This window comes from Microcebus murinus, chromosome 24 (genome assembly GCF_040939455.1).
Source record: "Microcebus murinus isolate Inina chromosome 24, M.murinus_Inina_mat1.0, whole genome shotgun sequence".
Classification (NCBI taxonomy): domain Eukaryota; kingdom Metazoa; phylum Chordata; class Mammalia; order Primates; family Cheirogaleidae; genus Microcebus; species Microcebus murinus.
In genome coordinates, this window is record NC_134127.1 from 22,798,043 (window position 1) to 23,072,810 (window position 274,768).

General features: G+C 52.6%; 6 protein-coding genes and 1 pseudogene across 9 annotated transcripts; 4 read left to right on the forward strand and 3 right to left on the reverse strand.

Annotated features, from left to right (window-relative positions):
- The first annotated feature begins 6,327 nt into the window (after window positions 1-6,327).
- On the forward strand, window positions 6,328-115,494 carry PTK2B (protein tyrosine kinase 2 beta). 2 transcript variants are annotated; one of them, XM_012775366.2, is made up of 31 exons: window positions 6,328-6,495; window positions 63,928-64,168; window positions 83,818-83,996; window positions 84,879-84,966; window positions 86,108-86,187; window positions 91,321-91,383; window positions 91,530-91,584; window positions 91,976-92,116; window positions 92,467-92,541; window positions 93,146-93,247; window positions 93,948-94,065; window positions 94,601-94,640; window positions 95,037-95,083; window positions 96,249-96,299; window positions 96,714-96,811; window positions 97,848-97,932; window positions 98,136-98,236; window positions 98,476-98,591; window positions 100,836-100,936; window positions 101,097-101,186; window positions 102,037-102,241; window positions 102,464-102,572; window positions 103,742-103,807; window positions 104,943-105,068; window positions 110,498-110,644; window positions 110,793-110,828; window positions 111,198-111,222; window positions 112,822-112,868; window positions 113,462-113,599; window positions 113,832-113,912; window positions 114,940-115,494. In XM_012775366.2, exons 2-31 carry the CDS (start codon window positions 63,965-63,967, stop codon window positions 115,153-115,155), a joined length of 3,030 nt encoding a protein of 1,009 aa, XP_012630820.2. In that variant the 5' UTR covers window positions 6,328-6,495; window positions 63,928-63,964; the 3' UTR covers window positions 115,156-115,494. The 2 variants fall into 2 exon arrangements, with proteins under 2 accessions (XP_012630820.2, XP_012630825.2); XM_012775371.3 differs by lacking the exon at window positions 104,943-105,068.
- LOC142864145 (ubiquitin-ribosomal protein eL40 fusion protein pseudogene) lies at window positions 72,636-73,045 on the reverse strand (annotated as a pseudogene).
- Window positions 115,495-116,297: 803 nt separating the features above from the next.
- CHRNA2 (cholinergic receptor nicotinic alpha 2 subunit) lies at window positions 116,298-126,524 on the reverse strand. 2 transcript variants are annotated; one of them, XM_020282673.2, is made up of 6 exons: window positions 126,452-126,524; window positions 125,316-125,491; window positions 124,857-124,901; window positions 124,220-124,329; window positions 119,375-120,392; window positions 116,298-118,228 (listed from the first exon to the last, which is right to left on the reverse strand). In XM_020282673.2, exons 1-6 carry the CDS (start codon window positions 126,522-126,524, stop codon window positions 118,103-118,105), a joined length of 1,548 nt encoding a protein of 515 aa, XP_020138262.2. In that variant the 3' UTR covers window positions 116,298-118,102. The 2 variants fall into 2 exon arrangements, with proteins under 2 accessions (XP_020138262.2, XP_020138261.2); XM_020282672.2 differs by having other exon boundaries at window positions 125,271-125,491.
- Window positions 126,525-138,574: 12,050 nt separating this feature from the next.
- EPHX2 (epoxide hydrolase 2) lies at window positions 138,575-178,484 on the forward strand. Its single transcript, XM_075997382.1, has 19 exons — window positions 138,575-138,741; window positions 143,648-143,732; window positions 145,764-145,923; window positions 147,283-147,473; window positions 148,265-148,387; window positions 151,039-151,113; window positions 153,534-153,629; window positions 154,157-154,235; window positions 156,924-156,958; window positions 158,796-158,822; window positions 160,016-160,101; window positions 161,403-161,514; window positions 169,988-170,059; window positions 173,164-173,197; window positions 174,954-175,056; window positions 176,151-176,220; window positions 177,348-177,428; window positions 177,774-177,832; window positions 177,989-178,484. The coding sequence occupies exons 1-19, from the start codon at window positions 138,641-138,643 to the stop codon at window positions 178,065-178,067; spliced, it is 1,668 nt and encodes a 555-aa protein (XP_075853497.1). The 5' UTR covers window positions 138,575-138,640; the 3' UTR covers window positions 178,068-178,484.
- Window positions 178,485-185,432: 6,948 nt separating this feature from the next.
- Window positions 185,433-203,057, forward strand: LOC105877128 (L-gulonolactone oxidase). Its single transcript, XM_012775372.2, has 12 exons — window positions 185,433-185,646; window positions 186,440-186,541; window positions 188,086-188,211; window positions 189,452-189,546; window positions 193,224-193,314; window positions 196,242-196,427; window positions 197,328-197,435; window positions 198,635-198,711; window positions 199,873-200,022; window positions 201,108-201,272; window positions 201,768-201,858; window positions 202,383-203,057. Exons 1-12 carry the CDS (start codon window positions 185,644-185,646, stop codon window positions 202,509-202,511), a joined length of 1,323 nt encoding a protein of 440 aa, XP_012630826.2. The 5' UTR covers window positions 185,433-185,643; the 3' UTR covers window positions 202,512-203,057.
- Window positions 203,058-207,031: 3,974 nt separating this feature from the next.
- CLU (clusterin) lies at window positions 207,032-221,814 on the reverse strand. Of its 2 annotated transcripts, none has more exons than XM_012775374.3 (9): window positions 221,707-221,814; window positions 217,219-217,359; window positions 215,969-216,117; window positions 213,748-213,918; window positions 212,307-212,718; window positions 211,174-211,281; window positions 208,841-209,070; window positions 207,487-207,662; window positions 207,032-207,252 (listed from the first exon to the last, which is right to left on the reverse strand). In XM_012775374.3, exons 2-9 carry the CDS (start codon window positions 217,319-217,321, stop codon window positions 207,243-207,245), a joined length of 1,359 nt encoding a protein of 452 aa, XP_012630828.2. In that variant the 5' UTR covers window positions 217,322-217,359; window positions 221,707-221,814; the 3' UTR covers window positions 207,032-207,242. The 2 variants fall into 2 exon arrangements, with proteins under 2 accessions (XP_012630828.2, XP_012630827.2); XM_012775373.3 differs by lacking the exon at window positions 221,707-221,814 and adding an exon at window positions 217,865-217,979.
- A 9,600-nt stretch (window positions 221,815-231,414) lies between these two features.
- On the forward strand, window positions 231,415-259,616 carry SCARA3 (scavenger receptor class A member 3). Its single transcript, XM_012775375.3, has 6 exons — window positions 231,415-231,702; window positions 245,851-245,949; window positions 247,136-247,255; window positions 250,306-250,404; window positions 251,799-252,842; window positions 257,839-259,616. The coding sequence occupies exons 1-6, from the start codon at window positions 231,696-231,698 to the stop codon at window positions 258,288-258,290; spliced, it is 1,821 nt and encodes a 606-aa protein (XP_012630829.1). The 5' UTR covers window positions 231,415-231,695; the 3' UTR covers window positions 258,291-259,616.
- Window positions 259,617-274,768: the final 15,152 nt, after the last annotated feature.

Below are 274,768 nucleotides of genomic sequence, written 5' to 3' on the forward strand. Positions count from 1 at the left end.
TTTAGCTGGGAAAAGTGGAATCTACACTGAATTCTTGCCTGGTATAGCAGACCTGAATTCCTCCAACTGCCCGCTCCTGCCTCAGTTTGATCACTTTACAGCCTTCAGATGTAGAATACTTTTCACATGACACTTCCATTTCTGTCGTCTTGGGAGACAGTTCTCCACATGTTTCATGTCCCTGCATGTCTTCAGAGCAGAGGTCCTGACTGCCTTTTCCCAACTGCCTTCTTAAGAATGCTTCTGTGGTGAACAGCCTTGGGAGGGAGAAATAATGTCTCCCTTCATGCAAATTTGTAGCGGACTTACTCCCCATTGTAAAAGATTCAGATTTCCTAAATTCAGGGTTCCTCTCCTATCATGCAACCTACTGTCACCGTCATCACACAGGCTTGTGGGAAGTGGAGCTCAGGAAACTGGCCTGATGACAACACTCTGACTACTGTTACTGCTGTTAGGAATGAACTGCCTTTTGTCTCTGACCATGAGTCTCATACTTTTTATTAACATGAATGAAACTGGCATGCAAACTCAATCTGTTAGTTTGCAAGTAAGGTAAAATCTGGGACCCTTTACAGCTCTTGACAATTTCCTTCTAAACTTGTCCTCAGAATAGTCCTTTCCTCACAATGCCAAGGGGACAGATACCACTAATTCTTATATTGCCTTTATATATGGTCTACGGACCTCCTGCAATTACCTGGGGAGCTTTCTAAAAGCACAGCTTCCTGGGCCCACTTCAATCTACAACCCTTTCTTGGGGAAGAGGCCCAGGAGTCTGCATTTTTACACATTCACCAGGTGATTCTCAGGCCCACTGAAGTTTGAGAGCCAATGTTCTAGATAACCGGCCAGTCAGGCCTCCAACTGTGGATATTGGTTCAAAAATTAACCTGCAGGGGCAGTATCCAAAAAAGCCACAAGATGGGGCTAATAACCCTACACGCCAGGCACTTCTGGAGAATCTTGTCTCTTGTCATATTCTTTCCTTGTGCTCTTATTTATGCATTTCCTGTTGCTCTGTGATTCCATCTGTATTGCTATCTATGTGTTTCATTCTATTCTTATCTGATTTTCCTTATTTGTTTTGTTGTTTGTTTTCTTTCTCATACTCTGAATAGGGCCACAAATCAAAATAAGAACAAAGAGTAGAAATTCAGATCAAAAAGTGTTGGTGGGACAAGGAGAAAGGCTGCTGAATGGGTCAGCTGCAGGCCTGGCAGTACATCTTCAGAAATAGGCGACCAGAGCTGCAGACACAATAGACTTCGTTCATCAGAGAATTGTCACCGAGGAAATCTTTGAGGAAGTCATTGTAGTCTGATGCTTGGTATGGAACACAGATGGCTTGGACCTTCTCTGAGACCTAAACCACAGAAACAAGGAGGGGGTTGCTCTTAGTAGGCCTGAAGAATGCTGGATAACTTCCATAAAAAATAGTACTTAATGCAAGTGGCTAGGGAAACACTAAGAGTGGTAAACTGCCTGCCCCTGTATCAGATTTGGCTGCAGACATCTTTTATTTGATCCATAAAATAAAACGCACATTTTTTTTCTTGGTGTCAGTTAAGCTATAGATATACAAAATGCAACACAAAATGATTTAAGCAAGAAGAGGGTTGATTTTCTCACATAACAGGAAGTCTGGAGGCAAAAAAGCCCCAGGGCTCATTATGTCAGTGCCTACAGCTTCCTTTTAGTTGGAAAATGACTCTGACAGCTCCAGCACCTTAATTGATATGAACCAATATCTGGAAATGAAATACAGCCATTTCGCCCTGTGTATGCCTCATTTTAAAAGCTGAGAAACCTTTCCTAAAACCTTCTAGAAGACTTCCCCTCACGCTTTATTGGCCAGAACTGGATCACATGCTCACTCTAAATTCATCACTGGCAAAGGGAATGAGACCACTGTGATTGGATTGAACCAATCAGGATTGGCCTGAGTCACATGGTGGAAGGATGGTCACCAAGACGCATCTGGGGCACTGCTATTTATTATTAATATTAAAGAGGGGGAAGTCACCATTAGGCAGGCAACTACCTGGACAATACTGAGTCTTCTAATCCATGAACACAGGACATCTTTCCATTTACTTATGCCTTGTGTCATTTTTTTTCAGCAATGTTTTGTAGTTTTCAGTATACAAGTCTTTCACTTCCTTGCTTGTTTATTCCTTAACTATTTTATTCTTTGGGATGCTATTGTAAGTGGAATTGTTGCCTTAATTTCCTTTGCAGATAATTCACTGTCTGCCTTTGCTTCTTCTTCTTCTTCTTTTTTTTTTAAAGAGAAGATCTGGCTACATTAAGCTTACTTTCCTGCATGGCAATAGACTTTTGAGCTGAACAGCAGCTGCTCCCGTAGGAGGGACATTTGTTCTTCAATTTGCCACAGTTCCTATCCAGCCAGCTTCCCTCTCGTTCCCTGCCTGGCCTACTGGCATTTGGGCTTTAACCCCTTGTCTAGATCATCCACAGTGGAAGTTACATGTCGCTGATATTCACTATAAAGGCAAAGGCGCTAGCGTGGCAAAACACTCTGGAACACACAGGCAGCTTGGCAACTGGACAAAACACAGTCAAAGCTGATTTCTCATGTTCCTGAAATTTATATTTAAGCAGCCAATTATGTTTTTGCAAACATTTTGTATGGAAATACTTCTGAAATATAGTGTGTGCCTTTTTCCTTCTAAAATAAAGGATGCAGAATATAACTTAAACTATTCCTCATGACGTACCAAAATTGACCACATTGACTTTCCTGTGCCAGGTGATAAAGTGACACCCTCAGGAGTTAACCACATGTGCAGGGTTTGTCTCTGTCCTATTAATGGCCACAGATGCCTGTGTTTTGAGGGCTCTTGTACTTGCTAGGCATTTTTGGTTTTCCTTTCCTTTCTAGAGGTTCTTCTTGCTGCTAACAATGCATTTCCCTGCAGCAATCTGCTTCTACGCCCTAGTCAATGATTCCAGGACTGGGACCAGATAGCCACGTTCCTTAGGATTGTCAAAGTCAACAGTGGCAAGACAAGGTTTGTGCAGTTAATCCGTAGCTTCAGAGCTTACTAACCCTGGGGTGTAGGGAACAAGATGAGCTCCAGGAAGACCAAAGCCACAGAAGTTATGAAGCTAACTTGGAGTGGGCAGGGCAGCAGGGAAGGCTCTATTTCACCGGGCAGCTGCTCTCTGAAGGAGCATCCTGCAGCCACTGTGGGAGGTACGGGAGCCCCCGAGGTACCCAATAGTTGTGGAAATCACATGGCTTCGGTGGCACTGAGGCTCTCTGCCTATTGCTCTTTAATGGAAAAATGAAAAACATCCTTCTGCCATTTTTCCATCCCACACTCACTCTCGGAGACCCAGATCAATTTCTCAATGGCTTAAATAAGCCTTTATTTTTCCCAAGGAGATTCACATTGGATTCTTTCCAGGAGCCTATGTTTATTCCTCTCTGTGGAAAGACCTTATTCTATTCATTAATTTTAACTTTTTCATTATGAACATTTTCAATATACTCAGTATCATAGAAAGAACAGTATAATTAGCCACCAGGTACCCATCATTCCACTTCCATCGTTATCAACTTTGCTATTTTTGTTTCTTCTCTCCACATTTTCTGGGGATGGGAGAAGTGGAATATTTGGAAGTAACCATTATTTTTTGGGGGAACCCATCTTTAAAAGTTGCTACAGGACATAAAATCCATGAATATCAGCTATGAGCCACAGCACTAGCAAGGAAATGTGCATGGATTATGTACCTCTAATCCTTCCAACAACCCTATAAGGTTAATGAATCCCATTTTATAAGTGAGGAAATTGAGGTTCTGCCTTAATTAGTACCTAACATAGGCCAAGTTATGGCATATTAGTTAGGATGTTCTGAAGAAGGCATGTACGTGCTGCCTCCCTGTCTTCACTTCCAATTCACTCGTCAGCCCGCCATTGAACCTTGGCCTCTTCATTCCTTTGCTCCCAGTAAGAGCCTGACTTGAAGGCCTCTGCTCCTTCTTATTCTTGCCCCAGACGATCTTATCCATTTCTTGGTTTCAAATGCACCCCAAAAATCACCAGCTCAGACCACTTTCACAAGCTGCAGTCCCAACTACTCCTAGAGTAGGGGTGTGGGACGGGTTAGGCGGACCCTTTCACAGGAGGCCAGACAAAAAGAACCTGAACCAGGGAGGGCTAGATGGGACTCAGAGGAAACGATGACAAGGAAAGATGCTCAGGCAGGTTCTGGGACTTAGAGATCACAAGGCTGTGGGGCAGTGAGGGAGCAGGGAGTCAAAACTGACTCCTCCACTGCTGTCCACACTGCTGGGGAGGGGAGTGGCGTGGCGGGTCTGTTGGGGGAGCAAGGTGACGCAGGATTGTGAACCTGAGTGCAGTAAGGGGGCGACATCTGAATGGAAAAGTCCAGCAGTGAGAGAGGACATTGCTCCAAGTCTTGTTTCCTACAGTTTTCTTTTCCTGCTGATCCAAGCACACACCCCACCCCCCGCAACCAGCGCCTCCCACGGGGCACTGGGCCAGCTTGAGACACAGAAAGAAGCAGACAGAGGGAAATGTTTTGCTTCTCCACTTGGGTAGGTCATGGTTGCAACCCATCAGGAGACATGGGCCATGCCTTTTAGGTATTGCTATAGAATCCTGAGGCATTTCTGACGGGTGTTTTAAAAGGCAGGTGACAAGCAGAAATAGGTGACCTTGTCACCTTAGTCCCCCGTGGCTACACTGGGAAAGAGCACAAAGAGACCTGAAGGCGGAGTTGGCCACCTTCTTAAGGTCTTTTCCATTTACAAGCCTATGATTCTGTGATTCTAGGAGCTTCAAAGAAAGTGTGGAAGAATTCAACAATCTCTGAAAACGCACCTTTCCCTGAATGGGTTATGGTGAGATGAGGTTGTAGTTCATCGATGTGGTCACACGAGGGCAGCACATACAAACCCACCTTTTCTTGAGCCGGTCTGAACGGGCTTTGCTTTTCTAGCTCCCAGCCACACCTCGGTACAGGCCCTGGACAACTCGCTCAGGTGTCTGACCTTCCTGTGCAGCCACTGGCATTACCTCCAAGACTCCCAGTGAGTGCTGGGATCACAAAAAGTTGGTGAACAGGAAGAAAAAGGGTTGGAGAGGGAGGTGTCCAGCAGTCATATGGGCTGTGAATTCCACGTCCGGGCAGGTGGGCTCAGCTTCTGATCTTCAGCAGACCTTGAGTGGCATCCAGGTAAAACATTCAGGTAGTCCACCAATGACACTTTGAGAGACACTGACTTTCCAGCCTTATTATTCATCTAAGTCTTCAGAAAATGGGGAGAATTTGATGCAATCACATAAACTAAGTGCTTCCTGAGTACAGTGTTGGCACTCGGGACATGCTCACCAGGTAGGTGCTGGCCCGCCAAATACCATGCACAACTCCAGGGGGCACCATTCTCAGAGACGACGCTGTGCATAGCATCCTCTAGAATCATGCAACAGGGCTGCCCAGGGGATCAGACCCCAACCGCCCACAGGACCCAGAATCAGGAAGCTTGGGGCAGGAGAGGGCTCTGGAGAGGGCCTTGGAGGATGTGGGTCATGCTGAGTCCACCCCAGCTGTTTGGGTGTATAGTCCAGGTCACCTCCTCCTTGTCAGGAGAACGTCTGGAATCTTTCTAGTGAGAGGGAAGAAGTGTTGCTAAGTGCCTTTGAGCACCTGCCTCGGGTCTTATGACTGCCTGCCCACTGGAGTAGGAGGGGGAGCAGCCCCCCTGTCTGGGCAGCCAGGTGCCCCCACGTGCAGACGGGGCTCCAGGAAGAGGCTGTCCCTTCTCCACTGTTCTTGGACTGCCCTCTGGTCCCGCCCCGTCACAGCTCAGGGGCCTGGTCCCTGGAGTTCAGGGACCTGGAGCAGTTCTGCCAAAGCCCCTGGCAGTATTCACCTGATTTCCCAAGCTCCTAAAGGGGCTGGGGCCACTTTTAGGATGTGGAGCGATAGGGACACAGGTGCTAAGCCTACGGGACAGGTAACTGTCTCCAACTCCAGCAAAAACCAGCCTGAGAAGTGTTGGCTAAAAAAAAGGCTGCAGGTGGAGCAGGAGGAGGAGGGGGCTGCTAGGAATTGCGGGATCTGCACTCACAAGGGACACGGGATCCCGAGGATCCCATCTGGGGCCGGGGGATGGCAGAGGTGGGTCCCCCGGGGTGGCCCGGCAGCCGGGGGAATTGGTGGCAGCGTCTATTTCAGAGTTTATGGTAAGAGGCTGGAGCAGGCACACAGACGACACACCCCACCCTCTAAGCAAGTGGGGAGGAGAGCGCCAGGGGTGTGGTTAACAACGACGAGGAGGAGGGGAACACAAACCTGTCAGCCTCTTACTCAGCCGCAGCCTCCGCAGCCGCCGGGCGCCCTACCTGCCGGGGCCCCGCTCACCTGTGCCCGCCCGGCCCGACTCACCTGGCCGAGCCGAGGAGGAGGAGCAGTCGCCGCCGGGCCGCGCCTCGCTGGGTGAGTCCCTCCCGCCAGCCGGGGCTGAGCGCCGCCGCGCGGGGCAGAAGTTGGAGGCTGGCGCGGGTGCGCGGCCGGGCGGGGGCCGAGGGCTGCGGGACCGGCCGCCCGGCCGCGCCTGGGAGTTCCCAGAGGGAGCCAGGCGCACCCAGGAAATCGGAGCCGCGGGCGCCGTGCACGCCCGGAGCTGGCTCGCCTTCCGTGGGGGGGGGGCGTTCTATTTTGGGAGTAAATGTGACACTAAAGGGTGTTGCTCCCTCTTGTCCTCTTAGCGTGGTCGGGCTGGGGGCGGGTGGGGTCGGAGAGCGCACTGGAACCCGTGCCGGGCTCGCCGCCTCCTGCCCTGCTCCCTCCCGGCCCTGCAGCCCCCCCCAGGTCCGCTGGCACCCAGCCCACCCCCACCCACCCCCCGCAGCCATTTCTTGCCCCCTGCGAGGGCATCTTGTGACTCAAGCCCTGCCTGGAGGCTCTGCCAGGGGGACAGAGCCTAACTCTGTGTTTGTGAGTGTGAGTGTGAGTGCGTGTGTGAGTGTGTGAATGTGGGGATGAAGTTACCGCTGGCCTCCCAGGTTCCTCCGGTCGCCCCCTTCCCAGGCCGCTCAAGGGTTAAGTTCCGCCGCCTCCCGCTGTCAGGCTGTGCGTGGGCAAAGCTCCTGGTGCCGAGCCGCATATGGGGGGTGTTTACCAGCCCCGCCACCTGCCCCAGCCCTCGGCCCTGTGACACCGGCGTGGAGTCTCCCCACACCTGGGGCTGGGAGTGAGATCCCCCAGTTGGCTGGCTGAAGAGGCCCGTGGGAGAACAAGAACAGAAAGTTGGACTCAGAGGAGGCAGAGCCAGGAGGAGTCGGAAGCCAGGGGCGGAAGAGCTGTCAGGACCTGTGGCCGGGGCTGGGCCCGCTCACCCACTCACCCGGTGGGCAGCGGGGGACCCCTGGGTGCTGGCTGCTCTCTGCTCCCCCCACCACCCTTGCTGGCCTGGGCCCCAGCATTTCACAACCACGCTGGGGGGGAGGAGGAAGCAGGGATGGGAAAGTGACTAGAGACAGAAGGGCGGAAGGAAGTAGGCACACTCATTTGAGAGAGACCCAGCTTTGGCAGGACAGTCTGCCTTCATTCTTCCAAGAAGCACTCACTAGCCTTCTACCTGCCACCAGGTACAGGGGCTGGGTGTGGGGAGACACGGTGCGTGTGGCATGGCCTCTGCTCGCCAGGGGTGGGGCTGGGGGTGGGCATGGAGGGGGGCTGCCATGGGAAGGCACTGGAGGGCTGTGGGGGAGCCGGTCAGTGCTGGGCAGGAAGGCTTCCTGGCAGAGGTGACACTGGGTGGAGAAGTGAGGGATCAATAGGGATTAGCCAGGTGAGGGAAGGAGAGAGAACAGCAAGTGCAGAGACCGGAGGCTAAAGGCAGCATGACGCATCCAGGAAACTGAAAGCAGCTCTGCTTGCTGGGAGCCTGGCGAGTGCAGGGGCGAGGGGGAGCTGCAGAGGTGCGTGGAGGCAGCTCCAGAAGGGCCTGGGAAGGCCTCTCAGGCTGCCATGGCAACTCCTGTTGGAGCAACACTGGAGACCTGCGCCGGGCAAGAGCCTTCCCAGCGTGAGGATGGGGCTGCCAGATTCAGCAAATAAAAACACGGGATGTTCAGATCCAAATTTCAGATAAGCGCTGAATAGTTTTTTCAGCATAAGTATGTCCCATGACATATTTGGGACATACTTACACCCAGACATTATTCACTGTCTACCTGAAATTCGAATTCACCTGGGCGTCCTGCGTTTATCTGGCCAGCTGGGATCAGTGGCACGCTGGGACGGAAAGGCTGGGAACAGCCCTGGCACCCTGAGAACAGGCTGGGGACACATTAGTCTTGTCACCACTCCTCCTGGATTCCACTTTTGAGCTCATTCACTGGTCATGTTATTATATATGTGAAAAGTCAATTCCTTGGTCGGTTGATCCACCCACACAGGTGAAGGGGCTGGCACTTTAGAAAGAACCTGGGCTTCGGAGCCCAACAGACTTGGATTCAAATAGACACAACCAGTTAGCTTCTCTGAGCCTCAGATTGTGAGATGAGGACTAGAGTGCCTGTTTGTCCAGGGCACTGGGGGATCCCGGAATGTATGTAAATTGCCTAGTGAGTGCCAAAGGGAGAGTGTGCATATTCTTACGGGCCTTGGAAGGTAACAAAACAGCATCCCCAGAGCGCCTGGAACCGTACTTCCCTTTGTATTTGCCCAGCACTCCAGGCTCTCAAGGGGAACTGGGGGGTAGGGGCCCCACTTTCAGTGAGAGGCCAGGTTAGCCCTGGGGCGGGGAGGAGGAGCCTGCGCTATTTTCCAGCTTTGGCATTTCCTTTCCCTAGGACCTGCTTTGAGGGGAGGAGATATCCCACTCTCCTCCCAGGATGGCGGGTGGGCAGAGAGGGAGTGGCTCGAATCAGAGTTAACCTAAGGGAAAAGCGAATGACTTGAAGGAGAGAATCTACACGAAACACCAAGCGCAGTGCCCGACACAGATGAGTGCGCCGTGAGAGTTGCCGTCGTGATTCCCCGTCTCATCGTGAGTTCCTTATTAGAAAACTCCAGCTTGGGAAGAGGCGAAGTAAAAGTCGCCTCGTCAACCGTAGTCTGACTTCAATGGGAACATGTGTGGGAACAAATTCGGGGCGTCCTGGAACAGAACCTGGAAGGAGTTAAGAATTTGTTAAGAGAAAGAGGAAATGGAAAGTGTGTTTTTTCCCTTGTGGAAACGGCTGGGTTAAAAATGGTCCCTCTTTCCAGTGGCTGATCCCCATCCCCCTGCCCGGTGATAAGCATTCTGTCCCCGGGGCCTTAGGTCAGCATCTGCCAGGTGGGGTTCAGAGGCACTCTAGCCATGAGAGAGTGAGAGGTGTTCCGCTGATGAAACATTCGAATGAGCCCTTACTTGGAGAGGTGTCTTGCCTATTTGCATGGTCAAGGTTATGATAAGTCCTGCAGAAAGGACACGTGTGTTTCTGGGCTCATCCTACCATTCCCTAAATGTGGCTGTAGAGCCCTTGCAGGTTCTCAGGGGAAATAGCATTTGACATCTAGTGAACGTCCATGTGGGTGCCATTTGAGGACTAAGCAGGTCTTTCAGATGGCTTTGAACCGCCCCTATCTCTAGCCAGGGTGGACCCAATTTATCCTAGTGTCCAACTTAAACATTTTCAGAGAGGCAGCTCTTATGTGCAACTTTCCCGGCATTATGCATCTTTTACAGACACAAACTCCTACCTGTGCTGGCCTGATCCTTCCCATGTAGCCAGGGCCAGGTCCCATTGTGCAGAGGACCCTGGGAAAAGTCTAAGTCCCTTGGCATTTAGCTCTCTACGGTGACGACAGTGGCTCCATGTGTCCTGAATACTGCAAGGACAAATAAAACTGAGGGTGAGAACACAGAATGGAAGGAGGCTACCCTGGGGTGACCCTGAGTTGTAGGTCACTCAGTCACTGGTGTCCCCTGCCCAGACTCATGTGTCTCGGGACCGTGTGACCCTGGCCTCCCCGGTGAAAGGAGCTCCAAAGTGGTCAAGTGGGTGTGTCTGGCATAGAGGTGCACGGCGGCGACGTGCTTGGCGCTGAACGCATGGTAATAAAGAGGAATGATGCTCGTTTGAGGATGGAGGGTCTCTGGTAGAGTGTGGGTCACTGCCAGGGTGAAGGAGGAAAGCAGGGACAGTGGTGGCCATCTCTGCGGCACCAGTATGCTTTGTCCACCAGGCGACCAGTGGTCAAGAGCCCCAGCTCAGAGTCTGTCTGGGTCCAGCCCAGCTTTGAGACTCCCTCTTTGACCTTGGGCAGGTCACTTAGCCCTGGCTTTCCACCTGTAGGGAGGAGATGACAACAGGGCTCTGGGTGAGGATGGAGTGACATAGTGTATCCGAAATATTCAAATATCAAAGAGTAATATTCCAAAGCCTGGGCACGGATCAAACAGGACCGAGCAGGATCAGAGAGGCCTCCTGCTGCTATGCGAGGGTCACAGGGCCCGTGCACCATGGGGAGACTGGGGGTGGAGGAGGCAGGCCTCCAGGGGACTGCGGCAGGGGACATCTACCAACGAGTACGGACTATTTCAATATTTTAACGTCCCGATGGTTTTATGCACCTGCTTAATAGCCTTGACAGTATGAAAAACATCTAGTCCTTTAACAGGCACACAGTAGGCATCCAATAAGTGTTCGCTGTCCTATATCCTTACACTTATGGCTATATCTGGGCTGGTTGAGAAGCACTTGGGTTTTTTTTTCCCCCCGGAGGATATGGGCCACCTTGTGCAAGATAACTTGTCCTGGGCGCTGCCCCCAGACACGCACCAGGGACACAACAGTATCTACCCCCCACCCCGTCCCCTCCCACCTCACTATGTTCTGGGAGTGGCCAGGCCCAGCGGACTCTTTAGCCAGCAACGTGACCGTCTCCGAACGCCCATCAGGCCCCGGTGGCCGGGTGGTCACTTGAAGCGTGGGGAGCTGACAGGCAGGAGGAAATGGTGGCTGCGCTTTCTGGGCCTCTTAACACTGAGTGCAGCAAGCGAGGGGGTGGCGGGGGGAGGGGACGGCCTTTTGAGTCACTCCACTGTTTGCCAAGTTATAATTATTACTCACGATGACAGTCGATTAAGCGAGCAGACTCGAGGCTGCGTATTCCGATGCGCTTCTACCCACCCCGGCGCCGTGGGCAGTTTGATGTGCGTGCGGACTTGGTTTTCAGGAGACCTTCCAGGTGGGCTAGGAGAGGGCTTCAAGGTGGACATGGCCCTGGAATTTTGGGTCCTCCCCAGCTCTTACCTTTTCCCAGGTGCTCAGGTGATTGCTGTTTTTATAAGGCAGCCGGTCGACAGCGTGGCTAGAACTAAGATCAGCAACTGCCCAGTGGCCGAGGTCACTGACATCTCCCCCTCTCCGGTTCTCTCTCTCCCCTTTATGTTCTGGAATCCACCACGTGGACTCTGCAGGATCACTCACTAAGGACACAGGGGCTCCAAAGGAATCCCCCTCTGCCTGGTTTCCAACTTCCTGCTGGGTTTAATTCTGGTTTCATGGACTGGTCTTCCTTTAAATTGGGGCGATTCTCCCAACAATTGCAGGGCGGTCCCTCCCTTTCATGCCTCTTCTTTCTCTGAGCGTCTTCCACCTGCTGAGACCCTCTGCCCCCCCACTCCCCCACCCCCACCCCCAGGCAAGTTGAACTGGTGCACGTGGGGGTGGGGGTGGGGGGGCTGCTGAGAATTCTGCCCCCAGTTGGGGCTTTGTTCATTCAAGAGTTTCATTTCTCGCCTGGAAGAGAGTGGACCCTGCAGTGGTCCTGGCCACTTGAGCAGCACTGGTTTCTGGTTTCTAAATTAATGTTCTTGGCCGGACGCGGTGGCTCACACCTGGAATCCTAGCACTCTGGGCGGCCGAGGTGAGAGGACCACTTGAGCTCAGGAGTTTAAGACCAGCCTGAGCAAGAGTGAGACCCTGTCTCTACTAAAAATAGAAAAATTAGCCGGGTGTCATGGTACGCACCTGTAGTTCCAGCTACTGGGGAGGCTGAGGCAGGAGGGTCGCTTGAGCCTGGGAGTTGGAGGTTGCGGTGAGCTAGGCTGACGCCAGGGCACTCTAGCCCGGGCAACAGAGTGAGACTCTGTCTCAAAATAAATAAATAAATAAACAAATCAATGTTCTTTGTCCCCTCCCCTCCCATGCCCTCTGGCCCCTCACGTACTTCTCTGTGTCCCTCCAAGGCATGTGGAGTCAGAGCTCCTCTCACCCAGCTCCCCCCACCCGAGTTCCTGCTCCAGGCAGGTCACAAGAGATCTGATGCCTCTGGCCTTGCACCTTCGCAAGTGCTCTTAGCAGCATCCGGTGACGTGCCCTTCGCCATTGCCACCGGTGTTCGTCGCTGACAACTGAAGCAGCCATCGGTGGCTCACCACAGGTTTCGGTTCCCATCCTGGGCTCCTGGCAGGCGGTGGCCCCAGCTCGGGCAGCTCGTCAGCCCGGGTGAGAGGAGAGCGAGCCAGGGCACGGGAGGGACCTGGGGGAGTCTCTTTCCTCTTCCAAGCCTCCTTTCTCTCATGTGGTCCTGCCTCCCTGATTAGGGCCACTGAGAGAAACGCTTGACTGTGTGAGGGTCCCCCATAAAACGTCACGGCCATTGTCCCAGCAAAGACGAGTTTGGAGTCAGAGAGATGTGGGTTTGAGCCTCTTTTTCTGTTTTCTTTTTGCTTTTTTGTTTTGAGACAGGGTTTCACTCTGTGCATCATCGTAGCTCACTGCAACCTCCAATTCCTGGGCTCAAGCGATCCTCTTGCTTCAGCCTCCCGAGTAGCTGGGACTACAGGCATGCGCCACCATGCCCAGCTAATTTTTTCTGTTTTGGGTAGAGACGGGGTCTTGCTTTTGCTCAGGCTGGTCTTGAACTCCTGACCTCAAGCGATCCTCCCACTTCAGCCTCCCAGAGTGCTAGGCCTGAGCCACCATGCCTGGATTCTGGGTTTGTGTTTTGACTCTGTCGTTTCTACCCATCTGATGCTGCCAAGTGATGGGACCCATCTGAGCCTTAGTTTGCTCGTTTGCAATTCTAGGCGTTTGTTGACTGTTTCTCCCGTTATCCACTCCCTTCACTCTCGAGGTATAGTCTTTTGTCCCCACATCTGAGGGACTGTACCTGTCCTCAATGAGTGTATAATCTGGCAGGGGAGGTACTACATGCAGATAAACAACTGTAGGGCAAGATGGAGACTTATGGAGCCGTAACAGAGGCACCAAGCGCTGTGAGATTGGAGGACAGAGAGATGCTTTCTGGAGGAGGAGTCTGGGAATGCTTCCCGGAGGAGGTGGCACTGGGCAAAGCTCCGAAAGGACAGGCAGGATATGCCGTGGGAACTTGGGAGGGTGGTTGTGGTCACGAAGAGTGTAAATAACAGCGGGGCGGTGGAGAGGCCTGTTTGAGTGACTCATTTCAGGTGCAGCCAAGGCTGGCAAGAGGCCGAGGGAGGTGGGCGTGGCCAGGAGGCTGAGCCTTGGGGACAGTATTCTGAAGGCCGCAGGGCAGGGAGCTGCTGCTGGGGCCCCGGTGGGAGCGCCATCGGGTTCAGTGTGTCCAGGGGAGGACACAGAGAGACCTTCGCCTCTTAGGGGACAGATAGGAGGGAGCTGTCATGGTCCTTACGCGTCTGAATGCATTGTGTAACTCAGGATGCCTGAGGCTCCTGGGCAGCATCTGCGCATCGACTGGACGCTTCCACTTTCCCTGAGCTGAAGCTGGTGCTCGGATGGATTTAGGAGGCGTAGGGCTGACGGAGGCGGTCGGTTGTTCAGGTTACGTAAGTCAATTTCCCGAATCTCCTTTTCCTGCGTCCTTGACTCACACTCGGGCCCTTGGCCCCCAGGGCCCCCCTGCCAGGTGTGTGTTAGATGCCAGCCCGTGTCGTGCTCTCCGTGGCAACTCCGTCCCGCAGCCTCTTGGAGAGTGGAGTCGGGAACCTTCCCCGCCCCGCCCCTGGTGGCCACCTGGCTGCGGATGACTCCCAGGCTCCCCCAGCCCTCCCTTCCCGGAGTCTAGGACGTGCCCACTGGAGGAGCTCAGGAACTAAACTCATCCTCTTCTCAGCCAAGACCAGCCCCTCCTGCGGGTCTCGCTCCTCCTCTCCTGCGGCTGTGGCCCCCCCTCACTCTCGGTTGGAAACCTTGGCGTGGCCTCCCCTCTCCCCACGCCTCCGCTTTCCTCGCTCCTATCTTGCCCATCACTCAGTTCTGTGGATTCTTTCTCCGTGCCTCTCATTCCTTCCTTCCCTTTTCTGTGGCCCCTGCCCCAGCCCAGGCCTTGTTACCCAATAGGACTTCACATCACCCAAGGGACTCTCCTCTCCCCATCTCTGGTTCCCTTGGGGGCTCCCAATGCCTCCAGGCTAGTCCAGACCCTTGAATTTACTATTCAGGGCTCCACAACCCGACCATAACCTCCCCGTATTTCCCAAACTCAGCCCTTCACCCCAGCTGGCCTGGTCTGCTCACTGGTCCCCATCAGACCTTTGCTCGTGTCCTGTGTCCTGCCTGGTCCACCTTCCCCAGTCCACTTACTCCTCCTTCCAGGCTCAGTTCACGCCCCGCCCCCTGGGACACCCCAGCTCCCCACGACAGCCTCTGGGCTTCTTTGCATCCTCTGATCTCCCAGAATTTGCCAATTCAACCTGATGCGCCATCCCTCCAGGGCAGGGAGGTGCTTTTCACTTTGTTTCTTTTCCTTGTGTCCTCAAGTTCCAAGGGCAGAAAAGTGCATTTCCCTGGGCTGGTGAGATGTGATCCCTCCTTCCCCGCCACACTCATGCCTGGCTCGCCTGAGCCAGACGGCTCTTCCTCATTCCCCCGACGGGTGTCACAGCAGCCGGTTGCAACTGGGTAGGGACCGCGGCCCAGGCCTCTTGAGTTCTCACCCCGAGGTCAGGATGCCCTTCTCGCCTCTTCGGAAGGTGGTGATTCCTATAGCCCAGAGAGAAGGAGTCAGCCATGCAGATCAGCAGCTCATTAATCCCTTTCCTAAACCACTCCTGAATCTCTCTAATCCCTGAGCCTCTGCCTCTCCCTTTTCTGTCCCCTGCCTGCTGTTGGGCCATCTAGGCCAGGCTGAATGGCAGGAGAAGGGCAGGGAGTGGGAACACGCCAGGCAGTCTTGGCAGAGGGTGCGATGCTTTGGGAATGTGGCAGAGAGATTTGCAAGGCAGAGACTGACAGTTTTTAGTCACCTGGACTTCGACCTACCAGGGTGTGCAGACACAGCGCCTGCCGTGGCCCCTGGACTCTGAGCTGTCTGGCTCCTGCTGTCCCCAGGTTTGTAAACATTCAGTCCCCATCGGCTCCTTTCTCTGCGCTGGCTGTCACCAGGGTGGCCTCTGAGCCCTCCCCCTTCCTCTATACCTGTCTGTATAGGAAAACCCTTCCTGCACCGGTGCAGTAAACACTCAGCCCCGGGCTGTGTTCACGCCTGGGGGACACAAGTGCCAGCTGGCCCTGCCTGAGCGGGGGGAGCCCTGGGCTCGTCACTGCTTCCTTGATGTCCCACCATATGCTCCTGGGTGGCTCACCTGGGTGAGCCTGTCCAAGTCCCCAGCCCTTCATTTGTATGTGCAATAAGGGTGCTCTGGGACTTTCTAACCAGCAGGAAGCTGTCTTCAAAGTGGAGCACAGGTGAAAACCCAAAATACAAGCCAGGTGAAAGTAGACCCCTCCAGGTTGCAGTGGGAAGGGGACTCGCAAGGCCCTGGAGTCCCCTCCACAGTGGCCCTGGCACCCTCTGTGGACTGATCCTGAACTCGCGTCATCTGGAATCTTCTGATCTCACGTCATCTGGAATCTTCTCCAGGTGTCCGGTTCTTGCGGCGCTCACTGTTTATGTGTCATGGGAGCTGGAGAATGTGTCCGTGTGTCAGTGGATTCAGAAAAGAATAATCCCAAAGTGGGAAATCCAGCCTGGGGGCATGGTAGGTGGATGGGGTGGAGGCGGGCGTCGTACACATGAACTTTCTGAAAGAAGATGCTTAATTTGCACCACTGAGCAAATTCATGTGTTTATGGAAAGAAAATCCATAGCTTTCGTCTGTCTCTCTAAGGAACCCGTGACTCCAAAAGATTAAGAATAACCCTTAGAAGATGTTATCATCAGTTTAGCAAACTTTTTATATAAATGACCTCAAGCTTGATCTCCTCTTTGACTGGTGCTAACTAGGCTGTAAGCCCTGGGAAGGACGGGACCATATCCGGGGGGAGTGTCACAGTTCTGTCCCAACGACGCAACCTGGTGCTATCACAAGCTGGCATCCGACATGTACCATGTGTGCCTGAAACATGAGGCGTCCTTGTTCTCCCGATGCGGAGGGCTGCTAAACAAGAAAAAGAAAAAGATAATTTGAGTATGTAATTTTTAGGACAATAATTAATATATTATTTAAAATCAAACACTATATAACATAATACATTCGCTTAAAAATACAGCTTTTCCCAAACTCTCCCAGTTTATGAAACATTGGTACCGTCCCCCCCCCATCGCTGACATCTGTGTCCTCGTGTCCTTCTCATCACCAGACACTTTTGCGTCAATTCTCTGAGCTCCGCATTTGTCATCGTCCCCACTGTCTAAAGAGAGTTGACTGTTTGGGGGTTATTTGTTGTTGTTGTTTGTGTTTTTTGTTTGCTTGTCTGTTTTTTGTTTGTTGTTTGTTTTTTTTGTTTGTTGTTTTGTTTGTTTGTCTCGCTCTGTCGCCTGGGCTAGAGTGTCAGCCTAGCTCACAGCAACCTCAAACTGCTGGGCTCAAGTGATCTTCCTGCCTCAGCCTCCCGAGTAGCTGGGACTATAGGCATGCGCCACCATGCCCGGCTAATTATTTCTATTTTTAGTAGAGACAGGGTCTCGCTCTTGCTCAGGCTGGTCTCAAACTCCTGACCTCAAGCGATCCTCCCACCTTGGCCCCCCAGGGTGCTAGGATTACAGGCGTGAGCCACCGTGCCCGGCCAGCTATTTTGTGTTAACCCAGAGATTGTTTATTTTTTTAATGACAGCTTTTTTGAGATATAATTTACATGTCATGAAATTAACCTTTTTAAAATATACAATTCAGTGGTTTCTAGTATATTCACAGAGTTGTGCAACCATCACCACTATCTAATTGCAGAACATTCTCGTCACTCCAAAAATAAAACCTCGTACCATTAGCAGTCACTCCCTATTCTTCACTCCCACCCCTCCTTCCTCCTTCTCCCCCCACCCCCTGTTCCTGGCAACACTAATCTACTTTATATTTTTAAGAATATGCCTTTTGTGGGCATTCCATATAAATAGAATCATACAGTATTATGGCCCTTTGTAACTGGCTTCTTCCACTTAGCATAATGTTTTGAAATTTCATTCATGTTGTAGTGTCTATTAGTATTTTGTTTCTTTTTTATTGATGAATGATATTTTGTTATATGGATATGCTGTATTTTGTTTATCCATTCATTAGTTGATGAACATATTTGGGTGGCTTCCACTTTTTGACCATTACAAATAATGCTGCTACAAACATTCATGCTGTTTGGGAAATGTACACATTTTTGTGTGGACATATGTTTTCGTTTCTCTTTGTTAGAGAGTTAAGAGTGGTTGTGTGATACTGTACGTTTAACATTTTGAGGAATTTAATAAACAGTTTTCCGTGGCAGCTGCATCATTTTACATTCCTACCAGCAGTGCATCATGGTTCCTGTTTCTCCACTGTTCTTGCCAACACTTATCATTGTCTGTAATTTTGATTTTAGCCGTCCTAGTGGGGATGCAGTGTTATCTTACTGTGGCCTTCCCTTGCATTTCTCTGATGACTGGTGATGTTGAGCATCTTTTCATGTGCTTGTTGGCCATTTGTACATCTTTGGAAAAATGTCTATTCGAAGCCTTTAGTAGGTATTTATTTTTTATGCCAACAATATAACCACTTGGTTCGTTGCTTTTAAAAAATGATCTTTTAAAGGTTTGTTTACAACATTCAACACTTAGAATCGTGAGGCTAAGCCCTCAAGAAAATTTGCTGAATCAATATTGTAGTACAGCCTGCTTTTTTTAAAAAAAAAAATACTAATTCTATCAAGTGACCTTTGCAAGCATCCAAAACTAGCATTGATTGAAGTGGTTTCAGGCTAATATTTTTTTCCCAAACAGCGTAATTTTGGTCAAAATGAGGTAATTGAGAAAGCAACCCATAATATGAGAGATTATGTAAGGGCTTGAGTATAAACTTCCTCTTTTCTGACAGATAATTTGGGGAGGGAGAGAGCTTCACCTCATATTCAAGCAAATGTGATATTTAAAAATAAATGGATGAATGGATGGACAGGTGGGTGGATGGATGGGTGGATGGGTGGATGGACGGGTGGATGGACAGGTGGGTGGATAGATGGGTGGATGGGTGGATGGACGGTGAGTGGATGGATGGGTGGATGGACTAATGGACTAAGTGAAAGAATAGAAGAAGGGCTGCAAGCTGGTAGACCAGTCGATCAAGCAACCACACCAATCTCTCCACTTAAGAAGTTGGCATTGGCCTTTAATTTACATTTCCCAGAATCATGTACAAAATTGTTTTAAAAACAGACCTGCAGTTACAGGTGGGGAACAAGACTGTATTTTCTATTGTCTGGAATGTTCTTTATCATATTCCCTTAAAATGGGAGAAACAGAGGCTGCCCAGTTTCCTGGAGGTCGTTGACAGACTCAGAGATCAGCGATGTGACTGCAGGATTCGTTTCAGGCTTATACATCGCCAGACAGGACCTTTAGGGCCGTGATCGGACACGAGGATTCTCGAGGGTTCTGCCTTGCTCAGGCCCCAGCTTCTGCCGCTCTTCCCACCAGCGTGAGGGCTTCGGGGTTCCGGGGGCCTCGGGGGGCCTGGCTCTGCAGCTTCTCCCTCTCCCTTGTCTGGCGGGGACAGTGTGATGCATCTCAGAGACCACACTGGCCACCACTCACCACCAGCCGCCAGAGAGAGACACCCTCCCCCATTCTGCCCCTCTGGTCCTCTCAAGAAAACGTGTGAGCTGGCAAATGGTGCCCCGGATTCAGGGCAAGAAAGAGCAAAGGAAAGAGGAAGAACACCAGGCGAGAAGATAAGAAAGGAAGCTGTGGCCAGACAGGAAGAAGTGAAAGAGACGTGGGCAAAAGCCAGGGAGATGACTTCAAGAGGCTCGGACCCTGCAGAGGGAAGAAGTTGGATGACAAGGGTCTTTGGAAAGACCATCCGGGCAGTGATGCAAAGAGAGGTTGGCGCTGGAGTGTGTGGTCGGAGCTAGGGGTTGGGGACAGGGACAGTAAGGGGCATTTTGGATGTGGCCTGGGCTCCGGCTTTTACAATGGCAGTTGGTGGGCTTGGAACTAGGGGTTCCGGTCCTCGTGCATCAGAGAAGGATCTGGCTGTCTTCCGTCGATGTTTACGCTGTTCCTAGACAGGATCCCAGTGTTCTCGAGGATAGTGACAGCTTGTCCTTCCTCCTGGGCCATGGCAGGACCATGTCTCTCTTGTCCTAGCAGATGTGTGTTTTCCTTGGTTCTAAACATCTGCAAGGAAAGCGTCTATGTACATCCTTGAAGTCATGTTTCCTTTTTTGAGAGTGTGGGCTTGGTGGCTTTGACATGGTGAATCTGAAGCCCAACTCCACATTAGTCAGCACCTGCCGTGGGCCAGGTGCCACTCCAGGCACTAGGGCACAGACAGGTGTGCAATGGGCTCTCCTCGAGATGAGGCAGTAAAGCCAGCCAAGCTGCGAGAGAGTGGCACAAACCCCACGGAGACATGAAGGTCAGAGCTACCAACTTTACCAAGGGGAGGCTAAAAACGCTTCACAGTGAGGTGCCCCTGGGAAGGGTTTTGACGAATAGATAGGAGTGTGGCCAGGCAGAAAACGAGTGGTGAGATGAGGTGTTTTCCAGGTTGAGAGCACCGCAGATGCCAAAACAAGAGAGCACCAAAGAGTTTTCTTGTTGGGGAAGCTGTGACCATGTCGAGGTGGCCAGATCTAGAAGGATCGAGATAGGAATGCGGCTGGAAGGACGCAGAGGCTTTGACCATGCTGGCCTGGCACGGAGGCTGCCGGCCCAGGGGCCACACTTTGAGAACCGCTGGAGTGGAGGGCCCTGCAGGGACACCAGCCCCTCGAGCACCTTTCCAATTCTGTTCCCTGGGGGTGTGTATTGTTAGAAGCCCCTCTCTGTCCGGGAGCTTTTTAAAGGTTCCCGTGCCTGTCTGCACTGGCACCCAGGCGCCCCTCCTTCCTCTCTGCTGGTTTTGCTTTGCCTTGTTCTTAACGCTCCAGAAGTGGTTTTGATGCCCACGCTGGTTGAAACAGGGACCGTGTCTCCTTTCTCTGCCCACAGCGCCGGGACAGCTCAGTGGCCTCCCTGGCCTTCTGCGTTTGTCCATGTGTTCTCTCAGACCCCCCTCCTGGCCTCCCTAAATTCCCACCTTTAGGCCTCTGCTGGCCCTGCCCGGACACCACCTGGCCATGTCCCTGTCCCAGCGCCCAGTTCATTCACCAGCCCTGTGATCCCGCGCCCTGTGCCTGGCCCGGTGAGGACATCCCTTCTGCCTTATCTAACATGTATGATATGGGTCCCAGTTAGACAATAAATCCTGAGGATGGAGTCCTGGTGCCCGTGTCCCCCACGTGGGGTCACGCGGAGGAGGTGTTCCAACGTCGTCCGCTGGATCGCAGTGAGAATCCGAAAAACAAACCAAGACCCTTCTGCACCGGCCCTCCCTGGCCCCTGGCTCTTGGAACCTTCCCACAAAGTCCCAGCGTTGGGGAAGAGGAGGCGTCTGTGAGCCCCTCCCCCACCCCCACTCCTAGATGATGCGGCCGGTGCCAGACTCTGACCGGCTCGTCACCCTCCAAAATAATCGGATTACTAATCCGCGCCCCTCGGGGAGCTACCACCCCCAGAGCCTTATTAAGAATATTTTCCTCAGGCAACAAACCTGCTGCCCCTTTGGCATCCCAATCAGTCTTGGGAATTTCATTTCATGATTGAGCCTTCCTTTTTTTTCAAATTTTGCTCATTCCTGCGCTCCTTCCAGCTCTGCTCCTCCCCAATCTCCATCAACATAGCCAAGCTACCCCCCCCCGCCCCTTCCAGCAACTTCCAAGTGCCGCACCTCTCCCCGAGGCAGGCTTGAGCTCTTGCCATTTGGCTTCATCCTTCTCCAACGAAGCCACTGGTGTCCCCAGGTTTGCGGTGACCCCTGACCTGTGGACCCCACGAGCCCATGAAGCCTCCGGGTGGCATGACTCCAGGAAAATGCTCTCAGGCTGGAGAAAGCACTCCTAATTCCTGGCTCATCTTTCCCCTCTCAGGAACGTGGCAAGCATCTCAGCTCGCTTGTGTGTGTCCTTCCCCTCCTCTCTCCGCCAAGACCCGCCCGCCCCAGCACAGGCTCGTCCTGACATCGTTGCCCTCTTCAACACGGAGCAGTCCGTCCCCTGGGGGAGGTGGAGGAACGTCCTGTTTGCACACAAACGGTCCTTCCCGTCTATGGGGGGCAGGCCACAGGGTTAGGAGCACGCACTGCTCAAGGTGTGGCCCCGCTGCTTCCTGGCCACATGACCCCAACTCCTCCCAGCCCCACTCATCCTCAGCTTCCCCACAAGCCAAATGGTGATGACAATAGTGTTTTCCTCAACGGGATATTGCGAAGACTAAAAAGAGATCGTACGCTTGTGTCTATAAAGCACTTAGCATTGATGCGTTGCATGCAGAAAGTATTCCATCCATTTAGCTATTACTTGTGGCACACGTTACTAGAAACGTGTGTGATGGACAGGTCACCCGGGGACCCACCCTGCATCCGTCTGATTGTGCTCGACAGGAACCCCAGTCCCCACCCAGAGTAGCCCGAGGTCCTCCCGGAATCCCACCGGCTCCAGACTCACTTCCTTGTGCTTCTGGCCACCTCTGCATGGTTGCATCTTGTTTGGCCATGTCACCCCAAGGCACAAAACTCAGCCCCTTCACCAATGACCCCAAGAAGTCGCAGACCCCACAGAACCCTTATGATTTTGTGGGCTTCCCTAGAGAGCCGAGGGAGGAAGAAGGTTCCAGAAAGGGTCAGACCATCTGGATTTCCACCACTTCTCTGGTCTCTTCCTTTCTTTCTTTCCCAGGCAGTGGGGGATGGAGTAGCTGCTCTGAGCGAGGGGCTCAGTGTCCTAGAGCACAGGCTCTGTGGGAAAGACCCCCGTCCCCTGACAAGGCAAGCCGAGCCAGGGGCGGGGCATGGCCGAATTTTACTGCTTGTGAATTCAAGGGAAGGGACGCGGTTGCGTCCCCAGCCTGCAGACCCGACCTTCGGACTCAGGAACCTATTGGTACGGAACTGCTACGCCAACTTTCTGATCAAAGGAGGAGATGAGAAGTTGGCAGATTCTATGACATGTGGGTGATTCCAGGCATGGAAAACAAACAAAGCCTGTGACAGGGTTGACACATTAATGGGAAGGTAAGTCAAGGAAAAGTGTCCCTATGGGCAGTAGACACGACAGCTGCTGTGGAGGAGGCCAGGCGCTCATGACCCTGGAGGTCACGGTGAGGGCTCCTGGCTGTCAGGAGGAACTTGGCAGGACAAGAGATGCTCACACCACTGGTGACAAGCGACTGAGCCTGTCCAAGACCCCAGACCGGCTGGGTCCAAACTCTTCGCTCCCCAAAGTGGCATTCACATCTCACCCCATTACCAGAAGAGCTGTTTCTTCTTCCCAAATGTTCTGCATTCCCTTTTGCTTGTGATTCTGAAGTTGAGAAGAACTGATTCGGCTACAAGTGTGATTGCCCAAGACCACAGCAGGAGTTATAAGAGGGCTGCCTTCTTCCAGCTATAGTCTTGCATTTGTGGATGGGGAAGAGCTTGAGAAAGAGGTTATGTGGATCCTTTTTTATTGCCTCTATTCTCTTAAAAGTATTAATATTTGCTTTCTGCTCTCCATGCTGCTGTGAGTGATGGAGAAAGTGACGGGGCGTCTCCTTTCATCCTGGAAAAATGGAGCATCACAAAGGACCAGAAATATCCCCACTGAACAAAGAAACATTTGGAGGAAAGCAGGGTAGACGGCCGCGCACCATTCAGTGCAACCCTTTCTCATGGAGAAAGCTCTTCTTTTCCTTGAGCAGCTGTTGGGAATGTTTCATCCCAACGCCCCATTCATCATTCCATTGTTGGGTGACTCTTATTGCTGGAAGGTTCTTCCTTTCACTGAGCCGAACTCTGAAACTCATACACTCCTCTGGTGCTGGAACTGCCCCCGGCAGCAGCCCAGAATAATGACTGTTGTACAATACGACAGCACCCCCAAATAGGGAGCTGCCCACCCCATTGTTGTCTGATCTACTCTAAACGCCAAGACTTGCATCCGCTCTTCCTTGGAGAGGTGGGATTTCGGATGCCCAGCCTTTCTGGCTCTCCTCTTCTGGATAAATTATTTTGTCACCATCTTAAAAGGTCAGGGCCAGTAGTGGACATGACATTCCACAAGACACAGGACCTCTTGTCTTCTGGTTTCCATCCTGTTGGTCACTGTGGGCCCCTGCCTTTCTCTCTCCAAATGGGCTTTTTTGTTGTGAAGCGTCTTACTAATTAAACTTAATGGTAAGACCCATCCATGGAGCCCTTCAGGTTTGAATTCCTCAGCCTGTCATAGCCCAGGACGCCTGTGCAGTTTGTGTCTGGTCTAAATCTCCCCGTTCCTCCTCGTTCCTGTGCTAGTTTGCTCAGCCGCTGTCACGGAGTACAGCAACCCGGGCAGCTTCCATGACAAACGTTTATCTTCTTGCAATTCTGGAGGCTGAAAGTCCAGAGTCGAGGGGGCGGCAAGTTTGGTGTCTTCTGAGGTCTCTCTCCTCGGCCTGTGGCCGGCGGTCCCCTCCCTGTCTTCATGTGGCTGACCCTCTGTGAACATCTGTGTTTTAGTCTCTTCTTAAAAGGACACCAGTCGTATTGGATTCGGGCCAACCCTAATGGCCTCAGTTTACCTTAATAGTCTCTTTAAAGGTCTTATCTCCAAATGCAGTCACGTTCTGTGGTCCTGGGGGTGACGGCTTCAACATGTGAATTTGGGGAGGACACAATTCAGCTGTGATGTTCTATCTTGCTGTCATCTAGTCAAGCAGCCTTTATCGAGCCTTCTTCTCAGAACACACCCTTTATCTGCATCGCGCGTGCCTTTGTCTCGGCTGTCCCCTGTCCCCCTCCCTTATGTGTGTCCCTCAAGGCCACTTTTCCAAGAAGCTCTAATGGCCAGCGGCTGTCCAGTCTGGCTGGGCACCCGCAGAGATGGAGAACTCGGGTTCCCATCCTGCTGGCTCCAAGAGCATCACACCCTGGCAACGTGGACCTGGAAAGGCCTCAAGTTTTGCAGACCAGAGGAGCTTTTCCTTTCTGCTCAGATGAAATGATCTCCAGATAAAATGGGAATAGAGTAGCATATGGAGAAAAAAAAAAAAAAAGAAAGAAAGAAATATCCCAAAAGTTGGAACCAGTGAAACTGGATGCCTGAAACCTGTCTACTCCGAGAGACTGTTCTCGGGAGCAGTTTTAAGCAGAACCTGGCTCTTTTCCTATTTCCTATGTTATGAATACTCAATGCTTCTTCATGTGTGCCCAGCTATTCAGGAGTGCCACGATCTCTGTCCTGTTCCCTTTGCATGACAAGATTCTCATAAATTTCCCCTCGCCAGGACCCCCGAGTCAAAGCAAGATCAACAGGACCCGCTGTTCTTCCCACCCCGCTCCCCAACTCTTCCCTGCATGCACACTCCAGCACGCACACCCCCTGCAACTCCAGCCTCGTGCATCATCTGACGCCGTCGCCTAGTAACGATATGCTTAGCAACCAGGAAGGGAAGTGTGATCGCACCTCCCGCACTGTATATGAAGCACCGCAGACAATACAAACAGTTCCCTGGGTTCTCTCTGCAGCCAGAGGAAGGTAACTGTCAGAGGTGGACAGCATTGTGCTCCAGAGAGAGTGGCTCATCTTCCGGGGGCCCAAATTGGTTGCTGCTTGGCTTTTCCTTGGCATTGGGTAATATCTTTGTGGGGGTGGCTGGGTAGGTGGTTCTCGGAGGGCCGGATCTCTCTGTTTGCACTTGTTCTCAGGATGCTTGTGATGCAGGCAGGCAGGGCAGCTTGCAGAATCCTCTCTGCTCCCACGCAGCCCTGCCCTGCACCGAGCCCGCGTCCCCCCGCCCCCCAAGCCGCCGTGCTCCCCGCTGTCTCTTCCACTTGGAGGTTGTTCCTCTGTGCCCTGGCGCTGCCCTGCCTCCACCGTGCAGCTCTCCTGTCCTCCAAGTGCCCAGAGTCTCTGCCTTTTGGGGCCCCTCTGTGCTGCTGGACAGCCCCCCAGGTCCCCCGTTCAGGGACGTCCCTCTCCCTTCCCAGTTCCTACAGTCACGTGCATCCCCCCTAAGACCCTGTGCCAGACACCAACAAAGGGTGCCAAGCCCACCTCCCGCTCCCTGCTGCTGTCCTGATCCAAAACCGGATCATTATAGCCTCCCTGGGGATTCCTGAGGGTTGTGTTCCTGCAAACAGTAGAAAAGGCCAGAGAGTGTGGAGTCTGGAAATGTATATTCCAACCCCAGATCCTTTTGGCAGGGGTGATTCTGGCTGTGTGACTTAGGTCAAGTTTCTTTAACCTCTGTAGGTCTCAGTTTTCTAAAGGGATTGCACTATTTGCCTCTCGGGCTATGACGGCAGCTCTATGAAGTTCAAATAAAAAGCACCGGGTAAACTCCATGGCGTACAGTCAGAGAACTCTTTAAATATTCCCTTCCTGTCCTTCCATCTCTACCTCTATGTTCTTCCTTTCCAACCTGCTCTTCCTCGAGCTATAAAGCAGGGTTGGGGTCGGATTCTCGGGGGGCAGCGCCGTGCAACTGCGAGAAGTCCGGGCAGGGAGCCCCAGCTCGGCTCTACTACCCGGGACGTCTGATCTTGGGCCTACGCCCAATGTCCCCCAGGTTCCTTTTGTTCACTTCTAAGATGGAGCTAACCGCACAGGACCTGTCTCACGCACAGCTACCGGAAAGCCCAACAGAGAGAGCGAGCGTCAATGTCCTTCACACATTTCAAGATGTTTTACAAATTTTATTTATTTATTTATTGGAGACAGAGTCTCACTGTGTTGCCTGGGCTAGAGTGCCATGGCGTCAGCCTAGTTCACAGCAGCCTCAAACTCCTGGGCTCAAGCGATCCTCCTGTGTCAGCCTCCTGAGTAGCTGGGACTATAAGCATGCGCCACCATGCCCGGCTAAGTTTTTTTTCTATATTTTTAATTGGCCAATTAATTTCTTTCTGTTTTTAGTAGAGATGGGGTCTTGCTCTTGCCCAAGCTGGTCTGGAACTCCTGACCTTGAGCGATCTGCCTGCCTCGGCCTCCCAGAGTGCTAGGATTACAGGTGTGAGCCACCACGCCTGGCCTGTTTTACAAATTTTAGATAGAGGAATTTTCTTGGACAAACCTGATTCCCTTTTTGCACCTGTAACATGGAATGAGATTCCAAAATGTCTAAAACCCCCAGAAGTCCTAAAATTGTAGCAAATTCAGCGTTGATAGTCACTGGCCCTCCAACGGTCTCAGTGGACAGAGCAGAATCCTTCTCTGGCAGTCTGTGTCCCATCGCTGTCAGGATGGAATGGGCAACACTTCTTCTCTCCATTCCCCAGGGCCCTGTGACCAATGCCTGGTTATTCACAACCTCAGCCCGGTAACACACACGCTGGAGGCTGCATGTCGTTCTGGTTTGGGAATGTATAGAGAGCTCTGTCCTTCAGTAAGGAAAACAAATGAGTCAGAACATGCCCAAGGCATGCACGCTGGAGGTACCAGAGAAGGGATCGCTGGTGTAGGTGTTTGATGTTTATGTCATGGATACTTCCAGGGTGGTTGTGTGTTTAGTAGCGGCCTACGAAGGAGCAGAATTTGCAAATGGAGTATGCGTTGAAGCAGAAGATTTTAGAGTACATAACATAAGTGATGTACAATGAGTCAACTAAAAGTGTGGCAAACAAATAGGATGTGGATGTTATTGAAATCTTGAGGATTGGGAGTCTGGCCAAGGATGAACAACCATTCCAGAGACATTTGCATTCTTTTCCGTGAGACCTCCCCCAGGCAACTGTGCAGTCTCCTAACAACAGAGGATCTCAACAGGTAAGACGCGAGATGCCCCGAGCGCTCAAGGCTCTGGCTTTGCCAGAAGCTCTATTTCAAAACCGTTTGGGAGAGGGTTGCAGCCTCCCTCTGGGACTTTGCTACTCCAGCCTCATGACTTCTGGGGAAAGACAAAAAGACCCTCCTGTTAGTGAGCTGGGAACTTCTGCTTCATTATAAAGTTGCGAGAGGCCAGATATAGCACGAGTGTCAGCTGTTATCCATGCTATAATGAGCTTTTCAAAACTATAGATATTTGGAGCTTCGGGCGGCATGGTGTGTCTGCAGTCCTGGCTACTAGTCTTGAGTCTGAGGCAGGAGGATTGCTTGAGTCAGAAATTCAAGGCTGCGGCGCGCTGTGGCTGCATCTATGAATAGTCACTGCACTCCGCTGGGCAGCACAGTGAGACCCCACCTCTAAAACTGAAATATGCATGTGTGTGTGTATTTGGTGAGGAGTAGTGGAATTTGATTTAATTTATGTTCTGCCTGGACCCATAATGTAGAAAGTCAGAGAATCAAAGAACGTTCATCTAAAAGAAACCATGGCAGTCACCCAGCCCAATCCCTTTATTCACAGGTAAGAAGATAGTTCCCAGGATGTTAGCAGTGTGGTGAATTTGGAATGGTAGAAACGCTTCATTTACTTTTAAAATAAAACTACAAAAATAAGAGGACAGGAAAGTGACTTGCCCATGGTCCTGCAGCAATGCGGAGGCAGCCCTTGTCCAGCCCCCTGATCTGTTGACTTCCCTCCCTCTGCCTCTCCCACTGGGATCCCATCTCAGGCTAGAACCAGATCTCCAGAAAGATCTTTTACAATAAAAGCGTAATGCAGCCAGCAACCAGTCTTTGCCATTTAAAACTTTCAAGTATAAACATTTCTACCATCTCCAGGATAATTTCATAAGCACTATCTTTTTTTTTTTTTTTTTTTTTGAGACAGTCTCACTCTGTTGCCCGGGCTAGAGTGCCGTGGTGTCAGCCTGGTTCACAGCAACCTCAATCTCCTGGGCTCAAGCCATCCTCCTGCCTCAGCCTCCCGAGTAGCTGGGACTACAGGCATACACCACCTTGCCCAGCTAATTTTTTCTATATATTTTTAGTTGTCCAGCTAATTTCTTTCTATTTTTAGTAGAGACGGGGTCTCGCTCTTGCTCAGGCTGGTCTCGAACTCCTGAGCTCAAATAATCCCCCGTCTCGGCCTCCCAGAGTGCTAGGGTTACAGCCATGAGCCACCGCACCTGGCCAAGCATGAAACCTAGGCTTATTCCATGGGGAAATATGTTACACATAAGACGTCAGTAGCAGTCAAATCTCTCAAAACACACCCTGTCCTATAGGGTTAAAACCACCCGATAAAGGGTAACGTGAAAACGGAACCTGTGTTTGGTTTCCGTAACCCACTTCCCACGGAGCCCATCCACTGGAGGGAACAGGAGGGAGAAACTGCTCGGGGGTGGGGAGAGCAGTTCGAGTGCCAGCCCCCGCGCAGGCTCCTGTCTACAGCTTTTGTTCCCTTGGTCTCTCCGATAAATATGACTCAGGCTGCTGTGCGGGCTCCACTTCCTCTGGGCAGGGAGCTGACAGCAGCGACTCTGCTGTGCCCGCAGCGGGTGACTCAGGGGCTCCACTGGGGGGGGGGGGCACCCCTCCTCGCCCACCGACCAGCTCCCTTCTGCTGTTCCAAGTGCTGCTGTCCCTGACTCTTCAGCTCCCCAACTCAGACGGGTGGCCTCTCCCCGACCACCCCGTCATTTTTCTGAAAAGTGCTACGCACACGTCTTGATCGACTGCAACGTGCTTGCCTCACCCACCTACTCATCTATAGAATTCACAGTCCCCAGTGCAGGCACAAGGCAGGGACGGCCAAGTTCAAGTTCAAAACGGGTTCCGGTGAAAAACAAAGGTGAAAGACAGGAAGAGCTTCCCAACCATCCCTCCTCTTCTAGACGCTTGTCAGAGCAAGAGCGTGATAGTCTTAATGTTTTGGGGGCGGAGGAGGTGGGGTCTACTGGGCCAGCCCACGATCGTGACCTTGCTTTTGCTGTAGAGTCAGCCAAGATACGAGTTTTTCATTTATTTGGAGGCACATTATTCTAAAGTCTTGTTTCTATCACAAGAACAATAATAACATTTTCTACAACAAGAAAAATAAAAAGCAATGAATCAGAGGTATAGGGGGAGGGGTCTGCTGCCCCCAAGCCAGCGTAGGCTGCAGTCACCTCAAGGACACAGAGACACAGAGAGCTGCATGCTCATCTAGTCTCAGGATTCAAGGAGATTAATTGCAAGAATATTTATTTAGGCCGGGCGCAGTGGCTCATGCCTATAATCCTAGCACTGGGAGGCCAAGGCAGGCTCAAGGTCAGGAGTTTGAGAATAGCCTAAGCAAGAGCAAGACCCCATCTCTACTAAAAAAATAGAAAGAAATTAGCTGGACAACTTAAAAATACATAGGAAAAACTTAGCCGGGCATGGTGGCGCATGCCTGTAGTCCCAGCTACTCAGGAGGCTGAGGCAGGAGGATTGCTTAGAGGGCTTGAGCTCAGGAGTTTGAGGTTGCTGTGAGCTAGGCTGATGCCATGGCACTCTAGCCCAGGCAACAGAGTGAGACTCTGTCTCAAAAAAAAAAAAAAAAGGAATATTTATTTAGCAAAATAAATACATTATGAAATAAACCCAAAAATATTTATTTAGCAGCCACTACAAAAGAGAGTCGGAAGGTCTATGGTAGAAGGGTGCTGTGAGCTACACATCGGTAGGACTGTTAATTTTAGAGGCTCTGTTTTCTCAGACACCCAAGACAAGGGCAGTGGGGCGGATGAGAAGCCACCGCGTCAGGGCAGGCGTCATGCTTAGCTTTGGGGACCTGTCCAACAAAGTGCTATTGTTTGCCAAGGCACCTCAGATGCAGCACCTGTTGCTTGCTAGTCGGCTGTAGAATTTTTCTCCTTGCTCTTTCTTCTTCCCAAGGGCTAGGCGAGGCCCAGCGTGGCCTGCTGTGGCCTCACGTGTCCATCTGTGAGCAGGCACCGCCCTAACTCACTGGCTCCTGCGTGCTCTCTCTTTCTCTCTCTTTTGTACTCACCCATCATACACTTTGGTCACCATAACCCATCCTTCCATCCACCCAGTAACGGCAGACCAAGACCAGACCAGGGCATCCCACTTGAGCAAGGGCGGGGCCGTTCTCAGGGAAGGCTGCTTAGGGGGCTCGACCTCCCCCTGCTCTGCTGTCCCAGGGTGAACAGCCTGGGCGCACCAACTCGCCAACTCATTGAGCCGTATCCGTCACTTAGACCTGACTAGGGGTGGCTGTGTGTCCCAGGAGCGGGAGAAAAACAGCGCCAGCAGAAAAGGGCCTACTGTTGAAGATGGAGCAAGACATGAAAAGAAAGGTGTCACACTCCTACTTACTGTCCTGGCACTCTTCAATTGCAGGTGACAGAAACCCCAAAGGGGGGATTGGCTGCGGGCTCACATACCCAAATGAAGGGGAGCCCCAGGAAGCAGCTCAACTCAGGGGTGGCTGGGCTAGGAAGCGGGGCACGGCTGCTTGTCTCTGGTCTGTCCCTTGGCCCCCTGCCTCTGTCTCTATATCACTGGCTCTCCCTGCACGTTGACTTTCCTCTTTCAGAACAACTTCCGCCCAAACCAGGGAGCTTGGCTGCTAATCCTGTCCATGCTCTCAGCCACAGCCCCGTCACTCGCCCAGAGAAAGCCTCTTTCCCTGAGCTAAAGTGTTTTTTTTTGAGACAGAGTCTCACTCTGTTGCCCAGGCTAGAGTGCCGTGGCATCAGCCTAGCTCACAGCAACCTCAAACTCCTGGGTTCAAGCGATCCTCCTGCCTCAGCCTCCCAAGTAGCTGGGACTACAGGCATGCACCACCATGCCCGGCTAATTTTTTCTATATATTTTTAGTTGTGCAATTAATTTCTTTCTATTTTAGTAGAGATGGGGTCTCACTCTTGCTCAGGCTGGTTTCGAACTCCTGACCTAAAGTGATCCACCCGCCTCGGCCTCCGAGAGTACTAGGATTACAGGCGTGAGCCACCGTGCCCAGCCCCCTGAGCTAAAGTTTTTAAAACTCTGAAGAACTCCAGTTGGTTTGGCTAAGATCATGTGTCCATTTCTGGACCGGGAGGGTGGGGTCCGTGTTTGCGCCAGCTCGATTCATGTGCCCCATCCCCATGGTCCAGACCAGGATGAAGGTGTGGAAGAGCTGCCCCGGGGGATGGGCAGCCCCAATGCAAGTGCAAAGTCGGCCTGGGAGGAGGAACCATAGGTCCTGCAAAGAAAGCACGTGAAATTAATTCTCTGAAGAAGGGGCAGGAGGTGCTGTAGACAGACAAAACAGTTGAGGTCGGCTGCCATAAATCTGCAAACTTCAGTTGGTCGTGTAGCAAGCAGTCTGTGATGTGTGGCCAGCAGGTGTGCGTGACTGTTAGTAGGATCGTCAAACGTGGAAAAATGGCGACATGGGAAGTGCCTAGACGTCGGCAGTGTGTAATTATGTTATGGCTGAGAACTAAATAAAACTTTGCGGAAAGAACAGGAGGCAGTGTGGAGTAAAGCACGCAGCCGTAAACCATTTACATACTGCCCTGCTGTTTGACAATCCTTACTCTAGACAGAGATAACTGAGTTTGCCTTCCTTGTTGACTGCTTGTGGGATTTCACTGGCCGATTCACCTGTTTGCTCATTGTTCTGTCATTCCTGGGCTTGAACCAAGGTCAACATTAGCCCCGGTCTCCCCACAGAATCATCCCTGATTCTTAAGGATGGTATTTTTATTATACTGCTTATGTCTGAAACCTTCAGTCCTTTTTGTTTTTATTTCAGCATATTACAGGGGCACAAATGTTTAGGTTACATGTATTGCCTTTGCCCCACCTGAGTCAGAGCTTGAAGCATGCAGATGGGAGTGAGGAGGAGGGGATGGGTACATACACGCCCTTCAGACTTGAGGGGATGATGTTTCTAGTGGAAATGGCTCTCTTGGGTTCTTAACTCTGCAGACGAGACTTTGCTTTTGTTCAAAGCTAAGGAGCCTTAGCTTTGACAGTCCGCAGCGGGCTGTATGATAATGGCCTCCCAAAGACGGCCACATCCTAATCCCCGAACTCTGTGCATGTGTTACCTTACATGGCAAAAGAGACATTGCATATGCGATTAGGTTAAGGATGGTGAGGTGGGGAGATTATCTTGGATTAGACCTAATGGTATCACAAGGGTCTTTGTAAGAGGGAGGCAGGAGGGCCAGAGTCAGAGAAGGCAATGTGATAACAGAAGCAAAAGTTTGTGTGTGTGTGTGTGTGTGTGTGTGTGTGTGTGTGTGTGTGTTCATGAAAGACAGAGAGAGAGATTGGAAGATGTTATTTGCTGCCAAGGAATGCGCCAGTTTCTAGAAGCTGGAAAAGACAGGAGAAGGGTTCTCTCCTAGACTCCCCTGAAAGAAGGCAGCCCTGCTAGCTCCTTGGTTTTAGGGCTTCTGACCTCCAGAATGGAAAGATAAATTTGTGTTGTCTTAAGGCACTAAATCTGCAGTAATTTAGTTTCCTACAGAGACAGTAGGAAATGAATACAGTTACCTTTCTGGAAAGCAACTTGGCAACATGTTCTAAGAAATATAAAAGAGTGTATGCCTTCTGACTCAGTAATTCTAGCTCTAGGATTCTCTCCTAATGAAATAATCAGATCTGTAGAAATACACTTATATATGAAGAAGTTCATTACCGTATTATCTGTGGTAGTGAGACCTTGGAACCACCCTAGGGCCCTACTGGTGGTGGTCTCGTCCCTATTGTAATTACAACATTGTTCAAATAAGAAGACACGACCCATTTAAGGATGACTGTCATCCCTTATGATGTTAGTTGTTGTGTTGTGATCACAGGTAGGGATGGCCTGAATTAGGAAATGACTATGCTGACAGATTTGCCATCAATCTAGGAATTCAACAGATACTCGCTGACCATGCTGGTACTGGGCCAGAGCTGTGGGTGCAGAGCAAAGGACATATATGGGATTACGAGGAACAGCAAGTGTCTGGCTGTGGCAATCAACACAAAGACTTATCAGAGAAGTTGATGTTCCACTTAAACTTGAAGGATCGGTGGCAGTGTGAGGTGACTCATGCCTATAATCCTAGCACTCTGGTAAGCCAAGGTGGGAAGATCACTTGAGTTCAGGAGTTTGAGACCAGCCTGAACAAGAGCCAGACCCTGTCCCTACTAAAAACAGAAACAATTAGCTTGGTATGGTGGTGGGCACCTATAGTCCCAGCTACTTGGGAGGCTGAGGCAAGAGGATCGCTTGAGTCCAGGAGTTTGAGGTTACAGTGAGCTATGATGACACCACTATATTCTACCTGGGGCAACAGAGTGAGACTCTGTCTCAAAAAACAAACAAACAAACAAACAAAAAACTGAATTGGTAGGAATAAACAGCAGCTTAAAAGGCAATTCAGTCCTTTCCTCATTTTGTGCACATGTAGTAACTGAAAGTGGAGATATACCCTAGCTGTGCCCCAGGAATTCTGGAGGCTCTGCAGCCTGAAGCAGGACTAGCCCTCTGCTAAAGAGCTACAGTCAAGAGCAAAAAAATGGGAATAACCCAATGTCCTTCAATGGGTGACTGGTACATCTATACAATGAAATACTACTCAGCAAGAAAAATGAACACTGAGGGCTGCACAGTTCTGTAGCATTTAGGTCAAATGAAACTATGATGAAGAAAAGGAACAATTCTTTTTGTATCTCTGTCAATTTTTGCTTTATATTTTTAATTCTCTGTATTTTGGTGCATATAAATTTATGATTGTATCTTCTTGGTGAATTTTTCATTTTTAACTTCATGATCCCTCATAATCATATTTTTAATGTTTTTCTTCAAATCTTCTTTGTTTGCCATCTTTATATGTTGACATCAACTTTCTTTCATTTCATGGTTGTCTGGTTTATATTTTTCTGTCTCCTTATTTTAAACTTTCATATGTCTTAAATGCTTTTAGGTTTGTTTCTTGTAAACGACATATAGTTGGATTTTTAAAAAATTATCTAAAAGTATCTTTGAACAGGCAATTTAAACTTTATTTATTAAGACTACTAATATATTTAGTATATTTTTACAATGTTATTTTACGTATTTGCTGTGCTTCACCTTTGCAGTTTCCTACCTTCTTGACTTTCATTGAGTTGATTGTGTTTCTGTTATTTCTTCCTCTTGCACCCTAATGGTTTAGAAGTTATATATTACAATTCTATTATTTTAATGGTTTCTCTGATGTTTTAACACATAGGTAAATTGAAAGTCTAATATCAGCCAATATCATTATCCTCCTTCCCAAATCGGAAGGATTTTGTCACACTTTGACTCTAATCTTTGCCCTCCCATCTTCTGAACTATTGTCAATTAGTATTATGGTGTTACCGTCTTTTCAACATTTCTCCTCCCCAATTTAGCCATTAGGGTTATTATCTTGGACTTTGCACACTTTTTTGCTCTATTTCAATATTACAATTATACTTTTTGTAGTCCTAAATTATCCTATTCACTCCAGTTCTTGATTTCCTAATCTATAATTTGCATTACTGCCCATTTCTCAAGGTAGGCTGGCTGCTTGTGTGGATTGTAATTGTGAATTGGGTTGTCAGGGTGCCGGGGGTGCTTTCCATGTGTGTTTGATTGTGGAAATGGCCTACAGAGTTTTGCTTTTTCCTCTGCCTGAATCGTATGTCACCATTTCTGCATTTGTTTTTATTTTAATTACTTGGCTTAGAATGCCCACTATGCTTAAGTAGAATGCCACAGGCTTTGGTGGGTAGGTAAGGGAGCAGGATTTCCTCTGGCATGATGCCCTAAAATGCTATGAACTACCTAATGACGCCATATATGCTGTGAACTTAAAAAAGAAAAAAAGGATGTGAAAGACTTCTCCACAGAACATTGCAACCGGTTTTTTGTTTTTGAGACAGAGTCTTGCTCTGTCACTCTGGCTAGAGTGCAGTGGCATCATCATAGCTCACAGTAACCTCAAACTCCTGGGCTCAAGTGATCCTCCTGCCTCAGCCTCCCAAGTAGCTGGGACTACAGGCACATGCCACTGTGCCCAGATAATTTTTTCTATTTTTAGTAGAGATGGAGTCTTGCTCTTGCTCAGGCTGGTCTCGAACTTCCAATCTCAAGCGATCCTCCTGCATTGACCCCTCCCTGCCCCCCTGAATGTTAGGATTACAGGTGTGAGCCACTGTACCTGGCCCGTATCTGATATCTTTTGACCTGCCAGATGGGGAGAAAAAGCCCAAACTGTATTTCTCTTGCCCTCTGGGTCCAAAGTTGGAGATTTTTCCTCCTTGCAGATGACAGTTATTCAACAAATAAAGGGTTCTGGTCTTTCAAATAGCCAGGGGAGTGAGGTAGGGAAGGGCAGGTGGGACTTGGCTTTTTAAAGAAGGGAGAGCCCTAGCCTGGGAAAGGCATGGCCCTAGTTCTCCCCTTGACTTGGGGCTGGGACCGTGGGTGGGCGTTCATGGGCTCCCGACGCCTTCTCTGTAAAATTAGGAGGTTGCAGTAGGGGAGCCGGAAGGACCCTCTGTCTCTGGCATCCAAGGTGGTCTCCCTGGGTGTGTTGGGTGCTGCTGAGGTCCCAGCTGCCCTGCATTCACAGTTGTTCCAATGGGGTGCAGCCCCCTGGGCCTCTGGACCTGCACAGATGGGGTGCTGGAATCTATCAGCCCTCCTGCTCACCCCCCACACCCACGCACTACTTCATGCTGATAACCCCACATTCCAAACACCCTCCCTCAGGAATTTTTCTCATTCTCATCTTTGCAGCCAACCCTGTCCCGTGTGCCAAGAAAATGCACCCTACGTGTTCTGGACGTACCAAGGTGCTCCTGTTTGATGTTTGCTAACCTGGCTGGGTCTGCCTGGTGGGGGGGGGGCAGGCCCCATCTCCCTTAGAACTTCCTTTTATGGACACAAATCACTGACCTGTCTGGGCAGGCCTGTTCTAATCCAGGTCCGGCCCGGAGCCTCCTGTCATTTTGCTGACCCAGTGCATAACCCTGGAGGCAGGCCCCGGGCAGTTGGAAAGTTGGAGCCCCTGGCGGTGCCGGGAACCTGCGCTTCCCAGGGCCTCCCCTTCGCCCTCCCCCGGGCCAACCTGTCCTCCCCACTCCACTTCCTGGGCATGACTCACAGGCAGCTCCCTGTCAGCAGGGCAGGGATGTGTCACTTTCTTGTGCTGGTGAGCCCCAGGCTGGCAGTGTCTCGCACCCCCACCTCGGACTCCTCTGGCCTGATTGACAAGGGCCGTGCAGTGCAGGGAGGTGTCAGCACCGATCCTCCGAGGGCTGAACTTCTTGCCTAGAGAGGTGCTCTGTGTCCTCCCTGTGGGATGACTGGGAGGAACAGGGACTAGGACAGCCTGTTTCATCTCATTCTCGGCCCCCTCCCGACACCTTTGGGCCTTGGGCAGACCAACACCCCACCCACCCTGGCCCCCACCCATGCTTCCTCCGGACCCTCTGGCCTTGCCCAAAGTCCCCTTGTGGCGGCCCAGCCCTCCCTGCAGAGATGGAGGGGGGCCCAGCCTCCCGAGCCTGTCACTGAGAGAGTCGATGGCAGGCAGAGAGCCACTCCCATTGGAAATCTAGAACCACTGGGTGGAAATGAGGCTCAGTGAATGTTGCACGGTGATTGCTCTGGAGCATCGTCCCAATTCTTTGTGACAGACAGGTGACACCTGGAGCCAGAGTCCCCTGGGAATGGCTGTGATATTGGCCCCCGAGGCAGGTGGCCTAGGATAGCGGCGACTCCTGGCTCCATCAGGTGCCCACGGTGGGAAGTGGGCAAAGCCCAGGTCTCCCACTGGCCCTGGGCAAATGCCTTTATTGGGGTAGGGACTGGGGCAAGGGCTCATTCTATCAGGGCAGGGGGCGTCAGTGGCCTTGGGCCCAGTTCTGAGGATCCCTCTTAAACCAGCCGGAAAGGCTGCTGGGAAGCGTCCAGGGAGGGCAAAGGTCTGGAAACGATGCCTTGCGAGAAGCGTCTGAAGGACCTGAGGTAGTCTGGGCTGCAGAAAGCCTGGAAAGGCAGAGGGACTGTTTCTAATAGTGAAAGGTCAGTAGGTGGAAGTGAGGCGGGTTTTGTTCTGTGTATCACGAGCAGACCCAGGAAGTTACAGAAAAATACATTTGGGCTGAATATAAAGGAAGGCTCTCTAATAATTAGAGCTCTGAGCAATGGAACAGTCTGCAAACACTGCAAGGTAGTGAGCTCCCCATCACTAGAAGAATTCAAGTGAAAGCTGGCCAAGCAGGGGTGCCCACACCGGCTGGGGTGTGGACCGTGGGATCTCTGGCTGCCCTCTCTCGCCCTGAGCCTCCGTGATTGTGGTTTGGGTCTAGCATGCCGTGCTTCCAACTCCACGATGCCTTGGTGCCAGATCTTCACCTTCGTCATCACAGTCTTGGTGCCCTGAATAAGGCGGAGGCCAGAGCCCGGCCGCTCCTGGTCCGGGTGGGCTGCGTGGCCGCTCTTGGCAGAGCCCCTGCCGCGTGCCGAGCTGGCACCGTCACGTGGCGGTCCTTGGACGTGTTTATATGCGAATTCTTACTGGCCACGTCCCCCACCCCCGGTTCCGTGGGCCACGGTTACTCTCCCCAGCGCCGCAGATGAGGAAGTGAGGAAAGGCGCAGGCCACCGCAGGGCTAAGATTAGACCCAGAGCCCGGCCGGTCCCAGCACCGTGCGCATGCGCGGCTGCCCTTGGCCAAGCCCAGGGCGTCCTACCTGTGTATGGCCTGGCGCGGGACCCTCTCGGCAGCTCTGCGGCAGCTGCATGACTGCTTCCGTTTTGCAGAGGAGGAAACCAAGGCTCAGCATGGTTGGAAATGCGTCTGTGCAGGACCGGCCGGTGATAGAGCCGCGGCTTGCGCCCAGCTTGCCAGGTGCCATGACTGCCGCCAGGACCCAAAAGGTGCATCCCGCGGGCACCCGGGGACGCCGCTCCAGCTCCCGTGTGGCTGCGGAGCGTGAACCTCAGGGGCTCGGGCCAGCGCCGCGCAGTCCCGCACTCCCGGCTGAGTGGTGGCTGCCCCCATAGATTCCTGGCCTTGTGCTGAATACAACCTCGGAAAAGTGTGTAACATGCTTTTTCCAGTCTACAAGGACCCTGTAACTCGAAAAGGTAAACATAACACATTTGCAATAAGCCAGATGTGCCGAAAAGGGAGCAAGAGCTCACCTTTCCAAGGGACATGAAGAAAAGCTTCCTGAGGCAATGAACTTTGAGGCGGGCTTTGCAAAATGGGGCCTTAAAGGGGCAGAGACATGGGTGTGGGGGTGGGGAGACATCACACTCAGCGCGGCAGGGACCCAACTGAGTTTTGCCACAACTTTTTGAGCTGAACTGTGGTTAAGCAAGCATTATTGACTTATCCACTTCCTCTGCCCACCTATGGACAGCCCCAGGCCCAAACAGAACTTTGCAGCCCAACTGTCTCATCCTGACTAGATGAATGGCCCTCCCGGTGTGCTCCTGTTGTCTCCAGACAGTTGTAGGCACCATCAGCTGTCAGAGCTGGTCCTTTCAAAAATTTCACTGCGCGTGCTTGGATGTTTCAAACAGGACTTCCTGTCTCCCTTGCAGATACAGGCTCAGCCACAAGAAATTTGCATATTGCAAAGACTGACCGTGCCAGGGGTTACCCCTTGAGACACCTTCATCGCCTGGCCCTTCTGTCTCCATATTCCTTATTGTCGCCCCATGCTGGGTGAGGCTCTAATTATTCCCGCCAAAATCAATGCACTGGCCACCAAACTGCTGCCACCACGGCCTTTTCCTACAAATCCATCCCTATGCATAGCTGTGGGCAGAGTCACCTCTATAAACCCTGCACGTTTCAGGGACTGCTTAGCAAGCCTCAGACTTTCCCGCAGCTCTGCCGACAGCCGTCTGGCGCTCCTCTTCTTGTTTACAAACCTACTCAAACCTACCTGCCCTTCCCATGAGGTAAGCTCCCTGTGTGTGATTCCATTCCCGCTTCTCTTGCACTTAGCACACTGTGTGATATGGCATCACTTTGCAGAGAAGTCCGTCTTCCCCGTTGGCTGTAAGTGCCTGCATCATTCTTTGCTCCCTTGGTAGTGTCTCTTGTCTGCCCAGTGGGTGGGTTGCTCAGCAGTGTTTGTTGAATTGATTGTAATCCCAGCCTCTGCAGTACGACCCAGGCTGAGAAAGACATAGGAGACCCACCACCTTAACCCTGGCATCTTTCTAGGAGAAAGGAAACAGCAGAGCAAGAACAGGGACCTGCCCGAGCCCTGGCTGCTTCGCTCCACAATGTGACCAAGTCCTCCATCTGTCCTGGAGAGACAGTGTGGTGTACTGGTTAAGGAAGTAGGAACCACATCTGCCATTTCCTAGCTCCTTGACATTGAGTCACTCTAATTACCCCTTGCCTCAGTTTCCCCATATGTAGCATGGCAGGAGAATAATACCAACCTCTTTGCTTTGTTTTGAGGATTAAATGAGTTACTATTTGTAACTGGCACATTGCAAATGCCCAGTAGATGTTTATTGTTTTAAGGTTATTATCACGAATAGCCTGTGCTCCCTCCCAGAAGGCAAAACCAGGAAGGCCTGAGATGACCCTCGTGGTAGAGACTGCTGGGCTTTGTTGTTGGCAACTTCCCTTCCTGTCGGAGGCCGAGAACTGGCCCTCCGAGGACTCAGATAGGAAATAAAGCAATGAAGAGCTTCAGACTTAGCAGTTCTGGCAGGAGGATTCCAAACACCACCACTAGTCATACCTGATGTTTTTACAGTGTTTTCTGTTGACACTCCCCAGAAATATGGGGGCTCTGGCAGCCAGCCCTGGCACACCTGCCCCATCTCTCCTTTACGCCACATTCCAATGAGCTTCTCTGTCAAATGACACAACCACCCACCTGATACTTCACTTCCTGGGACCAACCGGAAGTCTGAAACCCGAAGAAGCAAACTGTGCTGTTGAGTCTTAGGGTGCCCCAAGTCACAGCCCAGACGATCTCAGGGAACTCCATTCCATCCCTGACCTGAGAGTTAGTTCCAGAGGACAGATTGGCCCTCAATACCTCCCGCGCCCTCCTCCATCTCTCCCTACCCCAGGGGCAGGCTGTCTACTTCTCTTAATGCAGGGCTTCAAACCAATGTCCCCATTCCCAGCTCCATGGGTTTTGTGCTAACCTAGTTTGTCTCCTACGTAACCAGCACAATCACCCAGGCAACATCTCCATTCTAGATTTGGGTTCTCAGGGTTCTGGTGCTGGTGGGTCAACCTTTGCCTAAGTAACTTTAGAAAATCCCTTCGACAGCCAGGTCGCGATCTGCCGAAGATCCTGGAGTCACTTCCAGGCAGGAGCTGAGCAGGCACCTGGGCGCAGCAGAGACTTCTAGCTGTCTGCGTTTCCCCCTCACCACCTGACCTCTCACCCAGGAAGGTATTTCCTCAGCAGGTTCCTGCGGGGCCACCACTGCAGGGTTAGTCTTTGCAATATGCAAATTGCTTGTGGGAGCCTTTGTCTGCAAGGAGGCAGGAAGTCCTGTTTGAAACATCTGAGCACACGCAGCAAGGGTTGGGAAAGGACCAGCTCTGAGGCTCCCACTGCCAGTGTGCCGAGGGGTGTTTGTGCCCTTGCGTCTGGGGACAGAGAGGGTGGGTGAGGGGAGGGTGCGGGGAGGGTGTGGGGAGGGTGGGAGCTGTACCCTGAGACACGGAACTGCACTGAGAGAGGAGGGGACGGGCAGGAGGGGGACGGGCAGGAGGAGCCCGTGCTCTGGCCCACCCAGCATTTTAACCCTCACTTTGAGGAGGTAGAAGGTGCCTGAGATCAGGGTCTGAAAAGTTCTAGAGAGGTCTGACCTCTTCCATGTTTGGTGGCTCTCTGGGTTAAAAAGAAGAAGAAGAAATACCCAAATAGGGTAGCAAATATTATGATGTAGTTTAAATGTTTATTTCTACCAATTAATAGTTTTAAACACACACACACTGACGACATGAATGGACTCATTTGGAAATAATGTCAAGGGCTTTTTGTCCCGTGAGACGTGAGCCAAGTGGCCGTCCTGGATTTGGGAGTTGCCTAGCCCTGCCTGAGAGACCCTCTGGGATAGTGAGGGACCAAACAGCCAGGTGTGCCACGTCCGGGAACCCCACTGTCCGTTTTCAGCCAAGTGTCCATTTCAACAAGGAGGCGGGCTACAGGCCCCAGGACGATGGGCTCCCCATTCTCAGTCACCCCAGGTCGGCCCCTGCAAGTGGGAAGCTCCTGCCAGGGTCGCTTGGATTCCTCGTCAGGGGCCCACAGAAGAGGGTGCAGCACAAACAGGCCCAGGCTGGCCTGTGGTGGGGATGGGATTGGCCTTCCTGTGCTGCCCTTGTTCCCAGCTCCCAGGTGGCCTAGACCATCCTTCTACTCTGCTGTGGGGTGAGTGGGTGACAGTCACGTGACTCCTATGAGCTGATGCGGGGAGGTGGGGGAGGGAAGCTATTTCCCCAAACACACGGCCCTCTCTCTGCATCCCTTCCCCTGACAAGGCCTCCTTCCTTGACCACACTCTGGTCAGGCCCCCCTGAGCCCTCATCCTTGGCCTGCTAAGCCTAGCTCAGCAAAGACCACCCCCCACGTCCCCACCATGCCATTGTCACTCCCTGACCAAGCTCCTCTTAGTAATTGTCCATGTGCTGACCCCTCATTCTGCCCATTCGCCCTAAGTCCCCAGCCGCCCCCACCTGTGGCCAGAGTGGAGTTCAGTCTCTCTCCCCTACTGCGATGGGCTGGAAAGAAATCTTCCTGCCTGTTTAACTCTGTCTGGCAAGATTTTTCTTTGTGCTTCCGTGTGCAAACACATATTAACTCGTAACATAGACGCTTAACAAACCCTCCAGTTCTACCCAGCAGCCTCACTGTCTTTCCTGCTCTTAGAAAAGCTACTTGAAAGGGATATTCAGGTCCAGGGAGAAGAAAGCTGTCATCCCACCTGGCCATGGGAGCCACTAGGGCCATGTTCTGCCCTGTCAGGTGTCATCCCTTGGGGAGGGCAGGGCTGGAGAGAGCACCCACCTGGGGAGTGTCTCCCGTCCCTGGGCCTCCTCCCTCCCACCCTGGAAAAGGGTTGCTCTAACCCCGGCTCCTGCAGAAGCATTCTCTGTCATTAGAGGCGTTTCTCGGCATATCTATTTTGGAGCTGCAGCTGGTTGCTTCTCAGAATAAACAGAGCTGTGATATCGGGTTAAAAGAAGAAAGGAATATCATCTCCTCTTTATGCCCTCCCTCTTCCCAGTGTTTTCCAACCTCTACTTCCCTCTTCCTCGAGGCCTCTCCTAGGACGACTTCCTCCACACCCCTGCCTGCTGCCTGCTCTCCCCGCCACCTCCCAATCACAGGACCCCTGACAGGTGTGTAGGGCACCTGCGACGGCTGGGCCCTGCGCTAGGTTTAGTGGCTGCAGGGCTTCCTACCTGCAAAGAACTTGATGCCAAGTGACACAGGAGTTCAGGTATTAAGAACTGGAGTCAAAGATATAAGGCCTGGGCCAGCCCCTCCTGCTCCGATGAGGCAACTGAGGTCCCCACCAGGGATGCGTTGGGCTCAGGGTCTCAGAGCTCAGGTAGGAGCCGGAACCCCCTGACCGTGCAGTTTTCCTTGTACCTTGGTATGTCATGAGCAAAACGGTCGTGTCGTAGTGAAGTCATTGAAATGGGCGCTGGATGCGGCAGGGGACGGAAGGAGAACTCAGACCATTGTCTTCAACAAGCGGATGTGCGGTGCATGAAGTGGCTCCTACGAGAGAGCAGGGCAATGGGGGAAGCTTCCCAGACACCCGAGGGCGGGACGGCTGGGCACTCTAGAGGAATGAAGAGACTTGCGTATGTGGCCACTTTAAAGCTGAGTTATTCGTCCATAATTTTTGTACCTTCTCTTACTGGTGGGTCTGATGGGGCTTCAGGGGTCAGGCAAGCCCCTCACCTGGGCTCGGGTCTGCCTGGAGCCCTTCCCCTGTCCCACCCCTGTCCTGGGCTTGGTGTACCCTCCCTTTGTGAGCTGTGCCTGGCTTCCCCCCGACCACCTGCTGTGCGGCTTCACCCACGTGGCATTCAAGAGCACTGCGCAACACGAAGGTGGTCATTCTTGGAAATCCAGCATGTGGCCTCGAAACCTCCTTCCTCCCCAGGCCGGAGGCGGCCAGCCTCCTCCCACTTTGTAGTCTTGCCTGTCGGCCTGCGAGTCACACCTGCCAGACTGCCCCATTATCAGAAATCAACTCTGAGAACAGAGGGTGAACTGAGACTCCGAGGTGGGTTTCCTCTCTTGGTTTTGTCTTACTTTTAAAGATGAAACTGTGATTAGACTCCCAAATTAGTCTTTAAAAAAACCTCAGTTTACAGCTCGGAAGCAGAGCTGTCAGCCTGGGGGGTGGGCATGGGCTTCTCAAGGGCAAAGCAGCTACACTCTGGGCATTCCCATCAGCTCGGACAGCTATCGGTGTGAATGCCAAGGTCGGGCACTGGAGGTGGGCCTGGCTCTTCCATGCACACTGACCAGGGCTTGGCGTCAAGAATGTGGGTTCTGAACTCAAGTGACTTGAGTCTGGGAAGGACCTGAGCACATGCATGTGTCCTGCAAGGGGAAGAGGATGTCATGGGATTACATAAGAAAGCGTATGTGCATTGCTTAACCCCACGCCTGACACCAAAAAGTGCTCACTAAACGGTAGCTGTTATTGTCTTATACTCAACACTAGAAATATGATATAAATAGCCAGTGGTGGTGGGAAAAGTGTCCCCTCCAATTAGGAGGTAGCCAAACAACTGGAAGGAACTGGCCTTGGGCAAGTGGCTTGGAGAGGCCTGGAAGGTCTTCCCTGCTCACCACCTTGGATATGTTTATCCCAACCAACATTTAAAAATTAGAGATTTCACATAAGAATTCTCATGAAAAACCAGAGTGGTTCTAGGGAGGGGTCACTTTCCAGGCAGGGTGTGCTTTTCCCTCCTTCAGGCTCGAAGTAGGAAAGACCCTACTCCTACTAGAATCTTCTAGAGCCACAGAGGAGTGAAAAGTAGACCTCTCGGCTTCTGAAGCACAGTGAAGGAACCGGGGGTGTCAGCTGGGAGAAGAAAAGTCTCCAGGGAACCCAGAGCTGCTGCTTATAAAAAGCCGAAGGGACGTCATAGAGGTATTGAAGCAATTCTGCATGTCCCCGGAGGGCAGAAGCCCAAGCAGGGACCTGCAGCTGTGAGGAGGCAGGTTCGTGGTGAGCATAACGCACCTTCCTGGCTCCTTGGAAGGAGAAACGCCTGGTGCGTGGGCGGTGAGGCCAGGGCTGGGCTGCGGGCAGCGGGGCCGCAGAGAGGGTCGGATTGTCAATTTTGGTGTCGGGGCAGCGCCTGTGGACAATGGGAATGTTTGCACAGCACACGAGAGGTAGGCTGGAAAGGGTGTGGACCCCCAAGGGGACTGCATTGAAGCCCAGAGGTTCGGGCCACGGCAGGCCTGTTTGGAGGGTACCCGGGATCTGTTTTGTCAGGTGTGGTGAGACGCGCGGGTGCAGAGACGGCTGTCATAAAGTAAGATGTGTATACGCGTAGAGCCCCAGAAACAGGAGCCACGGCATGCTGTGCAGGGATGCACGGAGAAGCTCCAGGGTCAGTCACAAGGCAGAGGGAGCGGGGGGAACACGGGCAGGAGCCTTCACTGTGGTTTCCTGGGGAAGGTCCGTGCGGCAGAGGGAGCAAGCTTAGCATTTGCTGGTGCGAGTGATTGCAGCAGGCTCTGGGGCCTGGGGGTTGTCGCCCGTTGCCCGGTACCTGGTCTTGGGTGATCAGAACAGCTGGAGATGGCCGGGAGTGCGAGAGCCCCCATAGAGGAGGGGGTTGGGGTGGGCTGTGCATGGGCGCGTTTGCATATGAATCAAGCACCTGTCAGGAATCCCCCAGGCAGGGGCTGTCCCTCTATGGTCAGCAAGGCCCCAGATGTCACAGCACTGAATATAGAAACTTAAAGGTGTGGTTATTACAAGGCCCTGACAGCTGAGGGGATCAGTTTCTCCAGGTGTGCAGGAGGGAAACACTGGCTGGGTGATGTCTGTGTTTCCTTCGGGCCCTGAGGTGCTGTAAGTCTAATAGCACATTGAGCTGGGAAGGACCTGAGAGTCCACCCTTCCTCCTCTTCCAACAGAGGGGACCTGAGCCCAGAGAGGTGAGCCAACGAGATCGCAGTCTCGCAGTGAATTGCCGAGCGGGGCCTGGAACTCAGTGCTTTCCTGCTGCACCGTGAGGTTGGAAGGGGCTGGCCGGCACAGCCTCGTCATCTCTCCCACGAGAGTCTACTGGGCTCAGGAGTGCCTTGCTGGCAGCCTTGGGGGTTCCCGGGGCAGTGTGGCGTTGGGGACAGTCACACAGTCCCTACCAGACCAGCAAGGCCCTCCCGGCTGCCCCTGCCCTGCCCTGGACACATGCAGAGCTCAGAACCCAAGCTCTGAAAGCTGGGACACAGCCTGGATGAGGAGACCTCCATCCAGTCCCAGATGTGCCCTGGACCAAGTGTCAGACGGGCAGCTGATTTTCCCTCTCCGGCATCTGTATTTCTAATGATTTCCCCCTGGGGAAACCCCAGGTTCTAGAACACCCCGGACTGGATGATGTCCGAGACCCCTTCCAATGCTAAATCCCACGATGCTCTGATTGACTGTCTCGAGGCCACGAGCAACTAGGCAGCGAAGGGCTGGGGCCGTGTTCTTTCCCTGGCCCTCGAGCCTCTCCCACGGTGGCCCCTTCTTCCTCCCCGAGCTGTAGGTCAGAGGTGCCGGCGTCCACTCGCGTCCAGTTTAGCGTTCTGCCCGTGCGCCCTGTTTGTTCCCAGAAGGGCCGTGGGCTGCGGCAGCTAGTGGGGCCGCCTGTGTTCCCGAGCCTCCATCCCCTCTGCTGGCACACAGCCATGCAATTAGGCGCTTGACAAACGATGGCAGCGTCGGCAGCCGAGAATAGAACCCGAGAGTGGGAGGTTAGTCTGCTCAGCCCCTGCGGTGGGGACCAAGGGGGTTGGAGTTGCCACCTCGGCTCAAGGAGGAGCAGAGGCCAGAGCTCAGAGTGGCCTGGGCATGGGACAGGAGCCACGCGTGTGGGCTGCAAGGCCGTGGGAGAGGGTGCGGGGGCACGTGACCCTCAGAGCCCATTCAGGTCTAAAATCCTGAGAACCGGAGACCTGGACCCAGCGAGCAGGGAGCTACGGAGTGGGTCCAGGCATATCAGGGCAGGTTCAGCGGGCTTGGCTGTCCCCCGCCACCCAGTGCCCTGGCCTCCTGGGAGACAGACAGGTCTTTGGAGGCTTCCATTGGCCATCACTGGTGTCAGCAGGTCTCCAAGCTGATTCCTACGGGCTTCTTCTCGAGGTTGAGAGCAAAATGTGTCTGAGCAGCAGGGGTCCTGGTGTGGAATGATCTGGGAACACCCCCCAAAGCCTCATGATTCTCCACAATCCTATGTGTAGCGCCAGAGGCTGGCCGTGCAAAGCGGGAGTGGCATCGGTGTGACCACCCCTGGCCGCTACAGAGGCCGAGCTGGCCCTGCAGGTAGAAACTGTGGACAAACCCCTTCAACGCATCAAGACCTCTTCAGTACTGAAATTGGCCCAGAAATGGAACGGGTGGGTTATTTTTGACACAATGGGTCCCTGTCATTGAAATAGGCACCAGAGGAGGAACCAGAGAAATTTGGACAATTCCGTGGTCACGACCGACACTTGGCATAAGAGATTTGTCGTTTACTAAATACATTATATACGTTATTTTCATCAATCTTCAAAAACAGTTCTAGGAAACATAGTGTTAGCATGCCCAACTTTTGTGGGCAAGCACACTGAGGTTCAGGATTTGGCCCGGATGAGGTGACTGGGCCAGGACAGACCTCTAAAAATGTGCTTACACCACGCCCCGTGTGAGGGGACCTTTGACCACCTGGACTTCCTTTGGTCACCATGGGGAGGTTCTAGCCCTGCTTGCATCACCTCAGAGTGTGGTCTTAACCCTTTCTGAGTGTCTCCTGCCCGTGAGGGACGAACACCACCTCCAGAGACAGGAGGGAAAGGAAAGCTAGTGCCTTGCAAGGGTGAGGGGAGGGTATTTTTACTGAAGGTCGCCGTTAAAGTGTAGACGCCATTTCTGGGCAGGTGAGCGCATTGGCTCAGCCTGGGAGAAGCTTCTCGCACAAATGCGGTCCACAGGCTGCAGGGCAGGTGTCAGGTGGAGAAGTTTCTGGAAAACATAGACCTCCTCCTCTGCTTAGCTCTGTACCTGGCGCCGTGTGCACGGCCAGTCTGTAAGGGGTCACCGTGACGCCGGCTCCCACCGGGGCTTCACTCCGGGAAGACAGACCTGGTGGCGAATGCTCAGGTTCCTCAGCCCTGTGGTTGTGCCCCCCACCAGGGGGACCCTTCTGTGTCCCCTGAAAGCGAGATCTCAGCCCTGTGTCTTTGGGAAGTCACTTAACATCTCTGGCTTCAGTTTCTTCATCTGTAAAATAAAGGAAGTAAAAACTAACCATCTGTAATTCCCTTCAGCTCTGGTTCCCACCATGGCAAGTGTATAATCTTAGTCAATGTTTCTACCCTTGTCAGTATCTCAATATCTTATCCTTCCTAACCACCTTCCTCTCCCTCACATTGTTTCCTCAGCTCTCTCCATCTCCCTGAACAGCCCAGGTTCAGGAACAGCCCAGGAAGATTTCAGCTCCCAGAATTTGAGATCCAAGAGGGCACTCTGGACTGCACCCGCCCTACTCCAGTGGCTTTAAGGAATCCTAGGCCGCTTCGAGGTGTTTTGGGGGAGTTTTTGCAAATGTTGAAGCGTTTTCGGCCAAACAGTGAGAAATTAAACGGCTGCAGGAACTGGGCTATCACTTTAAACACTTTGACACCGTCACACTCGAGACGTTGATGGAAAAGCATTCCTCTCACTTCAGCCCCTCACTTTTTAGATGAGGGAAACCGAGGTCAGGCGGATGAAGTGACTTGATCCAGTTATCTGTGTAACTCCCTGGGATTTCAGTTGGATGTCTTCGAAAGAATGTAAAACCTTAAGACTTTGGTGATTGTGATTGTGTGTGTGTGTGTGTGTAAGGTAACTAGAAAATTCTCAGTAGATGGAAGAATAGAACTTGGTTCCTCTGGCTCTCGTGAACTAGGGTGTGGAGGTGACCCCCACAGTCCCCTCCCACCCACCCTGGCTCTCCTCCCTCCCCACCCCGTTCTCTCTCCCCCTCCCTGCTGCCCGCCTTATGTCTGCGGTGGAGTGAAGCTGTGAAGTAGGTTGCTGTTCTTTTTTCTGACTTCCTGTGTGCCTCAGAAACCTCAATGAACAAAGAGCTAAAGGAAGAAAGGGCCCGCAGACCGTTATGCCAAACATAGATGCACATCCGACATGGGGGAAGCTGGATTCACGATTTTTATAGCAATAAAACCCAGAATTCGGACTACCCTATTGCTACCCTGGCTGCCAAGGAACACCCAAGCTCGGGGCTGGAAGTAGGTTTTAGGATCCTTGTTCTCTTTTAGGTTGAGTCTATCATATCTCAAGAGGTAGCCAAAGTGATTCTTTAGAAATAGTCATCATCGAAACCAAGCTGACATTAAAAGGGAAAACTTCATTTCCTCTCCACCACAACCGTGTTAATTTCTCCATTTTCTCTATTTTCGCATGCACAACTCGGCGGTGGCCATGGGAGCACATCTGGGTGGGGAATATGCACTGAGTCTTTGGAGTTTGGCTATAACCTCCCTATTACACCTAAGGCGTCTCCCTATTAATTACTTTTTAGGACAGACAAGAATTCATTCGTGAGCCAGGCTCTGTACCCGGGTGAGAACGGGACCTTAGGGAAAACCCGTTCCTTTTTGTGGTCGATGTTCTGATGGCGAGTCGCTGAGTTTTCTATCCATAAACTCCCGTTCTCAGGGGACTCTAACGATCATTTCTCTCCCTGCCCAGCCTTGGCTACCTAGGGTGGCTCTCAGTTTAAATTTCTGACTTTGGGTCCATGAGACCTTTTTCTTCCCTGGCTCTTTTAAAAGGATAACAGTAATTTTGTTATCTTTCATGCTCAGGAAATTTTCAGTTGGGTTTCCCCTTTGTATTTCATTTTTTTTTTTTTTTTTTTTTGTAACCAGGGGAAAAAAACTCCTGCTACAGTTTGAGTAGTGCTTGGCAAGATTGCCAGGGAAGAGCTATCTGTTTAGGAGTTTCTTGCCACTGGGCTCAGGGTTTCCCTACTTTGGAACCACCGTAGCGGGGACTTCAAAAGACCAAAGTTCCCCCACATTTCCTGAGCTCTGCCTAATGGAAGCCACCCATTTCTTCTTTCTACCCATTTCCCAATAAAGGGCTTGGGTAACAACAAGAAACTAAAACAGAAACCACTGCTACATTCTGAAATAAGAGGCTCAGAGACATCCAGGAAGGGCCCACGCTTAAGAATTGTGGCTCTCTGGGATCCGCCGCTACGCTGAACGTTTCTCGAATTCTCCAACTCCACCCTGGTAGGGAGGCCTGCAGCTGGGGAATTGGGGTCTCGGCTAAGAGGCTTCGCAATTTAGTTCTCTGGGTTCTCACAGTGAGTTAAGGACCAAACCCGTGTCTCTTCACCCTCACTGGGAGGGTGTCAGAATCACCTGAGATGTTGGGGGGGGGGGAGTGGGGAGGTGTTGTTCAAAGGGGACAAAGTCTCTTTGATGTAGAATGAATAAGTCCTAGAGATCTAATGGGCTGCAGGAGGACTGTAGGTAGTCATACTGTATTATAGACTTGAAATTTGCTAAGAGAGTACATCTTTGTTTAAGTTTAGTAATTTTTTAAATTGACACATAATAACTATATGTATTTATGGGGTGGAGAGTGATATTTCAATACATGCATACACTAGGTAACGAGTGGATCAGGGTAATTAGCATATTCATCACCTCAAACATTTCTCAGTTCTTTGTGTTGGAAACATTCAAAATCTTCTCTTCTAGCTATTTGAATATATACAATAAACTATTGTTGACTATGGTCACCCTACGGTGCTGTAGAACATGAGAACTTATTCCTCCCATCCAGCTGTAGCTTTGTAACCATTAACTATCTTCTCCCCATCTCCCCTCCTCCCTTCCTTTCCCAGACCCTAATAACCACACTTTTCTCTACTTCTATGAGCTCCACTGTTTTTAGCTTCCACATATGAGAACATGCTGTATTTATCTTTCTGTGCCTGACTTACTTCACTTGACATAATGTCCTCCAAGTGCATCCACGCTGCCATGAATGACAAGATTTCATTCTGCTTTATGGCGGAATAACATTCCATCGTGTTTATAGACCACATTTTCTTTATCCATTCATCTGCTGATGAACACTTAGGTGGATTCCATGTGTTCACTGTGGTGAACAGTGGTGTGATAAACATAGGGGTGCAGATATCTCTTCAATATACTGATTTCCTTTCCTCTAGATAAATACCTAGTAGTGGGATTACTGGATCATATGGTAGTTCTATTTTTAGGTTTTTTGAGGAACCTCCATACTGTTCTCCATAATGGCTGCACTAATTTACATTCCCACCAAAAATATATAAGAGTTCTCTTTTCTTGTCATCCTCACCACTGTTTGTTGCTTTTTGTCTTTCTGATAATAGGCATTCTAACTGGGGTAAGATGATAGCTCATTATAGTTTTGATTTACCTGTCTTTGATGATTAGTGATGTTGAATATTTTGACATTTATGTATTGGCCATTTGTATGTCTTCTTTTGAAAAATGCTTTTTCAGATCCTTTGCCCATTTTTTCATCAAATAATTTGTGGTTTTTTTTCTTTTTTTTACTGTTTAGTTGTTTGAGTTCCTTGTACATTCTAGATATTGGTTTCTTGCCAGATGAATAGTTGGCAGATATTTTCTCCCATTCTACAGGTTTTTCCTCCACTCTGTTGATTGTTTCCTTTGCCGTGCTGAAGCTTTTGGATTGATAAAATCTCATTTGTCTATTTTTGCTTTTATTGCCTGTGCTTTTGAAGTCCTACCTATAAAATCTTTGCCCAGACAAAATGTCCTGAAGCATTTCCTCCATGTTTTCTTCTAGTAGTTTTATAATTTTGGGTCTTACATTTGATCCATTTTTGTTTTGTTTTTTTTTTTTTTTTTTTTTTTTGAGACAGAGTCTCACTTTGTTGCCCAGGCTAGAGTGAGTGCCGTGGCGTCAGCCTAGCTCACAGCAACCTCAAACTCCTGGGCTCGAGTGATCCTTCTGCCTCAGCCTCCCGGGTAGCTGGGACTACAGGCATGCGCCACCATGCCCGGCTAATTTTTTATATATATATCAGTTGGCCAATTAATTTCTTTGTATTTATAGTAGAGACGGGGTCTCACTCTTGCTCAGGCTGGTTTTGAACTCCTGACCTTGAGCAATCCGCCCGCCTCGGCCTCCCAAGAGCTAGGATTACAGGCGTGAGCCACAGCGCCCGGCCTTGATCCATTTTTGAGCTGATTTTTATATGTGGTGAGAGATAGAGGTCTAGTTTCATTCTTCTGAATATGGATGTCCATATTCAGATGTCCAATGGTTTGGATGTCCAGCCATTTGGATGTCCGATGGTTTTCCCAGAACCATTTATTGAAGAGACTGTAAATTCCCCAATGTATGTTCTTGACATCTTTGTTGAAAATCAGTTGTCTATAAATACACGGATTTATTTATGGATTCTCTGTTCTGTTCCATTGGCCTATGTATCTGTTTTTGTATCAATACCACGATGATTTGGTTACCACAGCTTTGTAGCATATTTTGAAGTCAGGTAGTGTGATGCTTCCAGCTTTGTTCTTTTTGGTCATGGTTGCTTTAACTATTTGGGGTCTTTTGTGGTTACATACAAATTTTAGAATTTTTAAAAAAATATTTCTGTGAAGAATGTCATTGATATTTTACACTGAATCTGTAGATTGCTTTGAGTAGTATGGTCATTTGAACACTATTAATTCTGGCAATCCATGAACATAGAATGTCTTTCCGCTTTTTGTGTATGTCGTTTTCTATTTCTTTCATCAGTGTTTGTAGTTTTCAATGTAGAATCTTTCACCTCCTTGGTTAAATTTATTCCTAGGTATTTTATTACCTTTTGTAGCTTTGTAATGGGATTGCTTTTTTAATGTTTCTTTTAGCTAGTTTGTTATTGGTATATAGAAACAGTACTGATTTTTATATGTTGAATAATAATTAGCTTATTATATATGTATATCAAAACATCATGCCATGTACCTTAAATATATACAATTTTAGTTAAAAAAATTTTTTGTATTTAAATTTAATTTTATTTATTTATTTTTATTTCAGCATATTATAGGGGTACAGATGTTTAGGTTACGTGTGTTGACTTCTCCCCACTTCCCCCCAGAGTCAGAGTTTTAAGCATGTCCATAAGAATCACTTGGGATGTTATTTAAAAATACAGAGGAGCTGGGCCCCACCCCAGGAGATCTCCATTCAGCAGGTGGGGTTAAGGCTTGAGAGATATTTACAGTATATATCCTGATGATGCCAACATGCATGTAGACAGGGCAAAGAGCCCATAGGACCAAGTGCTGGTCGAGGTTCTAATGGTACCTTTTTTTACCCTTAGAATCCAGAGCCCCAGGGACATCACCCTGGGCTGTCTATGGGATGTCTATGGGATGTAGCCTCCTTGGTGGGCAACCTGTACTCTGGGCTTCTGCCGGAGTCCAGAGTCCCCACTACCGCAGGTGTGGCAGTAAAGAGCCCACACCTAGAGCCCTTCCAACTCCACTGGAATCACAGTTCTGCCCTCTACATGCTGTGTGATTTGTGGAAAGTGACTTTGCCCTGCCTCAGTTGCCGCATCCATGAGATGGGGGTACAGTACCCACCTGTGGGATTTTGTTAGGATGGAATGAGCACTTGGTGCATGGGAAGCACTGGCCCAGGGTTGGGCTAGGGAAGCATTCGGTGTTACCTGCTGTTATTTCTCAGAAATGAGCCCTTTGGCAGGCATGGAGGAGTGGAGGAAGAGGACGTGTGCTCAAGGTCTCAGAACTGAAGAGGGAACCAAGGTCACAGAGTGGCGAAGAACCCCAAGGCCACTCTGGGCTCTCAGAGAGCTGTCAGAGTGGAGGATGGCTTTCTGCAGTCCCAGCCTTCTCTAGACAAGTTTCACTGAAATATCTCCCTACCCTATTTGCCCCAATCCTGATTTTGGAGAGGACCTAGAAATCCAGACGAATTTCAGGGCCCTCTTTGCTCCTTCATCTGGCTTTGTGGCGAGAAGATTGGCAAGTTCCCGCAGGCCACGTGAAGAGCTCAGACAACAAGCCCGTGTTAGAGAAGGAGCTTGAGCCAGACGCACAGACTTTCATCCGTGTGGAGTAGTCTTCACATATTTTTAAAACATATTTAACCAATATCACAGTAGTATAACCAATATAGCCTAAGATCTTTAGCTGCATGTAATTCTGAATGTAGAAGTGTTTTCATGTATTAAATAGTTCTAATCAGTATGTAAATTCCATTCACTGTCACTTAACATTTTTATATAAATCTTTCCTTGCACTCTCCTCCTCCTATTTTTATCATAGTTTATCATTATTGATATTCCTTAGATTTCCCCCAAGCATTTGGTTTTGACTCTCATTATTTCACTCTTATAACTAGTACAGCCATGAACATCTTTGTGCAAATGATCCACACACCTCGCCTTAAGATATATGGAATGCATTTCTCAAAGTTGGGCAACCAGATCAGCACATGTGAGTTATTTTGGGTTTAACCGGCTTGCTTCAGAAAACCAGTTCTGAGCTAACTGGCAATTGTACCAGTTGCATCTCAAGTCCATGAACATAAGATTCTATTATTTTTTCCTCTGGATAACTTGGCTTGTCTAGTAAGTTTGTAGTGTTTCCTTACTGTTGTTTTTATTAGCATTTTTAACTGCTGACAAATTTTTCCATCTATTCTTCATTTTCTCAAGTCTTTTCACACACAGGTGGCATCCCATTTGCTTGAAGGGACATCTAAACCTCTGTTTTGTCCAATTCACATTCAAATGAAAGCCGGATGCTATGGTCTACAGGTGGGAGCATGGTCATGTGTAATGGCTTTCCTATCTGTTGACATAAAACAAGTTTTTGGTATAGACTGGATTTGCAAAGAGTGGCAGACTGGGGGGTTGACAGGTGGAGAAGTTTGTTCAAGAGAGTGTTTTTGTTGTTTTTAAGGTGGTAAGAGATGTACCATTAGGCCTAGGTTTATACTTTTTGGTTAAAAAAAGGTACTTAAGTTTTCTTTTTATCACCAATATTTTTCTGTTTCTTAAATGTATCATAAAATACACTTTAACAAAATCTTACGTATCTATCATTATAACATGTTAATATTTCAAAAGCCTGCATCATTTTCAGTGCTGCACGGCCAGAAGCTGATGAGTTTATGCTTGAGCAGAATTCTCGGGCCTCACCAGAAATGCATGTTCATCTGGACTGCTCTCTTTGGCACGAATATAAGCTTGATGCGTGGAGACAGGGCTCAGAGTTGTCGGGGCCTCAGTGATGGGACTTGGGCTGTGCACTGTGTTTGTTGGGTTAAGATGGGAAATCTGAGTTCTGGTCCTGCCTCTGCCACTTAAGAAAGGGGACCTAGGCAAGCCACCCTGTCCCTTGTCCTCACTTTCAAAATGGGAGAGACATCTGCCTTGGGAGATACCAGCGAGGCAGCAAGAGTGCAAACACTATAAAGGGATAGTCAGCGTGTGGCATGCAAATGCAAAGATCTCCTCCCTCCTTCCCTCTGTCTGTTGCATTTTTTTTTTAACCTTGACTCAGGTGAAGGAGCTGGATCCATCTTTGACAGGGTAGCCCTACAACCATTTGAAAACAGAAATCCACCCTGCCTTCCCAGGACTTGCTTCTCCCTTTAGTTTGAAGCGTCTGTGTCATGTGACATGGTCCCCAAGCTCCCAGGGCTCTGAATGCCTTCGCCCTAGAACACGGCCTCTCAAACCCCGGGGCCCTCAGCTTGCACGGCTCAAGCGTGGTCACGCGTGTGCAGAGCCCAGGGGGAAATCACCGGCCTTCTTTCAGGAGTTTCCTCCTAACCCTAACACTGCAGTAACTTTTCTTGGCAGCCACATCCTAGTGACTAACAGTGAGTTTACAGTTTGCCTAAATCCTATTTTTTAATTCAGGCTGTTGCTAAACCACATCTTCGTCATCTCAGACTGGGGAAGACTGGTTGTTGGTTTTCCTTTTTTTTTTTTTTTTTTTTGTAAATGTACGTGAGGAACGTCACACATATCCCACTTCACGAGTTAGATTTTAATAAACTTGGCATGTCTTGCCAGCCCGTGAAGCTTTCCAAAATGTTTTGTATGATTGGCTCTTAAAATCACAACCTCTCTCAATCCTGTGTTCAACTTGGTGCTTCTCGTGGGATGACCAGAGTCTCCTTCAGACCCGGTTAGAAAGTGTGAACAGGGACAGTGAAACAATAGCCCTCCAGGGTAACACGGACCCAGGATCGGCAGGAGCGTGACCAGCCGCGAGTTCACCTGCCTGTCCTGTGGCCTCCTCATTAACCTCTCGAGAAAACGGGGACGAGCTCAGCCAGGCACCAACTGAAGCATGGATGCATCCTTGTGCCAAATTCTCCCTCTTGACAACCGGCTCCGTAGCCCACTCAGAGAGGGAGATGAGGTTTGCAGGAGATGGAGGTTGGGAGAAAAGGAAAAAGCCGAGATCATGATGCGAAGGGGAGAGATCAGAGTAGAGAATTTAGTTTGGGGTTTTAAAGACAATGGCGAGTGTGGTTTGGAAAACTCCCACTTTCGGGGGATTGGAGAGGAAGGCTCGCTGCTTGGAGGGAGGGGCACACTGTGAAATTCTGTGCCTCCACGTGCCTTGCTGTCTTGAAGCGCCGGCTGGTGATATCACTGCAGAGACGAGGGGGACATGCAGGGTCCGGAGGGGGACATGCAGGGTCCGAGGCAGGCTGGAGTCCAGGGACCCCGGGATCTGTCCTTGCTGGGGTCTCTCACGGTCCATGCAGTGCTGTGTTGGAACCAATGCTCGTGGACCAATGGCACCCTTCTCCCCAGTGCCTCCTTCCATGCGTCCATGCCGGTAGCTTCAAATCAGCCACAATGGAAACATTCTACCCCGAAGGAATTGGCAAACGCTACAAATCACGGCATCCTCTGCCTGGCTTGCCGGTAGCTAACCACACACACGCCAGGCTTCTGTCCTAACTGCCCCTGCTGCCTCCTGGGTCACCCTTGTGCCAGATGTATGTTTTCAAAATGAAAATCTGCTTGTCCACAGGCTGAAGTTCAAATCCTTTAGCAGGTTACCTCCTTCTAGTGGCATTTCCCGACGACCCTGTGCCCACCCCCTTCACCAGCCCTGTGTCCTGTTCCCCGGTCTCACTGGGTCACTCTGTCCTGGGGTCCCGGGGCCCAGTGGACACGTCCTCTTCTGTGACCCTCTGTTCTCATGCGTAGAGCCCCATTCGAGCCCATACCATTAGGTGGCTGGTTTTCTGTGTGTTTTGTTTATCTTTTTCCTCTTTACTGGACGATGAGTCTCTGTTGGATGGGGACGTTCTTCCCTCTTCTGTTTGTCTTCAAAGCTTCAGGGGCTGGTGTGGCTGCCAAGCATAGGAAGGAGAGAGGGAAAGAGAGGAGGGAAGGAGGCAAGGGAGGAAGGGAAAGAAGGAAGATAGGTGAGCCAAAAGTCATTCATGAACCTACAATTAAAATGCATGATGAGGATGAGTTTTTAAAGCATCGGGGAAGAGTGGAACCCAGAGGTTGAACAGGAGATAAGAAAGATCTGGCCAGCTTCAGGGATCAAAGGCCTTGGACTAGTGGTGCAAGGAGCGGAGGTCCCCTTAACAGGAAAGGACAGGGTAAGGGTCCCCGCTGCTCCCCTCCTGCCCGCTCCCTGCGAGCCAGCCCCCATCAGCCGGCCTCTGGGCCGGCAGCAGCTGGCAACGGAACAACTCCGAGTGGGAAATGGGTGCGGAGGTGGGAAGCTGAAAGCGTGGTGAAGTCGCAACAAATGCTTTTTGAATTGCATTGAATCATAGCTGGCGATAATCACCACCTTGCGGGTTTCTTCCTTCGCAAGGTAATGGGGAGGGAAGGCTGGGGAGGAGGGAAGGTGTTAAACAAATGCTGGCGTTGGGGCAGGAGGAATGAGGCCCGCGGGGGCTGAGCTGGGGAGAGGGCGGCCTGCGTGGAGCCAGCGGGGCCTGGCCCTGCCCGGAAACGCAGGAATGGCTCCCTGAGACCGCAAGGCCATTGTCAATTAGCTGAGTGGCTGCGCTCAGCAAGGCTTTGTGATAGGAGAGGCCTGCCTTCCCCATTTTGTTGATGTGGAAACAACCGGGGAAGTGACTCAGAGACGGAGTGGAAATAAAGCACGCGTCTGTGACACTCTGACTTCTGCTAGGTGCCAAGGGCTGGCGCTTTGACTGTCCCCTGCGAGGCCTCCTTCCACGGAGCACACGTCTGTGACTCCATCAGGGCAGACAGTGGCCCTGTGCCCGAGCAGGGCAGGAAGGTGGGCGTCTCTCCGGGGGGCAGGAGGCTGCAGGAAGGCGGGTCTTGGTGGAAAAGCAGCTCCCAGCTCCGCAGGTAGAAGGGGCTGCCACGGCCACTGGCCCTGCACTTACGAGGCCAGTTTAGCTTTTTACAATGGAGCTCAGTATTAGGTTTCTAATTCTTTCTTCTGCCAAATCACAGGCATTAAAAAAAAAAAAATGCATGTGCCAGGGAGTTGACTGAAGTAACCTCTGATTCTCCAGAAAGTTCTGCAGGATGAGTAACATTAGCTTCACATCCCAAGAGAGGAAACTGAGGCCTACAGAGGTCACACAACAGGCACACGGCTGAGCCTTGGAGCCACAGTGTAGCTCCCTCCAAAGCACATTGCGAGAAACGCCCCACTGGTACAGAATGGCAACCCTGGGGACATGGGTCTAAACCTGGGTTCCAGTGCGTCAAACGTGTGTGCCTTCTCCACGACATCACGCCACCTCTCTGACTCGCGGTCCTCCCTTCTGCACTCCCCCAAATCAAGGGCAGAACTTTCAATCCTCCAGACAACACGTGTCACCCTCAGGACTCTCAAAGTCCCCTCTTGTGTGTGCGTTTCTCCAAGGGGCCAGGCTTATTGAACACGGTAAATGTAACAGGACCCTACAACATCTCCCGGGGGAAGAATTGTGCTTTCCCAGGATGTGGATCCTGGTCACCCTCACGTCTTCCCCGTGCCAGGAGTGCAGCTCTATGTATAGTTCAAACCTGGGGCATCTGAAAGGGACTTGAATTCTGCCTCGGTTCCCCCTCCTTCAGGCAGGTAAATGTCTTGCCAGTCAGGAAGAACGTAGTTTATTTTCTTCCTGCAGACCTCAGGGACTCAGAGATTGTCCGGCCTCCTCTAGTAGCCTTTGCAAGTTTTGGCCAAGAAGTTCTTATAGCCAATCAAAACTTTTCCTGTTTTAATTTGAGACCGTTTCCTTGTGTTTGTTTTTCTTTGACTTTGGCAGATCTGAGGGCCGGGAGGCAGGCGGGAGCCCAGGGTGGCTCGGAGCCAGGGCTTTTGCTGGTGCCATGGGAGGTAGTCTCCTTGAGGGTCTGGGGCAGACCAGGATGCAGGGAGGAGCAGTCGCCAGGGTTCGGAGAGCCAGGAAGGCGGTCTGGAGAAAGGGCCGGGGCTTTCGGCTCACAAGTTGAGTGTCTGAGGATTTTGTGATCATCAAAGATCAGTGACAGGCTACTGCTGAGAAATTCAGATAATCAGGCAAAATCTGGAGGAATGGGCAAGTTCTGTCGTCAGGAAGGGCAGCTGAGTCAGCAGATCGTTCTCATCTCGTCCAAACTCAGCCTTCAGTGACATACGTCGGCACCTGGAAATCAGCCTGGTTCAGAATATTTACACCACAGAAATTGGCAAATGCTGCAAATCAGAACTTTATTTTTTTTTCTGGAGAGCTACTGGCAGGAGGAACAAGATATGGGGAACACGGGTAGTCAGATGGGAGATTTTGCAAAATAGGCAAGTAATAACCACGATGAGAGAGCCTTCCACATGCACCCTGCCTTATTGCTCATGGTAAACTTTCACTTAAATTGTCTCACTTCAGAATCCTTGTAACCCTTCTGTCGGGAAAACAGGGTAGGCAGCGTGAGCCCATTTTATAGGTGAGGAAAATGAGGCCGGGGAAGGTTAAGTTACATGTGCGTGTGAGGTTTAACGAGCGGGGCCCGGAACACCGGCAGAGGGAGCGTGAGGGAAGATGGCGCTCCTGCGGAGAATGTTCTCGCAAACTCTGCAGGCGGCTGGCGGAGGCCTGCCTTCCCCAGCACCCTCCAGTTACCCCTCGTCAGAGAGTCTGGAGCGCTCATTGCAGATCTGCATGTCTAGACAGGAGTTCCGGGTGCCCTGGAAGAAGTTGCCACCTGTCAGGAGAGATGTGAGCACCCTCTCTGGCCTGGGCCTTTTTTTTTTTTTTTGAGACAGAGTCTCGCTTTGTTGCCCAGGCTAGAGTGAGTGCCATGGCGTCAGCCTAGCTCACAGCAACCTCAGACTCCTGAGCTCAAGCAATCCTCCTGCCTCAGCCTCCCAAGTAGCTGGGACTACAGGCATGTGCCACCATGCCCGGCTAATTTTTTTCTCTATATATTAGTTGGCCAATTAATTTCTTTCTATTTATAGTAGAGACGGGGTCTTGCTCTTGCTCAGGCTGGTTTCGAACTCCCGATCTCGAGCAATCCGCATGCCTAGGCCTCCCAGAGTGCTAGGATTACAGGCGTGAGCCACCATGCCCGGCCTGGCCTGGGCCTTTTGGCCTCAGCGATGTTCTAGTTTCAGGTCCTTCCAGGCACAGGAAGGGTGACGCTCTCTAAGCCAGGAGGGGCTCAGGATTCCTCTCGGGCTGGGGACGTTCACTGCCGGGTCGACATGTTTGTTCCTCCATGGAGTCTGTGTCACTGTTGGAGAGATACCAGACACCACCTTATTCCAAGGCGGCTGGGGAAATTGGGAAAATTGTGGTCTTGGAGTCAAACTTGCCTTGGGATGCAAGTTTGCTAGGCAGACAGGCACGGATCCTTGACCAAAAGGTGTTCACCGCGCCCAGTTTTCCCATCTGTAAAATGGGCATCGCCATCCCTGCCCACCTCCCACTACTGCTGTGCAAAGCACTGGCGAGTCTTTTCCAGTTGTAATTATTTTGGGAACAAATATCCACATCAGAGGTGACGGCTGCAAAGGGCCAAGGCCAGAACCGAGGGACTTGCGTCGGGCCGAAGGGGGTCGATGTGACTTTGCTGTAACATTTCTACCCGAGCCGCACTGGCCACCACCGTGGACGAGTGGACTCTGACGAGGATCAGAAACCAGGTCCTGCCAGCGCCGGGGACGGCTGGCACGTCGGTCTGGGCGGGCCGCACTGGGGCACGAGTCTCTCCTTTGGCCGAGGCCAGGGTGGGGCTGCTCCGGGCGGGCTGGACTCCGCCCAGTCAGGCCTGGGAGTGGGGCAGCCATCGTGTTGTGGTTTCACACTGTCACCTTTTATTTCTTAATAGACTTTATTTTTTAGGGCAGTTTTAGGTTCATAATGGCATGGAGTGGAGAGGACAGCGGGTCCCTGTCTGCCCCTGCCCACACTGCGGCACAGCCTCCCCCGCCACCAGCACCCCTGCCGAGTGGCGGCGTATTCTCGCCCACCCATGGAGCTACCTTGACACGTCCTTATCGCCGGCGGCCACAGCAGGGATCACTCTTGGTGTCGTGCTTTCTGAGTTCTGGCAAAGGCACTGTGGCGTGCGTGCACCGTCACGGTGTCCCACCCACGAGGCAGTGTCACTCTCCTAAAAATCCTCCGTGCCCACCACTCTTCCCGCCCGCCCTCCTAGCCTCTGGCAACCACCGATCTTTTTACTGTCTCTGTTGTGTTGTCTTTTCTACAATGTCATGTAGCTGGAGTCCAGAGTGGCTCAGTAGTAACATGCATTCAAGGTTCCTCCGCGTCCTTTCGTGGCTGGTTCGTCCTCTTCTTTTTAGTGCTGAATAATGTTCCATTGCCTGGGAGGTGCCACAGTTCATTTATTTATCCCTTCACCTGCTGAAGGGCATCCTGGTCGCCGCCATGTTGTGGCAGTGATGGGTAAAGCTGCAGGTTTCGAATGGACATAAGTTTTCGACTCCTTTGAGTAAATGGCCATGGGCACGATGGCTGGTTCGTCCGGCGAGAGTGTGCTTGGCTTTGTAAGAAACCACCGGACTGTCTTCCAAAGTAGCCGCGCCATCTTGCATGCCCAGCAGCAGGGGATGAGGTCCTGTTGCTCTACATCCTTGTCATAGTTTCTCTGTCTTCTTGACTCCTCAAGTTCAAAGGCACCACGTTTTATCGCGCCGTCGACTGCAGCAGGATGGATTCAGAAGCCCCGTGAAGGTTCCCGCCCCTGCCAGGCTGTGCCCTGGCCTCTGTTCTCAGTGCAGGCCTCTCCCCACCTGCTCGGTCCCTGCTCCTACATCTGCCTTTGGGGAAAGGCTTCTCCCCTCTCTCTCCTGTTCAGCCAGCGACACACACAATGTGTGGAAAGGCACTTTCCCCCGGTCTCACCAGCAGATGTCTTGAATTTCACTGATGTGTCATTCCTGCTTACCGATTCCCTCTCGAGCCCTTCCCAGGGCATTTCAGGGATCTCTGGGTGTCTCACATGCACACCCTGGGGCCAGCACCCTTTGGGCGACAGTGCTGCCCTGGGTTGGGGGACACCTCCTGGTATCCCCAGAGCTGCAGACTGCACCCTAATCCCCTTCACTGTGGGTGCCTGGGAGCCTTGTGGCATAAACTGCAGGTGTGAGTCCAATGTCCTTCCTTCCAGGCCGGAGTCCACACTCCCACCAGCGTGACGTGACCACATGGCCAGTGCCCGGGTTCCAGGTGGCCTGGGGGAGGCGGCTCCTTTGAACTCCACAGGCAGTGCCTGAGTTCAGGGTTCTGTCCTGGCTCAGGCTGCCATAACGCAGTGCCTTGGGTGGCTCATAAACAATAAAACTCTATTTCTTATAGTTCTGGAGACTGCGAGATCTCAGAAGTCCCAGATCAGGGTGCTGGCATGGTTGGGGGCTGGCGAGGGCCCTCTTTAGGGTCTCGGGTGGCTGATTGCTCACCGTGTCCTCACGTGCCAGGAAGAGTGTGACAGCGCTCTCGTGAGTCCCTTATCAGAGGGCACTAATCCCACCCGTGAGGGCTCCACCCTTGTGACCTGCTCGCCTTCCAGTGGCCCCACCTCCTAATACCATCACCTTGGGGCTTAGGATTTCAACGTATGAATTTGGGAGGGACACAAATATTCGGTCCTTTGCAGGTAGGATCTAGCCCTTGGGGACAGACACTGTGTGCCACTCTACTTCCTTCCTCTCCAGACACCTGTTTTGTATCATGAGGGCCCTCGCCTGCAAATTAGCTCCTACAGATAGGGGGCCACAGGCATGCCTGGGGGCCACAGGCATGTTGGAAAGGGGATACTTCTCTCTAAGAAAGATGAGACTCAAGCTCATTCTAGAACAGTAGTTTCCAACCCAGGCCAAGGATTAGAAGAGTCCCAGGAAACATACATATCCGCGCCCAGGCCTCAGCACAGACCTGTCCAGTGGCACTCTCTGAGGGTGAGGCTGGGAGTGTGTTTCCTAAAGCTCCCCAGGTGATTCTGATGGGGAGCCCAGGTTGACAGCACCAGTCTAGAGCTGGAACTTCCATTGTTTCCTTGGGACACTTGTAGGTTTACCTCCCACTTGAGGTCAGTGGGAGGTAAACCCTGTGTTGGATCTAGAGGCCAAGAGCAGTTTCGCTGGGATTCAAGGTGAACTGTAGGATTCCCGTAGGCTGCCTCTGTGCCAAAGCGGGCTGTCATCAGAGCTGGGCTGGGCCGTCTAGGAGTCCAGCCCCCTCCCTCCCTCCCTGCAGAATCACCTTATATACTGGGCTCCTGGGACAGTGCTCTGCTCCTCCTGAATTCTCCGGAGCGTGATGAGCGACACTGTCTGTGATCGGACTGAGGCCTCCTGCCCTGACAGCTCTGGCTGGCAGCTGGGGGTGGGGGTGGGGGACAGACAAAGCCCTCAGCTGACAGCCTGACCCTCCACCTGGGCCCTTTTCTGCTTACTCTCTTCCGGTTCCCTGGGGCCGTCCCTTCTCCAGTTCTGTTTCTTCTCTGCTTTTTCCCCTTTGTCCCCATTTCCTGCTATTTTCTCTGTCTTGCTCTTTGCACTTCTGCTCAGCTATGCCTGGAACCGTGCTGTGGCCGCCTCCTCTCACAGCTGCTTTTGTTAAGTGGGGGCCCCTTGCCCGGGCACCGGTGTTGGGGAGCACTGTGACGGGGAGAGGGGGCTTCCCCAAGAGAGAGCTCACACGAAGTCTGGATTCGATACCTGGCTGTTCTGCAACCTGCTGCTTCCTGCTGCCACATGTCCGGTCAAGACAGCCAGATGCCGTTAAGAGGGGTTTTGGGGAACGGGAGAATCTATCGTCTGCGTCAGTCCCAGAGCTCGGTGGGTGCCGTAGGTCCCCTTCAGGGCTGACCCTTTGCTGTCTCTGCAGGACTGCGATGTGCCGGCCCTAGCTGCTGTCTGAGAGGATGTCTGGGGTGTCCGAGCCCCTGAGCCGAGTAAAGGTGGGCACGTTACGCCGGCCCGAAGGCCCCCCGGAGCCCATGGTGGTGGTACCGGTGGACGTGGAAAAGGAAGACGTGCGCATCCTCAAGATCTGCTTCTACAGCAACAGCTTCAACCCCGGGAAGAACTTCAAACTGGTCAAATGCACGGTGCACACGGAGATCCGGGTAGGTGAGGGGCGTCTGCTCCATCCGCGTCTCTGTCCCTCCCTCTCCTTCCCGAGCAGCTGAGCAGCTCTGGTCAGCCTAGCGGCTCCTCCCACATCGGCCGCTGGGTAACATCGGGGACATGCTCAGGGGACATTGGAGAGACATGCTCAGTGGCAGCATCAGGCCTCCTCTCCAGATGCCGCCCCCGCTCCGCCAGGAGCCTGGGGGGCAAGTGTTTGAGCCCCAGCTCACTTGTTTGGTCTTTGAGCCAATGCATTTCTATTTAAGTATTTATGGCATTTCAAGGTCTGTAAGGGACTTAAAAGCTCCCACCCTCAAAGAGCTTTCACTCTGATGGGATTGGAATAAGAGGCAAACCAAACAATTGCACTAAAAATAGAACAAAACCCATGTGAGACCTGCATGCTGGGCATTTACAGGAGGGAGCTGGTGGAGCATTTGGAGGTTGGGAATGAGCTAGAAATGCCCTGAGCCAGGGGAGGGTGGCAGTGGCCAGGCCACACCTGAGGCCACAGCTCAGTCGGCTCATCTCACCCAGGGTCACGGAATCGGTTTTGCAGGTCCAGGTGCCCCCCTTCATCAGGGCACCTGGACACCAGGAAGCCGGTTCAGCTTAGCGGAATGCATATAAAATTGTCATCAAAAGCAGGATTCCAACATGCTGACTGATTTTAATCACCCACATTTATTGAACGATGACCAGATGGAGCCTGGGTCATTCTCTCTATACCTGTTATCTCGTAACCCTTCCCAGCATCCTGTGTAGACACATCGAGGACATATCTTTCCTCTGCCTGGAGGATCCATGTGCAGCGATGTAAGCCACAGCCAGACTGGCTCTCAGAAGGCTGCTTACTGGGATTGTAATTTGAGCAAAGGAAGCAGGGGCTTTGGGGGAAACTGACCAGGTATGAGGATGCCGGATGAGCTATCTCCATCTCATGGCCAAACCCTTCCTGTGTCCTAAAAGCCAGCGTCCCCAAATTCAGTGGCCGTCTCCTTTGATGGGTGCCGCTGTGTCCCGGCTGCCATCTGCCTGCTATAGTACACGCTGTGCTTCCACTGGCAGCGCGGATGTCACCCATCAGGTCACCGTCTTGGCTCCATTGACCTCCCTGCTTCCTGCAGCTGATTTGATTAGGGCTGTGTTTGCTCATCTCTGGTTTCTGATATGAAGGCACCACTGTGTCCTGCGTGTGGCTGTGTCCTCTGGCCACCTCCTTCCAGGAGGGTGTTTTTGCATCTTCCTAACTACCCACTTCTCGTGTCTTCCTTTGGGTGTATCATATTTGCAAACAGCTGATGCCATCCACTGTGAGTTTTACTAGTTTTGTTTTCAGAAGTTAACCTGATTTCCAGGTTTGGGGGGCGCCACATTGCCCCTTTTGTGCTGAAAAACAGAGAGCATGTGGTTGGTTCAGGTTAGGGTCTGCTCCACACGGAAATCGCAATGCAAAGGGCCCTGAAGGAGGGGTAGTATTGAAAGCAGCAACGCTGTGGACAGGAAGAGGCTTTCCAAGAAAAGGGAACAGCATGCACAGATGCAGGGAAGCTGCTTAACAATGAGTCGTTTGGTTTGACTGGAGCAAGGATGATATTTAGAAAAACATCTAAAGTCAAGATCAAAAAGGAAAGTTGATGGCAGATAATGGAAGGCTTGGAAGATCGGGCTGAGAAATTTGGAGCTGGGCAGACACTAGGGAACAATGCATAGTTTCTAGGCAGGGGAGAGGGAATCCTGGAGTTGTGTGGTCCTGCTGAGCGTCTGTGGGGGAACAGGCCAACAGAAGGGGCTACAAGGCCTGGGCTTAAGAAGAACAGGGCTGCTCATACTGGCGATGTCACCTTGGGGCTGTGGAGTGGGGTAGAGAAGAGAAGAAGGAAGGGACTTTCTTCTAGGAATTTACATCCAGATCCTCTGGGTTTTCTTGCTTTTAATGTCTCCTGCAGGCAAAATGTCACCTGCTTATTAGAAACAGCTGTGGCTTTAAAGCCACCCAGACTTCCAGCCAAATGCTGCTCCACCCTTGTTGGCTGTGTGGCCTTGCACCTAATGCTGCACCGATCTGGGCTTCGGTCTCCTCACCCGGGCATCATGCCCACCTGTAGCCTTGTAAAGATTAGAGATGGTACATGAGCAGCACCCAGTGCACAGTAGGGCCTCAATGACTGGAAGCTATTGACTTGGTGAGGACTAGGTCATTACCCTGCTTAAGAATAGCCACGGGTCTCTAACTGCCCAAAGAATCAAGTTCAAATTGTCTTCTTTTCATGTGTATCCACCTATCTTATTTTCAAACAGATAATTAAGATGATTATATTCCTGTTTTAAAACAGCACATAGTGTTCTGCAAGATGTTAAAAAAAAAAAAAAGTGTGCCCTAGAGAAGGGATTTTGTAGTCAAAGAAGTTTGGGAAATGCATGATTGAACAATTCCGAGCAGGTACTTATGCAGCAAGACTTCTCAGAACCTTAAATAGGCCGGTGAATCAGTAAGGGCCACAGCGGTGGTATTTTCTTAAGCAAGCCGTTTCTTATTTGCCTAAGGAAACCCTTCCTTTAAAAGTTGGACCACTAGTTCTCCGGGAAATCATTTAGGGAACTTTTCCCCTTAAAATCTGATAGCAGTGCAAGGATTGAAGACTAGTGAGTGGAAGATGGGTTAGGAAGCTGTGGCCGTAGCGTGGGAGGAAGATGATGAGGACCTGCACTCAGGGAGTGGCATTAGAAACAGAGATAAGTCAACAGGGCTGAGTGCGTCAGAGTCAACAGAATTTGATGATTAACTAGATGTAAGGAGAGAAAGAAAGGAAGGAGACAGGATGACTCAAGCTTTTGCCTGGGCGACTAAATGAGTCCTGGTACTATTCAGTGAGATCCCAACAGAGAAAGGGAGGGTGTTCTGAGATTTCAGCTGTACACATGCTATGTTTGAGGTGTTTATGAAACACCCCCAGGGAGCGACGTGGGTCTGCAGCTCAGGAGGGAGGAAGGATCTCTGGACAAGGATTTGGGGGTCGTTATGCAATGGATGCCATGCAAACGGGTGGGATCCCCCACGGAGGGTGAGTAGGGCAAGAGGGAAGGAGTTCTGATTAGGAAACTTGGGGAAATCAACTTCTAAAGGGCTGATAGAGAAAGCAGGAAATGAAGAAAAAAGAAGAATTAGTAGTCAAAGAAAGAGGAAGAGAACCAAAAGAACAGAGTCAGAGGAGACAAAGGCAGAAAGAGCTTTAAGGAAAGACTGGTTAGCAGTGTCAGACACTCAGAAAGGTCAGATCAGATAAGGCTAGAAATAGGTTCATGGCTGTAGCATCAGGTGCCATGGATAACCCTCTGCCGGGCTGCTGCAGTGGGGAGATGGAACAGAAGCTGTTGTGCAGTGGGTGGAGGGTGGAAACAGTGAGTGTAACTGACATATCGGAGAGGTTTTGACCATGAAGGGAAGAGGAGAAGGCAAGAGGAACAGTGTTCCCTGCAGAGGGAACAGCATCTATGAAGGTCCTGCAGTGGAGAGGCACGTAGTGGTATGAAGCTAAGAGTTGCTTAAGGTTGGCTATTTAGATCGTGTTCATTATTTTGGATTTTTCCTCCATCTCTTATGGGATGCCAGTGGTATAATTTAAACCTATGAGTGACATGAGGGTGTACTTTTTAAAGGTCACTTGGGTTTCATGATGGAAAGTAGACTGGAAGAAGGCAAGAATGGATGTGGGGAGATGTTACATGGCTATTGCAGGGATCCAGATGAAAGATGGCAGTAGCTTAAATTAGGATTGTAGCCATGGAGACGATGATGGTGGTGATGATGATGGTGGTCATAGTGGTGGTGGAAATGATGATGGTGATGCTGGTGGTGGTGGTGATGGTGATGCTGGTGGTGGTGATGGTGGTGGTGGTGATGGTGATGCTGGTGGTGGTGATGGTGGTGGTGGTGGTGATGATGCTGGTGGTGGTGATAGTAGTGGTGGAAATGATGGTGATGGTGGTGATAGTGGTGGTGGAAATGATGGTGATGGTGGTGGTGGTGATGGTGGTGGTGAGGATGATGCTGGTGGTGGTGATGGTGGTGGTGATGATGGTGGTGGTGAGGATGGTGGAGATGATGATGGTGGTGGTGATGATGATGATGGTGGTGGAGGTGATGATGGTGGTGGAGGTGATGATGATGGTGATGATGCTGGCAGTAGTGATGATGATAGTGGTGGTGGTGGCAGTAGTGATGATGATGGTGGTGGTGGTGGTGGCAGTAGTGATGATGATGGTGGTGGTGGTGGTGGTGGTGGTGGTGACAACAGCCAGCACACTGAAAGCACATTATATGCATTATCTTATTGACTTCCCCAAAGAACCACATGAAGCCAGTACTATTATTATCTCATTCATATATAAGGAAATTAAATACAGAGGACTTAAGCAAATTGCCAGTAAGTGGTGGAACCTGTTTTTAAAACTAAGCACCCCGCCCCCAGAACCTGCTCTCTTAACCACTGTGGTCAACGCAGAGAAGGGACTGTAGTCCCGAGAATTTCGGAGATGGGAATAGAAGACCCTGGTGCGGGACAGGAGACGCAGGAATGAGGAAGAGGGAGGTGTCAAGGCTGACAGCTGTGGTTCAGGTGGACAGGGCCCCATTCCTTAAAGTGAAAAGCACTGGCAGGGAAGCTTGCTGGGGAGTGGGGCATTCACACATTCAGTTTTGCACCTGCCAAGTGGCACTGAGATGCTTTAACGTTTCACGTGGAAAGGCCGAGTAGACTGTCGGACACGGGACTCTGGGGGAGAGGACCAGGCTGGACAGAGACATCGGAGCGTGGTCAGTCTCTAGGTGGTGGCAGACGCCATGGCTGTGGATGAGATGGTTTGGGAAAGAGTCTGGAATAATTCCATCACCCCTTCCATAAATGTTCATGGGGCACCCCGTGTGCCTGGCAGCATGCTTGCTCTGACCTGGGATATCAGCGCACCCCAAAACACAGGTGCCCTTCCTGCTTTCACCGGGCTTCCCAGTCAAGAGCGAGCCTGACGTTGACGCACACTAACTCGTAAAGCTTATAGACTCAGGCACGTGCTCCGACAGGAAGAAGCAGGCCCCGTGAAAGCACATCAAGCAGAAGGACTTGGTTCTAATGCCGAGCACCAGCTTTGCTGTGCAGTGCACGGTGTCGGGGGTGCCCAGTGGTTGGGATCCAGGCCCCGCTTCCCCAGCCGAGACTCTCCTGGCACGTCCCCTCCCTCCCTCTGCGTCCTGACCTCTTCTCACACTCTCCTCCCCCGGCTTGGCTTCGCCCTTGGATGGATGTTTGTACTTCCAGCGCCGTGTCTTCTTTCCCCATCCTCCAAGTACTCAGAATGCTGCCAGCCCTTTCAGATCTGCCAAGCACACATCCTACCACAAGCACACTCCTGAATTCCGACACCCCCGCGTAGCTGTGTCTGATCCAGCGGACGTGATCGAGAACCGCCCTGGCTCTGTCCGTGCGGCTGTGTGTGGCCAACGCAGAGGTAGTCCGTGCACACCTGCCAATTTCACGTTTTTGTCTTCGTGCTCAACTTCCCCCTGTGCCCGTGAGATGCCCCACGATGACGACTCCGTGCGGTGAGGAGCTATGCAGTAAGCCTGGCCCTTGTGCCTGGGAGCAAAGAGAAACGGGGCAGGTGTGGAAGAGAATCGAGCCACGTGCCCACTGAGAAGCGGATTTCACTCTTCCCGAGTTTCTGTTTCTCTGTTGTTTGATATTCTCGGGGAGCAGTTGTGTTTGTTGGGGAGCTCTGAATCTCTGTAACAGGCAGAGGCTGATATCGTTATGTTTTTCTCTAACGTGCTAATTTGCTTGCCTGGGAAAGGGGTTAAGGCGACACTTGGAAAACAGCTGTCATAGCAGCACCCAGGCGTGCCCACACGGGCGCCTCTCTGATGCTCGTTGCTCTTCCTTTCCTCTCTCTCCCTCTCCAGTCTTTCCCTACCAAACCATGCGTCCTGCTTCGTCTCCGTCCCAGTCTGCGCACATTGTCCAGGGGTAACTCTCAGCAGTGGCCCCTGCCAGTCTCGAAAGGATCGTGATTCAGGGGATAAATGACATGGTCCCTGCCTGGCGCACTGCCCGGCGGCCCCCGGAGCTCCCTCCCTCTGCCCGTGCCCGTCTCTGTCCCTCGTCGGGCCGTCTGTTTCTCACCCAGGATGGCATTAAGCAGAAAAGGGGGCATTTGCCGGGCGCAGTGGCTCACGCCTGTAATCCTAGCACTCTGGGAGGCCGAGGCAGGAGGATCACTCAAGGTCAGGAGTTCGAGACCAAGCCTGAGCAAAAGTGAGACCCCGTCTCTACTAAAAAAATAGAAACAAATTAGCTGGACAACTAAAAATATATAGAAAAAACTAGCCGGGCATGGTGGCGCATGCCTGTAGTCCCAGCTATTCAGGAGGCTGAGGCAGGAGGATCACTTGAGCCCAGGAGTTTGAGGTTGCTGTGAGCTAGGCTGATGCCACAGCACTCTGGCTTGGGCAACAGAGCCAGACTATGTCTCAAAAAAAGAAAGAAAGAAAAGGGGGCATTGGTCTGGGATGTGGTGTGGTGCAGAGATGCCAGGGGGCCCCACATCCGAAACCCTGTCCCTCGGCCGGTCTCTACCAGGCCGTAGACCATGTTCAAGATTCATCCTTGTTTTGTCCTGAAGCATCAGCCTGCTCAGAATCCGCATTTACATCCCGGGGTGGGGGACAGAGACTGAGGCAGCCCTGTGCCCTTCTCGATGGTCCAGACGCGTCCCTCCACCCACGGCCGGGTCTCCAGCTTGCGGGTGGCCCTGGGGTGTTGCTTGCCTGGCACGTGAGGGGACCCATCCAGTTCCCAGGTGCAGCCTGCTCTGCCCCTGCTCGTCCTCGCCACCCTCCTCTCTGTGCCGCACAGCCCCTTCCGGAAAATGCCCCAGAGGCAGATTTCGGACTTTGTCACCCCTTGCCCCCACCCCGGGCTCCCCTGTACCTGTCAGACACTCGGCCCCGTTAACTTTTGAGTTTAAATCTGTTACTTCGCCAGACGCAGGGTGTTACAGACCAAATGGTTGTGACATTCTAATTTCCTCAATTAAAAAATAAATGAATACAAACAGAATGAATGTTTGTGTCCCCACCCTGACCCCACTCCCAAATTCATATATTGAAGCCCTACAACATGATGGCATTCGGAGGCAGGTGCTTTGGGAGGTAACTGAGTCTAGACAAGGCGATGAGGGTGGACCCCCCCAATGGGATTAGTGTCCTTATCAGAAGAGGCAGAGAGACCAGACTGTGCTCGCCCTCTCTCTCAGCCCTGGGAAGACACAGGGAGAAGGCGTCCGCCCCCTGTCAGCCAGGAAGAGGAGCCGAGTCTACTGCACCTTGATCTTGGACTTCCCAGACTCCAGAACTATGAGGAATGAACGTCTGTTGTTCAATTCGTCACAGCAGCCTGAGCTGACAGAGACACGGGGCCAGCGGCTGCCCGTGGTTAGAGGAGCAATCTTTGGGCAAGACTTCAAGGTGGGGGTTGCAAGAGGAAGGGAGGGAGAGGTTACCTGCCCTGGCAGGTTGCCATTTTGAAAGGAAAGGTTCCTCTGGAGAGAGTAGGTGGAGGGGCGCCAGCCTGCTGTCCCGTGCTTGAGAACAGTCCTTGAAACCATGAGGCGAAAGAGCTCAGCCAGGAAACCACAGACTAACGCCACAGAGATGCTCACGGTGGTATAAGACAAGGTGCATGCTCTGAAGCCTCCCCTCCCCACTTCCTGTGTGTGCTCCGGGCCAGCCCACCCGGCCAGCCCACCCACACAGACACCTACAGAGGCGAGCACAAGGCAAACATGCGGCGCTCAATCGCGGCTCTCTGTTCAGCCGCAGGCTGAGGCTCGTTATGTCCGCAACTTGGTAGTCAGGTGTCTGGGCTTCGATGTCTATTTTTAACCTGGTGGTTGCATTGCTGACTGTCCCTGTTAGAGACTTTTATCACCCCAAAACGAATGCTTTCGGAGTGCTAAGTTATGCTAACTTTCGTTATTTTGTTCTTCCCTCACTGTTTTAGAATTGTGCCCTAAGTGTGTCAAGAGCCCAGAATGAGTGTAGCCATTACGTTGGTTTCCTGTTGTTGCCAGTTATGTGTTGTCACAAACGTGGTGGCGTGAAACAACAGAAATGATTCCCTCACGGCTCTGGACACCAGAAGTCCCAAGTCAAGGTGTCGGCAGGGCCAGGGTCCCTCTGGAGGGGTCAAGGGGAGGAGACTTCTTGGCCTCTTATAGTTTCTGGTGGCTTCGGGTGGCCGTGGCTGCATCATTCCAACCTCTGCCTCGTCTTCTATCTGTGCGTCTCTCTTCTGTGCGCCTTTTCTTTTTTCAGTCAACGAAAGGGAAACGTTATTGAGGCCCCAGGGCCACGGGGCTTGGGCAGGAGGCTGCCCTGTGGGGAAAGGAGGAGGAGCCCGTGGAGGGGCCTTATTTGACCTTCTTCTTGGGGCGCAGGTTGTTGGCGTGGCCCCACTTCTTCTTACGGCAGTTGACAGCACCGGGGTGCAGGCAGCATAACATTTGCTGCAGATCACCTTGTCGCAGTTGCATTTCTGGGCAAGCTGGCGGAGGGAAGGCTCAGTGATGCCGCCTCGCAGATGAAGCACCAGGTGCGGGGGGGGACCCTTTCTGAATGTTGTAATCAGAAAGAGTGCGGCCATCCTCCAGCTGTTTGCCCGCAAAATCAGACGCTTCGGGTCAGGTGGGATGCCCTCCTTGTCTTGGATTTTGGCTTTGACATTCTGGCTGGTGTCTCTGGGCTCAGCCTCAAGGGTGATGGTCTTCCTGGTCAGGGTCTTCACAAAGATCTGCATCTCTGCGTCAGCTCCGTCGCCTTGTTGAAGAGAAAGAGATTCTGTGCGACTTTTATAAAGATTCAAAGGCCACCCAGACAGTCGAGAATGATCCCATCTTGGCCCTTTAACTTACATCTGCAATGGCACTTTGTTACCAAATGAGGTCACACTCGCACATTCTGGGGATTAGGACGCAGACATCTATTTTGGGGACCACCGTTCCACCCACTGCAGCCACCACTTAGGATCCCCGTGTCTGTCACTGGCCCCGATTCAGGCGCACACAGACCCGTGTACACAGGTGTACAGAGGTGAGTGTGAACACTTTGCACGCATTTGCACGCCCACCCTGACCCGCAGGTGGGTGGCCGTTAAAAGGCTTTATCATGCCATCGTTTTGGTGTATGCAGAAGAAAATAGGCACCAAATGTATCAGTCGGCAGTTTTCCCTGGGGACCATTCCGCACCTCCTGGAAGGCGGAGTTGGGGACATGTCTAGAGGCTTTTTCTGGTTGGCATACTGTCAACTTAGCCACCATGATTGGGGCATGGGGCACGGCATGCAGTGGGCTGTGGCACAGGTGAACAGTCCCACACGATGAGGAATTCCCCTGCCCTGTTGATACTCACTGATGCAATTTATGGAGGATTACAGTGAAGCCACTGGCCTGAACCCGTCCCCCCAGGTGAGAAATCAAGTTCATGTCATGCACCCCTCCCGCCCTGAGGCAGATAGAGCTATAAAGAACTATACCTGTTGCCCAAAAGAACCGTAAAGTCATTGCTTTAACACACCGACTGCCACACTAGAAAAAAAATTTTTTTTCCCTGGAGCAACAAAACTGTCCTTTGTAATTTATTATTATTTTATTTTATTTTTTATTTTTTTTGAGTCAGAGTCTCACTCTGTTGCCCAGGCTAGAGTGAGTGCCGTATCGTCAGTGAGTGCCTAGCTCACGGCAACCTCAAACTCCTGGGCTCAAGCGATCCTTCCGCCTCAGCCTCCCAAGTAGCTGGGACTACAGGCATGCGCCACCATGCCCGGCTAATTTTTCTATATATTTTTAGTTGTCCATCTAATTTCTTTCTATTTTTAGTAGAGACAGGGTCTCGCTCTTGCTCAGGCTGGTTTTGAACTCCTGACCTGGAGCGATCTGCCCGCCTCGGCCTCCCAGAGTGCTAGGATTACAGGCATGAGCCACCGCACCAGGCCTAATTTATTATTTTTTATTGTTTTCTGTGCATGCATTATATGCCACACAATCCACGTTTTTAGAATTAAATTGTCGATATTCATTGTAACGATAAGAATATCAACAAGTAAGATTTTCATGACCCACCCGAAGGGTTTTGCTTCACGTGGTCCCGGGCTCAAATCCAGCCTGAGTTAAATACAACTCACGTGGCAGTCAGTGGGTTAAAGGACACTTTAGTGGAGGGACTTTGGGGAAGAAATACATGAAATCCACCTGGTACTTTCCTGAGCGCTCTTTCTTGTTCTGCATTTCTCCTACATCTCAGCTTGGCGTCCAGAGCCCTTTCTTGTGGTTTTATTAGTAAATCAGAATTTTTGATGGAACAGTCTCATTTTTAACAGAATATTTTTAGTTTTCAAAGACATTTCTTATGTTCTGCTTGAATCAATTAAAGAGAAGACCTCTGGTTACCTTTTTGACCTTTTTTTTTTTGTATTTTCTGGTAGCTCTACCCTCTGTCTACCTGGACAGCAGAAGGGAGGGGAGGGGCCTGCCGGAGAGACTTCTGCCCTGGGACCATAAAAACCCTTCCTGACTCTTGCTCCAGGCAGAAGGAAGTTGTTTTTCTCCTCATTATTTCTTGCAGTGGTTTGTGGCCTGGTCCTCCCCCAAAGCTCATTATTGTCCTTCACCTGCCTGCTTAGCTTGCAAACAGCCTCAGGTCTCCTTCTCCAACTGCCCATGCATGGCTCCCCCTCCCATTCCCTCGGCCACTGTTCCCGTAGGGTGGTCTCCCGAGGTGCCTCTTCCCACCCAGGCAGGGGAGTCCGAGTAGGCTCTGGCCCAAGGACCCCGGACTCTAGCTCAGGCTCACATCCTATGTCTTTTTTTTTTTTTTTTTTGAGACAGAGTCTCGCTTTGTTGCCCAGGCTAGAGTGAGTGCCGTGGAGTCAGCCTAGCTCACAGCAACCTCAAACTCCTGGGCTCAAGCGATCCTCCTGCCTCAGCCTCCCGAGTAGCTGGGACTACAGGCATGCACCACCATGCCCGGCTAATTTTTTCTCTATATATTAGTTGGCCAATTAATTTCTTTCTATTTATAGTAGAGACGGGGTCTCGCTCTTGCTCAGGCTGGTTTTGAACTCCTGACCTTGAGCAATCCGCCCGCCTCGGCCTCCCAGAGAGCTAGGATTGCAGGCGTGAGCCACCGCGCCCGGCCTACACATCCTATGTCTTAATCACAGACTCCTGGGTTAATTAATCACCTCCGCAGGTTGACTTGGGCCTCGAGTCACGCTTGTCCCTGCCCCCTCTGCCTGCCCGTCACAGCAGTGCCACTTACCAAGCACCTGCTCTGGGCCGAGCCCTGTGCTCAGCGCTTCACACATCTGTAACCCACGGAAAGCCGCCCGGTTGCTTTTACCTTGAAGCCGGTCTCAGTACAGTGTCCCACTTCAAAATATATGTATATTAGTCTGTCATCTGAAAATAACTGGAAATGGACTTAAATTTTTACAGTCATCTCTTTGGGGTAGGGGAGATTTCATAGGGGGGATCACTGTCAGGATAGCAAAATTTCTTAAAGTTTTCACAACCATTTCCCAGTTAGAACTAAAACGACTGTCCATGTCTGTCTAGTCCAGGGCTCCTCAAAGTACAGCCCACGGGCCACATGCGGCCCACCTAGGACATTTATCCGGCCCACAGGGTGTTTTTGCCGCCGCTGCCTGTCCTGCTTAGCAGCCGACTCGTCCCGGGCCCACAGTGCGCATGTGTGGAATGTGCGCCGCACTCTCCAACGGCCCTCCAACGGGTCTAAGGGACAGTGAACTGGCCCCCTGTTTCAAAAGTTTGAGGACCCCTGGTCTAGTCCAAGGTCAGACACAAAGAGTTGATACAATTCTAGCTGGTAGACATCTATTTCAGTTTGCTAGGGCTGCTAAAACCCAGCACCACAAATAGGGTGGCTTGAAACAACAGAGACGTATCCTCTCGCGATTCTGGAGGCTGCAGATGCAAGATCAGGGTGTGCTCCCTCGGAAACCTGTAGGGCACCCCTGCCTTGCCTTTTCCTGGCTTGTGGCTATTTGCCAACAGTCTTTGGGGTTCCTTGGCTTGCAGATGCAGCACTCAGATCTTCTCCCTGCGTGCGTGTCTCCCTGTGTCCAGATTTCCCTCTTTTTACAATCTTTTTACAATACATCTAATAAACTCAAAAAAAAAAAAGATTAGTTGCTTTATTAAAAAATAGGTGAGCCCGGAAAATAGTTAGACTATAGAGATCACTGAAGAAGTTACAAGACGTGACAACTACTGGGAAAAGGACAGGGAAAGTGAACTGAATCATTAGTTGCTCAAATGACCAACTTTGCTTTTGAAAGTCATCTTAGATTACAGCCCACCCGAATGACCTCAGTTTAACTTGTTAGTCTGCAAAGACCCTAGAAGGTCTCAAGCTAGAGATAGAGATTAGGTTAGGACTCCATATCTTTTGAAGGGGGAACCATTCAACCCACAATGTTATCCTACTAGACCTATGTGCAAAGTTCTTGGGAACGCAAGGGAGAGAACAAAAACCGTGTCACAGGGAGTCAGGGACGGCTTCCCATAGGCTGTCGTAGTGCTGGCTGGGCCATGAAGGGTAACTGGGATCTCACCAGGAGGAGAGGACAGGAGGGAGAGGGGAGCTAGGGCCCCCAGGCAGGAAAAATAGAACGTGCTGGGTGCAGGGAAATGCAAGAGCAAGCTGTGCTGGGGCAGAAAGAGAGCGACTTGGGAGGTGGGCACATGGCACATTGTGGGCGCAGACAGTGGGGTAGGACTGGAAAGAACATGTGGGGAAAACTCCCAAAGGGCTTTTCATGCCTTGCGCTAAGGAGTTTGAGTCCTACCCTCTCATATAGAAAATGAGGAAAGAATGAGGGTTTTCGCCAAAGCCACCTGCTTTGACTTTGTCCTCAATCTCAGAGCGACCCCTTTTTAAATAAAAGTTAAGCAGGACTTTTTTGAACAAAGGCTTAAGGGTACTTTACTTATTAAACTTTTAAATTCAATATTTTTTTTTTTAAAGGAACATTTTGTCTTCATAGAGTGCAGAGTAAGGAAGGTGAATTGACTTGAACTTGGGAAGCAATTTGCAGGCCAGGGTCTCAGGTTGGGCTCCTGGGGAGGAGCCGGGCATGGAGGAAGCGTGTTGGTGAGAGCACTCATCTCACACGCCTGCAGGGAGGGAAGAATGCAGGATGGGGGGCGGGGGGAGTTGAGCTGTGATGCAGCTACAGCAAAGGCCTCAGCCCATTCCACGTGGAGCTCTGGAGCTGTGACAGCCAGGTAGAGCTGTCCCAAATTGGGACGAAAGGACGAGGACTTTATAACCTTTTTAACCTTCCATTGCACGATCACTGGATGTGGTGAACCCACAGTGGGGGATGTGACCTCAGGCAAGGGCCACTTCAGGTGAAGGCAATTGCGTGGAGGATGGTGGGGGACTGCACTGTCACCTTGTTTCCAAAGACCCAGGCACTAACACGAAATACATCTAATAAGCTCAAACACGAAATACATCTAATAAGCTCAAAAAAAAAAAAAAGATTAGTTGCTTTATTAAAAAATAGGTGAGCCCGGAAAATAGTTAGACTATAGAGATCACTGAAGAAGTTACAAGACGTGACAACTACTGGGAAAAGGACAGGGAAAGTGAACTGAATCATCAGTTGCTCAAATGACCACTTTGCTTTTGAAAGTACCTTATCCTGAGCCCAGGGACAAGCCAATCCGTCCTTGTTTGTTCCTTCTTTGTTTCTGACCTAGAACAGGAAAGGACAGAGAATAAGGGATGGAGGAAAGGCAGTTTGGGGTCTTCACACTGTTTGAAAAAGCAAAGAAATTGGTGCTATGCAAGCAGGAAGAAAAGCCATGGACATCTTAATGTTTGCAGGCAGGCCCCCCGCCGAAGGCTTTTCACCTCCAGGCTGCCCGGAGCCTGCATTTCAGTGCCTGACCGGGAGGAAGTTAAGGTCTTCCTGGCAAGAAAGCAGCCCAGGCTTATCTAAATAACAACCCGATAAAATCAAGACAGTCTTTTTCAATCATGTTACCTATGATAATTGAGTGAGTAGATAAGCATCTTACACTGTCATTTTTGAAAAGCGATTTATTAATAGAGAAAGAAATATTGACTCACCAATGGCAATTCAGGAGCTGTGGGTGGAGCGCTGGTCTTGCTGGCACCGTTTGCCTGAGAAGCTTAGGGAATATCAGGGGGGCGCAGAGCAAGGAAGGCGGGGCTCGCCCAAAAATAGGGGAGATTTCAAACCTCGACGCTCACCTTTCTTTTATCGCACTCTGGGACCCCCTTTAAATTCAAGCCATGATTTTCCTCCCGTCTATAAGCAACTTGAGACAAGGGCCCTGTGTGTGTGCACTAAGCGTGCTTTGCACAGTGAGTGTGTAGCTTCGGTTGCTGATGGTTTGAATGAAGAAACCTTGACATGATGAGGCTGGAGGACTGCAGGGAGGGGACTGTGGCCCGGGGAACTTGTCATCCTGCTGGCAGTACGTGTCAGAGTTGCATTCACACCCTAGTTTGTGTGACTCCAAAGTTAGTGCCCTTTCTGTGTCGCTTGTGGTCATCAGCCTTGTTTCCCCCAGGTGTGCTGGGAGGATTGGCACCCTTTGCAATGCCATCCTGACACTGTGCAATTCTGGAGTTAGCACAGACTCAGACCCCGTCTGCTCAGACCCCAGTTGCAAGCTCCAGGGTCCCCAGGCCACCTAGACTTCTGACCAACTGCCTGCAAATTTGGGGGTTTCCACTATCCCCTTAGGTTCAATAATGTGCTAGAACAACTTGCAGAACTCGGGAAAAGTGCCACACGTACCATTACAGTTTTATCGTAAAGGATATAAATTAGAACCAGCCAAATGAAGAAATATACAGGATGAGGTCTGAGAGATCCCAAACATGAGCTTCCCTGTCCTCAGGAGGTGTCACCAACCAGGAAGCTCACTTGAGCTTCAGTGTCCAGTTTATTGGGGTATATTATGTAGGCATGACTGATGGATTGATTGATTGACTGAATCATTGATTGGACTCCAGCTCCAGCTCCCCTCCCTTCCCTGGAGGTTGGGCTGATATCATGTGGATCAAAGCTCGACCCTTAATCACCTGGTTGGTCTTTCCTGCATGGCCAGCCCCATCCCGAGACTATCAGGGACCCTCCATGAGTCGCCTCCTTAGCACGGATTCAGGTGTGGTCCAAGCAACCCACCAGGAACTACAAAGGCAATCCCATCCCTTGGGAAATTCCAGGGGTCTAGAGGCTCCCGCCCCGGAACCAAGGACAAAGACCCACCAAATTCGTATGACATAACATCAGATACCAGCACTGGTGACTTTGGCGGTGAGTGGAAATGTCATCTGATAAAGCTGTCCCCGGGAGCTGGAGGTTACCCCTCAGGAAAGAATGCCCTGCTCTGCTCCTAAGAATCTGCCCCGCGCCAGGCAGCCTTCTGAATAGTGCATTTCATGCTTAGAAAAAAACTCCCACATTCTTTCTTCCCTAACGCTGAAACCTACCTTCCTATGAAAACCTGTTGGGTGAAAAGTCTCTTAATGAGAATTTCCACCCCAAGAACCTAGAATTAACCTTCCCCCACCACATATACTACCAAAATTGGTTGCTTCTTAGAAAGAAAATCTGGAGAAATATTTGCTCAAGCTGAGCCCTGGAGAGTTCGACCAACCGCAAAAGAAAGGTCTGGATTCTGCCTGGCCCCTCGCAGAGACTGTGGGTGGGGGACAGCACAAATCTCATCCGTCTGCCTGAGTTGGAGCCTTCACCTCTCACGTGGCTGGGAATCTCCTCACCGGAGTCTCTTCTCTCTTTTTATTTTGAAATTATTTCAAACTTATCAAAAAGTCAAAGGGGGAGAAAAAACCCCATAATGCTAAGGACTCCTGCATTGACTTCTCCCAGATTCCCCTGTTGTTGGAATGTATCACTGGCTATATTACTAGCTGTATCTCTTCACAACCAGACACGCACACACAAGCGTGCCCGTTATCGCGGCTCTTTTTCTGAGCTATGTGAGAGCGGGTTGGGGCAATGCTGCCTTATCACCAAAGTGCTCCAGGCTTCGTTTCTCCCAAACAAGGACATTCTGCTGCAGAACCACACTGCGTTCAGCTAAATCAGGAAGTCTGCGTTGTTCTAACACTACCATCCAAACCATAGACTCCATCCAAATGTCACCAACTGTCCCTGCAGGGCCTGCGATTTCCTGTCTGATCCAGGAGCGCACGTTGCATTTCTCTGTCCTGCCCCTTTGGTCTCGTCCAACCTGGAAGGGGCCCCCAGTCTGAAAGAGCACAAGCCTGCTAGTCTACAGGTCTCGGAGGAGAACCCTCACCCTGGGACTCTGGGTCTCATGACGAGACTCGGGGCACAGGATCTTGGCAGGCATATCTCAGAAATGACGCTGTGCTCTTCTGGGTGCACTGAGGCAGGAAGCCAGCTGTGTTTACCTGTTTTGTCACGGGGGACGTTAATTTTGGTGATCTGGTTACTTGCGTCTGCCAGTTGTCCTTTGTATCAGATTAGCATCAGAGAGGGGGTGCGCTGAGACCATGTCAATATCCTCCTCGTCATCAAATCTTCACCCTCCAGCTTTGCCATCCGTGGATGACTCCCGCCCGAGTCAACCAACACTGAGCTCGTTGCCAAATGATAATTTTCTATTTCCATCCTTTCTTCTACATCTCACCGTTGGCATTCTACGTAAGCACGAACGTTCCCTTCTCCCCCACTTATTTATCTCTCTTAGATTCTGTTTTATTGGACAGCGTATAATCCATTCCTATCATCACATATCCTAATGCTTAAGTTGTCCCAGATTTGGCCCATGTGAGTCCCTCAGGCTAATTCTGTAGCGTTGTTTCGTGTCCCCAGTGTTCTCTAAACACTTCCTGTTTTTCTGGCACAAAATAATGTTCCAGGCTCATCTTCTCATCTTGTACTCTTTTTTTTTTTTTTTTTTTTTTTTTTTTTTTGCCCCAACTTTAGAATCAGCCATTTCGGCAAGGAGCCTTGGATTTTTCTTTTTGTGGAGAAGAGTGTTTGCAAACTGCAACTTAGTGCTTGGTTTGCAGTCGCCACCGAGTGTCTTGCTCCTAAGCCCTATCAGTGAACAAAGTTCATATTCTCTCTTTCTCTCTCTCTGACTCTATCCCTTTCTATCTCTAAAGCCATGAGTTCCACCAATACTTCCAATTCCAATCCTCAGGGAAAAAACAGAATTTTGTCTTGTTTTCCCAAATCAACAACCTCTGCAAGAGATTGCTGTGTTAAAATAAGGTCGGTGTTGTGTTGTTTTGTTTTCTTCTGGTTTTTTTTTTTTAATGTTTATCTTGAGCCAAGTGCTGTTCTAAGTTTTATCTAATTAATTTAAATCCTCACAGAACCATTCCGAATAGGTTCTGTTATTTTCTCCATGTTCTAGATGAGAAAATGGAATCCAAAGAGCTTTCATATGTTGTCCAAGGACACCCAGCTAGGTGGTGGCAGCGGGCAGATAGGGCGCTACTGCAGTCCAGCACCAGGGTTTACACTCCTGTCCTGCCTGTCTGAGACTAGAAAGGAGCTCTCTGCTCTCCAACCCTCTCCCATTTGCAGAGAACAAGGATTGGTTCATAAAATAGCACAGAGATTTCAAAAATGGTGGGAGAGCTTGGTGGGACTGATCTTGCAGAAAACAGGGATAAAACTCTGGATGCAATATAGAAGTGAATTCTCTGAGGGCTCTGGTGAGTGCCCATAGCAAGCAGAAACCAGAGGAAAATCTCTTTGGCAGCTGAGCTGTAATGAAGGAGATTTGCACGTTTGAGGGGTTTTGCCTGAGGGCACTTTCCAATCTGGGAGGGGGCTCCAGAGGGGCGAGTGTGGCAGCTCTACTGGCTTGTGGGGTTGAGGCTAGAACCTAGGGGCTGGCAGAGTGGCAAGAAGATTGGTGGAAAATCAGAGAGTGAATGAGCCCCAGAATAAAAAATTAATTTTAAAAAGTATTAACTTATAGATGCATCAGAATACGCAAACTACTCAGGAATAAATTTAACAAAAGATCTGAAAACTTATACGTTGAAACTATGAAACATTAAAACTATAAAACATAGGAGAAACGAAAGAAGATCTAAATAAATGCAGAGGTATACCATGTTCAAGGATTGGAAAAATCAGTGCTGTTAAGATGTCAATTCTCCCCCCTTAAAGCTATCAATTTATTATGATTACAGTCATAACACAGAGAGTGACAGATTGATTCTAAAATTTATACGGACATGTAAAGGCCCGAAATATCCCAATAATCTTGGAGGTGGAAATGGAAGATGACCTACCCTATTCACCTTCAAGATCTCATCTAAAGCTACAGAAATGCAGGCAGGGCGGTATTGGCACAGTATAGACAAAGATCGAGAACAGAAATGAGTGTTCAGAAATAGATCTAAATTTAGATGGCAACATGATTTTGACAAAGACAGAAAATTCATTTGGAAAAGGAATGTCAATAACCAATGCTGAACAACTATAGATCTATATTTTCTTTTCTTTTGTAGATTTATATTTTAAAAAATGAATTTTGACCTCTGCCTTGTAGCATACACAAAAATTAATTTAAGAAGGATCACAGAACTAAAAATAAAAGTTAAAACTATGAAGCTTATGAGAGAAAACATGGAATATCTTTGTGACCTGAAGGGCAGGCAAAGATGTCTTAGGGTGCAGAAAGCATCAGCCCTAAAAGAAAATTTTTGATGAATGAGACTCTATCAAAAAACACTGATAAGGAAATGAAAAATAAGGACACTGCAGACCTAGAGAAAATAGTTGCAAAATATATCATCCAAAGTACTTTTATCTAGAATGTATAAAAATCTCTTGCAACTCCATAACGAAAGTACAACAGAAAAAAAAAAATGGAGAAGAGATTAGAACGACGACTTCACAAAGGAAGTGGCCACATGAATGGCCAATGCACACGTGAAGACGTGTTCAGTGTCATCAGTCATCAGCGAGGTACAGACTGAACAGCACGTTGAGATACTACTGTGCACGCCCACTGAAATGCCTAATATTAAAAAGACTGACGACACCACATGTTAGTGAAGATGTGTTGCAACAGACGTCTCATGTCACAGCGAAAACACAAAGTAGAACAATCTGGCAGTTTCTTATAAAGTCAAACGTGCATCTATGTGCCTTTGACCCAGTCATTTATTTATCCCCTCGGTGTCCATCCACAGGAAATGCCAACATACATGCACAAAAATACTTGTGCATTGATGTGCGTAGGTTTAACTCACAATAGCTGAAAATTAGGAATAGCCCAGGTGTCGCACATGGTGGTTCAGTTACAAAGTAGGATATTACCCATCGGTACAAAGGAACAAATGTCTGATATATGCAACAATGTGATGGTCTCAGACGTGCTGCAGGAGAAAAGATGGACGCAGAAAAGCATATTCGACATCAGCGGTCCCCAGCCTTTTTGGCACCAGGGACTGGTTTCACGGAAACCAGAGGGGGACACCGCTAAGTCGTGTCCCTCCTGCCCTCCCCGCAGGAGATCATCACCTCCATCCTGCTGAGCGGCCGCATCGGGCCCAACATCCAGCTGGCCGAGTGCTACGGGCTGAGGCTGAAGCACATGAAGTCGGACGAGATCCACTGGCTGCACCCGCAGATGACGGTGGGCGAGGTGCAGGACAAGTATGAGTGTCTCCACGTGGAAGCCGAGTGGAGGTAGGAGGCGAGTCCCGGGCTCTGGGACGGGACGAGAGGAACGTGGGGCTGGGAGGTCATCCCTCAGAGCGTCTGGACAATCGGAGTGGCATTCTAGGGTTAGTTCTGCAGCAGCCGATGTGGGTATTTTCCGAGGTCTAACCTGGGCTCTCAGCGCAGCCCCAGCCAGGGGCAGATATCTGGGAATACCTCTGCACGCGATGCTGTTGGCGCTGTCGGGAAGAGGATGGGAAGGGCAGGGGGACGGAGAGCCTAGGCCAGGGACAGCCAGTGAACCTGGCAGATAGTGGCCAGGCAGCAGAAGAGATGGACAGTCAGGGCTAGCCGTGACCGCCCCCTGCTGGCCACTCTGTCTGCCGTCCTCTGCCCAGCCGCAGAGGAAGGAAAAAAGAAACGAATCCCTGGCCAGGCGAGGTGGCTCACGCCTGTAATCCTAGCACTCTGGGAGCCTGAGGCGGGCAGATTGCTCCAGGTCAGGAGTTCAAAACCAGCCTGAGCAAGAGCAAGACCCTGTCTCTACTAAAAATAGAAATTAATTGGCCAACTAATATATATAGAAAAAATTAGCCGGGCATGGTGGCACATGCCTGTAGTCCCAGCTACTCAGGAGACTGAGGCAGTAGGATAGCTTGAGCCCAGGAGATTGAGGTTGCTGTGAGCTAGGCTGACGCCACGGCACTCACTCTAGTCTGGGCAACAAAGCGAGACTCTTGTCTCAAAAAAATAAAAAAGAAACGAATCCGGAACGCATGGCCAGGAGCCCGCGGCAGCCCCTTGCACGCTGGGGGAGGGGTTGCTTCTGCCCTTGGGGGTCCCACTCCCCCCTTAGATTCCTATCCCAGCTTCCCGGTGTCCCCAGAGAGTGTGAATGTCCTACCGCAGGTACGACCTTCAGATCCGCTACTTGCCGGAAGACTTCATGGAGAGCTTGAAGAAAGACAGGACCACGCTGCTTTACTTTTACCAACAGGTAAAAAGCACTTCATCTTCCCGCCCCCAGGGTCCCAGGGCCCCCAGATGCTGCCATCCATCCTCTTCGAGGCAGATGGAAAAGCTAAGCCGGATTTCGAGGGTCTGGTCTAGGAAGCCTCTCTCGAAGGCCTGTCCTGGGTCCACGGTCAGCAGCTCCAACCCTGCTTCTCTCGGCTACTTCGGTGCCGGCTGAGCTGCGCCGTGCGCCCCCAGCTCCTCCTGGACTTGCCTGGTGGCCCGGGAGACCTGGCTGGTGACGCAGCAGGAGCAGGTGCAAGAGAAGCCTGTAGTGCTCGTTGCTGTTCCCAACCTGGTGTCCCTGGGGACTTCCTCTACCTGCAGGAAGCCAGTTCCTCTTCTATAAAACCATAACGATGGGACAGTAACGATGATGAAAACCCACTTTTTAGGGTCGCTGTGAGGACCGAATGGTGTCGCTGGCAATGTGCTGGTTAATTGGTCTCTGAAGGAAAAAGTTGCACTTGCCAATTTTTGTGGTGTACACACTCCCACCACCGCCTATTTCAAGCTAGCAATAGGACATCGGCATGCTTGCAAAAATTCTGCAAGTTTACTAACGGCTCTCAGGAGCTGCTATGTTGTCCAACATGCCTCTGGACATCACGCGTGTAAAAAAGCGCCCAGCACGGCACCGGGCACAGAGCAAGCACAGTGTGGCCAGGAGGGGTCCTCATGATCGTCTGTCTGGACTCAGACCCCTCCGTCATCGCCCTCCGGGCTTGCTAGAGACCGAGCCAGGCTTTCCTCGGGCGGCTGATGACATATCTCACTACTTACCAACAGGGCTTTGGATAAATTCGTGGCTCCTCCCCAAATCTCAGTTCCCTTCTCTCCAAGGTGGAGCAGGGAGAGAACGTGTGTAAAAGTGTCTCCAAAGCCCCATGACCGTGACCTCCTCCTGGGTTCCAGAGGGAGGCGGAGCTGGGGGAACCTCCTGTCCCTGCCCCGTGCTCTGTCCCTGCCCCGTGCTCGTTCCATTCCTGGCGGGGCGGGTGTGCAGGACGGCTCAGCCTCAGCAGGGCAGGGCTGTGCTCTAGTAGCCCTTCCTCGTCCGCGGCCTCCGCCCAGGGAAGCGGGGATGCAGGGGTGAGTCTAACCCTCGGCCCTTCTTCTCGCAGCTCCGGAACGACTACATGCAGCGCTACGCCAGCAAGGTCAGCGAGGGCATGGCCCTGCAGCTGGGCTGCCTGGAGCTCAGGTACGTGGCCTGCAGGCCCCTCCTGGGAGGGCGCTGTGCGGGCTCCTGGCTGGCCCGGCCTTCCCACACGTCCAGGTGGGAAGCAAGAGTGGCTGTGTGGGAGCCGGGAAGGGGGGAGTGTGGCCCACAGAGGGCGAGGCTCGGGGGTGCCTGGCGCCTGGTCCTCGGGCTGCAGGGCCAGCTCCCGCTCTGGTCAGACTTCCCCGGCCACTTTGCAGCCATTGCTCTGGCCTTGGAGCTGCTTCTACCCCCTGATCGTCTCTGCTGCTGTTCACGCAACTCAGCAGCTGTTCCTAGAGCACCGGGCCGGGCTCAGAGGGACGTGCGAACGTGGGGATTTCCACCTGCGGTGCCCACTGCTGCGTCCCCATCTCTGGGGGCACTCGGTGCATATGAGCAGAATCCATAAATCATCCAGAGATGCCCTCAAACGTGTGTTTGGGAGGTGACAGAGGTGTACGAAGTTTCTCATAATATGGAGCAGAATGAGCATGTGCCAGACAGACTCCATGCAGGAGCCTCAATCCTGACAGCTTCGGAAGAGGCTCTGTAAACTGCTCCTGAGAGGAAGAGAAACTTCAGACGGCAGGGGGTGGAGGCAGGGGAGGGGGACAGGCATTCTAGGTCCGGGCATCAATGGAAGGAAGAGCACAGACTGGAGAATCGTGGGCTTGGCTCTCAAGTGGGGGTTGGGGCTGATGGTGGAGGGCACTATCAGTACAATGGCAGGCCAGTGACATCATTAGGATGACATCATTAGGATGACATCATTCTAATGGTAGCAATGGTAGCAAGAAATTAGACCATCTTCCTGGCTGTCAGGGGCCGTTGCTGTTTGGGACAGAGGAGGGTGACGAGGCTAGACCTGTGCTCTAGCCCTGTCCTGATCAAAGCAGCCCCATTCAGTTTCACCCCCCCTTTCCATCCTCCCCTCCCCTCTCTCTACCCCCTATCTGTCTTAGAGCAGTAGTTTCAAAATCTGGTTGCAAATCAGAATCACCTGGGAGCTTAATAAACTGGAGGTCCCCTGACCCCACCCTTGGGAACCCCGGCTTGGCAGGTTGGGGGGACCTTAGCACATGCATATTGCACCAGCCCCGGGGATTTGGGTGCAGTGAGCCTCACAGGGTGGATGGGGGGCCTTTCGGGACCATTGCCGGGGAAACGTTGGCCGAGGGTTACTTCTCGTCGGCAGCAAATGCAGTTCAGGGCGGTGCAGACCCTGCCTGTGGCCTCAAAGTTGCTAGAGAGTAGAACTCTGCTGCTGCTTCTGCAGAGCTGGGGGGCCGCTGGGAATTTGGCCCCTCCTGGGTCCCCCACAACGGGGGAAGAGCCGTGGGATGGGAAGGTGAGGTCACACTGAGATTTCAGCTCTGAGATCATACGCATTTTTGACGGAACAGTCAAGGGCAGCCTCGAGGGCTCCTCACGGCTTCACACTCGGTGACCGGGTCTCAGCACACGGGGGGGGGGGGGGGGGGCGCGCTCGGATCCCCTGCGCAGAGGAAGTCTGCAGCCACCGCAGCCGCCCGGCTCGCCACCATTTGTGGGGATCTTAGGAGTTCAGTGCTGGCCGCCCAGGGCCATCGCGTGAAGTTGATTTTATCACCTGAGCCCTTGTGTGCCTAACGGGATCACGCGGCTCCTGTACATCCAAGACAGTCTCTTCTTCCCCTCTGAAATTAGACAATTCGAGAAAGCTTATCTTTACCTTTGTGTTTATGGGTCTCGTACCCTGGACTCTAGGACCCCTTTGAGACACCCATCATTTAAGTCACCTGTCAGTCATCGCTGCTGTAGTGACCCACAGCATTCTAGTTCACGTTCGCGTGTCCGCCAGTCGTCCCAGGCTATTGCTGGCGTTAACTTCAGCACCAGGACGTGGCTCTTGGGGACAGTCTCGTGGGGAGTGAGCAATCTGTGATGTCTGCTGTCGACCCAGCTAAGGATCATTCCCCAAGCCACGCTTGTTTGATGAAAGAGGCGTGTTGTTTCACGTCTCTCGAGTCTGAGAACAGAGTCAGAGAGAGGCTCCCATTCTTACCGGTGGACCGTCAAGCTGTAGGAACCAGGACGTTAGCAGGAGATGGGAAACATACCTACTCTGCAAACCTTATAGAAGATTTCAGGCCCGATCATTTTTAAACTTGAATGCAAAGCTGTATGTTATGTTGGGCTATTTTAAAAGCAAGTTACAACTATTTCTCGCCAAGAGAGAGTCAGACACATTTCTGAAAATGCGGCCATAAGGCAGAATTTCCCAGGGCTGCGTCTCTTGCCTGAAAAGCTTCCAGAGTGTAGGCCCTACCCACAAATCATGGGCAATAGTCCTGTTGCCATCATGGATTGGGTCACCTGCCTGCAGATATGTGGCATCTCCGGAGGAAAAAATACATATATTCTTTCCTAGCTTAAAAAAAAAAAGTATGATGTATGCATGAGATATGAGATTGGTGAAGTGAATCCTCAGTGGAGTTTTCTGTTTCCTGTGTTACTCTGGGCAAGTTGCTTAATCTCTCTGTGCCTCAGTTCCTGCATCTGTAAAATGGGAATGATTAATAATAGTAGCAACCTTGCAGGGTTGTTATGAAAAATAAATAAATGGATGTATTTAAAGTACTTAGAACAGTGACAGGGACAGAAGTGTTCAATAATTGTCTTTTTAAATCTAATTTTTTAATCTTTACCCTTATTTCTTTCTCTATTTTTAACACACTTTATTATTTTTTTTTGAGCAGTTTTAGGTTCACAGCAAAATTGAGCAGAAGGTAGAGAGATTTTTCCTACACCCCTTCCCCCGACACAAGCACAGCCTCCCCCATTATCAACAACCCCACCCCCACCCCCTGGGATCCGTTCCTTGCAATCAATGAACCTATACTGACAGGTCATTATCACCCAAAGTCTATAGTTTACATTAGGACTCACTCTTGGTGTTGTACTTCTATGAGTTTGCACAAACGTATAATGGCAGGTGCCACCATTGTAGCATAACACAGGAGCTTCACTGTCCTAAAAATCCTCAGTGCTCCACCTGCTCATCCCTCCCTCCCTGCTAACCCTGGCAACAACCCCTGACCTTTTTATTGTTGCCATAGTTGTGCCTTTTCCAAAATGTGATATAGTTGGAATCAGACCTAATTAATTTGTACTGATTTATTGGAGGTGGTTTATAAATGCCGAATATATTATTTTATATCACTGTCCCCTCGTAAACTAAAATTTGAAATTCGTGGCCTGTATGCTAGAAATCAGTACCTGCCCACTTGGAGGAACCAAACAACTTTTCTCCCTTAACCTGACACACCCAGGACCGTTTCCCACTGCCAGCAGAGCCCCAGGAGGCTCTGACCTAAGAGATCAAAGTACACGTGTAACCCAAGATTAGTTAAGTCGTCACTGATAATAAGTCAAAATTAGAGAAAGAACATTCAGCTTGCTTTACTTCAGAAGGCATTTCGGCCTGTAGTTTCCAAATGTTGATAACGTGTTACTATTTCTATTGCTGTTCAGAAGGCAAACATAGCCAACCGGGTTTTGCAAAGATGCTTCTTCACGTCCTGCTGTTCTCACCTGGGTACGGATCACAGGCGCATCCCTGCCTGTGGACTCCACCGTCCACTTGGTGATGTTAGCTGCTCAACTTTGCAGGCTTGCCCCCCAGCCGGGCGCCAGAGGGCGCTCTTGGCAGGCGCAGCCTCATGCCCGGACGGCGGTGGGGCAGGCCTGGGATGACTGAGTGCCCCTAGCTGACAGCTGAGATGACACTCAGCACAGAAGCTCATTCCCTGGGGACAGCAGTGTCTCTGACTAGTGATGTTACTGCTTCTCCCAGACACCCCAATGACGTTCGATTGCTCTAAGTGGTGGAAACACGCAGACTGTGGCACATTTGAGGGACTGGGGCACCTTCGTCAGCGGCCAGGCTGTAAATGATCTTTGGGGACTGAGACGAGGCCCTTGGGGACATAGCGAGTGAGCTGAGCCAGCAGGATTCAGGAGACTGGGATGCCCTGGGTGTGTTTGCTGAGCTTCCTTTTCCCTAATAAAACATTTTCCCGTTCACTACCTCCCTAATCATTCTAAAATCGCTATTATTTTTCATGTCTACGACAGCCAATAAAATTACTAGCACAGTAACCTTAGGGAAGGGAGGCCGTGGCTTAACGCAATAGTGGCTTAAAACACAATTGCTACAAATAAAAATACATGACAATCTTTATCAAAACATACATTTTTAGGAGAAATGGGACTTAAAGAACATATTTAAAATATTAACAGCTGTCACGTCTAGTGGTGGGACTACAGATTATTTTCATTTTCTTCTGTTCTATAAATTCTAAAGTTTTTACATGAGCAGTACTGCATTTAATAATTATTTAGATGAACACAAAAAACATACACACATATAATATCAGTTATCCCAGAGACAGCAAATAAATGAAAAAGAAGTCACAAAGGGAACCCAGGACCTGAAGGTGGGGGGGTGTGTTCCGAGGCTGGTAGCTCCAGCGTTGGCTGCCGCGGGTCACGTGCTCGCGGAGCTGCCCTCTTCTTCCTAGGCCCAAACGCTGCCCAGTCCTAGAGTGGATCTCCCAGAGCACAAGGCTGGAGTCTTTTTTTTTTTGAGACAGAGTCTCACTTTGTTGCCCAGGCTAGAGTGAGTGCCGTGGCGTCAGCCTAGCTCACAGCAACCTCAAACTCCTGGGCTCGAGTGATCCTCCTGCCTCAGCCTCCCGAGTAGCTGGGACTACAGGCATGTGCCACCATGCCCGGCTAATTTTTTTCTATATCTATTAGTTGGCCAGTTAATTTCTTTCTATTTATAGTAGAGACGGGGTCTCGCTCTTGCTCAGGCTGGTTTTGAACTCCTGACCTCAAGCAAACCGCCCACCTGGGCCTCCCAGAGTGCTAGGATTACAGGCGTGAGCCACCGCGCCCGGCCTCCTCTCAGTTTTTAAATATCACATTTTATGACTTTTATAGCTTCCTCCCTCCCAGGAATCCCCACATCTGGCGGGGAAAGGGGCTTCTAGGCCCACCCATGGGCACGGGGTGCCCCGGTCCTAATGGCCACACCCCCCACCTACCCGTCAGCCGCCCTCCCCACACCCTCCGTCTCTCTCTCTCCAGGCGGTTCTTCAAGGACATGCCCCACAACGCGCTGGACAAGAAGTCCAACTTCGAGCTCCTGGAGTAAGTCCTGGGGCCCTACCCCCTCCCGCCTCCCCCAGAGCCAGGCAGGGTCGTCTCAGTGTCCCCAAGCTCTCTCGCCTCCTCCTGATTGGCCTGGCGTGGGGGTGAGGGAGTCAAATGCTGCTTTGTTTTTTTCCTTCTTTCAGAAAGGAAGTGGGGCTGGACTTGTTTTTCCCAAAGCAGATGCAGGAGAACTTGAAGGTGAGGAATCCGCCGGGTGGGGCTCAGAAAGACCCTCTTGTGCTGGGCCCCAAGGCTGGAGCTGAACGGATCAGGCCGGGACACTGGGAGAAGCCAGGGCGTCTGCCGCCTTGAGCATCGGGACACAGGACAACTAAGCGCAGCCTGGGCCCCTTCTGGGGCTGGAAACAGGGATGTGACGAGCCCAGGCTCCTGCCCCCCGTCAGGCTTGTCACCTTTGCGTCCTGAGCTCTGGGATGCCACCCCGCCCCCCTCACAGGGCCATGGTGGCGACGGGTCATAGATGGCCGCTGCGATCACAGGCCCTGGGGACCATCCTCTGGCAGAGGGACCCCAGGGAAAGGAGTCAGAGCCCAGGGGCGGGCCTGGCTGACCTCGTCTCCTTCCCCAGCCCAAGCAGTTCCGCAAGATGATCCAGCAGACGTTCCAGCAGTACGCCTCGCTCAGGGAGGAGGAGTGCGTCATGAAGTTCTTCAACACGCTCGCCGGCTTCGCCAACATCGACCAGGAGACCTACCGCTGCGAACTCATTGTGAGCACGCGCTCCCTCTGTCCTCCCCGACCCGATCCCAACCAAGCCCCTCAGGAAAGGGGGCCGGGGCCCAGCTCCAGGGCCCGGGAGAGGCCAACCTCGCTGTGGGTCCTCGGGCATCGGGGCCTCACGGACCTGCCTGCAGTGGAATTAATGGTGACTCGGGGACTGAAGTGTTGGCCACCAGCTCCGGGAGGTGGGCAGGTGGGGGACATCCATGGGTTTAGGGCAGAGGAGCCGGACAGCCCAGGAGACAGTGGCATTTGTCTAGCCCCGGGGGCTTTCCTGCAGATTCCTGGGTGGCAGGGTGGGCAGAGCTGGGACAATGGTCTGCCCCCCTTTTATTCCAGCAAGGATGGAACATCACCGTGGACCTGGTCATTGGCCCTAAAGGCATCCGCCAGCTGACTAGCCAAGATGCAAAGGTAGAGCGAGGCCGGGGCAGCCCTCCCCAGCCCAGGCGGAGGGGTGTGCTGCCCCTGCCCCATGGCTGTCCTTGTCCCTATCACTGAGAGCAAACACCTGCCAAGGCCGTGCCCTGGAGTGAGCGGGTGTGTGGGTGCTTGGGCGCCACAGGACGGGCGGGTGGTTCTTCAGCGCCTGTGACTGTCCTCTGCACCAAGGTGGGCGTGGGCGGGAGGCGGGAGTGACGTGCCCTGTTACTCTCCTGGCTCAGATGGAAGAGTTGCTCCCTCAATGGCAAAATGGGGCAAGACTCCCCTGGGAGCCAGGGGGGTACGTGGGTGCAGTCACGGCTCTACCGCCAACTTGGCACATGACCCTGGGCAAGTCCTGGTTCTCTCCAGACCTCCTTTTCTCTCCTGCAAAGTGAGGAAGTGAGGGGCTGGGACTAGACCATCCTTCTGGCTCCAGTGGTCTTTGATTCTCTCCCCCCCCCCAAGAGAGAGACTCCCTGATCCTCCTTGGCCCTCCCCCTTCCCCGCCACACCCCTGCCCTTGACCTTGACCAATCTACAGGGCCTGATCCCTGCAGTGGGATGGCCCTAAGGACCCTGTCCCTCCCCACAGCCCACCTGCCTGGCAGAGTTCAAGCACATCAAGTCCATCCGGTGCCTCCCGCTGGAGGAGGGCCAGGCGGTGCTGCAGCTGGGCATCGAGGGCGCCCCCCAGGTGAGCGTCTCTGGGCACTGGGACCCCTGGGCACTCCGAAGGGTGTAGCCACAGGGTGGGGGCCTTGCTCAGCCTGCCGACCAGGGCGGGCAGGAGTCCTGGTTTGGGGGATCTTGTCAAGAAACCACCCAGTGCTGAGACAGGACGCCAGGATGTTGATAAATCATAAGGACATTCGGGAGACATTTTTTTTTTAATTGTCAGGAAAGAAATTGGGAAAGGTTTTAGGGGTAGCTCAGGTGACCAGAAATCAGGAACAAATCAGAGGCCTAAGTTTTGCCAAGTGGACAATGACCCAGAAACCGAGGCCTCAGCAGCGTGGGGTGTGTGTGGGTGAAAGAGCTCAGACTGCAGGCCCTTCGTCTCTCTCTCCTTTCCTGCATCTGTCCTGCCGCGATCCCTTCCCTTCCCTTTTCTCAGTTTCTGCTTTTACTTCTCGAGCACCTTCCAGGACAGTGCACTGTGCTGTGTGCTCAGAGACCAAAGCAAGGGGGGCCTGGGACCCGCCTTCAGAGAGCCCAGGGTGCTGCGTTGGGGTGACAGAGCGCCCCCTGGTGGCCATAGGGAGAGAGCTGAGCAGGGGTGGGGGGCGCGGTTGGGTGGCACCTGGCAGGGGTGAATGGCACGTCCTCCACCAGCCCTGGGGACAGCCCCTAGCCCAGGCTCTGGGGTCTCACCGTGGCCGGTCCCTTCTCTGCAGGCTTTGTCCATCAAAACCTCGTCCCCTGCGGAGGCTGAGAACATGGCGGACCTCATCGACGGCTACTGCCGGCTGCAGGGGGAGCTCGGAGGCTCACTCATCGTCCACCCCAGGAAAGGTGCGTTCCACCTAAAGGCGAAGTGGCCGGGCTGTGGGCGGCAGCACAGTTGAGCCAAGTCCCCAGAGGCAGAGTGGGAGATGCTAAGCCGTCAACCCATAAGTGGAGGAAGAGGTTTCTCACTGGCCCTGCCGGACACGTCCTGTGAGCCCATCTCGGGCTGCAGGCCCTGTTCCTCCCCCCACCCCCACCCCGGCCCTTCCGGTCAAAGGCCCCGCAGAGGCGGCTCCTGGAGGGAAGGTGCTTGCCTCCCCGGGAAGTGCAAAGCCATTGCTAGAACTCGACTGGTCCTTCCTGTGTGTCTCTCTTTGGGGGCTGGAAGCAGGACGTGGGGGTCCGGGCGGGGCCGCGTGGAGTCTGGCAGGAGGCAGCCTGCAAAGGAGGACCCCAGCTCTGGCCGGAGGCCTCCCTGGCCCCCACTCTGCGGCTAAGGGAGAATGGAAGAGGCAGATGGGGGACCACCATGAGGAGGTCAGCCGGCCACGCAGGCCGCTGTGCCCCCACCTGCAACCCCCTCTCCCTCCTCTCTCCCCAGACGGTGAGAAGCGGAACAGCCTGCCCCAGATCCCCATGCTGTGAGTACCACGGGGAGGCAGAGGCCGGGGCCCAGCTCCGCCCGCGTCTGCCGAGAGAAGAAAGAACAAACTGGCCCCCCACATACATGGTTTCTGGCTCCCGGGCTCCAGAACCCTGGAACCCCAGCTTGGCTTTCACAAGGGCGCCCTCCCCACCGCCCCCAGCAAATACTTGGAGGAATGTTGCCACGTCCTAATGCCGCCTGGTGTTATCCTAGGGGATCACTGTGGGCCCTCCCCTCCAGCCCCTGCAGCCTGGGCGTGCTCCCAGGTGGTGCTCATCAGGATGGGCTGCCTCCCAAGTGGGGTGGGTGGAGACGGTGGGCCAAGGCTGCCCAGGGGAACACGGCCAGGCTCTGGGCTCACCAGCTCCTGCCCTTTCACGTCCTCCTGCAGATCCCTGGAGGCCCGGCGGTCCCACCTATCAGAGAGCTGCAGCATCGGTAAGCTGCCTGCCTCGTCCCCTGCCTCCCTTCCGCTCGCTTACTGCTGCCTGCTCTTGCGATGGCAGCCAGGGTTTCCTCCAAGTTATAGAAAAACGACCTTCCCTTATCACTTCCCAACGACGGCCGACAAATGTCATGAATGGTAGCAGCTAGCATGTACTGAGTGCCTACTACTGGGCACCGTGTTCATCTTGGTCAGCTCAGACTGCTGTAGCAAAACACCACCGACAGGGTGGCTTAAAAACAGACATTTAAGGCCAGGCACGGTGGCTCATTCCTGTAATCCTAGCACTCTGGGAATCCAAGGAGGATCACTTGAGGTCAGGAGTTCAAGACCAGCCTGAGCAAGAGTAAGACCCCATCTTTACCAAAAGTAGAAAAAATTAGCTGGGTGTGGTGGCGCATACCTGTAGTCCCAGCTACTCAGGAGGCTGAGGCAGGAGGATAACTTGAGCCTGGGAGTTTGAAGTTGCAGTGAGCTAGGCTGATGCCACGGCACTCTAGCCCAGGCAACAATATGAGACTCTGTCTCAAAAAAAAAAAAAAAAAATACAGAAATTTATTGTCACAGATCTGGATGCTAGGAAGTCCAAGATCAAGGTGCCAGCAGATTCTGTGCCTTTTTTGCAGATGGCTGGTCACTCACTGTGTCCTCCCATGGTGGAGAGAAAGAGACAGAGAGAGAGAGAATGCTCTGGTCTCTCTTCGTCTTCCTATGAAGACATTAATCCCATCATGGGGGCTTGACCCCTACAACTTAATCACCTCCCAGTGGCCCCACCTCCTAACATTGGGGTTACGGCTTCCATGTATGAATTTGGCAGGGGACACTAATATTCACCCTGTAATGGCATTAAAATGTGACAGGTATTATTTTATTCAATCTTGACAACATTCCCCAGAGACATTCACTTCGCATAAAGGGAACCTGAGATTAGAGGACAGTAACCGACTTGCGCCACATTACGCGGCTGGGAAGTGGGGAGCAGGAGCTCAAGCCGAGGTCCCCTCGGCTGTGTGGCCGCTCTGGACCCTGGGAGGGGAGCCCGAGACTCGCCTGGCTTCTCCCCGACCTGCCCCTGTGGCTCCGCTGGCCTCCAGGTGGGAGCCACACACCTGGCTCCCGGCGGTGCCCGCTGACGGCATCCTCCTGTCGTTCCAGAGTCAGACATCTACGCGGAGATTCCCGACGAGACCCTGCGAAGGCCCGGAGGTAGGTCCTGACCCCGCCACGGCGACCACACCCACGAAATGACATCGTGAGGACTCACGTGTCACCGCAGGGAACATCCTTTTCTTCCTGTATCTTCCTGTGTGTGGCTCAGACAGGAGCGCCTTTGACTCGAAGCCGAGGCGGTTCTTTTATCTCCCTGCAGCGACCGACTGACCTTTGTGCACCTGGGGAGCCGGGTGGGGATTCTAGGAATGTGAACTGAGACCCAGTCTGCGGAGGGGACAGGGTGGCGGCTCTTCCCTGGGTCTGAGACCATGGAACCTTCTAGACTCTTTCCCAGCCCAGCCTCGGGATCCTGGCTGAGGTGTTGTGGGGGGTCTGGTGACACTCAGGCTCCCCAGGGGACACTGGCCGGTCTGGGTGCTCCGTGACCCGCTGCCCCTCCGGCTGCAGGTCCGCAGTACGGCGTCGCCCGTGAAGACGTGGTTCTGAATCGAATCCTCGGGGAAGGCTTTTTTGGGGAGGTCTATGAAGGTGTCTACACGAATCACGTGAGTTCCCTGCACTTCCCTGACACTCCTCCTCTGCTTGGCTGTGAGGCGAGACAGGAGCTCGAATCTCAGCGGGCGGGAGGCGGCCACATGACATGGGGACCCTCGTCTGCTTGGCAGGACAGTCTTTACAAAGTGCCCGGGGAACGACGCAGACGGGTGTCATTTCCAGGAAGGGGAACAGAATGCCAGGCTGGAAGTGGAGGCAGGACCGGGAGACGCGGTTCTGAGGAAAGGAAGGGCAGGACCCCCGGTGGAGTTGGGCTCAAGGCCACTGACAGGCTGGGCAAGGCTGGTGTCTGCAGACGAGCTGCTAGCAGGCCCGGGGGAAAGGCCGAGCCCGGGAAAAGGGCAACAGGAATTTAAAACCTGGCCGGGCGCGGTGGCTCACGCCTGTAATCCTAGCACTCTGGGAGGCCGAGGCGGGCGGATTGCTCGAGGTCAGGAGTTCAAAACCAGCCTGAGCAAGAGCGAGACCCCGTCTCTACTATAAATAGAAAGAAATTAATTGGCCAACTAATATATATATATAGAAAAACTTAGCCGGGCATGGTGGCGCATGCCTGTAGTCCCAGTTACTCGGGAGGCTGAGGCAGGAGGATGGCTTGAGCCCAGGAGTTTGAGGTTGCTGTGAGCTAGGCTGACGCCACGGCACTCAACTCTAGCCTGGGCAACAAAGCGAGACTCTGTCTCAAAAAAAAAAAAAAAAAAAAAAAAAGAATTTAAAACCTGACAATAACATCTGACGATGGTCTTGCAGGTGCTCTGCCACATGTCCGTAACTTTAGGCAGGTGATGGGGTCCCTGCGTCCTCCCATGGACAGCCAGAGGCTAGAGTTATTTGTCCAGTTCCAACACAGCCCGACCCAGAAGAAAGGAAGTGGGGGAGGAGGAGGAGGAGAGAAATAGGAGAAAGACATGCCCTGCCTTCCCTGGCTGATGACATCCATGGGAGAACCAGGGTGAAGCCGGGAGGGGACACATTCTTCTGAGCCGCAGGCTGGACCGCATGGCCCTGAGCACACTCCCGTTGCAGAAAGGGGAGAAAACCAACGTGGCCGTCAAGACCTGCAAGAAGGACTGCACTTTGGACAACAAGGAGAAGTTCATGAGCGAGGCAGGTAGGCGTCCCCTGGGTGGGACCCGAGACCCCCGGCCTCCAAGGTGGGAGGGTCCTGGGCCTGGGTAGCGGGGCAGCAGGTGGGGGGGTGTGAGCAGTGCTGGGACCACGTTGGAGGGGCTGGTCTCCCGGCCGGGACAGCACAGCACGTTTCTCATGCTGGACTTTGAGCCACCCCGGCCGGTCCCCTTGCCCCCGCCACAGTGATCATGAGGAACCTCGACCACCCGCACATCGTGAAGCTGATCGGCATCATCGAAGAGGAGCCCACCTGGATCATCATGGAGCTGTACTCCTACGGGGAGGTGAGCCAGAAGCGGCAGGAAGGCCGCAAGGCCACCAGGCCAGAGTGGGGACCCTTCCTCCCCAGCTTCTCTGTTCGGCTGAAACAGCCCAGAGGGCCCATTTGTAGAGGAAATTGCTGGAACATCTCACTGGCTTGGGGTTTACCCCCTGGGAAGGGTGGGGGGCCGCCAGCAATCTGGGCCCCGTGGCTCCTTGGTGGGGTCCCACCGGGGGTCTTGACGGACCTCCCTTCCTGCAGCTGGGCCACTACCTGGAGCGAAACAAGAGCTCCCTGAAGGTGCCCACCCTGGTCCTGTACGCGCTGCAGATATGCAAGGCCATGGCCTACCTGGAGAGCATCAACTGCGTGCACAGGTAGGCACAGAGGGAGGCACCCGGGCCCTTCCCCTGCCCCCGGGGGTCGGGGTGAAGCAGAGCTGGAGCCCGCACAGACCAGTGTTGGGGTCCCAGCGTTGGCCCCACCTGTGCCACCAGCCTCTGACCCCCCTTCGTAGGTAAAATTGAAAGAGCCGCCCACGCTTCTTGGGGCTGTTAAGGGTAACTCCAGGCCAGGCGCGGTGGCTCACGCCTGTAATCCTAGCACTCTGGGAGGCCGAGGCGGGTGGATTGCTCGAGGTCAGGAGTTCGGAACCAGCCTGAGCAAGAGCGAGACCCCATCTCTACCATAAATAGAAAGAAATTAATTGGCCAACTAATATATATATAGAAAAAAAAAATTAGCCAGGCATGGTGGTGCATGCCTGTAGTCCCAGCTACTTGGGAGGCTGAGGCAGCAGGATTGCTTGAGCCCAGGAGTTTGAGGTTGCTGTGAGCTAGGCTGATGCCACGGCACTCACTCTAGCCTGGGCAACAAAGTGAGACCCTGTCTCAAAAAAAAAAAAAAAAAAAAAAAGGGTAACTCCAAAGTCCAAGGTGTCCGATGGTGGCTCAGTTCCTCAAGCCCTCCCCTGTGAGTGCCAGGTCGGCGCCTCCCGCCTCGAATGGCTCTCACTGTCCTCCAGCTGGTGCGCTTGGTGGCACAGGGAAGAAGGGACGGGGTTGGAGCAGCGCCAGGAAGATCCTGGGGTCCCGGCCCAGACAGCACCCTGGTTCCCCGGCACCCTGGGCTGCAGAGTCCCAGCCTCCCCGAGGCCGTGGAGCAGGTCCTCCTCCACCTGCCTTTGCTCCGTCCCTGCCACAGCAACCTGGCACCCTCAGGAGTCAGCCACAGGGCACTTGCCCCACATTGACATTGCTGAGTGGCCTCGTGCCTGATTCCACGCAGAGTCACACTGGGGGACATAAACGGCATTCGCTGGTACGATAATATCATGGAACTCTCATTCTGTGCCAGGCACTGTCCCGGGCTCTGGGACAAAGTCGTGACCAAAACAGACAACTGTCCCTTTCCTCGGGAATCATACATTCTAGCATGGGGGTCAAACGTGAGACGGCAACAGTCCTGGGCTGAAGTGGTGGGGTGACCGATTCGTTTCCTTTGATCATTTGTTTATTTGAAGTTGTCCTGCCTTTAAGTCACCTTTTCGATAATAAAAACAAACGTTGTTAAGGCGTGGAGTCTGCCTGTGAGAAATACGCCGATAGACCGGGCGCGGTGGCTCACGCCTATAATCCTAGCTCTCTGGGAGGCCGAGGCGGGTGGATTGCTCGAGGTCAGGAGTTCGAAACCAGCCTGAGCAAGAGTGAGACCCTGTCTCTACTATAAATAGAAAGAAATTAATTGGCCAACTAATATATATAGAAAAAATTAGCCGGGCATGGTGGCGCATGCCTGTAGTCCCAGCTACTTGGGAGGCTGAGGCAGGAGGATCGCTTGAGCCCAGGAGTTTGAGGTTGCTGTGAGCTAGGCTGACACCACGGCACTCACTCTAGCCTGGGCAACAAAGCAAGACTCTGTCTCAAAAAAAAAAAAAAGAAAAGAAATACACAGATAAATACTTGGTAAACTGAGTCAGCAGTGCTTCTCCTGGGGCATGTGAGAGCTCAGCTACCTGGGCTGCACCCTTTTCCACCTTGACCTGCTGAGCAGGTGCCTGCAGCTCTCTGTGCAGGTCTCCTCCCTGCACCAGGGGGCTCTGAGGGTCTCCGTGTGTGACACGAAGACCTGTAGGATCCTAAGTGCTCCATCAGAGTCGGCTGTGGCGGCTGCTCTGACAGAAGCCTGCACAGTCCTGTACAATGCAGAGCAGCAGGACACGACTGTGGCCAGGGAGGTGGTTGGGGTTCGTCCTTGAAGAATCAGCAGGGTGACAGCCTCCCCAGCACAGGGGACCACACAGGCACAGAAGGGGCACGTGGGGGGCAGGTGCTTTGGGCTGGAGACTGGTGACAAGGGTGACGAGAGGCAGCCCGGCAGCGGGAGGGAAGGAGATGACACGGTCTGTGCGTGTCGGGGCAGAGGGCTGGCCGGGCTCCCACCTGAGCTGTGCCTTAGCAAGACCACTCAGTGGGGACAGCCACCCACAGAAGCTGCCGGATTCTGCTCTGGCAACCAGGTCTCTGGCTGGCACTCTTGTCCCCTGCCTCTCTGTCTCGCTAAAGTGTTCCCACTCCCAAGGGGGGCAGCGCCCCACCCTGGTCCTGACCTCCCTCTTCCAGGGACATCGCCGTCCGGAACATCCTGGTGGCCTCCCCTGAGTGCGTGAAGCTGGGGGACTTTGGCCTTTCCCGGTATATTGAGGACGAGGAGTATTACAAAGGTGAGGGTGACATTCTGGCCCCTGCTTTCACCGGGAGGGTCGCTGAAGCCTGTGGCTGGGTGGCCCAGGCCAGGGGTCTCCTGGGAGTAGGCCGTACTTCTGGATAATTCCGGATCTTTCTCCCTAATCAACTGCTGTAAACCTCTTTGCCCACCCACAGCCTCTGTGACTCGTCTCCCCATCAAATGGATGTCCCCAGAGTCTATCAACTTCCGCCGCTTCACGACGGCCAGCGACGTCTGGATGTTTGGTGAGTGGTGACTGGGGAGGGCGTGGGAAAGGGTTCGGGCCCTGCCCTGCGTGACCAGGCAGGACAGGGGGTTCGGGGAACAGGGCTCTGCCCTTCCCCAGGTTCCCAGGGTCCTGCTTTGCTGTGGCCACTAAGAAGTCCCAGAGGAGCCTGGTGGCGGTGGGGGTGACATGGGCGGGGGCTGGCCTGGGCCGTACGGGGTCACCTTCCTGGAAAAGGCTCTTGTGACGAGTGTGGGCTCCACCAAGCAGCCCCAGGGACTGGTGCGGGGCCACCCTGGAGGGAGGTCGCAGTCACAGGTTCGACGTTTGTGCTGAGGAGGAGGTTCAGGCAGCGGGGGGAACAAAGGCGGGGTGGTTGGTCTCCTTTACAGAGCGCCAGCCTGTGCGCGGTCCCACCTAGTGCTCCCACGGCCCTCCGGGAAAGTCTCATAATTATCACTCCCATTTTCCAGACAGGGAAACTGAGGCTGGGGACAACCCAGGGGGCTTGCCCACGACTGCATGGGCAGCAAGTGTCGGCACTAAGCTTCCACCTCCAGCTCTCTTGCGGGGGCTCCACTCCCTTCTAAGAGAAGGCACCGGGGGTCCCAATGATGTGCTTTGACGGCCACCTCTAGGGCCCTGAGAGCTGCACCTCAAAGGGGCCGAGTCAGGGGCCGTAGTTCATCAGGTCGTCAGCCCCCGGGTGGGCCGCCAGGGCGGGCAAGGCCCCGGGCACTGGGAGGAGAGGCAGGATGAGGCGGGAGCCCCTCCCTGGCTGGGACGGACACTGAGGGCCACAGTGTTCCGGGGGGAGGGCTGGCGTGTCCCCAGCATGGGGCCTGAGCATCCCTCCCCCCGTCCCCCAGCCGTGTGCGTGTGGGAGATCCTGAGCTTTGGGAAGCAGCCTTTCTTCTGGCTGGAGAACAAGGACGTCATCGGGGTGCTCGAGAAAGGGGACCGGCTGCCCAAGCCTGACCTCTGCCCGCCTGTGCTGTACACCCTCATGACCCGCTGCTGGGACTACGACCCCAGTGACCGGCCCCGCTTCACGGAGCTCGTGTGCAGCCTCAGGTGAGCGGGGATCAAGGGCTGCAGGCAGGGGCCACGGCAGCTGCAGCAGCACCAAGAGGCCTCAGGGCCACATTTCAGCCTGTCTCAGGGCTGTCCCAGGCCGCTCTGCAGGGAGATGGACACAGAAGTGGATCTGGTGGTTCCCTTGCAAACAGGAGCCCCTGAGGGGTGTCTTACTTTGACCTTGTTTCTCTCCCCCCATCTGACCTGACTCCTCGGCAGTGACATTTATCAGATGGAGAAGGACATTGCCATTGAGCAAGAGAGGAATGCTCGCTACCGACCCCCCAAAATCTTGGAGCCTACGGCCTTCCAGGAACCCCCACCCAAGGTAAGCCAAGTTCTGGCCTTGTGGGTCCTCTGAGTCACAGTGGAAGTGGGTCACCGTCTGACTCCCTGCGTAGCCAGGATGCCCCTACCATCCTTGGTCGGCCTTTCAACCCAGCGTGTCACACCAGGGCCCGGACAGGTGGCATCTGAGACTCAGGCACCTTGTGGGACAGCAGGTCGTCCCTCAAAATCTTCCTTAGAGAGGCTGGGCACTTGTAGGAGTTTTCTAGGGACAAATGAGATCCCCTGAGGACACACAGACAAGGAGTGTCCTGGGTCCCTTGGGTCTAGTCTTTGTGTCCCTGTCTTCCATGGCAGCCCTGGGCCCGGGAACCAGGGCTCCACTGCCATGAGGTGGGTGGCTTCCAGGAGACCATGCCCGTATTAGTCAGCTAGAGCTGCTGTAAGAAAATACCGCAGACCGGGTGGCTTAAACCACAGACATTTGTCTCTCCCAGTTCTGGAGGCTGGGAAGTCCAAGGTCAAGGTGCTGGTGTCTCGTCCTGGCCTGCAGATGGCCGCCTTGCTGTGTCCTCACCGGGAAGAGAGAAAGAGAGAGAGAGAGATCTGGTCCCTCTTCCTCTTCTCATTAGAGTGCTAATCCCACTGCAGGGCCGCCCGCCCCATGACCTCATCTAACCCTAATCATCTCCCAAGGGCTGAGCCTCCCAATACCATCACTGTAGGGGTTAGGGCTTCAACATATGAATCGAGGGGGGGTGACATGAACATTCAGTCCCCAACAATGCCCAATCCAGTCCCTCTTGCCTGGCACGTCCTGCCCCTTCCCTCAGGCCCAGCTCCACGAAGTTTCCACGAGTGCCCGAGCCCTGGTGGCCTCCTAGCTCCGAATGTCCGTGGCTGTGGATGCCTGAGTTGGCAGGTGCTCCCACACTGAGGGAGGCTACATGCACACAGGTCATTAACCCCTCCAATTAGCGATCCTCCTGGGGGGCAGAGAGGTGGCCTCTCTGTACCGCCCACCACTCAGCAGGCAATTGGTGTTCAGTAAGTGGACGAAGAAAGATGTTTCGATATTGATCACTTTGTCCCTCAAGTCTCCTTCCTTCTGGACAAGCCGGAGCTGTCTCCTGCCTGCTGGCCCCTTGTGAGCCGTGTTCACTCGAGGACAGAGACAGGGACTGATGTACCTCTGTGTTCTCTCTCCAGCCCAGCCGGCCCAAGTACAGACCCCCTCCGCAAACCAACCTTCTGGCTCCCAAGCTGCAGTTCCAGGTAACTACGGAGGCAGAGGGCTGGCAAAGTTCACGGGCATCCCTCCTCCAGGTCCTTTCCGACGTTCCGTTCTCATGCCTTCGGGGAGCAGTGACCACCCACTGGGGTGGTGGAGGAGAGGGCCCGGGTTAGCTCTTCCCCGGCACCCAGGACAGAATTTAAGCTCAGATCAGGAAAAATAAAAATGCAACCCTGCCAGGCTGTCCGCAGCTGAGACCTGCCTTATGCCCAGTCCCTCTGTCTACGGTGTCCGCCGCTTCACGTGCCTGCCTGCAGCTACCCTCCGTGTCCAAGCCCCCCACCGGCCTCCTACCCTGGGCAAGGAGTCCCAGGGAGCCAGGGACAGTGACATTCTCCAGAGAATGGAGTCGCTCCCCGGGGCTCCCCGCAGAGGCCGTGGACAGAAACAGGGTGGCGACTGGAGAGCTGGCAGGGCTTCCCCGAGCTGTCCCCACCTCTGTCCTCGCTAGCCGCGACTCTCCCAGGCTTTGGGGCCCTGACTGTGAACGTTTCTGCCCCGTGGGTCTCTTGTCGTCACATCTAGGAGAGAGGGACCCGGTCTCCTCTCATTTCTTCTGAGGCCTCCCCAGCTCAGAGTCGTTGCTCAAAAAGGGACCATCTCACCCAACAGAAACCGCGCGCATGCATTTCGTGCTCTTTACAGAAAGGTGGTGTCGTGTGGTCACAGATTTCTTCTCCAGGGAACGTCCCAGTGCCAAAGCCAGCGTATGCAAGAACTAATAAATCTTCTTCATGGGGAGAAAAAGACTTGATTCAAAAGATGGAAACAATGTCCTTAAAAAGGAAACATATACTTATGGGGTATTCAAAAGAGGAATACATTTTTTTAATTAAAAAAAAATTTCATATAGAAATATAAATCCGTGGGCTAATCGTACCTGCCAGTCTGTAACACGACTCTTTTCCGATGAATGCTGAGGGAGGAGACCTGGCCTCAGTAGGTCGGCAACCTGTGGGGACCACCCCCAGGCCCGTTCTTGCTCAGCCCCTGGGGGCGAGCCCCGTGCCCCCGCAGCGCCTGTGCATCGTGTCTTTGTGCTCGTGTTCGTAGCAGCTAATTGTCCCCCTTCCTGCCTCGTCCTGTGTCCTGTGCTTCTTTGCGTCTCCTGAATAGGTCCCGGAGGGTCTGTGTGCCAGCTCCCCCACGCTCACCAGCCCTATGGAGTACCCGTCTCCCGTTAACTCGCTGCACACCCCACCTCTCCACCGGCACAATGTCTTCAAGCGCCACAGCATGCGGGTAAGACGGCTCTGCATGCTGGGTCCCCGCCTGGACCGAGGAGGCTGCTGGTGGGAGGTGGCCTGGGACGCCGGGAACCCCGTGTGCTCAGGCTCAGGAGATGCCCTCCATGCTGCCATGCTCCTCCGGTCAGGCCACCGAGGGGCTCGGTGACTCCCTTCCCTTTGCACACATGGCAGAGGCTGGGGGCAGAGCCGGGCTCTTCCCCCCCACCTCTGGGACGCCGGCTGGACCCGAACCGGCCCCTGTCCATGCAGGTGCTGCGGCTGATGTTGTAAAAATCTCTGCCTCCCCTGAGCCCCCAGGGTAGGGTGGTCCCTGGCGGCACGAAGCCCCATGGGCACAGCACTGCCAAGCCAGTGGCGCTAGAGCTCCGCCCCACCCTGCCTGCCTGCCTGGTGGCTTTGGTTGCTAAGTCTCTCCTCACGAAAAAGGAAAGGCTTCCCGTGGCCACTGCTCCTGCTGCTTTTGCAAAGGCTGCGGCTGGGTGGGAAGGAGGTTAGGGCCAGTGTGGATATAGGCAGGGAGCTATGCCCCGCCCCCATCACCTCTGCATTGTCAGCTGCCGGCAGAGCCCTGAGTGCTTCCTGCGCTAGTTTCTGATTGTCAGGTCTTGTAACAAGAATATTTTTGCTTATAACCGGATGGGCACTGGCCCCCAACCGTCTCCCTCATACAAATGCACCTGAGGGTCAGTTGCCATGATACATTTTACTAAACCGAGTAACAAAACAGACTAAAACTCTTATTAATATTTTAGCTCTCTGTATACATGCATGACATTTCACGCTCAGTATACATGACTAAAATTTTTTTTTAGAAAAAAACATTTTTATTATAATAGATTTGGAAAATGTAGGCAAATGTGTTGATCTAGTTCTACGCCATTATTCTTAGTTTAGAAAACTTTTGAAACAAACATGAGAACTTAGAATTCAAGACACCAAGAACTATTGTGAAATAAATTTCCCCTGACCTACCTCGCTTTTTTCTTTTACATTAATTGAACCAATTTTTATCTTTCCATATGCTTAACAATAATAAAACTGCATTTTTAGGCGTGTACTATAATTCAGGCTGTGTTCAGTTCCTGCACCCTTCCTGCCCTTGAGTCTTTATTCGTAACTAATTAAGTTTTACTGAGTTTTGCTTAAAAAATGTGTTCTTTTAGAACAATGTTCTTTTTGGCACATTTGAGGAGTATGTTGTCTAAGGCCTGCTTCTCCATGAGGACTTTGTTCAGTTCCATAAAGACAGACTGTGCAGCAGGAAAGAAAGACCTTTTGTGTCAGGAGTTTATAAGTAATTGCCATAAGGAAAATCTCCCTGAAAGAACACAATGAGCATGTCTTTAAATAAACTCTCCCCCCCAAAAATAAAGTTAAAAATATAAACTGCATGTCATGATATAGATCAGAAACATTGAGAAAGTCTCTTCCAGGTAGAATGCTGAAAAGGTATAATAGGCTCCCTGCAAAGCGTTTGAAAGCATTTAACAAAAATTTGTAGATGGTTTTCTGACAATAAAACAATTTTTCTAATTACTGGCTCTATAGCCTGACTCATCTGGGAGTCTGTGGGATGCCACGCCAGAGAAGGGAGGGCGGCAGTCTCCCCTCTTGGAGGACTCACAATTGAGATTTAAAATAGTAATATTCAATAAGCAGTACAGCATGTGCTGATTGCCAGTCGCTGTCCTGGGTGCTGAAGAGGGAACCCAGCAGTTCTGCCTTCAAAGAGCTTCCAGTCGGCCAGAGGGAAGAGGCCAGGTACACGCGTACCTGTCATTGCAAGTCGGAGGTTGTAGGTGCCACAGAATGGGAGTGCAGAGAGGAGAATAATTCCTTCCAGCTGCTTTATTCCGATGGGCCTTGAAGGAAGGGGAGGTTTGGACAGGAAGAAATTGGCATGCAGGGAATGGAAGAGCCAGAGGTATTAGTAGGAGCCTAGACTGAGTGTTGGGAAACCACAGGGCACGTGCAGGAGCTGCTTGGCTAGGACAAGGAAGGGCACCTGGGCAGGTGAAAATAAGGCTGACAGGACGGGTGGTAGCCTAATTGTGGCAGGTGCACAGCCATTAGAGTCATTATAAAACACCTGATTCCTTTTAAGAGTGCAGTGTAATCAGAAATGTAAGCAGCCGTTCCCCAATAAGAATACCTGAGCTGCATTTCAGCACAGGCAGCTCTTAAGAGATTAAATGTTTTTTTCATTTTCTCCTTGAGTTTTATTATGAAATTGGAAGACATCAGAATAAGTCTTCCCATGTGTGTTTGTTAAAATATTTAGGACAATCAGTCCTTGGGCATGTTCAACATTTTAGTGGTGGAAATCTTCTCTCAGCACTTGTAAAACTGTGTAGTATTTTCTTGACTCTAGTAGTAACTCATCCTACCAGTATTTAGCCTGGTCTTCCTCAGTCAATACATTTTTCCCTAGAAATTTCTAACTTTATATTTAGAAATTTTGACATCGTAGTTCCTATTTGTCATTATTTAGCCTGAGCAACTATATCATTGTGTTTGCAGGTGTTGACATTTAACTGGGGAGATTTATTATAGCCTTAAATATTCCTCATTTTGGAGCATCAGCCTCTGAGAAATTAATCCTATGTATGTATGTATGTATGCATGTATGTATTTAATTTTTTTAGAGACAGAGTCTCACTCTGTCACCCAGGCTGAGAGCAGTGTCATGATCATAGCTCACTGCAGCCTGGAACTTCTGGGCTCAAGCGATCCTCCCACCTCAGCCTCCCAAGTAGCTGGGACTACAGGTGTGCACCACCACATCCGGCTAACTTTTTAAAAACTTTTGCAGAGATGGGGTCTTGCTATGTTGCCTCAAACTCCTGGGCTCAAGGGATCCTCCCAGCTCAGGCTCACAAAGTGCTGGGATTATAGGCATGAGCCACTGCACCCAGCCAAATCCTATTTTATTTTTAACAGTTCTATAATTATAAAATACTCTTACATTCTGAAATGTATTCTAAAATAAAGTCTAGCTCAGTGGTTCTCAACTAACATGAGTTTCCCTGTGAGGGGACATTTGATAATGTCTGGAGGCATTTTTGTTACAACTGGGAGGTGTTACCAGTATCTAGTGGGTGAGGCCAGGAAAGACGCCAAGCTTCCTGCAATGTACAAAAAATTTCCCTGAAATAAAGAATTATCTGGCCCCAAATGTCAATAGTGTTGAGGTTGAGCACTAACCTGGTCTATTATTTATTTAGCTCCATGAAAACAGGAACACTGTATATTTTAAAACCACTGTCCTTCCAGTACCTAGTCCTATGCCTGCCACATAGTTGCTTAATAAATAGTTATTGAATAGATTAGTGGACAAAGAATATTTCAGCAAAAAGCCTAATTTGTGGGGAGTGGTATTATTAAAAATTGAGATCAGTAACTGAAGCTCAGTGAGCACTAGGAAAAATATCCCAATAAAACTATTTTGAACCATATTGTAATATTCAATGTTTTGTAGGGTTTAGGGGGAAACTTTTAAGAGATTTAGCAGGGATTATGGCTTGCTAGAAGTAGATAGAGATCATTTTTAGCATTTTCTGCAAGTGACTTGTATGTAAATGCCACTTTGAAGGAAAGGAATTAAGGGAACTGCCAGCTTGGTCCCTTGATCATTTTAGCATTTTGGGGGTTATAGAAGAATCCTGCCTGTGGCAAAGGCAATCCCTGGGCTTTGTACAATCAAGAGGATGCCAATAACATGCTTCCTCCACCAGTCCAGGAAGCCAGGGTGATCATAGGCAGCAGAAAAAAAGCCAAATAGTTTGGAGGGACTGAGCAGATAATTATACAAGTGAACCCTGGGAACAATTGAGGGAAAATAGGCAGGCATGCAATACCTTTTGTTTCTGAACCAGCAGCTGAAACTATGAATAGGTCCAAAGCCTCACAGTTGAGTTAAAAGAAGGGTTAGGTTAATAAGTTTAGGGAGAGGAAGGATTTATCTTATACCTATAGAGCTATATCTCTTTAAATTTTGCTCTCATTTTCTCTCTTAGCGCTTGCATTTCTTCTAACCATTATTTAAATAACCCAAGCTATTAATGTTATCTTAATAAAGAGTACGTCTTACTAGGAAGTCATGCTCCTTCTCCCAGGCTCTGCTCAGCCACGGATGCACGTGGGGCTGCGTATTGCAGGGTTAGAGACAGCACCACGGTCTCTGGAAGCCTCCAGACCTGCCAACTTGGTTGCTTAGGTGGAGATAAGCACCAAAGGGTTTCCAGAAGGCTGGCTTTGCATTTCTTTTTCTTTTCTTTTTTTTTTTCATTTCAGCATATTATGGGGGTACAAATGTTAAGGTTACGTATATCGCCCATGCCCCACTCCCCCCTCCCACCTGCCTGACACTCGATAAATGTTATTCCTATGTGTCCACTTAAGTGTTGATCTGTTAATACCAATTTGCTGGTGAGTACACGTGGTGCTGGTTTTTCCATTCTTGAGATACATCACTTAGTAGAATGGGTTCCAGCTGTATCCAGGAAAATACAAGAGGTGCTATATCACCATTGTTTCTCTTTTCTTTTTCTTTTTTGAGACAGAATCTCACTTTGTTGCCCAGGCTAGAGTGAGTGCCGTGGCGTCAGCCTAGCTCACAGCAACCTCCCACTCCTGGGCTCAAGCAATCCTCCTGCCTCAGCCTCCCAAGTAGCTGGGACTACAGGAGTGCGCCACCATGGCTGGCTAATTTGTTCTATATATATATATTAGTTAGCCAATTAATTTCTTTCTATTTATAGTAGAGACGGGATCTCGCTCTTGCTCAGGCTGATTTTGAACTCCTGACCTTGAGCAATCCTCCCACCTCGCCCTCCCAGAGTGCTAGGATTACAGGTGTGAGCCACCGCGACCGGCCACCATTGTTTCTTAAAGCTGAATAGTACTCCATGGCATACATATACCACATTTTATTAATCCACTCATGTACTGATGGGCACCTGGGTTGTTTCCACACCTTTGCGACTGTGAACTGTGCTGCTGTAAACATTCGAGTGCAGGTGTCCCATTTGTAGAGTGTCATTTGATCTTTTGGGTAGACATTTCTAAATCTATTATTAAATGACAGCAACCGTCACAAATGCCAACTGACGAAACAATGTTAGGGCAGTCGCTAGAGGATAAAACGTCATTGACAGATCAGTGATCGTCTGCATGCCGTGCATGTTAAACAGCGCGTCCTCGGGTTTGGCGTCTCAGGGCAACACAGGCACGCGCTCGAGGCTGGCGCCAGGTAACCGCTGTCTGCACACACGGCTGGGGCTCTAGGAGCAAACTTGCAAGAAAAAAGCAGCTGGCGAGGCCGAGACTTGCAACTCCCTCGGGGCTCTTCAGAGGTCTGTCCCTCCTCGGAGTCCGAGGGCGGGGCTCACTGCGTCCTCTCTTTGCCCCGCCGTGCTCCAGGAGGAGGACTTCATCCGGCCCAGCAGCCGAGAGGAGGCCCAGCAGCTGTGGGAGGCCGAGAAGGTCAAGATGCGGCAGATCCTGGACAAGCAGCAGAAGCAGATGGTGCTGGATTACCAGTGGCTGCGGGAGGAGGAGAAGTCCCTGGTGAGCGAGCGCCGGCCCGGGGTGGGGTCTCCGTGTCCTGCGTCCCCCCGAGTCCCCTTCCATACCCCCGGCTAGCCCGAGCGGATTCGTTCCTGGTACTTTCGGTTCTGGAACCCTAAGTCCCTTGCTTTGGTCTCCTTCTCTGCAGGACCCCATGGTTTACATGAACGACAAGTCCCCGCTGGTAAGTCAGCAGGAGAGAAGACCCTGCACCTCAGGACCCCCGACTCCCCCATCCCGGGCCTGCCCAGCTCCCCCTCGGCTGCCCACCCCACCCCCATCCCTGTCCTGGGAGGTGTCTCTTCCCCACGTGCCAGCCTCCACGCAGCTCTTCTCCGAGCTCGTGTGTGACCCGCGCCCTTAGCACTGCTGTGGCCTTCCTCGGGGCCCCTCTGCCTCCCAGAAAGGTCCTTCTGGTCAGGAGCTCCCAGGCACCCCCTCCAACGGCCCTAATCTCTAACCACAGTGGAGGAGCTGGGGACAGATGAAGGGGGGAGGGGGTTGTCCCCAGAGCAGTGTGAGTGACAGATTCTCTTTCCTCCCTTCCTTCCAGACCCCGGAGAAGGAGGCCGGCTACAGTAAGTGCTCCTGCCTCCCTTTGGGGGGTTTCTGCTTGGCTTCTTGGGCGGGGCCGCTGCCCTCGCTCATTGCCCAGTGCCGGGGACAACCGCGTCTCTGCGACTCTAGGAAGCACCTGCCTCGCTTTAACTGGGAGAGTGCAGGGAGGGCCGGCTTTGGGGCGCAGAGCCACCACGCTGCTCTGCCACCTACATCCCTCACCCCCTGCCTGGCACCTTCCTCGTCCCTCTCTCAGTCCCTTCTCAGGTCACCTCCCCCCTGCATTTGTCCCCAGGAGCTGGGGCTTCTCTCCTTTCTCTTTCCGCTCACTCTGTCGGAGGCTCCTTGGGGAGGAAAACGAAGTAGCTCCACCCGCCTCTCCTGCTTCACATTCATCTTCTCTAGCCGAGGGATGGAAGAGAGAAAGCGGGAGGGGAAGCCAGGCCCTCCGGGTCTCCAAAGCCTCTGCAGAAGGCAGGGAGGGAAGAGCCAGCGGGGAGCCCGGCAGCTGCGTCCTAGAGGGGCGGGGCTGATGGTGGTGATGACAACAGTCACAGAGAACTTAACCCAAGTCAGGCACAGGCCTGGCACAAAGAGGCACAGGATGGTTGAGTAACTTGCCCAAAGTCACACAGCTAATAATTAGGAAAGCTCAAAGATTTGAACACATGCATTCTGGCTCCAGGGTCCCTCCTGAGCTAGTCTTATTTTACAAATGAAAATTAAGGACCAGGCGCGGTGGCTCACGCCTGTCATTGTAGCACTCTGGGAGGCCGAGGCGGGCCGATTGCTTGAGGTCAGGAGTTTGAAACCAGCCTGAGCAAGAGTGAGACCCCGTCTCTACTATAAATAGAAAAAAATTAATTGGCCAACTAATATATATAGAAAAAATTAGCCGGCCATGGTGGCATGTGCCTGTAGTCCCAGCTACTTGGGAGGCTGAGGCAGGAGGATCGCTTGAGCCCAGGAGTTTGAGGTTGCTATGAGCTAGGCTGACGCCACGGCACTCACTCTAGCCTGGACAACAAAGTGAGACTCTGTCTCAAAAAGAAAAAAAAGAAAATTAAGGCCCAGGGTGTGTACCTGAGCGGCCCCAGGTGGCGGAGCTAGAGGCAAGAGTAGAACCAGGTGTTCTGAACCAGGTGTTTCACGCCGCGCTCACTCCGCAGAGGAAAAGCTGGGCTCCGCTGCTATCCTGCTTCCTCAGCCCCAAATGCTAAGGCAAAGCGTTAGAGAATCCTCACAAACCTGCCCCAGGCCCCAGACACCTGCCACCTCCCACGTGAGGCTTCTCCCCCAGGGACCACAGGGCCACAGTGTGTGCTGGTTCCTGCGCCCGGCACCCACCGGGGAGCAAGCACGAGCCGGGGCAGGACGCCCACTGCCAGCTCCAGCTCGGCTATGGCTCTGGTTTTTTCTTTCTATAAATGGGACGGCAGTGCGTGTCCCTGGTTACTGGAAAACCAGGGAGAGCAGAAGGTCATTTTCCCTGCCATCCTGGACTTTGGGGTTCACGTCCCTGGGCTCTCCTGGTGGCAGGGGAGAGAGGTTCAGCAGGCACAAAGGGAAGGGTCGGGGTGCTGAGAGCCGCCCCCCACTCACCATGCTTTTCCTTGCAGTGGAGTTCACGGGGCCCCCACAGAAGCCACCGCGGCTGGGCGCGCAGGTACGTGCTGGCTCTGCTGAAGCTGATGAGACCATGGATTGTGGAAACGTCACAGTCGCTCAGATGGAGTCTAGTCCCGGATCCTCATTATATAGAGGAGGCCCAGAGAGGGGAGGCAACTTGCCTAAGGCCACACAGCTCATTCACGAACACCCAAGGGGAACCAGCCTCCTGTCCTCTGGGGCCCCTCCCCAACCTGGAAGACAGCTCACCAGTCCAGCCCTGGAGTGGGGGACCCCTTCCTTCTGGAGCCTCTCCCCTTGGCTCCCAGCACCCTGCTGTCCTCACAGCAGCCCTGGGGTGGGACGGTGGTTCTCGTCCTGGGCTGTCCGTTATAATCACCTGAGGAGCTTTGAGACTACCTGCCCCCCGTGCCCAGGTGATGGGTCAGTTGGTCTGGCGTGAGGCCGCCACTAGTATTTCGCTAAAGACTCCCCAGCTGGAAAACCACTGCCCTGGACGTGGAAGGGAGGGGGCACCCCTGGGACAGAGAAGAGTCCTTTCAATCGGGCTGGTGGCTGTGTTGGCACCGGTCACACCTGCCCATGAAGAGTGGCAATGTCCCCCGACTCACCTCGACCCCCTCCCCCCAGTCCATCCAGCCCACGGCCAACCTGGACCGGACCGACGACCAGGTGTACCTCAACGTCATGGAGCTGGTGCGGGCCGTGCTGGACCTCAAGAACGAGCTCTGCCAGCTGCCGCCCGAGGGCTACGTCGTGGTGGTGAAGGTGGGAGCCGGGCTGGGGCAGGGGAGGCGGACGCTGCTCCCCGCAGCCCCGGAAGGGACGAGGCCTCGATTCCTTGCCGGCCAGCCCGGCAGACCCCCTTGGAGCAGGGTGGCCCAGGGGAATCCAGTCCCAGGGCGGGAGGCACCGCTCAAAAGCGCTCTCCCCGAGGGAAGTGTGGCTTTCTCCCAAAGCAAGAGGTGACAAGAGCCACCCTGCCCCCTTCTCTCCCCAGAACGTGGGGCTGACCCTGCGGAAGCTCATCGGGAGCGTGGATGACCTCCTGCCCTCCTTGCCATCGTCTTCACGGACAGAGGTGAGTGTCCTTGTCCCAGCCGGTGCCGAAATCTGCCCCCTTTCTCCTGCGCCTCCACCTGTCCCTAGGTGTGCTTCCCTCCAGAGGCGCATGAGCCTGGCTGCCTCGCTTCTGCCCTCTGAGTCCCCGGCGGGGCTTCCGCACAGCACATCTGATCACACTCACTAGACTACAGTGCAGTGTGAACATTTAACTTTATATGCACTGGGACGCCAAAAGGTCACGTGACTCACTTTATTGCACTATTCACTTTACTGAGGTGGTCTGGAACCGAATCCACAATCTTGCCAGGGTATGCCTGCACTCAGCACTGTGCTAGCGCTGGGGATATAGTGGCAAACAAGCAGTCCCTGATCTCTTTTTTTTTTTTTTTTTTTTTGAGACAGAGTCTCGCTTTGTTGCCCAGGCTAGAGTGAGTGCCGTGGCGTCAGCCTAGCTCACAGCAACCTCAATCTCCTGGGCTTAAGTGATCCTTCTGCCTCAGCCTCCCGAGTAGCTGGGACTACAGGCATGTGCCACCATGCCCGGCTAATTTTTTCTATATATTTTAGTTGGTCAATTAATTTCTTTCTATTTTTTAGTAGAGACGGGGTCTCGCTCTTGCTCAGGCTGATTTTGAACTCCTGACCTTGAGTGATCCACCCGCCTCGGCCTCCCAGAGTACTAGGATTACAGGCGTGAGCCACCGCGCCCGGCCTTGATCTCTTGATTTGATGGTAGACTGCCACCTTTACCTCTGACGGTGCACTCCAGTGCTGGCCAGTGCGTGGGGACGCCGCCACAAAGGGACAGTCTGTCCCGCTGGCCCAGGCTGTCTGGGGCTGGGGTGCCGGTGATTTCGGTCCTTGCAGACCCAGCTCCAGCCCGCCGGCGGCATTGGATTCAGCCCAGGCCTAGGGCTGATTTGCCCCCAGGGAACTTCCCTTGGCCTCAGCCCACACGCAGGTGGACACCCCCGTGGCTGCCCCATCCTCCAGGCAGACTCGTGGCCCCTCAGCACCCCCTCCCCTGTATGCTCTTCCTACAGATCGAGGGGACCCAGAAACTGCTCAACAAAGACCTGGCGGAGCTCATCAACAAGATGCGGCTGGCGCAGCAGAACGCGGTGACCTCCCTGAGCGAGGAGTGCAAGCGGCAGATGCTCACGGCCTCCCACACCCTGGCTGTGGATGCCAAGAACCTGCTCGATGCTGTGGACCAGGCCAAGGTTCTGGCCAACCTGGCGCACCCGCCTGCAGAGTGACCGAGCACGGGGCTGCCTGCCCGCGTCTTCCACCCCCGCCTGTCGTGTACCCTCCCTGCCTCGCCTTCGGCCATGCGGGCCTCCTCGGGGGCAAGGCCTGGCCTCTCTGCACGACCCCTCCCCCGCCCCGCCCCAGACCAAGCTGCCCAGGCTGCAGCTGGATAGAGGGGACCTTGAGCTGTGGACACGGGGTGGGGTGACAGAGATGGCTCGGGGGGGACACTGCTGCGGCCCGGCCAGCCCTCCCATCCCGGCCCGGCCCGGCCCATGCTGGGCGCTCGTGGTGGTTGGGGGCTGGGGGGGTCACGTGGTGCCCCCAGCGGCCGAGATGGCTTTCACATGGACACGGCCGGCCGCTCCTCCTCAGCAGAGGTCAGAGGTCCCCTGATGCACAGAGGGGCCGGAGGGGCTTTATTTGTGGGGCCAGGGGGCCGGTGAGATGAGGGCAGAGCCTGGCGTTCTTGTACAGTGTATAGCGGAATTTATTTAATGTGAGTTTGGCGTGGACTGACAGCGCATGCCCTGCTGCGGGAACTGAACGCGGTTGGGAACGCGCTAGCCGGGAGCGTGGGCACAGCGCAGGACCCAGTGTCGGGAAAGACGGGAGAGACGCCTCCAAGTCTGGGCCTGGGCCGAGCCCGCTCTCTCCTGCCCTCTCTCCTCCTCCCGTTTCTTCCCTTCCTCCTTTTCTCCTCTCTTTTCTTACGCCTCCTTCTCCCACCTGCCCCTTTTCTCACGTGTTTGTGTCGAACACTCTTACCTTCTTTCTATTTGACTTGTGGCTGAATTAAAATCGTTCCCATTTGCTTTGTGGTTCGTTTGTTTTGTTGATTTGCTCGGCCCCATGGGGGACAATGGTGGCAGCCGCTGTGCTCCGGCAGACCAAGGGCTGACCAGCTCTGGGCCCCAGCCCAGGAGGGGTGTGCAGGGACCCGCAGTGTTTCAGGTGTATGGCCCTTTTGCCCTTGCGTGGGCAGTGGTGGCACCTGACCCCAGGGCAACTTCCCCAGGGACCCAGGGTGGTCCCCTCCATGGTCACATGAGGAATGGCACGTGTCACTCCTCTCCCGGCTGGCCCGATGCAACCCAGGCTCTGGAGGGGCTTGGGTGATGTTGACGATGCCAATGAGCAGCGGACTCACCTGCGTCTCATCTCTTTACTCACATGCACGACAGGCAGGAGGCGTGAGTGACACGCGTGCACGTCACTGCACGGGGAGGGCAGGTCTGGGAGCCTGGGCCAGGGAGCCCAGAGGGGAGGGGAGGGGAGGGGAGGGCCGGGGCTGCGTGCACACAAGCCAGCACGAGCCAGAAGCCAGAATGGGCCCTGCGTGGAGCATCTTGGGAGAGAAATGAGGAGCGGGGCCTGGGCCAGGTGTCACGGGCAGGCAGGCTTCCCGGCCTGTCAGGGAGCAGGGTGCAGGGCATGGGCAGGAGGGGACCCCAAAGACCGAAAGGAAACCAGGAGCTTGCCCTGCCCGGTTTCCTGCCCGAAGCCCCCACACTGTCTGCGGACCCCTGTGCCCACGTCTGCTCGCTGCTGACATCCCGCCCACGGGGGCTGGACGGAGCTCAGGAGAGCCCCCAGGCCGACCCCCATTCCCCGATCCTGGGAACAGCAGCTGGCCCTGGAGTGTTAGTCCAAGGTGTGAGAACAGGCCGCCCTGAAGGGTTCAGAGCAGGTCGGACACATCTCAGGCCTCTGGCAAGGACAGGATGGGGGGACAGGCTGGGAAGGGCGCAGTCCTGCAGCTTTGCCATCTACACAGTGGTCTTAGGGTCCAAAGTGACCCAGTTCACGCCCCTCAACCACGCAGAACAAACATCCTGAGTGCTGGACGCCACTGCCCGGCGCCGTGCCGCGTGCTGGACACCAGGACAAACGCAAGGCAGGGGCCCTGGCCTTGAGGAGTTCAGACTCAAAGGGACCGGAGCAAAGGTCTTGAACTCCCATGTGAGGCGTGCTGATGGAGCAGGGACCAGGACCAGGGGGTCTGGGAGGGAGGGCAGGCTGGACACGCCGCCTGTTGGAGCTGAGTCAGGAGCGGCTCAGGATGGTGCGTCTAGTTTGCCCGCTGCCTGTTCAAGGACAGTGATCTGCGGGCAGTGGCACTCAGCTCCCCCAAACCTCCTGGGGGCCTGGCTGGTGCTCAGCCCTTCTGCAGCAAGGAAAGGGAGGGCAGACATCAGGAGAAGCCGGTTGGGGCAGTTGGAGAGGGCCAAAAGCGCTTCCAGGTGGGTGGAATGGCCCAGCCACCTGCACCCATCCATCCTTCCCGCCTCCACCGGGAGGGCCACATGCAGGCCCTGCCTTTCCGGAAGAGTCTGTCATCTTCCTGCAGTTCCTGACAGCTCAGAACCCTGCAGGCTCAGACAGACTCTGCACTTCGCGCTCAGCCTGACTTAGAGAGACCCCAACCCGCCTCTCCAGCCTCCTCCTGCTGCTCCCCAAAACAGAGCCCCGTCCCTGGCACTGGGGCTCATTCCCGAACCCAAAATGCCGTTCAGAGCCCTTGCACCCCGGACACCCTCCCTGCTTCCCCACAGGTCCCTCCTGTGAGGTCCGAGTCCCCTTTGTCTCCAGCTGGCTCTGCCCCCTGGGGACTCCTGCCTGGCCCCGCAGGGTAGGGCTGTGCTGCTCTTCCAGGACAATCTGGTCCTGCCCCACGTTGTTGTCACCGCATCCTAACCTTCTGCGAGCGCCTCCCTCCCCCAGCTCCCCGGCACCCGAACAGGGCTCTGCACCCAGCAGCGTCTCGGCACTCGGTGCAGTGATGTCAGGGGGTGTTCCAGAAGTGCCCGGTGACTGGAGGTGCGGGGACTCCGTGCAGAGGCACCTGCGGGCAGACGGCATCCACCCCGGACGCTGCTCTAGAGGCAGCCGCAGTTAAGGGTGGTCAGAAGGTGGCCAGCGGGGCCACCTGGGAGTAACGGAGAGGAGAGAGGGTCAGATCATTCCCGCCAGGAACGGGGGGAGGAAGAGGCCGACGGTGCCCAGGAAGCAGACGACGATGAACAGCCAGAGGAAAACCCTGTCGATGACCATGGCCACGCACTTCCAGTCCTCCTTCACCTGCAGGCGGAAACCGGCTCTCAGTGACGGGGCTGCGCCTCGTGGAGGGGCAGTGTCCCCTGTGCAAAGCCCCTGCAACGATGACCACAGGGGACCTGGGCAGCGAAGGTGAGTGCAGGTGGGAGTGGAGGGGACAGACAAGGTGGCCTCCAGGCTCAGACAACTCCCTGGTGACTCCTGTCCCACCCCAGCCCCTCCACACGGCCCAGAGCCTCTTGCTCAGAGCCTCTTGCCCCTCCACACGGCCCACCTGCTCTCAGGTTGCAGGTAAAGGGACACCAGGGGGCACAGGAGGTGGCAGAACCAGCTAGGGATTTCAGTGCAGCATCAGTTTAAATGCAGCAGTTACGAAATGCTGCAGACTTTGCTGTCCCCAAGTTGCCAGCCCACTCACCTGCTGGACGTGGAGAGGAGGGGGCAAGTGAAGGTGGGCATGACCCAGGGCGGGTTGGGGAAGGGTGGGGCTTTGTGACCTTGGGCTCGGCAGCCCAGGCAGGGGGAGTCTGGGCTCCACATGCTCCTGGGTTAGATAATGGTTAATTTTCTTATCTACTTAGTGTAACAACCTCCTGGCCTTTTATCCTTGCTGGGCTGATAAGAGCTTTGTGAAGGGGCAGTGGCCTGCTCACCTGATCATGCTGGACCCTACACATACACACCCCTCCCCCCGTAGAACTGAGAATCTACAGGGTTTGTGGGTGAACAGTGGAGTCTGCAAAATGCCCAGGGCCCATGAACAAGGAGGAGGAGGAGGAGGAAGAGGAGACCATGCAGGGTGAAGGAGGAAGGCTGGGCTCATTTGCTGGGCCTCTCTTGAAATAATCCCCCCACCACCAGGGCAACAGTGACAGCTGGTGGCCTGTGGGAGGCACAGGGTTCAGCCAGTGCTGTCCTCCCTCTCTGGCTCGTGGGCTCCCAGTTAGGCCAAGCTGGGCACACTTGACCCTGTGGCATGGCACCTGCCCCTGCCAATAAATGTCCCAAGAGCTGCCACTGGACATTCCCTCTCACCAGTTAGTCTAGGCTCCTAAGGGCCACGAGGGGTCCTCAGGGAAGGGCTGGCCTGAGCTCACACCGGGAGAGAGGAGGTCCCCTGCAAGGCAGTCAGAGTCACCCAGCCTGTCCCCTCGCCCAGCCCCCACGCACCGAAGAGTCAGCATCCTCAGACCGCAGGTGGTCGGCGATGTAGTGCACGCCTTCCAGCGCCTTCTGCATGCGAGGCGACAGCAGGATCTCGCTCTCCTGCACGGGAGCCTCGGCCTGGGGCCCCGAGGCCCCCGGGTGCAGGCCGCCGTGGCTGCGGCGGGCCCTGGCGGGGGGCGCGGAGCAGCCGGCACGAGCCCATCTGTCCTCCGCCACCGCCAGCGCCCCCCTGTCCTCGGCGTCCACGTTGGTCTCCAGCCAGCGGTAGGAGGGGCCAGGCCTCGGGCCCGGGGGGTCGCGGAGCGCCAAGGGCGTTGGCGGGGGCCGAGCCATCAGGAGCCAGCGGGGCACGCAGCCCAGCAGGGCCCCCCGCACCCAGCGGGGCATGGTGTGGGTGCTGGGCGAGCGGTGGTGCACGTTGAGCACGAAGACGGTCACCACGATGGACAGGGTGACGAAGATCATGGTGAAGAGCAGGTACTCGCCGATGAGCGGGATGACCAGCGAGGTGGACGGGATGATCTCGGTGATGAGCAGCAGGAAGACGGTGAGCGACAGCAGCACGGAGATGCACAGCGTGACCTTCTCGCCGCAGTCGGACGGCAGGTAGAAGACCAGCACTGTGAGGCAGGAGATGAGCAGGCAGGGGATGATGAGGTTCACCGTGTAGAACAGCGGCAGCCGCCGGATGACGAAGGTGTAGGTGACGTCGGGGTAGATCTCGGCGCAGCAGTCGTACTTCTTGGAGTTGTAGGTGCCCGTGGCGTTGACGATGGCCCACTCCCCGCTCTCCCAGTAGTCCTTCAGGTCCACCGACTGCCCCATCTGCTCCAGGTCGATCTTGGCCTTGTCGTAGGTCCAGGAGCCGAACTTCATCTTGCAGCTCTGCTGGTCGAAGGGGAAGAAGGTGACGTCGATGCTGCAGGAGCTCTTGTAGATGGCCGGGGGCACCCAGTGCACGGTGCCCGTGGAGAAGAGGTGGGCCTTGGTCATGTGGGTCACCGCAAACTCCCCATCTGCACTGGGGAGAGGAGAGGACCTGGGTGCCCCGCACACCCCTGCCCGAGCCAGGCTGCTCACGGCCGGCAGCAGGACGGAGGCAGACCTGGCCGGCTGTCGGGTTCACGCACACGTGTGAGTCTCTCCCAGCACACACATGTTTATAGCCTCCCAAGCCACCTTCCAACTACCATCGTTTTCATTACAAAAGTAGGAATTGTCAAGAATAAAGTGCTGGCCGGGTGCGGTGGCTCACGCCTGTAATCCTAGCTCTCTGGGAGACCAAGGCGGGTGGATTGCTCCAGGTCAGGAGTTCGAAACCAGCCTGAGCAAGAGCGAGACCCCGTCTCTACTATAAATAGAAAGAAATTAATTGGCCAACTAATATATATAGAAAAAAATTAGCCGGGCATGGTGGCGCACGCCTGTAGTCCCAGCTACTCGGGAGGCTGAGGCAGGAGGATCGCTTGAGCCCAGGAGTTTGAGGTTGCTGTGAGCTAGGCTGACTCCACAGCACTCACTCTAGCCTGGGCAATGGAGTGAGACTCTGTCTCAAAAAAAATAAATAAATAAAAAGAATAAAGTGCTGAGAATGTTTAAGATAACCACTACTAACATTTTTGATGTTGTATATATCATGTGAAACTATTATATGTATGATCTATATGATGGTCATATACATACATATTTGTGCTCATGGGGTTTATAGAGTTTGCCTTTTCTTGCTCATTTAATTTTGTTTGTTTGTTTTTTTGAGTCAGAGTCTCACTCTGTTGCCCGGGCTAGAGTGCCGTGGCGTCAGCCTAGCTCACAGCAACCTCAAACTCCTGGGCTCAAGCAATCCTCCTGCCCCAGCCTCCTGAGTAGTGGGACTATAGGCATGTGCCACCATGCCCGGCTAATTTTTTCTATATATTTTTAGTTGGCCAATTAATTCTTTCTATTTTTAGTAGAGACAGGGTCTCGCTCTTGCTCAGGCTGGTTTCGAACTCCTGACCTTGAGCGATCCACCTGCCTCAGCCTCCCAGAGTGCTAGGATTACAGGCATGAGTCACTGCACCCGGCCTAATATTTTAAAGTGATTCTTGGTGATTACGTGTTTTTTTCTGTATCGGATGGCAAGTCGGCCCCTCAAGTGGGGGTTCATGTCCTTTGCACCTGGGACCTTTCACTCCCTGCTCAGAAGGGACCTAAGGTCTTTGCTGGTGAAGATACTTCCCGAATCCACCCATGTGACATGCATTTTGGAGACAGCCTTGCCCGGCAGGGCCTCTATCAGAGCCAGAAGAGGAACGTGAGACAAGATCGCTGCCCTTAAGGGATCGGGAAGAGATGAGACACAGCCAAGCCACTGCGGCTCAGGAGGCAGCTTGGCAGCAGCACGGTGAGGGTGGGCGGAGGGCGCCCCAGACCCACTGGGTGAGTCGGAGGAGGGGTGGTCACGGTGAAGGCGGCCGTCTGCACAGGGCCCCGACCCACGGTAGGGTTGGGCGGACAGACAGGTGGAGAGTGAACCAGCACAGGGCCCCGGGGGAGCAAGGAACAGGCGGGAAGGGCAAAACTCACAGGGTGCACCGGGAGAGGGAGCACTGTGGGACCAGGCGTCCAAGGATCCACAAGGACTCTGGGGATACTGGAACCATGGTGACCCGTCAGTCAACCCTAAGCTCCAGGGAACCCAAAGAATACATGGGAAGAGAGACTTTTTTCCATGGAGTAGTTTCAGGGTAGACATATAGGCAGGCTGCAAACAGCTACTTTGAAAGAGAGTAATAAATTGCTTATGTGCAAAAGTTTAAATTAAAAAAAAAAAGGTGGGGGGGCACTTTGATTATTACACATAGTCACCACTAGATGGCAGCGTGCGCCCACCTGGAGGACGGAGCACCTTCCCGCTAACCTGGCCTGCGAGTCTGCTCTGAGGGGCTCCTTCTTTAAATGTCCACAGAGTTTGGTTCGGACTTTTGAACTGTCGAAAGAGTTTCTTGTAATGATCAAGGAACACCGATCGAAGCCTTATTGGCAGTCCTACGACTCCAAGTCCTACCTGCTGTGGGACTTTGCTCCTGCCCTCTGCCAGAGACACAGGAAGCAGAACCTAGACGGACCCTGGGTGCCACCTCCAGGGCACAGGGACATCATGGGGTGGGGGGTCCGGGAGCCCCTCGTTAGCCGCAATCACTGGACACCTGCAGTGGGAGACCTGCCAGGTAACCCCGTGGGGAAACGTGCTCACCAAGGTGGCCTAGGCGTGGTGGACCTAGACAGTGTAAGGAGCCACCTGTCCTATCTGGGGGTGCTGAATCCAGATGTGGGACTCTTTCCCCTTTATTTCATTGTTTAAAAATAGCATTTCCAGGCCGGGCGCTGTGGCTCACGCCTGTAATCCTAGCTCTTGGGAGGCCGAGGCGGGCGGATTGCTCAAGGTCAGGAGTTCAAAACCAGCCTGAGCAAGAGCGAGACCCTGTCTCTACTATAAATAGAAAGAAATTAATTGGCCAACTGATATATATATAAAAAAATTAGCCGGGCATGGTGGCGCATGCCTGTAGTCCCAGCTACTCGGGAGGCTGAGGCAGGAGGATTGCTTGAGCCCAGGAGTTTGAGGTTGCTGTGAGCTAGGCTGACGCCACGGCACTCACTCTAGCCTGGACAAGAAAGGGAGACTCTGTCTCAAAAAAAAAAAAAAAAAAAATAGCATTTCCAAAGCAGGGTCAAATGAATTGGGGAATGCGGGGCTGGATGGAGTTTTTTGCTGCAGAACTTCTAACAACATCTAAAATGCTATTGTGCTCTGCCGTTTTCCAAAGTACTGGGGCGGGAGTAGCGACAGACAATGTTACCCGAAATTATCTGACTGCAGAACCCTTCTTCATACCTACTCATATCTTGAGGAAGTGGGGCTCCTTAGAGCCTTTAGAAAACATTTTTAGGTGAACATGACACCAAACACCTTTTAATTTGAACTGCTTGACCTCTAAAGGAAAGATTATCTGATATCAAACACGCAAATGAAATGGTAGATTTCTGTTCATTCTATCTAGGTCAGGCTTGGAGGCTCACGCCTGTAATCCCAGCACTTTGGGAGACCAACGTGGGAGGATCATTGATCCTAGGAGTTTCAGACCAGCCTGAGCAACATAGCCAGAGCCCATCTCTAAAATTAAAAAAAAAAAAAAAAAATTAGCCAGACATGGTGACATGCCCCCGTAGTCCCAGCTACTCGGGAGGCTGAGGCAGGAGGACGGCTTGAGCCCAAGAGTTGAAGGCTGCAGTGAGCTATGATGACGCCACTGTACTCTAGCCTAGACAACAGAGCAAGATCCTATTTCACAAATTTAAAAAATGTTATATGTTTATTTTTTTAAATTTAATTCAATTTTTGTCCACTGGGGCTTTCTCTAGGTTCCCCCCACCTTCTATTAGCTTCTAGTCATTATGTTCAAAGGTTGGTCCTTTTGTTCTTGAAGACAACTAACTATAAAATAACAAGATTTAAAAAAAAAAAAAGTGAGTTTGTCCCTTCCAGGGTGTTATCCCAGGATGCGGCTTACCTGTTTGAACCAGGCACCTTCCTTCAACACTCCAGCCCCAAGGCATTGTTTTCTGAGCCAGCATCACATTTTTCAAGGAATGCTCAGATCGGCAAACCTATGTCCCACTAGCACGGTGCCAGGCACCGGTACACAGTGGGCGCTAGTGTGTCTTAGGGTGTGAGTGAGGGAACAAAATCAAAGGAATAGGGGAGGTGGGCGCACACACACCCAGCAGAGCAGTGGAGAGGGACACACCCCAGGTCCATGTACCCGGCCCTCCCAGGGGCCTCCCAGCACCGCCATGGCTTCCTACTTGTTGTAGAGGACGATATCGGGTGTCCAGATCATCTCCGAAGGGACCCGGAGGGACGTGATGTTGCCGAAGTCGGCCGGGTTCCAGCGCAGCTTGTAGTCGTTCCACTCCTGCACATGGGGGGGGCGGGTGTCACTCACCAGTGCCGCCGGGGCAGGGCCTGGGCCAGCCGGGCACCCCCAACCTGGGCCGAGCCGCTGGTTCAGAGCACCTAGAGCTCCCTACCCGGCCCCTCGGGACAGAAGGGACTGCCACGCCAGGACAGGGCTCGGACCTAGTGGCCGACCGTCTCGCTTTGCCCCTCCTTCAGTAGCCAAGGTCCCGGCACACCCAGTGGACTGGACACTCCAGCCTGCGTCTACGCCTCACCCTGCCTCTCCCTGGCTGGATGACCCAGCGGCCACTTCACTCACCTGTAGTGAAGTCACCATCTTTGGTGCGTCTCAGGTTTTCCACACCTCCAGCTAGGGAGAACCTCCTGCCTTCTCAGACCCTGCAGCGGGCTGGCTTTGGGACCGGCCGAGGGGCAACAGTATGGTCAGGTGTGAATTTGGGTCTTGCTGTTCCCTGGCCCCTCCTTAGTGACGGGGCTGCCTGGATTCCGCCCCTCTCCCTCCAGGGCCAGGGGAGGCCTCACCTGCTTCAGCCAGACGTTGGTGGTCATCATCTGGTTCTTCTCGTCCTGGCGGGAGCAGGGAGAGTGAGCACAGTCAGGGGGGTGGACCCGGCCCGGGAAACAGGGAGGAGTGGCAGGGCTGTTCCAGGCCCGCTCGCGGGAAGACCCTCTAACAGGGCATCCTGAGCGCAGCCCGCCGCCACCCCTCCCGACACTGCCACCCTCACTCAGTCTCCAGGGTCACACAGGCAGCGTTGCCGATCACTGCCCCGCTGGGAGGGGCTCCAGGGCTGGGGGTGGGGCCATGGAGCTGGCCCCGCCTCCGAGGCCAATGGGGGGCGGGGCTGAGACCCAGGAAGGAGCCTGGAGAAATAGTGGGGGCGGAGCAGTGTGTGTCTCGGGCTGACTGGGGACGAGGGCGGGGGACAGGCGCACCACGTCGATGAGCTGGGCGATGGACAACCCGAAGCGCACGATCACCACGTCCAAGGTGTTGGGCACCGGGCGCGCCCAGCGGTTGTAGCCGCCAAAGAGGTGCTTGAAGAGGTGGTCCTCGGCGTGGGTGTGGGAGCCTCGCTGCGCTGGCACCAGGGGACCGGGAGAGGACAGGGTGCCTCCGGGCTCCGGGGGATGTGAGCGCTGGGTTTCCTCTCCACCTGCTGTGAAATCAGAGCCACTCAGCCTCACTGGGGCCTCAGTTTGCTCATCTGTAAAATGGGGATGCGAATCCAGAACCTATCTCGGAACGCTGTTGAGGATTAACTAGAATGATGTCTATCCGGGCTTAACACAGTTCAGAGCGCACCGCACAGAGATCAAGAAAGGCGAGTGGGAACAGGTGCTGCAGAGGGGCGAGACACAGGGAAGTGGGGACTCAGACCTAGAGACAAGGTTCAGCCCCGAGGATGGCCGTGATATGGGGGAGACGCCTGGTCTGAGTGAGGGGAGCTGCAGGGAGAAGGGTCCCTTGGGCATCGCAGGAGCCCGGCAGGGGTGAGCAGCACCTGTTTCCCCCACTGTCAGACAGGCCATTGCCGCTAACAGGGAAACCCTCTGCCACTCCCAGCATCTCCTCGATTTTTCTTAAACCACTCGCATTCGCCGCCTCTGACCAGGCTGGCAAAGTGCTGGGAACTTGCTATCTTCCTGGCTGGCTTTCACTGTGATCTGCAAAGAGCTTCGCCACTTCAGGGCTCTGCTGCCTGAGCAAGTCGGGAACTAAGAACTATGGCTCCAAAATCCAGAAAAATGTGTCAGCACCATCTGGGACGGACAGCACAGCAGTGACAATAGCCGCCTTGCATGTGCCCTGCTGTGTCCGCCATGCTAGGGAGACTTTCGTTCGTCCTCACAATAGCCCTGGGAGGTCCACAGCACTATTTGTGTTTTGCAGCTGAGGAACATTGACACTCGGGGACGTTCAAGGTGACACAGCTGCTAATGTCAGAGCTCTGACCGCTCCCACCCCACCCCCCACCCACCTCTCCCAGTAGAACAAGCCACCCGGCTGATGGCTGCTAATGTCCCCTGCAGCTTTGACGGTTGGTTGCAATGAGTCCAAACAGCTTGTGAGCTTACAGGCGTGACATGAGGTCTCCCTGGTGACGCCAACTCACCTGTCGGAGTCAGCAGGAGCCAGCACAGGCCGAGCCTCCTGAGGGACAGGAGCGCAGGACGGGAGGGGCCCATGGCTTCAGAGGACAGGTCCGGCTGCCCCTGGACATCAGAAGGCAGCAGCTCGGGGCTGTGCTGAGAGGAGCCCAGGGGAGGAGGAAGCTCCGAGAGAGTCGGTGGAGGGAGAGCTCGGCTGGCCCTGAAGTTAGGGAGCGACACCGTGTCAGACATTTGCATCCATAATCCAGCTGTTCCCTCTTGCCTTTGTTCATTATCTTTCCACCTCCTCATCCTTTATCGTGGCCAACAATGTGCCAGGCGCTAGGCACAGAGACCTGAGTGAACGAGGTCCTGAGCGGACACAGTATAGAAGAATTAGAAGGAAGGAAAATTCTAGCATCTCATCCACCCATTCACCTGCGATGGGAGGCACGACCTTATTTATTTAGCCTCATTGGTTTCAAAGCCATCCACGAAACTCCAACTCCCCGGAGCATCCTTTCCAGGCTTTTTACAATTCCACACGTCGGGAAGTTCTTCCCTGAGTCTGACTCTAAGGAAGCATCTGTCGAGTCGAGTTGAGCTGAGAGATCCTGGTGTTGCCACCAGAGGCTAAACTTTGTTGACACCCAGGGAAGCTGCAGAGCAGGTGGAGTTCTTCCTCTGCTCCCTGCACTCGTTCAAACTCCTGCCCTCCACGGAGCGCCTGTGTGGTTCCTTCTCTCTCTCATCCTCCCTACCCTGCAGTGCTTAGCATCCCAGGTGTCCCATCCTCTCGTTCACCTGTAAGTCACCACCACCCGCAAGTTTTGTTTGCTTGTTAAAACAAAAAAGAGTTATGGCATTCCGTGGCTGGCGTCTACCATGGCACAGGCAGGAAGAGGCCACTGCTTCCCTTAGATGTTGGGAAACAGGGCTGGGAAGTGCAGAGGGAAGAAGGTTCCAGGCCCCCCGTTGATGTTAACTCCTAAGAACAACATGCACATGCCTCGTTTTCAGGTTTACAGGGCACCTCGGCCTCATTTGGACCTCACGTCACCCCCGGGAGGGAGATAGTATTATCGCTTTTATATAAATTAAAAAAAACTGATGTTCAGAGAAGTTGACCAATTTGCCCAAGTTCGCATAGTTAAAAAGTGAAGAAGCTGGCCGGGCACGGAGGCTCATACCTGTAATCCTAGCACTCTGGGAGGCTGAGGCGGGAGGATTGCTCAAGGCCAGAAGTTCGAAACCAGCCTGAGCGAGACCCCGTCTCTACTAAAAATAGTAGAGAAATTAATTGACCAACTAAAAATATATATACAAAAACTTAGCCGGGCATGGTGGCGCATGCCTGTAGTCCCAGCTACTCGAGAGGCTGAGGCAGGAGGATCGCCTGAGCCCAGGAGTTTGAGGTTGCTGTGAGCTAGGTTGGCGCCACAGCACTCTAGTCCAGGCAACAGAGTGAGACTCTGACTCAAAAAAAAAAAAAAGAATAAAAGTGATGATGCTGGGATTCAAGCTAAGGTCTTCAGCTTCTAAACTATAATGTGATAAATTACAATGTGGTACTAACCAGGAGGGCAGTTTTGCATAAGCAACTCCCCGGTACCTGCCTGTGTTCTGCAGACCCGAACACCATGACTGTCCCTGTGAAGCCACCATCAGGACTGAGGTCTGTGGGGGATGGGTGATGAAGGGACAGACCCTACCCCACCCCAAAGCTGGGCCCACCTGGCTCTAAGGTTCTAGGAGCTTCCTCTAGGTGCAGGTACAGTTACTAATCCTTCCAAACAATATCATGGCCGCAAATTCCAAGGCTGTGATCTGTTTCAACCAAGTGCAAGTAATAAAAAGAAAGATTTCTTCCCACTAGTGAGAACAGGAATGCAGGCATGCTGAAATTACATCATTTAGAGATCCAGGGAGAGCTGTCCCGTGTGCAAATGAGACGCAGTGACTCTAGAGGACTTATTCTAACAAGATGCCTCAAATCTGCATCCCTCCAGTTGGCCTGCTACAATAATTTTATTAATATGTCACAGGAAACCAAAGGAGGAATAGTTCTGGGTAGTTGACAGTAATTGGAGCAACCTTCCACCTCTAGTTAGGAAGGTGTTGAAAGAGAAAAAAAAAAGCTACAGACTCTGACCCCCTGAGTGGCTGGATTGGCAGGTCTGGGGGAGGGGGTGGCAGTGGGTGACGTCTCTATCTGTGAAGTGGGGCTAAGTGGGTAGCGTGCACAGAGGAGCTTGTGCAAAAGACATTGCTTCATAAAGCACTCGAATATCAGCGCCTGTTGGGGGGATTTGTATTGTCGCTGTAGCCCTTGCCCAGACCACCCTCTCCCTGCCCCCGACTCCAACTCGACTTCACACTCATTGCAACCCCTCCCACCCCCCTGAACCCTGGTTCCTTTGAAGTCAAGGTAATCTGGGCTCATTTCCCTGTTCATCTTCCCACTGCAGCTGGTTTTTCAACTTCTCACCCACCAGGCCACCTTCTTCTCTCTTAGAACCCCCCCAGTCCTTCTCTGCCATCCAGAAACCATCCAGCTCCCGCCCCGCCACCAGGCACGGGAGTCCCAGCTCTGTCACAATTGCCAAGACTGTACCCCCAAAGAAACCCCTCGATTACAGGAAATGATACTGTGTCTTCCTCCAAAGAATTTCACTAGAGGTGCTTAGGGGGTAGAGAGCATGTTTCTAGTTTCTGTATCTGCTCTGCTCAATAACGTGATCAGTGGCAGAAGCTTATCAGCTCAAGGTTGTGTAGAATCTTAAAGGTCATCTGAGCTACTACACCAGCCCGGGCAGGAAAGTCCAGCCTCGTAACAACCCAGCAAAGAAGCGCTTGCTCCCTCCCAAGTCAGTGAACACCATCGGTGCCTGTTAGCCTTTCATAAAGCACACAGAATATTTGCTGAATGAATAAAGAAAAGAGCAAAAGAAGGAATCGTAGCAATAAAGACAGAGGAGCGGATACAGTAAAGTCACAAGTCCTGAGACAGAGCTATCCACACCAGCCCAGAGCCCAGGACTAAAATTTTAGGAGGCTAAAATTTTTCTAGGAGCAGGCGACTTCAAGCATTCTGACATAACCCCCTTCTGAGTACCCGGAAGCTGCTAGCGGTATCTCGTTGCCCCCAAACCCACAATCTCCCCACATGCACGGCGTCCCGGGCAGAAGCCTTGGGGCAGCTTTCTTACCTGTGGTCACCGAAGATGACAGGCCATTCACGGGGTGCAGAGAGCCGTGCTGGCTTGGTGACTCTGGGCAGCTGACAAAAGTCCCCCCAGAAGCAGAGTGGCAGGCACAGAATGGTCACTGCATTTCACGGTCAGAGGCTGAAGCTTGGGGGTTTGGGGACACCCTGTTGAGAGGAGGGAGACTGTGGGAGGGTCAGTGGGCTTCCCAGGGACGGGGACAGCTGGACAAGCTCTGCAGGGAGGTCAGTTCTCCCGGGGCTGCCCGGCTCTGACAGCCCGAGGAGGCTTCACGCAGGTGCCACATGTTCCTGGCTTCATGAGGAGGGCAGTCTGGGGGGCAGGCACAGGGGGGTCGGCAGGTAAAGCCCAGGCCTGACCCCAGCAGGGGCCAAGGGCTTAGCAAACGAGCGCAGGGGCTCACGATCTCCTCTCCTTCTCTCTCTCTCTCTCTCTCTCTCTCTCTCTCTCTGTCACACACACACAAACACACACACACACACACACACACACACACACGCTCCCTCTCTGGAGGGGAACGAAGAGGAGGAGGAGCCTGTGACCGTTCAGTGTCCAGTGGGGACAGGCGCAGACCTGCTTTCCCGCTGTCCACTTGCTGTGATGCCTCCCTCCCTCCCTGCTCCGAAGCACCCTGTGCCCGGCATCGGCATTGCCTGGCGCCCCTGAGCCACAGGGGAGTCGCTCCTGGGACCTGGCTGTCCCTGGCCGCCAGCCCGCAGTTCTCTCCTCCCTCTTCTCCCCCTTCCCCTGACCCAGCCACCTACAGGACCACCGGGTCACTTGCCTGCCACCTCCTCAGCCTCCTTGCAGGTGACCTTGCCTTCCATGTCCCACAGAAGCCCCCTTTTCTCTCGTATCAAACCAGGAACCCTGTTCCTCCTCCCGAACATGGTGCATCTTGGCCCCTGGGATCTTGAGGGCCCCCATCTATTATCAGCCCCGGCTTCCTCGGGCCTCTGCTCCCCTCCCCGCTGCGTCCTTCCCCTCCGCCCCTAAAAAGCTCCTTGCCCACACTCAAATCTCTCTGGGTTCCGCCTCCCCCTCAAGCTGCTCGCTCTCTCATCTCCTTTAGTTTGTTCAAAGCAAAGGCCGGGGACAGGGACCACCGAGGTTTGATTTCTGACTCTGCTCTTCAACAGCCGAGAGATCCTGACCAGGTCTCTTACACGTCCTGTGCCTCGGTTTCCCCGAGTGTCAAAGGAGGACGTGAACGATGGCTCCTATTTCGCAGGCCTGTTAGGAGGAGTAAATGAGTTGTGACAGCATAAACAAAGCGCCTGGAACAGCAGGACAGCGCACGGCACGTACAGACACACACACCTGCACGTGCACCGCGCATACACCTGCGTCTGTGGTTGCTGCTGTCAGCTTTTGAGAAAATTAAAAGTCATAAAATAGAAAAAAATCATAAACACCCACATTTTCACTATCTGTATTAACAAATGTTAATACTTTACCATCAGGATTCTTGGTTACAAGCAATAAAAACCTCCCGATGAGGTTGGATTGGACGATTGTGTTAACGGACAGTGGCTAGTTCTCAGAAGCACCTAGAAGCTGGAGGAGCTGCCTGGACAGAGGGTGACAACAGGGAGGCAGCAGCCTCCACTGCAGCCGGTCAGCCCAGAGTGACCACAGCGGTGGCTGCTGCAGAGCTGGGCGCAAACCTGGCCCCGTCACTGGTGCTGCCGTCACCGCTGTCCCTGAAAGCCAGCCGCCCCTGCTGTTGTCACGACTACTGCCACAGTTAATTCTCCTCTAGCTTTGCCTCTCTGTCACTAGCTCCCGACACAAAAGTCGGGACGGATGCATCAGATTAAACCAGATAGATGCAAGGAAGGCTGAGGACGCAGGGACCTGGTGCTCCGAGTCCCATGTGGACTGTGGGCTCTGCCCCCTTCAAAGTGGAGACATTCCCAAAATATTTGAAAAGAGTTTAAGAGCTAGGAAATCTAGCTCTTTGGCTCCTGAAGTCAAAGCACACCCAACTTTCCATAGTCACACTTTGAAGAAAATGTTTATGCTTAATTGTCCTAAAATTTGTACTGGGGAGTTTTGTTTTGTTTTGTTCTAAGACAGGGTCTCTCACTCTGTCACCCGGGCTAGAGTGCAGTGGTGTCATCATAGCTTCCTGCAACCAAAACTCCTGGGCTAAAGGGATCCTTCTGCCTCAGCCTCCCTAATAGCTAGGACTACAGGCCCACACCACCACACCTGGCTATTTTTTCTGGGTTTTTTTTTGTAATGATGGGGTCTCACTCCTGCTCAGGCTGGTCTCAAACTCCTGAGCTCAAGCGATCCTCCTGCCTCAGCCTCCCAAAGTGCTAAGATTACAGGCGTGAGCCACCTCGCCTGATTGAGAATTTGTTTGAATCAGGCGTGGTAAGACATGCAGACACAGAAGTGACAGTCATGAAGAAGACAGAAGCAGGAGCCATGTCATGACATGCAGGGCCACACAGGGCTGCACCAGGGCTGGTCGGGAGGCAGGAGGGTAGGGAGAATGTGCAGCCCAGAGCCTTACCCAGGGCTTGTGTGAGAAAGGCAGAGCAGGGTAGACGGCAAAAGATGGGAGAGTTTGAATAACGTTGGTGGGCTCTGGGCTAGAGTGGTCGTCTGCGTTGTCCAGTACCTGGCTCTGGGGTGACTTAGGGCAGAGGAATATCAGCTTGGTGTGTGAGGGCTAGATAAAGAAAGTGGATGGGGCAGAGGGTTTGTGATATGAGTTTTGCAAGCCGACAAAAGCCAGTTGCAGGGGAGATGTAAACAACATTGGCTGTTCGTTTGGCCCTGTGAGTAGTGGACGTCAAACAGACAAACGCAGAACCTAACCAACACGATGCAGCCATTCCTCACGCAAAGGGGCTCACCCTAAACACAGCGACACAGCCCCAAGTCTCACCGGTTACTCTGTCCGGCTCCAAGTCCTTCCTGCTCTAGTCCTGACACAATGTCATTGTGCATTTCCGTTTTCTATGGAGTAAATCATGAAGCTCATCAAAAACACACTGCCTATACAGTAACAGGGTGGTCAAAAAACAAAATAAATTTTCAAAGTAAAGGCTGGGCACGGAGGCTCACGCCGATAATCCTAGCACTCTGGGAGGCCAAGGCAGGAGGATTGCTCAAGGCCAAGAGTTTGAAAACAGCCTGAGCAAGAGCGAGACCCCATCTCTACTAAAAATAGAAAGAAATTAATTGACCAACTAAAAATATATAGAGAAAAAATTAGCCAGGCATGGTGGCGCATGCCTGTAGTCCCAGCTACTCGGGAGGCTGAGGCAGGAGGATTGCTTGAGCCCAGGAGTTTGAGGTTGCTGTGAGCTAGGCTGATGCCATGGCACTCTAGTCTGGGCAACAAAGTGAGACTCTGTCTCAAAAAAAAAAGTAAGGAAGAGAATACGGATAGGTACAATCCTTGTTGTAGTAGTAGCTCATGGAGCTAGAACTGGTGTTTGTGGCTTTCTTCTCCATCGCGCTCCAGAAAAAGCGTCCCTGTCTTCTATAAAAGCCAAATTGCTCCCCCTCCACATGGCATGGTAGGGGTTCAATGTAATCACCTTGACACCAGGTGAATAATTTGGACCTCTGGGCTCCGGAGGTCGGGCTTTGTCACAGCTGCTGGGAGGATTCCATGGTACCCTGCTCAACTGTTGGGATTTGTAGACTAAACCAAAGTCTTTAGAAAGCCCACCCTCCTCGGTCAGCTAGGCTCTCTTTCAACTCTCTGTCTCTGGTCTAGTACCTTAAGAATCCACTTCTACCGTGTTTCCCCGAAAATAAGACCTACCCATAAAATAAGCCCTAGCAGGATTTCTAAGCATTTGCGCAATAGAAGCCCTACCCCGAAAATAAGACCCAGTGCTGGGTGTGGCTACGCAGCGCGTCTGCACAACCCATGCGTGTCGTCGTGGAGCGGGAAAGAAGACGAGCAGCCCTTCTCATCCACCCCATGAGAGCTCTGTGGCTCCACATGAGAGGTTGGGGCCAATGGTTCTAAAGGAAATAGAGTTGAAAGAAATTCAGGATGGAATTTGGGGTTTGGAGAGTTATGATGATATTCCAGAAGAAGATGACTTAACTCTATTTGAATAAATGTAGATGGTTGCACTGTACTTAAAAAAAATAACACTTCCCCTGAAAATAAACCCTAGGGTGTCTTTCTTGAGGAAAAATAAATATAAAACCCTGTCTTATTTTCAAGGAAACACAGTACATACGCTCCCCAGGTAGTGAACACAAATGAGCAGAATCGTGCGGAGATTGGGGGAGTTTTGTGTTTCTTCCCAGGTGTCTTCGTGGAACCTACAAGCTGGGGCAGGTGGGAATCCGACTCCAGCTCAAGCTACTCAAGCCCAGAGGCAGAAAGGGGTGGAAGGATGGGGGAGGGTGTGGAAAGCCAGCTAATCTAGTGCCCGTCCTTTAGGCGAGGATGTGTCAGCCCAAATAAATGACAGAGGCAAAAATCCTAATCTATGGAGGTTTATTAAGCCAAGATTTTGAGGACACGCCCGGGGGAAAACATAAACCACAGATGGGGTGTGGCTGTTTTTCCAAAAGGGGAGGTTGGAACCTTCAGCATTTTAAAGCCATACAGAGAAAAGGAAAAAGGCAGGCAGTGGGTGGGGAGGTGATGGGAAAGCAATTACATTCTTGAGAGGCCCCCCAAATTTACATTTTATGTAAAATAAGGGAGTGAAGGAAGCTTCAATGATGTAGATGTCCCTAGGCAGGCAGAGGAATGTCTGATGCTGTCTTGTCTCCAGCTCTGTTACCTGTAAGATAAACGTGTCACTCATCAGCAGCGTGGGATGGAACAGGCTTTGGTTTTAGGTGCTGGACCTAGGTGCAACTTGCACGTCCTTGCTCACGGGAGGCCAGCAAGGACTTTCCTTAACGAGTGACCTGTGGGGCCAGCTCTACACGGGCGCCTGAGCTTTCGCCTTCTCTTTGGCATGAGGAGCTAGGAGGTGGCCCTGAGACTTTGATTTTCTTTTTACAAATGTGCCAGGATTTTCAGCTTAGGCAGGAACAAGCTCATCTGGAAAGAGAAGCATCTTGGATTGACAAGGGAGGCTCCGTGGCATTTGTCATGGGAACCTACATGATTATTAAAGTCGTATTTCGCCCCAGTCCATCCTGATGCAATGGGCAAATCCCAGGATCAAAATTTGAACTTGGGCCAGGCGCAGTGGTTCATGCCTGTAATCCTAGCACGCCTGTAATCCTAGCACTCTGGGAGGCCGAGGCAGGCGGATTGCTTGAGGTCAGGAGTTCAAAACCAGCCTGAGCAAGAGTGAGACCCCGTCTCTACTATAAATAGAAAGAAATTAATTGGCCAACTAAACATATATATGTATAAATTAGCTAGGCATGGTGGTGCCAGCTACTTGGGAGGCTGAGGCAGAAGGATCGCTTGAGCCCAGGAGTTTGAGGTTGCTGTGAGCTAGGCTGACGCCTTGGCACTATAGCACTGGCAACAAAAATGAGACTCTGTCTCAAAAAAAAAAAAAAAAAATTTGAACTTGAATTTTAGTCATCTGGGCAGTTATCAATTTGTTGCATGTTCAGTATGTCTCTTTAATCCTCTCTCCTTTGAAGTGCCCACGATGTTTCCTCAGCAGAGAGCACAGGAAAGACACTATGGGGGGAGGAGGAAGTTTCTTGTCATTTCTGGCACAGGCGGGGCAGGGGGACTTTCAGCCATCGCCTCTCTGCAGCCCTCTTGGCGTGGGGACCACAGCCCTCGCAGCTGCCCACGGTTGCCTGCGGCCAGGCGTCACGCGTGGGGCAGACTGCGAGAACACTCCTTTAGAGAAGAGGAGACTGGCAGAGATCGCCAAGAGAGCAATTGCAGACAAGCAGGAGAAGCAGCCCAAGGACTGGCCTCTTGTTTAGAGATCAGGGAAGAGATTGCAGAGCCAGCAAAGAAACCAAGCAGGAGCTGACGCAAACCACGTGGGAGCAACCCAGCAGCCTGTGTCTTTGGTTTGGTTTGGTTTTTCCTTTTTAAAATTGTGGTAGATTTAGGGTGTACACGTTGAATTCGGTTGAATGTACACATCGTACAGAGGCTCTGGGCTTTTGGTGTATCCATCAACCCAGTAGCGTCCATTTGTGCCCCATAGGTGAGTTTCTATCCCTCGCCCCCTCTTTGAGTCTCCAAGTTCCATTATACCACTTTGTGTGCCCTGCGTCGGCGTAGTTTAGCTCCCATGTGGCATTTATTTTTCCATTCCTGGATTAGTTCACTTCGGATAATGGCCTCTAGTCCCATCCAAGTTGTTGCAAATGACATTATTTCATTCTCTCTTATCACTGAGTAGCACTCCACACTACGTGTATATAAATATTAAAATTACGATCACTTGGCCTCATTCTATCTAAAAAAAAGAAAAAATAAAAAAAATAAAAATAAAATAAAATAAAATAAAATTACCAGACATAGGGAACAGGCTTTACGTTGCAAAAAGATATCCAGTTCCCATAGCGCAGCTGGGCAAGCTCTTATCTCCCTGGACCTTGGGTAGAAGAAAGCACAGGGCATCATGACACATGAAAAAGAACAGAGCACAGTAAAATGCAGTTGAGACCTTTAATCTTTGCTTAAGCAATTCAGCCAGAAAGTTCTGTAACTCACAATGTAGAAAATAATCCAGGCCAGGCACGGTGGCTCAGGCCTGTAATCCTAGCACTCTGGGAGGCCGAGGCAGGGGGGATCACTTGAGCTCAGGAGTTCGAGACCAGCCTGAGCAAGAGCCAGACCCTGTCTCTACTAAAAATAGAAAAATTAGCCGGGCATGGTGGCCTATAGTCCCAGCTACTCACTCTAGCCTGGGCAACAAAGCAAGACTCTGTCTCAAAAAAAAAAAAAATACTGTTTATAAAAGTAGCAAAGTGAAGAGGAAGGACACACCTACAGAACTGGATTTTATAAATCTTTCTTTTGAGAAGAAAAATAAGAGACTTAGAAATATGAGATTCCACTTTCCTCTTTGGTTAAGCTATCACATGGACCTTTTATTTATTCAGGAGAAGTTAACTAATAAATAGCTTTTGTCTGGAGTATTTTATTGTATTTTTATTTCTTATTATTTTATTTCATTTTATTTTTATTTTTTGAGACGGAGTCTTGCTCTGTTGTCTGGGTTAGAGTGCCGTGGCGTCAGCCTAGCTCACAGCAACCTCAAACTCCTGGGCTCAAGCGATCCTCCTGCCTCAGCCTCCCGGGTAGCTGGGACTACAGGCATGTGCCACCATGCCCAGCTAATTTTTTCTGTATATATTAGTTGGCCAATTAATTTCTTTCTATTTATAGTGGAGACGGGGGTCTCGCTCTTGCTCAGGCTGGTTTCGAACTCCTGACCTCAAGCAATCCGCCCGCCTTGGCCTCCCAGAGTGCTAGGATTATAGGCGTGAGCCACCGCGCCCGGCCTATAAACAGTATTTATGTATTCGCAAACAATACAGTACCAGATGCAGGATTCAGATACAGGCAACAGAAATCACTGTCACTATTTTATATAGAAACAGAAGAAAGGGATGTAAGATGGGAGATTAGGAGCCTACAAAATCTTTAAAGGGAATGGAAGAGTGAGCTCCAGGCTGGGCATTTAGGAAGGACTCCCAGAAAACACCACCACTGAACTAAGAGCTGCTACCCCTGCCCCAGGCAGCTGGATGCCATGAAGCATGAGAAGGGTCAGGCTTGTCCCCCCAGAACAAACCAGCCAAGAGTGAACTCATTGCTCTTCTGGATCCAATCGATGATCTAAAGACTGTCACAGACCTCTGGATTTCAGTAAGCTACCTGACAACCTCTCACAACATTCTCGAAGCTAAATGATTGTAGAGAATATCTTAAATAAATTCACAGACAACACATTCAAGAGTGAGGTCTTGGCCGAGCACAGTGGCTCACGCCTGTAGTCCTAACACTTTGGGAGGCCAAGGCTGGAGGATCTCTTGAGCTCAGGAGTTTCGAGGCTGCAGTGAGCTACAATGATGCCACTGCACTCTAACCTGGGCAACACAGCTAGACCCTGCCTCAAACAACAACAACAAAAGAACAATGTCTTCAAGGTCTACAGCTGTGCTCTTGGTAAGTTGGAGGACTCGGTAAAAGCACATTTTTAAAACTCCTAGAGCTACACTGCGAAGGCATGAGGGCTCCAACATCTGCTGCACAAGCACACCTCAAGGACTCCCAACCAAGGTTTTGGTTTTTCTAGGAACATAAATGAGCCAACAGTGCAGAAATCGGCTATTAAATACAAACCTCGAACGTTTTTGGGCAGCAGTGATTACAAGTAGAATGCACATTGGGAAAATGATAGCCCAAACGTATTTCTTCTAAGACTCATTCCACAAGAGACTGTAATCGAAGTATTCTGGGCTGGCACATCACACCAGGGGCATTATATTGTATTTTCGAAAAAACATTTTGCCTTGGCAACGAAGGCGTGCCCAGAGGAGCCATCCAGATAGCTGGGGATCTGCAAACAGGTGTCCCAAGGCTAGACTAGAAAAGTTGGGCAGCAAAGCGATTAGTTTACCGGATATGCCAACCAAAGCAAACACAGGGTGTAAATACCGGGTGGAAAAGAGTCTGACAACACACAACAAAGACAAACACACACACGTTCTCTTCCACTGGTCAGTTTGTCCAGGAGGCCCGGGCCAGGGTCCACCTCTTCTAGCACGTCCTAGGAGAGCATGCGCGGGGAGGTGGGGGCAGGGGACTCCGGACTTTTGCTTGAGACCAGGGCTGGGGGCGGAGAGAGCAGAGGCGGGGCCTGAACGGGCAGGAAGCAGGGGGCGTGTCCGGGGCGTGTCCGGGGCAGGGCAGGGGCAGGGCGGCGGCGGTTCCTGGGCGTGGCCGGGGCGTGGCCGGGCTGGAGCGGGCAGGCCGCAGTCCCTGGCCCCCGCCATCACTGGGCTCTGCGAGCACTCGGTGCCGAGGCGGGAGGCGGGTCCCAGGCTGCCATGGCGCTGCGTGTGGCCGTGTTCGACCTCGACGGGGTGCTGGCGCTGCCCGGGGTCTACGGCGCCCTCGGCCGCAGCGAGGAGGCCCTGGCGCTGCCCAGGTAAGGGGCCCCGGCGCCGCGCCGCTCCGTGCGCGCTGAGGCGGGATCCCTGTCCCGAAGTGGCCTTTCTGGACGTGGGCCCTGGTTTCAGATGGCTTGGGGCGAGAGCCCTGCCTGCCTGCCTACCATTAAAATAATTACCTGGCCCTGAAATGCCAGTGTATGTTGTTACAGCCTTTGTCTTTCTCGATGTTCGGGAATTAAACTTGTCAAGGACTCCAAAATTGCCCTCTGTGTTGAACTTTTCCAAAAGTGAGAGGAATTACTCTCTGAGCTATCTGCTGTCTGAGTAGTTCTACCCAAGGCAATGGGTCTTAAAGAGGTGCACTGAGATTTAGGAGAAAGTTCTGTCCGAAAGTGTGGGTTGCAGTTTTACTTAATATAATAGTGAGCTACAGAAACAGCCCAAAGCCCAATCACTGGGAAATGGGAAAGCATCCACCAATAAGTGTGGCGTTCAGGTTGAGATTTCAGTGACACCAGAAAATATCTCTCATCGTACACACACAAAAAAACCCCAAACCCACCGGACTGTAAAACCATGTATGCAATATGGTTTCAACTATGGAAAAAAGCGACATGTAGAAAAGTGTCTGGAAGAAATATACCAAAATATCCCTGGATTATTAATTCCAGGTGGGATTATGAATGATTTTCTCTATTTTTCTACTTTTTTTGTATTTTCCAACTTCTAAACATATATTTGCAAACATATATTACTCCTACAATCAGAGGGGAGAGAAGCATATTTATTTAAAAAGTTAAAAAAAGAAAGAAAGGTGGGCCAGGTGCTGTGGTTCCCATCTGTAATCACAGCACTTTGGGAAACTGAGGCCTGTGGTGGGAAGATGTCTTGAGGCCAGGACTTCCAGATCAGCCTGGACAACATAGTGAAACCACATCTCTACATTTTTTTTTTTAAATAGCCAAGCATGGTGGTACATGCATTTAGTCCTAGCTACTAGGAAGGCTGAGGCAGGAGGATCACTTGAGCCCAGGATTTTGAGGTTACAGTGAGCTATATCATGGTGCTACTGCACTCCAACCTGAGCAACAGAGTGAGACCCTGTCTCTAAAAAAAGAAAAAAGAAAAGGGAAGTCATTCTGGCAACACCCAAGATAAAGGAGGAAGAGCACATTCTAAAGTACTGGCAAGATTAAAGAGCAGAGTGGAAGCTTCACATTCTGAGGGTTCTGCCCCATCTAAGGAATTCTAGAATGCTAATGACACCAAGGCCAACAGGTGTATATATAGTATATTATATAAATATATCTAAGTATATATAGTATACTATATAAATTAGAAAAAGCTAGCATCTGCAAACATGCCAGACCAAAAGGGGACTCAGCATCCCCACTTTACAGACGTGTGGACTGAGGCTTAGGGAGGGAATTAAAAATTTGTTGCAGATTATACAGGAGTTAACCACAGGTGGCTCTGGAGTCTAGGAGTCTTTCCTTTCTGGTTAATTATGACTTTCCACCTTCCTGGCTAGTTCTGGGAAAGATCTCAACCTCTGTCCAGGGTGAATTATCTGATGTTGTTCTAAATTGCCTCCTCCCTTTGTGACCTGGTTGGGATTTCTCCCAGTTGCCATAAAACAGGGCACAGCAAAGCTGGCTGACCTCAGGAGGTCAGAGCACATGACCTTGACCTTATTAGCCTGTCAGGTTTGTGAACCAACCTTGAAGGTATTAATTCAGAAGGTGAAGATGAGGGCCCTACCTTGCAATGGGCATTTTCAACATGTTTCCTGTCTGGAATGAAAACCCAGGTGTTCGCAAGGGGCCAGGGTTCAGGATGAAGGCAGTGCCATAAGAGGGGTGAAATTCTAGGGTGGCCGAAGGAAGGGGTGGAAAGGTCTAAGCAGGAAGATCAGGAAGCCTTCATGGAGGAAGACTGATAGGAGGTTGCTAGGGCGAACTTTCCAGGTGAGGGGAACGTCGTGTGCAAAGGCTGGGGAGGTGGCAAGCATGGAGTGTGCACGAGAGCACTGAATATTCCAGGCGGTGGGGGAGGGAGGTGGAGAAGGGGGTTGGCCTGCATCATGGTCCAGCGTGAAAGCTGGTGCATGAGTGAGAACCTACTTCAGTGGCCAGTGGGGAGTCCTTGAGGGTTTTTGAGTCAGGATGGAGAGGGAGTAATAAAAATAGTTGGAGCTCTGAGTCAAGGTAGCCAATGGTTGGAGTGATGGATCAAAGAAATTGATCATTTGAGTCAAGAGGCTCAGGCTCACAGTGAGATGAGAGTTCGGGAGATTGGAGGTAGAATGGAATGGAGGTTGGCCCTGGGGAGAACAAGACCTTTCTGAGCAGGGAGTTTGTGGGTTGTTGGCATGGAGACGAGCAAACAATCTAGGCTGCGGGGTCCAACTGAGGACCAAAGGAAGCATGTGAGGGTAGCGCTGAGGCTTCCGGGCAGGGGGCTGGTGAGGGTCCTGAGCGGCTATAAATCCTACCTGAGGACGGGGTGCTGGTGGCCCTGGGCTGCCATGAACTCCAGCAGTAAGAGACTGCAGAGTGACAGGGGTGCAGGTTCTTCCAGTGTCACCCAGAGGAGGGAGGAAAAGGGAGGCACCACCTGTGTTTGTGTCTGTCCGGACAGACCTGTGTCCTTAGAGGGTTAGGATGCTGGCAGTGGTGGTTGCCTTGGCAACCAAGGCTGATGGGATCGGGAGGAACCAGGAAGGTGCCCCAACAGCCAGATCTGACTGGTAGGTGGTTGTGTGAGCTTCATTCCATACCTCCTCGCACCACGTCACTGCGGTGGTCTGTGGCGCACAGCAAGATGGAACAGTAGGCATGATCAAAGCATCCAATTTCTTTTGAAAATGTGTAATATAGAACCTGAGGTGGCCACCACTTGCAATCCCCAGTACATGGTTTTTTTGTTTGTTTGTTTGTTTGTTTGTGACAGAGTCTCGCTTTGTTGCCCAGGCTAGAGTGAGTGCCATGGCATCAGCCTAGCTCACAGCAACCTCAAACTCCTGGGCTCAAGCAATCCTCCTGCCTCAGCCTCCCGAGTAGCTGGGACTACAGGCATGCGCCACCCTGCCCGGCTACTTTTTTCTATATATATTAGTTGGCCAATTAATTTCTTTCTATTTATAGTAGAGACAGGGTCTTGCTCTTGCTCAAGCTGGTTTCGAACTCCTGACCTCGAGGAATCCGCCCGCCTCAGCCTCCTGGAGAGCTAGGATTACAGGCGTGAGCCACCGCGCCCGGCTCCCAGTACATGTTTATTGAGGGAAAGAAAAAAGTTATCAGCTAGTACCATTATGAGGAAGTTGAAAGAGCATTTGACAGACAGGACTTCTTATTGTATATCCTGTGTACTGTTTCAGTAAATATTTATTGAATGGCTCCTTCCAAGTCCTGCAGTTGCTTTTCACACCCCTGAGCTTTAATGCACTCCCTGAAGATTTCATCTTTTCTTTTCCTTTTTTTTTTTAATTTTACAAATGGGTTTTAGGCTGGGGGCAGTGGCTCACACCTGTGATCCTAGCACTCTAAGAGGCCGAGGCGGGAGGATTGCTTGTGTTCAGTGGTCTGAGACCAGCCTGAGCAAGAAGAGTGAGACCCTATCTGTAGTAAAAATAGAAAAAAACTAGCTAGGCGGGGTGGCACGAACCTGTAGTCTCAGCTACTCTGGAGGCTGAGGCAGGAGGATCGCTTGAGCTCAGGAGTTTGAGGTTGCTGTGAGCTAGGCTGACGCCACGGCACTCAACCCTGGGCGACAGAGTGAGACTCTGTCTCAAAAAAATTAAGTAAATAAATAAATAAAGTCGCAGAACAGAACACTGGTATCCGTCTGAATTGGTTTTCTTTTGTGCATAATCTGTTTTTCTACTAGGTTGTTTGTTGCACTTTTTTTATCCTAGGAATTGAAACGTTTCTCCAACATATGCCTGGGTGGTTTGTGTGTGTGTGTGTGTTTCTTTCTTTCTTTTTTTTTTCATTGATTTTGCCTGGTACTTGGTTACTTGATGGGCGCTTTTGTTCGTAGAACTCGCTAGGCGGTTCTAGAGAAATTTTCCCCATGAGTCCTGGGACTACTACTTCTCTGATCTGACCTGGATTCTTATTGTTTATTTATTGAAAAAGTTTACCTTCCCACAGGAGAAAGGACAAAAAAACACACACACAACTTGTTATCTGAGGAAAGTGAGAGTCCCTTTAAATTATCAGGCGGGCAAAGAAGCATTTAAAAGGTGACAGCAGTCACATCTCATTTCCCTCTTGAGCTAAATAATTACCTCTTGCAGCCACTGGCTATGCAGGCTCCAGACTACCAGACTCCAAGTGGCCATTAAATGCCACACAGTGGACCCCATAACTCACGCCTTTCAGTGCACCAGTGGATAGCCGGCCACTCGTCAATGCCGTCTCTGCACCAGCGAGAATTCCTGTCGGACAGCTTTGTCTCGGCGCACCCCTTGCCCCCTTCTGCCTCGAGGAATCTGCCTGTGTGAGAAAGGCCGCACTGAGCCCTCCCCAAGGCAACTTGGAGCGTGTCCCTGGCTGCCGTCCCCAACTTTGGCCCAAATAAAACGTCAATATTAATCTTGCCTCAGCTGCTTCTTTTAGGTCCACAAAACAGATCTCATCTTTGGGCTCATAATTTTAATTGCTCTCCCATTTCACTCTGGCCAGGTTTCTGCCAGGTGGTTTCCTAAGAGCTGCTTCTCCTCTGAGTGTATTTGTCATTTAGTTTGCGGTCACGTATCCTCAGCTGGGCGGCTCCTGGCGGGCGAAGAGCCCAACCTGAACTGCGCTGGCATTTCCCAGTCCCTGGCAGCCTGGCTTTCTAGGGGCAGTTCTCGGGGAATACAAAGTGTCTGTCGCAACGTGCTGCCATGATGAAGCCATTGGAATGTCCAGGATGTTGTCGCTTGCTGTCTTCCAGAGGCTTTCTGAATGAAGCTTTCCATAAAGGAGGCCCGGACGGCTCCTCTGCCCGCCTCATGAGAGGAGAGATCACGTTTTCCCAGGTGAGGGGTGACCGCACGGACGCCCTTGGGTAGGCGTTCTCTGCCTACACGCTCATCTTCCGCGCTCACCGGAAGCTCACTGAGCGCGGGGCCACATCTTTACCCAAGGACCCCTGGCAGCACGTGACTCACAGGGCTGATCTGGAAGGACTGGGGACGTAAAAACAGGCATTTAAGACTGGTTTGCAGGGCTGGGCACTGTGGCTCACGCCTGTAATCCTAGCACTCTGGGAGGCCGAGGCAGGTGGATCGCTCAAGGTTAGGAGTTCGAAATCAGCCTGAGCAAGAGCGAGACCCCTGTCTCTACTAAAAATAGAAACTAATTGGCCAACTAAAAATATATAGGAAAAATTAGCTGGGCATGGTGGCGCATGCCTGTAGACCCAGCTACTCAGGAGGCTGAGGCAGGAGGATCGCTTGAGCCCAGGAGTTTGAGGTTGCTGTGATCGAGGCTGACACCATGGCACTCTAACCTGGGCCACAGAGTGAGACTCTGTCTCAAAAAAAAAAAAAAAGACTGGTTTGCAGTTTTGGGGCCAAGCAGAGGGAAACTTCCAAGCCCTCAAAGTTGTACACCACGAAGTGACCACAGCCAGAGCGACTATTTTAGGTCAGGGCCACCAGATCTATTAATTCAGTAACCATCTAATGGGTGGACAGGTTTTGAATCAGAGCTCCCACTTACAGGCTGTGTGACCACAGCAAGTTACTTAACTATTTTAAATCTCAGTTTTGCCATCTGTAAAATGGAGTTGATAATGCAACCCATTTCGTCGGTTGTTGTGAAGCATAGAAAGTGCTTAGCATAGCGCCTGGCGTGTAGTAAGTGCTCAAAAAATAGTGATTATTATTGTTAGTATAACCTCAGTGGTTTTTAACAAAGTAACCAGGATCTAGCCACCACTTGAATTCTCAACTAGTGCCTCCCTAAGAAGAAAGGCCATTGGGAATATACTTAGAAGTATACAGATAAAACATTCTAATATATATAAATGTTTTTAATGTTGTGAATTACAGCCACCTGTCACTCTGTCAGAAAACTTGGGACCCACCATGATAGCAAACACCCACTATTTCTACACAGGCGAATGTAGTATTAATGAGAGTATTGTGGTCACTTTAAAACACACACACACACACACACACACACACACACACACACGGCAAATGGTGAGTGAAAACTGTGATGAGGCTGGATGTGGTGGCTCACGCCTATAATCCCAGCACTCTGGGAGGCCAAGGTGGGAGGACCGCTTGAGGACAGGAGTTCAAGACCAGCTAGAGCAGAATGAGACCTTGTCTCCAATAGAAAAAATTAGCCAGGCATGGTGGCACATGCCTGTAGTCCCAGCTACTTGGGAGGCTGAGGCAGGAGGATCGCTTGAGCCCAGGAGTTGGAGGTTGCTGTGAGCTAGGCTGATGCCACGGCACTCAAGCTTGGGCAACAGAGTGAGACTCTGTCTCAAAAAAAAAAAAAGAAACCAAAAAAACCACAAAAGAGATTCCAGAGAGCTAGCTAGCCCCTTCCACCAGGTGAGGACAGCGAGAAGGACCGTCTGTAAACCAAGAAGTGGGTTCTTACCAGACACCGAATCTGCAGGTGCCTTGATCTTGGACTTCCCAGAGAGGCAGCCTGGTTTAGCTGATGTGTGAGCCCATGCTGAATGGGGAGAAATAAATTTCTGTCGTTTATGAGCTATGCAGCCTCTGATATTTTGTTATAGCAGCCCAGACAGACTAAGACAGGGTCTTACGAATAGTACAATCACAGTGTGTAAAATCTACCACAGTCTGTCCATGCTGCTGTGAGTGGGCATTGGGGTAGTTTCCTGTTTGGGACTCTTAGGAATAGTGCAGCCACGGACATTTTTGTCCGTGTGTTTTGGGGAACATCTGGTGATATTTCCAGTGGGTATGTGTTCGGGAGAAGAATTGCTTGGTTACAGGGGATGCATATGTTCGGATTTAGTAAATACTGCCAGAGCTTTTCTGTGAGGTTGTACCAATCGTATCATCGATTCATTTTGACAGTGGGCGCCGCTCATGGAAGAAAACTGCAAGAAACACTGTGAGGCCTCCGGAATCCGCCTCCCCGAGGATTTCTCTATAAGTCAAATCATTGGCCAGGGGATTTCAGCAAGGAAGATCAACCGGCCCATGCTCCAGGCGGCTGTCGCTCTCAGAAAGAAGGGTAAGGGTCTGATACGGGCCATTCTCTGGCCCAACCACACAGAATCCAACTATGTGGGTTTTGAGATCATAGATCAGGCGTCCTCAAACTATGGCCCGTGGGCCACATGCTGGCCGCCTAGCACATTTATCCGGCCCTCCAGGTGTTTTTGCCGCCGCTGCCTGTCCTGCTTAGCAGCCGACTCGTCCCGGGCCCACAGTGCGCACTCCCCAACGGTCTGAGGGACAGTGAACTGGCCCCTGTTTAAAAAAGTTTGAGGACCCCTGGCATAAATCTTCTGGGCCTCCATGGAAAACTGTTCTTAAAACATGACCCCAAAGCAAGCTTTCTCAAATGGCAAAACCCAGTACTATTATTTATAGAACAGCTGGGAAGGTGAGAGAATTTTATCTAATGGAGCGATTTGTGCCAGTGACTATCTTGCGAGCAACATTCTCTCTTTCCGTGGCACTAGCGATGCCCTGACCTTCTGTCACAGTGATCAAAAACAACGCCTTTTAAGCAATTGTGATTTTTCTCAGCCTCTGGGTGTCAGAGTGGCTGGGCTATGAGCTGGCTGACATCGGGGACGTCGGCTCAGGTGATGTCACCTGGTTTAAGACACAAGGTCAGCGTTTTCCCACAGGCATTTATGTAGTGCCAGTGCACTGACACTTGGTAGGCACCCTGGAAACCATCCCACTCCCCATGTGAGCAGACCTACCCGTGTGACCAAGCCCCCCACGTCCATAATCCTCCCTCGAGTTACGTGGGAAGAGTTTCGCCACCAACCCACCCGGGTCTGGTTTCCAGCTCCGCCTGGTTCTCCCCCTTACTGGGCAGGCAGGTAAAGCGGGGGATAATGCTGTCTCCGTGTATGTTTCTCCAGTTTTGAGATGACAGCCCAGTCCCCGATAGCCAAGGCAGATGTCATGAAATGTAAGTGAGCAGAGTTTGCGACAGCATAGGCTGGGAGGGACACGGGACCTTCACCGTGAGCGTCTGGGCAGCTCGTAACCTGTCTGAGCCTTGTTTGCTCATCTGTGACTATGGGATAGCGAGGTCAGTCCTGTCCTCTGCAAGGTGCCGAGTATCAAAGGAGCTGGCAATGTCCAAACACTGCTCTACAGCCGGAAGGAGGAAGGGGTGGTAGTGTCCCCATCTGGGCTTCCGAGAGCCCTTAGTGCCCCCTCATCTGTGTCGGGAGGTGCTTACGGGCAAAGATGATTATTCCCCCCTTGTCACAAGAAAGCTGGGAGAAAGGAGGTTGACGTAAGTGAGCAGGACCCCGCTCAGTCCCATTATCGGGGGTCCCCCGTGGGGGGCTGGGCGCATCCCAAGGCAAAGCTCCGGTCCCTTCACTGGCGACTTTCCGCGCAGGATTCACCACCTGCATCCTCACCAACAACTGGCTGGACGACCGAGCCGAGCGAGGCGGCCTGGCCCGAATGATGTGTGAGCTGAGGCCGCACTTCGACTTCCTGATAGAGTCCTGTCAGGTCGGCGTGGCCAAGCCTGACCCCCAGATCTACAAGCTTGCCCTGGACACCCTGAAGGCCAGCCCCAGTGAGGTACATAGATGCTTCCTTCCAGGGCAGAGGAATGTTCTAGAGATGTTGCAACCAAAGAAAACGTGAGGAGCGAACATATGGGGTACATCTGAGGGGCCTGGCAGCAATAAATTCTCCCATGCTTTCTTCTGTAACTCCCAGGGTCTGTCTGTCTGTCTGTCTTTTTTTTCTTCCTTTCTTCCTTTTGAAATGTAAATCTTTGATCCATTCAGAATCTATTTTGGGGCAAGATATAATACAAGGATCCAATTTTTCCCCCTAAACAATTAACTAGTTACACCAATGCCATTTAATAATCTTCCTCACTAACTGGACATCTTTGGCATCTTCCTTAGAAACAAATTCTCATTTGTATTTGAATCTATTTCGAGACTCTCTCCTAGTTTATAGGTATGTCTGTTTCTTTTCTAGGACCAAACTCTTCTACCTTTGTAGCTTCATAATCTGTTTTTTTGTCTGCACTCATTAGAGTTCTTTTCCAGACCTTTTTTTTTTTTTTGTCTATTCACACCTGTTGATTTTCCCAGATGAATTGTAAGTGTCATCTTGACAAGTGTTTATCGTCTCCTAATCTTGCAGATTCAGAGTTGGCTGAAACCAATAGGTATATGGGGGCATATTAATCTTTGCTTTTATGTGTATGCTTATGTAATTAAATGTTTTCGGTTTTAAGAGTAAATAGTTACTCTTGAAAGAAAAAGAATTTTTCATCTCTTTATTATAAAATTATCCCTGTTTGCGATTTAATGTGTTTCTTTCTGGTGTTCTCCCCCTTGCTGTCTTGGGTTCAGGTTGTTTTCTTAGACGACATGGGGGCTAACCTGAAGCCGGCCCGGGACTTGGGAATGGTCACCATCCTCGTCCGCGACACTGACTCGGCCCTGCGAGAACTGGAGAAAGTAACTGGGATGCAGGTAACTTGACCTCTGAGTGGCTCAGGCTTCCTGCCACCCGGCTGTCGTGTGCACACGCAGCAGAGAAAACCGAGAGTGGAGAAGCCAGGTTGGTGGAGCTCACTGCTGTGTGCATGACCCCAGGTGCCCTCTGCATGGGGTCTGTCACCTACCAGGCACTTTGGCACAGTGTCCTTGAAGAACATCTTGTTTTTTTCTCTGCAGTCCATGCACAGGGAGACAGGTGCTCTGAGAGCAAGCATTTGGACTAGTCTTGGTACCAGAGTCTGGGGGACCAAGACAATGGTGGGACATTCAAAGACTCTGACCTTGTTTTTCAGAGTAAATATTGGAAGTTTTTCTCTAAGGAGCATAGCCCCTGCCTGGGCTGCCCGAGCCTGCTGCTGGCACTCTGAGCGACCCTGTCGCTCCACCCAGCACACGGCCTCTCGGCAGTCAGAGGGAAGCCTCTTAAGAGGAGGATGGGGCTGAGCCAGGTGGCTCACGCCTGTAATCCTAGCAGTCTGGGAGGCCAAGGCGCGATCACTCTGGTCATGAGTTCAAAACCAGCCTGAGTAAGAGTGAGACCCCATCTCTACTAAAAATAGAAAGAAATTAATTGGCCAATTAAAAATATATAGAAAAAATTAGCTGGGCATGATGGCACATACCTGTAATCCCAGCTACTTGGGAGGCTGAGGCAGGAGGATTGCTTGGGCCCAGTAGTTGGAGGTTGCTGTGAGCTAGGCTGACGCCACGGCACTCACTCTAGCCCAGGCAACAACAAAAAAAAAAAAAAAAAAAAAAAGAAGAGGATGGAACACCCTTCATGACGTCCTGAGGCTGGTGGGGTTTCACCTGCCCCCCCAGGTCTGAGGCACCTTGTACTTTTGGGGTGACCTAAGATTGACAACCTCGCTGAGTCCACAGTCTTCTGCGCAGCTCAGCGCCTGGGTCCCGTCGGCACAGGGAGGGGGGCAGGAGGCGGGGGTGCTCGGCTAAGCCACGGCTGCACTGCCATTGCCTCAGGGGGACCCGTGTTGGTTTGCTTTCATTGCCAGAACAAAGTGCCACAGACACGTGGCTTTAACCACAGATGTTTATTTTCTCACAGTCCTGGAGGCTGGAAGTCCCAGATCTCTCTCTCCTTGGCTTGTGGGTGTCCATCTTCTCCCTGTGTCCTCATGTGATCTGTCCCCTTGCCTGTCTCTGTCCTAGTTTCCTCCTCTTCCAAGGACACCGGTCAGGTTGGGTAGGGGTGCTCCCTTGTCACCTCATTTGACCTGAATCATCTCGATAAAGGCCCCATCTCCAAATACAGCCCCATTCTGATTCCATCATTTACTTCCCCATTTTAGAGGTCAGATAACTGAGTCACTGAGGACAGCCAGTTCTTTCTCAAGTGACACCTCAGGACGACAGATGACAAATCCAGCAGTAGAATTCACAGCATGTCCGGCACCAGGGTTCAGGCAAAATGAAACAGCCACTTCCCTGTGCCTGGGATCTCGTTCCTTGTCAATGTCGCCTCGGGAAACCGATTCCAGTAAGTGACAGAAGCGGAGGACGACGCTCACAGCCACGTCCACAGCAGCTTTGCTCACGCAGAGGAAAGGCGGAAGCATCCCACGTGCCCGTGGGTAGACGAGCGGATAAGCCACGAGTGGTGGGTCCACGAGGGGGGATGGCACCCTGCGGGCAGAAGACAGTTACGGGCTCGAGTGTGCGCTCCCGAAATTCACACACCGGAGCCCTAAGCCCAGGCCCTCAGAATGTGACTGTATTTGAATAAAGGGCCTAGAAGGGGATGATTAAGTTAAAATGAGGTCGCAAGGGTGGGTCTGAGTGGTGTCCTTACGAGAAGAGGAGGTCAGGACACAGACACTCGCAGAGGGACGGCCGTGTGAGGACGCAGGGAGGAGACAAGTGCCCACGACCAAGGGGCGAGGCCCCAGGAGAGCCAGCCTGCCGACACTTGACCTTGGACTTCCATCCTCCAGAACTGGGAGGAAACGAACGTTTGTGGTAGAAGCTGCGCGGTCCGTGGCATGTTGTCACGGCGGCCTGGGCAGACTTGCACAGAGGCACAGGGAGTCTGATTTTGGCTGACTCGAAGGAGAAACCTTTATTTCGACAGAGGTGGGCAGAGTGGAACGGCAGCCGAGGGACTGCTGCAGGGATGTCTGTGCGTTAGCGTCCGGACTCTCGGACACGCGGAGCAAGTGGTCTTGCTTCTTGCTTATATAAGGTTGGGTTGGCGGTGGCCGGGGCCCTCCGCTTCAAGCCGTCATCCGGGAACCAGGCTTATGACGGAGCCGCCGTCTCCTAATGTGGTTTGTGAGGCCCCACTAGACCCCAGCTGGAAGCCGGGAAAACAATGCGGACACTCGCTGGGGCGGGGTGTTCGCGGCCAGGCGGGAGGCTGCACCCTCCGTCCGCTTTCCTCGGCCAGAACTCGGTAGCAGGGACGCCACAGGAGGGAAGGAAGCGGGGCTGTGCCGGTGGAGGGGAGGTGGGCTGGCCCTCGCCGTAGGCTCAGCAGGGACGGTGAAGAGAAGCGACCTCCAAGGTCCCTCCCGGTGCCAGTCCCCTGGCGCGTTGGAGACTCACCGTGAGAGCGTCTCTCGGGAGGAGGCTGGGCTGTGCCCTCACTGTCTCTTCCCCACTCGCAGCTTCTCAGCACTGTGGCCCCTCCGCCCGCCCCCTGCAACCCAAGTGACGTGAGCCACGGGTACGTCGAGGTGAAGGTGAGTAGGCTTTCGCTCTCAGGTGGCCGTGTGCTCTCCAACCGGGTCACCTACAGTGACCAGCAGAGACATTTGTTAAATATCAAGGGTAGTTGAACATCCACTGTTTAGAAGGAAATAGTACTGCCCACAGTCTCATTCCTCAAAAATCGGTAGAAGACGTGGACCTCACATCGGATTATGAGGAGCCGTGTGGCCAATGTGGCCAAATCCTCACCATACTTCAGGCCGGGGGTGCTGGGTAGCCCAGTGCAGGTGCACGTCTGGCCTGTGTCCCGGGAAGAAGGTGTTTTCATGTGACAGGTACTTCCTGAGCACTTCCTCTGAGTCAGGCAGAGGCCAGACACAGGGAGCCGTGATGAACAAGGCAGACCCACCCTCAAGGAACCCACATTGAGGATAAAGAGGGGAAAAGGCCATTAAATGCCTGGTGGTCAGGGCTATGGCAGGCCAAGGCCAAGGCCACCTGCAGAGGGCCCCAGCTCCTGACCTGGCTGGGAGAGCTCACCTGGCCTGCTGGGGCAGAGCTTTGCAGCATCCTCACAGGGTCACTCTGGCATCTTCCTTCGTTTGTCATTGGCCCCATTTAAATGGGAATAGAGCTACAGCTATGGCTCAGCTCGTGAGCAGACAACGCCAGTGGCTCTGGAGCCAGAGACACCCAGTGTGGCCCCTGGCGTTGCCACTTAACTGCCATCGCAGCCTTGGGCAAGCGTGCTGTCCCTGTGCTTCTCAGTACCCGCACCTCTGGGAGGAGATGATGGTGACACCTGCCCACGCGATTCTGATAAGGATTAAGTGATGAAGTGCGACCCTGCATGTAGACCAGGGGGCAGGGCACCCAACACCTGCGTCTCCACAAATAGTAGCTGAGGAACAGGAGGGCTGGTGGCCTTGGAGGCATGCTGCCCCGGGTCACGACCTCTCAGATACTCACTGAGCGTTGGCGCTGTGCCTGGCCCAGAGAGAAGTGCCGAGGAGCACACAGTGCCTTCACGACCCCAGGGATTTCGCAGTGCAAAGAGACGACGATCACAGCCCTGTGGCTGCAGCGCAGGACGGGTTCCCTGCTAAGTGGCTGTGCCCGGAAGTGCTAGAGTTGGGGGGGAGGCAGCCCCATAAATGCAAAGCGGGCATCTAAGGATGGGCGGGATTGGGATCATAAGAAAGGGGGACTGAAAGCTACTGGTCGGCGTCACTGCGGTCCCTCCTAAAGGGGCAAATGTTTAGTGAAGTCCCTTCAAATCTCTTCTCTCTGGTAGTGAGGGGCATTTTGCATAGGGCTGGGGGCTGGGGAGTGACCTGTCGTCTTCACCACCACAGACAGGGTTATTCTCAAAATCCTCTTGAGGCTTGTGTGTCCAGCCAGTTTCAAGAGATTCCTCATCTGACCTTGCAGGATGTGATCAGAGCTGCATTAGGCATCTTCACGCCCGTCCCACATTTTACAAGCCGGGGCAGTGAAACTGAGGGGTGTTCCAGCTGAGCCAGGCTCTGGGGTGCTGGTGCATTGATCTCCACTGCGTCCTAATGCAGCCGGAACTGGGTTGATAATAGATCTTTCTTGTGTCCTGGCTTTACAGCCATTTTTTTTTTAACATGTAAAAAAGAGAGGGTGGCAAAGCACACGCGCTTGCCGAGCTATGCAGCGAGCTGCTTGGTCTCCACTCGTGCTAGAACAGATGTGGGCATGAAAACGTTCTTCAGTGCGAGGAGGGCAGAATTTACAGTTAACTTTTGCCGAGTGCTAACGGAAGACTACGGAACAAATGCTGATAAACAAAGACTGTAGTGCATGAGAGGGCTTGCACAACGCCCACCTGATGTTTTCTTGAGCAAAACAGCTTGTTGCAAATCATGAAAGAAACTTCCAGCATGAGGCACGGCTAGGAGTCGCCTGAGATACGGCCAAGTGGGATTGTTCCAGGTGAATTTCTGTAAAGCGACTCTGGTCATCCCCACGCACTTCCCCGGGAATGCTGAGCCCCAGCATTCTCCGCCACACCCAGAGCCCTCCCTCCGAAAGGACTGCGGGTGTAGCAAAGCTTGAACACATTTCACACTTAAGAAGTAAACAGCTTTTAACGGAATACTCATTGTATTCTGCACATTACCACGAATATTATGCTTTGCACAAAATCAGCCTCTGGTTTAAAATCTTGAAAACACAGAGCAGAGCAGCACCCGAAACTGACAGCACGACGGCGTTGCAGAGAGGAAGGCAGAGTTGTTTTTGGTTTTGTTGTTTTCCAACACCATAATCTTCTCTTCGGGCTTCTTAGGTGACAATGAGAGCCGCCTGTTTTTATTGTACAGTTTGGCCAGTGTCTCTTCTCGGCCATCTTCATCTAACATCGATCGGGGTCTTTAGCTGAGAAAGCTGGGTCATGCGAGATCCCCCTCCCCTCTCTCCTGCGCAGCCCGGGGTCCGTCTGCATTTTGTGGAGCTGGGCTCCGGCCCTGCCGTGTGCCTCTGCCATGGATTTCCTGAGAGCTGGTTCTCTTGGAGGTACCAGGTAAGGAAAACCAGGGAAGGTGCACCCTAGTCGGGGACAGGTGGGAGGGGAGTCTACATGGTGTGGCCCAGCCTGGAATGTCATGAAGAAGCTGAAACCTGCCACTGAAGCATTATTGTTTCCAAAGCATGACCACGATGCCTCAGAAATGTTGGCTCCAGATCTCAGGGCTGTGCTGGGTCTTGAGGTACCTTCCTTCACACATTTGAACAAGGGCAGACTTCTTCAAGACACTGTACGCCACCTGCTGGGAAGTCTTTGTAGTGAACATAGGTGTCTGCAAGGGCTTTGCTAGAAAGGTGCTCTTAGGTGTGCCATTTAAGCAGTGCACAAACCCTGCCACCATCCATGGCAGCCTTATCCAGGTGGGCTCGTCCCAGCTCCATGGGAAGGTACCAGGTAGTTCCCTGTGGGACTTTGGTTTGAGCCATTTACAGGAGCAGAGGGAAAGAGGGAAGCAAAGAGGGAGTGTTTGCCCAAGACTGATGAGACCACGTTGGAGTGTGCCTGAACTGTTTGTCTTCTAGATCCCTGCTCTGGCCCAGGCGGGTTACCGGGTTCTAGCCGTGGACATGAAAGGCTACGGAGAGTCGTCCGCTCCTCCCGGTGGGTTCGCTGTCCCACAGCTGTCCCGTGTTGGTCATGCCTCTCACTGTCTGAGCTGTCCGCCCCACCGTGCTTCCCCTGGTCCCAGCTTAGAGCGGGCAGCCCTTTAAGGAGGCCTGACCTCACCCCTCCCCTGTCCTGCAGTGACCTGTGTGTGTGCACTTTGGGTTTCAGATGTCCCTACCCCCATACTCTGAATACAAGAACCCCAAAGGCCTGTCCCCGAGGGAGTCTCCTGCTAGCCATGGGGAAGTAGGACATAGGATGCACCATCCGCCCCCAGGACTTGCATCTTGCAGCACTGAAAGTCTGTGCTCATTAAATATCAATAACTCCCCAGTCCTCCCTCCCCCCAACCCCCCTCTCCCTATGACTCTGACTCCTATAGACGCCTCATGTCAGTGGATTGCAGTGGATTGCAGAATTTCCTTCCTCTCTGAGGCTGAGTACTATGTTATTGTCTGTTTATCCAACGGACACATGGGTTGCCTCTACCTGTGGCTGTTGTGAACAGTGCCGCCGTGAACTTGGGTGTGCAGACACCTGTCAGTGTCCCAGCGTCAGTTCTGCCCAGAAGTAGAATTGCTGGGTCACGTGGTCGTTCACAGGCCAGATTCTCAGCCCAGCACTTGTGGATCCCAATGGGGTCTATCCTGGGTGGGCACCAGATGGCCTGTGGCCCCCTGGGACAACATGTGGGTTTATGAGCGTTTTCCTAGCAGGGAGAGTCCTTTGCTTTTATCAGTTTCAGGGGCTTCTCAGCCAAAAATTGTTAAGAAGCTCAGATGTGCAGGCAGGAATTTTAAGGCAGCCCGCTGTGGCAGAGTCCCTGGGCCCCCAGGTGCCAGTGACGCAGTTGGCAGCTGCTCACCCCTTTTCTGAGCTGCTTCCCCCACAGTCAAACCCCACACATCTGGCTGTGCGGTTTGAAGCCAGCGGACCTGGGCTGGGGCTCTTGGTCACTCAGGTGACCGGCCACCTGCTAGGCCGCTTGACATGTCATGCCGGGAAGGGCCTTATGTGGTCATTTCCTAACTGTCGTGGTGCACCCATCAACTCAGCCGCTGCTATGGCCTCTCGAATGATGCAGAAGCATTTTAGACAAAGAAAAGCCTTCATTTAAACACCCAGAAAGTCAGCTAAGGGCTTCTGTCTTTTTTTTCTTAATTTAATTACTGAGATGTTTAATTTTTATTCACGTATACTACTGTCTTCTCTGAATTCTCTAGGCATAACTTAGTAACATAATTTAATATTCAAACTGGAACACTATTAAAAGCTGTTATAAGACACTGTAAAGAACACATACAAACTGGAACTATTCTAGGCAATATGAGACTTATGGTCTTACCCTAATTATAACATTTTTTAAAGAAAAACATAATTTAGGCATTAACTATTGCTGAAAGGTCATATATAAAATGAATTTTAATGCCAGGCATGATTATTTAGAATACATATTTACATTTCAGATCACTTGTGTATACGTTTCATATCATTTGACAATAGATTCTAGGTTGCAAATCATTTGCCCTTAAAATTTTGAAGGCTTTGGCCTACTCTGACCCACTGTTGGGAAGTCTCAGGCCACTTTGATCTAGGAGGTTTCTGTGTGAGCTCTGGGGCTTTTGACACTTTGGGGATCTTTTCCTTATCTGTTGTGTTCTGAAGTTATATGATATTGTGCACTGACGTGGGTCTTTTTTTTCCATCCACATTGCTAGGTACATTTATCTTGCAGTTATTGGAACTTTTCTTGAGTTATTTCTTTAATAGCTTTTTCTTTTGTTTTCTCTGTGTTTCACTTGTTCTTTCTTTTTCCTTTTGATTTCCAGAAATGCTATTATTGTTAAAACGTCCATACTACTCTTACAACTCAAAGCTATCTACAGATGTCATGCAATCCCTGTGAAAACCCCAGTGGACTTTTTAAAGAAAAAGAAAAAGCAATTCTTTTTTTTTGAGACAGAGTCTCACTTTGTTGCCCAGGCTAGAGTGAGTGCCGTGGCGTCAGCCTAGCTCACAGCAACCTCCAACTCCTGGGCTCAAGCAATCCTCCTGCCTCAGCCTCCTGAGTAGCTAGGACTATAGGCATGTGCCACCATGCCCAACTAATTTTTTCTATATATATTAGTTGGCCAATTAATTTCTTTCTATTTATAGTAGAGATGGGGTCTCACTCTTGCTCAGACTGGTTTCGAACTCCTGACCTTGAGTAATCCTCCCGCCTCGGCCTCCCAGAGTGCTAGGATTACAGGTGTGAGCCACCGCGCCCGGCCATAAAAGCAATTCTTCAATTCATATGGAAGCACTCAGAATGGATTAAAGACTTAAATATAATAATATAATATTTTATAATACAATATTACATAGTAATATAATTATAATATAATCATTATATTATAATATCACATATTATAATATAATATTAAATATAATATCTGAAATTATAAAACTACTGGAAGAAAGCACAGGGAAAAGCTTGGCATTGGCTTTGGCAATGATTTCACAGATATGACACCACACATGCAAACAACACAAGTAAAAATAAACAGGAGGGACAACCTCAGTCTAACGGTTTAATAAGATTTTGTGGGTTTTGTTTCTTTTTGGCAAAAACGCCCTTTTATTTTTTGGTATATTTTAAATCATGTAAATTAAATATATTCCTTTTATTTTTAATTGCAGACATAGAAGAATATTGCATGGAAGTGTTGTGTCAGGTAAGAAGAATCTTGGGCAACGTCTGTAACGTCTTTTCCATTCTGGGTTTCTCATCAACGTAAGCCAGAAGCTCAGGTGTCCGTCCAAACCCTGGGGAGCCTTCATTTCGTAGCATTTGGCTGTAGATTTTTACTAGAAATCGAATGATATTTGGAAATGATACCCAACACATGTGAAGCATCGACTATGTGTCAAATCCTGCTCCAAGCAATTGGCAGAGGAGGAAACTGAGTCACAGGGAGGTTAAAGTCATTGCCTGAGGTGACAGAGCCAGATTTGAACTCTGCGACTCTGTACTAAATTGCTTCTCCATTCTGAGGACTTTTTAAAGAAACACTTTATTTCTGTAAAGCTGCTGTTGGCCAGATCTGGGGAGTTAGTGTGTGGGCTGCGACAAGGATGCAGGTCCTATGCTGAGACCGGTGTGGGGTGCGCCAGGGGGAGGGGACCCTCGAAATCTGTATCCGAGAGAGACTCTTATGTTGGGTCACTTAAGAGCACTGCTCTCGTGGAGAAAGTCCTTTTACCAGAAACAGGAGGAAGCGTGCTGCTCCCTTCCTCCCCTTCTGCCCCGCGAGAATCATCAGTGCATGCCCGGCGAGGGGGCCGCCCAAGAGAACGGGCGCCTCTGTCCACGGAAGAGCCCAGATGTGAATATTCGCAGCAGCATTATCCACAGTGGCTGAGGAAGGGACAAGGACGTGGTCTGTCCGAGTGGCGGCGGAGGCGGGGGCGTGAACGGGCCTCCAGGACACGGTGCGCGGTGAAAGAGGCCAGCGCCTGTGTCAGGGACGAGGGGCAGCAGCACATTGTCCTGGGTGTGGGACAATGTCCCCATAGCAACGCTGGGCCAACACGGGGTGAGCCCGGCAGGGCACTTGTGTCCCCTCCCACTCCAGGGAAGAGGCCAGGGTCACCGTCTTACAGCGGATGTGGCCCGGCTAGGCACGCGTGCTGACATACACGGAACAACGCACATGCGTGTTTGGAGTCTGCCTCCTTGCTGAGAGCGTGCTGGACAGGCGGGGACGGACGCCTGCAAGGCTGCTGGGACGAGGGGAGCCTGCAGGAGCCAGCTCGGGCCACAGACTGGGCAGCATCGAGAGCAGATGTTTGCTTTCTCACAGATCTGGATGCTAGAAGTCCAAGGTGAAGGTGTCAGCTGGGCTGGTTTCTCCTGCGGCCTCTCTCCTTGGCTTGCAGACAGCCTCCTTCTGCCTGTGCCTCGCCTCACGTGGCCTCTTCTCTGTGCACGTCTGTGCCCTGATCTCTAATAACAAGGACAATAGTCATGATGCATTAGGGCCCGCCCCTAGGGCCTCATTTTACCCTAATCAGCTCTCTAAGGACCCTGTCTTCAAACACAGTGAGCATCTGAGGTACGGGGTTAGGGTTTCAACATAGGGATTTGGGGAAACACAGGTCAGCCCATCACAAAGGCTAAAGCAAGGCCCGGCGCGGTAGCTCACGCCTGTAATCCTAGCACTCTGGGAGTCTGAGGTGGGAGGATTGCTCAAGGTTAGGAGTTGGAGACCAGCCCGAGCAAGAGCAAGACCCTGTCTCTACTAAAAATAGAAAGAAATTAATTGGCCAACTAGAAATATATAGAAAAAAAAAATTAGCCAGGCATGCCTGTAGTCCCAGCTACTCGGGAGGCTGAGGCAGGAGGATCACTTGAGCCCAGGAGTTTGAGGTTGCTGTGAGCTAGGCTGACACCACGGCACTCTAACCAGGGCAACAGAGTGAGACTCTGTCTCAAAAAAAAAAAAAAAAAAAAAAAAAGGCTAAAGCGATTGTGTACAACTTCTGGTTGTGCATGTGTGTTTTCTTCCCTAGGAGATGGTAACCTTCCTGGATAAGCTGGTAAGTAATTGTTTTGAGCTGATCTCTTTGGAGAAGTCGGTTTGGGCCTGGGCCTGGGCGATTGGAGAAAAGGTCTAAGGCTTTGAGGGTGTCGGCCGCCGGTGCCTGGGGCCGGATGGAAGGGCAGGCGAGGTGCACTTTGGGAACAAGGGTATTTGGAGGACAGTGTGGAGACGAGCTTGTTTCTTGCTTGTCTTTAATGAAGAGCGAGTTGCAGGGCATAGGGGTGGAGACCGTTTCTGTCTTCGACCCAGGGAATGTGGCAGGGATGCTGCCTGGGCCTCAGTGCACACCGTGATGTTTGTGCTACGTTGAGATGTTCAGATGTCCCTGTTGTTAAGCGACATGTGACTGTAGACACTCAGTGAAGGGGAGCTGATCTTGTCATTGTTAGTAGCAGCAGCAGAGAGGAAAGTGCAGGCAGAGAGAGATTAAAGAAAATTTTGAATGATTAATGGTTAATTAAGGAGGGGAGCTCCCAAAAGTGAGGGAGTGGAATGGGTAGAATCACAATCATTCAATGACAGATGTACATGGACACGTGGGAGATCATTATACTTCTTTTAAGACAGAAAAGAGAGGCCGGGCAAGGTGGCTCACGCCTGTAATCCTAGCACTCTGGGAGGCCTAGGCGGGAGGATCATTCAAGGTCAGGAGTTTGAAACCAGCCTGAGCAAGAGTGAGACCCCGTCTCTACTATAAATAGAAAGAAATTAATTGGCCAACTAAAAATATATAGAAAAAATTAGCCAGGCATGCTGGCTCATGCCTGTAGTCCCAGCTACTCGGGAGGCTGAGGCAGCAGGATCACTTGAGCCCAGGAGTTTGAGGTTGCTGTGAGCTGGGCTGACGCCACGGCACTCTAGCCCAGCAACAGAGTGAGACTCTTGTCTCAAAAAAAAAAAAAAAAAAAAGATAGAAGGGAGGAAAGGGTGACACAAGACTGGATTTGTGGGACAGTAGAGAGGGAGGAGGAATCCCCGGTCGGCTCAGAACGAAAGGGCCGAGCACTGGTCGAGGGTCTGGCTGGTGGGGGTGGGTGTGGAGGGTGGATGTTGGGCATTCGAGCACAGCTGCCGTGGGTCGGGGAGGAGGCCCTCGCTTCGAGGGAATGGCGGAGGGCTTTGGGCTCTCGGCCCCTCACTCCCGAAACCCGCCCACGTTCGGTCCCCTTCCTTCTCCTTCTCATCCAGGGCCTCTCTCAAGCCGTGTTCATCGGCCACGACTGGGGAGGCATGCTGGTGTGGAGCATGGCTCTCTTCTTCCCCGAGAGAGTGAGGTAATCAGGCCGAGCGGCAGGCATTTGGGGGACACTGGGCTCGCGTTCCCATGAGAGTTGTTCCTCGGATCTTTAACCCCAGGAAACTTCCGGAAAACAAGTAGATGATGCAGGAAGGTGACGATACCTTAGCTCTTTAGTGCCCACTGACACAGAAGCAGGGAGCCCTGATGAGCTAAAGTCTGAGGAAGCAGCCTCCGTCCCAGTTACAGGCAGTGGACAAGTCACTTGGGCCCGGGTGGCCCGTGGGAACACGGATGAGCCATGGCTGACCTTGAGGGGACCGGGTGAGGCAGCTGGGGAGTCGGGTTTGTAGAGTTGAGTGCCAAGAAGGACTTCAGCCCTGGACTGGGTGTCGGAAAATGTGGCCTTCAATTCTGCCCTGCCCTGGCTATGTGACAAGTCCCTTCACTTCTTAGGCCTTGGCGTCCTTAGGCACAGAGTGGCGGCGGTGACTCCCGCCCCACTGGTGTGTGCGGCCACGCTCCGTCTGGACTGGCAGACTGCGGCTAAAACCCGCCTGACCTGCCTCCCGCGTCAGCCGGGGTCTCGGCAAGTCAGACAAACACCATCCTCAGGGCCGGCCGTGTCTCCCTAACTAATCCAGTTGCTTGTGTTTGCTAAGTTTACAAGATCAGAACCGTCGGGGAACTTTGCGCAGCTTCACATGGTAGGATTATATCAAAGGCCGAAAAGAATCGAATCTCCCCGCCCTTAAAATCCAGCTCAAATGCTCTCTTGTCCACAAGATCTTCCATGATGCCCAAAGCCAGAAATTCCTTTGAACTCGCTCGGCTACTCTATGGCTCTTATGACAGTCTGTCCCATGATGTAGTCGTGCGTGTATTTTTCTATTCTTCCTTATTAGATTATAATAAGCTCCTTGGGGCGAGAAATTCTATCTATTTTATATTCTCTCTCCCCTAGAATATAGCACAGAATTACACTCAACCCAGAGGAGACACAGTGAGTGAATAAAGGGAGGGAAAAAATGAATGCATTTCTAAAAACTAGGGAGAGATCGGGTGTCCCCATATTCTAATCAGGTTGATATAGTGCACATGGCATGTGTGTAGGTGCCTAAGGCAAGTAGGTGAGAAGTATTGCAGTTGAGTGGGAATAAAGCACTGACTATGAATCAAACAGTCTGAGTTCGGATCCCCGCTCTCCCACACTCTGCCCGTGTGAGACCTCGGACTCATATCCCTGCCGAGTTTCAGTTTGGACATGCACAGTCCCTTCTGGTTCTCGAAGCCTGTCTTCTCACAGCGTCCCTGTCTTGTCGGCGCTTGTTTGCCCAGGGCAGTGGCCAGTCTGAATACTCCCTTCATGCCGGCAAATCCCAGCGTGCACCCCTTGGAGAGTATCAAAGCCAACCCCGTGTTCGACTACCAGCTCTACTTCCAAGAACCGGTGAGTGTGGGCCGTTGGGGCTGCAATGTTTGTCTTCCCCCTCCCTCCCTCGCTCCCTCCTTCCTGTCTGCGAATCTCTGGCCCCTGTAATCTTCTGTGGCATTCATTGGACAGAAATGATTTTCCAAATGGGCTCGGGCGAAACTGGCTGCAGCATTTGGCTAGTGCTTTAGGTGGAGGCACATTTGTGTGTGTGCATGTGCGTGCATGCGTGTGTGCGTGTGCATGTGTGTATGTATGTTGTGTGCATGTGCGTGCATGTGTGTGCGCGCGCGTGCATGTGTGTGTGTGCATGTGCGCACGTGCATGTGTGCGTGTGTGTTGGGGGTGGAAAGGAGGAAGGTGCAGGGTTGGTGCACCAAGTTCTCCTGCTTCTCTGAAATTGTGTAACATAACTCAGGGCTCATTAAGAGCTGCCCCCTACCAGTTCTCTGGCTGAGAGGCTGGTGACACCCACCTCTCTTGGTGACAGCTCTGGGCCTGTCCGTGGGGACCTGGTGTCTCTGCTCACTGAGAAGTGGGCTTTGTGGTTGCAGCACCCGGAGCCTAAGAGTCCTGCAGCAGGCAGGCCCCAACTGCGCTTTGCAGAGCGTGGGCAAGGCTTTGGTGTCAACCCGCGTGGCACGAGATGCGCGCGGACGGTGGGTGGTACGTGTGTTGGGGTGTCTGTGCCGCCGCTGGCTGGGGTTCGCGGAGAGCAGTGTCAGGAGTGAATGTCATCTGGCCTGTGCCCCCCAGCTGCCTTCTTCTGTGGGGGGCGCCTGATACTCAGCTGTTTGCAAGCTCTGGACCCCAAAGTCCAGCTACGCCTGGATAATTCCAGAGAAGATGTTTCCTCCACACTCCAAAGAGAGAAGAAGAAACGGGTTTAATTAACAAGGAGGACCTGAGAGGTCTCCCCAGTCCCTCTGGTCCCCTTAGGAGGCCCCACTGCTGGTGAGGACCATCCCCGTTTCCATCCAGCGAGTGACTCTGCTCTCATGACGGTTTTCGTTGATAACTGGCGCCTGCGTGCTGCAGGCAGCAACCTCATCCGGGAAGACACCCAAATCCCCACAGCCTTTTGAAAAGATGCTCCATGCATCACGTCCCAAATCCCACAGCAGGGCCGGGCCTGGTGTGCGGGAAGCTCTGAGCTGCCTCTGGCTCGAATGGAATCAAATGTCCGAGCTCCGGTTGAGGTGGTCCGAATCGTCAGGGGTGGATATGATGCAGATGTGCGTCACTTTGCTGGGGCTGCCACAACACAGGCTGGGCGGCTTCAGCAACAGAAAGTCATTCTCGCACAGGTCTGGAGGCGGGAAGCCAAGGTCAGGGTGGCAGCAGGGCTGGTTTCTCCTGAGGCTTCTCTCCTTGGCTTGTAGATGGCATCTTCTCCCTGTGTCCTCACGTGGTCGTCCCCCTGTGCGTGCCTGTGTCCTAATGTCTTCTTACAAGGACACTAGTCATATTGGATTAGGGCCTCTTAATCCACCCACCCCATCCTACGCATCTTCCCTGCTCCAGCTCCGGTGCTCTCTCCCGTGATAAGAAGTGACTTTGTGGCCGGGTCTGGTGGCTCACACCTATAATCCTAGCACTCTGGGAGGCGGGAGGATCGCTCAAGGTCAGGAGTTCAAAACCAGCCTGAGCAAGAGCCAGACCCCGTCTCTACTAAAAATAGAAAGAAATTAATTGGCCAACTAAAATATACAGAAAAAATTAGCCGGGCATGGTGGCACATGCCTGTAAATCCCAGCTACTCAGGAGGCTGAGGCAGGAGGATCACTTGAGCCCAGGAGTTTGAGGTTGCTGTGAGCTAGGCTGCTGCGCCCACGGCACTCTAGCCTGGGCAACAGAGTGAGACTGTCTCAAAAAAAAAAAAAAACCTTTGTTTCCTTGTGGGCAGCCAGAGCCAGGTGTCCTTCCTGCTGCCGGATTCTCCCCTTGTCTGCTCCCTCCCCATCTCCCCCAAGAATTCTTTAGGCCCTTGGGGGTCACTCATCTCCACATCCCCTGGGGAAACTGGCATGGGACAAAAGATGTGTAAGTATCAGCTAGATGAATTAACAAATGCTAACTCTTCATGAGAAACAGTCAAAACATTTCTGACGCTGAAACATATTTGTAATGGTCAACCCCTCACCCACATTGGGAGCCTCTCTGCTTTGCAACAGATAAGAGTCTTAGGAATTGATTGAAAATAATGAGAAAGAGCAAGGAAAAAAGAGGGGGAAGAGAAAGTACCCACAGGCGTCCCTCAAATTTATACCCCACATCTAGAGTATTTAGCAATGGCACTTGGCTCACTGAAGTATTTTTTTCTTTACTTTTCAAAAATTGTAAAATACACATAAAATTTCCCATCTTAACCGTTCTTCAGCAGCATTAAGTACATCCATGTTGTTGTGCAACCATTGATCTCGGGAACTTTTTCATCTCCCCAAGCTGAAGCTCTGTCCACATTAAACACTAACTCCTCATCTCCCTCTTCCCAGCCCCTGGCAGCCCCCACTTTCTCTCTCTACGAATTTGGCTACCCCAGGGACCTTGTATAAGTGCAGTCATACAGTATTTGTCTTTTTGCAACTGGTTTATTTCACTTGGCATAATGTCTTCAAGGTTCATCCATGTTATAATGTATGACATTGTATACATGTATCAGAATTTCCTTCTTTTTAAAGGCCGAATCATGTCCCATGGTATGCATATGACACATTTAATTTATCCATTCACCTGTTGATCGACACTTGGGTTGTAACTACTGCTTTTTTTTTTTGAGACAGAGTCTCACTTTGTTGCCCGGGCTAGAGTGAGTGCTGTGGCGTCAGCCTAGCTCACAGCAACCTCAATCTCCTGGGCTCAAGCAATCCTCCTGCCTCAGCCTCCTGAGTAGCTGGGACTACAGGCATGCGCCACCATGCCCAGCTAACTTTTTCTATATATTTTTTTAGTTGGCCAATTGATTTCTTTCTATTTTTAGTAGAGACGGGGTCTCATCCTTGCTCAGGCTGGTGCTGAACTCCTGACCTTGAGCAATCCTCCCGCCTGGGCCTCCCAGAGTGCTAGGATTACAGGCGTGAGCCGCTGTGCCCGGCCTCTACTGCTTTTTTTGAGCACCTATGTGCCAGGTGACTCTACCCATCACAACCACCCTGTGGAATCCTCTCTAATCTTCTCAGGCAGGCAGACAGAGGCTCTGAGGGGTTAACCGGAGACCCAGTGCGTGGTCAGGTCCGGATATCTACCTACACTTGTTTGACTACAAAGGCCACGTGCCTATCACTAAGCCACTCCGAGGTAGGGGAGCTTGGACTTTATTCTGTGTGTCGTGAGGATCTAAGCAGAGAAGGAGGAACAAATCCAGATAAAGTTCAAAGTCCTGATTGAAAAAATGACCTTCGGGGAAAGATGCTTAGTAATTGCAGCCTTAGTACAAATGACAAAGTTCTTTTGTTCCAAAGGTCATTACAATTATCTTAGAAAAATCAGTACCTCTATTCTGTGGCAGCAGCCGGTTTAAATCTACAATGAGAGTTTGGGGAATGGTTTTGTTCTTAAGAACAAAGCCCTTTGGCAGGGAAATGGTAGGTATGCAAATTGGTGCAAATTGGTGGTCTGGCCACGCAAAGGCACCCAGCAGCCAGGTTGGGGTGAGACCAGCCGCTGGGACATGTCGTGACAGCAGGGGGCTGGGTCTGAAGGGGGATTATGCACTGCCTGTCTGGTACCGACTCTCTAAGGAAGTGAGTGTGCAAGGCTCAGTTTCCACATCTGCAAAAGGTTGGTTTTCAAATAGGTAATAGCGTCAAACTTAAGCTGACATCAGGTCAGTAAACAAAACTGACAACTGGCCGGGCGTGGTGGCTCACGCCTATAATCCTCCTCTGGGAGGCTGAGGCAGGAGGATCACTCAAGGTCAGGAGTTCAGCACCAGCCTGAGCAAGAGTGAGACCCCATCTCTACTAAAAATAGAAAGAAATCAATTGGCCAACTAAAAATATATATAGAAAAAGTTAGCCGGGCATGGTGGTGCATGCCTGTAGTCCCAGCTACTGGGGAGGCTGAGGCAGGAGGATCATTGGAGCCCAGGAGTTTGAGGTTGCTGTGAGCTAGGTTGACACCACGGCACTCTAGCCCGGGCAACAGAGTGAGACTCTGTCTGCCCCCCCCCCCAAAAAAAAAACAAAAAAAACCCGACAACATGTAGAGCAACTCTTTGGTTCAGGGAGGGTACTGGAATCCCTCCTCCCCAGCCTCCCTCCTCTCCAACCTCCCTTCTTCCTACCCTCCCTCCTCCCCAGCCAGGAGGAGGCATTTATGGTGTCTGCTTCTCCCAGGCAGCCTAAGGAAGGCTCCACCTGCGTGGTAGGTGCACCCAACACCCCGCCTCTGCCTCTTCTTTGCTGAGCCCCACAGGGCGAGGCTTAGGTCAACACCGGGTTTAGATTTGGCCACCGGCTCTGTGAGCCCTTAGCCAGGGCTTCACTGTCTTGTCCTGGGCATCTGTCAAGTCTGGTGGAAACTAAAAAGGTTTGTTTCTCTTTCCTTCTCACAGAAGAAATAACAGGCTGTGCATTTGCATAGTCAGAAAGGAATGGATGAGGCGGCTCTGACACCTCTTCCATTTGATTCTTAGGATTCTCAAAGTCCTCGCTTAGCCTGGGGGACAGCTCGGAGCCCCCTAACCGCCCCCCAGATCAGAACGTGTGTAGTGATGGCCCGCAAACCCTTCCCTCTCCCACCTCCTGACACTGTTCCTTTTTACTTCTTCCATTTTTATTTCTTGGTATGTATTCTTGTTTCTTTGAGGAAGAGTGGGTGGCAGGCACGTGTGTGTGTTTTTGTGTGTTTCTGTATGTCACCATATGTTAGCAACCTAGAGGCAGATTTTAGGCACCCAAACCCCCTTTTGTTTAAGTATTTAACCAGATGAGAAACCAGGGGACAGAGAGAAAGTGTGGGAAAAGGGAATTATAGGCAGGAATCATGGGAGAAGGTTTCACCTGGCTGAAGGGGACCCCAACATCCACAAAGGAGTTCTTTCTCCCTTGAAGCACTGAGTCTTTTTTAACACGGTAGCTCCTTCAGGCTATAGGGAGTAATCAGTTACAGGGTTTATTTTTTAGGCTTTTTTTTTTAAGATTATAAATAATTCATGCTTGCTATTAAAAGAAAGACTGAGTTGTGTAAAGTAAAAATTTAAATCTCCCTTCACCCATATGGAAGCTACTAGCATTATTATTGATAGTTTGGAATTTTCAAACATTTTTGAAATATGCTATTAAGCAAACATGTGTGTCCCCCTCCTCCACTTCCCCCACATGTACATGTGTGTATATGTAGATTTTACATAAAGATTAACATCTACTAGATCTTGGGCATATTTTGAGGTTCACACATACGATTTATTTCACTTTTTAATGGCTGCATGGTGCTTCATAATAGATGTGCACCATGGTTTATTTAACCAATCCTCTGTTGAGGGACATTATTTTGGTTATTTTTCACAGCTGAATAATACATCTTACAAGAAAATACCACCATGTGCTATATTACATACCAGGCTTTCACTACCACGACTTTAATTTTTGTGTGTTTTATGGAAGAGACCCTTGGCATTTGTCTTCCTTTTCTTAAATTGGTTGTGTTATGGTGAAAAGAACCCAGCACTGAGAGGTTTGGGCTCCAGCGTCCGCATTTGTAATCTGCCTGAGCTTGAACGAGGCACTGGGCACCTCTCGGCCTGTCTCCATCCTGGTGCCGGGCTGCCCAACTCGGTGCCGCGGTGGAGAGCGAGAGTTAGTGCCCCCAGATGTGGAGATGGCACCCAAGTGCCACCTTGGGTCCTTTCAGAACCACCCTGAGTCTGGACTCTCCACCCCTCTCTTGTTTGGCCGGACAACAGTCAAAGGTAGGCGGTTTGCTCTTTCTACCCAGATTCTGGAAGCTTCTATCCACAGGCATTTTTGACCTCAGGGACAACCACCCCAGCTGTGTCTTTCTGGCCTGTCTTAGAGATCTCTGCCTCAGGAATCGAGTCAGGGTTGTCTAGGTGGACAGAGAACAAGCAGATGAGGTGCTGGCCCCAATCCCCTGCCCCATGGGAGGCTCCGTCTTCCCTGCAGGACCATCCTCTGCTGTTAGTGCCAGAGGGCTGGAGGCCGGGCCAGGCTGGGCAGGGCTCCGGCTTTGTGGAAGCTGCCATTTGATTGAAGCAGCTGTCTCCACTGCCTGAGCAATGAGACAATAGCCGCAATTAAGTGCATCTTCTCTGCATACCTAGTCTACATCTTGGCAAGAATAAAAGAGAAGATGAGGGACCTCGGTGGCTCACGCCTATAATCTTAGCACTCTGGGAGGCCAAGGCAGGCTGATTGCTCAAGGTCAGGAGTTCAAAACCAGCCTGAGCAAGAGCGAGACCCCGTCTTTACTAAAAATAGAAAGAAATTAATTGGCCAAGTAAAAATATATAGAAAAATTTAGCCGGGCATGGTGGCACATGCTTATAGTCCCAGCCACTCTGGAGGCTGAGGCAGGAGGATCGCTTGAGCCCAGGAGTTTGAGGTTGCTGTGAGCTAGGCTGATGCCACGGCACTCTAGCCCTGGCCACAGAGACTGCCTCAAAAGAAAAAAAAAAAGTATGCTCTTACCCCATGTAGATCAGCATTGAATGGGCTTAGCTGGGCACACAGCCCGAGCACAAACACTGTTATCTCCCTCCCTTCCTGACCCTCACCTTTATCCCATTCTCCCTGCCCATCTGATGTGCTGTTTTGATTTTTTTACTCTTTTGCTCTCTTTGATCTTCTATTGATGCTTTCGGCATCCGTTTGCTCTTTTCAAGATCATGTGAGGCCAAAGCCCTGTCCAGCCTCCTGCAGCTTCCTCCAAACACTGCAGTGCATCCCCGAGCTCGTGAACAGCCACTGTTTCGGGGACGGGGACGGCTCTCAATAAATAAGAATGATGACCGAGGGCAGCACGCAGGGCTGAGCGGGGCTTGCATCGATCACTGAAATGTGCTTCCTCCCGCGGCTGTTGCCTGTCTGGCATTCATCGTCCCGGGGCAGAAGGCCCCATCGATCCTCCACTGTAATGGAATCTTACAAAATAGGGGGGAGGTGTAATTAACACACAGGCGTGGCTGTCATCAGAAAGTCTCCAACCACTGATCCAGCACTGCCCGCTGATAAATGTCTCATTTCCTTCTGTGCAACCATCGCAAAGATCCCGAGTTCTCACGGGGTGGGGGGAGGGTGATGTGCAGAGCAAAAATAAAGGTGACCTCTAACGTGTGCAGGGACCCAGGACCACGAGTCACTGGGAGGAACCCTCTGTAGACTTGGCTCTAGGGTCCTCCTCCCTGGGAACGTACACTCAGCTCCTGCTCTGTCCCAGGATTAGCTACAGATGCTGCCGAGAGCAAGATGAGCCCCTGCCCTGGTGCTGGTCCCAGGAGAGCATGCCCAGGCTCTGCAAGATAAAGAAGAATGGAGCTATCCTTTGGGGGTGGGAGAAGGCGGGACTTCATGGAGAAGGCAGTGTTTGGGTCGGGCGTTGAAAGCCGAACTGAGAGAAGTTCAGTTTGCTCTTGCTGGAAGTCAGGATGTGTTAGACCGGGAGGTGGGCAAGTAGGGGCCCTGTCCCAGCTCTTTAACAAGGTCACCTTGCTGCCTTGTCTGCAGGAAGACAACCCAGGGGCAGTCTGATGGTCTGTGGTTCGGCCCAAATCAAAGGAGTTGGTTTTGAAGTTATTATTGCAAAATTTAGATGTATGAATGGAATAGCTTTTGGCTCAGTTTCTGGCTTCCCACTTGGATTCTCAGGACCCTTGAGCCCTTCTCCTCTTACCACCCGTCAGCCCCCAACCTGTCCCTTCCAAGGGAGTGTTATGAGTCACACATTCTCATTGTGGGAATTTTGGAAAACATAGGAGACGGCCTCATCCATAAACCCACCTGGGGGGGGGGACCACTGTTAGCATCTTGCATTTTATTTTAACCTTCTTTAAAAATGTGTGGGCAGGGCATGGTGGCTCACACCTATAATCCTAGCACTCTGGGAGGCTGAGGTGGGAGGATCACTTGAGGTCAGGAGTTCTAGACCAGCCTGAGCAAGAGTGAGACCCATCTCTACTAAAAATAGAAAAATTAGCTAGGCATGGTGGCACATGCCTGTAGTCCCAGCTGCTGGGGAGGCTGAGGCAGGAGGATTGTTGGGGCCAAAAAGTTTGAGGTTGCTGTGAGCTAGGCTGATGCCACAGCGCTCTAGCCCGGGCAACAGAGTGAGACTCTGTCTCAAAAAAATATCTAAAAATAAAATAAATAAATAAAAACGTATTTCAAGATGAAATCCAAATGAATGCAATTCTATTGAGATTTGGGCTGGGTGGGACAGAGCTTGGGTGCTCCCTGCTGTCCATCCAATGGGGCAGGGGTACAGTTTCCAAGATTTTCGAGGGGGCCTTCATTTAGCTTTCTTGGTTTTTCAGGGAGTGGCTGAAGCTGAACTGGAACAGAACCTGAGTCGGACTTTCAAAAGCTTCTTCAGAGCAAGTGACGAGGTGAGGCGGGAGGGGAGCGGGAGGGGGAGCGGGAGGTCTGAGGGGGCTGCCCTGCAGGAAGCAGGTACCTGGGGTGTGGCAGCACCTAGGAACTGGCCCCTGGGCTTCTCTTGTTTGACTTCTACAGTTAGAGTTATTGGGGTCCTTACTTTGCTGGTTAATGGAGAAAAAGTGACATCCTGACTGTCACCTGAGATTGGAGAATAATTGTAATAGCGACAGTTTGGAAATGATGCTGTTATCACCATTGCCATTTGAATATGCATAAGTGACTCATCCAAGTCCAAAACTAATGGATGTCTCTCTTTGCTTGAACAACCAAAGGAGTTTAGAATACTTGGTCATCCGCACCATCCTGTCTCATGAGTTGGTAGTCACTGCCACTGTTGTTTTTTTATATACAGTCAGTGCCCTGCTGAGACTGTCCCAAGCTTTGCAGTTTCTTTGCTGATCACTTCTCACTCATTCACATTGACTTCAGTTTCCTTCTTCCTGAAATACCTGCTTTAGTAGCTCTCTCAATAAGAGTCTGTTAGTGGTTTTGGTTAACTCAAGAGTTTTTTGGGGCCAGGCGCGGTGGCTCACGCCTATAATCCTAGCACTCTGGGAGGCCGAGGTGGGCGGATTGCTCAAGGTCAGGAGTTCGAAACCAGCCTGAGCAAGAGCAAGACCCCGTCTCTACTATAAATAGAAAGAAATTAATTGGCCAACTAAAAATATATAGAAAAAATTAGCCGGGCATGGTGGCACATGCCTGTAGTCCCACCTACTTGGGAGGCTGAGGCAGGAGGATTGCTTGAGCCCAGGAGTTTGAGGTTGCTGTGAGCTAGGCTGACGCCACGGCACTCTAGCCTGGGCTACAGAGTGAGACTCTGTCCCAAAAAAAAAAAAAAAGTTTTTTGGCCTGAAAATGTCATTATTTGCTCTTAATCTTGAAGAATGGATTATCTGAGCATAGAATTCTAGGTTGACAATTATTTTCTTTTACAAGCTTCTGTCATTGCTTGTGAGAAAGGGCCTCAGGTCTATTAATTGTATATTAATTGTCTTTAGGCAATTAATGGTCTTACATGCTGTCATGTCTTATCTGCAGTTTAACTCATCTTTGACATTTTCTTTTTAATTTAAATGAATAGGGCTTTATTTTTTTTAATTTGTGAAAGTGGTTTTTGTTTGTTTGGTTTGTTGTTTGTGTGTGTGTGTGTGTGTTTTGTTTTGTTTTTTTGAGACAGAGTCTCATTCTGTTGCCTGGACTAGAGTGCTGTGGCATCTGCCTAGCTCACAGCAACCTCAAACTCCTGGGCTCAAGCGATCCTCCTGCCTCAGCTTCCCTAGTAGCTGGAACTACAGGCATGCGCCACCATGCCCAGCTACTTTTTTCTATATATTTTTAGTTGGCCAATTAATTTCTTTCTAATTTTTTAGTAGAGACAGTGTCTTGCTCTTGGCTCAGGCTGGTTTCGAACTCCTGACCTTGAGCACTCTGCCCGCCTCGGCCTCCCAGAGTGCTAGGATTACAGGCATGAGCCACCGTGCCCGGCCTTGTTTTGTTTTTTAAGACAGGGTCTCCCTCTGTGTCCCGGGCTTGAGTGCAGTAAAATGATCATAGCTCACTGCAACCTTAAACTCCTGAGCTCAAATGATCCTCCCACCTCAGCCTCCAGAGTAGCTAGGACTACAAGTACATGCCACCACACCCAGCTAATTTTTTTTTATTTTTTGTAGAGACAGGATCTTGCTATGTTGCCCAGGCTGGTCTTGAACTCTCAAGTGATCCTCCTGCCCTGGCGTCCCAAAGTATTAGGATTATAGGCATTAACCACCATGCCTAGCCCTTGGTTCTTTTTCAAATCATTCTGATCTCTTTTGATAAAGGCTTGTGCTATTCTTTTTTTTTTTTTTTTTGAGACAGAGTTTTGCTTTGTTGCCTAGGCTAGAGTGAGTGCCATGACATCAGCCTAGCTCACAGCAACCTCAAACTCCTGGGCTCAAGCAATCCTGCTGCCTCAGCCTCCCAAGTAGCTGGGACTACAGGCATGCACCACCATGCCCGGCTAATTTTTTTCTATATATATTAGTTGGCCAATTAATTTCTTCTTATAGTAGAGACAGGTCTCGCTTTTGCTTAGGCTGGTTTAGACCTCCTGACCTGGAGCAGTCTGCCCGCCTCGGCCTCCTAGAGTGCTTGTACTATTCTTATTTTTCAATTCCTTCTTTTATGTCTTTAATAATTTTAAGCATATTCATTTATCATTCTCTCTCTCTCTCTCTGCATGTTCTGTTATTTTATGCTTTGGGGGAGTCTTATTTTACTGTTTGCTACATTCACTGTCTCTTGCTATGGGCAAGCATATGTGTGAGAATGTGAGTTTTGTAATTTTGCTTTGTGAGCTCATCTTTAGAAACAATCTGCTTCAGTCTGCTTCAGTTTGGACTGAGGAAATGACCCTCCTGAGGGGGTTAGGGTTTCCTCTGCCAGGCATCCTGGTGGCATTACCAGCCCAGGCTGGCTCTTTCTTACTGTTGTCACACACTTCACACCCTGAAGGATCCAGATCATGCAGACAGTGTAAATTCAAATTCAAATCCAAGCACTTGTGAATTCAGCCCTATAGCCAAGAATTCCCAGGGGAGTTTTTTTTTTTTTTTTTTTGGTGTCCTCTTCGTACTGCTCCTGTGATCTCTCTGTTGTAATGGGCAGATTTTTTTCTAGTCCACCCTTCAACTCCTCAGTACACCAAGGCCCCCAGATGTACTGGATTTATTATGGGAGCGGGCAGGGAGCATCTGATTCCTAACTTCCCACCCACCAGAGGCTGGAGGTCTCATCTCCTATTTCCATTGGTTGATGGACCCAAGTTCTTACACTGCCACAGTCTGGGGGGCGGGGGGGAGTCTGGAGCAGCCTTGGCCCCAGCCTGGGTTGTCAGCCAGCGTCCTCCTCGCTCTGACTCCTGAGGAGGCCCCTTGCTCTCTCGGGAGCTTAGCACATTTGTATGGCACTCACGGGTCTTTCGATGTGACAGGGTTTTTGGGTGAGTTGTTCCAGTATATTGTCGTTGGCTTCCCGCGTGACATCATGTCTAACTCTGATCTTCCTACAGACTGTATTATCCATGCACAGAGTCCGTGAAATGGGTAAGAGACGTTCTCAGGAGAGAAGGGAGATGGGAGGGCCACATTGGAACCAGCCGTATGTGACATGGGTGTTTCTCCCTCTGCCTACTATGGGCAGAAGCCCGGAACCTTCCAACCGTCAGGGCGTCAGGGTGAAGGGTCGCTCACTCTAACCCCAGGCTTGACCACAGGCCCGGTTCCTTTTCTCTAGGGATCTGCGGATTCCAGATCTTTCTGGAGGAGTCTTAGAGCTTGTCCAGGGCAATCCCTGCCCTCCACTGATAAGGACCCGAGCCCAGGATAGAGAACCGATCTCTGCAGGGTCACTAGGGCACGCAAGGCAGCATGGGCCCAGCCCCCACCTAGGTCTCTCCGTCATGTTCCAGTCATTTCCGGTTCCTTTACTTGAGGGCCATTCTTGTTGCCCTCTAGGCTTGGATGTGAGTGAGGGGTCAGAGTCCAGACCAGTCCAGGGCTCATTCCCATGGCCCCTGAATCCAGCACGCTTCCCATAAAACCTTATTTCAGTCCCAACCCTATGGCCTTGACATTATTCACTTGCATTTTTATTAGTGATACTGCTGCGAGCCCTTGCTTCTGCACCGACAGCGTGTATCAGACACTAGACTAGCCGCCTTCCGGTGTGTTATTTAGGCACCTCCATAGCATCCCTAAAAATATCATTATTATTTCTATTTTAAAAACAAGGAAAATGGGTCTCAGAGCATTAAGTGACTTGCCTAGAGTGACCAAGCTGGAGTTAAACTCCTCTGACCGTAAAGGCCATGCTCTTGTCACTGCTCCGAGGACATCTCCTTCCCTCCCCACGATGCCTCCGTTCCTCCATTCATTCATTCACACGGTGGCCTGTCCATTCACTCACTCATTCATTCCCCAGCTGTTTTGAGCACACGCTTGGGGAGGCGGGCGCCGGGTGCCACAGGCGCCCAGCTGCGCAGAGCAGAGCAGCTGTCCTCGGGGAGCCGATGGTCTCCAGGGGACGCAGGCCACCAGGTGTGAAGGAAGGAAGCACCTGGGGAGTTGCAGAGGGGCACTGAGGCACAGCGGACCAGAGTGAGGCCTGTCGGGAGGCTTGGGGTTGCTTCTTGGGGAGACGGCCTGATGACACACCCAGCTCCTGTTCCTTGGGGCTCCCTGGGTCTGAGCATGGCGCCGGCCTGTGCAGGCGCCGGCGTGGGTACCCCTCGGGGCTGTGCCCTGTGAAGTGCAGTCACCCCAGGGCTGCCAGCTGTCATCTCAGGCCATCCTCGGGGGGACCAGGAAGGCAAGGACAGCAAGGACACTGCAGGAGGGTCTGCTGGGCACATGGGAGGCAATGGGATAGGGGACCCCAGCCTAGAGTTTCTTCCTGTCTAAGAGGAAGAGTGGAGCAAGCATCTGTGAACATTCCGAGACTCTCACGGAGATATCTCAAAGGAGACACAGTCAACTGTTTAGAAAAGGTTTGGTCTATGGAGAGCAGTACCTGGGATGCAGCGACGTCTGCCCGGCCCGGGCTGTGCCTGTATGTTTGGTTGGAGGGGCAGCTGTGGTTTGTCCTAGAGCAGTGATGACAGCCCGTGACGTCAAGGCCTGGGTCACCGGGACTGTGCAGTCACAGCTCAGAGCTCTGGAGGAGACAGGTTCGCTGTAGGGAAGAAAGGAAGAGCACAGATGATGAAGGCACGTGAGACCCTTCGCATCAGTTCAAAGGGGACATGGGGACTGTGAGGTGCCTGGCCCGGAGGTGGGAAAATCCACGAGTGGCTTTTTGCAGGAGGACTCTTTGTGAAGACCCTGAAAGAGCCCAGCCTCAGCAGGATCGTCAGCGAGGAGGAAATCCAGTTCTACGTGCAGCAGTTCCAGAAGTCTGGTTTCAGGTACGGAGAGCGCAGTGCTACAGGCACAGATGAGAGACGGTTGGCCCAGAGGGACTCAGCCCTCAGGGTGGAGGGTGAGGCTCGATTCCCCTTCACCTGCAGCCCTCATGAGTGCCGGGCCAGCCTCTGTTTGGATGCCTCCAGTGTCGGGAGGCTCACCACCTCACAATGCTGCCTGCTCTAATTTGGGATAGCTCAACTTGCTCCCCTTATGCTTGTGGGCTGCCCACAAAGCAGAGGTTTTCTTTGTTTTGTTTTGTTTTGTTTTGTTTTTTGAGATAGAGTCTCACTCTGTTCTCCGGGCTAGAATGCCGTGGCATCAGCCTAGCTCACAGCAACCTCCAACTCCTGGGCTCAGGTGATCCTCCTGCCTCAGCCTCCCGAGTAGCTGGGACTACAGGCATGCGCCACCATGCCCGGCTAATTTTTTCTATATATTTTTAGTTGGCCAATTAATTTCTTTCCACTTATAGTAGAGACGAGGTCTCACTCTTGCTCAGGCTGGCTGGTTTTGAACTCCTGACCTTGAGCTATCCACCCGTCTGGGCCTCCCAGAGTGCTAGGATTACAGGCGTGAGCCACCGCGCCCGGCCATAACGCAGAGATTTTTAACTGTTTTTTTTATTTTCAGTCCTGACTCCTCCAAGAATGAGATGACAGCTCTGCACTCTTTCTTCAGAAAAACACAAATAAACTCAAAATTTGCATGCATGCGGGTGCCTTTGCACCACTTCCCAATGTCCAACCAGGAGGGGACACCTTTGCACCCCTCCTGCTGCTGTCCCTTTCTACTGGGCTCTGGGGCAGGGAGTGGCCCCTGGACGATTGGGGGGGGGGTTACGGGAGGGTAGACCAAATTCTCCACGCTCTGACTGGACGTCCCCCGAGGGTCCCGTAGGGCCGGCTCCGGCATCCGGAAAGCCCTCGGGCGAGGTGACAGCCTCGCCCGGGGCGAGGTGACAGCCCTGGGCTCTGGGCTCTGGCCCCCCGGAAAGCTTTGCCCTTCCTGGGACGCCGGCTCCGTGCAGAGCGGGCCGGCGGCACAGCCGTCTGCCCAGAGCTGCCCTGATTTTACCTTCTCATCTGTCCCCCAGGGGCCCCCTAAACTGGTACCGAAACATGGAAAGGAACTGGCGGTGGGCCTGCCGAGGCTTGGGACGCAAGGTGAGAGCTGCCTGCAGCGTCGTTGCCATGGAGCCACCATCAGGGCTTCCCGTTGGTCCAACCTGATACGACCCTCGGCCAGAGCTGGGGGGACAGACCTGCCGGCTTCCTCGTTTCCCTCTGGGTTTGGGGGTGACTCCGCCCCAGGGTTTCCCATGGAATGGTGGAGCCTGGCGTGGGGGACAGAGCAGGGCCGTGTCCATGCGACTGCAGCCTCTATCCGAATGCCGGGTCTCCCTGTGGTCCTCCGGCCAGGGCAGCACGTGGCCCGGGGTGGAGCTTCGGAGGAGCGTTCTGTACTCTGACAGAGACGTGGCTTTGGCCTCTGGTTGTGTCACCTTGAACAAGTCAATCTCTGGGCCTCAGTGTCCTCATTTGTCAAGCAGAAAATGACGTTCCACTCTCTGGGTCTGCAAGGGGGGAGTGGAGGTCCCAGTTTGCATCAAAAACAGTAAAAACCTGCAGGAAATCGCGCTTTTCCCCCACGAGGTCACGCAGGTGGCCAGGCTTTCATCAGCTCCCTCCGCAGTCCTGGTTATCTCCCCAGTCCGCTCAATGGGAGTGACCGCACCTGCTACGTGCCAGGCAGCGTGCCAGACCTTGGGGACGGCAAACAAAACAGATCAGGCCCTGACCTCCTGGAGTTAGGTCTCGAGGCTGGAGAGCGTATGACATAGTGGGTAATAGCAGGCCGGGGAGTGAGTGAGTCAGCCTGGGTCTAATTCCTGTGTGACCTTGGGAAAGGCACTTAACCACTCTGATCCTTTCTTGCCTCTTTTGCAATATGAAAAAGACAAGAACAGTGCCTCCCTCGTAGAGCTGTGTAAGGATGAAATGGGTCAATGCACGTAAAATGTCAAGAACAGGACCTCACACACGTTGAGCAATCCTCCTGCCTCGGCCTCCCAGAGTGCTGGGATTACAGGCGGGAGCCACCACGCCCGGCCACAAGGGCACCTTTCCTCCCTTCCGGTGCCATTGGTTCAGTTTCATAGCATCGGTCACCTTCATGCCACGTCCGGCAGACACAAAGCCAGGGCCATGGTGGTGCGGTGGACACGGGTCTCCCCGAGAGACGGGGGCGGGTGGGGGGACCGGCGGCTCCGTCTCCTGCTCTCCCTCCCCAGATCCTGATCCCGGCGCTGATGGTGACGGCGGAGAAGGACTTCGTGCTCCATCCTCAGATGTCCAAGCACATGGAGGACTGGGTGAGGAGGCCTGGCCCCCACGGGGGTCTCAGAGCATCCCGCCCAGAGGGGAGGCGGCAGCGGAGGTCTCACCCCGTCATGCCAGAGGGGACGGCGGGTTGGGGCACCTCCCTGACAAGGGGCTTCCTCGGTGACATCACTGTCACCTCCTGCGAGCAGCAACCCGACTGACACTCCCCTCCCCTGCGCTGGCGTGGCCAGCCCTCCACTCATCCTTCGTCTCCCAAGCAACGCAGGGCCCTGCCCGGGGAGCAGAGGGTTAAGTGTCCCCCACGCTCACAGCCCTGACCTGACACAGACCCGCCTGCCTTCTCCTATTTACCCTCTGGCTGGGGTTTCTTTCAGATCCCCCACCTGAAAAGGGGGCACATCAAGGACTGTGGGCACTGGACGCAGATGGAGAAGTAAGGAGATGGGACGGGCCCTGTTCCCCTGCCCCCGAGCCTTGCCGGTCCCATTGTGCGGCCGCGCCTGGCTTAGCCATTCATTCGCGCGCCTCGGCCTCAGCGTGGGGTGCCGGCCCGACACGTGTGTGCAGCCTTTTGTCTCCACCGCCCCAGGCCCGCCGAGTTGAATCAGATCCTCATTGAGTGGCTGGAGACCCACGCCCGGAACCCGCCGGTGGTCGCGAAGATGTAGCGCCTGGCGTGTGCCCGCACCCAGCGGGCGCTGCCGCCCATCCCTCCCTCCGCTGGGGCGCCGTTCTTCCCGTCCGTCCAGAGGTGGCCGTGCGCGCGTCTCTGGTGACCAGCAGCATTGCTCTGAAAAGATTTGCAAAAAAAGTGTGATTTTCTTTAAATGAAATGAATCAAATTTGATGTCATTTGAGATCCAGGAGAAATCGGGCGTTATTAACCCTCTGGGTATAAATGCATTGTCCCTTTGTCTCTAAGGACCAGTAGTGTCCTGTGCGGGGGACACAGTGGGGCGGACATTTGGGGTGCTGATTTCCTTTGACTGACCAATTCATAGATTTGCAGCAAAAGCAGCCGTCTGTTGTGAGGCATCTCGGTAGCGTTGAGGGTGCTTCATTCAATAAAGCCAAGACGACAGTGACGTTGCTCTTTGTGTTTGTGGACGGAAAAATCCAAGCCCTGAAATATTTGAAAGAGCCCAATTTTTGAAAGCCCAATATTTGAAAGAGCCCAATTTGAGGACCATGACCCGGAGCCACTCCCAAGAAGCCTTGAGCAAGTGGGCTCGCTGTGGCTGGGTCACAGTTCAGTTTTATACATTTTCAGAGAGACAGGGGTTACAGGCAAAGTCACAAATCAATACATGAGAGGCATACATTGGTTTGGCCCAAAAAGGTGGGATATCTGGAAGCGGGGGGCTTACAGGTTATAGGTGGGATTAAAGATTCTTTGGCTGGCAATTGGCTGAGAGAGTTAGGCTTTATCTAGAAGACCAGAAAGGATATGCTTATTTTTTTTTTTTTTTTGAGACAGAGTCTTGCTTTGTTGCCTAGGCTAGAGTGAGTGCCATGGCGTCAGCCTAGCTCACAGCAACCTCCAACTCCTGGGCTCAAGTGATCCTTCTGTCTCAGCCTCCCAAGTAGCTGGGACTACAGGCATGCGCCACCATGCCTGGCTAATTTTTTCTATATATATTAGTTGGCCAATTAGTTTCTTTCTATTTATAGTAGAGATGGGGTCTCGCTCTTGCTCAGGCTGGTTTCGAACTCCCGACCTCGAGCGATCCGCCCGCCTCGGCCTCCCAGAGAGCTAGGATTACAGGCGTGAGCCACCGCCCCCGGCCGGATGTGCTTATTTTAAGATAAGGTTGTGTGCACTCTGGGAGGTCCAGACAGGAGGACATTTTAAATTTACAATAGACACCTGCTAGGATGTTTTAAGATGCTTTAAATTTAAATCTGTTAGGATGCTTGAGTTAAGACATTTTAAATTTATGATAGACATCTGCTAGGATGCTTGAGTTAAGACAGGGGCTTCTTATCTTTTAGGTGAGGTTAATGCCATACCAGAATCAGGTCGGGAAGTACACTGCTTCATTTAGTTAACAAAAGCCGCTTGGTGGGAATTTACCGTTTGTCAGCCTGACACAGCTGGCCTCCTTAGGAAAGAGTTTTTAGCAAAAGAAAAAAATCGGAGTTCAGTCCTCATGTTCTTGGGACGGCAGAATCATTGTTCAGAGAATGACACTTCCCTGTGCTGTTGAGCCCTGCTCTGGTGGCCCAGGCGCTGTGTGGTCTAGACCAGCACTGGCCGGGGCTTCCTGGCAGGTGGCGGGTCTGCTGTGCTCTGTCCCGTGGAGCAGCCACTGGCCACGGGCAGCCACGTGGCCTTTCTCCCGGCTACCGGAGCAGGGTTTACTTGGGTACAGGTGTGCACCAGGCACTTGAAATGTGCTAGTGAGGCTGAGGAAGTGAGTTTTAAAGTTTACTTAATTTTTTTTTTTTTGAGACAGAGTCTCACTCTGTTGCTCGGGCTAGAGTGCCGTGGTGTCAGCCTAGCTCACAGCAACCTCAAACTCCTGGGCTCAAGTGATCCTCCTGCCTCAGCCTCCCAAGTAGCTGGGACTACAGGCATGCACCACCATGTCCGGCTGATTTTTTCTATATATTTTTTAGTTGTCCCACTAATTTCTTTCTATTTTTAGTAGAGATGGGGTCTCACTCTTGCTCAGGCTGTTTTCAAACTCCTGACCTTGAGCGATCCTCCCACCTGGGCCTCCCAGAGTGCTAGGATTATAGGCGTGAGCCACCACACCCAACCAAGTTTATTTAATTTTAACAATTTACATTTAAATAGCCAACAGCTGCCTTGAGGCTCAGCACAGATCTAGCCCATCTTCCCCCCTGCCCTGTCCTTCCTCCCAGCTTGCCCAGGTGGGCACCCGTCTCACCTCTGCCCTGCTTCAGACCCCAGAGCCCTGCTCAGCTGGGCTCCCCTCCCAAGGGCTGGATCCTGAGCCCCACAGGGCCCCTGCTCCCCGCGGCCTGGCCCAGCACCCACTCCCTGTTCCAGACTGCCCTGCAACACAGCACCCTGCTCCTCCTGGCTCCTCCCCCGCACCCCTGCCCTGTTCTAACTGCTTTGCGCATCCTTTGGCCTGGAATGCTTCCACCTGCCACCTCCTGCTTTGAGGCTCAGCGTCGGCCACATATTTAATGGCTGGATAATCTTGCACTGTGTGTCAAGACCGCTTTTTGTTTATCCACTCTCTCATTGATGGAGACTTGGGTTGCTTCTGCATTTTGGCTAATGTGAACGATGCTGCTGTGGACATGGGTGACAAATATCTCTTCAAGGCACCTCTTTCAGTCCTTTTTGGTGCATACCCATAAGTAGAATTGCCAGAGCATTCTATGTTTAATTTTTTGAGGGACCATCACCCTGTTTGCATAGCTATACCATGTTACACTCCCACCATCAATGCACAAGGGTTCTGATTTCTCCACGTCATCACCAACACATTATTTTCTGGTTTTTTTCCTTTCTTTTCTTTTCTTTTTTTTTTTTTTTTGAGACAGAGGCTCACCCTATTGCCTGGGCTAGAGTGAGTGCCGTGGCGTCAGCCTAGCTTACAGCAACCTCACACTCCTGGGCTCAAGTGATCCTCCTGCCTTAGCCTCCCAACTAGCTGGGACTACAGGCATGCACCACCATGCCCAGCTAATTTGTTCTATATATTTTTAGTTGGCCGATTAATTTCTTTCTATTTTTAGTAGAGTTGGGGTCTTACTCTTGCTGAGGCTGGTTTTGAACTCCTGACCTTTTGCGATCCTCCTGCCTCCGCCTCTCAGAGAGCTAGGATTATAGGCGTGAGCCTCTGCGCCTGGCCTATTTTCTGGTTTTTAAAAATATATACATAGGCCGGGCGAGGTGGCTCACGCCTGTAATCCTAGCTCTCTGGGAGGCCGAGGCGGGCGGATTGCTCGAGGTCAGGAGTTCAAACCAGCCTGAGCAAGAGCGAGACCCTGTCTCTACTATAAATAGAAAGAAATTAATTGGCCAACTAATATATATATACAAAAAATTAGCCGGGCATGGTGGCGCATGCCTGTAGTCCCAGCTAAGAGGCTGAGGCAGGAGGAGCCAGGAGTTTGAGGTTGCTGTGAGCTAGGCTGACGCCACGGCACTCACTCTAGCCTGGGCAATAAAGTGAGACTCTGTCTCAAAAAAAAAAAAAAAAATATATATATATATATATATATACATATAATAGCTATCCTCATGGATATGGTGTGGTAGCTCATTGTGTTTGTTTGGCTTTTTGTTTTGTTTTGTTTTGTTTTTTGAGACAGCGTCTCACTCTGTTTTTTTGTCCAGGCTAGAGTGCAGTGCTGTCATCGTAGCTCACTGCAGTCTCCATCTCCTGGCTTCAAGCAATCCTCCCCCCTTGGCCTCCCAAAGTGCTAGGATTACAGGCCTGAGCCACCACCACACCCAGCCCTCATTGTGGTTTTATTTGTTTTTCCCTAACAATTAGAGATGTTTTCTTATGCTTATTGGCCATTTGTATATCGGAGAAATATCTATTCCAAGTGCTTTGCCCATTTTTTTTTTATTGGGTTGTTTGTTTTTTGCTCGTTTTGTTTGTTTATTGGTTGTTTGTTTGGTTGTTGCTGTTGAGTTGTAGCTCTTTGTACGTTCTGTATATTTATTCCTCGTAAGATACATGATATGCAGATGTATTCTCCCAATCGGTGGGCAAGGTTGTGTCGGGTGGAGAGGTAGAGAGGAGTGATACCTTTCCTCCCCATCGGGAGGGTCACAGCTGACTATCCTAGAACAAAAGACAGGTAAACAAGAGAAGAGGATGACAAATTCATTCAATCAAAGTTTCACATGATGGGAGCCTTCAGAAATGAAGAGCCAAAGACCCAGGGAAAACTGTCTTTCATGCTTACCTTCAATGAAAAAAGGACATCCTTCTAGAAATGTGAGGGAGCCACCCGCGAGGCCTGTGCGTGCAGATTCTTCCCGGCCTCCCCTGTGGCATTCCTTCCTCCCAGGTGTGGGGCAGGACCCTCTGGAACGAAGATCTTCAAAGTGGAAGGGAGAAAGCAGAGAGGGACCAACTCTAGATTTTATGACTTGCTTTGAGGGAGAGGAGTTCTAGTTTCTGGGACCACCTGGGGTTGGGGGAGAGGAATTCTGGTTTCTGTGACTCTCTTCGGGAAGAGAGGTGGAGACGAGGGCAGGGGACGGTCAGAGAGACCTTGCTCAGAGGCCCTTCCAATGTGACAGTTTGGGCTCCTGTCACCATTCCAAAGACAGACACAATTAATTTCCTTCCTTCCTTCCTTCCTTCCTTCCTTCCTTCCTTCCTTCCTGCCTTCCTGCCTTCCTGCCTTCCTTTCTTTCTTTCCTTTCTTTCAACAGAGTCTCACTCTGTTGTCTGGGCTAGAGTGCCGTGGCATCAGCCTAGCTCACAGCAACCTCAAACTCCTGGGCTCAGGCGATCCTCCTGCCTCAGCCTCACGAGTAGCTGGGACTACAGGCATGCACCACCATGCCCGGCTAATTTTTTCTATATATTTTTAGTTGGCCAATTAACTTCTTTTTTTAGTAGAGACAAGGTCTTGCTCTTGCTCAGGCTGGTTTCTAACTCCTGACCTTGAAGGATCCTCCCGCCTCAGCCTCCCAGAGTACTAGGATTACAGGCATGAGTACCCGGCCTCACAATTCTTTTATGATGCAGCCCAAAGTCAGAGAGAAAGCCCCAAGCAGTGGTATTCATTTCAATTTGAATATAGTAAGAGAGATGGATAGTTGTCTATTTTTTTTTTCTTGCAGATTATCCTGGATTAGGATGGAACATCGCAGAATGTTTTAGGCAGTCTCATCCTACATGGCTTTATGAGAGCTGAAGAACTTTCTGTCCTGCATCATATTTTAAAGAGAATGTGTGGTGGCTCACGCCTGTAATCCTAGCACTCTGGGAGGCCAAGGCAGGCTGATAGCTCAAGATCAGAAGTTCGAAACCAGCCTGAGCAAGAGCAAGAGCCCATCTCTACTAAAAATAGAAAGAAATTAATCAGCCAACTAAAAATAGATAGAAAAAATTAGGCAGGCATGGTGGCAAGTGCCTGTAGTCCCAGCAGGAGGCTGAAGCAAGAGGATCACTTGAGCCCAGGAGTTTGAGGTTGCTGTGAGCTAGGCTGATGCCTAGATGCCGGGTACTCTAGCCCGGGCAACAGAGTGAGACTCTGTCTCAAAAAAATAAAAATATAAAAAAAGAAAGAGACTGCGGAAGCCAAGAGGGGCAAGGAAGTGTTATCTGCAGACCAGAATCCATTCAACACTCTTCCCAAGATCTGCAGTGAGCACAGGGGTGTTTCAGAGAAATATGTTAAATTATCAGCTACAAATGGTGTGTTAAGCTCATTGTCATTGATGTACGAGTCTGGGAGGGGCAACATCTGAAAACAAGCTCTCCAGGGTCCACTGAAACTGTAACTGGTAACATTGATTTCCTTTGTCAGGGTGTGTTTGCAAAAGTGAAGACTCAGCAATTATTGAACAAGCTGAGTCCTTCAGACAAGAAATAAATAATAAGCCCTAGACCTCAAGCATAGGATGGTGGCAACAGATCGAATGCACTGACACATACCATTTTTGCTGAGTTTTATGTTCCCGTGCAATTTTATTTTATTTTTTAATAAAGGCAATTTATAAAACTGATGTGACTGGCTTAGGGTGGAAGTGAACACATTGCATCCAAGGGCATAGTGCAAGGTGAAGAAAGGAAACCTCCTGCTTGGATGGGGGCTCTGGGAAGTGTTTGCAGAGGACGGGAGCCCAGCGGGGTTCCACCCACGCCCTGATCACTGGGTGAACAAGAGAACATGAGGGTGGCCGGCACGGTGGCCACTCCTGTAATCCTAGCACTCTGGGAGGCCGAGGTGGGCGGATTGCTCAAGGTCAGGAGTTTGAAACCAGCCTGAGCAAGAGCGAGATCCCGCCTCTACTATAAATAGAAAGAAATTAATTGGCCAACTAATATATATAGAAAAAATTAGCCAGGCATGGTGGCGCATGCCTGTAGTCCCAGCTACTGGGGAGGCTGAGGCAGGAGGATCGCTTGAGCCCAGGAGTCTGAGGTTGCTGTGAGCTAGGCTGACGCCACGGCACTCTAGCCCGGGCAGCAGAGTGAGATTCTGTCTCAAAAAAAAAAAAAAAAAAAAAGAACAGGAGGGGATAGGGCTTCGGGGGAGGCAGGAAGCAAGCAGTCCCCTCCCCTTCTGTCCCCAGGACTTGGCACTGCCCCCGTCCCTGTGTTGGCCACAGCCCCTGGGCTTCGGACAGTGAGCGCGGAGAAGGGACAGCAGCCAGCCTGGCAGGTGCTTTCTCCCTGCGCCAGCCCCAAGCCCCGCGGTTCCCGGCAGAGTCTGGGGCTCTGTGGGGGTCTCTTGCCGTGGGCAGTGGAGCTGGCAGCCCTCGGGGACAGCCCCAAGCGCACAGACCCGGTCTCCTCTCCTGACTGCAGCCTGGCGCCGTCACGGTACCGCGGACCCAGTGACTTGAACGCAGACATCTACTCGCGCACAGTTCTGGGGCTGCAAGTCTGACATCAAAGTGGCGGCAGGCTGGTTTCCCCTGAGCCCTCTCCCCTTGGCCGTCTCCTCCCCGTGTCCTCACGTCGTCGCCCCTGTGTGTCTGTATCCTCATCCCCTCCTCTCCTGGGGACACCAGTCATTGGATTAGGGCCCTACCCTCTGCTTCAGCCACCAGGGTCCCCTGCCGTGTCCCTAACGTGGTGGGCGCTTGGCTTGTCCATGAACTGACCGCAGGGACTGGGACTCCATGGCACAGGTCTGTGTGTGTCACCTCCTGCAAGCCGGGGCCCTGCGGCGGCCACCACATTAAGATCACCCCCAGGTCCCCCACACCAAGCCTCCCCTGACCTTTGGCGTTAAAGACCCAGTTCTGAGGCCGGGAGTCTTTGGCTCCAGAATCCCTGGGTGGGTCAGAGCTCAGGCAGCTTCCAGGGTTTGCAGGTTCCCCTGCCCCCTCCCACGTTCTGGCCCGAGAGGGGCCTCAGGCAGGGGTGGGGCAGGCGTGACCTGTTGTTGGTTAACCTTAGCCCTGCTGGGTGGAGCCTGTCCCAAAACTGTTTTGATCCACCTCTGCGGCCCCAAAGCCCCTTGGCCTGCAGCAGCTGTGGATTCAACCAGCTCAGCTCGGCACCAAGGTCGGTCGCTGCACCCTCGCGCCTGCCGCCCAGAGAGCCACTGCCCGCCGGAGCCATGGTGAGCGCCCACAGTGCAGCGGGGGTCCAGCCACGCTGCATCCAGGCTGTGAGCCGGGTGTGCGGGGGCAAAGTCGGGCCAAGTCTGGAAACTTTTGAATTGCACTTGAGGCTCCGGGGAGGGAGGTCCTGGGGTGTTAGAGAGGCCGGGGCCTGGGTTGGACTCCAGCACCTTCACTCGGTTGCTGTGTGAGTTTGGGGAAGTGGCTTCACCTCTCTGGGCCTCTGTTTCTGCTCCTGAAAAAGGGGAGTAATAATCAGTATTCATGGAATTACCGTAAGGTCTCCAAGGAGGAGGAGGAGGAGGATGAAGATCCCAGCTCAGTGCCAGAAACACAGCGGGTGTCCAGCAAACGGGGGTCTTGTCTCCAGGACGCCACAGCTGTGGGTCGGAGGCCAGGGGAATGGCACTGCTGAGGAGTCCCCAGACAGGACAGGAAAGCTGCCGAGCATGCCCCGGCCGCAGCAGGGTGCCCAGGAGCAGCGGTGGAGACCTGAGTCCCGCTTTCTCAGGCTCCTCCCTAGACCCCTTCGCCTAAGAGTGGGCAGAATTCTCCGCACAGCTGACCATGCGGGGTCCAGGGAGACCTAGCAGGAGGCCTCTGCAGAGCCCCGTTTAATTGTCCCGTGGCCCCGAGGGGGGATTAGGTCAGAGAAGAGCCTGGGCTCAGTGCTGCAGTCCCAGCCCCCCCCCCTGCCACGGTGGGGCGTGGGGGTGGTCGGGGGACAGTCGATGGGGGCCGAGCAGCCCACACCTGCGTATCCACTGAGACCTGGTGTTTTGCCTGGCACAGGTGCACGGGCACAGAGGGGTCAAGTTTGAAAACTGGGCGCGGACCTATAGCTGTTGCCCAGAGATGTACTATCAGCCCACGTCCGTGGAGGAGATCAGAGAGGTGAGTGTCTGTCTTGGCACCAGGGCTGAAATGGCCTGGCCCTGGAGGCCATAGCCCTGAGACCCAGAGAGGAGGCTGGGACCTGGGACTTCCTGGGCTAAGGTCGTGCCCCCCAGCCGGAACTGCTGGCCAGGTGACAGCTCGATGTCATCAGCTACACCCAGCACTCCTGCCCCGAGTTCGCCTGCCACAGCTCCACGCTGCGGCCACCTTACAATGACCCGTGCCCCCTCCAGTCTGCGCAGCAAGGTGCTAACGACTGCCAGGTCTGCCTGGTCTGCCTTTCCAGCCCGGCTCTCCTCTCTGAGCTGCAGACTCGCATGTGACTTTTCTACTTGTCTGACTCAAAGCCGTCACAAACTGAAACATAGCCCCAGGCTATGTTTTTGCTGTCGTTTTGCCTGCGGGTCTGTCCCATCCCGGGTCTCTGTATGGGGTAAACGGTTGCTTAAATCGAAAGCCAGGATGTGGGTCACGGCCCCCCTTCACCCTGGTCTCACGTCCGCAGTTCTACCTCGGATGTTTCCAGCACCCAGCACCTTCTCTGCAGCACCCGGGAGGGCCCCTGCGCCGGTCTCCCTGCTTCTAATCTTGCCTCCCTCGAATGCACTTTCCACAGTCAGTAAAAGTAATTTTAACGTAAGTGGGCTCGAGTTGCTTCCCTGCTTGGAGCCCTTCAGAGGCTCCATTTATTATTCCATTTATTTTTGAAATAAAACCCAAACTTGACCCCCGAGGTTGCATCATCTCTGCCTGTGTCTCCAGCCGCTCGAAGGTGCCTCCCTGCCTGGCCCTCTGCCCCCAGCCAAACAAAGCGGGCTCGGTCCCACCTCAGGGCCTTTGCGCTTGCTGTCCGCTCTGCCTGGAGTGCCCGTCTGTTTGCTTTTCCCATGACTAGCTGCCTTCAGCTCTCAGGGTCAACTTCTCTTCGGAAGAGTCCGCCTTACCCGAAACTTCCTCTATCTCAGCTCCTTGCTGCCTCCTTCGTTGCATATTTCTGCCTTGCCATTATTTTTCAGCTTGAACCTTGCTTTTGACTCTCGCCCTCCTAAGGGTGTGAGCCCGCGCTCTCTTCTTCTGCACTGTGTCTTTACAAAGTCCAATTCAGCCACTGTCCCTGCCCTAGAGGACAGTGGGAGGCTGACTGGAGGATCTCGTAGGCAGAGGAGATAAGGAGCCTAGATCTTGTCCTCAGCCGGGATGCCCTTGGAAGGTCGTGCACCTGGAAGGTCGCACACCTGGGAGGCCGTGCACTGACAAAGAATGCAATAGTTTGCCTTTAGGGAAGCCTCAGGCTGCCGTGGGGAGAGTAGACCTAAGCCTGGAACTTTAGGAGGGTTTTTATTTCTCCAGCCCAGCTCACTTCCTGACCCTTCTTTCTGCCCCTCTCCCCTGGAGTGGCCGGCATTTCGGCCTGGAGCCAAGCAGGGGCCTGGGAGGCCTGGGGTGCGTCACCCGGGCCGTGGGCACCCCCTGCAGGCAGGCCCGGCCCTTGCACTCTGGCTGTCTCGGAGAAAGGCCTGACCTGAGCTCCGTCCTGGCAGGTGCTGGCCCTGGCCAGGCAGCAGAAGAAGCGGGTGAAGGTGGTGGGCGGTGGCCACTCGCCCTCGGACATCGCCTGCACCGACGGCTTCATGATTCACATGGGCAAGATGAACCGGCTCCTCCAGGTACTGGGAGCCTCCGCTTCCCCCCTCCTTCCTGCCCTAAGTCCCCAGAGTGACACCCTGATTCCTGGCCTGCCCCTCAGCACCCCTTACCCGAGCCCTCCCCGGGCTTGCTCAGGCCTCCTGTCGGGTCTGCCCACACACCCCCAGGCCACAGAGAGGGTGTCCACCCTCCCCTCTTGCCACAGCCTGCCCTCCCCTTCTCAAGAACAGAAGCAGTGAGTCGGCCCCCAAAATAGACTGTCACAGTGACAAATCCAGAAGGGTCCAAAGTGGCACTTAGCTAGTTTTACAGGTAGAGAAACTAAAGATCAGAGAGAGTGATTGACTTGCCTGGGGCCACACAGCTGATCGGTGGCAGAGCTGGCCACAGACTCAGGACTGACACCAGCTCCATGCTGGGACACTGTCCATGCAATTGAGCCAGCACCGGGTCAGTAACCCAGGTGCCTGCCAGCGAGTCTGGGTGCGGGACAGGTGTGCTGCATGTTAGACTCCCGTTCTCACCTGCTGGACCAGCTCCTTTCGGCTGTAATTTTTGCCAGATAACCTCTCCTTCCCCCCGCCCCACTGGCGAGGTTCTGGGATTCTCTCCACTCTTTCCTTATTTGCTCAGGCTGACGGTCTCTTAGAAAACGTTCCAGCCCTGACATCAGTCACGGCCGTAATGAACTCTGATTGCTAATTAGTGAGGACTGGCTCCAGCAATTGATTTGACCGAGCTCTGCGCTCGGGGTCGGCGGGCTGAGCTTGGGCTTTGGAGTCTGACAGATGCGGATTCTCATCTCAGTGCTGCCACTGATGTTTGTGTGACCTTGGGCAAGTGACATCAAGTCCCAGATCTCAGTCCTCTCCCTGTTCCTGCCTCCCAGAGCCAACGTGGTGTGGCAGGCACCGAACAGACGTTACGTCTCCTCTCCCCTGCCCCCATCCTTAGTCTTTGCCTGGGTCCCCCCAGGGTGCAAACAAGTCCCTACAGAAGCAGGCCCTCTTTTCTTGGTGCCTTTGCACAACCGCACAAAACAATCCCCCAGTGTGGGGGCACAGGTGTGGCCTCATTTCCTTCACCTACGAACAGAGGGTTACGCAGAATATCCCCAAAGCTGTAGCATTCTCGGGCTCCTGCAGGGGAGGTGGCTCGAGCTAACCCCAGGCTGAAATGGACCCACTTGTCCTCCCAAGGAGCCTGGTGGCAGGGGTCTGGGCTGGGCGATGTCCTCCCAGCCTGGCTGGTCTCTTGCAGGTGGACAAGGAGAAGAAGCAGGTGACGGTGGAGGCCGGCATCCTCCTGGCTGACCTGCACCCACAGCTGGACAAGCACGGCCTGGCCCTGTCCAAGTAAGAGCCCCTCCCCCGCCCCTGGGCAACCAGGGATCTCAGCCACCTCCTGCCCTGGCCTGGCCGGACACTCGGGACCTGGCAGAGAGAAGGACATCCTGGGGTGCACCCCTTTCCCTGGCCTCCCACTCTTCCCCCTTCACCCCTGCCTGTCTCCCCATCCGCCATGGGTTCAGGGGCTGCCGTGTGGGAACAGAAGTGAGCGAGTGTTAAGTAACAGTCTAGGCTGGGCGCTCACGCCTGTAATCCCTGCACTCTGGGAGGCCGAGGTGGGCGGATTGCTCGAGGTCAGGAGTTCAAAACCAGCCTGAGCAAGAGCGAGACCCCGTCTCTACTATAAATAGAAAGAAGTTAATTTGGACAGCTAAAAATATACAGAAAAAATTAGCCGGGCATGGTGGCACATGCCTGTAGTCCCAGCTACTCAGGAGGCTGAGGCAAGAGGATCGCTTGAGCCCAGGAGTTTGAGGTTGCTGTGAGCTAGGCTGACGCCACGGCACTCTAGCCCGGGCAACAGAGTGAGACTCTGTCTCAAAAAAAAAAATAAAATAAAATAACAGTCTTGAACAGGGGGTGGGACAATCATAGTTTAAGTCTTTCTGAAAACTTGAAAAAAAAAACAACTCCAGGGATCCAAACACAGGGACATGCAGATAAGCCCTCAGAACCACAGAAGAGCAGGCCGCCCGAGCCACAGGGCTTCGTGGCGTCCCCACCTGTGGCTGCACATCCAGACAGGGTGTCAGTGACTGCTCAGGTGCAATAGCAGGGGATCTCCTTTGAAAGAGGCGTCAAACATAGCCAAAGGAGTGAATCTCTCACTGTGGGATTTCAACCATTGGAAACAGCTGACAGAGGTGTTTGGACATGGGGTCACAGTCTGTCCACAGCTGGAAACCACACCCGGGGAAGCCTATGGTTGGTCTTCGGGTGGGGGTGGTCTGCCCGCCCCCCAGCTTTCTGGCTGCAGACCCCAAGGAGCACGATTTGTTTATACTCTGGAAACCATCTGTTCCACTCTACGGCTCACGGCTGCTCAGACACTTAGAGTGTCTGCCACGTGCAGGCCTCGTCAGGCCCTCAAAAGGCAGAGAGGAATAAAACCCGGACCCCCACCTGCAAAGAGCTCCCCGCAAGGGGGTCGCGGACACAATCAGAGCAGCATGATTCGGGCAGGGCGTTCGACGTCAGTGGGGTACACCACCGTGTGGCCCCAACTTCAGCCTTGGCAGGTGGGGGGATATGTAGGGAATGGCATCGGGGCAGGCTCCCTGCCATTGGCAACCCTGGCTGAGTCCTAAAAGATGACGAGGAGGCCGGGCGCTGTGGCTCACGCCTGTAATCCTGGCTCTTGGGAGGCCGAGGCGGGCAGATTGCTCAAGGTCAGGAGTTCGAAACCAGCCTGAGCAAGAGCGAGACCCCGTCTCTACTATAAATAGAAAGAAATTAATTGGCCAACTGATATATATATAAAAAATTAGCCGGGCATGGTGGCGCATGCCTGTAGTCCCAGCTACCCGGGAGGCTGAGGCAGAAGGATCACTCAAGCCCAGGAGTTTGAGGTTGCTGTGAGCGAGGCTGACGCCACGGCACTCACTCTAGCCTGGGCAACAAAGCGAGACTCTGTCTCAAAAAAAAAAAAAAAAAAAGATGACGAGGAATTAACCAGAAAAAACATTGAGGAGACAAGTGATTCCAGGCAGAGAGAACAGCCCAAAGCCCTGAGGAAAAGAGCGGGAGGTCTGCGGGGCAGGCGGGTGACAGTGGGGCAGAGCCCGTGACCGATGACAGCGGGAGGAGACCTGTTCTTAATTACGGGCATCGGCCTCTGGGCCCTGCTGCGTCTCTGTGCCGTCTGTGATGTCCCTGTCCTCCCCTGGGGACCCATCCTGCTCAAGTGAGGCCCATCCGCCTCTCCAAAGGGAGCTGGTTGTCCCCTCCTGTGCGCCCATAGCTCCACGGCCACTGGGGGCCACTGGGAAGAGGAAGGGACAACGCAGCCAGCGGGGCCACGTGCCAGGTCTGGACACCCTCTCCTTACACTGTCACCAACACTGCGGGGACAGCAGTGTAGTTCACGGACGGGAGGCTCGGACGTTCCCGCGTCTGGTGCCCCAGGTAGAGTGGCAGCACCACGGTGAGACCCGGCGCCGGCAGCAGGCGATGGGTGGGAGCCCACTGCTGCCTCCCACTAGCTTTTAGTCCAGTTCCTTGACCCCTCGGGGCCACCGCGTCCTGGTCTACAAGTCAGGGGTATTCAGAGGACGGGATGGGCTGGAGCTGCCCTACGGAGCAGGTGTTCCGGACGCGGCAGCCTGGCTCATTCTCCCGCTCCGTCAGTGCCTTGCCCCTGCCCTGGTCCCCCCCCCACCTCGGGGGCCAAACACTGACCCTTCCTTCTGGGGCCAGTTTCATCCATTTCTTTTGACGGGTCCAAGTTCACGGGGAAGAGAAGCTCCGTTGGCATTTGGGTCGCAATCAGCGGCACTGTCACGAACAGCGCTGTGATGAACACCCTCACTCGGGTGCCTTCTGCACGCCGGAGCGTCTCCCAGGGCAGGGCGTCGATGGTCCTCTCTCCACAAGCTGGCGTTTCCAGAAGAGCCGTATCACCAGCCAGCCAGGCTGATGGGGACAGCAACCAGCGCAGGCGGGAAGGGGAGCCCTATGTGTCCTTCTCCGTCCTGCTCCGCCGGGCAGCCCCACTCTCAACTCCTCTGCCCGGGAAGGTGTGAGGCGAGATTTCCTAATGTGGGGTTGGGTTGAAAGTAGGAAATGCGGAGCCTCCAGCCTGCCTCAAGGGCCCTCAGAAGGGAAGGAGGTCACAGGTGCAGGAAGAGGTCACATTGCCACCTCCCCTCTCCTACCTGCCAGGCCACCGTGGGCCCCACGTCTCTAGGGCACACTGCGGTGAACAATCGCCTTAGCCCTCAGTGAGTCTTTTCCTTCCTTTAGCTGGGGCTGGGATGTCTCCCAGAGAGCGCCTGAGAAGTAAGACTATAACTCCTGATCCATTCTTCACCCTTGACCTTGAGCTCCGGAGGGTCTTTATAGTTCTGCTCCCGAAGCACGCACCTGCGGAGGGGGGTGCTGCTCCCCTTGGGGTCCTCCTGTGCACACGGGAGCCACCCCTTACCCATGCCAGGGCCTGGAACTCAGGCTGGGGGATGAGACCTCTATCCTGTAGGCCCCGGGGAGCCCCTGAGGGCTTCTGAGCAGGAGAGGTGACCCCGGCGGCTCAGGGATGCTCTCAGCTCCTTTAACCTTTCTGGGACATTTATTTGTGTATCTGGAACTGCATCGGTTCCCAGGGATGTACCTTGACAGGCTGGGTACAGAGCAGTCTTGGCGGGAGCGTTTGGTCTGTGGTTGGTGGAGATGTTCTCGGAGGTTGGAGGAAATGGGGTTTTAGCTGTGGAGACCCCCAGAGTCAGGGCAGGCAGGCCTCCCTTCAGACCGGAAGCAGGTCCCCACTGGCCCATCTGATGGCCCAGGGAGACACGGAAACTGTAGCCCAGAGAGAAGGGTCGGCCACGTCACAGGAGATTTGGGACAAGGACCCAGGCAGGAGTGGAATCCCCTCTGCTGCCCTGTGGGCCCCCCTCACACGCGTGTGCCTGTCTCCCGGGAAGCCTAACTGGTCTCCTGTGTCCCTCTTACTCCACCGCTGAGCACAGGCTGGGTGCAGTGTCGGATGTGACCGCAGGTGGTGTCATCGGGTCTGGAACGCACAACACAGGGATCGACCATGGCATCCTGGCCACCCAGGTGAGTCTACCTGCTTCCCCCACATCGCGGCCCGGCTGCGTGGGGCCTCAAACCACCCAGGTCGCCCCCTTTGGGCCTCCAGGTACGTCTCTGAACCTCACCCAGCTCCACAGACAGTGATGAAGGAGCCCTTGTGCGGGCCGGAGCCCTCCCCCCTGCTGGGGGATTGGGGGAAGGGGTGCTGTCGCCACCAAGGGGTCAGCCGGGCGGGGCACGGGCTGTCCAGGTTAGCCATGCGGGGAGGGACCGGGACAGGAGCCCGGCACTTGGGCCTGCAGTCCCTGCTAGACCTTTATTGAAAAGCGTTTCTTACCCCTCACGAGAGTCCAGTCTGGGGATCTGGCTAAGGGCAGAGGTTTGGGACGCAGACCTGGGTCCAAACCTGGCCCCGCCATCACTGGCTATGACATTTAGGTAGGCCACCTAACTTCTCTGGTCATTTCTGTAAAAATCGTCCTCTAAACTGGGGAAAATAATCCTCAACTCGCGAGAGTAGTTGTGAAGTGCGTGGCGTCCAAATGACAGTTCAGAGGATGTCTGCGTCCAGGGCCACCCTCGGGAGGGCAAACGCCTCTGGCGTGCAATATTAACAGGGGCTTCCCGGCCCGTCCGGAGCTGGCTGCTCACTTGTCAGGCTCGGGTGGGCCCCCTGTGCTGGCATAGCGGTCCACAGCCCGTGATGTCTTTTCTCTCCCCTGCACGAGCCCATTTGCGTTATGGGACTCGTGGCCTCTGGCCACTGTAGCATCAGGGCTACGTGCTGGGCTTGGGTTTTGGCTCAGAGCACAACTGACATCAAAAGAAAATAGCCCAGAGGCAGTTTCTAAGGAGGGCACTTGGGTTTTTCATTTGTATTTTTTTTTATTTTTTCCTTTCATTTTATCATATTATGGGGGTACAAATATTGTTGGGGTTACATATATTGCCCCTGCCATTCCTCCCCCTGCCTTGTCAAAACATCAAGCGTGTCCAACCCCCAGGTGGTGTGCCTATTTTGTAAGTATATATCCTTCCCTCCTCCCCCCTCCCATCTGCCCCCTGCCCGATAAAAGTTTTCTTTTTTTTTTTTTTTTCCTTTTTTGACCTTTTGGTTACATTGTATATCTTTGATATTTGGCTTTCCCTAGGAAGGGTTAGAGGTATTCCCTCCCCCCCCACAATGCTCACCAGAACCCTAAGATGTGTATCTCCCCCTTATTTGTATTTCTTGAACTTCCTGAAGGTAAACCTCATTTTCAGTGATGACTGCTTGAAACTCGCTCTGCTGTCTTATCCACTGGCCGGTCACTTCTCCTCCCCTTCCCCCTCCTCCCCCTTTCACCACAAAGCCTTACAGAATCACTAGGCAAGAGGGGGCATCCTGAGGGGACCAGCCAGGGAAGGGGGCCACTGAGACCACTGACCCACGCCAATCATTCCTGAGCCCTCCGTGCTAAGAGCTCTGCAGCAAAGCGCAGAGACCTGTGGGTCCCGATGTCCCGGAGCTCCAAGGACATTGTCGTCTCCTCCTGGAAGCTGGGTCCACTGCCCAGGAGAGTCCAGTGGTCACTGTGGGTGGGAAACAGGCATGAGAGCCACCCCCTCCCCAAGATCTGGCCCCAGTCCTAGTTCACCGTCCAGGACTGATGTCAAGTCGGTCGCCTCGGTTTCTCCAAAATGATTAGTAGAGAGCGAGAGTCATTCTAGGTGGCCACAGATCCAAATGCACTCAAGACGTACTGACCCCTTCTCCTAGGAGGCCCAGGGAGCGGGCCTGGGAGCCAGCGGGGGGACGAGACCCCAGCTGTATTCCCCACCAGACACCAACAGCAGGAGCAAGGGGAAGGGGTTGACGTCCACGGTGCAGTTAGCTGCGTGTCCGACATGTTCTCGCATCCCAGCCTCACCGCGGCCCTCTGAGCCCATTATCACTGCTCTCCCCAGTTTACAAACAAGGCAACGGGCTTGTCTGTAAACATGCCTGAGGTTACACCCAGCAAGCAGATAGCGTGCCCAACCTTTACTGGGTCCTGGGTCCTGCCGAAGTGTTTCCCAGGCCAGCTCTCGGTCACTGCCTGGATCGCAGACAAAACCATTGCAAAAGTCATTTTGATGCCCTCGGCCCTCAGATGGCCACCGTGCCCCGTTTCTGCCCGTTTCTCCTCTGCTCCGTGCTCACTGCTAATCGGAATTGGTTCAGCTGTATCCGTTCTCTCACCCCGAGCACCCGGCCACCAACCACGCACGTCAAAAGCGATACCCATCCAAATTAGCAGGTGGCGGAGCGTGAAGGGCTTGGGCAGCAATGGAAAGGTTTCCTTTGGAGTTAGGTCCAAGGGCAGAGGATGCGCTAGTTGTCAGTTTCCAGCTGAGCGTCCTGGTCTTTGCAGGAACTCAAAGGGTCCTGGTTGGGTGTCGCCGAGTAGGAGAATCTAGTTCCTCGAGTGAGCAGGTCCCAGATGAGGGGAGGGACAGCTTGGCTGACGTGCCACCCAGGAGGAGCAGCAGGCAGAGAGCGGCGTGGGGACCCTGGGTTCCAGCTGTGTGTGGGCAGTGGGGCTGGCCCACCCCCGGGTGCACACACGTCCTCACTCTGCCTTCCAGGCATCCTGACCCGGGAGCTCACGGCTCTTTGCAGCCTGGTCTCCTCCCAGAGCCCCCTGGCAGAGGAAGACCCAAGGGAGGACAAGCCAGTGGGGCCCTTGAACCCTCACTGGGTTCTGGGCCCACCCGGACATGGCCTCCCTTCCCCCATCTCCCCTTTCCTGCTTGAGACTGAGACTGAGACCCCCGGCTGTGACAGTATCCCGGCTGGAGGTGTCCTCTGGTCCGATAACAACGGCCTTCTGGGAGGAGGTGACGCCTGGCCTCTGTGCCGAGGACAAACGAGGAAGTGCGGGCGGTGGCCGGGCGGGGTGGTCCTGAGGTGCGGCTCTCCCCACTGCCAGGTGGTGGCGCTGACGCTGCTGACGGCCAGCGGGACCGTCCTGGAGTGCTCGGAGTCCAGCAACGCGGACGTGTTCCAGGCCGCGCGGGTGCACCTGGGCTGCCTGGGGGTCGTCCTCACCGTGACCCTGCAGTGCGTGCCCCAGTTCCACTTGCAGGAGACGTCCTTCCCCTCAACCCTGAAAGAGGTACTGGTCAGCCACATCAGAGCAGGACTCCCCTGCTCATTTCGTTAGGCACCCGCCATGTCTCAAGGGACAAGAGAGGATGACGGCGATGACAATGTAAGAGTAACAGTGCTAGAAGCCGAAGCTCGCACCTGTGTGGTGCTTAGCATGTGTCTGGCACCATGTTATGTTTTTTTTTTTTTTTTTGAGACAGAGTCTCACTTTGTTGCCCAGGCTAGAGTGAGTGCCGTGGCGTCAGCCTAGCTCACAGCAACCTCAAACTCCTGGGCTCAAGTGATCCTCCTGCCTCAGCCTCCCAAGTAGCTGGGACTACAGGCATGCGCCACCATGCCCGGCTAATTTTTTCTATATGTATCAGTTGGCCAATTAATTTCTTTCTATTTATAGTAGAGACGGGGTCTTGCTCTTGCTCAGGCTGGTTTTGAACTCCTGACCTCGAGCAATCCGCCCACCTCGGTGCTAGGGTTACAGGCGTGAGCCACCCAGCCCAGCCTGGCACCATGTTAAGCACTTTCTAGGCATCATTCTCATTGAATACTCATGACTGACCTGACATGAACACTGTTAATAGCCCCATTTTACAGATGAGGAACCTGAGGCCAGCGATGTTCGATAGCTTGCCCAAACTCACAACAGCTAGTAATCGCTCAAGCCAGGACAAATAAGAAGTCACCTGTATCCCTGACCTACTCAGGGAAGTCACCATTTACATGGGCCACTTTAATGCTCAGTGGTTTATAAGACTCATTCCCTGCTGTTTGGCAGGGTTAGGACACATTTAATTAAGTGTTTTAGTTTGATAAGGGGAAACTGAGGCACACCTGGGCCCTGACTTCCAGCACTCCCTGCCATCTTGCCGTGACCAACGCAGTTTCCCTCCCCACCTCCCGCGGAGGTCAGGTCCTGGACAACCTGGACAGCCACCTGAAGAGGTCCGAGTACTTCCGCTTCCTGTGGTTCCCGCACAGCGAGAACGTCAGCGTCATCTACCAGGACCACACCACCAAGGTAGCCGCGGCCGCGCCCGTCCCCGCCCGGTGTCCTGGGGCAGGTGGCTGCCCGCGACTTGCACGTCCCCTCCCCGTCCTCACCCACAGCCTGCGGGCCGCACGGCCGCCCACTCCCAGGGTGGCTGACACTTGTGGTCATCGTGGTGGCCAGTGGATGGCAGCGGGACACAAGGGGAGTGTCACTGAGCGCAGGGGAGACGCAGGAGGGCCGAGGGTGGAAGAAGGGAGGAAGGTGGGCAGAGTGGGGGTCCAGTGTGTCTGCAGTGGGGACAAGTCGGGGGTGTGGCCAAGGGACAGCCTGGATATGGGGGAGGGGCAGACAGGACAGGAGAGGGTAGAGTCCCGGGTGCCCGGGCCAGACCCCAGAAACCGCCCCGCACACCCCGCCTGCCCTGACACCCACTTCCCTCCTCCAGCTGCACAGTGGAAGAGGCGGAGAGTTTTGCCTCCCCGCGTGTCCTTAGCAAACAGGCTGGTTCTCAGCAGGAGGGAGCGAAGCAGCGCGGGCAGAACGCTGCTGGGGCAAGTCAGACAAAGGCCGACACCTGCTGCACAGAGGGGCCGGTGTGGGGCTCGCAACGCGTGATCGCGGGACACCCGGCTTGCGGGCTCTCCAGGACGGCCGGGGCACATCTTTTTCTTGTGCAAAATAAATACATAAATTAAAAGCAAGAAATGAAAGGGGCTAGGGGTGGGAATTGGCTCTGCCATCAAGAAGTGAGGCTTTCGGGCCTGGCGTGGTGGCTCACGCCTGTAATCCTAGCACTCTGGGAGGCTGAGACGGGCGGATCGCTCTAGGTCAGGATTTCCAAACCAGCCCGAGCAAGAGCAAGACCCCATCTCTACTAAAAAAAATAGAAAGAAACTAAAAATATATAGAAAAAATTAGCCGGGCATGGTGGCGCATGCCTGTAGTTCCAGCTACTTGGGAGGCTGAGGCAGGAGGATCACCTGAGCCCAGGAGTTTGAGGTTGCTGTGAGCTAGGCAGACACCCTGGCACTCTAGCCTGGGCAACAGAATGAGACTGTCTAAAAAAAAAAAAAAAGGAAGTGAGGCTTTCAATTGTCCTGCTGGGTGGGTCAACCCCCTCCCCCACACAGAGCTGGGACACAGCTCCCTCTCATGGGACACGCAGATGCGTGATCAGAAGGGAACTCAGCTCTGGCCCCAAACTGATGACAAATTCTGTCTCCCAGCCCCGCTCCTCTTCCGCCAACTGGTTTTGGGACTATGCCATCGGATTCTACCTACTGGAGTTCCTGCTGTGGATCAGGTAGGAATGCCAAGGTACCCTTCCAGGCATCGGCCCCGTGCAGTTGAGATGTGGCCCGCGGGAATAACCACACCCGTATGTGGTTGCATGCACACGGAGTCTGCCCCCTGGCTCTACGTGATGCGAGAGGTGGGGAGCAGCTGTAAATCCAGATGGAGCTTCGCTGGCTCACCTGCTGCTCCCCTCCGCTCATCTCCTGCTGTGCGGCTGGGTTCCTAACAGGCCACCGACCGTTACCAGCTGTGTCCTGGGGGTTGGGGACCACAGTTTTATATCATCTGTGGATTACCTGGAATGCCTAATACAATGCCTACATATCATTTCATTCACGTGGATTCGATGTGTTACTTGGCAAATAGCAAATTCAAGTTTTGCTTTTTGGAAGTTTGTAGAATTGTTTTTCCGAAATATTTTTGGTCGCTCACCTCCCTGGATGATCCTGCATCCCTGAGCCCTGAGGGGGAGTCTGGGCTTCAGGGTGCATGCCTTGTGAGAATTTGTCTGAAACCATCCTCCCCCTACCCCAGTCCATAGAACAATTGCCTTCCTTGAAACTGGTTCCTGGTGCCACAAAGGTTGGGGACCACTGCCCTAGAGCAGTGTTCGCATGGCCTGGAGGCATTCCCAGCTGTAGAGAAGCGACAAAGGCCAGCCAAGTGGCAGAGTATATCGAGAACAAGGCCCTGGTTTGTAAAGAGTTCAGCTCAGGGCCGGGCGCGGTGGCTCACGCCTGTAATCCTAGCACTCTGGGAGGCCCGGGCCCGCGGATCATTTTAGCTCAGGAGTTTGAGACCAGCCTGAGCAAGAGCGACACCTCGTTTCTACTAAAAATAGAAAGAAATTAGCTGGACAACTAAAAATATATGGAAAAAATTAGCCGGGCATGGTGGCGCATGCCTGTAGTCCCAGCTACTCGGGAGGCTGAGGCAGGAGGATCGCTTGAGCCCAGGAGTTGGAGGTTGCTGTGAGCTAGGCTGACGCCATGGCACTCTAGCTGGGGCAACAAAGCGAGACTCTGTCTCCAAAAAATAAATAAATAAATAATAAAAACGAGTTCAGCTCAGCGCCTGTCATGCAGCTGGCGCCCAATAGATGCTGGGTCTCGAGGTTGTCATGCACCGCCCCACCCAGCCCGGACACCCTCCCCTGCCTTCCCTGCAGCACCTTCCTGCCGTGCCTCGTGGGCTGGATCAACCGCTTTTTCTTCTGGCTCCTGTTCAACTGCAAGAGGGAGCACGTGGACCTCAGCCACAAGGTGTTCAGCTACGAGTGCCGCTTCAAGCAGCACGTGCAGGACTGGGCCATCCCCAGGTAGGCCGTGCCCCGCGGCCGCGGCGGTGGGTTTCCCAGAGCCCCCCTCCCTTGGACGTGGTCCTCGCCACGGCCCTAGCAGGCACAGTGCCAGGCCCCGAGTCCCGTCCCCTTTCCGTGGGTGGCCACAGGCCCTGAGTCCTCTCCCCGTGCCCCCGGACACCCCACGTCTCTGCCTCGTGGGGAAAATCAGCCACACAGTCCCTCCCTCTCCTCCCACCCCGTCCAGCCATCAGAGTTCGGGTTTGGAGCGTGGGGCTCCCTGGCCAGCCTCTCCTCTGTCCGAACGCCCACTGCCTGCTTCCCGTCCCTCGGCTAGCAGAGCCCACCCAGCGTGCTGGGAGCCACCAACCTCTGTGGCTTTCTAACTTCACCCTCACCCCGTTCTCCAAGGAAGGAGGGGTGGTGCCTGGGGCTCAGGGGAAGCCTGTTACTGAGTTCAAGGGCGTGGCCCTCTGACCCTCCACGTGGGAATATTAGGCAGTTACCAGGGATCCTCAAACTTTTTAAACAGGGGGCCGGTTCACTGTCCCTCAGACCGTTGGAGAGTGCGGCGCACATTCCACACGTGCGCACTGTGGGCCCGGGACGAGCCGGCTGCTAAGCAGGACAGGCAGCGGCGGCAAAAACACCCTGTGGGCCGGATAAATGTGCTCGGCGGGCCATGTGTGGCCCGTGGGCTGTAGTTTGAGGACGCCTGGTTAAAAGCATCAGAATCAGCTGAGTGCGGTGGCTCACGCTTGTAACCCTAGCACTCTGGGAGGTTGAGGCAGGCAGATCGTTCAAGGTCAGGAGTTCGAAACCAGCCTGAGCAAGAGTGAGACCCCGTCTCTACTAAAAAGAAAAAAAATAGAAATTAATTGGTCAACTAAAAAAAAAGCATCAGAATCAGAGGGACTTTACTCTGTCTGAAGAGGAGGACACCAAGGGACCTGAGACCACTGTGGCTAGATCTAGGGGTGTCCCGGTGTATCCAAGGCAGGGCAAGACAGCACGAGGCTGGGAGCCTGGGCGGAGCCTGAGGGAGGGCTCCTGGGGCCCCTACCCGCCCTGAGGTCTGGATGCTGCCCCCGGGCTGAGTGCAGAGAGAAGACCAAGGAGGCCCTGCTGGAGCTGAAGACTATGCTGGAAGCCCACCCCAAGGTGGTGGCCCACTTCCCCGTGGAGGTGCGCTTCACCCGGGGGGACGACATCCTGCTGAGCCCCTGCTTCCAGCGGGACAGCTGCTACGTGAACATCATCATGTACAGGTGATGGCACGTGGAGGGGCGGGCGTGGGGCGGGAAACCATCCCCTCCAATTTAAAGGGACCCCTCTCCTTCCCTAGTCTTTTGATGCCAGTTCTAATGTCACCTTCTCTGGGGGGACTTTGCTGATCCTGGCAGCAGGGAACAGTCTCTTTCCCTTGAGTTCCTACAGCTCTTCCTCTCCGTAGACTCTTGCTGCATGCACCATTTCTAGTCTATACCCTATTAATGCAATGATTAGTATGAGTTCAAAAGTCATATTAATAGGAACAGCGACCATTTATGAAGCTGATATGATGGGATGGCAAGTACAGTCTGACAGCCTGGGGTGCCGTGTTGAGGACTCCGGGGCCAGGTCGAAGGTCAGCGGGAGGGAGGATCATACTTATGCCAGGTGCTACGTGGACGCATTTGCCATCCAACCAGCCCTGCAGGGCACCGTGCAGGAGGGGCGAGGCAGGCAGGGGCAGGGCTCACCTCCTTCTCCCCCCTAACCAGGCCCTATGGCAAGGACGTGCCTCGGTTGGACTACTGGGTGGCCTATGAGACCATCATGAAGAAGGTTGGCGGCAGGCCCCACTGGGCCAAGGTAAGACCTGCCCCAAGGCTCAGGGCCCAGGCAGCGGGCAGCTGCTATGCAAGGCAACCTCCACCAGAGGGCACCACTGCTCCCTGCCCCTCGGCGGCCCGGGGCTACAGGTCAGGAGAGGCTGAGCCCAGACCATCCCCTGCCCCAGCTCTTATTCCAACAGCCCAAGGACTGTGATGCCTTTGGAGTTTTCAGAGAAATCCTCATCTTCCACTGTATTTGATTCTGTTAGAAACCCTCTGAGCAGGATAAGGCAGGCATTTAACAGATGGGAAAGTGAAGGTCACTCGAGGGTGGCAAGACTGACTTACTAATGAGCAGTGGGCCTGGGGCCAGAGCCACCTCCACTGCATCACACAGCCGGTGGCTGGGGCCATGCAGAGAAGCCCCTCCTTTTTATTTGGCGTGTGTGTGTCCCAGGGCAAGGGCGCCATGCACACACGGGCTGCTGGGCCCGGCGGTGCAGCCTTGCGGACTCGCCCGGCTCTGGGCACGAGGCCCATGGCGTCTGGTTGCTTCCGCAGGCCCACAACTGCACCCGGAGCGACTTTGAGAACATGTACCCTGCCTTTCCAAAGTTCTGCGCCATCCGAGAAAAGCTGGACCCGGCCGGGATGTTCCTGAACGCGTATCTGGAGAAGGTGTTCTACTGAACGGGCGGGAAGCCGGCCGCCCTGCCCAGGGGAGCAGACCTCCCTCCTTCCCCCGACCCCGTGTGATGAGCTGAGCCCCGGCAGCCCCCTTCCCTCACATCCTTTGTGCTCACAGAACCCCCACTGGAGATATGGACCCCGCGTCCCAAGCCTGAGACCACTGTATCCTGTTTTCCCAGGAGAAAGGGGAGCCCTAACTTCTCACATAGTCGAGGAGGGCAGGGATTGGGTCATTCGCCGGTTCCACCTGGGTGTGGAAGTGGAATTCCCAGGGTCTGTAGCTTCAGGGGTTCCCTCTCCAGCCCTCATTGGAAGGAGGGGCCCTCGGCACGTGTTTGGTCCCAGAAGTCGCGTGCACCGGGCTCTACTTTCTCTCATGGGGAGGGTCTTTCAGATGCTCAGGTGAGCGCCCACCTGCCCTGGGACCGCCCCTTCTAGGTGGGCCTGGCCCTGCGCCCTCCCGTAGCCTGACCCACAGCTTGTCTGTTTCAGGGGTGTCTGGGCATTGGGACCCTCTGTGGCTTCTTAATAAAGACTAAGAATCAATCCCTCTCTGTTCCCTGCTCTTCACGTCCCAGGCAATGCTTTGGGAGCAGGAGGTCTCTCTTCTAGGGTAACAGGGTTTGGTCTTGCCTAGAAAATGCTTCTCATACGGCTTTTTCCGAGCTTAGTTTCAATCTGCTTCTGACCTGCCTGACTTTGTGGACTTCACGGAGCCCGTTCCTCCATCCTCTGCTACCCACCAAGTGCTGTAGGGGTATTAAAAGAACCTTAAGATATTATAGGTTCCTGCCCTCGAGAAATTTGTCTCCTAATCATTTCTCTCTTGAGCGGTTAATATCCAGAATACATAGAGAACTCCAACAACTCAACAACAAAAATACAAACACCCCGATCAAAAAAGCAGGCAAAGGATTCTAATGGACATTTCTCTAAAGAAGCTACAAATGGCCAATGATCACATGAAAAGATGCTCAACATCACTACTCATTAGGGAAATGAAAGTAAAACCACAAGGAGATACCACTTCACACCAGTTTGAATCAGTATTAAAAGGAAATTAGCAAGTATTAGTGAGGATATGAAGAAATTGGGACCCTTGTGCTTTGCTGGTGGAAGAATGTAAGATGGTATGATGGTTTCTCAAAAAATTAAGCAGGACTGGGCACAGTGGCTCACCTGCAATCCCAGAGCTTTGAGAGGCTGAGGTGGGAGGATCACTTGAGGCTGGCCTAGCCTAGCCTTTACCTGGTTTTCTTCCCCACGAGGCAGGGTTTTTCAGAGATCAAGAGAGGGCCGGCCGGGTGTGGTAGCTCACGCCTGTAATCCTAGCACTCTGGGAGGCTGAGGCGGGCAGATTGCTCGAGGTCAGGAGTTCAAAGCCAGCTTGAGCAAGAGCGGAAACCCCCGTCTCTAAATAGAAATAAATTAATTGGCCAACTCATATATATATATATATATATATATATAGAAAAAATTAGCTGGGCATGGTGGCGCATGCCTGTAGTCCCAGCTACTCGGGAGGCTGAGGCAGGAGGATCGCTTAAGCCCAGGAGTTTGAGGTTGCTGTGAGCTAGGCTGATGCCACAGCACTCACTCTAGTCTGGGCAACAAAGCGAGACTCTTTTTTTTTTTTTTTTGAGACAGAGGGCCAGAAAATTCTAGAACAGAGTTATAGAAATTTTGGTTTGTTATCAATTTTTGGTGCACTTTTACACGCACGGAGTGAGATGATACTGTGCTGTGCTCAAGGCCAGTACCTTGTGCTGTCTGGGCTCGGGTGGTGATGAGAGATTTAAATGTGGAAAGTGAACAGCTTCCTTTGATGGTGTCACTGCATCTCTGGCTTTATACCCGCAAAGTCATTGGCACTGATGTCCAAACTCTGCCCATGAATGCGGGGCTGGGGTGAGTGTCCCCCTGTTCCCAGGGTGAGCCTTAGGCTGGGGGCTCATCTCTGTTATATTGGGCAGCCAAGGGGGGCCCGGTCGTGGGTAATATATGGTCCCAGCTCAAGGTCACCATCTTCGTTCGTTCCCCTGGGTGATAACAAATGAGGACAGGCAGGTAAAGGTGCTGTACCTCTGCCGTCCCCTTCCCTAGCCTGAGTAAGCCCCGGCCCCACCTTGGGGCGGGCCAGGGCCGGCTGGAGGCACCTGTTGGACCTCCGGGGAGCGAGCCCTCAGGGTGCTGGGGGAGTCACACACTCCGATGTCACCCAGCCGACACTGAGCAATGTCATAATCTGGGATTATGGCCGAGGGGTTGGGGGTCAGAGATTAACCGGATGAGCGTGTGAGAATAGCTCGGGCAAACAGAGAGTTCATTATTAACCTCGTCTGTGTGTCCCATGGTCTGGCCTTCACTGCTGCCACGTTGGCTGACTGGTGATCGTCGGTTCTATTAATCAACCCTGAGCGTGGAGCTTGTTGCACTGTCTCTACAGCTACTTCATACTTCTGGGTTTGCCAAGCTATCCTCTTACAGCTGGGAAATGCCAGTTAACGCTACGTCAGGCTGGGACGCGGAGGCGGGAAGCCCTGGGCAGCTCAACGGTGGCAGTGAGGCCCAGTGTGCAGACTCGGGTTCGGTCCCAGCTCTGGCACTCACCGGCTGCGTGACTGCGAGTAGGTGCCCCCGTCAGTCCCAGCGTCCCGCCCAGGCCCTCCCCCAGGTGTCCTCCATGGTCCAGCCTCGTGCCCAGCTGTGGCCAACGGCTCCAGCAACCAGCTGATTGCAGAGTCGAGACTCACTTGGATCACGAACGTGAGGCCATTTCACTCATTCTAACCAGCGTCCCCTCACTCGGTGACGTCTCAAGCAGGTCCTTTTCCTTCCTGAGTCTCTGCAGTTAATAGAACAGTTTGCTTGAGAACATCAGTCTCCTTTCCTCAGCAAAGAACGGCCTTTCTGCCAACCCTGCCCTGCCCATACCAGGGCGGCGTCCCGGCCCCAGCCCTGGCCTACTCCTGGCTACTTCACCGCAGCAGGCAGGCAACCCTGAGGTCCCTTCCACAGCCTCTGTGTGCCACGAAGAATTGGGGTGGGTGTTCCCACATTCTGGCCTTCCTGGCTACAGGACACTCCTCTGACGAAGGCTACCCCAGGAAGCCTTTGTCATGTGGAGGAAACAACCTCTGCCTTAAGGGTAATTGTGGGGACCTAGTGGGGTTACACAAAGCCTTTGGCCCAGGTATCAGAGCATTTTGGTTAGCCCAGCCAAGGCGGCCGTTCACAGTTGTGCAAGCTGTACACTGCACAACTCTGGTGTCATTTGCTTTGTAGTCATCAGAGATTGTATTTTATTACATCCAACAACCCTCAAACCCAGGCCACTGTGCAGAAGGGGAAAGAGGGTGCAGACAAGGGGTCCCAGGGAGGCTCAGAGGCAGCTTTCAGATCTGCCTTTTAGGGTGCTAATATATGAGAGTTTAAAGTAGGTGCATGAAAAAAAATTTAAATACTGGATATAGTGACTGCCAGAATCTAGCAACATAAAGGAAAAGAGAAAGTAATTTTTGAAACATGCCATGTGACGTTAATGTGACATGTACTTTGTAATTATGGTCATTTAAATAAATCCCTTCTAACCCCATAATCCTAGTTAATGTGTTCCATTAAGTGAATGATACTAACTTTATTCTGGATTTCCTTGACAGCAATACTAAAATACTTACTTTGGACACAAGCTAAGCCTCACGAGTTTGTGGTTTGTGTAGCTGAGGTGCTTATAACCTAAAAGACAGACAAGGGACAATGACCTAAGCTGTGATTTACACTTGGACTTTGCTAATATTCTGGGTGCAGCCAGGTGACTGTTTTTCCCATTTGCAGTATACTCGATGGACAGAATTCTATAATGAGAGCCTGTTGAAGAACGAGAGGTTTGTAGTGCGAAGGTTGAGATTTGTACCGTGGGTGGTCAGCGCCACCTGCTGGCAGCACTGGGTACTGCAGCCCAGCTATATTTCCAGACTGAGCAGAGAAATTCCTGTGGTCCAGGGAAAAAGAAGTGAAGATTGCATGACCTGGCGGAGGACAGACAAAGCCACCGTCAAGAAAGTGCCCCAGGAATTCTGAGCTCTTACAACTGAACAGAAAACTGCCTCACTTGGTCTTTTGGGGCCTATGGTTTCCATAAGGAAAATATTAATTACGTATTAAAATATTCAGTGTGCCTTACCATCGCCTTAATTTTCAGTGTATTCCTTCAGATTTGCCCTCACCCCGCTCAGCATACTCTGACAGTTTTGTAATGGAATGGGACGTTCATTTTTCAGGAAGGCATTTTAGCTGGCTTGTTGGAATGCACCTCTCTTCCTGAAAGGAAGACATTCTTGAATCGGGCCGATTTCGCCTCCACACCCCTTTCATTCCTCACTGTACGACAGTCTCTACTGCCTCTTAGCCAACTGCTTTTTTTTTTTTTGTTTCTGCTTCTTTTTTTTTTTACCTCCCACGCCAAAACGTAGGCATGCAGGGGCCAGAAACCCCACAGGAAAAGGGGAGGCTCAGAGCACTCGGATCACAAAGCAGATTTATTGAATTAGTCGCATGTGGGGCAGCTCTCCCCCCCGCGGCAGAGGCAGGTGTTAGATGCGGGATCCAGAGGGGACGGGGCTGGGTGGGCCTGGTCACTTGGCACGCGGCGCTCTCTCTGGGCGGGGGCGCTGGCTCATCTGGGGGAGCTGGACTCAGGCGCCCCGTGCGTGGAAGAGCATCGCCCGCATCTCACTCCTCTCTGAAACACAAAAGAAGCCAGGCTGGGGCAGGGGAGGGCTTAACGTTCAGTGAGAGCAGCGCCCAGCGCTCAAACTCTCATCCACCACGGAAGAACGTTCTCCAAAGGAAAAATAAAACTCCCAGTGGTTTCCTGGCTTCGGCCTTGGGCTCTGGCACCACGAGCAGCCGTTCCCACCAGACAACGTCCTCTTTCCCTTTCCTCGGCTCCCAGGGAGCGGCCGGGCCCACTCACCGGTACTTTCTGCGGTATTCCTGCAGCGCCTTCTCTGCCACCGTCTCTATAAATTTAGGGTTGTTCCTAGAGACTTCTTCTGAGACCCACACAGTCATGGGGTCCGAGCCAAAGAGCCTCACAGACACCCCAGTGGCACCAGAGGGAGCCTCCGAGTCAGGAGCTCGGGACGTCACCTGGAAGGAAAACAAGAACAGAAGAGCTCAAACGTTATGGTTAAAACGCACGTATTCTGCAACACAAGTCAGGCTTTCAGTAGGGAAGGCCTCCTGTTCCTTCCAGAAAATCTGGACAGCTGACCCCGTCGCTTCTTACTAATCTAGACATCCGTACATCTCAGTGGACAGAAATGTCCCAGTTCACAGACACGCATTTGTGGGGGCAAATGCCATCTACAAATGACCAGCCCAGGGGGCCACCAGAGAATAAAAGTGGTTTCCAAATATTTCCTTTGGGCAATCACTGGCCAGACAGACTGTGGTAGGGGGGAAAAAAAAGAATAGAAAAGGGGGGTAAAAAAAGCATTGCTAGCACCAGAGAGAAGTTTTTATCACTGGCAGAGAACAAGGCACCAATTCATGAGCCTGTCCACATGGCAGAGGGCAGCCGTGCAGCTTTGAGGAAAGAACACAGGCTTCTGGTTTGTTCCTGGCATTGGCACCAAAAATTTAAAAATTTTTAAAAAAGAGGCCAGGCGCAGCTCACTCCTATAATCCTAGCACTCTGGAGGTCAAGGCCGGGGGGGGGGGGTTGTCATTGAGCTCAGGAGTTCGAGACCAGCCTAGCAAAAGTGAGACCCCGTCTCTACTAAAACTAGAAAGAAATTAATTGGCCAACTAAAAATATATAGAAAAAATTAGCCAGGCATGGTGGCACATGCCTGTAGTCCCAACTACTCAGGAGGCTGAAGCAGGAGGATCGTGTGAGCCCAGGAGTTGGAGGTTGCTGTGAGCTAGGCTGGCGCCATGGCACTCTAGCCCTGGCAACAGAGTGAGACTCTGTCTCAAAAACAACAACAACAAAAAGAGTGCAGGCTTTGCAAGCCAGGCAAACAGGTCCAAGTACCCAGGTGAGTCAGTGATCTGTTACCCAACCTTGGGCAGGCTGTGGAGCCTCTCACTTTCCCCATCTGTTAAATGGGCTCGTGACATTCGACTCCCCAGGGTGACAAGGCTGCCAGGCGGCAAGGTACGTCAAGTTTTTACAACTCCTGCCAGGTGATGAATGCGCAATCAAAAGCTTGCACGCCCCCGCCTTGGTATCTTTATCTCATTTCAAGTCTGCGGAGGTGCGTACCAGCTCCGATCACACCTCGAGCCCCCAGAGTGTCAGCGTGCGCCGGGACAGAACTCACCGTCATGACCTGCAGGTAGTACTGGTCCTCGCCCTGGGTGAGGTTAGCCAGGCGGGACACCCAGTTGAACTGCTCGTTCAGCCGGTCCAGCAGGGAGGAGGTGTTCAGCATCTTCCACTGGTAGGACTGAAGCAGGTCGTTGTACTTCTTGGTCAACTGCTCGGCGATCCGCAGGGAGTCGTTGAGCTCCTGCCGCAGCTGCTCCTGAGAGGGGCTGTTGGCCGAACAGTCTGCCGGGGACGGGAGGAACCAAAGGCAGAGGCGTGAAGGGAGAGTTAACAGCCCGCACGGCAGGATCCCCGGGCTGCATCACCCTCAGTGGTGTCCACAGACCGTCTGTTATGGTCCGTGACAAAGTATTTAGTAAAGAGTTCGCCCCAGGCCGGGCGCGGTGGCTCACGCCTGTAATCCTAGCACTCTGGGAGGCCGAGGCGGGAGGATTGCTCGAGGTCAGGAGTTCAAAACCAGCCTGACCAGGAGTGAGACTCCGTCTCTACTATAAATAGAAATAAATTAACTGCCCAACTAAAAATATATAGAAAAAATTAGCCAGGCATGGTGGCGCATGCCAGTAGTCCCAGCCACTCGCGAGGCTGAGGCAGAAGGATTGCTTGAGCCGAGGAGTTTGAGGTTGCTGAGAGCTAGGCTGACGCCACAGTACTCTAGATAGAGTGAGACTCTGTCTCAAAAAAAACAAGCAAGCAAACAAACAAAAAAAACAACTACTATTTTTCTTCCCTTTAGCTATTTCAAAAATATGCAGAGGAGGGAATATCAAATCTAAGAGGAAAAGAGATCTTTGCACACTTCAGAATGGTGACTGCAATCATTTATATCAAAATAAAACAAAATGTTAGGTGTGGCAACAAATAGGATTACTAACCAGAAGCCAGGCTGGAAAGAAATATGTGATCAATAATCTTAACTCTTTTATTGGGAAATAATTGAAAAATAAGAAAAGTCCTTGGAAACAGAGGCTCATTCCAGAAGTTCCCAGCTGGGGCAATGCTGTCCTCCAGGGACATGTGGCAAGTTCTGAAGACATTTTGGTGGTTGCAATTGTTGGGGTGCTACTGGCAAGTAGTGGGTAAAGGCCAAGGATTCCGCTATGCACCCCACAATGCACAGGACAGCCCCCCACAACCAAGAAAGTCCTGGTCCAAAATGTCAACAGTGTTGAAGTTTGAGAAACGCTAGTCTAGAGTTCCCGGGAGGCACAGAGGTCCCAACTGAGCCCAGGCATCCGTACTTTGTTTCTTCTTCCTCTTTCTTCTTCCTCTTCTTGTGGTGAGGCACTGTGTCATTTATGCTAGTCTAGAATGTTCTTACGGGAAAACCCCAAAGGCTTGGTTGTGAACTCATCGACAGCGTCATACGTCAGCCTTGTAAAGCACTGGTATTTATTCTGTGGTGGCTTCTGGAATTACAGGAGTGACGCTGGGGCTAGGTGAGCCGGGCAAACTCACTCGTGTGAAGCAAGAGCAAAGCCACAAGAGTGATAAGCGATTCAGAAGCAGAAACAATTAACTCTTTCCGAGCATGAACGCCCGTGTACCAGGAACTATTCTAAACACTTTTGCAGCTGTTAGGTCAAAGCGGGAACAAGCTAATCAATGACCAAATCCAATCAAACAGAGAGGAACGGCTGAAAAGAAATATTCCCTTTGCCTAGAGGACCAGCCAACCAAAGGAATACTGCCAGGATGCCAAAGTCCCCCGACCGGTGGCCCGAGGCTCCCAGAGGTCCCCAGGGAGAGAACACGGTGGCGCACTGGCTGAGAACAAACCCATCCCAGACGTCTGGGCTCGAATCCCAGCTCACCCACATGGGTAAGTTACTAGCACTTCTAGGACTGATTTCCTGGTAGGGTCGCTTTGAGAAAATGACTAGTCTGTGAAGTGACTAGAACAGTGCCTGATACATGGTGAGTTTTGTTAAATAAAATACACACTATCTAAAGTTTCCTAACCTGCAGCAAAAATGAGGATGTCCACCGTGCTCGGCCTTTGGGACAGAATAACCGGGGAATCAAAGGCGAAAGGCTTTCTCTAGCAAAAGCACAGCAGCTTGCGGACTGCGGGCGGCCTGTGTTCCCCGGGCCGGACGAGGGGCACGTGGAAAGTGCCCCCCGACCCCAGGACACCCGGCACTGTAACCCTGTCCTGCAGAGGACCAGCCCCGCTGTGCGAGGCTCAGGACCCGCCCTGGGCCACAGCTGGGATCTGGGTGCCCGTCCGTCTGGCCCCATAAGGGCGGCCCCAGTGATGCACCCGTGACCCAGGACACAGGCCACCGATGGCAGGGGGCGGTTTGTGGTCTGGCCCCGACTCACCCACGGACAAGATCTCCTGGCACTTCTCACACTGGTCCTTCATCTTCAGGCAGCCCGTGGAGTTGTGGCGGATTTCTCGGCACACGGCACGGTTGTCCTCGTCGCCTTCTAGAGACACGCACGGGAGAAAGTGTCAGGCCGAGGCGTCCAGCCACACAGAGACGGGCCCACTGACCGTCCTGAGCCCTTCCATGCTCCTGCGTGGCCCTTGGAGAGGGTGCTGTGGCCAGAGCAGGACAGAATTTGTTTTTGTCTGCAGACACAGGCCTGTGCTCAAGGTCCCTGCAGATGTCCTGTGCCCCTGGGCTGCGGGTGGCCTCCCCTCCCCCATCTCCATCACAGGCGTCCTCTCCTGCTGCCACAGCCCTCAACGGTCTGCTCTCCGCGGTGGCACCATAACCCCTGCTATTCCGCATCTACCTGGCTCTCTGTTCCTAGAGGGTGTGCTGGGTGGGCAGCACACCCCCGGGGACAGGTGTGAGCCTCCTGACACCACAGAGTCCACTGTCATAGAGGCACAATAAGTGCTTATGCAACTTTATCCATTTCAAGCCAAACCCTGGTACTGGTCAAATTGCAGCGTACAGAAGACGTATCAGCCAACAAATGTCTATTGTGTCAATGAAGGAAATCACTCCTTAAAATTTTGGCTTTTCATATCTACATTAAACTTCCTTTATTCAAAAAATATGCACGGAGCACCCTTTTTATACCCAGCCCTAATGTCACAGCCCCAAACAACTTCCTTATTCATAATATGGGCTGATTATATAATTTGTCACCAACACGTGCACACCTTCCACACAAAGCCCCGAGCTCCCAGGGGAAAGGGCTCTGGTTCTGTAGGACGAGGAGTCACTATGACACCCTTAGCAGTTGCGGGAAGGGACAGGGCTTTCTGGAAAGAGCAGACGCCAAGCCCTGCAGTGTCAGGCTGCACTGGATCCCGCTTTGTCAGTGTGCAACCCTGGACACGGGCCTTTCCTTAGTTTTCGTCCTCTTTAAATGGGGATAAGAACACCTCCAAGGGGTTGCTGGAGAAAAATCAAGATGACACCTGCCACGCCCCCAGCGCAGTGCTGGATATCTAAGGGGTCGCCCCCTTCCTCGGGCGAAGGAGACACCGGTCTAACCTGCTATGAAGTCCATCTGCGGGGGCCGGAAGGCGGGGCTGTGGAGGTCGATTTCCATGGCCTGCTGGGCCTGGCGGATCATGTCAAAGAAGGGCTGGAACATGTCCTGGAAGTTGAGGGGCTCGAACGGGGCGTACGGCAGGAGGCTGCGGGCGAAGCGGGACTTGGGGAACAAGATGTGCGGCCTCCGGTGCAGCAGGTCGAAGGGCTGGTAGTGGGAGATGCCCGGGTACTCGCGCGTGAAGAACTTGTCCCGGAAGAGCTCGTCTATGATGCTGGACGCCTGGCCGAAGTGGTCCTGCATGATGTCCAGCATGTGGCTCTGCTGCCGGTCGCTCTCCAGCAGCGAGTCCACGCGGTCGCCGTTCATCCAGAAGTAGAAGGGCGAGCTCTGGTTCAGGAACTCCTCGAGCTGGGGCGGCCGGAACAGCATGGTCAGGGGAGGCTTGACCACAGCCACAGCCTCCCGTGCCACAGCCTCCTCCCGTGCCTCCCTCTGGGCCACACGGGCCAGGCCGTGCCCCTCGCCATGACAGTCACACGGCAGGTGACCGAAGGCCCAGCTGGGACCGGCCCCCAGGTGTCCCAGCTGTCAGGCCCTTTCGTTCTACCCCCCTCCATGGCGGAAAGTTTGGAGACACCATGAGGCCAAGAGAGCCACAGAGCCTGCCTGTCACTTCAGATCGGTCTTTGGCCACTGATGACACCCGCCCCTGCTCAGCTGGGGGCCACCCTCGGGGATCGGTGCAACTCATTGAGTCCCGACCGAGAGGGGCCCACAGCTGAGGACAGGATCAAGGTCATGTGCTCACAGTTCTTAATTCGTTCCCCTTAAGGGGACACAGGGCTCTGCCATGCCACAAAGGCTTTTGTGATGTTATCCAGCTAATCACTGCTGGATAACACTCTTCCGAGACTACCGTCCCCAACCCTCGGGCCGCTCCCCATCCCAGACCCCTACTGTAAACTGTGCATGGAAGGGTCTACGTTGTGCCTCCTTATGAGAACCTAATGCCTGATGATCTGAGGTGGAGCTGAGGCGGTGATGCTAGCGCTGGGGAGCAGCAGCAAATCCAGATTATCATTAGCAGAGACGTTTATATGATTGTTTCATTACATATTGCAATGTAATAATAATAGAAATAAGGTGCACAATAAATGTAGTGCACTGAAATCATCCCCAAACCATCCCCCTCCCATCTGTGGAGAAATTGTCTTCCATGAAACCAGTCTTTGATGCCAAAAAGGTTGTGGACCGCTGTTTTAACAGACGGCAGATACCTGACCGACATCCTTATGTCTGCACCTGTGCCAGACATTACCAATAGAGCATGGCACTCTAGGCCCCAGTGCAGCTAGCCAGCACTAATCAACTGCGTAGTTCACTGGGTTCCCCTCATTCCCCACTCGGAGCCTCGGCCACACACATGTCCCCTTTCACCTGGTGGCCAACCACGCCCGAGCCGCTTCTGCAGACGCGCGCGTAGAACTTCATGCAGGTCTGCTTCAGGCAGGGCTTGCACTCTTCCCAGAGGGCCATCATGGTCTCGTTGCACACTCCCGATAACGCCTTCAGCCTCGTTTCCGAGTCCCTGGTCTCATTTAGGGCATCCTACGGGAAGGCACGATGAGGCCGGGTGAGCCCCACGGAGATCACAGGCTTCACGCCCTGCGGTCTGGGGGTCCCCACCCCTGCTCCAGCTCAGGTTTCCCTCCTTCGCCCACCCGGAACGTGGATGCTCTCCCCCCGGCTCTCAGCATCCCCGGTGACGGGAGCCACTGCTCTCCAGAGTCCTTCCCGACTCCTGGAACCCGCGCGCACTCTCCCCTCTCGGCCTCAGAGCACTGACACTGCCGCAGGGGTGAGCTCCCACGAGGCCTCAGTTTCTACTCTCGGCTTCTGGTGCTTCAATGTCACTTTCCAGAGCAGGCTGAAGGCTCCCTGAATCTTACTTTGCTGTTGCCGCCTTGGCCCCTGGCATGCAAAGGGAGTCGCAGGCTTCCCAAACCAACGCCTCGCCAACCGCCAGTGCCCTCTAAAGTGCCCTCGACACCTGACCCCAAAGTTGAGTAAGAATCTATACCAAAGAATGCCCCTAATAAGAAATCTGTATGTGTAAATATATTTGTTATAGTATTAGTTTATGACAAAGGAAAATCAGAATCAACCCAGATGATCAAAAATAGAAGACAAGTTGAACAAACTGCAGTACACACAAAGGGCAGATAGCATAGCGTTACAAGGGATGTTTATAATAAGTTTTAAAATTATCATATGCATTATGTTAAAAATTCATAATATTAATGTAGCCACTGTCAAAAAAAGTACAGAGAAACAGAGTAGTAAGAAATAGATCATGTGTGAATAGTGAATTGTCTTTGGGCAAAAGGATTATGGAAAAACTTTTCCTCTTCCACTTTGCTATCTTAAAATGTCTATGAATGAGTGTGACTCTTCAAAAAAAAAAAACTGATGCCAAGAGACGACATGAAGTTTGAAAGAAAGTTAAAGCCGTAACCAGGCGGGCGTTCCCTTAAGTGGCTTCCATAGAATTGTGCTAAAAGAGGTTAGGAAAAACAAAATGAATCCCCTGGTCAATTTGATTTGGAAAACTCTGGGTTAAATGAAGTTCCAAGAGTTGTATTACTGCAGAACTTCTCAGAGCCTTTAAAATGCTTTTCGCATGCATGATGGATCATGAAGGCAGCAGGTGGCTCCAGCTTAGCAGCTCCTTCTTGGGGGTGGCGTGGGAGCATGTTCTTATGGTACTCTTAAGGAGATTACTGATTTTTTTTTTTTTTGAGACAGGATCTCAGTCTGTTGCCCAGGCTAGAGTGAGTGCCGTGGCGTCAGCCTAGCTCACAGCAACCTCAAACTCCTGGGCTCAAGCGATCCTCCTGCCTCAGCCTCCCGAGTAGCTGGGACTACAGGCATGTACCACCATGCCCAGTGATTTTTTTCTATATATATTAGTTGGCCAATTAATTTCTTTCTATTCATAGTAGAGACGGGGTCTCACTCTTGCTCAGGCTGGTTTTGAACTCCTGACCTTGAGCAATCCACCCGCCTCCCAGAGTGCTAGGATTATAGGCGTGAGCCACCGCGCCCTGCCTGAGATTATTGATTTTTAAAATAAGCTGTTCATTTTTAAAATAAGCTGTTTTAGTTTTGTTGCCTCATTAAGCACAGGCTAGCCCTGCTATGTCCACTATTGGACTTAAGGTGTCTCTTTATGAAATAGTCCAGAACTCTAGAAAGACAGGGTCACCCAGCGTGTGCCTGCCCTAACCCGACCGTATCACCCCCACTAGATAAGCTTCTAGAAAGGAGGGCGCCTTCCCCCGCCCCACCCCTCCCACCACCCTAACCAGAGCCTCACTCGGAGCTGCACAGGGCCGAGGTTTAGAGACATCTACTGAAGGGTATCTGGGCGCCAGGCCCTGGGCCAGACTTGGAACAAAACCAGATTCAAGATCAGACCCTGTGAAGCTTTCAAAAGCGAATAAACCTTCCCTATTTCCTAACAGCAGCCCCAGCATCAGCTGAAGCAGCCCTGGGAGGACTGTGGGTCACCATGGCAACCCAGCAAGGCCCCCCGCAACGCCCCCGTCCCCTCCAGCAAGAGGGCCGGGGCAGCGGTGGTCAGCAGGCCCCTCCTTACCTCTTTCTGCTTCTTGGCCTGCTCTAGGACGTGCAGCAGTGACTTGCGCTCTTCGTTGGTTTTTACTATTAGGGACTTTATCTCTTTCACCCCGTTGACAGCATTTTGAATTTCCTTATTAATGTACTTACTCCCCTGGTTGGACATTTCTGCAAGAGAAGGGCAGGAGGTAGACTGAGGCGAGAGGAAGTGATGGCGTGGGGCTGTCACCCTGGAACCAGCTGGAATGATTAGAAAGGGACATTCAGTCCCGGGGCTGCCGAGGCTGGGACTCCCGCTCCCCCACTGGCACCGTCACAACCCCAGCCTCTCCCTGACACAGGTTCCCGTCACAGCCAGACACGGGAGCCAGCGCACCTGCGTCGTTACTCTGGACACAGACCTTTCTGGAACTCAGTCTAACCAGACATTTGTGCTTGGTTGTTCCCATGCACGGTGCCAGGCGATGGGGACGGGAAGACGAGTGAGCGATCGGGGCACAGCCCTGATCCGTGCCAGATGCTACGGAACACCGTGTCACCCAAGTGCCACTCGTCGGGTGCCTGTCCCAAGCGAGCGCGGTGCCAGACACTTCATGTGCATCTCGCGGAACGCTCCGGCACCGTCACCACGCCCACGCCACAGACGGGGAAGAAGCAGAGGGAGGAGGCGCCCAGGGCAGAGTGTCAGCGAGGCAGGAGGAGGCTCTGCGGGTCTGCCGGGCGCTGGCGCCTGCAGTTGGCGACACGGCGTTGCGACCTGGAATTTGCTAAGGGACTAGATCTTACGTGTTCTCACCACACACAGAAAAAGGTAACTGTGTGAGGTGACGGATCTGCTAACTAGCTCGACAGTGATAATCATTTCACAACGTATATGTCTTGCAACACATCACGTTGTACACCTTCTATATATGGTTTTTATTTGTCAATTAGACTTCAATAAAAATGAGGGAAGAGGCCGGTGGCTCACACTATAATCCTGGCACTCTGGGAGGCCGAGGCAGGAGGATTGTTTGAGCCCAGGAGTTTGAGACCAACCCATGCAAGAGCGAGACCCCATCTCTACCAAAAATAGAAAGAAGTTAATTGGACAAAATTAGCCAGGCATCATGGTGGCACATGCCTGTAGTCCCAGCTACTCGGGAGGCTGAGGCAGGAGGATCGCTTGAGCCCAGGAGTTTGAGGTTGCTGTGAGCTAGGCTGACGCAGCAGTCGCGCCCTCTGGCCTCGCCACCTTGCAGCCCTCCGGAGTCTCGCGGTTCTACTTACCCTGGAGCTCCTTGCTGGACACCACCTGGTCTCCCTGGTCTCCCAGGACCTGCCCCCTCTCCCAGGCCATCAGCAGCCCCACAAACAGCAGCAGAGTCTTCATCGCGCCTCCCTCTGCAATTCTGGAAGCCCAGCTCGCCTCTGCGGGGAACAGGAGACCGTCATGGTAACAGCTAGACAGCCGCTGGTTGCCTGCCCAGCCTGCCGCCTGCCTGCGGCAGCTTCCCAGGAACCTGCAGGACTCGGTGCCCTCGGCTGTCCCCTCAGCGGGCACTGCTGCATTTTTATCCCCGAGGAAACTGGGGGCAGAGACCAGACTTGCCACTGACACTTCAAAAAAAAGTGAAGGCGGGAGGTACAGGGAGGGAGGAACTGCAGACGGCCGTGGGGCAGAAGGAACAAGGACGTTCGTGGCAGAGGAGCCAGGCTCCCATCCCCGCCGCCTCCTTCCCCGCAGCAGCTGCATGCGCCTCCGCCTGGCACGCGGCCTCCTTGTGCCTTGTCCAGAAAGGGCGTCTATCATGCCAAACACCGAAAATACCTTCCCGGAGTCACTCCTGCGTCCCTCCCCGTGCCCCCCTCCAGAAGGACCACATCCCAGGCCCAGCCCTGTCCCCTGCAATGTGCACTGCAACCCACCCCCTACCCCTGCAGCAGACCATGGGATTCCCGCACGGAGCCCCAGCACCACTTGAACTGGCTTTTCAAGAGTCTAAGGCAGTAAGAGCCAGCCCCTGGCTTGGCATGGAGATTAAATCCATCTGCATCCCAGGCGAGCAAGCACGTGAGCCCTGAGCTGGGCACTGAGAGCTGTGAATAGAGTAGAGCCAGGAAGGAGGACGCTTCTCCGCAGGGGGCAGAGAGGAAGGGCAGGGTCGGAGGGTTAACGGTGAGGCTGCCCCTTTGCTCTGCCCGGCCCCTTCACACGGCCCGTCCTCTCTAAGCCCACAGCACTGTGCCCTGCCGGTGTTGCCAGCACCACCGGGCTGGCTGCCCTGAGCCAGGGGACATGGGCCACAGCCCGGGTCTTACACAATGGACCCTTTCCCAGAAGCTGAAGTTGTTGCATAAAACAGAATCCCTCCCCTCCCCCCTTGCTTATCTGAGCTCACCCATTTCCCATAACAGGAAGAACCGGGAGGCCCCCCCACCCCCCACTGCCTGCAATGGTCCCCATCCAAAACCTGCTCAGCCCTGAGGGCCCATCTGGACACCGGGTACAACATTAATAAGGAAAGCTTCTCATCAAAGTCATTAGGCACGCACAGCACAGGCGCAGCGTGGGAGAAGAGACGCGGTCAGTGCCTTCACTAAGACGGGGTGGGCGGCTGGATGGGCTCGCCAGGACTACGGCAGTGGGTCACACGGGCTCCCACCCAGCTGCCCACTGAGGCCTGAAATGCGTCCAGTAGGGACAGAGCCTTTGTCACACCAGAGACAAAGCCAGCCAGAAACACCTCTCTGCGGGGACCCCTGGGAAACCCCTACAGAAAGAGGTTCCAACCAGAAGACAGGGTGTTGTATCCCGAAGAACCGGGCAGCAGGGCAGGGCACTAGGGGAGGGGTTGCACGACTCAGCAGCGGGCCCAGGGTCTGCCACCAGGAGCCTGGGGTCCCTGGCAAGCCACCAAGCTCAGAGCTGAGAAAGGGATCATTCTCCCACCCACCCCCTCTGCCTTAGAGGGGAGACTGCAGCCCAGAGCTGACAAGGGGCTCCCCAAGCCCACAGCAAGCTCATGGCAACCCCAGGATGAGAACACAGCCCTCCCAACACCCAGGCCAGTATTCTTCCCTTGCCACAGAGTCACTTAAGCCTCTGAGCCTCAGTTTTTTCATCTGTAGAATGGACCTAATACAGACCTCAGAGATGACTGTATTCTGTAAACATGAGGGTCTCATACCATCATATTAAATTCTGACTACTTCAAAATCGGACCCAGGACCAATCCTGGGCATTGGCAATGTCTAGCGGGCATGTCTGGAGAGCGGCAGGAAACTGAAGCAGGCCCACAGAGGCCACCTGCGGTCTCCCCTCCCCTGAGTGTGTGGCTCTGCCTTGGTGAAATGATCAGCTACCTTTTAAAGCGCTTATGAATTACGAGGCGGGCTTGTTCTCACGCTGGTTCTGAGTGCGAATTTGCTTTGCTGGCGAGCTCGCAGGGGAGGTGATGCTGCTGGCCCAAGGACGGCGCCAGAGCAGCAGCTGCACAGCTGAACCGCCCTGTCCCCCCCCCCCCCCCGCCTCCCAGGCACCTGGCCACCAGCCACCCCACGGACAAGCCACGCGGAGGCCAAGGCCCTCGAGTCCCCACCACTACGACACAGCTTCTTTCCCCATAGGGAGGCTTAAACCACCAGGCCTGGCTGCTTTGACCTGAAAAGGCAGGCCCTGGGAACAAGGCGGCTGTATGGGACAAGGAGGAGGAGACAGACGAGGATCAGGTGGACCTGGAGGGGAGCTCTGCTCCAGGCACACCCTCCTGGGAGCCTGAAACTCACCAGCTTCCCAAAAGCACACCTGCAAAGCCAGAAATGTCCCAGCAAGGCCGGGCTGGGGGCTTAGGAACACCAGCAACAATGTATCAAGAGCTGTGGGAAGCACACGGGGACAAGCCAGCAGAGTCGAAAACCCAAAGCCCTGGCTCCTACCCAACTGCCTCCCCATTTGGAGAAAACTAAACCAAAAGGAAAAACGAGAAAAGGAGTCACCTGTAATCACCCCACCCAAAGGCAAATATTGACACTGGTATACTTCCTTCCATCTTCTTTGCATTTTTATATCATCATATCCTTTGCACCCCCATCCTCAAATATTCTTTGTTTCTTTATTTATTTTTTTGAGACAGAGTCTCGCTTTGTTGCCCAGGCTAGGTGGTGTCATCCTGGCTCACAGCAACCTCAAACTCCTAGACTCAAGCAATCCTCCTGCCTCAGCCTCCCGAGTAGCTGGGACTACAGGCATGCGCCACCATGCCCAGCTAATTTTTTCTATATATATTAGTTGGCCAATTAGTTTCTTTCTATTTATAGTAGAGACGGGGTCTCATTCTTGCTCAGGCTGGTTTTGAACTCCTGACCTCGAGCAATCCACACGCCTCGGCCTCACAGAGTGCTGGGATTACAGGCGTGAGCCACCGGGCCCGGCCTCAAATATTCTTTAAAAGCACATTTTTGTGGCTGTATAAGATCCTACTTTCTGGCCAGGTGCACTGGCTCACACCTATAGTTCTAGCATTCTTGGAGGCCAAGGCGAGAGGATCATGCTTGAGGTCAGGAGTTCGAGACCAGCCTGAGCAAGAGCGAGAGACCCATCTCTACTAAAAATAGAAAATTTAGCCTGGCAACTAAAAATAGAAAAAGTTAGCCAGGCATCGTGGTCCGTGCCTATAGTCCTAGCTACTTGGGAGGCTGAGGCAGGAGGATCGCTTGACCCCAGGAATTTGAAGTTGCAGTGAGCTATGATGATGCTACTGCACTCTAGCCTGGGCAATAGAGTGAGACTCTGTCTCAAAAAAAAAAAAAAAAAAAAAAAAGATTCTACTTTCTGATGTACCCAAGTTTATTTTACCATTCTCACAAGGTTAGGCATTTGAGTTGTCTCTAATGCCCCAATATTATTATAATTTACATTCTCAAGAGCATCCTTTTACAGCAGCTATTTTACATTCTGAAATTTCTAACCTCTCCCTTTAAGATAATAGTAATAATAATCAGCTTATTTTTTTTTACTAGGTCCAGAAATTCTGGAAGGCCAAGGGCCTTTGGCTGTAATCCCGGTTCCGACACTTATTTGCTGATTAGCTGGAGACAGTCCTAAACCTCGCGGGGCCTCAGATTATCATCTGTAAAATGAGACAGCGGTATCAGACATCTGAGGCCTGATGGAGTTTGTGCGACTTTTCTCTGCTGCACGTTGAGTGCATTAGAAAGCAGAAAAAGTAGGATTTAGGTGGTTGCAGCATATACTTAAATCCATGACATCGCACTGAGAAACACACTATGAGAGAACTAGAGAACTCGGAAGAAAACAAGATGACTGGTGCGCAAGCCGGCAGCAGCAGCACCTGAAGGATCAGCATCCTCTCCCGGGAGACGGTGCGGCACCCTCCCCCCGCCCCCCACCCCCACCCCTGTCCGCAACCTGCTAGCTGGGGCCTCCCGCAAGGCGCCGCAGGTCTCCAGGGCTCAGTTTCCCCAACTTTGCAAAAGCAGGGGCATTACACCTGTCCTATTTACCCCCATGGAATGGTGGCTGGAGCTCAGTGCACGCAGAGCCCGAGTCGCAGGCTGCGTCCCCCCGCCACCCCGCCGCAATTCGCCCCGGCTCAGCTGCCCGCCGGTGGCGCTCCCGCCACCTCCCTTCCCAGGCTTCCCCGGCTCCACCTAAAGTGCGGGGCTATGGCGGCGACTTGTCATCGCTCCCGCCCGGCTGCCACCCCCGCCTGCCCGTCTGTGTCCGCGCAGGGGCAGGGAGACGGGCCATCTCACCGGCTTGCAGCACCCGGCGCCCGCGCTGCTCCTGGCGACGCCGCGTGGAGACACGGCGAGGCGCCGTATTTATAGCGCTGGGCTCGCGCACACCCACTTTGGGGCTGGCTGCAAACCTGCGTGACTCACGCCCAAAGAATGCCCCGCGATGCACCGGGAGCTTTCTGGAAGCGGGGAGGTGGGGGGCGGGCGCAGCACCGGGCAGGGGCGCCGAGGGGGGGGCGCGTCGGCAACGCGAATGGCCGCCCTGGTTCCAGGGGACGCAGGGGTGCGGCCGCGCTCCGCCCCCCGCCAGCCGGGCGCCCCTCTCCGTAGGATTGGAGGGGTCCGCTGCGCCCCTGGCCCGGTCCCAATCCAAAATACAGTACCACGGTTCCCCGCCCTATTGAACGTTAACCTTTCACGCGGCACAGGCGCCACTTCTCTTAGGACATTGAAATAGGAAAGTGTCGGACAGACATGGGGAGGCTGGGTTGTGCTACAAAAGACAACACAGGGGCACTGAAGTGCAGACTCCGAGACCATCGCGTGGCGGTGGGTCCCTCCACTGACCTGGTGGGGGGCGGACACAGAATCGAGCAGAGCGTGTGTCGGGGGGCCAGCAGCCCTCTCCTGGCTCCTTGATCCAAGAAGCTTAAAGCAATTATTGTCCCCATCCACTTGGGGCCCAGCCAGGCAGGGTGGGCTGCATGGGGGTGGGACCCCTGCAGACGAACACTTGGTTTAAGGCACTACAGTTGCAGTCTGGAATTTCTTGACAGTTTTCGGATGCGGGGCGCTACATTTTAGGCGTTCACTGGGTCTGGCCAATGAGGCAGCCAGATAGATCTACGTCCAGAGGGTTTGGCTGGAAGCAACACTGCCATGCTGTTCCTTCTGCCCCAAACACTGCACCCTCGGACACGGAAGGAACAATCCAGAAACCCGGGGAGGAGACTCTGCTTATGGGGGAGGAAGCTGAGCTCCAAGAGGGAGGGCAAGGGGCTGACAGTCACTATCATGGGGATGCGGGAGATGGGTGGCGGGGCAGATACAGGCAGCCCAATTCCGGTGGCTGACTGCACACTAAGGGCTGAATTTTCCTGTCCACCCTATGCAGTCACAGCCTGGGGGCACAGTCCCCAGCTGCCCGAGGTCCAGGGGCCACTAGGATCCCAGCCCTTTTCAGGAGACAGCCTTGGGGGAGTCTTCTAGGCCTGCAGAAGTGGAAGGCGCAGGGAAATCTGACTACAGCCTTTCTTAGCTGTGCCTGGAGGCACTGGGTGAACTTGGACCAGTCCCACTTTGCCCTCAGGCCTCAGTTTCTTCATCTGGACAATGAGGACTGTGAATGTGTAATCTCTTAGGTCCCTTCAACCTAACCTGATGCAATGCCAAGCATAAGAAGTTCACCAGTCCAGAAAAAAAAAAAAAATCCAGCAAGGCCTTGGAGCAATACTTTTTCCCCAAGAAGAGGCTTCATTTTATTTTCCTTAAAAAAAAACATCTAATGATCAGCTACATTTTCTGGGGAAAGTGCCTCCCCCTTAGAATATCAGCGTGTGAGGTCAGAAGAATTGTTTTTGAGCTCGCTCCTTGTAACATTTCTGCTCTGTAGCTCCCCGGCTTCCGGTACAGGAGGCATAAATCTACCATAGTTGCATTTTTAAAAACTGGATTTTGAAGGTCAGGCAGGGAGATTCTGCCTTAGTCAGCTGAAGTAGGGGAAGGGAGGAGAGGAAGAAGGGATTTAGGAGAAAATAGCACGGTTCACGGCCATGCCCGTGATCCCCTGGGAATGAATACTTGATGACTCCAGCTACAAAAGCAAACAAGATTTGGAAGATTAAACTCTAATTACAAGAAAGTATGAATTTTGAAAGGGCCATAAATGCATCATTGGATTTTTAATATTCTAAACAGGTCATAGAGGTCGACTGGTTAAGCCCACACACTGTTTGATCCCCACACCAGGTGATCATCCTGCCTGTGTTTGAATACCACCAGTAACAGGGAGCTCACTACTTTCCATGTGACAAGTTCTCTAATATAGCCATTGATAAAGTTAGGGCCTTCTTTTGTTGAGTCACTATCTGGCTCCTGTACGAGCTGGTCCCCAGCCCCCCAGGTCTGGTGCTCTGGAACCACACACAGAAAATCCACCCCATCTCTTCCCTGGGAGCCCTTCTGGTTTCTGAAGGCAACTTAGTCTGCATCTCCCAATGAGATGCACTCAGTTATCAGTTGCAGACTGTTCCCCAACCCTTTGGCCTCCTGGACCTTGTCTCTCCTGAAACCCTGGGCCCAGCACTGGGCCTGCCAATGCCAGGGGACCTGAGCACACGGAGCAAGGCAGGACCACCCCTCCCAACACACTCTGTCCAGATGCTGAGTCAGCGGGCTGATTCACATAGAATGCGTCATCTTTTTGGCAGGTGCTGTTTGATCTTTTGTCTCCCACCGTGGACTTGTACAGCTGGCTTTGGGGTTTTAGCCTGATTTCTTTTCTTGGAGTGGCAGGGCCCCTGGGGAGAGGCACAGAGAAGACAAGTAAAGAGCTTTCCGCATATGTTTATCTCTGTAGGCTTTGCCCACCCTCTGTAGCTGCCCAAATGTGTCCCAGCCCGGTTCACTACGCAGTGTCCTTGTTACACACCCCCACCCCTGCCTTTGTCCGGCTCGGCGCCACCAGCCCGCCAGCTCAGCCAGCACTGATGCAGCTGGAACAAGCTATAATAGAAATGATTGGGAGCAGTATCCCGTAGCCTGATTAAGGATCACTCTCCCAGGTGCAGAGGAGGGGACAGGCTGGTCCACAGGTACAAAGTTACAGTTAGATGGGAGGAACCCGTTCTGCTCTCCATGGCACCGCAGGGCGACTGTAGTTAACAATAATGCATTGTGTATTTCCAAATAGCTAGAAGAGAGAATTTTGGATGTTCTCACCACAAAGAAGTGATAAATGTTTGAGATGATGGATTTGCTGATTACCCCGATTTGATCATTACACAATGTGTACATGTACTGCAGCATCACACTGCACCCCAAACTATGTACAATTATCATGTGTCAATTAAAAATAAAATAAAAGAATTACTCTCCTGGCAGTAATTCTTTTATTTTTTTGAGACAGAGTCTCACTCTGTTGCCTGGACTAGAGTGCCGTGGTGTCAGCCTAGCTCACAGCAACCTCAGACTCCTGGGCTCAAGCGATCCTCCTGTCTCAGCCTTCTGAGTCGTTGGGACTACAGGCATGCGCCACCATGCCTGGCTAATTGTGTCTATATATTTTTAGTTGGCCAATTAATTTATTTCTATTTTTACTAGAGATGGGGTCTTGCTCTTGCTCAGGCTGGCTTTGAACTCCTGACCTCGAGCAATCCTCCTGCCTTGGCCTCCCAGAGTGCTAGGATTACAGGTGTGAGCCACTGCGCCCCGCCCTGGCTATAATTCTTTAATGGGTGTGTACATTCAGTCAATTATAGGCTTATGATAAAATCATGGCTAATAAAATCATATCTAGTAAAATCAGGCCACAGTTGATACAGAGGTCTTCCCAGGCCTCCCTGAAGTCCAGAAGCATCCACTCCATCAGTTGGCCCCCCTCACCTTCCCATTTAGGTTCTTGTTGGGAAGAGGTTTGAGGCCAGCCAATCCTAAGTTGCCTATCATGGGTTTACAAATAGACAAATGTTACTCACACTGTCGTCACAGTTGCTCATGCCATTGGCTATGCTGTCTACATGTCACTCCAAAGTTGCTTAGCTCTAGACTTTAGCTCCAACTGTTTAGGTGAATGAGCCTTTAAAAAAAAAAAAGTTTGGAGCCAGATCTGCCTCAAGTCAAACCTACTTTTTCCTGTGCAGAGACCGATGGTACCTGCTGATGTGTGTTTGACACCTACCTTGATTCTAACTAACAATTATTTTAGATCGGCGGTTCTCAGTGGAACTGCACAATGGAATCACCTGGGAGCTTTGAAGATTACCACTGCCTGAGTCCCACCTCCAGAGGTTGTGACTGACATCATCGGGGTGCATCAGGATTTTCAAAACTCTCCAAGTCGTTTCCATGAGGCGTCCAAGTTGAGGACCACAACTTCTGAATTTACAAATTGCCAGCTTGCATGTTAGCCCAGTTATCCTCATTGCATCTGTCTGCCATTGTCAGAGTATTGGTAGCCTTCTCGATTTATAGAAGAGGGTAGGGGCGGGCAAAGGACTCTTAGTTAGCAGGCTTTTGTTGGCACTGAGCTGAAGTCTGCTTGCTTATCATTTCTTCCTTTGTCCTGTATCTTATTTCTAAGGCAACATATGGTAAGTTGACCCCTCCTCTATAAGACAGCCCTTCAAACATTTGAAAACCAATATTGTGTCTCAAATGTATCTCCTTATAGTAAAAGGTCCTTTGACCTTGCACAGAGGGAGGTTTCAGATACCTGACTGTTACCTTGTGCTTCTCAGGTTGGTGCAAGCTGCCCTCTGGGACAGGCTGTGGTGTGGACAGACACAGAAGCCACTGGCTCCAGTTTTACGCCGAGATTCGGGGAGAAACGTTAATACTTACTGAGTGATCGACCCTCCTTTTCTCTTCCTCCTTCCCTCACTCCTTCCCTCCCTGCCTTTCTCTGTCTTATTTTCAGTTCCTCTCTAAATCTCCTGCTTTGAAAGTAAAGTGGGTGTCCATTTAATTTTCTCTAATTTTAATTTCTTTCTTTTTGTTGTTGTTGTTTTATAGAGATAGATAGGCTTTTGCTATGTTGCCCAGGCTGGTCTCAAACTCCTGGCTTCAAATGATCTTCTCACCTCAGCCTCCCAAAGTGTTGGCATTACAAGAATGAGCCACCGTGCCCAGCAGAATGTCTATTTAAATACATACATTTATATTAAAATATGTGTGTGCATGTGTGTGTGTGTATAAATAATGGATTTTGTTAATAAAACAAGGTATGAATTTAACCCTATGAAGCCCCCAGTGAGGGTTTCTCAGGCCAGAAGCGTTCATGTTATATAGCACCACCCGCTGGTCAAGAGCGGTATTGCAAGGCACCACTTGGCCATTATAATACTCAAAAATTCCAGTATTGGCAAATATAAAGAAAGACAAGAACCCAGTCGTGGTAGATATCATAGCAGAATTTCTGCAAGGAAGCAACAAAAGAAAGGAGGCTTCAGAATTGTGAAAACATCACATAGTTAAAAAACGGGCTTAAAAAAGTCAACACTTATCTAGACAAGTCTTCTATTGAGAATGTTGATGGACTTTTTTTCCAGGACATTCTATTTCTTATTTTATTTATTTATTATTTGTTAGAGATGAGGATCTTGATATGTTGCCCAGTATGGCCTCAAACTCCTGGGCTCAAATGATCTTCTTGCCTCAGCCTCCTGAATAGCTGGGACTATAGGCATATGCTACGGTGCCCAGCTCATTTCGTGTTTTTAATTGAAGTTCATAGTAGATGAATGAGATTTAGGTTTTTGCTTTACAGACAATTTTGCTAAAACATAATTATGAAATACCCTTAACTAGCCTTCTGTGTCCTCTTGAAAGTCTTTTGCTCTTTAGCTTTCAAAGTGTTGATTATTTGGGAGAAACCAAGATAGCAACACTGCATGGAGTTTAAATTCGTGGCATTAGAGAGTTCATTGAGGCAGAAAAGGTGAAACCTGCAAAGGTCTGGATTGAGAAGGGGTTTGTTAATGGACTTTAGGGCTCACCAACATCCTTGTTCCTCCCCTTCTTCACGGTAACTGAGCCAAAGGATCTGCCTAGCCCCCTTGCCCATTGGTTGGAGCCGTAGGATTGAGCTCCGGCCAATGGGACGAACATGGCTGATGGCGACTGCATGCCTCCTCCAGGCCTGTCCCCCGCAATCCTCCCCATCACACACTCCTCCAATCTCGCTTTCCTTCTACCACAGCCTTGGAGGCTACATACTGAAGATGGTAGCGTCACAGATGTAAGAACCCTGGATTCCTAAATCAATATCGGTCAGAGAGCTACCCAACCTGCAATGCACTGTGATATGAATGAGAAATAAATGATCATTGTGCTGTCATTAAAATCTTACAGTTGTTTTTTAGAGCTAGAGCTACGCGTGCTCTAACAACTCTAGAAACTGCTATCTTGAAATGAGATGCCACTATAATAACAAGAAGTAAATGTGTAAATACTGAGTAGCAGGAGGTGAGGACCCTGATATTAGGAGGCTAACGATGACAATCTGTGCTATGCGGTGGCAAAACATTGGGTAGTTAGCAGACCCTGCGCTGTCTGCTACTGAGCAAGCCTGGGGGCATTTGTTGGAAAGAATCTAAGCCATCGTGTGTGTTCTCTGCTATTGCCTGTATTTGGCAGAAGCAATGCAAGAAAGAGAGGCGCTTGTGAGAAGTGGCTGGTTTGCAAAGAGAAAAGAGAGGAAATAAGCAGATTCCAGGTAAGTTAAGCCTGAGAGAGAGGAAAACACCAGCTGCTTCTAGAGCCCAAGTAGCAAAAATAGATCTGGAAAGATTTTCTGCTGCCAAGGCCCATTTAGACCTAGCCAGGTGAGATGATTAGATTAAGGGTGTGGCCTTCCCAGTCAAGTCAAATCCCAGCTTGCGCCATATCCCAATGAACCCCTAATCTGGTCTCTCAGGGGGAGGCCTTCCAGTGGACCCTGGAACCACCCCTCTGGTTGTTGGTAGAAATGGCCTGAAACTGCAGCTGGAAGCTTCCCCCAAGGGCTGGGGCGGCCTCTGGGGAGTCCTGTCTGGTCCCTGCTCATCCGTGATGCGAGCTGGCTTCTTCTTCCCCCTCCCCTTGCTGCCTCCTTCGCTCTGTGACCTCTGCTGTCCACCCACACTTCTGCTCTTTTCTGCTGCCCCCACAAGGCCGGGCCCCTCTCCCCAGAGTCCTTTTGGAACTGGGGTTCCTCCTCTGTACCTCTTCAGGGCTGGGGCCCCGCTGTGCTCACTCAGGGCCCATCCTTGACCAGGCACCAGCGTCCCTGCATTCCTTCGCTGCTGTGTCTGCATCGTCGTGGCAACAGCCCAGGATACACCCGCACTAGACACCCCCAACCCCAAAAGGGCAGGAGCTGCGAGTCAGCACGCCCCACGCCAGGCCCTCTTCCCACCCACCGACTAAAGAAAGCACGGGTCATTATTCTGTTCTTGCTTTCTTTTATGATGTAGGCTCTAATTTTATTTCTTTTCTTTTTCTTATCAATATATCCTAGTTGTATATATTTTGGGAGTACATATGATTTGTTAATACATGCATACAATGCGTAATGTTCAAATCAGGGTAATAAGAATATCCATCCCCTCGAACATTTATCTTTTCTTTGTGTTGGGAACGTTCCAATTCTTCTCTTCTAGCTATTTTGAAATATACAGTAAATTTTTGTTAACTATAATTTCCCTGCCACTGAGTACCAGAAACTATTCCTTCTGTCTAACTGTGTATTTGTACCCATTAACCAAATTCTCTTCCTCCTCCTTTGCCCCTTCCTCTGACAACTACCATTCTACTCTCCACTTCCATGATCCACTTTTTTAGCTTCCACGTATGAGTGAGAACTTGCAGTATTTGCCTTTCTGTGTCCGGCTTATTTCACTTAGAGTAATGACCTCCAGCTTCATCCACGCTGCTGCAAATGACAGGATTTCGTTTTTTATGGCCGGATAGTATTCCATTGTGTATCTATGCCACATTTTCTTTATCCATGCATCTGCTGAGAGACACCCAGGTTAATTCCATATCTTGGCTATTGCCAATAGGGCTGCCATAGCATGGGAGTGCAGAGATCTCTTCGATCTACTGATTTCCTTTCTTGTGGATACGCACCCAGCGTGGGATTGCTGGATCATATGGTAGTTCTAGCTTTTGTTTTTCGGAGGAAGCTCCACACTGTTTTCCATAATAGCTGTAATCTACATCCTCACATTTATTGTCCTGTCTACAAATATTCCAGCACTTTCTATGAGGCAGTGTGGTGCCACTGTGGCTAGATTTAGCCTGCCTGGCTTCGAATCCCAAAGTCTCCACTTATCAGCTACAATGATGCAAAGCACGTGATTTATCTCCTCCGTGCCTCAGTTTCCTCCTCTGTGAAATGAGGACAATAATGGCACTTACCTCATAGGACTGATGTGAGGATTACAGAAGCTAACATGTAGGTAACCTCTGAGGTAAAGTTCCTTTATTGTGAATATCTCCCTGTTTACAAAGCATCTCTCCTGACCCACGTCACAATCCTGGGAGACTCAGGCTCACTCGGCAGGCTCGGACCCCAGATACAAGGTCACAGGAGTACATAATGACTATCTCTCTGATGTCCGCCCTAAACCTCAGTCTCCTCATCTGTAAAATGGGTGGCATAGTTCCTGGGCTGCCTCCCTCAGGGTTGTTGTGAGGTCCTGCAGAGATAGCGGAGGCTAGGCACTTCGAAGACTGCAAACCTGTCATGGCAAGCTGGCGGTTAGAGATGACAGAGCGTTTCCTTCTCTGTTCTGCTGGGATCCTGGGATCCGTGAACAGCAGTGGCTGTCCTTGGCTCCTTCTCTGCTCCCAGCTTAGGAGATGCTTTCTCTACCCTTGGGCCTCGCCAGCCTCAAACGTGGTGGGTGTGGAGGCCTGGGGCTGTGGAGAAGGGGCTGACGGTGGCAGTCAAGACTGGACTGTCCCCACTCAGTGGTCCCATTTCTCCCTGCAGGTTCTTCTCATAAGGCTCATCCACCTCTGTGTTTTTGCTCGATTAATTACTGGCTCTCCTCACCAGACTGGCCGTGTGCCGCGTTCCCCACTCTCCCCAGAGCTCGGGCAGAGCCTGGTACCTGGCAGGTGCTCAGCACATGTTTGCTCAATCAATGAAAAATGACGCGCGAGGATCCGAGGATCCGGAGGAACGCTTATGGCCAGAGTCCCAACTCCCTGCTTGAGGTCACTTCCCCTCAGATGTCACTGTTTACACCAGAGGCCCCGCCACCAACAAAATCACAGAATGTGGGAGCGTTCCAGGCCCAGTTCTGTCATGCAGAAAACTGAGGATTGGCGACACGAAGTGGATGCCCGAAGTCACAGGAGGTCCAGGGGTGACCAACCGTCCCAATCGCTAAAATGGGAACGGTCTGAGGCAAACCCGGACGGCTGGAGCTGGGCTGGAGCCCAGGAACGCTTCCCTTCCCTAGTCCCTGCACCCCACAGATGGGGGAGACCATCGTGCAGGGCTAAAATCCGGGGTCCCCGCCCCCCGCCCCAGCCACGTGGCGTCGCAATGGTGGAATCCACTGCGGTGGAACTCCCTCCCCGAGCGTGCCCCGTCGCAGCCGCGGCCGGCGCGTGGCGGCCCCCAGTGGGGAGGACGCGCGGGCCGGGTTCGAGGCCGGGCGCGGGGGCGCGGGGGCGCGGGGGCGCGGGGGCGCGGGGGCGCGGGGGCGCGGGGGCGCGGGGGCGCGGGGGCGCGGGGGCGCGGGGGCGCGGGGGCGCGGGGGCGCGGGGGCGCGGGGGCGCGGGGGCGCGGGGGCGCGGGGGCGCGGGGGCGCGGGGGCGCGGGGGCGCGGGGGCGCGGGGGCGCGGGGGCGCGGGGGCGCGGGGGCGCGGGGGCGCGGGCGGGCCGCGGGGCCTGGGCGGCGGCACAAAGAGGCCGGCCGCGGCAGTTTTGAAAATACCAAGGAAGTTGATCTGGGCCGGGGCCCAAGAAGTGACGAGGGGAGGGAGGGAGAGGCCGTGGCCGAGGCGGAGGGAGGGCGGCGCGGGCGGGCGGCGGCAGAGCTCGCCGGGCCGCAGCGGGAAGCGCGGGCGGCGGCGGGATGCGCGCTCCGGGCGGCGGGGCGCGGCGCTAGGCGCCCGGCGGGCGTCCCGGCTGCGACCCCGCGGCCCTCCCTCGGCCCGCCGGCATGACTCCCCGCCCGAGCCCCCCGGCCGCGGGCGGCGCGTAGGGCGGCGACGGGCGCCCGAGGACCTGCCGGCGGCTCCAGCGCAGCTCCAGCGCCCGCGGCCGCCCGAGGCCGGCAGGAGGGACGATGAAAGGTAAGCCGCGGCCCGCCTGCAGGCGCCTGGGAGGACGGGACGGAGCCCTGCAGTCCGGGGAGGCAGCATGGGGTCGCTCACAGCCCTGCTCTCGGCCCTGGCTCTATCCTCAAAAACAATTTTAAAGTCCAGAGAAGTTTCTGATCCCTGTAGCCAGTCAGCGCAGAAAGGTGTCATCAGCCCAACTTTCCAGCAGTGTAAATCCCGATCTGAGGACAGTCCCTGAGCCTCCTGCAGCCCCTGCCCGGCCTTCTTCCCCCAAGGGCCAGGCCTAGGGTCCTCCAGGAACTTCAGCCCTTCCTGCTGTGTCAGAGCCCCTCAATACCCCAGCGCTGTCCCTCCCAACCTTTGACCTGCCCTCTGACCTCCTTGGGACAAGCAGCTGGGGAAGCCCTGTGGTCCAGCGCCAGGGAGTGGCCGCCATCTCCAAGGGGCCTTGTGGCAGGTTCGTGAGATGGGAATTAAAACCACAAGTGGTCCCAGGTGGCATTTCCGGGACCTGGATTTCTTGATGCCCAGGAGAGAGCACGCTTGGTCGCTTGGTGGTCAAGCTCACTGTGAGGCTAGAGGGGAAGCCACCTTTGGGGTCACCCTGTGGGACAGGGAACCTTTGAGGTTTTTTAAATGCCATCTCCGGTGCCTTTCGGTAATCCTCCTGCGACAACCCAGGCAGACGCTTGGGTGCCAGCAGGAGAACCCCACCACCTCGTGGACTTCCTGAAAGTTGAAACTGAACAGGGCCTTCGAGAGCATCCCGCACGCTACACTGCGCTCTCAGGTGGCGTTGGCAGGTTTGGGGGCAGCGGAAGTGGGCCCAGACTCTGGAGCCCGCCTCAGCCAGGCGGCTGCTTGTCTGTTTTACATGTAAGGCTGAGGGTTCGTTGGAAGAAAGGGCCCCACAGAAAAACCCCTGACCCAATGCAGCCTCTACGTTGCCTAGCTGAGGAAACTGAGGCCCAAGCAGGTAGGGCTGGCTTCATGGGTGTGCAACCTGTGCCATCCCACAGGGTCCCCCACTTGGCTTAATGTTCTGCTGGTGCTGTCTTAAAATTCTTGATAATTTTTAAACCAGGGAATCCCCCTTTCATTTTACACTGGGCCCCGAAAATTATGTCGCTGGTCCTGTGGACGGGTGAAGTGACTGCTTAAGAGTCACAGCGAGTCAGGGGAATAGGAGCCCAGGGCTCTTGGCTTCTAGGCCGGAGTATCTATACCCCTGACTCTCTGCTGCTGCCTTCCCTCTGGCCTCTGGCACTTTCTGTCCGTGCCTTCTGGTGGCCTCACCACGTCCTGGGCTGTCTGGGACGAGCCGGGCAAGTTATAATCAACCCCAGGGAGTTCCCTTGGTGGCAGTGAGGAGCCTCGCCCCTGAGCTCCTGCTCCTAGCTGCCACATCCTTGGGGCTGTGCCCTCCCCGGTCACAGGCCAGGGCAGGCCATCAGCAGAGCCTCCAGCACGGTCGTGGACCACATCTCACCACGGGCCTCGGCTGCCTGGTCCGGGCCGCAGTGGTGTGGTAAGATCTGCGTGTCCTTGGGGTGGTTGGGGCCCTGCTGCTGTAGCAGACAGAAACTGTGAGAGACTTACAGCGAGGGCTGGACAGCCAGGGCTGAAATCCTGTGCAGTGGGGAGAAAAGAGCTGGTGAGAATGAAGAGTGGATATTTAGGAGGAGGTGCCCGAGGAGGACATGTGGACTCATGTCATCGGGTTCTGGAGCCTCCTTGCTCGTGGCAGAAGCCCGAGCCCTGCCTGTCACCTCCTTTCCTGCTCAGAACCCACAGCCTCACCACGTGCAATTCCTGTCCACTGAGGCCTTGAGGGCGGCTCCTGCGTGTTTTCCCTCCAGCTTCAGGAAACCCTCTGTGATCTCCTGGAACATCCCGGGGACCGGAGGGCTGCAGGGATGGGGGAGGCGGGGCTGAGTCCCAGGCAGGAAGAGCCGCCACCTCTACCTGCGATGGAAACTCGGGGCAGACAGCAAATATTTGGCCTTTCAGATCTGTGGGGTGTGAAGAACCAGGATTTTTCTCACCCAAGTGGAAAAAGTAAAGTGCCTGGCAGAGCAGGCGGGCAGCCCACTCCAGAAAAGCCCTTCCTGTGTTCTTCCAAAGGCCACGCTGATCTTCCAGTTACATCCCTGCTCAAAGCAAACACAGTGATGTGTTCTGGGGGTTAGGGGCGTTGGTGAGGACGGTATTTAAGAAAACACGCTTGTTGGGCGGCCCAGCCCCCCAGCGGCCGGGGGCCAGGGCCCACTCTGCCAGCCCAGCCACTTCCGCCCCGAGGCCCCCCTGCCCCACAGCCAGCTGGCTGGGCCTCCCAGGCTGCCACATCCTTTCATGCAAGCTGGCACCTGATCCCTGTCACACATGCTCCTAGGGGACACTCGGCTGCCACCAGCCTCTTGGTGACAGGCCCACCTCGGAGCTTCCCGCTGGCTTGTCTGAGCCATTAACAGCCACCTGTGTGATTGTTCCCACACCTGTGGTGGGAGGGTCTTGACGTGGGAGCCCTCCTGGATCCCCAAGACACAGCGTGATTCGCTGTAAAGGTGACAGATTTGAGAGTCAAAGACATGGGCTCTAGTCCTGGCTTGTCATCTGCCCTCTCCGAGCTGTTCCTTTGCTGGGTGGTCCCTGAGCACCACTTGGGGAGTGGAAGTGACTCAGTGGAGTGGTGGCTGGAAGTGGGCCTGCCACACGGCCTTTCCTCTGCCCCCAAGAGGCCTGTGCCCGGCTGCGGTGGACAGGGCACAGCCACAGCCCGCTGTTCCCCGAGCATGGGCGGAACAACCCCTCCCTGCAGAATTGGAGAGCGGTGCCTACACCACATGGGCAAGGTGGGCAGGGAGAGGGGGGAGCTGTGAAAATATAGCAGTGAGATCCCAGCTCGCCCCACGTGGCTTGGCTGGCTGGGAGGAGATGATGTCCACTCGGGTGGGGCCAGCCCGGGTCCTTCAGAAAGCCTGGACCCCTCCCCAGCCCCCCACTGCAGGAAGAAAAGGAGCTGACGTGGTGGAAAGAATCCCAGACAGCCCGACTCGGGGAGCCCGGAGTCCCCGGGGACTCAGGTTGGAGATGGGCTCCAAACCCTTAGACACACGTCCCTAACAAAAGGGTCACCGCTACCACCCAGCTGGGGGAATTTTAATAACTAAAGACTCAGTGAAGGACAGGCTGCTGCCCTGGGTGTTAGAATTGGCGCACAGGGCAGCATGGCCGCTGTGCTGCTCACATACGCCATCTGTGTTCATAATGTCTATGTTAGGGTGTGTGCACGTGTGTGTGTGGTGTGTGTGTGTGTGTGTGTGTGTGTAGAGCACCAAAGCCTGAGGTCAGGCCAAGCCCTGTCCCCTGTCACAGACCTGCTTTAGCACTGGGATGAAGTCCCTGGGATGCCCTGGGCCCCTGGGCTCAGCCCCCTTGTCCAAGTGGACCGGCAGGCCCCACAGGGTAGTGCTGGAGTGTGAGCTTCATGCTCGAGGGGACTCTGCCTGCCCCCTGGCACTTGTGGAGTGTTCATTACACCTGTTCAGTGTGGACATCTGAGCACCCGCTGGGCCAAGATCCTTCAAAGGCAAGACTTGGACCACCGCATCATCACAACCTAAAGACGCAGACCAGCTGCCAGGCCAGGGCGGGTGTCTGCGTGTGTCTAATGAGCAAGAAGGACACAGCGAAGAGCTCAGACACTTTCTCAAGGAGCTCACCCTTTACTAGGGTGCTGAAGATTTATTCCCAAATCACTCAAAAAGACTAAAAGTGGTAAATGTCCTAAGGCAGGCCCCAAGGAGGGAGTTTAGGGTGGCGTTGGATCTTTTCCTTCCTTTGCTCCTAACTCTCTCCAGACTCCAGGATGAGTCCGTGGTTTCAGCCACGGGTTTCTTGGTCCTTACTGGATGCCTGTCCCCTGAACAGTCACTCCCGGTCTCATAGATTTGACACACGGGAACGGTGCCAGACCTACGTTTCCAACAACGTCCTCCACACCTGCCGGAGGACACTGCAGACGCCTTCCCCAAGCTCCAGAAGAGAGACCTTCACCTCCACCTGAACCCAAGCGAAACGGCTGGTTATTCTGGGATGTTGCCCCGCACTTTGGGCAGGAAGCATGCTAGTCAGAAGGCAAGCAGGGATGCTTCCCGCCCTCCCGGCAGAGACGAGACACGCACACCTGAGACGGGAACTGAACAATCAAGGCAGGTGACGCAAAAGAGAAGTGAGTGGCGCGTGCAGTGGATTCAACGCGAGTCTCCAGGAAGAAAGAGAGCGCTTACGTTGGAGCAGCTCAGAAAGGCTTCAGGGAGGAGAAGGACGGGAAGACTTGGAATAGTCGTTCAGGAGGGGCAGGAAGTCGTGCTGGCAAGGACTGGGTGTCAGGTCCTCTGGGACGTGTGGTTAGTGGGGGTGGTTGAGATTGCTTGGTTTAGAGTTTGCCGAGAGAAGCCTCGAGTGCCCCACAAAAGACTTTCCGATTGTGTCCTGTTGACATTGGAGAGCCCCGGGGACGGGCTTGTCGGCAGGAGGCCTGTGTGCCGCTTCTCCCTGGAGACTTTCTCTCGTGGCTTCAGCCCGTGTTGGGAAATCTCTCCTTTTAGGGAGTGGGAGGAAAGAAAATGAGCTTGTGGAAGGAGCCAAGGGGAGCGGTCAGGGACACGGGCAGAGAACTGTGATGGTTGTGTCATGGAAATCAAGAGGAGAAAGTTCTGAGAGGGAGGAAGTGACCCATGGTGTTGACTGTGGATCAGCAAAGTCAGCGTCGGGTGCACCGATGAGAAAGCCAGGCTGCAAGGGGCAGAGGGGACAGGGGCGACAGAGGAAGGAGGGAGGAAGGAGGCAGTCAGAGAAGCAGGGTCTGGCACGAAGGGCTTTCACGGCCAGGGTGGCCTGGGCTCATTGGAAGGTAGAGGGACGGAAGAGAGGGGGCCTGGGGGACCCTGGGGACAGAGGGGGTGGCATTAGACTCACCTCGGAAAGAAGAAGGGTTCTCCACTGGCAACAAGGGAAGGAGAAACGATGGATATAGACAGACTTTTTGCATTACTAGCTGCATTCGATCTTTTTATGGTACATACTCATTATTATTTTATCACATCAAAAAATTCAGAAAAGGAAAGAAACTATCACTGAGGTGAAATCCTACCCCACAGAGATAATAAATGAGAAGATGCAAATGAACATTTTTCCAGAGATCTTTCCATGTATGTGTATATTTGCACACAGAATTTTTTTTCCACACAGGTAAGGTTATACTATCTGTGTTATTTTGTCATATGTAGCTTTAAAATTCAGCAAGAGGACATAGATACCGTGTTTCCCCGAAAATAAGACCTGCCCATAAAATAAGCCCTAGCAGGATTTCTAAGCATGTGCGCAATAGAAGCCCTACCCGGAAAATGAGACCTAGTGCTGGGCGTGGCTACGCAGCGCGTCTGCACAACCCATGCGTTTCGTCGCAGAGCGGTAAAGACGACGAGCAGCCCTTCTCATCTATCTGCCCCACTGTGACAGCTACTATCCCAGAGGTGACAGAAAGGTGTGGACAGCCCCACCAACAAGGTCGGCTCCCCCTGTCAGGTACTGGCCAATGGTTCTAAAGGAAATAGAGTCGCAAGAAATTCAGGATGGAATTCAGGATTTGGAGAGTGATGATGATGTTCCAGAAGACGACGACTTAACTATATTTGAAGAAATATAGATTGTTGTACTGTACTTACAAAAAATAATACATCCCCTGAAAACAAGCGCTAGGGTGTCTTCTTGAGGAAAAACAAATATAAGACCCTGTCTTGTTTTGGGGGAAACACAGTATCTTCCCCCGGCAATCACTATAGATCTGCACCGTTTTTCTAATTGGTTGCATAACACCCAAGGTAAAACTGTACGAGAGTCGTTTAACCAAGCCCCTGCCGACGGGCGTGGAAGCTGTGCAGGTTTGTCATGGCACGCTGTGAGCGCCTTGGCATGCCCGTCTTTGCCGGGTTGTGCACTTGCCCTCTTAGAAAGAAGTTCCTAGAAGCGAGGTGGCTGAGTCAGGGACGCGCTCCTTTGCAGTGTTACTAGACTGCTCCAAGTGCACGAGAGGGCCCCTTTCCACGTCCCTCCGCCCACGCTGGGTTTGAGGTTTAGGCATCTGGAGAGAGTTAGTGGAAGATAAAGGAAGCAGTTGGAACCTTGTGGTCTCGATCTTTTAGAAAAGGAAGGGATGAGAGCTCCTCTTTGGAGAATGAGGTGGGCTGACAGGAGGAGGAGCTCAGGAACCGGAAGTGAGGGTCCAGATGGCAGGACTTGGTTGGAGCCAAGCCCACACCGCCCCTCTGCCATGCTCGGCAGCAGCGCTGGGCTGCCCTGGCATGGTGCAGAGGAAGCAGGCTGAGCACTGAATGACACCATGGCCCAGAGGGAGCTCCAGGCTCCAGGGGGCTGAAGCCAGCCCTGGGGACGAGGGTCTTGGAGCTCAGGATGGATGACAGCCTGGATGAAGGAGAGGGTGGAGGAAAGGTTTAGTGCAGGGGGGATGGGGAAAGCAAGGTGCTCGTGGATATGAGATCTGTGCATTTCAGGTCCAGGAACCCCGAGTGGCAGCGTGCATGTTGCCTCCATTCAGGTTGTTGGCAGGAGACAGGACGAGGAGGTGATCCAATCCAGGTGGTGTCATTACCTAGAATGGTGTTTCACACAGCAGGTGCACCTCGGCATGCTAGTTCCACAGCATTAATAGAGACCTTGTTCTTTCCAGATCAGCAGGAAGTTCTATGGTCAGATAAATCTGAGAAACATAGAATTAAACACGGATTTAAATGGACTTTTTTTTTTTCCAGAGTAGCAGGGCTTCTCAAAATGTTTACTATTCATATGAATCTCTAAGATGATGACAGAGTATTCGGCATATTCCAAACTGACTTGACCAAAGAACCCTTTTTCACAAAGACTGTTCTGGAACTAGTGTTCCATGGGACACATTTTGAAAAATGGAGTTCTCGAAAGTTGGAAATTGGTCCTGAGAGGGATGAGGATTGGGAAATGGTGACAAATGACAGCATTAATTGGAGTAGGATAGAAAAATAATTCTAATAAAAGCGACTAATCGTCACTACTATTTATCAGGCATTTGCTGTGTGCTGGGTACTTTTCGTAAACGTCTCACTGAATTTTCACAGCAACGCTGTGAAGCAGATGGTCTTCCCACTGTTTACACATACAGAGCATCAAGGTCAAAGAAGAGAAAGGAGTGCCCCTGTGAGATAGAGTGTAGGGCTGGGGGCACTGGAGGTGACAACAGGGACCACGAACACTGGTGATGCCCGCCCCTCCCGTGCCACTGGATTCTGGAGTTCAGGGGAGCAGAGGAGGGGCTGTCTACCCAGGAGACCAGTGTGTGTGACGGGTCTGCCGTGTTGAGTGAACAGCCTGGGTTCTTGTCTCAACCGGAGGTGACACCGGCCCTTGAAGGAGTATTTAGAAATGGGGTGGACATTCAGGGTTGTCATCATGACCAGGGATTGCCACCAGCACATAGAGGGCAAGTCCAGGATGCTAAATGTCTGTGCAGAGTGGGTAAGTGCCATCTCACAAAGAATTGTGCCACCCTAGGCTAGGCATGGTGGCTCACGCCGGTAATCCTAGCATTCTGGGAGGCTGAGGCGGGCGGATTGCTCGAGGTCAGGAGTTTGAAACCAGCCTGAGCAAGACCCCGTCTCTACTAAAAATAGAAATTAATTGAACAACTAAAAATATATAGAAAAAATTAGCTGGGCACGGTGGTGCGTGCCTGTAGTCCTAGCTACTCAGGAGGCTGAGGCAGGAGGATCGCTTGAGCCCAGGAGATTAAGGTTGCTGTGAGCTAGGCTGACGTCACGGCACTCACTCTAGCCTGTGTAACAGTGAGACTCTGTCTCAAAAAAAATAAAAATAAAAAAAAAATGTGCCACCCTGAAGGGCAATGGTATCCCCATTAGAAAAGCCAAAGGCAAAGAAAAAAAAAGGGAGGAAAGTCATCGAGGAGAAAGAGGGTTTAGGCTAAAGACAGGATTTACCCACAACTTCTGTGGTCACTAAGAACACAGCAGGAGGCCGGGAGTGGTGGCTCATGCCTGTAATCCTAGCACTCTGGGAGGCCGAGGTGGGAGGATAGCTTGAGCTAAGGAGTTGGAGACCAGCCTGAGCAAGAGTGAGACCCCATCTCTACTAAAAATAGAAAGAAGTTAATTGGACAGCTAAAAATAGAAAAAATTAGACGGGCATGGTGGCAGGTGCCTGTAATCCCAGCTACCCGGGAGGCTGAGGCAGGAGGATCGTTGGAGCCCAGGAGTTTGAGGTTACTGAGAGCTAGGCTGACGCCACGGCACTCTAGCCCGGGCAAGAGAGTGAGACTCTGTCTCAAAAAAAAAAAAAAACACAGTGGGAGACACAGGGAGCTGGGCAATTCAGGCAGGGGTGGCAGGAATGGGGAGAGGAGCCCGTCCCAGAGGAGCAGATGTGGATTTAGGGATGCGAGAGTGTAAGAATCCCAAAATGGGGTGAGCGTCGGAAGAGCGAGACAGCGGGGTGAGGGAGAGATGAGGACGAATTGCAGAGCAGGAGGATCTGAACAGAAAGGGCCCCTCTTTAGAGTCGAGAGGGACAGACGATTCCCACCCGATTATGGACAGTCCCACAAAGGAAGCCTGTTGGGGGTGTAGTGGTGGGAGGGTTCTAATGAAAACAATTTTGCAACCTTAATTACAGCATTCTCCAACCGTAAACTATAGCCATTCTGCACTTTAAACATAGCATCGGCTCATGAGAAGACTCTGAAATCTTTTATTTTTACTGACCCAATTGGCTGTTGGGAAAACCCACTCTGTGAACCGTGCAGAAGATAATCATCAAAATATGTTCCTTGAAGTGCCCAAAGAAAGACCTTTTATTCAGTTCCTCGAATCTCTCCCCCTTGTTGACTTGGAAGGAAGAATGCAGTCTCGGAAAGGCGAAAGAGTCAACCAACTACACATTTTTGGGCAACCAAAAGAAAGCCGGCGTTGGTAACCACAGTCGAGTTCGCGGCTGGGTAATGGGTCCGGGCGATTTTCCACCCCCAGAAGGAGAGAGGAACCACGCTGACCCCTGAGCAGGGCCAGCAGCCGTGCTTAGCAGTGTGCAAGGCATGCACCTTCGATCACACTTGCTACGTGGCTCTGTGGGGTCAGAGGCTTAGAAAAAAAAAAGGCTTAGAAAAAAACTTCCTCCTCGTATGGCTGTGCTTGTGGTGTTCGAGTTAGATATTATGACCTGAGGGATGAGAGGAACCGAGGCCCTTTCAGATCTCCAGAGGTGCCACTGTTTTGTGGATCGGGGCTTGCAATACTGGCCTTCAAAGGCCATCTGACAGTTTTTTCTAAGCACGCTGCCTGCAATTTAGGTATCGATCTGCAGGAAGAGTGAGGTCTTGACACAGACAAGAACCACAGCCTTATCTTAGATGGCCGTGGACATATGGGCAGTATTATAAGACAGCAAGCCAGGACAATGGAAAAAATAGAACTCGCCCCCACCCCACGCCCAAACAAGAGCTTCTTAGTTTTTTTTTTTTTTTTGAGACAGAGTCTCACCTTGTTGTCCAGGCTAGAGTGAGTGCCGTGGCGTCAGCCTAGCTCACAGCAACCTCAAACTCCTGGGCTCAAGAGATCCTCCTGCCTCAGCCTCCCGAGTAGGAGGGACTATAGCCATGCACCACCATGCCTGGATAATTTTTTGTATATATATTTTTAGTTCGTCAATTAATTTCTCTCTATTTTTAGTAGAGACGGGGTCTTGCTCAGGCTGGTTTCAAACTCCTGACCTCGAGCAATCCGCCTGCCTCGGCCTCCCAGAGTGCTAGGATTACAGGAGTGAGCCACCACACCCGGCCTACCTCTTTAGTTTTAAGAAAGGAATAGCATACCACTGGTTCTAGTTCTGAGAAGGGGCAGAGAAGCAGAGCCTAAATTTTACTGCCCTCCCCCAACAAGTTCATTCCTTTGAAGTTTAAACATCATCAGGTCTGGTTTGTGAGTATTGTCTCTGCTGCTTTAAGCCTTTGCAACCTCGATACTCCACAATATTCCCTAGCTGGGAAGAACTCTGCGACTAAAGCAGATTTAAACCATATTTTAAGTCATTAAGCTTCACTTGGTGACAAACATGAGCTTCTGATTGAAACAACAGAGGGGAATGGTGAACTGAGGATGCAGCCTTTGCAAGGGGTTAGGAAATGCTCCTTTACGGGGCACGCGGTGTGCGGCGTGTGATCAGCTCTGTGCTGACACGGGCTGAGGGGGGGCCCTCCTGAGCCCAGGAGGTGGCACACTGCTGGGAGGCATGACTTGAGAGCAGACGTCAGACCTTGTCCCAGCTCCTCTGTGGCCTTTCTGAGCCAGGTGTGTGCAGACAAATATGTGTGCATATTTGGATCTTGCTGCAGATTCCTGGACTTTTAGGAGCCACCAAGCAGCTGGCGGGTCACTTAAACTCTCTAAGCCTCTGTGACATGACAGAGGTGGACTTATAAGTTCTCTTCCCACTCTCCCAGTCTGTGGTTCTCTACCCCTAAAAACACTTCAGAAAGCTGATGCACCCAGGGCTAAGTCATTTTGCCCCAGGAGGTAGGGGAATGGGGAACTGGGGAGGGAGGAGGAAAATTCTTTTCCCATCTGTATGGACCCCACTAGACCAGTGCTGGCGGGGGGTGCAGATTCCTCTCTATCCGTCGTCCTCTGATCCGTCACCACTCTGTCTACAGCCAAGGGGTTTCATCCTTATGTCTGTGTCTTCATTTGTACTCGGACCAGAACCACCTCGTTGTAATGTGAATATAATGAGCTTGTGCTTACAAAGGGTTTGGTTTATAAAAGCCTCACAAGTGCTTTGGGTTATGTTCTCATTAAGGGAGCAAGTCTAAAATGGGGAGTCGTTCCAGCATAGGTAAGTCAGGGGTCCCCGAGGTCGGGGTGCGGCCCTGGAGAACAGGAAATCCCAGGGATTAGGAAGAGGAGATGGAGCTGGGATGTCAGCGAAGGCAAGAGGACCAAACACTCAGGAGCCCCTAGTCTAGAGAGATCTGACACCCATGCTGGCAGATGTTGCGTCCCATCCCATGGGCCACTCCCTGCGGTACGGGAAAGCAGTCGTTATTAATCCCCACAGGCCACAGATTGCATGTCTGCAGGGCTCTCATGGGACGGTAGATTGTAACAAAGCCATGTGCTTTCTGAGCGGTGTTTGCTGATGGTCAGTATGAGCCTTGCTTGATTTAAGTCATCCCGATTCCCTGCAAAGGCCGTAAACAGCAAAGTGATGAAACTGGCCGTGCAGCCAGAACAGGGAGGAGGCCGTCTCCAGGGAGGAGCACCATCTAGGGATGGGCAGGGATGAGGAACAGAGCCCAGAAGGCATCTGCCCTGAGCAGTGGAAGGAGCACCTCCCACTGGGGCCGTGGTAAATAAATCCCACAGCCCACGAGTGGCTCTGGCCGGGATCCTCTTGGCGGTGAGAGGCCACGGCTAGCAGGGGCAGCTTGTGGCCAGCCGGGCACAGAAGGCACCAAGGAATCCTGCCCCGCCTCGCCCAGGGCAGGGGAAAGAGATTGTAATCCTGGGAGCCGCCCAGGCTGAGCTGTCCTTGTAAACTGTTGGCAGATTGCTGATGGGACAGCGGCCCAAGGCACAGAGGCAAGCCGGGAAGGATGATATTTTAGGGAGGGAGGGAGGGAGGAAGGAAAAAATAAGAAATTCACATTAGGAGCTGAAGCCAGACAGGTCAACAGCACAGAAGTGGAGACCAGGAATCTCGAGTCTTGGGCGCTTGAGCATGTGGCCGAGGGGGGGCACAAGGGGGGGCAGCTGGACCAGAGACCTGTCTGATAGGAGGACATGTGGCCTTCTAGGTCCTTAAATGTGGCCTTTTGACCGAATCCAAATTTTACAGAACAAATCCTTTAAGTGGGTCAGTGCTATGATGTACCTGTTGCTAGAGATTTTGACTCTGGCCCCAGGTGGTCTGCATTGCAAAAATGGGGAGGAGTGGGACTGCAAACTAGTGCAACCTCTGTGGAAAGCAATATGGAGACACCTTAAAGCGATACAAGTGGATCTACCATTTGATCCAGCAATCCCATTGCTGGGCATCTACCCAAAAGATCAAAAGTCACTCTATGAAAAAGACACCTGCACTCGAATGTTTATAGCAGCACAATTCACAATTGCAAAGTATTGGAAACAACCCAAGTGCCTATCAATTCATGAGTGGATTAATAAAATGCGGTATATGTACACCATGGAGTACTATTCAGCTTTAAGAAACAATGGTGATCTAGCACCTCTTGTATTTTCCTGGAAATACAGAGGTGGAACCCATTCTACTAAGTGAAGTATCTCAAGAATGGAAAAACAAGCACCACATATACTCATCAGCAAATTGGTATTAACTGAGCAGCACCTAAGTGGACACATAGGAATAACATTTATCAGGTGTCGGGCAGGTGGGAGGGGCGAGGAGGGGATGGGTACATACAAACACAATGAGTGAGATGTGCAATGTTTGGGGGATGGTCACGCTTCAAGCTCTGACTTGAGGGGGAAGGGGTGGCATGGGCAATATACGTAACCTTAACATTTGTACCCCCATAATATACTGAAATAAAAAAATGGGGAGGAGGGGTGCAAGGGGCTGGGAGCGGGGGGGGGGGGGGGGGGAATCTATCTGCCAGGATCCAGGGGGACACCTCATGTCTTCAGAGACTCCAGGCCAGGAGAAAAGGGCTGTGCTGGCTAAACATGGGCTTGCCCTCATGTGGGTCTGGGGTTTCAGTTTATATACTATGTGCACACGTGGGCGATCCAAGCTCTACTAAACATAGAAAAATTAGCCGGGCATGGTGGCGCATGCCTGTATTCCCAGCCACTTGGGAGGCCGAGGCAGGAGGATCGCTTGAGCACAGGAGTTTGAGGTTGCTGTGAGCTAGGCTGACACCACTGCACTCTAGCCTGGGCAACAGAGTGAGACCCTATCTCAAAAAAAAAAGCTCTTTATAAATTTTGTATATTATCTTTATCTGTCATGTATGTTGTGAATATATCCTCTCAGTTTGTCATTTGGGTATTGACTTTTACCTTTGCTTCTAGCAGATTTTTGTTTTGCCATGCAAAGATGTTTTTATTTTATTGTCAGGCAGTCAAATATTTTGATCTTTTCTTTTATTGCCTCTGAATTTGGAGGCACAGTTTAAAAAAAAAAATCCCTTCTGCAGACATATCCCAAGCAATTGAGGTTTCCTCATGAGCCTGCATCCTCCACTTCCTGGAACAAAAGCCCTGGTTAGCTCAATTCAGGCCACCTGTCATTTCTTATACACCCCCCCCCACCCCCCACCCCCCGCCTTGCTCAGGGATTTGGCTCGTTCAGCCATATTTTAGGTGTCTTTCTCCTCATTGCTTATAAAAGACCACGACTTACAAGGAGGGAGAGGTGTGAGGTCTCCACGGCACTAGTACAACCTTCTGAATGAGGTCATTTAGGTCTTATTTAGGGCCTGATCCCAGAACACAAGCTCAGAATCAGCCTCAGACAGGAGACCTGTTCCTTTGACACCTGGCGCGTCCCGGGTGAGACAGTGGGAGGCAGAGGTCTGTGCCCATTCCGTATCCTCCCACCCTTGGGCTCCTCCTCTCCTTGGCCCCACAGCTGGGCTGGATGTGGAGTCTAGATGGGCAGCGTGCTGGGGCCAGGTCCAGCCTTGTCCCTGGACAACAGGAATTCTGCTTTGGTCACCAGGTGTCAGGGAATGGAAGGCACTGAGTCACATCGAGCCACCAGCTCTTCTTCCTTCTTGCCCAGCCCGGGGGCTTGAGCAAGTGCAGAGAGAGTAGGTTGCTGAGCTGGGCTATGGCCCTTTCCCAGCTTGCAGGAGGTGGCAAGATCTCCCTACCCGGGACGATGGGCCAGCCCAGCTCCGCAGCCACCTGATTCTCATGTCCGTCCCCCTTTTCGCAGCTTACACCAGGTCACCTGGCTTGGACCCAGGGGTGGGGGCGGGCACAGGCTGTGGGGACGGGCAGATGAACGGGCAGCTGGGGAAGGGTGGCACGGCCCGGAGTCCCAGCCGGGGGTCTGATGGCACTGGCTCCCCCACAGTGAGGTCAGCCGGCGGCGACGGAGATGCCTTGTGCGTCACAGAAGAGGAACTGGCTGGTGAAGAGGAGGACATGCCAACCTTCCCGTGCACCCAGGAGGGTAAGGGCCCTGGGGACTACCCATCCCCTCTCTGGGCTGAGAGCTTCCTGTCCCTGTCCCCAGGCTGGTGACAGATGTGTGTGTGTGTCTCTCTCTCTGACTTCAAAACCCTGGCTGTCCTTTCCTCACTGCGTCCTGGAGGGTCAAAGGGCAGAGTTCATGCCCTGTGCTATGCAGTCGGGGTGAGGTCCAAGTTTGCCCCAAGTGCCATCTGTCTCCAGGGCTCCTCCCGGGACCTATCAGGGACTTCTGCCACCTCTGCCAGCCAGACACCCTGTCCTCTGTCTTAGCTGACCCAGAACTGTCCCCTCCATCATGCCCCAGGCCACCTGAACTGCTATTTGGAGTAGGGCCTCTGGTGGCTCCCAGCATAGATTAGAGCATTGTAATCACCCAGGGCTGCCTGGGACCCACCTGGGAAATCCTGATTCATTTGGTCTGGAGTGTGGACGGACACAGGGTTTGTAAGCACTTCCAGTCCTCACACATGCCTCGGGAATTTCACAGTGGGGCCGTCACTGGTTCCCGCTGGGCACCTGCCACTCACCAGAGTGCCCAGGAACACCAGCACCCTCCTTCCCCCATACCAGCACCCCCACTGGTGGGCTGGGTTCGGTTTCCAGGAGAACCGCTGCCTGTCGCTAAGATTGGCGACCGGTGACTGACCCTCTGGTTTGCCCGGGACTGGGGGGTTTCCCAGGGCGTAGGACTTCCAGTTTTAAGAACAGAGACAGTCTTCACAAACCACCCTGGTTTGCCCCACGCTGAGGCGTTCCCGTGCCTGGGGACTCCCAGGGCTGGAACCTGGAGGGACCTGGGCAAGCAGAACACACTGGGCACCCAGGGGTGCAACAGGCTGCCGTCCGTGTCATGGATCATCAGTGGGACCAGGGCGAGGGGAAGCGGGGCTGCCTCAGGTCGTGGAATGAGTGAGATGGCACAGAGAGGGGGACAGTAGTGATGAGGCTGCTGTTTGCAGACCCTGGCTTGATCAACTCCATTCCAGAAAGTGCTGCCACCTAGAGAAAGGTGGTGAGGTGGGAAGAGGATGAGGGTCGAGAATGACGCCCCTTCTGAGCCTGGTTTGAGACATGATGGGACTGGCCAGAGCAGGAACAGGGCTCTGCCCTTCAGCTCCCGCCTGGGCCACTGGCCTGAGCCCCTGCCCCGCTTCTGTCCCCCACAGGCCGGCCAGGGCCCCGCTGCAGCCGCTGCCAGAGGAACCTGTCCTTGCACACGTCCGTGCGGATCCTTTACCTCTTCCTGGCCCTGCTCCTGGTGGCCGTGGCCGTGCTGGCCTCTCTGGGTGAGTCCAGGGCTCGCCCACCCCGGGCTGAAGGGCACTGTCTGGTCAGCGCTCAAGCACCTAAAGCTCCCTGCAAGGACAGACCCTGGACATCTGTACCAAGGGCCCAGAACTGGCATCTTTCTGGCTGGGGAACCTTGTTTTTTTTTTTGAGACAGAGTCTCGCTTTGTTGCCTAAGCTAGAGTAAGTGCCGTGGCGTCAGCCTAGCTCACAGCAACCTCAAACTCCTGGGCTCAAGCAATCCTTTCTGCCTCAGCCTCCCAAGTAGCTGGGACTACAGGCATGCGCCACCATGCCCGGCTAATTTTTTATATATATATCAGTTGGCCAATTAATTTCTTTCTATTTATAGTAGAGACAGGGTCTCGCTCTTGCTCAGGCTGGTTTTGAACTCCTGACCTCGAGCAATCTGCCCGCCTCAGCCTCCCAGAGAGCTAGGATTACAGGCATGAGCCACCTCGCCCGGCCCTGGCTGGGGAACCTTAATGCCCAATCCAGACTGCAAAGGCTGACTCCGAATTAGCTGGGGGTCCTTGAGCAAGGCACCCCTTAGGACCTCTGTTTTTCCGTTGATAAAAGGAGACGACAGGACTCCATTAGTGACTCTGCATTTCAGCTCTGTGTTAGAGTCACCAAGAGCTTTAAAATATATTGATGCCTGAGCCCCAACCTAGATAGTGGAACTGATTCACTGTCTTTTGGCCTCCAGATGACTCGGTTGTACACCCAGGGTTGGGATCACTGGACCAGTGACTTCTAAGCCCCTCGGATGGTCCATGTGAATGTTTCTAAAAGTGAGGTTGGACAGCCACCTGCATCATTTATTATGTGCAAATTCCTGGATCCCACCCAGACCTGCTAAGTCGGAGTCCGGTGGCGAGGCCCAGGGAGCTTAGGTTTGGTTCTTCTCCTACGTACTACAGTTTGTATGACTGTCATAGCTACAGGCGACACAGTATACAGATTCTGGAAACTTCCACCTTCTGGATGCTGATTATGGTAAACTGGTTAAAACAAATGCGGTGGTGTCTCATTGCAATCCCATTCCATCCTTGGCTTCAGACGTTGAAAATCCAGGCTTCAGTAGTTTGTTCGTGCCAGTCTACTAGATTTTAGAGACAAAGCCTGGAGTAGGGAGGGTAATTGAGTCACGGGCGGGGGGGGGGGGGGGAGTTGGCCCTGGCTCTCAGTGCTAACCCTAAGAGGGGCACCTGGCCCTGGCCCTGGTGGGAGCTGTTCAGTAACCAGCCTTCTTGGCTGGAAGGCGGAGGCTAGTATAGTAATGATTTAAGTAGACACAAGCCATCTTCCAGTAAATCTGGAGGCACTAATTAATCCAACACAAGTCACGTGACTGCTGTTGGTAGTGGGAACACTGAGAGCAATATCACGCCATCAAAGGGAGTGGTTCTCCCCACTCATGGGGGGCTATTAGAATCCCTTGGAGAATATTTAAAAATCCCAGTGCCAGCCCCCACTCCAGATGAATTAAATCATCATCTCCGGGCAGGACCTAGGCCTTAATCTTTTATAAAAGCTCCTCGGTGGAATCCAATGTGTAGCCAGCTGTCAGGACCACGGATTTCAGAACTTCCCAAGCCCCTCGCCCTATTCAGTTTCACTTCTCTCTGCTGAGTCACTTTACCAGGTGTGGCCTTTCAGAAAGTAGCCAAAGTCCTGGGCCAGAGGAGGAGACAAGCCACGGCCCACAGATCAGAGGCAGCAAACTGGCCATCAGAGACCTTGCAAAGGTTCCTGTCAACCCTTTCGGGACCTCAATGTGCAGCACGCCGGGGACCTGCAGCTATTAATAAAGCTCCCTGTAGTCGCAGGCCCGAGCCCAGAGTGGAGCGCAGGCACCAAAGCGTTTCAGAGGGGATGACAGAGTTCCAGGCACTGTCACATACGTGATGTCCATAAGTCCTCTCAACAGCCCTCAAATGGGAGGTTGGCCCATTGCTCATAGGAAAGAACAGAGCTGGGAAGGTTACATGTTTTTCCCAAAGATATAGAGTGAATAAGCAAAGCATGAGAAGAACTAGGAGTGAGCAGTGTGTGTTTGGCAAATTATGGCAGACTTTTGGGGTTTCCTTTTGTGTTTCTGCCTCCAGTTTGGGTATGCCAGGACACTAGAACAGTGTTGGCACCATCCTGGCCTCATGGGTGGCTTATAAGTAGACTTAATGAAGCCTTGGAACAGGAATTCAAGTCATCCAGTCTCTCTCCACCTCTCTTCTTCCCTCTATATCTCAACTGGAGGGAGGCCCAAGAGGAATAATAACTATTGTACACTGTAAAGTGCTAGTCTCCTGTAATAGCATATGTTTGTTCTCAGTTCTCTCAACATGTTGCTGTTACTAATTAGACAAATCTCTTGACAGCTTTGAGATGTACAGTGTTCACTGGAGCCCAGAGATTCCAAATCATTTGAAAGAATAGGATTTGGGAGCTGATAAGAGCCTCAGACATCTCTGGCTCCATATTTGCATTTGATGGATGATTAAATTGAGTTCCAGAAAGGTTAATGGACTTAATGACCAAAGTCACCAACAAATTTGAATATATAGGGTTCACTTTCAGGCATCCACTGGGTGCTTGGAATGTATGCCACCCCCACCCCCTGCCCACCCAAGGACAAGGGGACTTGTCTCTGTAGCTGTAGAAGAAGAACGGTTCTCACTGTGAACAAGACTAGAAGAAATACATGAGGATACCAATGGTGGCAATCCCTGGGTAGTAGGATTAAGAATAATTTTTATTTTCTGTTTTATTTTATTTTTTCTGATTTTCACCTATTCTAACCTATGTTCTGGGTCCTGTTTCTAAATTTCTAAAGTCTAAGGTGGGGGGTGGCTTATTATTTTTTTAGAGGGCTGTGTGTTGAACTCTGGCCATAAGCAGCACCTTCCCTTCCCGCCGTTGGGAAGCCTCGTAGCAGAGGGGGATGGGTTTGGTTGCAGACGGGCCGATAAAAATGCCTTCTCAGCAAACACTGCTGCTTCTCTGAACTAAGACCTGCCCCGGTCTCTCATCTGTTTCTCCCCTACAGTGTTCAGGAAGGTGGACGCTCTCTCGGAAGACATCTCCTTGGCCCAGGCCGTATATGACAAGAAGCTTGTGTCGATGCAGGAGAATCTCCAGGGACTGGGTAGGTGGGCGTGCTAGTGACTGTGGCCAGCGTTAACTGGGTGGGGCAAGCGTGCCGTCCCGGTGCCACGGAGCAGGGCAGCCTTCACCAGCGTCTTACCGTGTTTCCCCCAAAATAAGACCTGCCCATAAAATAAGCCCTAGCAGGATTTCTAAGCATGTGTGCAATAGAAGCCCTACCCCGAAAATAAGCCCTAGTGCTGGGCGTGGCTACGCAGCGCATCTGCACAACCCATGCATGTCGTCTCGGAGCAGGAAAGAAGACGAGCAGCCCTTCTCATCTGCCCCGTGAGAGCTCTGTGGCTCCACATGAGAGATTGGGGCCAATGGATCTAAAGGAAACAGAGTCACAAGCAATTCAGGATGGAATTCGGGATTTGGAGAGTTATGATGATGTTCCAGAAGAAGATGACTTAACTCTATTTGAATAAATGTAGATTGTTGCACTGTACTTAAAAAAAATAACACATCCCCTAAAAATAAGCCTTAGGTATCTTCTTGAGGAAAAATAAATATAAGGCCCTGTCTTATTTTCGGGGAAACATGGTAGACACAAGAGAAGGAAGCCCTGGCTCCCTGCTTCCCTCTCCAGCCAATGCAGCTTCCATCAAAGAAGGCTGCTACCTTGGGACATGCCCAGGGCTGGGGCAAGGGGTTCTGTGTGGGGCGCAGATCTAGCCAGAGTCTCCAGGCAGAAAAGGAGCCTAAATATAGTCCATTCCCAAATTATCCCCATGCATCTGAAATGACGAGTTTCAGACCCTTCCAAAACCTCCTGACAGGTCAGTCCTTTCCTCATCACTGCTTAAACCGTGCCACAGTGCATGATGTTCTTCTTATCTCCTGCTTTAATGGGGAACATTCTAAGAGAGAATGGGACAGAGGAGCGGTGACAGAAGGGTTTGGAGGGGGTCTGCTCTGATGCAAATAGAAAGTTCTGGTCTGTCACCAGCTGAGTGCTATTTGGCAATCCACTTCTCTGTGTCTGGCTCCTCCTGAGTTACAGGGTGAAAATCCCTGTGCCGCCTTCCCTGCAAGCTTATTGTGAGAAGATAACAGATATGAAGCTATTTGGAGAAATCTGACAATGAAGCTTTAATGGGAGGTTCTTGGCTGCCTCTGAAAAGTGAGGGAGAGATATTCTTGAGAATTTGTTGGTGAAATGGAAAAAACATTCAAAATCCTCCATTTCAGATCATAGTCAAGACATTTGCTAGCAAAGAGATCCCATAGAGACAGCAATGACTGTCTTCTTCTGAGGATTTCCTAGCGGGACTTGGGGAAGGGAGCAAGGTTGGGAAGCCACTTGCTCTGAAATAGTTAATTTAAAGGAGAACCGTTGTATTAATACCATGACCTTTCAACACCTCAAACTGTGGTCTCTTTCTCCTGAAGATCCAAAAGCCCTGAACAACTGCTCTTTCTGCCACGAAGCCAGACAGCTGGGGCCAGAGATCCGAAAACTGCAGGAGGAGCTGGAGGGAATTCAGAAGAAGCTTCTAGCCCAGGAGGTGCAGCTGGACCAGACCTCTCAGGCCCATGAACTGCTCTCCAGCACCAGCAGGCAAATCTCCCAGGAGATGGGCAGCTGCTCCTTCTCCATCCACCAGGTCAACCAGTCTCTGGGGCTCTTCCTGACCCAGGTGAGAGGTTGGCAGGCCACCACCGCTGGCCTGGACCTCTCTCTGAAGGACCTCACCCAGGAGTGCTACGACGCCAAGGCTGCGGTGCACCAGATCAACTTCACGGTGGGGCAGACTTCCGAGTGGATCCACGGAATCCAGCGAAAGACGGATGAGGAGACCCTGACCCTGCAGAAGATTGTCACCGACTGGCAGAACTACACCCGGCTCTTCAGCGGCCTGCGCACCACCTCCACCAAGACCGGGGAGGTGGTCAAGAGCATCCAAGCCTCCCTGGGGGCCTCGTCCCAACGCATCAGCCAGAACGCCGAGAGCATGCACGACCTGGTGCTGCAGGTCATGGGCTTGCAGCTGCAGCTGGATAACATCTCGTCCTTCCTGGACGACCACGAGGAGAACATGCACGACCTCCAGTACCACACCCGCTACGCCCAGAACCGCACCGTGGAGAGGTTCGAGTCGCTGGAAGGGCGCATGGCGTCTCACGAGATCGAAATCGGCACCATCTTCACCAACATCAATGCCACCGACAACCACGTGCACAGCATGCTCAAGTACCTGGACGACGTGCGGCTCTCCTGCACGCTGGGCTTCCACAGCCACGCCGAGGAGCTCTACTACCTGAACAAGTCGGTCTCCCTCATGCTGGGCACCACGGACCTGCTCCGGGAGCGCTTCGGGCTGCTCAGCGCCCGGCTGGACCTCAACGTGCGGAACCTCTCCATGATCGTGGAGGAGATGAAGGCCGTGGACACGCAGCACGGAGAGATCCTCCGCAACGTCACCGTCCTCCGAGGTAAGAGCCGGGTCCAGGCAGGGCTGCCACGGAGCCGCCACGGGGTGGCCTTGGCGATCTTGCCGGACACAGAAGTACCTGGATTTAGGTCAAATGCTACTGGGCCAACGCAATACCCTAGCAAATGCCTGCAGCAAAAGGCCGCTTTAAGAGATGTCCTTGCAAACCTTTTTTGTCTTGAACTCCTGACCTCAAGTGATCCAGCGATCCTCCTGCCGCAGCCTTCCAGAGTGCTAGGATTATAGGTGTGAGCCACCACACATTTTTGTTTTTTTGTTTTTTTTTTTTGAGTCAGGGTCTCACTCTGTTGCCCAGGCTAGAGTGCCATGTCGTCAGCCTAGCTCACAGCAACCTCAAACTCCCAGGCTCAAGTGATCCTCCTGCCTCAGCTTCCCAAGTAGCTGGGACAACAGGTGTGCACCACCACACCGGGCTAATTTTTTCTATTTTTAGTTGCCCGGCTAATTTTTTTTTCTTCTATTTTTTTCAGTAGAGACAGGGTCTCGCTCTTGCTCAGGCTGGTCTCGAACTCCTGACCCGAGCTATCCTCCCCCCTCGGCCTCCCAGAGTGTTAGGATTACAGGCGTGAGCCACTGCATCTGGCCCAGAAAGGTGTTTTGGTCTTTTCTCCAACAGCTCTGTTGGTTCTCAGTGGGAGGTTCAGTCTTTTATAAACTAGTCCCAGGCCAGCATACTCATTGAGCAGAGGGAGCCTGAGGCTGAGCCACCCAATTGCTAATACCAGGGCTGGGACTCAAACCTGGGGTGCCTGATGTCCAGGCCAGTGTGCCTTCCATGGCATCAGGCCAGTCCCCCCAGAGGCATCCCTTCTGGTTTATTTCCTTCTGCTGTATAAGCTGGCCAGTGGCCTCTGGCCATGAGATGTGCAGGCTTCTCCCACCATGCACCTCCTGCCCCTTGAGTGGGTGGTGCTCGTGCCTGAGACCCTGGGTACTCTGCCCACCCCACAGCCCCTCCCTGCCTGAGTGCAGACGACAGAGGGAGGCCACCCCACGGCTCCCAGACATGCAGTCAGCTGTGGCTGGACACTAATGGGCCTGGAGAGCCTGATTACAGCCTGTGGCTTCCTGAGTAATCACGGGTTCCCCGGACTCCGGGGCGCACTGGGCCTTCTCCCAGCCCCTCTGCTCTCGTGTCCCCCTTGGCCCGAGGCATCTCCCCTCTGCCCAGCGTGGCCGCCAGCCCTCCCTCCTCTGCCCTTTACTTTTGCCAATGTTCCTGGCCAGGTCGGGGCATGCTGTCCTGGAGAGAGACTTGATCATCTCCACCCACGTTCCTTTCCCCCACGCTGACCACTAAACTACGGTTGTTGACGTCCTCCCTGGCCAGACCAGGCCGTGCCCAGGTCTCCCGCCGGCCGCATGACTCACGGCTGGCCGCAGGGGCAGGGGGCTCTGCTCACCTGAGGAAAATGGTCTGCCCGAGTCCCCTTCTGCTCCACAAGGGCCCCAGCACTCTTCAGAGAGTGGGGCCTCCCCTCTTCCAGGAGGCACCAGGACCAGAGGCCTCGGCCGTGGGACGCTGGAAGAGGCCCAGGAGGCCCCGCCGTGGTGTGACCAGGAGCAGAGGCAGAGGCGTGGGGGCAGGAGCATGGGTCTCAGAGCCTCTTGGGCTAGTTTGGGACCCTGGGCCCTGACCTCCCAAGTTGCCACCCTCTGCACCACGATTCTCGCCTGTGAAGTGAGGCCGCAGCCTCCTGCCGGCCACATAGCAGACACTCAGCGGATGAGTGTTGACAAAGGTTGACAGATGCTCTCCTGGTCCCTCCCTTCTCCCTGCCGTGGGAGATTCAAGGATGCAGGCCACAGCAGATAGCGAGTGGGCCAGACCCGTCTGTCGTTGGGCCACCTGATACCCCGCACAGTGCGGGCTCCGTCAGCTGGCTGAGACATGGGTGGCCAGGGAGGGGTCTGTCTGAAGCACAGGTCCCCGTCAGCAGCCCACACAGAGGCCCGTGAGATGCAGCTAGCCCCGATGGCGCCATCCACCCCATCTCATGGCCGCTGCGTGGGACACAGGTCCCCACCGCCGCTGCCCCCGTCTGGGTCCTCAGCTTCCCAAGTAGCTAGGACAACAGGTGTGCACCACCACACCTGTGGCAGCCGTGGCAGTGGCAGTGGCAGCCGTGGCCAGGAGTCGGGAGGGGGGAGTGGACGTGGATTGGGAGGGAGCCCTTCTCTTTCATTCTCCCTCTCCTCTCTCGGGCTGCAGCCCCGGGGAACGACGCGGACGGCGCGGTCGTGGCTTCTGCACCAGCCTCCGCCAGCAACGTGTGGGCGCTGGGCCTCCCACGCGGAGAAAGAAGCCGGAAGCTCCCCCAGAAGGGGGGCCTATATCTCTGCCTTTCTGCTTGGCTGCTGGCATGAAACCCCTGGAAATCCCCGTAGCGGCTGCTGTGCTCCTCGGGGCTGGGAAGAGAGGTCGCCCTGGGGGTCCCAGGGAGAAAGTGAGGGCTTGGGCGTGGGCAGGCATCTCTCCAGACGAGACGTGCCAGGCTTCCCTGAGTGGAGGCTGGGGGTGGGGACTGTGCACTTGTCTACGCAGGGCGAGAGCGGGAGAGCGAAGGACCAGGGAGCTGGGGACGTGCACCCTGGGGAACATCTGGCTGGAAAACACAAACACAGCCAAGGTCCCAGAGCTGCAGGGGCCCTTAGAAGCCAAGAGCTGCTCTCGCTGCTGAGAGGCCTGAGTTCTGGGACGGGAGAGGGGCTTGCCCAGCAGCGCCACGCAGCCTCTTGGGGCCCTCCACCTCTGGGAAACTCCCTGCTTTTCCAAACCTCGGCTGGCCCGGGGGCCGGGAGCAGAGGCAGGGTGAAGACAGACAGACGCTGTGGCTCTGCCAGTCCCAGCAGGTCTTGCCGGGGGAGGGGGGGCGGCTCCCGCGTGGGCTCTGGCCTGCGCCTCGCCGCTCTGCCTGCCCAGCGCCTGCGCTCACTGTGGGCCAGACAGCAGCGCCCGCTTCCCGGCTTCTCCGAGGCCATTGCTGCCGGCCACCCCTCGCCCCGGCCAGCCCACTGGCAGAGCCTGAGCCCTGCTGCCGCTGGCACAGACGCTGGGCCACTGCCCCATGGCGGGAGGTGTCCAGCCTAGGTCATGATAGAGGACGGTATTTGCTGACACTGTTCCACTTAGAAACACTCCTGGACGAGACAGAGGGGACAGCAGAGGGTGGGTGGCACGGGGCAGGGAGAGCTCAGGTTGCACCAGCCAGGATGAAGGGGCCCCGTGTCACAGAACTGAACTGTGGCAGCTCAGAGGGCTCCTGGCTCCCAGCACACAGAGTCCTGCACCTCAGGGCCCCACCTGGGCTCTGATTTCTGCCCAGGAAGGCACAAGGCCGTTGGTGGCTCCACTGTGAAATAAAAGAATTGGACTAGGTCACACAGAGCTCAAAAACTCTAGCACTTGATTGCAAAGGGCCTGATTAAACAGCAGAGTTCTCGGGAGACCTGGGCCTGGGCACTACAATTCGCCTTCCAGGCCAGCCCTGGCACGCTCAGCTCCTGCCAGCCCCACCCACTTATCCCTTGCCCAGCCCACCGGAGAAAGCCAGGTCCACCCTGTGCCTTGTCCCTGTGATGGCTAAAGCAGTTGTTTTCCACCACTGCCGTCCCCACAGGGCCGGCCAATTCTCTTTCCTGTGTGGTCCTGAGGTGTGCTGACATGCCTGGGCAGTGACGGCCACTTTCCACTGTGTCCTCAGGGTTGGCACAGCTCTGAGAGGTGGAGACCCTCAGACCTACGAAGCCAGAGGACAGGAGGGCATCTGGCGTGGGCACTGGGCAGGGGTCCTCGAGGAAGGGCCATATCTTCATCTCAGCCTCTCCCCAGGTGCTTGTCCAGAGCCAGGCCCGTAGCAGGGTGCACTGCTTGGTGATCACCCTCTTCAAGCACACGCTGAGCTTCCAGCTACACGCCGGCTCTGTGCCCTCACTGTCTTCCTGGGGCTCCCCCCCATCTACTGGATAGGCACCGACTATTTGCTTTCACTGTGCTGTGACTTCTCTTCTTTCTTTCTTTTTTTTAGAAAGAGTCTCGCTCTGTTGCCCAGGGAAGACTGCCGTGGCATCAGTCTAGCTCGCAGCAACCTCAAACTCCTGGGCTCAAGCGACCCTCCTGCCTCAGCCTCCCAAGTAGCTGGGACTACAGGCATGTGCCACCATGCCCAGCTAATTTTTTTTTTCTACATATTTTTAGTTGTCCAGATAATTTGTTTCTATTTTTAGTAGAGACAGGGTCTCGCTCTTGCTCAGGCTGGTCTGAACTCCTGACCTCGAGCAATCCGCCCGCCTCGGCCTCCCAGAGTGCTAGGATTACAGGCGTGAGCCACTGCGCCTGGCCTGACTTCTTTTTCTATGTGTCAACTAAAAGACTCAGAAATTATTACAGTAGCTTTAAGAGCTCCAAGAAGAAGCAGGAGTGGTCAGGGGCGGGTTCCTGGGGGGATCCCCTTTCTCTGAGGGGTCACACTGGGTGGCGCCTGCTTCTCGTGCCTTGCTTTTTGGCTTTCTCCTCCATGCCCCCCGACTCCACCCCTGTTGCCAGACACCCAGGAGGTCATAGGGGTGGGCTGGGGGTGAGTACAGAGGTCAAAGGCCATGAGGAGGTGTAGGAGGCCGGCCCGGCCTCAAGAGCAAGACAGACAATTCCGGACAACCTTGGCCTTTTCCTGGAAGGATCTGGTTCTCTGGATCCCCCAACTTGGCTGCATGTCTGGAGCTATGGACGATTCTCGAAGGCAGAATAATGCGGGTCTGCCAGGCACAGGCCTCATGCGGACACGGTCATGTGTTGTCGCACAGAGTCTGCTGCTCTCACCCCCAAGTGGTAAAGCAGGCTCAAGGGAGCTGCAGTCGCCTACACTCCCTGAGCCCAGAGGCGTGGACCTGGGCTTGTCTGACCCTCTGTCCGGGGGCGAGCCTTGGGCGGGCAGCCCCTCCCAGACTGACCTCTCCCTTCTTCTCTCCAATCCCAGGTGCCCCTGGCCCTCCAGGACCAAGAGGAGTCAAAGGAGACGGGGGCGTGAAAGGGCCTGCTGGCAGCCGAGGACCCAAAGGAGACCCGGGCAGCTTGGGCCCCCCAGGACCCCAGGGCCCTCAGGGGAATCCCGGAGAAGCTGGACCTGTGGGAGAAAGGGGACCGGTTGGCCCTCGAGGGTTCCCGGGCCTCAAAGGCTTAAAGGGCAGCTTTGGAAATGGAGGCCCGAGGGGACAGCCAGGCCCCAAAGGGGATGTGGGGCCCCCAGGGCCAGAGGGGCCCCCAGGATCTCCAGGGCCAGAGGGGCCTCAGGGAAAACCAGGGATCGCAGGGAAGACAGGGTCTCCAGGCCAGCGGGGGGCCATGGGCCCTAAGGGTGAACCAGGGATCCAGGGGCCCCCCGGCCTCCCGGGGCCCCCAGGCCCACCAGGAAGCCAGAGCTCCTACTGAGGAGGGTCCCTGGACCGGACACTGCCACACAGAATGCCAAAGGGGGCTCAGGGTAGCGGGAGCTCCCCAAGAAAACGTCTCCTACAGATAGTTGTGGTCCTTTGATTCTGAAGAGGGGTCTCCCAGGGCTGACCCTACAGCTGTGGGCTCCCCCATAGTGACCGTGCCATAGGAAAGCAGCCCCCTCCACGCACACGCACACGCACACTGCCTTGCTGGCTGGGGGGCTGGGCAGGAGGAGAAGGCAGAAGAAGGCCCCCTCTCCTGTGACTGAGCCTGCTGGGGAGGTGGCTACCTCGGGGGGAATGTCTCGGGTCTGTCTCTGAACGTGACCGGCTCTGTCACACCCAGCAGCGTCCTGGGGCTCCCTGTGGTTGACAAGACCCAAGGAGACCTCTGCAGGGTGTTGTGGTCAAAACTCCAGAGATAAGGCGGATCTGGCAACCTCATGACCCTCCCCATCCTGGTGGAGACAGAGTCCTTGGGAAGCTACCCCACCTCCCACCGTGGGCCTGGGAAGTGCAACATGTTCTCTTCACGTGTCCAGAAAATTCCTCTTTTCATCCTCACCTCTGCCTCTCAGGAACGGCCTGGATGGAATCCAAGCAGGAGTTTTATCATCATGGGGTGACCCTGCAGGCCCCAGAACATTCTGCCTGCATGGTCCCCAGCACACAGGGAGCCCCAGGCGGGACACAGAGGCGGGCGAGAAGGTTCTCTCTGCACAGCTGCCTCCCTTGCCGCCCTTCCCCAGGCTGGGCTGCCCCGTTCCCCGAGGGGGCTCCTCTAGGGTGGCAGGAAGACCAGGCCGCAGGAGGGCCGACCTCTCAGAACAGGGCGACTCTCCTGCCCATGGGCACACGCTGACCTCGTCCCACGAGGACCCAGAATGGCCCAGAGGGTGTCCGTGTCAGCAGCCAGCTGGACTAGGAGTGGGAGGGGCCTGGACACCCACGAGAGGCCCCCCTCTGCCATCACCCCTCGGCCCCGGCCAACTTCCTGTGCACACTGGCTGAAAGGGGCGCTGGGAAGTCACCCTGCAGGCTGGAGGTCTCCCACTGGCTACACTCGCTGTAACCTGCCTGCCTTTATGTTCAAACCGATTCAGACCAGCCCTGGGCTGGGGGCGTGGAGCTGTCTCCTCCCCAACACGGACTCAGAGACCAGCCCTTCCCCGCTCAAAGCCTTTCTGTCCCCTTCCTTACTGTCCTGGACGTGCAACTGGCTTGCACTGCCTGCCCGCCCCACGGCTGTGTAACTCCCGTCTACATACGATAATATCACGCGACATAGTATTACTGACTCAGTAAAGAGCTGTTTCCAGGACGGGAGTGTCTGCTAGTCCTTTCTGTCTGACCTGGGCCCCGCTTCACGTTGGCCTGTGAAGGGCAACCCATGACAAAGGTCCCCTAGAAATTCAGTCCCACTGTGCAGTTGGATCTAACATCTTTTTTTTTTTTTTTTTTTCGCCCTCTCAACCCAGCTTTTCCCGACTCCGGGAAGAACCGGGAAGAGAAGGCCTGGATCTAACATCTTGACCCCTCATTCCAGAAACACTGAGCTCTGCCAGGAGCTCGCAGGGACCCTTGGGGCCAGGGACCAAGAGCGTCTGAAGGAGCCACTCCTAGAAACCGGAACCAGGTGGGAAACTGAGCTCCCTGGGCCTGGCAGTGTGGCCCCAGGGCTCGTTAGCAGAAACAAGATTGGAAAACAGGGCAGGCCCGGACACCTGCGCGGTACCTCCTGCCTCCTGCCTTTGTCTCTGAGACAAGGAGACAGAGCAGAAGAGGAGGCAGGGACCAGGCCACACCTCCCCAGGGGGCCTGGCCCAGTGGGGTCCACGAGAGGCAGAGGACAGCTGGGTCCCCCGTGGGTTAGCCGGGGCCTGCTCCAGTAGGACGCTTAAGGCACAGCAACATCGTTTGCCAGTAGAACACGGCCTGTGTTCAGAGTGCAAGGCCTGGGCCCTGTTTTGGGGGGAGGAGTGCTCAGTGAAGGAAGTGAGCAAAGGGGTGGGAGAATGAGGGTGGGGCCAAGCAGAGCCACTACTTGTCACCACTAGACCCAGCCCACCAATCCCATTTCTAGGAGAGCAATCCTATAATGACTCCTTAGATCCACGGTCTACCCTAGTCCAGTGAGCTGTGCCCACGAAGGGAAAGGGAGGGAAAACTTAGAGACACAAGTGCAAGAGTGACTACGGGCAAAGCTGGCAGCAAAATCCGTGACGGGCCTGGCACACTGCATTCCTCGGTCCTGCAGTTTTAGCCAAGTGCTCTCTCTCCTGGCCTGCTCGGTTGCTTTTCTGGAACTTGCCAGGGCCAAGGCAATGAAGTCTAAACCCACACTGAGCAGTGATGGCCAGTGGAACTTCAGTCACTGGATTAGAAGCATGCATGCATGGCCTTCGCCATTGGGGTGGTTTTAATCCCCACCAGATTTGCAAAGCCCTGAAGTCACTCCTGGGCCTCCTTCTAAGGAGAACAAGGGACTTCCTAGACGCTATAGGCCTGGGCCACGTCCTTTGAGCACTTCTAAAAACGCTGGGCACCCCAGGCGGGCCCATTCACTCTACCCCAGCAATCTCAGCACCTCTCCAGCTGGGGCAGGACAGGGGGCCAGTCACACCTCCTGCCCTTCCTCAGCTCCTGTTCCCTGGCCAGCACTGAGCTGGCAACTTCTGCTGCACCAGCCCCAGGTACACCTGTCAAAACAGAACCACAGGAGACATCAGGGAGCTGAAAAACATGGTTTGACCACACCGAACTTTCCAGCAGGGCTGGGCTGTCAAGCCTCAAACTGCAGGAGCACCGGTCATTCCCTGTCTCTGCCTTCACCCATTCTGTCCTTTAGTTTTCTTTTAAACATTTCCAAGTTCAAAGCTCTGTGCTTGGTGTGGCAGGAGATGTGCAAAGGCTGGTGGCACAGGGACCACCTACTATGGGAACAACCATGCAGGAGCCCATAAAAATGCAGATTGCTGGCCTGCACCCCTGAGGCTCTGATTCATAGCCACAGAGATGGGGTGGGGTGGGAGGGGTGGGAGGGAAGGAATGTGCACTGACCCAAGTTTCCCAGGGATTCTGACGCCACACATAAAATGTGAGAACCACAGATGCAGGAGATAAAGAAAGAAAAATATTGTTTTTTGATTTATGCATACAGGCAAAGTGCATTTGCATTTTATAGGTCAGAAAACAAAGCTCAGCAAAGCTAATGGATTTGCTCAAGGCCACGTAGATTTCAGTGGATTTGAACCCAGGATTTACGGAAGCTGCTACACTGAGCTGCTAGACTGAGCTGAATGGTGGGATTGGAAATCAGGTGAGGAAGCTCAGGTGCACAGAAATGGGCTTGCTCAAGGTCCCATTTGTGGCAAAGCTGTGACAAGGACTCAAATCAAGGGCTGCCCTGTCTGTAAACGCCGCCAGGAAGAGTCGTGCGGGAGTCAACAACAGGAGAGCTCTTCTCGCTGAGACAGCGGGAGGCTTCTCACCGGAGGCCAGGTGCTAACCCTCAGCCCGGCCATGTCCTCCCTCCCAGGGCTTTTCCCCTGAGCCCAGGGTCTCCAAAACAGGGGCCCAACTAAGTCATCTGGGGTGAGGAGCAAACTATCAAATGTTAAAACTTCTTACTGTGTTTCATCTCTTTTGGGTTGCATTTTATTTTCACATAATCAGATCTGACATGAAGCCAACCGAAAAGTCTGGGGTGACCGAGAATGTGATTTGAAACCGAATCTCTATTGACTTCCTTAATGATACATGTCCCCTCAAGTTCATACTATGCCTTGACTAGTAGCCAGTACTAGTCCATGAAAATAATTTATAAATAAATCAATTTATATATTCTAACGGGATGGGAAAAAATTGTTTTACTAGTAGAGGACGTGAGTGAAATATCTGAACATTACTGCTCAAAGCCAACACCGTTGCTTCCCGTGTTCCCCTCTGTGATGAAACTGAGCTCCCCCTTTTAAAGGAAAGGAAGAAAGAGCATCTCCTTGTGATGATTTTACCCAGATTTGTAATCTGATGGCTCCTTCCCCTTCAGAACTCCCAGACCCTCTAAATGCCCCAGACAAACCTGTTCCCTAAGTTTGCAACTTGGAACTTGCTTGTCCCCAACATCCACTGTTGTCACGATTTCAGTGTCACAGGCCTCCCTTCTTCCAGACACAGAGACATCGGAGACCTTAACAGGCGGTGTGGGATCCCCCTCAATCTGTTCATGCATTCAACAGATAGTTACTGAGCTGCTAAGTAGCTGCCACAAATGTACAGAAAAGGCTGCCTCCAGATTCACGTTGGCTTCCTGCCCCGGGCCACTGTCCAAGCGACCATACAGAGAACTGGAACCCAAACAGGGAGCAGGGGGCTCATGGGTGGAAGAACAGAGATTGGAGTTTGGGGCTGCCAAGGCAACTGGAATGGGATACTGGACAGGGGACCGGGCAGGAGGGAGCCGTGCAGAGGAGCTCGGATCTCTGCAGACTTACTGCTGCGTTGTTGGCTTGCATGTGCAGCTCAGTGGGGATCCATGGGCTGACAGGAGATGCTGAAGGGTGTCCAGTGGTGGGAGATTTTGGAGGTCTGACCAGCTGGGCCTGGCCAAACATACCACGCATTCAGTTGAGACACCAGAAAAGTCATGATTTAAAAGTAAAACCAGCCAGTGGTGGCTCATGCCTGTAATCCTAGCACTCCGGGAGGTTGAGGTGGACAGATCACTCAAGGTCAGGAGTTCAAAACCAGCCTGAGAAAGAACCAGACCCTGTCTCTACTAAACATAGAAAGAAATTAATTGGCCAACTAAAAATATATAGAAAAAATTAGCCGGGCATGGTGGCGCATGCCTGTAGTCCTAGCTACTCGGGAGGCCGAGGCAGGACTTGCTTGAGCCCAGGAGTTGGAGGTTGCTGTGAGCTAGGCTGAGGCCACAGCACTCTAGCCCCAGCAACAGAGTGAGACTCTGTCTCAAAAAAAAAAAAGTAAAACCACTAGACCTATAGTAACAAAGCCAAAAAACAACATCTGTCTGCCAATAATTGATAGAATAAGTAAACAGAAAAGCAGTAAGTCTCGAACATGACTATCAACCCATGTGACCTAACTAGGGAATTCTGCCAAACATTTAAGGAAGAAATAATACAAATTCTACACAAATTCTTCCAGAAAACAGAAGGGAAAGGAATGCTTCCCAACTCATTCTAGGTCCAGCGCTACCTGGGCACCTGTGAGGCCTCTAAGTATGGAACTACAGGAGAAGCTTGAGTCCCTGCGTGGGACATTCTGGGCCCTGGCTGGCCTTGAAAAGTGAATGTGCAACCTGGTGACAACAGTGGCCCTCCCAGGGAGCCAGAGTCTCAAGGTGTTTGGGTTCTCCAGGGAAACTCAAAGAGGGCATCTTTTTTTTTTTTTTTTTTTTTGAGACAGAGTCTCGCTTTCTTGCCTAGGCTAGAGTGAGTGCCGTGGCGTCAGCCTAGCTCACAGCAACCTCAAACTCCTGGGCTCAAGCGATCCTCCTGCCTCAGCCTCCCGAGTAGCTGGGACTACAGGCACAAGCCACCATGCCCGGCTGATTTTTATATATATATATATATTAGTTGGCCAATTAATTTCTTTCTATTTTTATGGTAGAGACGGGGTCTCGCTCAGGCTGGTTTTGAACTCCTGACCTTGAGCAATCCGCCCGCCTCGGCCTCCCAGAGTGCTAGGATTACAGGCGTGAGCCACCGCGCCCGGCCAAAGAGGGCATCTTAATATAAGTTCTGGAGTTGTTTTTTAGAAACCCCCACGAGATGGAAAATGCAGAGAAGAGGGAATTGAGGAATTCAATTCTGTCTGCCATTTGTCCTAAATTTCCCCCTGAGGGGCCTGTCACAGCCATCTTACCATTCCTTTCTGCTAATCCAAGAATCTCTGAGGCACCTAAGACCCACAGGGGCCCCCAACTTCAGGATATCCCACCTTTGGGGGCCAAGCTAACGTATAAACTCCATATACTGTGTTTCCCCGAAAATAAGCCCTAGCAGGATTTCTAAGCATTTGCGCAATAGAAGCCCTACCCCGAAAATAAGACCTCGTGATGGGCGTGGCTACGCAGCGCGTCTGCACAACCCATGCATTTTGTCGCAGTGCGGCAAAGAAGACGAGCAGCCCTTCTCATCTGCCCCATGAGAGCTCTGTTGCTCCACATGAGAGATTGGGGCCAATGGTTCTAAAGGAAATAGAGTCGCAAGAAATTCAGGATGGAATTCGGGGTTTGGAGAGTTATGATGATGTTCCAGAAGAAGATGACTTAACTCTATTTGAATAAATGTAGATTGTTGTACTGTACTTAGAAAAAAACAACACATCTCCTGAAAATAAGCCTCAGGGTGTCTTCTTGAGGAAAAATAAATATAAGACCCTGTCTTATTTTGGGGGAAACACGGTATTTATGGATTTATAATTTTGCTTTCCTGAAATGCACCCCTGCCTTTATAAGCCCTGGCTTGTCAGGGAGTTCATGTCCTCGACATCAGCTGCTGTACCCCACGCTCCCCGCACGGTGCCCTGCGACAACGGAGCCTCCTCTCCTGTTGCGGTTCTCAGCTTCGACGTCCGGCTTTGCTGTCCTGGGGGGTTGCCCCAGTATGGTTTGGGAACACTGGTGGGAATGTAAAATGATACAGCCACTTTGGGAAACAGTTTGGTAGTATCAACTGAAAAGAGCCCACATTCTGTAAAATAATTTAAAGAGGTGTATTCAGAGCCGAATATGGGCAACAGGTGGCCTGGAATGCCACACCCAATAAGCCATGAGCAAGTGGCCTCCCTGCGGTTGGGAAGGCAGGACATCTCCAAGCAAGGAATTAACAGGTTATAGGTGGGTTTGAAGATTCTTTGATTTGTAATTGGTTAAAGAAATGAAGCTTTGTTTAAAGGTGAGGAATGTTTTACTTATTTATTTATTTTTTGAGACAGTCTCGCTTTGTTGCCCAGGCTAGAGTGAGTGCCGTGGCGTCAGCCTAGCTCACAGCAACCTCAAACTCCTGGGCTCAAGTGATCCTCCTGCCTCAGCCTCCCAGGGACTACAGGCATGCGCCACCATGCCCGGCTGATTTTTTCTATATATATTAGTTGGCTAATTAATTTCTTTCTATTTATAGTAGAGACGGGGGTCTCCCTCTTGCTCAGGCTGGTTTTGAACTCCTGACCTCGAGCAATCCGCCTGCCTCGGCCTCCTAGAGTGCTGGGATTACAGGCATGAGCCACCCTGTTGGCCAAAGGTGAGGAATGTTTTAAATTAAGATAAGGAAGTCTGTTAGCCAGAGACAAGCCACCAGACAGATACTCACACTCCAGTGATCGGTTAGGTAAATTGATGACCTGCAGGTGTGGTTTAAGCTTTGTCTTGCGTAGCCTCAGGCCTGCTAATGAGTTACAAAGGACATCTCTAACAAGGGAGGGGGCATGTCTGACCTCCCTTCTAATGGCCAGCAAATCAGCTTTAGGATAACTCTGGGGTCCCCTTGGCTAAGAGCGGGTCCATTCTGTCAGCTGGGGGCTTAAGGTTTTATTTTAGTTTACAGTAACTTCTCAAAAAGTTAAATATACACTTCCCATATGGTCCAGTCATTCCACTCCTGGAATCTACCCAAGAAAAATAACAATAAATATCCAAAAATACTTGTATAAGAATATTCACAGGCTGGGCACGGTGGCTCACGCCTGTAATCCTGGCACTCTAGGAGGCCGAGGCGGGTGGATTGTTTGAGCTTAGGAGTTCGAGACCAGTCTGAGCAAGAGCAAGACCCCCATCTCTACTAAAAATAGAAAGAAATTAGCTGGAAAGCTAAAAACATATAGAAAAAATTAGCTGGTCATGGTGGCGCATGCCTGTAGTCCCAGTTACTCAGGAGGCTGAGGCAAAAAGATTGCTTGAGCCCAGGAGTTGGAGGTTGCTGTGAGCTAGGCTGATGCCATGGCACTCTAGCCTGGGCAACAAAGTGAGACTCTGTCTCAAAAAAAAAAAAAAAGAGAATATTCACAGAAGATTGTGAATAATTATTCATAATTAGCCAAAAACTAAAAACAAACCAAATGTCCATCATCAGGAAAACGGATAAACAAGTTGTAGTATATCCATACAATGGAATAGCACTCAGAAATAAAAGGAATAAATGATGTTAGACACAAAAATATGAATGAATCTCAAAAAAACTATGCTGATTGAAATATACCATGCAAAAAAATGGTACATAGTGTGCGATTCCATTTATGTAAAATTCTAGAACAGGCAAAACCAACCTACATTGATAGAAATAAGATTGGTCATTATCTGTGGCAGAAGTGGGTGTGATTGACCATAAAGAAGCATGAGGGAATTTTCTGAGATGATAGGAATGTTCTGTATCTTGATTAGGGTGGTGGTTATACAGGTGTATACATTTGTCAAAACTTGCCACATTATACACTTTAAATGTGTGCATTTTATTATATCTAAATTACACATTATAAAATTGATTTTAAAAAATCCGAGGATACCATATTTTTACTCCTTGAAATAATTAAAATTAAAAAGACTTAAAATGTCAACTGTTAGTGAGGATTTTCCTACTAGGAATGTAAAGTGGTAGAACCTCTTTGGAAAACTGTTTGGCTTCTTATAAAGGTAAACATTCACCTGCCATGTGACTCAGCGTTTCCACGCCTAGGTATTTGCCCAAGAGAAGTAAAAACATATTCTACAAAAACACTAGCACAAAAACATTTATAGCTGCTTTAATCATAATTTCCCCAAGCTGGAAACAGCCCATATTTCCATCTACAGGAGAAAGAGTAAATATTAATAAATGGTGGTATTTTCATGCAATTGAACACTTTGAAGGAGGAAGAAGAGGATGAGGGGGAAAGGGAAGAGGAGAGGGAGAGGGAGGAGGAGGAAAAAGAAGAAGAGAAAGTAGAAGCAAAATAGCAAAATACAAGCAACAACATGAAAAGAACTAAAAAGCACTATAATGAAGAAAAGAAGGTAGACACAAAAGCATACATATAACATTTATATTAAATTTTAGAAGAGGGAAAGCTACTCTGTGATACTAAATATCAGAATACTCATTGCCTCAGGTTGTACAGGAGAAGATCAATGATTGACGGAAAAAGCAAAGGACAAGTTTTTGCTGCCATGGAAACGGTCTCTATATTGATGGATGTGTGTTTTATGCGTTTGGTAAAACGCATCAAACTCTACACAGGATCTGGGCATTTCACTGAATATAAATTGAAAGTCAGTTTCTTAAAAAAAAGTCATAAAAAATAGACATTCACTTGCATGCTTGTGAGTCAAAACAGAAACAATAAAAATGAGTTTAAGTAAATATATAAAATATTTTCAAACTATTTTGTAATGAAAGAAGATGAGGAATGTGGCTGAGGCACTACTTGGAGAGAAAATAACCTTAAACATTTATATTAGGAAAAGAAGAAAAGCTAAAATTAATGAGCTAAGCATACAACTTAAGAAGTTGGGCCTGGTGCAGTGGCGCCTGTAGTCCCAGCTACTTGAGAGGCTGAGGTGGGAGTATTGCTTGAGCCCAGAAGTTCAAGGCTGTAGTACACCATGATCGTGCCTGTGAATAGCTACTGCACTCTAGCCTGGGTAACATAGTGAGGTCCCCTTCTCTAAAAAAATAAAAATAAATGTAAAAATAAATAAAGAGAAGTTTGAGGAAGTACACCAGAATACACATAAAGTATTAATAGAAGGAAATAATAAAGGCTAAAAATTAATGAAATGGAAAAAAAAAGAGTTTGGAACAGAGAGGATTAACAAAGCCAAAATTGGTTCTTTGAAAAGACCAAGAAAATTGATAAAACCTAGGCAATATGGATCAAGAAAATGAAAGAAGATATAAATGGAGAATATTCATTAGCAATGGAAAAGATGACATTAAGAAGAAATATTATGACAATTTGATGCCAATAAATTTGTAAACTGGCCGGGCGCTGTGGCTCACGCCTGTAATCCTAGCTCTTGGGAGGCCGAGGCGGGCGGATTGCTCAAGGTCAGGAGTTCAAAACCAGCCTGAGCAAGAGTGAGACCCCGTCTCTACTATAAATACAAAGAAATTAATTGGCCAACTGATATATATATAAAAAATTAGCCGGGCATGGTGGCGCATGCCTGTAGTCCCAGCTACCCGGGAGGCTGAGGCAGAAGGATCGCTCGAGCCCAGGAGTTTGAGGTTGCTGTGAGCTAGGCTGACGCCACGGCACTCACTCTAGCCTGGGCAACAAAGTGAGACTCTGTCTCAAAAAAAAAAAAAAAAAAAAAAAAATTTGTAAACTTAGATGGAACAAATTCATAGGAAAATATAACTCACCAAAACTGACTCAAGAAGTAGAAAACCTGAATACTCTGAGACCACTGAAGAAATTGAAATCGGTTGTTTTAAATATTTCCATAATGTTATGGAAAGTGGGCACTTGTCCCTGAGGCAGCATCAGAACTAACACAAGTGGTTTGAGGAGAAGGAAAAGGACGTTTATTAATTTGCCTGCAAATGAGGAGGATGGCAGACTCTTGTCTTAAAGTGTCATCATCCTAACTATAAGCAGGAATACAGAGCTTTTAAAGGGAGGGGGTTCAACTAGGCGATTGCTGTTTAACTACAGTTGATGGTTCTGACCCATCTCACCTTGTGAAGACAATCTCCCAACCTCCTGCCCAGACAATTCTATTGAGCCATCTTTGATGGTACAAAGAACACTCCCCTGCCCCTTTGATTACTAATCTCAGGGAGGGATGTTGGTTTTAATTCCCCAAAAACAGTGGGGGCAGTTTTAAAGAGCACTCGTAAAACATTTTATCCTTTTTTCAGACCATTCCCTCTGTTACAATAAGGAAAATACCAGGCCCACGCAGAAAGACTTACAGTCAAATTCTACCAGAACACTCAAAGAAGACAGAATTCCAATCCAACACAAACTCTTCCAGAGAACAGAACAAATAAGGATCATCGGCCAACTTAATTTATGAGGACAGAAGAAAATCCTGATAACAAAACCAGGAAAGAAAATATATACATAGATACATAAAGGACATTTACTAAATTAAGCACCCATTAACAATTTTTTAAAAATCTTACCAAACTAGGAATAAAAAGGAACTTTTAGATATAATGTATAGTATCTATCTAAAAAGCACACAGCAAACATCTTTCACTAAGGTGAAGAATTGAGAGTATTCCCTTCAAGAGAAGCAGACATTATGTGCCTCCTGTTTACAGTACAGCAGAAAGTATGCAGCACCACCTGTGAGGTCCACTTGCCTAAAAAGGGAAGAAAAGAAAAGAAAATGGACCCTCAATGTATTCAAGCCTGTAGACTTAGCTTCTAGTTTATAGGCAACAGCTCCAAAGAAAGAAACATGTTAAACCATCTTCGTGATGTTGGGATGTTGGCCAAATGCACTGTGACCCAGTCTCTTCAACAAATACACAGCATGGGGGGAAAAGGAGCAGAGAGAATGTTCTAAATTAAAAGAGGCTTAAAATTAATCTTCAAATAAAAGTTTATTGAAAAGAGAGAGGGACTTAAGAGATAAGTCAACCAAATGCTGTGCTTGGACCTTAATGCAAACAAGCCAACTTACAAATAAAGGCATTTTGGAGAAAATCATAGAACTTTGAACAAAGATTTGTTATCAGACCATATTAAGAAATTATTAAGTGTGGTTTTGTATTGTGATTATTTCTTTTTTTTTAAAGCCTCTGTATATTAGAGATACAAATCTGAAATATTTAGGAGTAAAATGATGTGATGTCTGGGATTTGCTTTAAAATCTTCCACGGGCTAAGGTAAGTGCAACAAGATGGGCAAAACAGTACTAACTGTAAAACTGGGTGATGGGTTCATGGAGGTTCATTATCTCGTCTGGTTACCTCTGTGTATGTTTGAAATCTTCCATAATAAAAACTTTAAAGACAAAAAATAATGATGATGATGATGATGATGACGACAACAAATGTTATTTTAATAGGATACAAGGAGGGCATGAGGCTTCTCTCCACACTGATCATCGTGGGGCTCCCAGGGGGTCCGGGCTGCCGGTTAAACTGTCTCCAGTTCACCTCCCTGGCTCATGCTTGTGCCATTTCTTTCTCCCAGAATTCCCTTCCTCCTTATCGCTCCAGGCTTAAATCCTAGCTGTCCTGCAAACCCAGCTCAAACGCTGCCTACATCTGTTGTGTTAGTTTACCCAGCAACCACTCCCTCTTCCTCAGGTAGCAACAGCCCTGATTTCCTTCGGATAAACACCTTTGATCACTTCAAGGGTTTCCAGTGGGGCTGACCTCACCACCCACGTCCCCCTAGAGGTGGGCAGGTGACTCAGGTCAGACCACCCGATGGCAGGAACAGGCATGTTATCCAGGCCGTTCCAATTAGTCAAAGAGAGTCTGCTCCCAGACGTCAGCTGGGAGTATTAGAAAAGAGGCGTTTTGCTGTCTGTTCTCTGGGTTGCTAATTCAGAAGGCTGAGAGCCTGGAGTTGTGGTGGCCATTTGCCCAAATAGGAAAGAAGACCCTGCCTGAGAAAGAAGCCACCATGAGAAAGCAGACACAGTGCCTGACACCAATATTAGAGTCCCCGAATGCAGCCACAGCCAGCAGCCAGCGCTGGGCCCTGCTGACTTCTCCAACCCCTGTCATTCCACTCTCGCTCTCTCCCCCGGACACGTGGCCTTCCCGACCTTCCCCGAGCAGGCCAGGCGGGTCCCGACTTCAGGGTGTGAACACGCGTGAATTTCACGGCCTGGGACTCTCTCCCCCTTGACCTTTATACGGCTGATTCCTTCTCAGCCTTTAGGACTCCACTCACACGTCACCTCCTCAGAGGGGGCTTCCCTGATTGTCCCTACTAAAACAGGGGGAGAAATTAACAGGAGGGGCCGGGTGAACTGCAGAGGGAGCATTTGGCACTCACTGCTGGCACTGTGATAGCCAGCGTCCACTGTCCCAGGAGACGGTGTAGGCGCGTGAGGGCAGGGGCTGCGTTCCGTATATCAGTCTCTGCTTCTCCAGACAGGGAGAAAGTGCTCCGTGCAGGTGAGCTGAAATGGAGCAGACACAGGCCTCAGGGAGGCCTGGAGGTCTCAGGGAGCCAGCCCTGGGTTAGTGCCAGTTGTTAAGCTACCGTCTCCCAGCCCCGACCTCTCCTCTGCTCTATGACTGCTTTACGACACTAGTCCGGGACTCTGCCAGCCCCGCTTCTCTTACCCACCTGGCTCTGCCCATAGGACGGAGACTGCAGGCGTGGAGGAGCAGAGGGACCCGTCCCTTCCTGCCTGCTTGCGGCGGGCTTCGGTCCTCCCAGCATCACGCCAGCCTCCCTCTCCCTCTGCAAGGGCAGCAGCAATTCCTCCCCACGGCAGCAACTGAGTCCAGGGCAAAGTTCCTCCAGCACGGAATCGGCCTTATCCAAACCCCCTCCGCTGCTGGAGACACCGGCACCAGCTGGCCGGCGCCCCCTTCTCAGAGGCCTGGGTCCCCTTCCCTGAGCTCAGAGACGTCAGCATCAGCTGAGCTGAGTCGAATGTCTGAATTCCAGCTTTCTGCCCCCCCCACCTCCAAATTTCTGCGTTTTAATAGTTCAATATTGGCCGGGCGTGGTGGCTCATGCCTGTAATCCTAGCACTTTGGGAGACCGAGGCGGGCGGATTGCTCAAGGTCAGGAGTTCAAAACCAGCCTGAGCAAGAGCAAGACCCCATCTCTACTATAAATAGAAAGAAATTAATTGGCCAACTAATATATATAGAAAAACTTAGCCGGGCATGGTGGCGCATGCCTGTAGTCCCAGCTACTCAGGAGGCTGAGGCAGGAGGATCGCTTAAATCATTCAAAAATATTTATAAAATGCCTCCTGTACTTAAGTATTCTAAGTAAAAATGATAGAACTGGATTCTGTGATCAATCTTTGTACCTGCAATTAGTGACCTGCATATGGTTTGTAATCTATCATTATTATAATAATAACTCTATAATTATACTATTTCCATCTTAAGGAGGGAATGTGTTGTACTCATGACTGATGGTCAGTGACGACTTTATGATGGAGAATGAGTGAAAGAAGAGGGTAGAAAGCAGCAGATAAGGGAAAGAGCTGCCAAAGTCCTTGATATTGGCAAATAAAAAAACTTTAATTAAAAAAAGCAAAGGGAAGATTTACCATAGAAAACCACCTCTCCCTCTTTTGCTATAACAATGGGTTCGGTTGTCATCTGTGGCATATGTACCTTGCTTTGTAAACCTATATCTTGCTCTTGCTCTAACTCAATAGACCTCATTTTGTTGTTGTTGTTGTTTGAGACACAGTCTCGCTCTGTCACCTGGCTAGAGTGCCGTGGCATCAGCCTAGCTCACACAACCTTAAACTCCTGGGCTCAAGTGATTCTCCTGCCTCAGCCTCCCAAGTAACTGGGACTACAGGCATGCGCCACCATGCCCGGCTTATTTTTTGTATCTATTTTTAGTTGTCTGGCGATTTTTTTCTATTTTTAGTAGAGACAGGGGTCTTGCTCTTGCTCAGGTTGGTCTTGAACTCTTGACCTCAAGTGATCCTCCCGCCATGGCCTCCCAGAGTGCTAGGATTACAGACGTGAGCCACCAGGCTGGCCTTAGACCTCATTTTTGTTGCTTAAAAAAGAAGAAAGAAAGAAAACCACCTCTCCCTCACCTATGCATTTTGTTAAGTTTTTTTTTTGTTTTTCTGTTTTTTTTTTTTACCAACTACTACTATTTATTTCCTGCCCATCGGGGTGTGGGGCAGAGGTCAGGGGTTGAGAGCAAAGTTGCAGAGCTTCAGAGAGCTGGAGGGAAGACAGGAATTACTATTAATACGCTCAGCTGCAGGGAATATGGCTTAGGAAGGAATCCTGGAACCCAGCGATTTTCAGACCTGCTTAGGGAGGGCAATCTTACCTGCAATTTCAACATATAAACTAAATTAGGAAGGGCCACCTAGGGGGCTTTTTCTGATACTGACAATATTCTGTTTCTTGACCTGGGTGAAGGTTACGCAGGTACTGGCTTTATAATTATTAAACTGTACATGTACATGTATGTTTTTGTACTTTTCTGAAAGTGTGGTGTATTTTTTCACAGTGCTTTTTAAAAAAGGGGTGGAGTGGGGAGCTCTGTGTTTGAAGGGCTCTCTGCAGCAGCCCCCCAAGCAGCTCCTTAGAACTCGGGATTCCATGAGAAATATTCTGGGAAATGGAGCAAACCAATTACAACAGGCCTGAAGGTCAGAACCAGGGTGTGAGGGGGAGCGTGTCCCCACAGGGGCCCGAGGAGAGAGATCTGGTGAATGAGCTCTGGAAGTGTCCATGGGAAACGGAGCCACCCTCTGGATCTGGGAGTCGGTGGATGCCCAGTTGTGACCCAAAGGCGGCGTGGAGGGATGGCGGGAACAGCTTGTGTGTCCACAGAACCTGAACCTGGTGTGCTGAGAGGGAAAGGGCTTTCTGCCAGGCTGGGGAGGAATCTCCCGAGGAACGAGGAAGTGACACAGGAGCTGTTGATCAAAAGTGCGATGATTCTGGGATGTGCCACGCTAAGCCAGTGACCCAATGCCGGATGCTGATAACGCACTGAGCTGTGGCACATTTATATCTCGTCATCTTTCACAGCGCAGAGGAGGAATGCAAAGGGGAGAACAGGATTCCCAAGGCCTTGTCTTTGAAAACACGAGTCCTGCTGTGTTTGGGTGCAGGTGTGCAGTCATGGAGAAGACACCTCATTGCTCTAGAATCTGGCGACCCCTGCATTTGGGGCTGGGCCAGCCGGGTCATCTCAGGGCCCCGGGGGCTCACAGAACCTGGCAAGATTGGGGCAGGCCCAAGTGTGCTCACTCTGCCGTGTTCAGGCTGAGCAGGACCCAGCAGAGGCTCCTGGGCCCACTCCAAGGCCAGCTTGAACCAGAAAGCTGGTTCAGGTATTTATCATGAGCAAGTCTTACTTCTAGAGTCCAAATACCTATATCCTTTGTCCAGAGAGATGCTACCTTTCCCAGTATTAGAGCACCCAAGAGACTTGAGGACTATACTCTGTAAAAAGTTCCTTTCTAAGGGGCCTGGTGAGTCATGCCTACAAATGATAAAGTCTCAGTAAACAGGTGTTTGTAATGTGGTTTACTTCCCAACCTGATTCCGGTAGAGCATCACACGAAGGATATCTTAACTCAAGCATTCCTTTCCACTGATTTCCTAGTCTTTTGGACAAAGCCTAATTCTTTCAGCCAATTGTCAACTGAAGAATCCTGAAACCCACCTGTGATTTGTAAGCCCCTGCTTTGAGATGTCCCATCTTTTTGGGCCAAACCAGTGTACAACTTCCCTGTATTGATTTATGACTTTGCCTGTAATTCCTGTCTCCCGGAAATGTATAAAACCAAACTGTAACCCAGCCACACCGAGTCCACTTGCTCAAGGC

Excerpts from the sequence above, each read along its gene's own strand:
- PTK2B (XM_012775366.2), top strand. The coding sequence starts at position 63,965 with ATGTCTGGGGTGTCCGAGCCCCTGAGCCGAGTAAAGGTGGGCACGTTA. Across the intron at positions 83,997-84,878 it reads CACGTGGAAGCCGAGTGGAG|GTACGACCTTCAGATCCGCT; the intron begins GTAGGAGGCGAG and ends GTCCTACCGCAG. Across the intron at positions 113,600-113,831 it reads GCTACGTCGTGGTGGTGAAG|AACGTGGGGCTGACCCTGCG; the intron begins GTGGGAGCCGGG and ends TTCTCTCCCCAG.
- CHRNA2 (XM_020282672.2), bottom strand. The coding sequence starts at position 126,524 with ATGGGCCCCTCCCGTCCTGCGCTCCTGTCCCTCAGGAGGCTCGGCCTG. Across the intron at positions 125,492-126,451 it reads GCTCCTGCTGACTCCGACAG|GTGGAGAGGAAACCCAGCGC; the intron begins GTGAGTTGGCGT and ends ATTTCACAGCAG. Across the intron at positions 118,229-119,374 it reads CTGAGGATGCTGACTCTTCG|GTGAAGGAGGACTGGAAGTG; the intron begins GTGCGTGGGGGC and ends TTCCGCCTGCAG.
- EPHX2 (XM_075997382.1), top strand. The coding sequence starts at position 138,641 with ATGGCGCTGCGTGTGGCCGTGTTCGACCTCGACGGGGTGCTGGCGCTG. Across the intron at positions 148,388-151,038 it reads AGAAAGTAACTGGGATGCAG|CTTCTCAGCACTGTGGCCCC; the intron begins GTAACTTGACCT and ends CCCCACTCGCAG. Across the intron at positions 156,959-158,795 it reads GCATGGAAGTGTTGTGTCAG|GAGATGGTAACCTTCCTGGA; the intron begins GTAAGAAGAATC and ends TTTCTTCCCTAG.
- LOC105877128 (XM_012775372.2), top strand. Across the intron at positions 200,023-201,107 it reads CAGGACTGGGCCATCCCCAG|AGAGAAGACCAAGGAGGCCC; the intron begins GTAGGCCGTGCC and ends GGCTGAGTGCAG. Across the intron at positions 201,273-201,767 it reads GTGAACATCATCATGTACAG|GCCCTATGGCAAGGACGTGC; the intron begins GTGATGGCACGT and ends CCCCCTAACCAG.
- CLU (XM_012775373.3), bottom strand. Across the intron at positions 212,719-213,747 it reads CGGGCGTGGTTGGCCACCAG|CTCGAGGAGTTCCTGAACCA; the intron begins GTGAAAGGGGAC and ends CGGCCGCCCCAG. Across the intron at positions 207,663-208,840 it reads ACTACCTGCAGGTCATGACG|GTGACGTCCCGAGCTCCTGA; the intron begins GTGAGTTCTGTC and ends TTTTCCTTCCAG.
- SCARA3 (XM_012775375.3), top strand. Across the intron at positions 245,950-247,135 it reads CTTCCCGTGCACCCAGGAGG|GCCGGCCAGGGCCCCGCTGC; the intron begins GTAAGGGCCCTG and ends TGTCCCCCACAG. Across the intron at positions 247,256-250,305 it reads GGCCGTGCTGGCCTCTCTGG|TGTTCAGGAAGGTGGACGCT; the intron begins GTGAGTCCAGGG and ends TCTCCCCTACAG.